The sequence below is a fragment of the Manis pentadactyla genome, chromosome 5 (genome assembly GCF_030020395.1).
Source record: "Manis pentadactyla isolate mManPen7 chromosome 5, mManPen7.hap1, whole genome shotgun sequence".
Lineage (NCBI taxonomy): Eukaryota > Metazoa > Chordata > Mammalia > Pholidota > Manidae > Manis > Manis pentadactyla.
The window spans coordinates 133,389,925-133,670,481 of record NC_080023.1 but is presented as its reverse complement, the minus strand read 5'-3'; the positions used below and the strand labels follow the sequence as shown (position 1 = coordinate 133,670,481).

At 42.4% G+C, this 280,557-nt stretch overlaps 3 protein-coding genes across 5 annotated transcripts; all 3 read left to right on the top strand.

Moving 5' to 3' along the window:
* Positions 1-9,829: 9,829 nt before the first annotated feature.
* SMIM26 (small integral membrane protein 26) lies at positions 9,830-11,229 on the top strand. Its single transcript, XM_036892256.2, has 2 exons — positions 9,830-10,015; positions 10,906-11,229. The coding sequence occupies exons 1-2, from the start codon at positions 9,898-9,900 to the stop codon at positions 11,067-11,069; spliced, it is 282 nt and encodes a 93-aa protein (XP_036748151.2). The 5' UTR covers positions 9,830-9,897; the 3' UTR covers positions 11,070-11,229.
* Positions 11,230-44,484: 33,255 nt separating this feature from the next.
* DTD1 (D-aminoacyl-tRNA deacylase 1) lies at positions 44,485-248,506 on the top strand. Of its 3 annotated transcripts, none has more exons than XM_057502692.1 (6): positions 44,485-44,664; positions 49,400-49,490; positions 51,172-51,407; positions 88,940-89,046; positions 201,013-201,184; positions 248,158-248,506. In XM_057502692.1, the coding sequence occupies exons 1-5, from the start codon at positions 44,622-44,624 to the stop codon at positions 201,163-201,165; spliced, it is 630 nt and encodes a 209-aa protein (XP_057358675.1). In that variant the 5' UTR covers positions 44,485-44,621; the 3' UTR covers positions 201,166-201,184; positions 248,158-248,506. The 3 variants fall into 3 exon arrangements, with proteins under 3 accessions (XP_057358675.1, XP_036748098.1, XP_036748100.2); XM_036892203.2 differs by lacking the exon at positions 248,158-248,506 and adding an exon at positions 209,853-210,425; XM_036892205.2 differs by lacking the exons at positions 201,013-201,184; positions 248,158-248,506 and adding an exon at positions 209,853-210,425.
* Positions 248,507-277,171: 28,665 nt separating this feature from the next.
* Positions 277,172-279,453, top strand: SCP2D1 (SCP2 sterol binding domain containing 1). The gene is given in 3 exon segments (XM_057503233.1): positions 277,172-277,762; positions 277,765-278,110; positions 278,112-279,453. Coding segments are annotated over 3 exon segments (441 nt in total). The 5' UTR covers positions 277,172-277,704; the 3' UTR covers positions 278,149-279,453.
* The last annotated feature ends 1,104 nt before the right edge of the window (positions 279,454-280,557 follow it).

Sequence of the window (280,557 nt, the reverse complement as noted above, 5' to 3'; positions counted from 1 at the left end):
CATTATAAATATATATGCACCCAACACAGGAGCACCAGCATATGTGAAACAAATACTAACAGAACTAAAGGAGGAAGTAGAATGCATTGCATTCATTTTAGGAGACCTCAACACACCATTCACTCCAAAGGACAGCTCCACCGGCCAGAAAAGAAGTAAGGACACAGAGTCACTGAACAACACACTAGAACAGATGGACCTAATAGACATCTATAGAACTCTATATCCAAAAGCAACAGGATACACATTCTTCTCAAGTGCACATGGAACATTCTCCAGAATAGACCACATACTAGGCCCAAAAAGAACCTCAGTAAATTCCAAAACATTGAAATCCTATCAGTCAACTTTTCAGAACACAAAGGTATGAAACTAGAAATAAATTGTACAAAGAAAGCAAAAAGGCTCACAAACACATGGAGGCTTAACAACACGCTCCTAAATAGTCAATGGATCAACGACCAAATTAAAATGGAGATCCAGCAATATAAGGAAATAAATGACAACAACAACACAAATCCCCAACTTCAGTGGGACGCAGCGAAAGCAGTCTTAAGAGGAAAGTATATAGCAATCCAGGCATATGTTGTGCCCAAAGTCGCGAATCCCAGAAGACTGCCAAGGAGCCAACACTGATGCAAAGGCAAAGAGCCTTTATTCGAGCTAGCTCGAGCTCAGTCTCTCATCTACAGCAACGCAGTGGCAAGATGCCAGAGAAAGAGAGTGCATTTTCTCCAGAACAAAGGTTTTATGGGTTTCCAGGGTGGTTTGGGGGGTGATGGCCATGGCCCTGGCTGATTGGCTAGGCCTGAGGGTAGTTGGGGGGTGATGAGTCGTGGCTTTGGTCAATTGGCAGGGTCTAGGGGTGGTGGGTTCTTGCTGACTGGAGGGGAGAGAGACCAAGCTCCGATTGGGTGAAATAGGATCTGGGTCCCAATTGGCTGAGGTAGGATCCGAGTCTCAATCAGCTAAAATAGAATCTGGGAGCTTGCCCTTTCATTTCCCCCTTTCTCTGGATCCTCAGGGACCCAATCATGGGTCTAATAAGGTTTTGCAGTTGTAAGGAGATAAAGGCTGATACTGTTGTCTTAGCACCATTAGCTGGACTGTATTAACTCTATTTTTAATAAGTTATCAGGTAAGCAGGAGTAACAAGATTACTAGGGGCTTGTATTGAGCAAGAAGGACTATCAGTTGGACAGCCCCCATATGGTCTCTGACAATCTGGACCAGCCTGTTGATGATACAGGGCCTAAGGGTTAGTAAAAGGAGTAGGATGGCAAGGGGTCCTTGATTAAAGATAATCTCCTGCCTTGATTTCTCTCTGGGACACTGGCGCCTTGGTCCAGGTGCACATTAAAAGACTGCGTGCCCAGCCTCTAAGGTGGGCTGAGATATTGTATATTTGCTAAAGAATCCTGCCTTTTACTATGCCATCTACAGCTGGGTCTGCATGCTAAGTCAGTTGCTCAGCTTGCAAAATTACTTAGATCAGAAGAAGGAAAGACAGCACATAGGCCTGGGCTTTTTAGTATGCTAAAGTGAATCTTATACACGATTACAAATGATTAGCATAATAAAACATGTGCTACTCTTCTTTATCTGGGGAACATTAACTGATCTCACTGAAGAATGATTCTAGAGCTTAATGTTCAACATAGTTTTAGTAGGAGGGGGGTTTCCAGCATGTAGTTACGTTGCTCTGATTGCAAATATCCTGCCTTGCTTTCTTCAGAGGCTCTCACTTTATTCTGTCTAAGCCTATGGTCCCTGTCTCATTCTCCCCTCTACAGATAGAGACTCTAGCTGCTGCTAGGGAAAGGGGCGATGACCGCTCTGGCTGCTTCGTGCTGAGAAGGGGGCGCAGTAAAGGGTGCAGCTAGGTCTCTATCACTGGTCAGTTGAGAGGGCCTCGGAAGGTTGGCGCTTCTATTCTGGGTTTCATTTCTATTACTATTTGCAGTTTTGTGGCTTCTAGGCAAGATAAAACAAATTGTGTTATTAGGTTATGTAGCAACATCTGGAGTTGGATTTTCTATTCTGGAAGGACAAACTTGATGAGATTAAGAATGCATGGCTGAATATGAGAACTAGAAATAGTAAAACTTTAATTGCAATGATAGGAGAAAACTAAAACATCTGGAAAATCATAGCTAGATATTTTGAAGAAGCTGGAATTCTGGATCTAGTTTATGTCTCAATGACTAGTATTAGGATTTAGTATGGATAAGGCTGCATTATTGAAACAATACTTTTCTCTAAAATCACTCTCATTTTTATTAGAAGTAACCAGGTTAAGAAAATAATTAACAGCTGGCTTGATTATTTGCGTAAGTGCAGCAAGAAGAGCAACTGATTACACAGGCTCTTTTAAATATGCTTTGCTGGAACTTTTTGTAAGGAATTTCAGATTGAATTTTTAAGGTCTTCTTGAGGCCAGAAAGCCAAGCCAGACTTGCCATGAGCTTGTGCCTTCAGTACTGTAAGATAAATTCTAGCTGAAATAAGCAGGCAAAGAGAGGCAACAAAGGGCCGGCTAGAATTTATATTACAAGTACCTGTAGATTTGGGTGAATTCTTCTCTTCTTGAGGTTCCTGCACCTGCCAGGAAGTGACCTTCCTTACTCACCTGGTAAGGCTGCTGGGAACTCTGTAAGGAAGGTACCAGGCCAGTTCTTCTAAGGGGCTTTGTTGGCTTTATAAAGTCAATCTTAGTTCCTTAAAGTTGTTCATATCTGAGTTTATGCACATGTCTCTCAGGTATGACATTCCAGTCAAAGCCTTGGTAGTATAACCAGTGTTTTTAATTGGTCTTACAAGGAAAGCAGATTCTTATTGAACCTGTGCAAATAAACATACTGCCATAGAATATAAAAATAGTCACTGAAAGTTTTTAAATTCTGGAGGGATCAGGTAGAAAGATAAATGTTTCAATTCTGCTTATAAAGATAGTCATTTATTAAACTGTTGTCAGCTTAAGAGAACAAGCTTAAAACACTTTATCAGCAACATTTGAAACAAAAAGACACAAAGTCATTTTCTTTAGTTTATATAATCTTATGTAACTAATACCTGTTCTGCTGAAATCTAGTTCTTTACTAGTTTAGGAATAATAAAACAGTGACTATAAATGACAAAAGACTTACAAATGACAATGGTTAAAGACTTGATGAGAACTTACTATAAGAGTTGATATAAGAAAATTTGGATATTTCTGTAACACAAAACATTCAGTAACAAAGTTTAGCATCATTCTCTTTGACAGTGCTTTCCTGGTAAATATATATATTTATCAGATAAAGAAGCCAAATTAGTCAAATACTTTCTCCAATGAGAAAAAATTCCTCTGACATGTTCCAGGGGCCCTCTGGAAAATATCAGAGTTAACTAGAGGTAAAAGCACCTTTTTGCATTTAATTTTTTTTTTTTTTGGCACTTGCTTAAATAGGATTATAGGTTGCTATGAAGCAATACTTATCTATTTAACCAGAATGATAACAAAATATTTCAAAGGTAAATAAAGGTTACACAGTTGTTAACAAACTTTAGCTTTTAATCTTTTTAATACTAAGATTTCATTTTTAAAAAATATTCTGGCAACTTACTGAGACTTTAAGCATGAGAAACTGCTTTGATAAAACAATTAGAGAACCTTTTGCAATCTTTCAACATTAAGAGCAGACTAACAGTTAAAGAAAACTTTGTTTTTGTTTTTTTTTAAACTGGAAACAAAATTCTAATTTTGCTGTGCACTTGATATCAAGACTCACTTGCTTTAATTTCACATAGCACGACTATATCTGTAAGAATATAGTAATTTATTCTTCATTTGCCCCATGGTCCCAAGCACATAAGCCGATGAGAATTATACCTGGGCTTGCCTGGGGCTTGACTGGGTTTATCCCGCCTTATCTCTAAACATCCTGACCCTCCCCCAAAGCAACAGGCTGAGCGTATCCGCCACAACAAAAGGCACCACGCTGCTGCACTACACTGCTCTCTCTCTCTTTGTCTCTGTCTCTCTGTCCCCCTTTAAATAAATAGCTGTACTTTAAAACAAAGTTACTTTCTTTTATCAAAAAACACATTCTTTAGCGTGATGAGTTTTCATTCTTTATACCTTCTCTTATTAAAACATACATCTTTTAGCATAGAGAAATGTTTTCCTTATTTAAGTAGTTTGCATTAGAACTGAAAATCATTTGATACTTTAACTTTCAGTGAACACTGAAAAATAGGCCACCGTAAACTGTTACACTAGCATTCTTCAGATTGATACATCTATGAACATATATTATCATTTTTGGAAATGTGCTTTACAACACAATTTCTCATTAGGCACAAAATATGTCTATATAACTTAGCAAACTTTAAAATTTTGGTTACCACAAAAATTCTCAGGCTGTTTGCATATATACACACTGTTATACATTAATACAGTATTATTATTAAGATGCTTATTTGCTACACTTGTTTACTTATTTTTAGCAACCATGCTAGATTACTTAGAAAACTTTTACTAAACATTAGACAAAGTCAAGCTTTTCTTTAAGCATCTTCTTGAAATGTTTAACAGGTAACATCAACTTAAATGACTTTAAGTAAACTTTGGCAGCTGATAACTATAAGGACATGCATGCCTCAGCCAAACCCAAATTAGCATTAATGCTTAACATTTTTTATCAGATTTTCTGGAAGTTTTAGAATGCCCAATTTTCACAAGAGCTTATCTTTAAATCAATTTCATTAATACCACCCAGAGGTAGAAAGATACTTTCATTTACACACTTAGACACACAAACATACAGACTGAGACATAATGATAAGGTTCCCTCTGGCAGCCACCCGACATTGAAAACTGGCTACTCGCTAGAACAAAAAGTCTGCCACCGACCCTTCTGGACTTCCATACTGAGGTTGTTAGATCTTCCCCTGATATCTTTAACCTGTAAAAGAGTGGTTGGATTAAATGTTCCCTCCGGGAGCCAGCGAATGTTAAAGGACGGCCACTCGGAGGTGCAGAAAACACGAAATTTTCCCTGACGTCCGTGCTCAAATTGTGAGCTCTCTCCCTAACGTCTGAGAAAAATGGTCTGTCATGAGAGAGAAGGGGGTCGTCTGAGTCTGTCCCATTTCTTCTGTCAACAAGACTTAAGACAAACACGACAAACAACAAACAGGTGCCTACAGAGAATAATCTGCCGCGGCCGCGTCAAAACTGAAAGTAAGTTGAGGGCCTGTTGGACTGCAGCAGCAGCTGACTTTCCTCACAGATGAGGACCTCGTCCTCCAGATGGGGGCAAGGGATGTCTCCCAAGACCCCCGGTCGACGACCTGCCAGCGCATCCGCCTAAGTCAATGCCAACCCTGATACAGACTGGAGCTCCTACAGGCTTATACAGGCTTGTTTGCGAACAAAAACAGTGAGACACAGACAGACAAAGACAGACAGATAACTGAGTGCACTCACCAGCCGGCACAGGGCCCTCCGGGTCGGGAGTCCTGGGGATCTCTGGGGTCCCGGATGAGCCCCCAAATGTTGTGCCCAAAGTCACAAATCCCAGAAGACCACCAAGGAGCCAACACCCATGCAAAAGCAAAGAGCCTTTATTCGAGCTAGCTCGAGCTCAATCTCTCATCTACACCAATGCAGTGGCAAGATGCCAGAGAAAGAGAGTGCATTTTCTCCAGAACAAAGGTTTTATGGGTTTCCAGGGTGGTTTGGGGGGTGATGGTCGTGGCCATGGCTGATTGGCTGGGCCTGGGGGTCGTTGGGGGGTGACGAGTCATGGCTTTGGTCAATTGGCAGGGTCTAGGGGTGGTGGGTGTACTTCTTGCTGACTGGAGGGGAGAGAGACCAAGCTCCAATTGGGTGAAAGAGGATCCGCGTCCCAATTGGCTGAGGTAGGATCCGGGTCTCAATTGGGTAAAATAGAATCTGGGAGGTTGCCCTTTCAATTTAAAGAAGGAAGAACAAACCCAAATGAATAGTCTACCACCACAATTACCAAAATTGGAAAAAGAAGAACAAATGAGGCCTAAAGTCAGAAGAAGGAGGGACATAATAAAGATCAGAGAAGAAATAAACAAACTTAAGAAGAACAAAACAATAGAAAAAATCAATGAAAGCAAGAGCTGGTTCTTTGAGAAAATAAACAAAATAGATAAGCCTCTAGCCAGACTTCTTAAGAGAAAAAGAGAATCAACATACATCAACAGAATCAGAAACGAGAAAGGAAACATCACGAAGGACCCAAGAGAAATACAAAGAATTATTAGAGACTACTATGAAAACCTATATGCTAAGAAGCTGGAAAACCTAGATGAAATGGACAACTTCCTAGAAAAATACAACCTTCCAAGACTGACCAAGGATGAAACATAAAATCTAAACAAACCAATTACCAGCAAAGAAATTGAAGCAGTAATAAAAAACTACTCAAGAAAAAACCCCTGGGCCAGATGGATTTACCTCGGAAATTTATCAGACATACAGAGAAGAGATAATACCCATTCTCCTTAAAGTTTTCCAAAAAACAGAAGAGGAGGGAATACTCCCAAACTCATTCTATGAAGTTAACATCACCCTAATACCAAAACCAGGCAAAGATCCCACCAAAAAAGAAAATTACAGACCAATATCCCTGATGAACGTAGATGCAAAAATACTCAACAAAATATTAGCAAACCAAATTCAAAAATACATCAAAAGGATCATACACCATGACCAAGTGGGATTCATCCCAGGGATGCAAGGATGGTACAACATTCGAAAATCCATCAACATCATCCACCACATCAACAAAAAGGAGGACAAAATCCATACGATCATCTCCATAGATGCTGAAAAAGCATTCGACAAAATTCAACATCCATTCATGATAAATACTCTCAACAAAATGGGTATAGAGTGCAGGTACCTCAACATAATAAAGGCCATATATGATAAACCCACAGCCAACATCATACTGAACAGTGAGAAGCTGAAGGCTTTTCCTCTGAGATCGGGAAAAAGACAGGGATACCCACTCTCCCCACTGTTATTCAACATAGTTCTGGAGGTCCTAGCCACAGCAATTAGACAAAACAAAGAAATACAAGGAATCCAGATCGGTAAAGAAGTCAAATTGTCACTATTTGCAGACGACATGATATTGTACATAAAAAACCCTGAAGACTCCACTCCCAAACTCCTAGAACTGATATCAGAATACAGCAGAGTTGCAGGATACAAAATTAACACACAGAAATCTGTGGCTTTCCTATACACTAACAATGAACCAATAGAAAGAGAAATCAGGAGAACAATTCCATTCACAATTGCATCAAAAAGAATAAAATAGTTAGGAATAAACCTTACCAAGGAAGTGAAAGACCTATACCCTGAAAACTATAAGACACTCTTAAGAGAAATTAAAGAGGACACTAACAAATGGAAACTCATTCCATGCTCTTGGCTAGGAAGAATTAATGTGGTCAAAATGGTCATCCTGCCCAAAACTATATAAAGATTTGATGCAATCCCTATCAAATTACCAACAACATTCTTCAACAAACTAGAACAAACAGTTAAAAAATTCATATGGAAACACCAAAGACCCCGAACAGCCAAAGCAACCCTCAGAAGGAAGAATAAAGTGGGGGGGATCTCGCTCCCCAACTTCAAGCTCTACTACAAAGCCACAGTAATCAAGACAGTTTGGTACTGGCACAAGAACAGAGCCACAGACCAGTGGAACAGAATAGAGACTCCAGACATTAACCCAAACATATATGGTCAATTAATATATGATAAAGGAGCCATGGACATACAATGGGGAAATGACAGTCTCTTCAACAGATGGTGCTGGCACAACTGGACAGCTACACATAAGGGAATGAAACTGGATCACTGTCTAACCCCATACACAAAAGTAAATTCGAAATGGATCAAAGACCTGAATGTAAGTCATGAAACCATAAAACTCTTAGAAAAAAACATAGGCAAAAATATCTTGGACATAAACATGAGCGACTTCTTCATGAACATATCTCCCTGGGCAAGGGAAACAAAAGCAAAAATGAACAAGTGGGACTATATCAAGCTGAAAAGCTTCTATACAGCAAAGGACACCATCAATAGAACAAAAAGGTATCCTACAGTATGGGAGAATATATTCATAAACGACAGATCCGATAAAGGGTTGACATCCAAAATATATAAAGAGCTCACGCACCTCAACAAACAAGAAGCAAATAATCCAATTAAAAAATGGGCAGAGGAGCTGAACAGACACTTCTCCAAAGAAGAAATTCAGATGGCCAACAGACACATGAAAAGATGTTCCACATTGCTTGTCATCATAGAAATGCAAATTAAAACCACAATGAGATATCAGCTCACACCAGTAAGGATCGCCACCATCCAAAAGACAAACAACAACAAATGTTGGCGAGGTTGTAGAGAAAGGGGAACCCTCCTACACTGCTGGTGGGAATGAAATTAGTTCAACCATTGTGTAAAGCAGTATGGAGGTTCCTCAAAAAGCTCAAAATAGAAATACCACTTGACCCAGGAATTCCACTTCTAGGAATTTACCCTAAGAATGCAGCACTCCAGTTTGAAAAAGACAGGTGCGCCCCTATGTTTATCGCAGCACTATTTACAATAGCCAAGAAATGGAAGCAACCTAAACGTCCGTTAGTAGATGAATGGATAAAGAAGAGGTGGTACATATACACAATGGAATATTACTCAGCCATAAGAAAAAAACAGATCCTACCATTTGCAACAACATGGATGTAGCTAGAGGGTATTATGCTCAGTGAAATAAGCCAGGCAGAGAAAGACAAGTACCAAATGATTTCACTCATATGTGGAGTATAAGAACAAAGAAAAACTGAAGGAACAAAACAGCAGCAGAATCACAGAACCCAGGAATGGACTAACTGTTACCAAAGGGAAAGGGACTGGGCAGGAGGGGTGGGAAGGGAGAGATGAGGGCGGGTGGAAAAAGAAAGGGGTCCTTACCATTAGCATGTATAGAGTGTGGGGGTGGCTAAGGGAGGGATGTGCAACACAGAGAAGACAAGTAGTGAGTCTACAACATCTCACTACGCTGATGGACAGTGTCTGTAATGGGGTTTGTGTGCAGGGGGACATGGTGAAGGGGGAGTCTAGTAATCATAATGTTCATGTAATTGTAGATTAATGATAATAAAATGAATTAAAAAATAATAATATTCCTTACCTTTTCCATAGAATATTTTTCTAACTTTTTGGGTACAATTTTTAAATTGAGATAGGTCATACAGAAGAGTACCTAAAACTGCATAAGGTCGATTAAGGTCGAAACTATTCCTCTTTGGGCTTTTGTTTCAAATTAACAGAAGAAACAAGTGTGATAGACCCAGCTTGCTCTGGTGTCCTCTTAGGAGACAATGAGTCATGGTGCTGGGGGTCCACTACCGGGTAACCTAATACAGAAAGCACGGCCGTGCAGGTCCCTCCTCTGGGTGGTGGTGTGTGGAGGTGGAGAGCAGCCATCCTGGGAGCACGCGCAGCCCTGCGTGCCTCACGAGAACTCTTGAGCTCCATCTTGAAGGCAGGAGAGCCTCCGACTCATGTTAAGCAGTAGGCTAAATGATCGGATATATATTTTCAAAACACTCTGGAACGACTGATGGGTGGAGGCTGGAATTCACGCGAGGCCTGAGCCAAGGCAGGTGTAGACCGGAGACGACGGGAGGGTAGGGGCGCGGAAGAGGTCAGGACTACAAGCCCCAGAATGCATCGGGGCCAGCGCCGGAAGCGGCCGCCGCAGGCCGATTCCCCATTGGTGGTAGCGGCGGCGCGCACACAGGAATGTCCGCCTCCGCCCTGGCCTCGTTAAGACCTAAGCTGATCCTCGAGTCGTCATGCGTCCTGACCAGGCTACTTCTTGGTACCGGCGTATGTCCGCGGTCTATGCGTTGGGCGCCTGGACAGTGCTGGGCTCCTTGATTTTCTTCGATCGTAAAAAACGCAAGCCAGCAGGTGCGGCTCTCTGGCGTAACTTTCAAGGGACAGGCAGCCGTCGGTGGGCGTAGCCGGGGTCACAGGCGGCCCTGCTGTGCCGCAAGCCTGGGACGGTTGCTTAGAGCCATTCGTTGTCATGGAGTCTTACAGGATCTACTTTTAAAATCCTCTTACCCAAGTCTTGTTTATTTATTGAATGAGGCCGTCCCTGTGCTCAGAACTTGGCGAATCTGTGTAAGGTTCCAGACGGAATTACAAAGACCCGGATGGGAATATTAAAGAGGCGGTGATGGTTCTGTAACATGAACCACGGTCGCATTTGGCAATCAAGCCGTTTCATCACTTCTACAAGTCAAGGGGCATTAAAGGCATTGGGCGGAAAAGGGAATCCTGTAGCCTTCAGAACCCTGTAGAGATGTATAGACACTGTAGTAGATAAGTGGTTACCTGGAGTTCAAGGGGTGCTGGTAAAATGAAACGACTACTGAACGGTTTGGGGTTTCTTTGGGGGGATGAAAATATTCTAAAATTGGTTGTGGTACTGGTGCACAGATCTGAATATACCAAGATCTGAATATGCTAAAAGCTATTAAGTGGCATATTTTAAGTGAGTTAATTGCATGACGTGTGTCTCAGTTAAACTGTTAATGTAAAAACTGCCAAAGATTACATTTGGTGATGAAGATTACCAGTGGTCTGAAAGTACTAAATGTCCAGTATTGAGCATTTAAAAACTTTTCAGTGTTTGTAGTGATGTTTTATTTATTAATACGTTTTTCCTTTTAATAGAAAGAAAATGGTGTTAGGAATCTGATGGAGATGGGAGTAATTCTTAGTTTATTTCCTAATTTTAATGACTGCTACGTTTAAAGTTAATAATTCAGGTGTTCCTTTTTTTTTTTTTGAAGGTGAAGTAGACCAAAAGGATGTCTCAACAAGTGAAATAATTGAGGCCCCGAAAGGGTTTTATGTGGAAACAGTTGTCACTTACAGAGAAGATTTTGTTCCGATTACTGACAAGATCCTCAGCTATTTGAAATCATGGACTGGAGGCCCTGGACCAAAATCATGATTGACTACTGAATTCTGAAAACCAGGACTTTAGTTCAGTATATAAATTTGACAGATGCCCTGATTTACATTTTATGTTTGCGAAAAGTGTATACATTTTATTTAATTTTGCTGTAAAATAATAATAATATACAAGAAATATTTCCTTGAGGAAAAATAAACTTGCATTGTCAAAAGGTGTCTCTCTCTACTTACAGGAGTGAAAGGTTAAAGTGAAATTTCACACTGAGCTCTCATAAGCTCGCTTTTCTCAAACTAGTTCATGCAATTTTGTGTTTCTTTCATGTCAGACACAGCTTTAGTGGTCCCTATAAGGTTAGATTCAGTAAGTCTCCATGTTCAGTTTGGGATTAATAATAGCTGCCCTTTGGGTATGCTTGAGTATTTGGTACATATGTTATGAATTAGATTATAATTCTTGAATTAAATAGACTTGGCCTGTTCTGTAGGACTGGTACAGATACCCCATTCCCTCAGCAGGCATAGACCAAACCCCAGCTGTGGTTCCCAGTACCCTAGACCCATGGATGCAACTCAAGACAATATGGTACCTGCCCTAGAGCCCAACTCTGGTCTCTTGGTTGCACTGAACAAAGCCACGTAAGTGAGCTTAATCAGAAGGGAGTGTTTATCAAAAGTGTATGGACAGATCAACTGAAGCAGAATATGTTGAGGTCTCAGGAGGGCGTGGCACCAGGAACTCAAATGCAGCCCACTGCTCACTGAGCTTGCCTGGGCTCTTGTCTGCCCTACTGCCTTTCTTGGTGCATACATTTTCACTTCCCTTTTTTGTGCAGTAATAGAGCTAGCCCTACAGGACTTCACTTCCCAGTTACAGTATCGAAACCTGATCAGTCCCTTCCTAACCCAGTGTTTAGCTTCCACTGATGTGAGAGACTCAGTTCAGCTTTCAATCACATCACTGCCTTGTGAATTACTGATAACTGCCTCTGCTAAAGTGGCATTCATTTCCCATTTGGGTGGTATTTCTTGTGCCTGGCTATTTGGGACCCTGTGAGGGATAGGAATACCTGGTGGAACAGGAATCTGGCATTTCTGGGTTCTTGCTATAGGACAATTACCTACAACCTTTTAATTTCTCCTTGGCATCAATCAATGGTGGTGGTTTGGTGCACTCAACCTAAGTGATAAAGATTCCGTGATAGCAAGTAACAGCTTCAGATGCCAGCAGCAGAGACACCCTCCAAAAGAATGTCAGAAGTCATGACTGGATACATCAGTGCCAGTTGGGTGGGTGCCCTAGTGAGCCCACTGTGATTAGCATCAAACAGGTAACAAGAAACATCATTCAACGGTGGACAAGAAAATTGAGAGAAGCAAGTGAATCAAGCCTAGGAGAGAAGGGAGCAGTAGCACAAACCTAATGGAGGACAATTCCCAACATTAGTGACTCCCAGAGAAAGGGAAAGGCTGCAGGGACTTGAGGCATTTGGCAGGTGAGAGCTACTAATAGATGATCCCGACTTCTACTCTCACCTGTCAGCTTACCCAAGATCCATAAACTAGTGGGGCCTCAGGAGATAATTTGGGTCCGTTTTCCCGGGACTTCTCTGCGTTTATTTGATAAATCTACCCTCATATCCCTTCCTCTATCACCCCAGAACTCTTTCGAACCCAAGGTCCATATCCATTCAGCATTGCCACGTGGATGTGCTTATAACAAAAAGTATCCTATTTTGCCCCTTTAACCTCTATCCTATTCCTTAAAAGTAATTGCTTTCGGGATTGGAGCCAAGATGGTGGTGTGACTAGAGCAGTGGAAATTTCCTCCCAAAACCAAATATATCTATATGAAAATATAACAAAGACAACTCTTCCTAGAATAAAGACCAGAGGACACAGGACAACATCCAGACCACATCCACACCTGCGAGAACCCAGGGCCTCGTAAAGGGGGTAAGATACAAGCCCAGGCCCCGCGGGACCCGAGCGCCCCTCCCCCCAGCTCCTGGCGGGAGAAGACAAGGCAGAGCGGGAGGGAGAAGGAGCCCAGGACTGCTGAACACACAGCCCCAGCCATCCGGGCCAGAGCGCAGACACAGTGCGTGCGCGGGGGGTTCTGGATACTAGGGAAACAGGGCAGCAAGAACAGTGAGCGGGTACCGGAGGCCTGGTGCCAGAGGACATAAGAAAAGCGAGCAGATATTTTTCTTTTTTTCTTTTTTTTTTTTTTGCTGTTTTGTTTCGGCGAGCGCTTTTTGGAAGTCTTAAAGGGATAGGGACGCCAATAATAGGGAAACAGGGCAGCAAGACCGGTGAGCAGATGCCTGAGGCTGGCGCTGGAGAATAAAGAAAAATGAGCAACCATTTTTCATTTTTATTTTTATTTTTTAATTTTTTTAACTAAAAAAATTTTTTTGTGTGTGGTCATTGTTTTGTTTTGGCAGGTGCGTTTTGGAAGTCTTAAAGGGGCAGGGCGGGTCACTTAATCCAGAGGTAGAGAATCTGGGGATCTCTGGGCACCCTAATCCCCTGCGCTGCAGGGAGCTCGGAGGTCCCTTACGGAGATAAATAGCCTCCCAGCTGCTCCCGCTCCAACGCGACTCCACCATTTTGGAGCAGAGGCCCGAGCCAGGCCACGCCCACAGCAACAGCGGAGATTAACTCCATAGCAGCCGGGCAGGAAGCAGAAACCCTGTCTGCGCACAGCTGCACAGCACAAGCCACTAGAGGTCGCTGTTCTCCCAGGAGAGGAGGGCAACAAACCAACAAGAAGGGAAGTTCTTCCAGCCGTCACTCGTCCCAGCTCTGCAAACTATTCCTATCACCATGAAAAGGCAAAACTACAGGCAGACAAAGATCACAGAGACAACACCAGAGAAGGAGACACACCTAACCAGTCTTCCTGAAAAAGAATTCAAAATAAGAATCATAAACATGCTGACAGAGATGCAGAGAAATAAGCAAGAGATATGGGATGAAGTCCGGAGGGAGATCACAGATGCCAGAAAGGAGATTACAGAAATGAAACAAACTCTGGAAGGGTTTATAAGCAGAATGGATAGAATGCAAGAGGCCATTGATGGAATTGAAACCAGAGAACAGGAATGCATAGAAACTGACATAGAGAGAGATGAAAGGATCTACAGGAATGAAACAATGTTAAGAGAACTGTGTGACCAATCCAAAAGGAACAATATCCGTATTATAGGGGTACCAGAAGAAGAAGAGAGAGGAAAAGGGACGGAAAGTATCTTAGAAGAAATAATTGCTGAAAACTTCCCGAAACTGGGGGAGGAAATAATCGAACAGACCACGGAAATACACAGAACACCCCAACAGAAAGGATCCAAGAAGGACAACACCAAGACACATAATAAAATGGCAAAGATCAAGGACAAGGAAAGAGTTTTAAAGGCAGCTAGAGAGAAAAAGGTCACCTATAAAGGAACACCCATCAGGCTAACATCAGACTTCTCGACAGAAACCCTACAGGCCAGAAGACAATGGCATGATATATTAAATGCAATGAAACAGAAGGGCCTTGAAACAAGGATACTGTATCCAGCAAGACTATCATTCAAATATGATGCTGGGATTAAACAATTCCCAGACAAACAAAAGCTGAGGGAATTTGCATCCCACAAACCACCTCTACAGGACATCTTACAGGGACTGCTCTAGATGGGAGCAATCCTAGAAAGAGCACAGCACAAAACACCCAACATATGAAGAATCGAGGAGGAAGAATAAGAAGGGAGAGAAGAAAAGAAACTCCAGACAGTGTATATAACAGCTCAATAAGCGAGCTAAGTTAGGCAGTAAGATACTAAAGAGGCTAACCTTGAACCTTTTGTAACCACGAATTTAAAGCCTGCAATGGCAATAAGTACATGTCTTTCAATAGTCACCCTAAATGTTAATGGACTGAATGCACCAATCAAAAGACACAGAGTAATAGAATGGATAAAAAAGCAAGACCCATCTATATGCTGCTTACAAGAAACTCACCTCAAACCCAAAGACATGCACAGACTAAAAGTCAAGGGGTGGAAAAACATATTTCAGGTAAACAATAGTGAGAAGAAAGCAGGGGTTGCAGTACTAATATCAGACAAAATAGACTTCAAAACAAAGAAAGTAAAAAGAGATAAAGAAGGACACTACAAAATGATAAAGGGCTCGGTCCAACAAGAGGACATAACCATTCTAAATATATATGCACCCAACACAGGAGCACCAGCACATGTAAAACAAATACTAACAGAACTAAACGGGGAAATAGACTGCAATACATTCATTCTAGGATACTACAACACACCACTAACCCCAAAGGATAGATCCACCGGGCAGAAAATAAGTAAGGACACAGAAGCACTGAAAAACGCAGTAGAGAAGATGGACCTAATAGACATCTATAGAACTCTATATCCAAAAGCAACAGAATATACAGTCTTCTCAAGTGCACATGGAACATTCTCCAGAATAGACCACATACTAGGCCACAAAAAGAACCCCAGCAAATTCCAAAAGATTGAAATCCTACCAACCAACTTTTCAGACCACCAAGGCATAAAACAAGAAATAAACTGTACAAAGAAGGCAAAAAGGCTCACAAACACATGGAGGCTTAACACCACGCTCCTAAATAATCAATGGATCAATGACCAAATCAAAATGGAGATCCAGCAATATATGGAAACAAATGAAAACAACAACACTAAGCCCCAACTTCTGTGGGACACAGCAAAAGCAGTCTAAAGTGGAAAGTATATAGCAACCCAAGCATATTTAAAAAAGGAAGAACAATCCCAAATGAATGGTCTAATGTCACAATTATCGAAATTGGAAAAAGAACAAATGAGGCCTAAGGTCAGCAGAAGGAGGGACATAATAAAGATCAGAGAAGAAACAAATAAAATTGAGAAGAATAAAACAATAGCAAAAATCAATGTAAGCAAGAGCTGGTTCTTCGAGAACATAAACAAAATAGATAAGCCTCTAGCCAGACTTATTAAGAGGAAAAGAGAGTCAACACAAGTCAACAGTATCAGAAACGAGAAAGGAAAAATCACGACGGACCCCACAGAAATACAAGGAATTACTAGAGAATACTATGAAAACCTATATGCTAACAAGCTGGGAAACCTAGGAGAAATGGACAACTTCCTAGAAAAATACAACCTTCCAAGACTGACCCAGAAAGAAACAGAAAATCTAAACAGACCAACTACCAGCAATGAAATTGAAGCGGTAATCAAAAAACTACCAAAGAACGAAACCCCCGGGCCAGATGGATTTACTTCGGAATTTTATCAGACATACATGGAAGACATAATACCCATTCTCCTTAAAGTTTTCCAAAAAGTAGAGGAGGAGGGGATACTCCCAAACTCATTCTATGAAGCTAACATCACCCTAATACCAAAACCAGGCAAAGACCCCACCAAAAAAGAAAACTACAGACCAATATCCCTAATGAATGTAGATGCAAAAATACTCAACAAAATATTAGCAAACCGAATTCAAAAATACATAAAAAGGATCATACACCATGACCAAGTGGGATTCATCCCAGGGATGTAATGATGGTACAACATTTGAAAGTCCATCAACATCATCCACCACATCAACAAAAAGAAAGACAAAAACCGTGTGATCATCTCCATAGATGCTGAAAAAGCATTTGACAAAGTTCAACATCCATTCATGATAAAAACTCTCATCAAAATGGGAATAGAGGGCAAGTACCTCAACATAATAAAGGCCATCTATGATAAACCCACAGCCAACATTATATTGAACAGTGAGAAGCTGAAAGCATTTCCTCTGAGATCAGGAACTAGACAGGGATGCCCACTCTCCCCACTGTTATTTAACATAGTACTGGAGGTCCTAGCCACGGCAATCAGACAAAACAAAAACATACAAGGAATCCAGATTGGTAAAGAAGAAGTTAAACTGTCACTATTTGCAGATGACATGATACTGTACATAAAAAACCCTAAAGACTCCACCCCAAAACTACTGGAACTGATATCAGAATACAGCAAAGTTGCAGGATACAAAATCAACACACAGAAATCTGTGGCTTTCCTATACACTAACAATGAACCAACAGAAAGAGAAATCAGGAAAACAACTCCATTCACAATTGCATCAAAAAAAATAAAATACCTAGGAATAAACCTAACCAAAGAAGTGAAAGACTTATACTCTGAAAACTACAAGTCACTCTTAAGAGAAATTGAAGGGGACACTAACAGATGGAAACTCATCCCATGCTCGTGGCTAGGAAGAATTAATACCATCAAAATGGCCATCCTGCCCAAAGCAATATACAGATTTGATGCAATCCCTATGAAACTACCAGCAACATTCTTCAATGAACTGGAACAAATAATTCAAAAATTCATATGGAAACACCAAAGACCCCAAATAGCCAAAGCAATCCTGAGAAAGAAGAATAAAGTAGGGGGGATCTCACTCCCCAACTTCAAGCTCTATTATAAAGCCATAGTAATCAAGACAATTTGGTACTGACACAAGAACAGAGCCACAGACCAATGGAAGAGACTAGAGAATCCAGACATTAATCCAGACATATATGGTCAATTAATATTTCATAAAGGAGCCATGGACATACAATGGTGAGATGACAGTCTCTTCAACAGATGGTGCTGGCAAAACTGGACAGCTACATGTAGGAGAATGAAACTGGACCATTGTCTAACCCCATATACAAAAGTAAACTCAAAATGGATCAAAGACCTGAATGTAAGTCATGAAACCATTAAACTCTTGGATGAAAACATAGGCACAAACCTCTTAGATGTAAACATGAGTGACCTCTTCTTGAACATATCTCCCCGGGCATGGAAAACAACAGCAAAAATGAACAAGTGGGACTATATTAAGCTGAAAAGCTTCTGTACAGCAAAAGACACCATCAACAGAACAAAAAGGAACCCTACAGTATGGGAGAATATATTTGAAAATGACAGATCTGATAAAGGCTTGACGTCCAGAATATATAAAGAGCTCACACGCCTCAACAAACAAAAAACAAATAACCGAATTAAAAAATGGACAGAGGAACTGAACAGACAGTTCTCCAAAACAGAAATACAGATGGCCAACAGACACATGAAAAGATGCTCCACATCGCTAATTACCAGAGAAATGCAAATTAAAACTACAATGAGGTATCACCTCACACCAGTAAGGATGGCTGCCATCCAAAAGACAAACAACAACAAATGTTGGCAAGGCTATGGAGAAAGGGGAACCATCCTACACTGCTGGTGGGAATGTAAATTAGTTCAACCATTGTGGAAAGCAGTATGGAGGTACATCAAAATGCTCAAAACAGACTTACCATTTGATCCAGGAATTGCACTCCCAGGAATTTACCCTAAGAATGCAACAATCAAGTATGAGAAAGACCAATGCACCCCTATGTTTATCGCAGCACTATTTACAATAGCCAAGAATTGGAAGCAACCTAAATGTCCATCGATAGATGAATGGATAAAGAAGATGTGTTACATATACACAGTGGAATACTACTCAGCCATAACAAAAGGGCAAATCCAATCATTTGCAGCAACATGGATGGAGCTGGAGGGTATTATGCTCAGTGAAACAAGCCAAGCGGAGAAAGAGAAATACCAAATGATTTCACTCATCTGTGGAATATAAGAACAAAGGAAAAACTGAAGGAACAAAACAGCAGCAGAATCACAGAACTCAAGAATGGACTAACAGGTACCAAAGGGAAAGGGAATGGGGAGGATGGGTGGGTAGGGAGGGATAAGAGTGGGGGTGAAGAAGGGGGGTATTAAGATTAGCATGCATGGGGGTGTGGGAGAAAGGGAAGGGCTGTACAACACAGAGAAGGCAAGTAGTGATTCTACAACATTTGCTATGCTGATGGACAGTGACTGTAAAGGGGTTTATAGGGGGGACCTGGTATAGGGGAGAGCCTAGTAAACATAATATTCGTCGTTCGTCATGTAAGTGTAGAGTAATGATTCAAAAAAAAAAAAAGGCAGTTCCTGTGTTGAGACCTCCAATCAGTCCTACACAAGGGTATAAAGGGCATATAAAAGTGTAGGCAAACGGTCTGTTTGTGTTTACACAGAGGATCAAAGCCTAATTGGGCTACCCCGAAAATGAACTAAGATACGATATGAAGAAGAACTTCCAACATCAGCATTCTCTGGAAGACTCATGCCAGAAGATGATCATCAAAAACCCCAACAAAGATCCACGCACTGCTACAGCTGTAGATGCACTCATCCCACCAGTTCCTGGACTTGCCATGGGAATGAAGAAGGAGATATCTAAACTGGCCTGTGCAAACAGTAAAACAACAAATTTGACTGGATCTGTACTGTTGGAACTCAAGCAAGAATTCGGAGAAGTGCAAATTGTAGCGCTCCAAAATCTTACAACTACAGTCTATTTACTGTTAAAAGAACATATGTGATGTGAACAGTACCCAGGAATGGGTTGTTTTAATTTGTCTGATTTCTCTCAGACTGTTCAAGCTCAGTTGGACAATGTCCACCATATCATAGATAAGTTTTCACAAATGCCTAAGGTGCCTAACTGGTTTTCTTGGTTTCACTGGAGATGGCTGGTAATTACAGGTATGCTTTGGTTATGTAACTATACTCCTATTATGTTAATGTGTGTCTGCAATTTAATTAGTAGTTTAAAACCTATACATGCTGAAGTTACTTTACAAGAAGATATGTCAAAGAAATAATCAATCTTCCCATGTTTTCTTCCGCCTGCTACTTCTATAGCTTTTCTTCTTCCTTCCTAATTACAACCCTTAAATAGAATTCGTGCCTCATATCAAATTTACCGAGAATCATAATTCTTCCAAGTGGTAAAGATACCTCAAGACAAATGCTGGGCATAGAAGCCACAGGGCATAAATACGCAAAGAAGTAAAAAGCTAACCTTTTCAAACAATAAGGCTTTTCTCTCACTTACCAACTTTACATTTCCCTGTATGGCCCCGGAAGATGACTGGTTAGCCAGAGACGGGTAAGATTCCTCAAGGGAGGAACAACCTAAGACAGGCACCGTCGCAGGGGGACCATCAGGTGAGAAATTGGGGATCAACAGAGGTGAGGCTTTGAACCTCACCCCCTCTGTTCTGAGAGAAATCTTCTGCATCCATGGATGTTTTATTGCCCTTGTCTAGCTTGGATTAACACATAGTCTACAGGCACACACCTGATTATCTACATTTGCTCTCTTACAACACTAAACTATGTTTTCTACCTTTATCTTGTATCTACCTACCACTTCAGCATTTTATTAAAATTAATAATTATAAAGATAGAAATGTGGTATCCACATATAAATCAAGTATAAAAATCAAATGAGTATTCATATTTGAACTGTTTATAGTTCATAATGCATGAGCAAAACCAAAAGTTTCTGTGATGACTGCCCTTGTACTGTTCTCCATGTAACTTATTCACTGTGTAAGAATTTGTTCTCCATGTAAGAAGTTGTTCGTTATGCTTCAGAAGATTGGAGACTGACGAGAATTAGGCTTGGGGTGGATTAATGATTGTGCATTGAGCATTGACTCCCCTATACAGAATTTTATTGTTGTTAACTTCCATTTGATCTATAAATATGAGAGATGCCCGTCACAACAACAACAACAACAAAAAAGTACACACTTCCAATTGTAAAATAAATAAGTAACCAGGATGTAATGTGTAGCATAAGGAATATAGTCAAAATATTGTAACAACTTGTTATGGTGATAGCTGGTACCTAGAATTATCATGTGTATAAATGTTGAATTACTGCGTTGTACACCTGAAACTAATGTAATGTAATACTGTGTGTCAACTACCCTTCAATAAAAAATAATTATCTACAAAAAGAAAAAAAAAGAACAAAGCGTATTAATTAAAAAAAAATAAAACTCAGTATCTTAAAAAAAAAAAGTAATTGCTTTCAACTATTAGTATTTTTCTGGTCTTTACCTGCATATTTCTGAATAATGAACTTATGTTAATATCTTTTTCAGTCATATATGGGATTTATTAACAAGGTTTTGACCCACCCCAACAGTTCCTTTCCATATAAAACTTCTTCCCAGTAAAACTAATTGCATTTTTTAGTTGAATCATTAATATTTATCTTATTCAACTGTGCAAATATACTTTGTTGCTAAGCCAAGTAATATGCTATAATTAAGGTTCTTATATAACTTTGCTTACCAGAGTTAACTGCAACTTTTTTCTATTTGCTTTTCCTTTATGCTTATCTCTAATTATTTACATCCCCTCCAACTTCTCAGTTTAATTTCCACCAACCTTTCCAGTCCTTTAATGCTACTGTCTTTTTTTTTTTTAATCTTAGGGCTCTTTGTCCTTCTGCTACAATCTGGACTGATGGCTCTGTAGTTCTGCTTCACATTTTTTTTTCCATTTTACAATTGATCCTGTTTTCTTGATCTCCATAATTTTGAGAAAAGACATATAAATTTTTGAATATTTTTCGTATACAAAAATGTCTCTCACACTGGTTACTAGTTGGCTTAGGTAAAGAATTCCAGGTGTGATAGTAATTTTTTCATCAGAATTTTGAAAACGTAAAATCTGCTGTATTCTAACAATCCCAATATTGAAGGTGAGGAGGCCCAATCTTTTGATTGTGATTTATTTTTCTCTCTCTGGAGTCTTGGAACCCTCTCTTTATCTGTAGTGTCCTAAAATTTCACAGTGATATATGTAATATAGCTTTTTTATTCATTTGGCTGATCACTTACTGAACTGAATTTCTGGAGACTTGTTTATTCTTAGCAACTTTTTACTTTTTAGTAATCTCTTCACTGCCTTTTTAAGAAGTTACTGTTCTCCTTGTCTGGAATTCCTAACAGACTATTCTACACAATCTTTCATTATTCTATAATTTTTCTTTACTTTATTTCTTTGTTTTGTGCTTTGGAGAGAGTCATTCCTTTATACTGTCAATAAATACATACTGAGTCCTGCCTGTGCCAGTGCTTGTCTGGGTGTTAGGGACTACATAAACAGTGCCTCATGGAGTTTTACCTTCTAGCTGGGGAGGCAGACAATAAAATACAAGCAGATACGTCTTCTACAATCTAATTTTTTAATTGTATTTTTATATTGGCTGCCTTTTTTAACTTTCAAGAGCTCTCTCTCTTGCTGTCAGTTGTCTTATGGTCTCCTTTTCACCAGTTAATGTTTTTTCTTATCGCTGAAGTATTCTCACCTGCTTTTCTCTTTCTTCCTGTACTCTGCTGCAGGTTCCTTTTCTGCTGTAGATTTTAAAATCTACAAATTGGATTTGCACCTGGGGATCCAACTGCTTCTTATACAGACCTAAATGTCCCCATGCTCCCCATGCTCAGTCGGCCTCCCCATCTCCCATGTTCTTGTTACTTCCAGTTACCGAGCCTTTTCAAGTTTCTGTGGGACTAAATAGCTGGTTTCTCATCTGTGTACCCTCTGCGTGCCCTGACAAAGATTCTTTGCTTGACCAAACTTTAGTAAGGCTCCTGAACTTCTCGTGTGTGCACTTCCTTGTAAAATCCAGTTTTAGTAAGAACTCTGCTGAGTCAGTGTCTTGCCAATGGGTTTCAGTCCAGGCAAGTTCGCTATGGATTCAGTGTGACCAAAGGAAATGACAGCAAAACGTTCTAGGGGTGAAAGGGTTATACCCAACTTTATTCTCACAGTGGCAGGTCAGTCACTAAAATTCCATTCACTCAGAGCGAGTCTGCATGTAGCAAGCCAGCCTCGGCCTCTGGGCCTCTCTGCACAGCCGTCCCACACAGCCGTCCTTTGGGCCTCTGTCCTCGGTGCTGCCACCACTCCAACCTCTGCTCTGCTCTCCTGCAGCCTTGCAGCCATGCCACTATGTCTCGCCCAGAGCGCTGGGTGGAGCTCTTTATATAGAGTCAACAGCCATGTAGTGCCCACAGGTGTGCAGTGAGCTAGTCAGCCAGGGCCAGGTGAGAATCCTGGCCACAGGAACTCTCATTTTATCCACAGCCTACCCAGAACCACTGCCACTCCCCCCCCAGCTCCCCTGTATCTGATCACCCTCAATATGTGATAGGTTCATCACCCCCCACCAGCCCCAGGTGAGGTCTGCTCCCCCTGACCTGTTTTCAGCAGGAATCCTGTTCAGCTAGTGTAGCCAGAAACCTTACCCTGATGTTTCCTTCAAGCAATTTTCTATCTGCTTCCCCCACCCAGCTCCTTGATCATAAACTCCCACTTGCCTATGCTTGATTCAGTGTAAGGCCACTCCCTCTTCCCCACTGCAAAATCTACACCTACCATGTGTGGATAAAATGAAGGTTCCTGTGGCCAGGATTCTCACCTGGCCCTGGTTAGCCAGCTCACTACACATGTGTGGGTGATACATTGTTATTGACTCTATATAAAGAGCTCCACCCAGTGCTCTGGGCAACATGGTAGCACAGCTGCAAGGCTGCAGGAGAGCAGAGCAGAGGCTGGAGTGATGGCAGCACCAAGGACAGAGACTGAGACAGCTGTGTAGGCAGAGAGGCCCAGAAGCAGAGATGGGCTTGCTGCATGCAGACTCACTCTGAATGAATGGGATTTTAGTGACTGACCTGCCACCGTGGAAATAAAGTTGGGTATAACCATTTCACCCCAAGAACGTTCTACTGTCATTTGTTTGGTCACATTGAATCCATAGTGAACTTGCCTGGGCTGAAACCCATTGGCAAGACACCATGGGAGCCCCTGGCCCCAAATCGAGTCTGCCTTGCTGCACTTCCATGAGTTATTGAATATATATGTATTCCATGTAATATTATATATATATATATATATATATATATATATATATATGCTTATGTTTCCTTCTTGTTTAAAAGACTTCAATCCCCATTGCTTGTGCTGACACCAGGTTCTTTTTCCCTAGCACTTATTTCTAATCAACCAGTGAAACAGCAATCTGGGGCCAACAACAGCCTGGAGGTGCAGTCATGCCTGTAGTTTAGCTAAATCATGGCTTACATAGGTCTTTGCGGGCTGAGAACCCAAATGTAGTTTATAATGTTTCTTTGGGAAAGGGTTTTCAGAATTACAAACATCCATCTGGCAAATGCAGTTTAAACACAGTCTATTCAGAAGTTGGGAACTGCCTGTTGAAGGAAATTTTACAACGTTGGAAACAAGTTTCCTTAAATTCAGAGGTCTGGCAGTACTTAGAGTGAATAGGTTTTCTTTTCTTTTTTTTTAAGATAAGTTTTGTATAAATTAGGAATTGCTTCTTGCTGCTGGTAACAGAGGCCCAACTGTAGCTGCCTGAATTCACAAGGGATTGTTCTCATATAAGTCTAGCCATAGGAGGTCCAGGGCTGGTATTGCAGATCCATGGAGTCATCTGGGGCCCCAGCTCCTCTGTTTATGGTTATCCATTCTCACAAAGTGGTGTCCATCCTCTAGGTCACAGATGGGTGCTGAAGCCTCCACATTCCTGCACAGAAGGTAGAAATGGAGTAATGCAAAGGGACACAGGTTAGCTGTCTGCCATCTCTTATATGAGCATTCCCTGAGTCACACTGGACAGCATCCACTTACATCTCATTGGCCACCCTGAGCTGCAAGGGAGTCAGGCAGTTCACCTGTTTAACTGGGCACACTGTTCCTCTGTCACTAAGGAAGAAAGTGAGAACAGATTTTGGGGAAAAGAATTGCCATTGGCCTTGCAGTACACCCAAGGAGGGCTTTCCTTGGTGTCCTTGTGCACAAATTTGTTGAGAGAACAGGCCTGGGAGGCTGTCCTTAAAAAGGCCTACATTAAGGCACACCCTTGGAAGGCATCTGGAAACTTGGATTTCCTGAGGGTTTTCACCATTCTCAGACCAATATGAGTGGTCCACTGTGGTTGTTTGCACAATGTGGTTCCTGCTGAATACCTGCTTTCCATTTGGGAGTCTGGAAATTTGGTACATGCTGCACAAAAAGGTACGTGCCTAAACAATCCTCAGTAAAAACCTTGGGTTCTGAGTATTTAATGAGCTTCCTGGTTGACATACTTTAGAAATGTCAAAATTCTCATGCTGGACAATCATGCATACCCTGTGTGACTTCACCCACAGACTTCAGAAGCCTGTACCTGATTTTCTCCAAACTTTGCCCCGTATGCCTTTCTCCTCTGCTGAATTAGTTTTAAAAAAAATGAATCTCATACAAAATAGAGAATGAGCAAATATCAAATACTTGTTCAACACATTGATGGAAAAAAAAAACAGTAGTTGGATAAAGCTGGTTCAAGAAAAACAGAGGAACAGGGATTATTTGGGCATTGAGAAAGAAATGCTACAAAGATTTCTGGTTAATATCCCACAGGGGGGTAATTACCTACACTTAGAGGTTTTGTTTATTTCCTTGTTTACCCAGCAGAAATCACTTTTATCTTCACTGGACAAAAATCTGCAAGTTAACATGTAACTTCACAAAATCCAGGCTTTTAATCATAAATTGATGATGGTGAAACAAAGATACGCTCCCCAAGATAGCTGAAAAATCCTTGTTGGGCCTGTGAAAGAGTTCTGGGACCCAACTGCAACGTGTGTTGGGAGGTTTTCCCCTTACCAACAAGCAGTTTTTGGACACCAGCTGGCTGGCCTGCAATTCAAGGACAATTCAACTCAGATCTACCCAGAGCACAGCATCAGATTTCACAGGTCAGGGCTCTGTCCCACCAGAACTGCCCTTTGCCCCCAGGTGCCAGTCCCAAGCCCAGGTTGTCACCAGCTATAGATAGGAGTCTCCAATGCCCCCCACCTGGGGTTGGAGTAATGTGCAAGAGCGGTTCACCAAAGTCAGAGGTCACCAGTTTTACTTACTAAGTTTAACCAGTTCATTATAAAGGCTACAGCTCAGGAGCAGCCAAATACAAGAGATACAGTGGGTAAGGTCTGAGGAAAGAGTGCAGAACGTCCATGCTGTCTGAGCACACTGCTCTCCCTCAAATCACCTGTTTACCAACTCTGGAGCTCTCCAAACCCAATCTTCTTCCTTTTCCTGGAGGTTTCATTACATAGGTGTGATTGACTAAATCACTGGCCTTTGGTGATTAAACTAAATCTCCACCCTCTTCCCACCCCCACCTGCTTCCTATTGGGGGATGGGAGCAAAAGTTCCAACCATCTAATCAAAATTGGTTCCCCCATTCTTATGTGGAGGCCAAAAGTCACCTCATTAACATAAAGATACTTTCATCACTCTCCTCACTTAGGAAATTCCGAGAGTTTTTGGGACTCCGTGCTAGGAACAGAGAAAGAACCAAATATATATTTTATTACACATCACAATACTAGAGCCATTAAACACAGTGCTCCAAGGTGGCACTGAGAGGACTTGCCATCTTCCTTTTGCTTTATACTCCCAAGTTTTGGATAATTTTCCTTGACAGCATCCTTATAGAACGTGGGCCTTGGTGCTGCCAGGACTTGGCCGCTGAGTTGCCTTCCCTGCCAGGAAATTGCTGTCAAACACCAGAGACGAGCTGAGGGGCATCCATGGTAAGGAGAAAATTTTGAGTGGATTTCTTGGAAGGGACCAAGTATGTGGGGCTCAGAGGGTCTTTCTGGTGGTATTGTAGCAGAGGACTAGCTTGCCATGTGTTTGTATTTTTCCATCTCAAATTCAGCATATATCAAAATGAACATGAGGCTCTCCTGGATTTAGTCTACTTTCAGAGAAGAAAATAATTATCCAGTTGTGACCAAATGGAATCAGAGAAAAATGGCTAGTTTCAGTGGAGCTGAGATTCTAGCAATAGAAATTCACCTAATGGAACTGAAAAACACTCTTTCTTAAGGCACTGTGCCCACTGGGCTCCAGAATGCAGAGTGTTGGGCTTTGAACAATTTGGGGAACTCTGCATTAACTGCCCAAATTAGACTTTTAAGATTAATCATATGATCTATCATCATTTCCAAAATGACAGATATGGCCCAATGTATATGTAGTTGGGAAAATATGCTTAGGTTATTTGCTTTTGAGATCATTTTTCTGAGAACTCCTGGATTATTACATTTACTCCACCACAACGCTGAGGAGAAGACATTATCCTCACTTGACAGATAACAAGACCAAGGCAAAGGGAGATTAAACCATGTTTCCCAAGGTCACATAGAAAGTGGCAGAGCTAGGACATAAACCAAAGCCTAAGCTTTTGAAATCATACTGTTGCTGAGCAGCTGCCTCTGGGGAGGTCTGTCCTTGAGCACCAGGAGAAACGTCAACCTGCACGGTGGAGGGTTCTTGACTCCGGACAAGAAAGAATTCTAGAATAGGTCTGACAGGTGCAGGAAAGGAAGGAATTCATTAAAGTAAGAGTGGTAACATATGGAAACTACCCTCCAGGTGGCTGAGAGCAGGGAGATGCAGAGGGAAGGAGAGAAAGTTCTTTGAACTCCTACTTGGCCTAGGGCAGACTCCCTCGCCAACTCCTGAAGCCAGGGTCACCCGGCATCCTGTGTCTGCTTGGATCTGCATGGTGTGGGGACTAGCCCCTACCATCCCAGGATTTGGGGGTGCCACAGAGCATGGCATGGAGCAAGATTATGTTCTGAGAACTTCCCAAAGAAAGATTTTCAGGCAGGCACTGCAGCTGCAGTTCCGTCCAGGTCACTTAGACGACAGGAACTTGGGGGCTCAAATCTGAGCACTCAGCACCCTTTTTTTTCACTGATCAGGAGTAAAGCAGAGGCTAAGTGGAAACTTGGAAATAAAATGAGATAGCTAAGAAACAAAGATGCTTACCACTGGAAAAGTGCAGAGAGACTAAATGCAATTAAGTTGAGCAGTGAGAAAGCTTCATTTAAAGATACACATGTAAAGAAAGGAAAAGTGCGGGCAATCTCAGACAGGAGGCATGTTGAAAGGCTGGGGATTCTGTCTTTTAAGGCTTTCAAGAATGGGGCAAAGGGCAGTGGTGGGGTTGTTGGGCATAGGCTTGAGTTGTGGTCTTGTTGCAGGAACCACGGGAACTGCAAACAAGGAGTCAGGACACTAAGGCATTTGGTGAGAAGCAGCATTTATTAGTGCTGGCATTGGCTCAGCGGATTCTTATCCGAAGGCTGAGCAGGGCCAAGCCTTTGATACATTCACTACAAGGTTGTGGGGGAATCATCACCCAGGAGCCATTGCAGTGGGAGCTATTAGGTTACTGTAAGTCCGGGGAGAGGAAATCCCAGGGCAAAATACCTCTAAAAACCAAAATCAGTCAAAGGGAGAAATAAAGTTTAAAACCTGTTTATTGCTTACAAACTTCAGTCCAGGGCCATCTCTCTCCTCTGCTCCGGAAGAAGAAAGCAAGCAAGCAAGCAAGTCCCTCCCCTTAACCTCTGGGGTTCAGACATGCCCTCCGTTGCCCAGGTAATTACCCATTGACATGGAGATGAACTTCTCTCCACCCCTGAGGATATGCAAATGTACTAAGGCCAGGCCAGATATTCTGGAAATATTACAATTTCACCCACAGTCACTATATGTGTATTCAGGATGCTAGTTATATTTTAACCTATCTCAGTAAAGGTTTTCTGGATACCTTATTATAAACTAATGGGTTTTCATGACTGTGATCAAGAAGTTATTCTATATTACTGAGTCCTGGTGGGGGGAATACATTGTTACATTGTTTCAATCTCAAGCACCCAAGCTGTGATTCCTCTACATTCCTGAAGCCTCAACAGAAACTTTGTGTCTTTGGCTTTTCACTACAGTCTCATGATGTCTCTCCCCACTATGTCATCATCCACAGTCAGTTCTCCAGATAACTTGGTAGGACAAAATTTAACACAAGGGGGAGAGAGGATTAAAGATGGCAACCTGAGAGGAGAGACAGAGGCTTCCTCCTAAAACTGGATACAATTAGAAAATATAGTTGGCGCAACTAATCCTGAGAGAGCAACAGGAAAGAGGGCGGCATCAGACTGCACACAACTGGAGAAAAGAGCAGACCTCAGCGAAAGGGGTAACGTACCAGAGCTGTGGCTCCGCGGGGCCCGAGCCCCTCCCCCACCCCAGCTCACCAGTGGGAGGAAGAGAAACGGAGCAGGGAGGGAGTGGAAGGCTTGGGACTGCTGAATACCTGGCTCCAGAGATCTGTGCTGGGAGCACAAACCTACATTTCATGGTGCTTTCATCATAATCTTCTGATTACAGGCTTGGAAAGTTGGGACAGGCAGAGTTCCTGAGGAGATTCTGCCCTCTTGTGGAAAGCAGGGATCCATATCCAGCTGCTCTGAGACAAAAGCTTAAATCTGTGTGCTTGGCCCACTGGTTTAGGCAGTGGAGACAGGCACAGCAGCCGGGAAGTGGGGAACAGCTCTTTCCTCCCCCCAGGCACCAATACTGCTCCTCTGTGACCCCCGACATTGCTTCAGGGGCTGAGCAGCTCCAGAATAGAGCTTCTGGACACTAGAGGGAGCCATATACAAATATGAAATGCCAAAGAAACCTGGTCCAGAGTAAAATTATTAATACAACTCCCAAGAAAGATTTAAATGATATGGACCTCGTGACTCTTCCTGAAAGGGAGTTCAAAATAAAAATCATCAACATGCTAATGAAGGTGCGGAAAGACATCCAAGAACTCAGGAATGAATTCAGGTTGGAGATCCAATTGTTGAAGAGCACAATGGAGGGTATTAAAAGCAGGTTGGATACAGTGGAGGAGACAATAAATGAAATAGAAACGAGAGAAGAGGAATACAAAGAAGCTGAGGCATAGAGAGAAAAACAGATCTCTAAGAATGAAAGAATATTGACAGAACTGTGTGACCAATACAAATGGAACAATATTTGCATTATAGGGATACCAGAAGAAGAAGAGAGAGAGAAAGGAATAGAAAGTGTCTTTGAGGAGGTAGTTGCTGAAAACTTCCCCAATCTGGGGAAGGACATAGTCTCTCAGGCTATGGAGATCCACAGATCTCCCAACACAAGGAACCCAAGGAAGACAACACCAAGACACATAGTAATTAAAATGGGAAAGATCAAGGATAAGGACAGACTGTTAAAAGCAGCCAGAGACAGAAATAAGATCACATACAAATGAAAGCCCATCAGGCTAACATCAGACTTCTCAGCAGAAACCTTACAGGCCAGAAGGGAATGGCATGATGTATTTAATGCCATGAAACAGAAGGGCCTTGAGCCAAGATTCCTTTATCTGGCAAGATTATCATTTAAATTTGAAGGAGGGATTAAACAATTTCCAGATAAGCAAAAGCTGAGAGAATTTACATCCCACAAACCATCTCTATAGCCTATTTTGGAGGGACTGCTATAGATGGAAGTGTTCCTAAGGTTGAATAGCTGCCACCAGAGGTAATAAAACCACAGCAAAGCAAGTAGAATAGCTAATTACTAAGCAAATGCAAAATCAAGTTAACTATCCCCAAAGTCAATCAAGGGATAGACAAAAAGTACAGAATATGATACCTAATATATAAAGAATGGAGGGGGAAGAAAAAGGAGGAGAAACAGAAAAGAACCTTTAGATTGTGTTTGTAACAGCGTCTTAAGTGAGTTAGGTTAGACTCTTAGATACTAAGAAAATTAACTTGAACCTTTGGGAAACACAAATCAAAAGCCTGCAATGGCAGTAAGTGTATACCTATCGATAATCACCCTAAATGTAAATGGACTGAATGCACCAATCAAAAGACATAGAGTCACTGAATGGATAAAAAACAAGAGCCATCTATATGCTGCTTACAAGAGACTCACCTCAAAACCAAAGACATGGAAAGACTAAATATCAAGGGATGGAAAAAGGTATTTCATGCAAGCAACAGGGAGAAAAAAGCAGGTGTTGCGGTACTAGTATCAGACAAAATAGACTTCAAAACAAAGAAAGTAACAAGAGATAAAGAAGGAAAAATGATAAAGAGGTCAGTCCAACAAGAGGATATAACCATTATAAATGTATATGCATCCAACAAAGGAGCACCAGCATATGGGAAATAAATACTAACAGAACTAAAGGAGGAAATAGAATGCAATGCATTCATTATAGGAGACTTCAACACACCATTCACTCCAAAGGACAGATCCACCAAACAGAAAAGAAGTAAGGACACAGAGGCACTGAACAATACAATAGAACAGATGGAGCTAATAGACATCTATAGAACTCTACATCCAAAAGCAACAGGATACACATTCTTCTCAAGTGCACATGGAACATTCTCCAGAATAGACCACATACTAGGCCACAAGAAGAGCCTCAGTAAATTCAAAAAGATTGAAATTCTACCAACCAACTTTTCAGACCACAAAGGTATAAAACTAGAAATAAATTATACAAAGAAAGCAAAAAGGCCCACAAAGACATAGAGGCTTAACAACATGCTCCTAAATAATCAATGCTTCAATGACCAAATTAAAATAGAGATCCAGCAATATATGTAAAAAAATGACAACAACAACACAAAGCCTCAACTTCTGTGGGACGTAACAAAAGCAGTCATAAGAGGAATGTATATAGCAATCCAGGCCTAATTAAAGAAGGAAGAACAAACCCAAATGAATAGTCTAACATTACAATTATTGAAACTGGAAAAAGAAGAACAAATGAGACCTAAAGTCAGCAGAAGGAGGGACATAATAAAGATCAGAGAAGAAATAAATAAAATCGAGAAGAATAAAACAATAGAAAAAAATCAATGAAACCAAGAGCCGGTTCTTTGAGAAAATTAACAAAATAGATAATGAAAGGAAAGGAGTGACACACAGCAGCAATTCACCGGAGAATTCCGCTTTATTGGGGAAAGGTGCTGGGTTATATAGGAAGGGGCATGGGGTGATTGTGGTGTTACTTCTACGGGGCAGGTGGCTATTGGCTAGGTGCTGGGAGTGGGAGTGGGGAGAGAGGTGATTGGTCTTTTGGTGGCGCCGTCGGGAACTGAGGACCTGGAAGAGAAGCCAGAAGTTCGCCATCTTACTGGTGGGGGCCCTTCATTCCCCCCTTTCTCCTCTATGGGGCTGTGGACATTGCTTTCTTTCTGACTGCTTCCTGCTGAACGGGGACGGAGAAGAGAGTGAGGGCTTGAGGATTGGGGGGAAAGGGTTGATAGGACTCCCCACAGTAAGGACGAGTAGGTGTGGACTTCTTCAGGTTGGAAATCAATGAAGGTTCCTTGTAACTATAGGTCGAGGACTTGTTGATTCCAATGGTGCCAGGAGGATACGGGTGCCAGAAGCCAGGCGTCTGTGGCAATTGTTTCCAGGAACAGTTTCTAGCGGAGAGTGGGGTCCATCTCAGCGTGTGGTGAGGAGGTTACGTGAGGGTGAGGGATCTTCTGTGGCCAGAATCTGATAGTTTCTGAGTAAAAGCTGGTTGAAAGTTTGATTAGAGATTTTTCCGATTTGGGATTTGATGAACTTCATTATACAGGGTAAGAAGAGACAGGCGAGAAGAATGATTATTAGGGGGCCTGCAATGGGCCAGAGCCAGGTAAGGAGGGGGTTTGTTAGTATTGAAGAGAATGGGTTGGAATTGGAAGCAGAGTAGAGGCTGGAGGCAAGGTCGGTGAGTTTGGTAATGTCAGTTTCTACAATGCCGGATTCATTGATGTAATAGCAGCACTCTTCTCGAAGGAAGACGCAGGTGCCACCCTTTTCGACTGTAAGCAGATCTAAGGCCCGCCGGTTTTGAAGGGTGACTTTAGCTAGCAAAGTGACCTGTCTTTGGAGAGAGGCCAGGGAATCGGCAGTGGATGTCAGGGCTCCTTCAAGTTTGGCGTTGAGATCTTTAATTGCCCATAGAGAGTGACCCAAGGCTCCTCCCGAAAACCCTGCCCCCATGGCTGAGGTGGTCAAAGAGATACTGACCGTGATGGGAAGGAAAGCAGCCCTTTTTTTGCACGAGGGCAAGGGAGGTTGGAGCTCAAGAAATTCTGCCATGCTGTAAAGTGTAAGCTGTGGGATTAGGGTGACGAGAATGCAGGGTATATCGGAGTTGGGAGGCAGTGAGTTGAAAAGACTGCCATTACACTAAAAGAAGTGTCCCGGTTGAGTGAAAGTCTTAGAGCCGGAGGTAGGGGTGTAGATAAGAGAGGCAGAGAAGTGCGCTGGAGGGGGGTGGAGCTGGGCCTACACAGTGGTGGATGGTGAGATTATCTGCATATTTTGGTTCCCATAGGGGTATGTCTGCCAGGGGGTGGAGGGGTTGTCCTTCTGCATGGAAGGAGTAGTTGGAAATATTAAGGGGCATGGCGGCCAGCAATGGGTGCTGTAGTGATGTGCACAAGAAACAATTGGCTGTGTTGAGGGTGTGGTTGAGAAAGATGGTGGTGTCTTGAATAAGCTGTAACTAAGAGTAGGAGGAATAAGAAGATGAAGAAGTGCCATCAAGAGTTTGGATAATGACTTTTTCGGAATGTCCGATATCTGATGCAACTTGAGAGATTTGGGAGTGAGAGGGAACATACTCTCAAGAGATATGAAGGGTACCGTGGGGGGTCGAGGACTCCTCATTTTAAACTGAGGCTGTGACCCCAGCAGCCCATCGAGAGTCCCAGGTATCTGGGATTGATAAGGAGAATGAGCTGTTAGGGGTATTTCATAAAACGGTTGGAGGAGTAATACTGTGGGTACTGGGAGTTACTCATGTAGTGAATGGCGCAAGACCAGTAGGGACATCCCCCGTAGGTGTCTTGCCATTGCCTGCAGTAGGCTTGTCTTTGGTCGTAGAGGAAGCAGAGGTAGGGAGAATAAAGGTAGCTGCTAGTGAACACTTCAGTGGAGGGAGAAAAGTGGAGGTATAAAGGCTCAGAGCAGCTTTTCAGAGGGCAGTCTGATGTGGCAATGAGGGCAGTAACTTTTGTTTGATGCTGTGTGTAAGTCTGTCTTACTTTGAATCGAATGAGGAGAAAAAGCAAGAGAGCGGTAAAGGAGGAAAAAGTCATGATTCGGGTATGGATGGCAATGCGGTGAATGGGATTTTGGAGGAAAGAGGACAGTAAGGTCAGGAGTCTGGAGGGAGGGAAAGTCTGTAAACTTTTGAAGGTTAAGAGATCTTTTAGGTGATGTGGGGACAGAATGGTAAGGGGCGCCCCAAACGTCAGTTTATGAGCTTCCTTCTGCAAGAGCTGTCCAGCGGCTAATGCCCATAGGCAGGGGGCTCATCCCTGAACTGTGGGGTCTAATTGCTTGGAAAGATAAGCTACTGGGGCAAAGGATGGGCTATAGTATTGGCCTAGGACTCCTAGAGCTTGACTGGACTTCTCATGAATGTATAATGAGAAGGGCTTCGACAAATCAGGAAGATGGAGAGCTGGGGCTTCCACAAGGGCTCGACGGAGCTTAATGAAGGAGTGTCGGGGTGAGAAGGATAATGGTTCTTCAGGGGGGCCTTTGCTGAGGTCGTATAGGGGTCTTGCCAACAGGGAGAAGTTAGGGATCTATGCTCTAAAATATCCAGCCAGGCCTAGAAAGGAAAGGATTTCTGTCTTGGTTTTGGGAACAGGCAGGTCAGAGAGGAGCTGTGTTCTGTCTAAGGTAATGGACTTTCTTTGTTGAGATAGAAGAAATCGGAGGTAAGTGACAGAAGGGGAAGAGATTTGAGCTTTGACAGGGGATACTCAGTAACTTCTGGAAGCTAGAAGGTTAAGTAGGGAGGCAGTGTCAAGTTGAGACTGTTCCCACGAGGGACTGCAGAGTAGAAGATCGTCCACGTATTGTAATAAGGTGGACTCGGAAGCCTTGTGGCAAAACTGTCCAAGTGAGTTGTTCAGAATGTCTTGTGTATGGGTCCGTCCAGGTGAAGGCGAAAAAATCTTGGGAGGAGGGGTCTCGGGAGGCTAAGGCAGGGCAGCGATAAAAGTGTGTATGGATTTGGGACTAAGGGATGGATAGGGACAACGGCCATGTTGATGAGGTGAAGGTCTTGGACGAGGCGGAAAGATCTGTTGGTTTTTTTAACAGTTAATACGGGGGTATTAAATGGGGAGTGAGTGGGTCTAAGGTAATTTTTGTTTAAGAGATCTTGGATGATGGGTTGGAGGCCTATGAGGGCTGAAGTGGTTAGAGGGTATTGGGCCTGACAGATATACTGAGAGGGGTCACGTAATTTGATGGAGGCAGGAGGACACAGAGCTACGGAAGGGCTTGTAATGTTCCAAACTCTGGGATTTACAGGGTGTATGAAGGCGGAACTGGAGCTTTCCTTGGGTAGAGGGGGGTCGTCGGCTATGAGGGCCATTAGAAAGGGAGTACTGGGGGCTGTGGGAGTGGATATAGTTATGGAAACGTGGAGGAGAGAAAGGATGTCCCATCCTAGAAACGGGATGGGACACTGGGGCATAACCAGGAAGGAGTGGGAGAAAGGTTTGGGATTGTCTTGGATTGTGCATAAAAGGGGGGGTTAATGGGAAAATCTGTTTACCTCCTACCCCGACTATAGGAGTAATGGCAGGCATGGTAGGGCCCCAGTATTCTCACAAGACTGAGAAGGTGGCTCCTGTATCTAGGAGGAAGGAGTGGGGGGTGACCGTCTATTACTGAAGTAACCCTGGGCTCCTGTTTGGTGATGGAAATGGTCAGGTGAGATGCTCCCAGGCCCTGTCAATCTTCTTCTGCCAGCCCCACTACGGCGGGCTTAGGATGGGGGTTGTTCGTCCAGCCTCCCCTTTGGGTGGCTGGGCAATCAGACCTCCAGTGGCCCTTTTTGTGGCATCTGGGGCATGGGGTGGTAGGAGATCTGGGGGAGGGGCATGCCCTTGACCAATGTCCTTCTTGTCTGCACTTGAAACAAACTCCTGTGGGGGGCTTGTTTGTAGAAGAGCGCCCAGGTTGTCGTTTTATCAGCTGGGCTAACATTTGGAAATTGGCCTGATCAGTCTTTCATTTACGGCGTTCCTTCTCCTCCTCCCGGTTATGGAAGACTTTAAAGGCCACTGTTAGGATCTCAGTCTGTGGGGTAGCGGGGCCCTGTTCTAACTTTTTGGGTTTAGCTTTAATGTCGGGGTAGCTTTGAGCTAGGAAGTATGTCATAAGGACATGTCTCCCGTCAGGCGTTTCTGGGTCCAGGCTGGTATAGTGTAATAGGGCTTGAGTGAGTCTGTCTAAGAACTCGGAGGGAGCTTTTGAAAATTGATTATTTATGAGCTGTTTTTTTTCAGACTTGCTGTTAAGCAGCAGGTGAAGATATCTCGAGAGCGGAGACTCATGGTGGTGTTATAATCCCAGTGTGGGTCTTGTTCGGGGACAGCGGTGGGGCCAGGGGGATAGGTGGGGTCAGTCCTGTGGGTTTTGGTGGCGTGCGTTTGGGCGAAGTCTCAAACTCCTCTATGCTCTTCAGGAGGGAGGGTATTGGCTAGGAGCATGAAAATGTCATGATGTGTGAGGCTGTGTGACTGGAGGGTCTATTGAAACTCTCTGATATATGTTGTGGGATCAGTGGAAAAGGAACTTAGGCGTTTCTCAAGTTGGGCTAAATCTCTTAAGGAGAAAGGGACGTGAACGCGCATGATGCCTTCGGATCTTGCTACTTCTCAGAGGAGGGGCGATAATTTTGGGAGGCCCTCGGGACTGAGTGTGAGGAGGACTGAAGGGTTCTGGCTCAGTCTGTGGGGGAGAAACAGGTGATGGGGGCAAAGACAGAGGAGGCTGTTGGAACTTAGTTAGAGGGGAGCTGAAAGGCTCAGGCTTGATCTGCAGGGGGGTGAGGTGGGGGAGGAGATGGTGGTGGAGGAAGGGGGAGGGGCTGTTGTAGGAGAGGAGTGGGAAGGGAGTGAATGGGGCTTCTGTGGGGGAGAGACGGCTTGCAGGCTAGGAGAACTTGGGGGGAGGCGGGGGAGGAGGCAGAAAGCTTCGGTATAGGGAATCTCCTTCCAGTTTTTCAGGCGCTGGCAGTAGTTAAAGAGATTGCGAGTGATGTTAGGATCAAGAGTTTCCCCTGCGGGCCATTGGTTGTTATTGTTTAGGGGCTATGTTGGCCAATCTCGGGAGCAGTATTTGCGGAGAAGTTTTGGTTTTATATCAGGCGTCAGGGAGAGGGTGGCTAGATACTTGAGCAGGCATTCAAGAGGTGAACTTCCAGGGAGGGATGAGGAGGCTCCCATGGCTAAAGGACAGAGAAGGAGACAAACAGGGGAAGACGAACGGAGATCCTCGGACTGGGAGCAGAGCGCAAGGAGACAAAGGGCGTCCCCGATGATCCCTGGGGGTCTGCGGAAACTCGTATACGAGTCGGTTTCTTAGGAAGTGTGGGTCGTCACCCAGACTCCTCTAAGAAGGCAGAGTGCCGGAGTCCGAGGTACCTAGTACTAGGAGTTTTTGGCGGACGGAATGGATTTCAGCAGGTAAAACGGAAGAAAGGAGTGGAAAAGGGAGTGTTCTCATCCACAAAGGAGTCACCTCATTTATGGCTGTTGGAGGAGGGGCCTGAGGGTCTGTCGTAGCTGTGAAGGCCTGAGGTGTGGTTTATGGCTGTTGGAGGGGGGCCTGAGGGTCTGCTGCAGCCATGAAGGCTGGAGGCAGGGAGAGTTCTTTCTTCGTCCCCGAGCGTCAGGGCCTTGCCGGACGATCACGGTCAATGGCACTGCGATAGCTCGGGGAAGAGTGGCCCACTCCGGGGGAAAACTTACCTAAAGGCCAAAGAGGAGTGGTGAGTGTGAGGAGCCAGCGCTGGAAAAAGAGGATGAGGGAAAGCTGCTGCTGGTGTCAGGGGGGAAGATGGGGCCCAGTTGGGCTGTCCTGTCTCCCGGGTTTCGGCACCAATGAAAGGAAAGGAGCGACACAAAGCAGCAATTCACCGGAGAATTCCGCCTTATTGGGGAAAGGTGCTGGGTTATATAGGAAGGGGCATGGGGTGATTGTGGTGTTACTTCTACGGGGCTGGTGGCTATTGGCTAGGTGCTGGGAGTGGGAGTGGGGAGAGAGGTGATTGGTCTTTAGGTGGCGCCGTCGGGAACTGAGGACCTGGAAGAGAAGCCGGAAGTCCGCCATCTTTCTGGTCGGGGCCCTTCAGATAAGCCTCTAGTCAGACTTATTAAGTGAAAAAGAGAATCAACATACATCAACAGAATCAGAAACGAGAAAGGAAACATCACGAAGGACCCAAGAGAAATACAAAGAATTATTAGAGACTACTATGAAAATCTATATGCTAAGAAGCTGGAAAACCTAGATGAAATGGACAACTTCCTGGAAAAATACAACCTTCCAAGACTGACCAAGGAAGAAACACAAAATCTAAACAAATCAATTACCAGCAAAGAAATTGAAGTGGTAATCAAAAAACTACCCAAGAACAAAAACCCTGGGCCAGATGTATTTACCTCGGAATCTTATCAGACATACAGAGAAGATATAATTCCCATTCTCCTTAAAGTTTTCCAAAAAATAGAAGAGGAGGGAATACTCCCAAACTCATTTTATGAAGCCAACATCACCCTAATACCAAAACCAGGCAAAGATCCCACCAAAAAAGAAAATTACAGACCAATATCCCTGATGAATGTAGATGCAAAATACTCAACAAATATTAGCAAAGTGAATTCAAAAATACATCAAAAGGATCACACACCATGACCAAGTGGGATTCATCCCAGGGATGCAAGGATGGTAAAATATCCGAAAATCCATCAACATCATCCACCACATCAACAAAAAGAAAGACAAAATCCACACGATCATCTCCACAGAAGCTGAAAAAGCATTTGACAAAATTCAACATCCATTCATGATAAATACTCTCAACAAAATGGGTATAGAGTGCAGGTACCTCAACATAATAAAGGCCATATATGATAAACCCACAGCCAACATCATACTGAACAGTGAGAAGCTGAAGGCTTTTCCTCTGAGATCGGGAAAAAGACAGGGATGCCCACTCTCCCCACTGTTATTCAACATAGTTCTGGAGGTCCTAGCCACAGCAATTAGACAAAACAAAGAAATACAAGGAATCCAGATCGGTAAAGAAGTCAAATTGTCACTATTTGCAGACGACATGATATTGTACATAAAAAACCCTGAAGACTCCACTCCCAAACTCCTAGAACTGATATCAGAATACAGCAGAGTTGCAGGATACAAAATTAACACACAGAAATCTGTGGCTTTCCTATACACTAACAATGAACCAATAGAAAGAGAAATCAGGAGAACAATTCCATTCACAATTGCATCAAAAAGAATAAAATAGTTAGGAATAAACCTTACCAAGGAAGTGAAAGACCTATACCCTGAAAACTATAAGACACTCTTAAGAGAAATTAAAGAGGACACTAACAAATGGAAACTCATCCCATGCTCTTGGCTAGGAAGAATTAATATAGTCAAAATGGCCATCCTGCCCAAAGCAATATACAGATTTGATGCAATCTCTATCAAATTACCAAAAGCATTCTTCAACGAACTGGAACAAATAGATGAAAAATTCATATGGAAACACCAAAGACCCCGAACAGCCAAAGCAACCCTCAGAAGGAAGAATAAAGTGGGGGGGATCTCGCTCCCCAACTTCAAGCTCTACTACAAAGCCACAGTAATCAAGACAATTTGGTACTGGCACAAGAACAGAGCCACAGACCAGTGGAACAGAACAGAGACTCCAGACATTAACCCAAACATATATGGTCAATTAATATATGATAAAGGAGCCATGGACATACAATGGGGAAATGACAGTCTCTTCAACAGATGGTGCTGGCACAACTGGACAGCTACATGTAAGAGAATGAAACTGGATCACTGTCTAACCCCATACACAAAAGTAAATTCGAAATGGACCAAAGATCTGAATGTAAGTCATGAAACCATAAAACTCTTAGAAAAAAACATAGGCAAAAAATCTTGGACATAAACATGAGTGACTTCTTCATGAACTTATCTCCCCAGGCAAGGGAAACAAAAGCAAAAATGCACAAGTGGGACTATATCAAGCTGAAAAGCTTCTGTACAGCAAAAGACACCATCAATAGAACAAAAAGGTACCCTACAGTATGGGAGAATATATTCATAAATAACAGATCCGATAAAGAGTTGACATCCAAAATACATAAAGAGTTTTTGCACCTCAACAAACAAAAAGCAAATAATCCAATTAAAAAATGGGCAGAGGAGCTGAACAGACACTTCTCCAAAGAAGAAATTCAGATGGCCAACAGACACATGAAAAGATGTTCCACATCGCTTGTCATCAGAGAAATGCAAATTAAAACCACAATGAGATATCACCTCACACCAGTAAGGATCGCCACCATCCAAAAGACAAAGAACAAGTGTTGGTGAGGTTGTGGAGAAAGGGGAACTCTCCTACACTGCTGGTGGGAATGTAAAATTAGTTCAATCATTGTGGAGAGCAGTATGGAGGTGCCTCAAAAAGCTCAAAATAGGAATACCATTTGACCCAGGAATTCCACTTCTAGGAATTTACCCCAAGAATGCAGGAGCCCAGTTTGAAAAAGACAGATGCACCCCTACGGTTGTCATAACACTATTTACAACAGCCAAGAAATGGAAGCAACGAGGTGTCCATCAGTAGATGAATGGATATAGAAGATGTGGTACATATACACAGTGGAATATTACTCAGCCACAAGAAGAAAACAGATCCTACCATTTGCAACAACATGGATGGAGCTAGAGGGTCTTATGCTCAGTGAAATAAGCCAAGGGGAGAAAGAGAAATACCAAATGATTTCACTCATATGTGGAGAATAAGAACAAAGAAAAACCGAAGGAACAAAACAGCAGCCGACTCACAGAACCCAAGAATGGATTAACAGTTACCAAAGGGAAAGGGACTGGGGTGGATGGGTGGGTAGGGAGCAATAATGGCGGGGAAAAAGAAATGGGGCCTTATGATTAGCATGTGTAATGTGGGGTGTGGTGCATAGGGAGGGCTGTGCAACACAGAAGACAAGTAGTGATTCTACAGCATCTTACTATGCTGATGGACAGTGACTGTAATGGGGTTTCTCAGGGGAACTTGATGAAGGGGGGAGTGTAGTAAACATAATGTTGTTCATGTAATTGTAGATTAATGATAACAAAATGAGTTAAAAAGAAAAAACTTAACACAAGGAAGTTCTTGATCTTGTTCCTCTCCAAGATAGTGGTTAGCCTCAAGCACTGCAAACATATCAGTTAAGACTTATTGCCCTACCTAAAGATTGTGTGGGCTATTGTCTGATTACTCAAGAATATGTTAGGAATCTTACTTTCCAACTCCCTGGTTTTTAAAATGGCATCTTAGCCTTAAGATGGGGCCCCTCTTGTTCTTAGTATGCCGTTTAGATCTCAAAATTTTTCATCATAGGCCGGAAAAGTTAATCATGATGCTTGTCCATGTCCCTGCCCTAACTCAATACCAAGTTCCTCTCATAAAGTGAAGAAAAAGAGCTTTGAAAAGAAATACTGAAATCTCTTCATTTTTCTGTTCTCCAAAAAGCAGAAAGATCAAGTTATTAGGCTTCATGTTCTTGTGAGAGCATGATAACAAGTAAACGACTGCCCTCAGGGACCTGTGAAAAACAAAAGTCCTTGGAATTAGGGTAATTTAGCAGTTTGGCCACTTAATTCTACCAATTGGCAATAGAAAATACATTTTGCTATTTACCAGAATGGTGGTTGATGATTCATAAATAGCAGCAGCTGTGTGATCAGAGAAAGGCTGACTATGCAAAGGGAATCTTTCGTATTAATGTATTTTGTAGTAATGCTAAAAAATGTCTTATCCAGATATTCATACTATAAAGAAGACACATCCCATAGTACAACTAACTCAGAAGTAGAAGCTAGCCAGTTCTCTTTTCACTCATTCTTCATCCATTCTTTCATTCATTCATGAATTCACGTCACACCTGTACAGCACCTACTGTATAATCATCACCCTGTAGAGAATATGAAAGTAATAATTAAACTCATAATTCACAGGGGCTGGGGTTAGCAGTTATTTCTTTGTCTTGGATTTATATCAGGTCACTAATATTTTCTATTTAAAACAGTTGGTTCATTATCACATTCATCTTCAGAAATTACTCTTATTTGGAATTTGTGGCAGAGGCTGTTGTCTTTTTCTTCCACAGGATTATTTGCTCAAGTCTGTGGCCTCTCTGAATGGAAGGTGGGGCCAAGTCTGTAATAAGGTGTGAGCAGGACTGATGAGCCCTCCTGGGCATGTGTGCTCACTGGAGTAGCAAGGATGTGACTCTGAGCCCTCTGGAACCATGTGGATGAAGATGTCTCCTGAGGGATGGTAGAACAAAAGTAAAAGAATCTAGTTCTCTGGCCCTGTGGCATTCCGTATTAGCCCTGAGAGAAAGCTGGTGTTACCTGGGTCTCTGTTACAGTTAATGTAACAAATCCCACCCCCCCATTCATTTTTTTTTTTTTCAAAATGGAATGCTTTCTCTTGTAGAGGAGGCAAACATTTTCTACACTCTCAGGGCCCCTGATCTGAAATTTAAACTGAGAAAGACAGATTAATAGGACAAAAGCACACAAACTTGATTAAATTTTACATGATATGAGAGCCCTCATAAGAAATGAAGACCCAGAAAAATAGTTTGCCCTCTGTGTTTTACAGTAGGTTTGATTAAGAGTGGATGGTTACAGAGGAACATGATAGGCCAAGGGGCATGAGGCAGCACAGTAAACTGGGAGAAATGAGAGAGGCCTGGTTCTGATTCTTCTTTGCATCCTCTTGTCTTGTGAGATCAGGATGCGCTTTCCTCCATGTAATAAGAATCTTTGAACAGACTGTTCAAAGCCCAGCACAGTATTTTGGAGCCTGTTGGGGGACAGTGCCCTAATAAAGTTTTTCAGTTCCAGTAGATGAATTTCCATCGCTAGAACCTCAGGGTGACCTTCCTGCTTCTGCAGTTCTCAAACTCCTTTAGCTCATATATTCAAGATGCCAGGGCGCCATAGTTTGGGGTAGTGAGTCCTGAGCTCCATCACTCTACACCCACACATAACTGCTGGAGGATGTTAGGAAGACACACTGAGAGGGGCTTTTTTTTCTTCTGTAAATATCAGTTACTTTATTAAACTTCTGTCCAGGTGGAAAACAGCACTGTCTGCTTCCACATGAAAGGGTGTGGGAGCACAGGTCACCAGGGGGCCACAGGTGCTTCAGTGAGTAGTGTTAGCAGGGGCACGATTTGCTGGGTATCTCCAAGGTTTAAATAACTTCTTAGAATGAGATAAACAGGTATTACATATCTTGACCTAAACATAATAAAGTCAAAGCACTGGTAATTAAAACACACTATTCTTTGAGAGCTCCATGTTACGTAACAAACATAACTCACACATGATTTTCATGACCAATAAACACGTTTTTCAAGATTTTTTCACTTGAAAAGTGCTTGTGATAAAAAATAAGCTTTTAATTTTAACTGCACCCACGGTAAGAACAAAAGGTTTGTACAGGTTTCCCCTAACATCCAAAACTAGAACATTCCTATGAAACCTTTCCTCAGCAGCAATGGCATAAAGCAGAGTATGCCCTGAGAGAAACCCACTCAGCTTTTCTCTGGTGTGGAGAAAAAAAACTGATTAGGCCTTTCATTAAAGTAAAGTGGCCAGATGAACTTTTGGAAAGCGGCGGATACCTGTACATCTGTCAATAAAATTGTGACGTTGGTGTATGAATTCTACCCGGGCACAACACAGTGTTGGTGTACCTTGGGCCCATCACCAGGCAGCGAGGACGGGATGGCCGTGTGGTCGCCTGCAGGGTCCTGGGAGTATAGGGGCCTAAGGTAGGCCCCACTGCTTGCAGGGACAGGGACTTATTTTTAGCGATGGTAATCCGCTAGGCTAATACTTGCGCAGTCCTTTGCAGCTTTTCTGTCCTTTTACATAGCTTATTTCATTTAAATCTTCTAACAGCCCAGAGGGGTAGGGTGGGTTGGCGAAGTACAGGAGGAATTAGAATTACAAAATCGTATCTGCATAACTGCGGCATGGCTAAGTCAAATGAATACTTAAATAGGTAAATGGCTATTTCAGGCAGCAGATCCTATTCTAAGGGTTTCTGAGATGCCACTGAGGCAGGAAGATGAGGAAAAATAATCTAGGAGGATCAGACGTGGAAAAGTGGAAACTAGAACACAATTAAAAGGACAAAAGTGGGAGTTAGGGATAGCTGGCTCTTAAACCGGGGATGTGAGAAGACCCCGGGGCGGAAACGGCGGTCTGGGCGGAGTTGAGGCTGGCCGGGGGTCGTCCGATCCGAGGGTTCTATTGGGATCCGGCTCTGGGTGGGACGGGGGGCGTAACCGGGAAGGGGCGTAACCCAAATAGGGCGGGGCCTACGGTCGGTCGGGCGGAGCCTATCGTCGGGCAGGCGCAGCTACAGTTAGGCCGCAGGTGGGCGTAACTGACGTGGGCGTGACCAACCTATGGGCGGGTGTGGCCGACGTGGGCGGGCTGTCGGTAACCTGGTCGGACTCGCGGCCGCCGCGCTTCCTGGTGTCGCCGCAGAGGGCGCCGGCTGCTGAGCCGCCCACAGAGTCGCGAGGCCGGAAGCAGCGCGGCACCGCCCGTTCGCCCCAGCCGCCGCCATGAAGGCCGTGGTGCAGCGCGTCACCCGGGCTAGCGTCACAGGTCAGTCGGGAGAGGGGCGGGGCGGGGCCGAGGGAGCTGCCCCTGACCCCGTGCCGGGCAGTCCCTGGCCATCCTGCGAGGGTTCCTGCGTCGTTCCCGGGGCTCCTGCGCGAGCCCGGCCCAGCAACCCTGAGTCCCCAGGCCGGCTCCTGGCGCGACGCGTCCGCAGAGCGCCGTCCACGTGCCTAGCGGGCCCCGGCGCAGCCCTGGTTTCAGGATCTCCACTTTGAATTCACGATAAACACGCCTTCTTATTAACATCCTCATTTTTTTTTTTTTGTCCTGAGTACAGGGCGGCAGAACCTTCGAGCATCCTATGACCCGTTCTTCAGTGGAATGTTGCACAAACATTTCCAGAGCAGGAGCTCCCCCTTTTCAACGCTTTCTTTCAAATTTGCCCTTTTTGCCCGTTTCCTACATGCCCAGTTTCTATGGAGCTTGACTCCTAATAAAAAGCACAAAGTGAAGAGTCGTTCATATGGATGAGTTCTGACAGTTGCGAACACCCACGTGACCAGCGAACCCGGACGCCCCTTTCTCACTGCCGAATCCTGCAGGGATGGAGTCAGAATCTAAACAATTCAGGATGAGATATTGCTCTTTTCCATCACTTTCTTGTGGCTCAGCCATTAGTCATCACTTGATCACTAGTCTAGTTTGATCATCAGGGGTCCAGATGATTAATGTGTATAAGGTAGTCGTTTTAAAAACTCAAACCAAGATAATAAAGATGTATTAAAAAATTTAGATTGACTAATTTTAGAATTGTCTTCTAGTCTTTTCTGTTTTTATTGGCAGAATTATAATATTGTTTCAGCCCAAGTAATTCCAGATAACCTTTTCTTCAAGCCAGTCCACACTAAATGTATAAATGTATGTTCTTGTGTGCACAAAAGTATACATTTAAAAACAAAAGCCCCTGAGAAAACAACCAACCCCAGCATAACCATATATTTTAGATCTGAGGTTCTACTTTTCAATCTTGCCTCATGATTTTTAAGCTGTTCCGTTAACTGGCTTTGGATACCGTTAAGGAGTTGGAGGGAATAGCATAGCATTGGGATTTATGGAATTTTTTAAAACAATGGTGTTTTTAGCATTTCAGTTACTATTTTAAGTTCACTAAAACTGGGAAAATTTGTAGATGAAGATATTTTTGCTTTTTTTGAGAAGAATCTTGCAGTTGGCTCTGTGTGGTCATCACCAACAGTGAGTCAACTCTGGAGAATTTTAGTTTCAATCTCCTGAACTCTGCATTCTGCTGATGGGGAATGTTGAAAACATTCTGTGAGATGACTGAAAGTATTCTGAAATTTGCTGAGTTGTTTGTGTTGTGCATTTACTGTTTAAATTGTATGCTTTTTATAAAAAATCTTTTTTCACAAAAGATGAGAGTGTTAATTGTGGGAAGTTGTTAATAAAATGGTATTCTGTCTCAGTACTGGAGGGAACTTCAAGTTAGCCAGGCCTTCTAGTTGAATCGTAATGGCAAGAGATTTTTCTGATTCCTTAGAATGTGATTGGCCTCTAAAATGTGGCTATACGTGAATGACATTTTATTTCAGGGGTTCTCAAATGTCACTTCTGATTTTGTGGTTGGGGCAGAGTAGAATATTAGGAGTCACATCTAATGTGACAGACTGACTTTATGAGATTGGTCTGGCACATTTTGATGCCTTAGCATGGTTATTGTGATAATCTAATTTCAAAAGCCTTATTATGGAACATTTGAAACTTCCTCATGTTATACAGGTGGAATAGTACAATAACCCCATGTCCCATCACTCAGTTTCAGCAGGTGAAAGCTGAATAGAATCACAGAATGTTGGGAAGAGGACTGAAGGGATTAATTTGAGGGGTTATGAATTCTTGAAGAGGTCTAGGTTTTGAGTGACGCAAGTATACATGGAGAAATTGACCAAATATCCAGGTCTTTTCTAGCCCTGTGATCTTTCATCTAAAATGCTGATTCTCAAGTTTTTTTTCTCTTGGGAATTCATTTGTCTGTAACAAAATATCCTATTGAACCTCCTGATTCTCCTACTTGTCCCTGGCGGAGGGGCTGAACTCCAAAAGAAGAGAGCAAACTGTAACATACAGGTATGGGGATGTAATTTGTTTCTTATTAAGACAATAATAGTACATTATAAAAATGTTGAAACTCTTCAAATAGTGATTTGAATCACTTGAAATAGTCTACTTTTGAGAATCTATTCCAAGAAGGTAATCTTTATAGAAAGCTTCAGAGGGATGAATAGGCAGAGCACAGAGGATTTTTAGGGCTGTGGAACTATTCTGTATGATACTGTAAGTTGTGGATACATGTCATTATACATTTGTCCAAATCTCTGCTGTGTTACGGGTTTGGACAAGTGTACATAACACCAGGAATGAAAGTGAACCCTAATGTACACTATGGATTTTGAGTGATATGTCAGTATAGGTTCATCAGTTGTAACAAATGTGCCCCTGTGTTAGGAGATGTTGATAATGGGGAGGCTGTGCATGTGTGTTGGGTTAGTGGGAATATGAGGAGTCTGTATTTTCTGCTCAATTTTGCTCTGAACCTAAAAGTCCTCTGAAATGTAAAGTCTATTTTAAAAAAAGTCTTAGTGTACAAAGATTTCCACTACAGTGTTAATAAAATGAAGTTTTTGAACCAAGTGATATATCAAGCTAGGTGAGATAGCTTATTGCATGGAATGCAACTATTCTGTTTGATGGGAGGCAAGTGTAAGAGATGTTTAGGAAAAGCTTGTAATGGAAAAATCCTTATGCAATGTTAGAAGAAAAGATGAGATACAACAATTTATATGATGCTGTTATAGTAATCAAGAGCAAATAGGCAGTAAAACCTAAGAATAGAGAAAATAGCATAAGGAAATAAAATATTGAGGTGCTTGTCTGTGGGTGTTCTTTTTTCCTCCCTGTTTTTTATATTTTCCAGATTTTCTCTAATGCATGTGTATGACTGTAATGGTGGATATAGCTAATGATCATTATTTTTTAAGCTTTTAGAACATACTTTGGGGAAAATTTTAAATGTATGTTGACATTGTAAGAAAATAATACTGATTTATTTAAAGAACAAATGAAGCCAAAGGCTTTTTTCTAAAACAACACATGAGCTGACAATTCCAGTTGTTTACTGCTTGTGTCAGGACAGATTATTTCAGTTTCAGCTTTTTAGTTAATGGCTCACAGGACAGGAAATCACTTATAGTCCATTATAAGAAAAGCAGTGCAGAAGAAAATGTTAAAATTATTTGTTCTTTATAAAAATAAAAGAAATAAGCTTTCCTGATATATTTCAGGAATGGGTCTGAATACCAGGTGGTTTCTTGTCAGATACCTGAAGGAGGAGGGAGGTTTCTCATTCTTTCCTTAGCTAGGGAGATACTGCAATATGATACAGTCTATGATGCCTTGTCAGGTATATTTATAGATACTATCCAGCAGAAGCAAACAACAAGAAAATGGCAGGGTTAACCCTTTTCCTGATTGGAACATTAGGTCAGTTCATGATAAAATAACAAAACATCAGTAATCTTATGAGGTTTGGCAAAAAGTTGGCTAAAAAGTTGAAAATTCTGAAAACTAATATTTGAAATATGGATTTAGAGTCACCATCATAACAATGAATCTTGGCCTAAGTGCTGTGCAGCACTGAGATTTTGTCTAATAGAGCATTCTTTTGACTATAATACATGCACAAGTATTTATAATGTGATATATGCTCAGAGATTTTTATATTTTGGTGAGTTAGATTTTTCCAATTTTTATTTTTGTAACAAGGTTGTAACTTGAGCATCCTGATACATAACTCTTTGTATGCATCTCTCCACTGTTTCCTTGGGATGAAATAGAGAACAATTTCTGAGTCAAAGGTGAAGTGAAGAGAACATGTCTAGATGTCTAGAGAACATGTCTAGGATTCTCTTAGGAATCCTGTTATGAAGAATAACAAAAGCATGTTGACTCAAAAAATTTCAGCATGAAGGAAGTGTATTTAAAAAGGAGAAATATTTGTGCATCTTACGCTGAACGTAAAGACTAGTAAGTGTAACTCATCTCAAGAAATCTGTTGTTCCTAAAAAAGAGATCTTTTTTTTTTTTCTTTAAATGAATGAGGTACATGACTGAAAAAGGCTTGGAGATTCATTGGCTTAGAATGAATGTACCTTAGTACTAACTGGAAAATATGGAAGTTTGCTGACTTGAAGATTAACTTTTAAACCATGGTTTATATATATATCTCCTCTGTAATAAGTAGGAAAATCATTTCTTTGTTTTCTATGACATGTTTTCTATTTTGTGCTCTATGTTGTATTATCAGATTTGCTGATTTCCACAAAAAGCAGGCATCTCTGAGAATTAATATAGCTGAGCTGAATTCTCTGGGCAGGAAAACTGTTCTGGTTTTACAGATGGACAAACTCTATCACAAAGTCTGAGGTGTCTAGGCAAGGTAATGCAGATGGAAATGTGGCTCTAAAATCCTGCTTAATAGTTTTTCACTTCACTCATTCCTTCCAGATATAAAATCAGAATGCACATAAATTATAATAGTCTTACTGCATTTCTGTAACTCCTTTCATTTTTGAATACCTGCTAACTTTGTCAAAGAAATTGTAAGAAGTATGTGTGGTGTTTTAAACATTCTTGTGGTTGCTTAAAAGTACTTCATGACACCTGTTTGGTTCTGAGTCTTTTTTCCCTTTTTTTTCCTGTCTAGTTGGAGGAGAGCAGATAAGTGCCATTGGACGGGGCATCTGTGTGTTGCTGGGTGTTTCTCTGGAAGATACACAGAAGGAATTGGAGCACATGTAAGATGTGGATTTCTAAGTCATTGCTATTTGAATGGTGTATGCAGTTGTTCTCTCTCTCTGAGTTATATGTGTATTGGGAACTTTCATAGTACTTTGTTCCTATAAAGTGAGCATCTGTCACTTTTATTCCATGTCCCATTCGATGTAATATGGTTATCTCCATGTTTCAGATTAGGACAACAAGGAAGAGTACTCTGTCCAATGTCACCCACTAAGTCAGCAACAGAGTGGGAGCCCAATTAGCCTCCATCCCTATGTGCTACTATATCCATGAACCATTTTCTTGATGCGGAAACCAAACCTCTTTTCTTATGAATGATTTTCTGTTTTTAATTTGAGCAGTATGATCTGGGCACTGTTTACACATTTTACAATGCCTAGTTGCTCATTGCACACAAAAGGCTCTGGAGCTCAGAGAGATTACATTCCTTAAAAGGTCATGTACATATGCTTAGCAAAAAGTCTGAATCTGACGTAGAATCTAGGCTACCTGACTGGAAGTTGGTGTTACTATGGCAGGGGACATTGTCATTGCTGCTGCTTGCCTGGCTCTCTTGGTACAGGCAGCCCACCCCCTCCACATGTTCACCTTCCTCCTCAGCACTACTGGGCACATTACTTCAGATGCTTGGGTGTATTTATTCTGCCCCTTGGTGCCCAGATCTTGGGTGTAACACTGCCCAATTGTCCCTTTTGTATTAAGTTGAAAATCAGACTTGGAACCGAAATTCCTGCTAAGGTGCTGTTGATAGATAAGGACAGTTCAGTACCACTTCAGGGATGTTGGTATTTTAATAGCTGTCCCCAAAAGAGGCAGCAGAGTGGTGTAGTGGTCTCAGTCTCCTTATGGCTCTGACATTATAAAGAACTAATACTTGGTTAAGAGACATGACTCAACATGAGACAAACTTGAGCTGTGGAGAGGAGGTGGTGAATAGTGTCCACCACAGAGAGTACCATATGGGGTCAGTGAGTTACTGCTGGTAGAGCCCTTAAACATGTCCTCAACATCATCCAAAAAGGTGCTTCTCAATGGTGACATTTCACCTTTGATGCAGGCAGTTCTTTGCCAGGCTCCTCCAGTCTCACCCTATCAGTTTTAACCCGGTTCTCTTCCTTGCCAAGGTGGCTGTCCTTTGCCATCCCCATATGTAGGGAAAGCCCCTCTAGGGCTTGAGGAACATGTGCCATAGTTGTCAAAGTACTTTCCCCAGATCTTTTTGCAGATTTGTAGTAACCATGAGTTTTCTCCAGAGTATTTGCCAAATTGTTCATTTTGAATAGCTCCAAGAAAGGCTGCAAAAATAGGGTCTCATTTACCCCAGTGTAAAGGTTGAATTCTTTGGTTAATAATTAACATTAGATGCATGTTTTGACATATCCACCAACTTGAGGGAGCAGATAATAGTGGTTGTCATCTTAGCTCCAGTTCCTGCAGGTAGCTGTGAATTAGAGGGACTGGCAAAAAAGGGAAATACCAGAAGAAACCTCTGAGGTAGGACTGTAATAGATGGGGAAACTGAGGCATAGAGAAGATAAGTAACTTGCCCAAAGTCACGCCACCTGTAACTGATGGAGCCAGTATGTATTTGGCAGGATGCTGACATTTTGAGGGTATGGAGTGTGTTGCGGGGCTTGTGATTCTTCAAGTAGCTTTTACTGCCGTTTTACCCTTTAGGGTCCGAAAGATTTTAAACCTGCGTGTTTTTGAGGATGAGGGTGGGAAACACTGGTCGAAGAGTGTGATGGACAAGCAGTATGAGGTGCTGTGTGTCAGCCAGTTCACCCTCCAGTGCGTCCTGAAGGGGAACAAGCCTGACTTCCACCTGGCGATGCCCACGGAGCAGGCAGAGAGCTTCTACAACAGCTTCCTGGAGCAGCTGCGCAAGACATACAGGCCGGAGCTCATCAAAGGTAGGCAGCAGAGTGAGCCAGCCCAGGAGGAGAGTCTCCGGGACATTTCCAGGCAGAGGGGGAAGAGAACCTGCAATTACATCTCCTTTCCAGAATGTTCATTATTTATGCTTCTTACTGAAAACAACATAATAGCTGCAACCACTGCTGTTGCTGTGCATGTGCTCAGATGCCCTGATAAGTGTTACCCTTCTTCATTCTTCTGTTCACATTTGAAATGTTCAGCAACCCATTTGTTCAGAAGTGTGTTTGATACAGTGGTGTTTTATTTTGGTTGCCTACCCTGTTGGACAGAGAAATACAATGCAAGCCACAAATGTGAGCCACATGTCATTTTAAATTTCTAATGGCCATATTAAAGTGAAAAGGAACAAGTGAAATTAATTTTGAAAGTATATTTTATTTAACCCAATATATCTAAAATATGATTTTACCATGTAATCAATATAAAAAGTTATGATAATTTACATTATTTTTTTTTTGTAGGAAAGGCTTCTAAATTGGGTGTCTACTTTATATTTGTAGTTCATTTCAGTTTTGACCAGCAACATCTCAAGTGCCCAGTTGCTGTGTGTGGCTAACAGCTGTCATACTGCACAGCATAGGTTTAGATCTTTGCTTAACTGATTATTGTCAAGAATACCAACCAAGTTTGACTAATCAAGATGTAGTCTAGAAACTGCCTTGAAATAGCAGTCCTGACTCACAGGAGAATTATGAATCTGAAATTATGAATCTTTTTAAGAGGGCCATTCATTTCTAGTCTGTTTTCATGTTTCTGGGGGTAAATTGCATTTAATAGCATCATATTCTGCCTTTTTCTTCAAAGTTATTGGAAAAAAATATTTAGCCTTCTTTGGCAATATACCTCAGTGTGAGCTGAGACCTCTCTAAAGTGGATTGTCTCTTTCAATATCAAACTGCAGTTCCTTTTGCTGCCATCACACACTGTTAGAGACATTTCATAGTTGTTCATAGGTAACTCTGTAGTATTTCCTGTACTTTAACTTTCTCTGGATTAAACAAACCCAGACCTCTTATTTATTAGACCTATTTTTAACCTTAAGAAATTAAAGTTATTACCTATTATGAAACTGTAGCAAAGCCCTTCATGAGGAATGTCAGCTCATCAGACTTTCTTATGTTAGAAGAGGGCTGTTGCTCCCTTTCTTTGGCATTTCCTTTTTAAAAATTTTTTTTAAAATTAAGGTATCATTGATATACACTCTTACGAAGGTGACACATGAAAAACACTGTGGTACCTACATTCACCCGTATTATCAAGTCCCCCTGACACCCCATTGCAGTCACTGTCCATCAGCATAGAAAGATGCCACAGAATCACTACTTGTCTTTTCTGTGCTACACTGTCTTCCCTGTGACTCCCCCAACCATGTGTGCCAATTATAATACCCCTCAATGCTCTCCCCGCTCCCTCCTCACCCACCTTTTCCCATCCCTCCCCTTTGGTAGCTGCTAGTCTCTTCTTGGAGTCTGTGAGTCTGTTGCTGTTTTGTCCCTTCAGTTTTGCTTCATTGTTATACTCCACAATGAGGGAAATCATTTGGTACTTGTCTTTCTCTGTCTGCCTTATTTCACTGAGCATAATACTCTCTAGCTCCATCCATGTTGTTGCAAATGGTAGGCTTTGTTTTCTTTATGGCTGAATAATATTCCATTATGTATATATTCCACATCTTCTTTATCCATTCATCTACTGATAGACACTTAGGTTGTTTCCATATATTGGCTATTGTAAATAATGCTGTGATAAACATAGGGGGTGCATATGTCTTTTTGAATCTGGATCTTGTTTTCTTTGGCTAAATTCTTAGTAGTGGAATTCCTGGGTCAAATGGTATTTCTATTTTTCGTTTTCTGAGGAATCTCCATATTGCTTTCCTGGTTGAACTAATTTACATTCCCACTAGCAGTGTTGGAGGATTCCCCTTTCTCCACATCCTCGCCAGCATTTGTTGCTTGTCTTATGGATAGTGACCATCCTAACTGCTGTGAGGTGATATCTCATTGTGGTTTTAATTTGCATTTCTCTGATGACTAGTGATGTGGAGCATCTTTTCTTTACCTGTGCCTGTTGGACATCTGAATTTCTTCTTTGGAGAACTGTCTGTTCAGTTCCTCTGACCATTTTTTGATTGGATTATTTGCTTTTAGTCTGTTGAGGTGCATGAGCTCTTTATATATTTTGGATGTCAACCCTTTATCGGATCTGTCATTTATGAATATATTCTCCCATACTGTAGGATGCCTTTTTGTTCTATTGATGGTGTCCTTTGCTGTACAGAAGCTTTTCTGTTTGATGTAGTCCCACTTGTTCATTTTTGCTTTTGTTCCCTTACGTGAGGAGATAAGTTCATGAAGAAGTCACTCATGTTTATGTCCAAGAGATTTTTGCCTATGTTTTTTTCCTAAGAGTTTTATAGTTTCATGGCTTACATTCAGGTCTTTGATCCATCATTTCGAATTTACTTTTGTGTATGGGGTTAGAGAATGATCCAGTTTCATTCTCTTATATGTAGCTATCCAGTTTTCCCAACACCAGCTGTTGAAGAGACTGTCATTTCCCCATTGTATGTCCATGGCTCCTTTATCGTATATTAGTTGACTGTATATGTTTGGGTTAATATCTGGGGTCTCTATTCTGTTCCACTGGTCTGTGGGTCTCTTCTTGTGCCAGTACCAAATTGGCTTTGTATTACAGCTTGAAGTTGGGAAGTGAGATCCCCCCTGCTTTATTCTTCCTTCTCAGGATTGCTTTCGCTATTCGGGGTCTTTGTGGTTCCATATGAATTTTAAAACTATTTGTTCGAGTTCACTGAAGAATGCTCTTGGTAATTTGATAGGGATTGCATTGACTCTGTAGATTGCTGTAGGCAGGATGGCCATTTTGATGATATTAATTCTTCCTAGCCAAGAGCATGGGATGAGTTTCCATTTGATAGTGTCCTCTTTAATTTCTCTTAAGAGTGTCTTGTAGTTTTCAGGTTATAGGTCTTTCACTTCCTTGGTTAGGTTTATTCCTAGGTATTTCATTCTTTTTGATGCAATTGTGAATGGAATTGTTTTCCTGATTTTTCTTTCTGCTAGTTCATTATTAGTGTATAGGAAAGCAACAGACTTCTGTGTATTAGTTTTGTATCCTGAAACTTTGCTGAATTCAGATATTTGTTCTAGTAGTTTTGGAATGGATTCTTTAGGGTTTTTCATGTACAATATCATGTCATCTGCAAATAGTGACAGTTTGACTTCTTCCTTACCAGTCTGGATGCCTTTTATTTCTTTGTTTTGTCTATTGCCATGGCTAGGACCTCCAGTACTATGTTGAATAACAGTGGGGAGAGTGGGCCTCCCTGTCCTGTTCCTGATCTTAGAGGAAAGGTTTTCAGCTTCTCACTGTTAAGTATGATGTTGGTTGTGGGTTTGTCATATATGGCCTTTATTATGTTGAGCTACTTGCCCTCTCTACCCATTTTGTTGAGAGTTTTTATCATGAATGGATGTTGAATTTTGTCAAATGCTTTTTCAGCATCTATGGAAATGATCATGTGGATTTTGTCCTTTTTTTATTGATGTGGTGGATGACATGTTGATGGATTTTCGAATGTTGTACCATCTTTGCATCTCTGAGATGAATCCCACTTGATCATGGTGATCCACTTGATGTATTTTTGAATTCGGTTTGCTAATATTTTGTTGAGTATTTTTGTATCTATGTTCATCAAGGATATTGGTCTGTAATTTTCTTTTTTGGTGGGGTCTTTGCCTGGTTTTGGTATTAGAGTGATGCCAGCTTCATAGTATGAGTTTGGAAGTATTCCCTCCTCTTCTATTTTTTGGAAAACTTTAAGGAAAATGGGAATTATGTCTTCTTTATATGTCTGATAAAATTCAGTGGTGAATCCATCTGGTCCAGGGGTTTTGTTCATGCATAGTTTTTTGATTACAGATTCAATTTCTTTGCTGGTAATTGGTCTGTTTAGTTTTTCTGTTTCTTCCTTGGTCAGTCTTGGAAGGTTGTATTTTTCTAGGAAGTTGTCCATTTCTTCTATGTTTTCCAGCTTGTTAGCATATAGATTTTCATAGTATTCTCTAATAAGTTTTTGTATTTCTGTGGGGTCCATCGTGATTTTTCCCTTCTCATTTCTGATTCTGTTGATGTGTATAGATACTCTTTTTCTCTTAATAAGTCTGGCTAGGGGCTTATCTATTTTGTTTATTTTCTGAAAGGACCAGCTCTTGGTTTCATTGATTTTTTTTCTATTGTTTCTTTCTTCTCAATTTTATTTATTTCTACTCTGATCTTTATTATGTCCCTCTTTCTGCTGACTTTGGACCTCATTATTCTTCTCTTTCCAATTTCAATAATTGTGACTTTCGACTATTCATTTGGGATTGTTCTTCCTTCTTTAAATAGGCCTGGATTGCTATATACTTTCCTCTTAGAACTGCCTTCACTGTGTCCCACCGAAGTTGGGGCTTTGTGCTGTTGTTGTCATTTGTCTACATATATTGCTTGATCTCTGTTTTAGTTTGGTCATTGATCCATTGATTATTTAGGCGCATGTTGTTAAGCCTCCATGTGTTTGTGAGCTTTTTTTTCTTTGTACAATTTATTTCTAGTTTTATGCCTTTGTGGCCTGAGAAGTTGGTTGGTAGAATTTCAATCTTTTTGAATTTACTGAGGCTCTTTTTGTGGTGTAGTATGTGGTCTATTCTGGAAAATGTTCCATGTGCACTTGAGAAGAATGTGTATCCTGATGCTTTTGGGTGTAGAATTATGTAGATGTCTGTTAAGTCCATCTGTTCTAGTGTGTTGTTCAGTGCCTTTGTGTCTGTCCTTCTTTCCTGTCTGGCTGATCTGTCCTTTGGAGTGAGTGATGTGTTGAAGTCTAGAACGAATGCATTGCATTCTATTCCCTCCTTTAATTCTGTTAGTATTTGTTTCACATATGTTGGTGCTCCTGTATTGGGTGTATATATATTTATAATGTTTATATCTTTTTGTTGTACTGACCCCTTTTTCATTATGTAATGTCCTTCTTTATCTCTTGTTACTTTCTTTGTTTTGAAGTCTATTTTGTCTGATATTAGTACTGTAACACCTGCTTTTTTCTCCCTATTGCTTGCATAAAATATCTTTTTCCATCCCATGACTTTTAGTCTTCGTATGTCTTTTGGTTTGAGGTGAGGGTCTCTTGTAAGCAGCACATACATGGGTCTTGGATTTTTTTTTTTTTAAATAATTATTTTTTATTGAAGGGTAGTTGACGCACAGTATTACATTACATTAGTTTCAAGTGTACAACACAGTGGTAGAACATTTATATACATAATTCTAGGTTCCAGCTATCACCCTACCAAGCTGTTACAATATCTTGACTATATTCCTTACGCTATACATTACATCCCGGTTACTTACTTATTTTACCATTGGAAGTCTGTCCTTTCTTTTTTTTTATTGTGAAGGCATCTCTCATATTTATTGATCAAATGGTTGTTAACGACAATAAAATTCTGTATAGGGGAGTCAATGCTCAATGCACAATCATTAATCCACCCCAAGCCTAATTTTCGTCAGTCTCCAATCTTCTGAGGCATAACAAACAAGTTCTTACATGGAGAACAAATTCTTACATAATGAATAAGTTACATAGTGAACAGTACAAGGGCAGTCATCACAGAAACTTTCGGTTTTGCTCATGCATTATGAACTATAAACAGTCAGTTCAAATATGAATACTCATTTGGTTTTTATACTTGATTTATATGTGGATACCACATTTCTCTCTTTATTATTATTATTTTTAATAAAATGCTGAAGTGGTAGGTAGATACAAGATAAAGGTAGAAAACATAGTTTAGTGTTGTAAGAGAGCAAATGTAGATGATCAGGTGTGTGCCTGTAGACTGTGTGTTAATCCAAGCTAGACCAGGGCAATAAAACATCCACGTATGCAGAAGATTTCTCTCAGAACAGGGGGAGTGAGGTTCTAAGCCTCACCTCTGTTGATCCCCAATTTCTCACCTGATGGCCCCCCTGCGACTGTGCCTGTCTTAGGTTGTTCCTCCCTTGAGGAATCTTACCCGTCTCTGGCTAACCAGTCATCTTCCGGGGCCATACAGGGAAATGTGAAGTTGGTAAGTGAGAGGGAAGCCTTATTGTTTGAAAAGGTTAGCTTTTTACTTCTTTGCATATTTATGCCCTGTGGCTTCTATGCCCAGCATTTGTCTTGAGGTATCTTTACCACTTGGAAGAATTATGATACTCGGTAAATTTGATACGAGGCATGAATTCTATTTAAGGGTTGTAATTAGGAAGGAAGAAGAAAAGCTATAGAAGTAGCAGGCGGAAGAAAACATGGGAAGATTGATTATTTCTTTGGCATATCTTCTTGTAGAGTAACTTCAGCATGAATAGGTTTTAAGTTACTACTTAAATTGCGCACACACATTAACATAATAGGAGTATAGTTACATAACCAAAGCATATCTGTAATTACCAGCCATCTCCAGTGAAACCAAGTAAACCAGTTAGGCACCTTAGGCATTTGTGAAAACTTATCTATGACATGGTGGATATTGTCCAACTGAACTTGAACAGTCTGAGAGAAATCAGACAAATTAAAACAACCCATTCCTAGGGACTGTTCACATGCCATATGTTCTTTTAACAGTAAATAGTCTGTAGTTGTAAGACTTTGGAGCGCTACAATTTGCACTTCTCCAAATTCTTGGTTGAGTTCCAACAGTATAGATCCAGTCAAATTTGTTGTTTTACTGTATGCACAGGCCAGCTTAGATATCTCCTTCCTCATTCCCATGGCAAGTCCAGGAACTGGTGGGATGAGTGCATCTACAGCTGTAGCAGTGCGTGGATCTTTGTTGGGGTTTTTTGATGATCATCTTCTGGCATGAGTCTTCCAGAGAGTGCTGATGTTGGAAGTTCTTTTTCATATCGTATCTTGGTTCATTTTCGGGGTAGCCCAAATAGGCTTTGATCCTCTGTATAAACACAAACAGACCCTTTGCCTACACTTTTATATGCCCTTTATACCCTTGTGTAGAACTCGTTGGAGGTTACCACACAGGAACTGCCCTTTTTTTTTTCTTTGTTTTTGGTATCACTAATCTACACTTACATGACGAATATTATGTTTACTAGGCTCTCCCCTATACCAGGTCTCCCCTATAAACCCCTTTACAGTCACTGTCCATCAGCATAGCAAAATGTTGTAGAATCACTACTTGCCTTCTCTGTGTTGTACAGCCCTCCCTTTTCTCCTACCCCCCGATGCATGTTAATCTTAATACCCCCCTACTTCTCCCCCCCTACCCACCCATCCTCCCCAGTCCCTTTCCCTTTGGTACCTGTTAGTCCATTCTTGAGTTCTGTGATTCTGGTGCTGTTTTGTTCCTTCAGTTTTTCCTTTGTTCTTATATTCCACAGATAAGTGAAATCATTTGGTATTTCTTTTTCTCCGCTTGGCTTGTTTCACTGAGCATAATACCCTCCAGCTCCATCCATGTTGCTGCAAATGATTGGATTTGCCCTTTTCTTATGGCTGAGTAGTATTCCATTGTGTATATGTACCACATCTTCTTTATCCAGTCATCTATTGATGGACATTTAGGTTGCTTCCAATTCTTGGCTATTGTAAATAGTGCTGCAATAAACATAGGGGTGCATCTGTCTTTCTCAAACTTGATTGCTGCGTTCTTAGGGTAAATTCCTAGGAGTGCAATTCCTGGGTCAAATGGTAACTCTGTTTTGAGCATTTTGATGTACCTCCATACTGCTTTCCACAATGGTTGAACTAACTTACATTCCCACCAGCAGTGTAGGAGGGTTCCCCTTTCTCCACAGCCTCGCCAACATTTGTTGTTGTTTTTCTTTTGGATGGCAGCCATCCTTACTGGTGTGAGGTGATACCTCATTGTAGTTTTAATTTGTATTTCTCTGATAATTAGCGATGTTGAGCATCTTTTCATGTGTCTGTTGGCCATCTGTATTTCTTTTTTGGAGAACTGTCTGTTCAGTTCCTCTGCCCATTTTTTAATTGGGTTATTTGTTTTTTGTTTGTTGAGGCGTGTGAGCTCCTTATATATTCTGGATGTCAAGCCTTTATCGGATGTGTCATTTTCAAATATATTCTCCCATACTGTAGGTATCCTTCTTGTTCTATTGATGGTGTCTTTTGCTCTACAGAAGCTTTTCAGCTTAATATAGTCCCACTTACTCATTTTTGCTGTTGTTTTCCTTGCCCGGGGAGATATGTTCAAGAAGAGGTCACTCATGTTTATGTCTAAGAGGTTTTTGCCTATGTTTTCTTCCAAGAGTTTAATGGTTTCATGGCTTACATTCAGGTCTTTGATCCATTTTGAGTTTACTTTTGTATATGGGGTTAGACAATGGTCCAGTTTCATTCTCCTACATGTAGCTGTCCAGTTTTGCCAGCACCATCTGTTGAAGAGACTGTCATCTCACCATTGTATGTCCATGGCTCCTTTATCAAATATTAATTGACCATATATGTCTGGGTTAATGTCTGGATTCTCTAGTCTGTTCCATTGGTCTGTGGCTCTGCTCTTGTGCCAGTATCAAATTGTCTTGATTACTATGGCTTTATAGTAGAGCTTGAAGTTGGGGAGTGAGATCCCCCCTACTTTATTCTTCTTTCTCAGGATTGCTTTGGCTATTCGGGGTCTTTTGTGTTTCCATATGAATTTTTGAATTATTTGTTCCAGTTCATTGAAGAATGTTGCTGGTAGTTTCATAGGGATTGCATCAAATCTGTATGTTGCTTTGGGTAGGATGGCCATTTTGACGATATTAATTCTTCCTAGCCACGAGCATGGGATGAGTTTCCATCTGTTAGTGTCCCCTTTAATTTCTCTTAAGAGTGACTTGTAGTTTTCAGAGTATAAGTCTTTCACTTCTTTGGTTAGGTTTATTCCTAGGTATTTTATTTTTTTTGATGCAATTGTGAATGGAGTTGTTTTCCTGATTTCTCTTTCTGTTGGTTCATTGTTAGTATACAGGAAAGCCACAGATTTCTGTGTGTTGATTTTGTATCCTGCAACTTTGCTGTATTCCGATATCAGTTCTAGTAGTTTTGGGGTGGAGTCTTTAGGGTTTTTTATGTACAGTATCATGTCATCTGCAAATAGTGACAGTTTAACTTCTTCTTTACCAATCTGGATTCCTTGTATTTCTTTATTTTGTCTGATTGCTGTGGCTAGGACCTCCAGTACTATGTTAAGTAACAGTGGAGAGAGTGGGCATCCCTGTCTAGTTCCCGATCTCAGCGGAAATGCTTTCAGCTTCTCGCTGTTCAATATAATGTTGGCTGTGGGTTTATCATAGATGGCCTTTATTATGTTGAGGTACTTGCCCTATATTCCCATTTTGCTGAGAGTTTTTAACATGAATGGATGTTGAACTTTGTCAAATGCTTTTTCAGCATCTATGGAGATGATCATGTGGTTTTTGTCTTTCTTTTTGTTGATGTGGTGGATGATGTTGATGGACTTTCGAATGTTGTACCATCCTTGCATCCCTGGGATGAATCCCACTTGGTCATGGTGTATGATCCTTTTTATGTATTTTTGAATTCGGTTTGCTAATATTTTGTTGAGTATTTTTGCATCTATGTTCATCAGGGATATTGGTCTGTAGTTTTCTTTTTTGGTGGGGTCTTTGCCTGGTTTTGGTATTAGGGTGATGTTAGCTTCATAGAATGAGTTTGGGAGTATCCCCTCCTCCTCTATTTTTTGGAAAATTCTAAGGAGAATGGGTATTATGTCTTCCCTGTATGTCTGATAAAATTCCGTGGTAAATCCATCTGGCCCGGGGGTTTTGTTCTTTGGTAGTTTTTTGATTACTGCTTCAATTTCGTTGCTGGTAATTGGTCTGTTTAGATTTTCTGTTTCTTCCTGGGTCAATCTTGGAAGGTTATATTTTTCTAGGAAGTTGTCCATTTCTCCTAGGTTTCCAGCTTGTTAGCATATAGGTTTTCATAGTATTCTCCAATAATTCTTTGCATTTCTGTGGGGTCCGTCATGATTTTTCCTTTCTCGTTTCTGATACTGTTGATTTGTGTTGACTCTCTTTTCTTCTTATTAAGTCTGGCTAGAGGCTTATCTATTTTGTTTATTTTATCGAAGAACCAGCTCTTGGTTTCATTGATTTTTGCTATTGTTTTATTCTTCTCAATTTTATTTATTTCTTCTCTGATCTTTATTATGTCCCTCCTTCTGCTGACCTTAGGCCTCATCTGTTCTTCTTTTTCCAATTTCGATAATTGTGACATTAGACCATTCATTTGGGATTGCTCTTCCTTTTTTAAATATGCTTGGATTGCTATATACTTTCCTCTTAAGACTGCTTTTGCTGCGTCCCACAGAAGTTGGGGCTTAGTGTTGTTGTTGTCATTTGTTTCCATATATTGCTGGATCTCCATTTTGATTTGGTCATTGATCCATTGATTATTTAGGAGCGTGTTGTTAAGCCTCCATGTGTTTGTGAGCCTCTTTGCTTTCTTTGTACAGTTTATTTCTAGTTTTATGCCTTTGTGGTCTGAAAAGTTGGTTGGTAGGATTTCAATCTTTTGGAATTTTCTGAGGCTCTTTTTGTGGCCTAGTATGTGGTCTATTCTGGAGAATGTTCCATGTGCCCTTGAGAAGAATGTATATCCTGCTGCTTTTGGATGTAGAGTTCTATAGATGTCTATTAGGTCCATCTGCTCTACTGTGTTGTTCAGTGCTTCCGTGTCCTTACTTATTTTCTGCCCAGTGGATCTATCCTTTGGGGTGAGTGGTGTGTTGAAGTCTCCTAGAATGAATGCATTGCAGTCTATATCCCCCTTTAGTTCTGTTAGTATTTGTTTCACATATGCTGGTGCTCCTGTGTTGGGTGCATATATATTTAGAATGGTTATATCCTCTTGTTGGACTGAGCCCTTTATCATTATGTAGTGTCCTTCTTTATCTCTTGTTACTTTCTTTGTTTTGAAGTCTATTTTGTCTGATATTAGTACTGCAACCCCTGCTTTCTTCTCACTGTTGTTTGCTTGAAATATGTTTTTCCATCCCTTGACTTTTAGTCTGTACATGTCTTTGGGTTTGAGGTGAGTTTCTTGTAAGCAGCATATAGATGGGTCTTGCTTTTTTATCCATTCTGTTACTCTGTGTCTTTTGATTGGTGCATTCAACCCATTAACATTTAGGGTGACTATTGAAAGATATGTACTTATTGCCATTGCAGGCTTTAAATTCGTGGTTACCAAAGGTTCAAGATTAGCCTCTTTAGTATCTTACTGCCTAACTTAGCTCGCTTATTGAGCTGTTATATACACTGTCTGGAGATTCTTTTCTTCTCTTCCTTCTTGTTCCTCCTCCTCGATTCTTCATATGTTGAGTGTTTTGTGCTGTGCTCTTTCTAGGAGTGCTCCCATCTAGAGCAGTCCCTGTAAGATGTTCTGTAGTGGTGGTTTGTGGAAAGCAAATTCCCTCAGCTTTTGTTTGTCTGGGAATTGTTTAATCCCACCGTTATATTTGAATGATAGTCGTGCTGGATACAGTATCCTTGGTTCAAGGCCCTTCTGTTTCATTGTATTAAATATATCATGCCATTCTCTTCTGGCCTGTAGGGTTTCTGTTGAGAAATCTGACGTTAGCCTGATGGGTTTCCCTTTATAGGTGACCTTTTTCTCTCTAGCTGCCTTTAACACTCTTTCCTTGTCCTTGATCTTTGCCATTTTAATTATTATGTGTCTTGGTGTTGCCCTTCTTGGATCCTTTCTGTTGGGGGTTCTGTGTATTTCCGTGGTCTGTTCGATTACTTCCTCCCCCAGTGTGAGGAAGTTTTCAGCAATTATTTCTTCTAAGATACTTTCCATCTCTTTTCCTCTCTCTTCTTCTTCTGGGACCCCTATAATACGGATATTTTTCCTTTTGGATTGGTCACACAGTTCTCTTAATATTGTTTCATTCCTGGAGATCCTTTTGTCTCTCTCTCTGTCAGCTTCTATGCGTTCCTGTTCTCTGATTTCAATTCCATCAATGGCCTCTTGCATTCTATCCATTCTGCTTATAAACCCTTCCAGAGTTTGTTTCATTTCTGCAATCTCCTTTCTGGCATCTGTGATCTCCTTCCGGACTTCATGCCATTTCTCTTGCGTATTTCTCTGCATCTCTGTCAGCATGTTTATGATTCTTATTTTGAATTCTTTTTCAGGGAGACTGGTTAGGTCTGTCTCCTTCTCTGGTGTTGTCTCTGTGATCTTTGTCTGCCTGTAGCTTTGCCTTTTCATGGTGATAGGAATAGTCTGCAGAACTGGGACGAGTGATGGCTGGAAGGACTTCCTTTCTTGTTGGTTTGTGGCCCTCCTCTCCTGGGAGAACAGCGAACTCTAGTGGCTTGTGCTGCGCAGCTGCGTGCAGACAGGGTTTCTGCTTCCTGCCGGGCTGCTATGGAGTTAATCTCCGCTGTTGCTGTGGGCGTGGCCTGGCTCGGGCAGCTACTCCAAAATGGTGGAGTCCCGTTGGAGCAGGAGCTGCTGGGAGGCTATTTATCTCCGTAAGGGGCCTCCCGGCTCCCTGCAGCCCAGGGGTTAGGGTGCCCAGAGATCCCGGATTCCCTACCTCTGGATTAAGTGACCCGCCCTGCCCCTTTAAGACTTCCAAAAAGCACCCGCCAAAACAAAACAACGACCACCAAAAAAAAATAGAAAAAAAAAAATTTTTAATTAAAAAAAAAAAAAGTTTTTAATAAAAAAAAAAAAAAAAGGTGGTCGTTCGTTTTTCTTTATTCTCCGGTGCCAGCCTCAGGCCTCTGCTCACCGGTGTTTCTGCCCTGTTTCCCTAGTATTGGGGTCCCTATCCCTTTAAGACTTCCAAAAAGCGCTCGCCAAAACAAAACAGCAAAAAAGCAAAAAAAAAAATGGTCGCACGCTTTTCTTATGTCCTCTGTCGCCCAGCCTCCAGTCCTGCTCACTGTTCTTGCTGCCCTGTTTTCCTAGTATCGAGCGCCCTGCACTCTGGCCCAGATGGCTGGGGCTGGGTGTTCGGCAGTCCTGGGCCCCGTCTCCCTCCCGCTCTGCCTGCTCTTCTCCCGCCGGGAGCTGGGGGGAGGGGCGCTCGGCTCCCGCGGGGCCGGGGCTTGTATCTTACCCCCTTCGCGAGGTGCTGGGTTCTCTCAGGTGCGGATGTGGTCTGGATATTGTCCTGTGTCCTCTGGTCTTTATTCTAGGAAGGGTTGTCTTTGTTATATTTTCATAGATATATGTTGTTTTGGGAGGAGATTTCCGCTGCTCTACTCATGCCGCCATCTTCCACCCCTCGGGTCTTGGATTTTTTATCCATTCTATTACTCTGTGTCTTTTGATTGGTGCATCCAGTCCATTTACATTTCGGGTGATTATTGAAAGATATGTACTTATTGCCATTGCAGGTTTTAGATTCGTGGTTACTAAAGATTCAAGGGTAGCTTCTTTACTATCTAACCATCTAATGTAACTCTCTTATTAAGCTATTATAAACACAGTCTGATGATTCTTTATTCCTCTCCCTTCTTATTCCTCCTCCTACACTCTGTATATGTGAGGTGTTTTATTCTGTACTCTTTTGTCTTTCCTTTGACTCCTTTTGTGAGTAGTTGGTTTTATTTTTTGAGTTTAGTTAGTATTTGGTTCGTCTGCTTTCTTTGCTGTGATGTTATTTTCCCTGAGGACATCTATTTAGCCTTAGGAGTACTTCCTTCCAGAGCAGTCCCTTTAAAATATCCTGTAAAGGTGGTTTGTGGGAGGCAAATTCCCTCAACTTTTGTTTGTCTGGGAATTGTTTAATCTCTCCTTCATATTCAAATGATAATCATGCTGGATACAATATTCTTGGTTCAAGGCCCTTCTGTTTCATTGCATTAAAAATATCATGCCATTCTCTTCTTGCCTGTAAGGTTTCTGTTGAGAAGTCTGATGATAGCCTGATGGGTTTTCCTTTGCAGGTGACCTTTTTTCTCTCTCTGGCTGCCTTTCATAGTCTGTTCTTGTCCTTGATCTTTGCCATTTTAATTATTATGTGTGTTGGTGTTGTCCTCCTGGGTCCCTTGTGTAGGGAGTTCTGTGGGCCTCCATGGTCTGAGAGACTATCTCCTCCCCCTTTATGGGGAAGTTTTCAGCAATTATTTCTTGAAATACACTTTATATCCCCTTTTCTCTCTCTTCTTCTTCTGATACTCCTATAATGTGAATATTGTTCAGTTTGGATTGGTCAGACCGTTCTCTTAATATTCTTTTGTTCCTGGAGATCCTTTTATCTCTCTCTGCCTTAGCTTATCTGTGTTCCTGTTCTCTGATTTCTATTCCTTTAATGGCCTCTTGCAACTCATCCAGTCTGCTCTTAAGTCCTTCCAGAGATTGTGTTATTTCTGTATTCTCCCTCCCTAATTGATCCTTTAGCTCTTGTGTATTTTTCTGAAGGTCCATCAGCACAGTTATGACCTTTCTTTTGAATTCTTTTTCAGTAAGATTGGTTAAATCTATCTCCCCAGGCTTCTCTCAGGGGTTGTCTGGGTGATTCTTGTCTGTACCAAATTCTTATGCCTTTTCATGTCTATGGAGTTAGTCATAGGCAGGTTGTGCATGTGTCAGCTGGGAGAACAAAGTTCCTTCCTGCTTTCTGGCCGCCTTACCCTTCTCCGCTGCCTGTGCCGGTTACATGCACACTGGGAGCAGGCTTTGGGTTAATTTCCTGAGCCGCTGCAGGTGGGGTAGCCCAGAGCCCTTCAGGAAGAGTCAGGTGCACTGGGAGTGCTCTCTTGTGAGAACGGCGCCCCTTTGCGCCCTGCCCCGTCTTCCCCTGCCTGTGCTGGGCAGCTGCTCACCGGCGGCAGCCCCTGGGTCGGGCCCAGGTGACTGTGTGCTGGGAGGAGGCTCTGTGTGGCTGCTGTGGGCATGGCCCCTCCCAGGCTGCTCTGCCGCGGCCGAGCTGGAGGGGGAATGAACGGCAGGCTGTTTATTGCCGTGAGGGTTTTCAGAGGTGCATTGCCACCCAGAGGGTTTAGGGCTCCTGAAGTTCTCTGGGATTCCCAGCTGCTGGGCTAAGTGTGCCGGGAGATTCCATCCAGCTGTGAAGCCCCTGTCCCTTTAAGACTTTCAAGAAGCACTCCCTTTTGTTTTGTCCCAGAGGAGCCACCTGCGGAGACCCGCTCGTGGATTTTACTTTTCCATTTCCCTAATATCCAGCACACCATGTGATGTGTTTCTGCACTCTCAATGTGGGTTACTAGGGCTGGTTATTTAGCAGTCCTGTGCTTCTACTCCCTCCGCACTCCGATTCCTTTCCTCCCGCCACGGAACTGGGGTGGGGGGAGCCCTCGTGTTCTGCTGAGTTGCGGCTGTATCCTACCCCCTTCATGAGATGCTGAGTTCTCGCAGATGTAGATGTAGCCTGGCTGTTGCACTGTATCCTCTGGTCTCTCTGTTAGGCGTAGTTTTATTTCTTGTACTTTCAAAAATATGTATGGTTTTGGGAGGAGATTTCCGCTGCCCTACTCACGCCACCATCTTCCCAAACTCCCCTTAAAAATTTTTTTTTGATGCAATTGTGAATGGAATTGTTTTCCTGATTTCTCTTTCTTCTAGTTCATCATTAGTTTATAGGAATGCAACAGATTTCTATGTATTAATTTTGTATCCTGCAACTTTGCTGAATTCAGATATTAGATTTAGTAGTTTTGGAGTGGATTCTTTAGGGTTTTTTATGTACAATATCATGTCATCTGCCAACTGGGACACTTTGGCTTCTTCTTTGCCAATCTGGATGCCTTTTATTTCTTTGTGTTGTCTGATTGCCATGGCTAAGACCTCCAGAACTATGTTGAATAAAAGTGGGGAGAGTGGGCATCCTTGTCTTGTTCCAGATCTTTAAGGGAAAGCCTTCAACTTCTCGCTGTTAAATATTATAATGTTGACTGTGGGTTTGTCATATATGCCCTTTATCTTGTTGAGGTAATTGCCCTCTATATCCATTTTGTTGAGAGTTTTATCATGAATGGATGTTGAATTTTGTCAAATGCGTTTTCCGCATCCATGGAGGCGATCATATGGTTTTTGTCCTTCTTTTTGTTGATGTAGTGGAGGATGTTGATGGATTTTCAAATGTACCAACCTTGCATCCCTGGTATGAATCCCACTTGATTATGATGGATGATCTTTTTTGATGTACTTTTGAATATGAGTTGCTAATATTTTGTTGAGTATTTTTGCATGTATGTTCATCAGGGATATTGGTCTGTGATTTTCTTTTTTTGTGGTGTCTTTGCCTGGTTTTGGTATTAGGATGATGTTGGCCTCATAGAATGAGTTTGGGAGTATTACCTCCTTTTCTACTTTTTGGAAAATTTTAAGGAGGATGGGTATGAGGTCTTCACTAAATGTTTGATAAAATTTAGCAGTAAAACCATCTGCTGCAGGGATTTTCTTCTTAGGTAGTTTTTTGATTACCAGTTCAATTTCCTTCCTGGTAATTGGTCTATTCAGATTTTCTGTTTCTTCCTGGGTCAGCCTTGGAAGATTGTATTTTACTAGAAAGTTGTCCATGTCTTCTAGGTTATCCAGTTTTTTTACCATATGATTTTTCATAGTATTCTCTCATAATTCTTTGTATTTCTGTGGTGTCTGTAGGGATTTTTCTTTTCTCATTTCTGATTTTTTTTACGTGTGTAGACTCTCTTTTGTTCTGGATAAGTCTGCCTAGGGTTGTATCTATTTTGTTTATTTTCTCAAAGGACCAGCTCCTGCCTTCATTGATTCTATTGTTTTATTCTTCTCAATTTTATTTATTTCTGCTTTAATCTTATGTCCCTTCTTCTACTGATTTTGTGCCTCATTTGTTCTTTTCTAGTTTCATTAATTGTGAGTTTAGACTGTTCATTTGGAATTGTTCTTTTTTCCTGAGGTAGGCCTGCATTGCAATATATTTCCCTCTTGGCATGGCCTTTGCTGCGTCCCACAGATTTTTGTATTATTGAATTATTGTTGTCATTTGTCTCCATATATTGCTTGATCTCTGTTTTTATTTGGGAATTGATTCACTGATTATTTAGGAGCATGTTATTAAGCCTCCATGTATTTGTGGGCTTTCATTTTCTTTGTGTAATTGATTTCTAGTTTAATCCCTTTGTGATCTGAGAAGCTGTTTGGTACAATTTCAATCTTTTTGAATTTACTGAGCTTCTTTTTGTGGCTTAGTATATGAACTGTTCTCGACAATGTTCCATGTGCACTTGAGAAGAATGTGTATCCTGCTGCTTTTGGGTGTAGAGTTCTATAGATGTCTGTTAGGTACATCTGTTCTAGTGTGTTATTCAATGCCTCTGTCTCTTTAATTATTTTCTGTCTTGTTGATCTGTCCTTTGGAGTGAGTGGTGTGTTGAAGTCTCCTGCAATAAATGCATTGCATTCTATTTCCCCCTTTAATTCTGTTAGTATTTGTTTCATATATGTAGGTGCTCCTGTGTTCAGTGCATAGATATTTATAAAAGTTATGTCCTCTTGTTGGACTGACCCTTTTATCATTATATAATGTACTTGTTTGTCTCTTGTTACTTTCTTTGTTTTGAAGTCTATTTTGTCTGATACAAGTAGTGCAAATTCTCCTTTTTTTCTCCCTATTAGTTGTATGAAAATTTTCCAACTCTTTACTTTCAGTCTGTGTATGTCTTTGGATTTGAAGTGAGTCTCTTGTAGGCAGCATATAGATGGGTCTTGTGTTTTTATCCATTCAGTAACTCTGTGTATTTTGATTGGTGCATTCCGACCGTTTACATTTAGGTTGACTATCGATAGGTATGTACTTATTGCCTTTGCAGCCTTTAGATTTGTGGTTACCAAAGGTTCAAGGATAATTCCCTTACTGTCTAACAGTCTAATTTAACGCACTTTGTATGCTATTACAAACACAGCCTAAAGGTTCTTCTTTTTGTTTTTTTGTCCTTTTTCTTCCTCCTCCATTCTTTGTATTTTATGAATCATATTCTGTGCTCTTTGTCTATCTCTTGGGTGACATCTATTTAGCCTTAGGAATACTTCCATCTGTAGCACTCCCTCCAAAATGCACTGTAGAGGTGGTTTGTGGGAGGTAAATTCTCTCAGCTTTTGCTTATCTGAAAATTGTTTAATCCCTCCTTCAAATTTAAATGATAACCTTGCTGGGTAGAGTATTCTTGGTTCATGGCCCTTCTGCTTCATTGCATTCAATATATCATGCCACTCCCTTCTGGCCTGTAAGATTTCTGTTGAGAAGTCTGATGATATCCTGATGGGTTTTCCTTTGTATGTGATCTTTTTTCTCTCTCTAGCTGCTTTTAAAAGTCTGTCTTTATCCTTGATCTTTGCCATTTTAATTATTATATATCGTGATGTTGTCTTCCTTGGGTTCCTTATGTTGGGAGATCTGTGTACCTCCATGGCTTCAGAGACTATCTCCTTCCCCACATTGGGGTAGTTTTCAGCAATTACCTCCTCAATGACACTTTCTGTCACTTTTTATCTCTCTTATTCTTCTGGTGCCCCTATGATGCAAATATAGTTCCATTTGGATTGGTCACACAGTTCTCTCAATATTCTTTCATTCTTAGCAATTCTTTTTTCTCCGTGTGTCTCAGCTTCTTTGTATTCTTCTCTAATTTCAGTTCCATTTACCGTCTCCTCCACTATATCTTATCTTCTTTTAAATCCCTCCATTGTATGTTTCATTTCAGATATGGAATTTCTTAATAATTGAATCTCTTACTTAAATTCATTCCTGAGTTCTTGAATATTTTTCTGTACCTCAATAAGCATGTTTATAATTTTTATTTTGAACTCTCTTTCAGGAAAATTGGTGAGTTCAGTTTCATTTGGCCCTTTTTCTTGGGTTAGTGAGATTTTAGTCTGAACCATATTCTTTTGACATTTCATATTTCTGTGTGGTCCCCACTAGTGCCCAGAAGCTCCAGTCTCTGGAGCTGCTCAGCCCCTAGAGTGAGGCTGGGAGTCATGGGGGGGTGTAGCTGGTGCCTGAGGGAAGGAAAGATCTGTTTCCTGATTCCCATCTGCGGTTCCTGTCTCCAGTGTCAGAGCCAGTGGGCCAAGCACACAGGTGTAAGCTTCTGTGCTTTGTGTCTCTAGCTGTTGTAGGCAGGGCCTCCCTCTGGCTGGCCTGACGCCAGCACAGTGACTGCAGGTTTGCGAACTGGTGCCGGCAGGCTAGGAGGAAGCCGCAGCAGGTTCCATGTCACAGTGGGGAGGCCTCGGAGCTGAGAAGGCAGCCAGGGGGATGGAGCGCCTGAAGCTCCTCAAAGTTCCTAACCAGCTGAGCAGAGCACGCTCAGATAACCTTGTTCAGCTCTCCCTTCTCCCGTGTAGCAAGCTCCATGCAACCCCCCCCCCCCCCGCTTCAGCAGCCCTCTTGCTGCTAGGAAGCTTCTCAGACCACCTGCCTTTCCTTTGTCCCAGAGCAGCTGTGTGTGGATCCCATCCTCCACAAATGGCTGGAATCTCAGTCTCTCAAGCACTCTGCCTGTCCCAGTTCTCCAACGTCCAGAGCACCACACAGTATAGGTTTATGCTCCCAAAGCAGATCTCCAGGGCTGGGTGTTCAGCAGTCCCAAGCTTCCACCCCTTCCCCGCTCTGTTACTCTTCTACCTGCCAGTGAACTGGGGTGTGGGAAGGGCTTGAGTCCTGCCGGATTAAGGCTTTCGTATGTTACCCTGTTTAGTCAGGTCTGCTCTGTTCGTGAGATCTATATGCAGTCTGGTTCAGCCTTCTTTCTTTTTACTGTTTTAAGGTTAGTTGTATTAATTAACTATATTTTTGTACAATTTCTGGTTTTGGGAGGACTTCCCCATCTCACCTCTCATGCTGCCATCTTGAGTCTGATTTCTTTTCTTTTTATTGTTGAATAATATTCCATTGTGTATATGTACCACATTTTCTTTATCTATTCATCTGTTGATGGACACTTAGGTTTCTTCCATGTCTCAGCAGCAGCAAACAGTGTGGCGATAATCAAAAGGGTCATATGTTTTTGAATCGGGGATTTTGTTTTTTTGGAGTAAATTCCTACAAGTTGAATTATTGGGTCAATGGTTTTATTTTAGTGTTTTGGGGTACTTCCATACTGCTTTCTACAGCAATTACACTAATTTGCATTCCCACCAACAGTGTGAGAGGTTTCCTCTTTCTCTGCATCCTCGCCAGCATTTGTTGTTTCTTGTCTTTTGGCTAGTGGCCGTTCTGCCTGGTGTGAGGTGATAGCTCATTGTGGTTTTAATTTGCATTTCACTGATGATTAGGGATGTGGAGCATCTTTTCATGTTCTTGTTGGCCATTTGTATTTCTTCTTTGGAGAAGTGTCTGTTCCGGTCCTCCTCCCATTTCTTAATCAGATTATTTGTTTTTTGGATGTTGAGGCATATGAGTTCTTCATATATTTGGGATGTTAACCCCTTATCATGATGAGTCATTCATGAATATATTCTCCAATACTGTAGGGTGACTTTTTGTTATGCTGATGGTGTCCTTTGCTGTACAGAAAGAAGCTTTTTAGTTTGATGTAGTCTCACTTGTTCATTTTTGATTTTTGTTCCCTTACTCAGGGAGATGTATTCAGGAAAAAATCTCAGGCTTATATTCAAGAAATTTTTACCTATGCTTTCTTCTAAGAGTTTTGTGGTTTCATTTCTTACATTCAGGCCAGATCCATTTCGAATTTACTTTTGTGTATGGAGTTAGACAGTAATCCAGTTTCATAGTTTTATATGTGGCTGTCCAATTTTGCCAATACCAGTGTTAAAGAGGCTGTCTTTTCCCCATTGTATATTCATGGCTCCTGTTTCATATGGTAATTGACTATATATGCACAGGTTTAACCTGGGCTCTCTGTTCTATTCCATTGATTGATGGGTCTGTTCTTGTGCCAGTACCCAATTGTTTTGATTACTGTGGCTTTGTAGTAGAGCTTGCAGGCAGGGAGTATAATCCTTCCAGCTTTGTTCTTCTTTCTCAGAATTGCTTTGGCTATTTGGGGTCTTTTGTGGTTCTATACGAATTTTAGAACTATTTGTTCTAGTTCATTGAAGAATTCTGTTGGTATTTTGATAGGGATTGCACTGAATCTGTAGATTGTTTTAGGCAAGATGGCCATTTTGACAATATTAATTCTCCTATCCATGAGCATGGGATAGATTTCTATTTATTGGTGTCGTCTTCAATTTCTGTCAGGAGTGTCTTACACTTTTCAGAGTACAGGTCTTTCACCTTCTTGGTTAGGTTTATTTATAGGATTTTATTCTTTTTGATGCAATTGGAAATGGAGTTGTTTTCCTGATTTCTGTTTCTGCCAGTTCATTGTTAGATTATAGGAATTTGATGGATTTCTGTGTATTAATTTTGTATCCTGCAACTTTTCTGAATTCAGTTATTCTAGTAGTTTTTGGTAGATTCTTTAGGGTTTTCTATGTATAATATCATGTCATCTGCAAATAGTGACAGTTTAACTTTTTCCTTACCAACTTGGATGCCTTTTATCTCTTTGTGTTGTCTGATTGCTGTGGCTAAGACCTCTAGTACTATGTTGAATAAAAGTGGGGAGATTGGGCATACTTGTCTTATTCTTGATTTTTGATGAAAAGCTTCCAGCTTTTTGCTATTAAGTATGATGTTGACTGTCAGTTTGTCTTATATGACCTTTTATGTTGAGGTATATACCCTCTGTACCCATTTTGTTGAGAGTTTTTATCATGAATGGATGTTGAATTTTGTCAAATGCTTTTTCAGCATCTATTGAGATGATCGTGTGGTTTTTATCCTTTTTGTTAATGTGATGTGTGATATTGATTGATTTATGAATATTGTATCATCCTTGCATGAAACGTTATTTTATAAGTTTGTATTGTTTCTCTTAGTTGTTAAGGATTTAATTTACTACTTCTCTCTATTCCTTCATCACCCCAACTGGAGCCCATGTGTTTTCAGGCATTTCTTCACCAGCTGCACCTCTTCTGCAAGACCCAGTCCTGTCCAAGTATCTTAAAAAATACAGGGTTTATTGCTTTATGATTGAAATATGCAGAGATACAGTGAGTTCAGGTTAGCCTGAGCTAGAGATTCCCTCTGTCATCACTGCTGTGACTGTTTCTCTCATATTCCCTGAGCCCTGCTTCCCTCTGCACATGTTAGCTTTTCCTCAGGCTGGCCTCCTGCAAGGTGGCCGCAGTGGTTGCAGTCTTCACAGGGCACCATCCCAGGAAAGAGAATGGGTCTTTGTCTCTGCATTACTAGCGGAAGTCCAGAAGGTCACTTTGGACCAGCTTAAGTTGAATGTAGACTCTTGAGCTAATGTGGGAAGGACTTGGTGGTTCAGCTTAGAGCACTTGTTTTATGGGGCATGAAGACTCCTGGCGGCTACCTGGATCCTCAGTGGAAGTCTGGGGCTGTTGAGGAGGGGGTGGGAAGAAATGCATTCTGGAAGGGCTACCTGACAGTGTCACTTACATGTCCTTGAATTGCTTTATTGGTGTGCCACTGGGAGCTGGGATAAATAGAAGGGATGTGGGCAAGGGGAGTAGGCAGTCGTAGCAGTACTCTGCCTTCCTGGGGGTGTGGGGTGTGCAGGGGACTGTCCTGTATATGACGGACTTCACTTTCACCTGTGTCTCTTCTGGTGGCAGCTGGGAGAAATGGGCAAGTGGCATAATCACCCTGAATGATTTTTTGGGACCTGTTCTGCCCAGTTGGCCTTGACTTGGTATTTTAAACAAGCTATCCCACCACACCCTCATGACCAGAAAGCTCAACACCCTTGCTGTGTTTGGGTGCAGGTTGTTGGGAACCCCTGCCTGTGCTCTGCCTTGGTACCCCTCCATACTGCAGTCTGGCTCTGTTGGCTCCCAACCCTTTGGCTTTGTGAGGGCATCTCCTCAAGAACCTTCCTACCTGGCCTATGCTCCCATTCTTTCTTGCTGTATAACATACTACCCCAAAACTTAGTGGCTTAAAAATAGCCATTGTGTCTTCCTCACAGGGTTGTGGGTTAGGAGTCGGGGAAGGCCTTAGGTGTCCGCTTGTCTCTGATTCGTGTTGATTGGGGCTTAGGTGCTCCTTCTAGAAGGCTCTCTGTGCCTCTTGTTCCTTCCCTCCCTGCCTCATCTCATCTTCTCCCCCAGAAAAGTGGTGCGGTATCACCTCTGCCATATGCTGGTGGTCAGAACAGTTTCAGCCCACCTGGATTCAGGGAAGGGGCATGCACATGCCTTGGAAATGTGCACCATCTCTGATCCCCCACAGCTTATAGCTGGTGCTCTCAAAGAGGTTTCTCATTCTCTGGCTCTTCTTCAGGTAACTGCTTTAGGGGGAAAAAAGCCAGTGCACAATTCATCAGTTTTTCCTCACGAGTGCAGAATGAGGTAGAGGTTAAGGGTGCTTTACTGGACCCCCAGGCAGACTGAGTGGGCCTGGGAAACTGGGCTCAGATGTGGCCCTCTGCAGCCCCAGGAACCTCGGTCCTTCAGGTGAAGGCCGAAAGTGCTGTGCAGTGGGAGACATGAAGTACTCTTGGTTTTGAGTGTTGAGCATGCATTGTTTGGTAATGTTAGGAAGGAAGAAGTTAGGTTATAGTTAGGAAGAACACAGAAAGGTATAGTCAAAAAGAAGGACCTTTGCTCTCAAGGCTCTTGTTCCAAGTCTGAGCCATTTGTAACAGGCCCAGGAAAGCATTCACCTGTTGGCTTCATTCCGCAAATCAGAAGCTGCCATGGAATTAAAATGAGCTACCTGTGTATTCTCTGGGGGCTGATCTACGGTGGGCAGCAAAGAGCTAGAGAAACATGGTAAGATTAAGGAGTTCAGCTGCTTTCTGCTAGCTCTGCCCTGTTCACTCTGTGGGACACGTCCAGGTCTCCCACAGGTACATACTGCAGGGAGAAGGCACCTTGAGGATGAAGGCCACATCCAGTTGCTCTGTGGTTAGTGTTTAATATTTATGGATTTTTTAAATTTTCTACTCATTTTAGCACTTAAAAAATTTTAGCAGCCTGAGGGCTTTTATCAGGAGCCTGTTTTATATACTTTGACAAGGGCAGTGATGGCAGAGGTGTTATTGTTAATGAAATTTAGGAAGTCAACCTGGGACCACACCTTCATTGTTGACAAATGACAAGGCTGGCAGGTGGTGGCCTGACTGGCTGGTGCTCTTCTACAGTGGTTTGATACAGATGTGTGCTGATTTGGCCAAATCAGTGAGTATTTTCTGGCTTCCTGTCTTTTTCTTTAATTCTCTTCAGTAATTTACTTACCAACTTCCTTGTTTATTTCTACTTCTCTCTTTTTGTCTTATCATGCATCATCTGCATGGCTGCAATTTACCTTTCCTCCATTCAAATGGCAGACCAGATCCATTTTTTTCTCAAATCTTAGCTTTTCAGGATTCCTTGATTTTCTTAGTTGATTATCCAAGGTGAACAAAACCTAAGTGTACCTGTTCTCCTTTCCCCACTCACTAAGTGTCTGTGCCCCCCTGAGAAGCAGTGTCAGTGATATGGTAGGGGTTCCGGCCCCTGAGATGATGGCAGAGTGCCTTGAACATCACATTGAAGGTGCTCAGCTATTTTGTGTAATGAGAGCCTCTGGGTCCAGGACCATGAGGAGAGGCTCATTTTGGTGGCTTTGCTGAATTGTCCGACTTCTTCTTCTCTCGGCTCCTGCCGCTGTCCCTATTCTCCTTTGTCCCTTTATATAATTTCCTGAGCTCCTTCCATACTTCTGGTCACACATTGCAGGGTTGGCTCTTTCTTCTTGCCCTGAAAAGACTATTAGGACATTTCATTTTGGAGAAATATAAAGTCCATTTTTGAAATGGTAGAGGTGGAAAGAAACTCACTGTTGTCATATTCAAAGGACATAAAGTGACTCAGGATTGGAACAGACTAGAGAGCCCAGATATAAACCCAAGCATATATGGTCAATTAACATACAATAAAGGAGCCATGGATATACAATGGGGAAATGACAGCCTCTTCAACAGCTGGTGTCAGCAAACTGGACAGCTACATGTAAGAGAATGAAACTAGATTATTGTCTAAGCCCATACACAAAAGTAAGCTCAAAATGGGTCAAAGACCTGAATGTAAGTCATGAAACCATAAAACTCTTAGAAAAAAACATACGCAGAAATCTCTTGGACATAAACATGAGCAACTTGTTCATGAACATATCTCCCTGGGCAAGGGAAACAAAATTAAAAATGAACAAGTGGGACTATATCAAACTGAAAAGCTTCTGTACAGCAAAGGACACCATTAGTAGAACAAAAAGACATCTTACAGTATGGGAGAATATATTCATAAATGACATCTGATAAAGGGTTGACATCCAAATTATATAAAGAGCTCACACACCTCAACAAACAAAAAGCAAATAATCCAATTAAAAAATGGGCAGAGGAGCTGAACAGACACTTCTCCAAAGAAGAAATTCAGATGGCCAACAGGCACATGAAAAGATGCTCCACATCGCTAATCATCAGAGAAATGCAAATTAAAACCACGATGAGATATCACCTCACACCAGTTAGGATGGCCAACATCCAAAAGACAAGTAACAACAAATGTTGGTGAGGATGTGGAGAAAGGGGAACCCTCCTACACTGCTGGTGGCAATGTAAATTAGTTCAATCATTGTGGAAAGCAGTATGGAGGTGCCTCAAAAAACCAGAAATAGTAATACCATTTGACCTGAGAATTCCATTCCTAAAGAATTTACCCTAAGAATGCAGGAGCCCAGTTTGAAAAAGACATATGCACCCCTATGTTTATTTCAGCACTACTTATAGTAGCTAAGAAATGGAAGCAACCTAAGTGTCCATCAGTAGATGAATGGATAAAGAAGATGTGGTACATATACACAATGGAATATTATTCAGCCATAAGAAGAAAACAAATCCTACCATTTGCAACAACATGGATGTAGCTAGAGGGTATTATGCTCAGTGAAACAAGCCAGGTGGAGAAAGACAAGTATCAAATGATTTCACTCATCTGTGGAGTATAAGAACAAAGAAAAAACTAAAGGAACAAAACAGCAGCAGACTCACAGAACCCAAGAATGGACTAACAGTTACCAAGGGGAAAGGGACTAGGTAGGATGGGTGGGAAGGGAGGGATAAGAGGGAAAAAGAGGCATTACGATTTGCACACATAATGTAGCGGGGGTGGGGGGACACGGGAAAGGTACTATATACAGAGAAGACAAGTAATGATTCTATAGCATCTTACTACGCTGGTGGACAGTGACTGTAATGGGGTATGTGGTGGGGACTTGATAATAGGGGGAGTCTGGTAACCATAATCTTGTTCATGTAATTATACATTAACAATACCAAAAAAAAAAGTCTCAGGATAAAGAGTGTAAACCTCTCAACAGGTGAAATAATGTTTGAAGCTTTATGATTTACGTCTATGAATTCAGAAATACTGGTGAATTACTTGGCTGCTTTCTTCAAAGAGTTTATTAAACAAATGAACAGTGTGTGTGGTATAGTGCCCTGATTGCTTTCTCTTTCTTTGCTGTTTCCTGAGTGAATCCCCCAGTTTGCCAATTTTTTTTTGACTATGTCTACTCTGCAGTTTACCTTGTCACTTGAGTTTGAAGTCAGTCATTTATTTTTCATTTTCAGTATTCTGCTTTTTAAAGTACTTTTTATTGTGGTAAAATGTACACAACATGAAATTAACCATTTTAAATTCTAGAATTCAATGCCATCAGTATATTCACAATGGTGTGCATCCATCAACACTATCTCCTTCCAAAACATTTCATCCCCACAAAAGGGAACCCTGAACCTGTTAAGCAGTCACTCCGCAGTCCTCATTCCTCCCAGCCTCTGGCAGCCATTAATCTGCTTTTGATTTCTCTGGATTTGCCTGTTCTGGTTCCGGTTATTTTGCATAAGTGGAATCAGACAATATGTAGCCTTTTGTGTCTGGCTTCTTTCACTTAGCTTAATATATTCAAGGTTCATCCATGTTGTAGCATATATCAGTATTCTGTTCCTTTTTATGAATTCATACTCCATTGTACAGATATACTATATTTTGTTGATTCTTAAGCTGGGTGGACATTTGGGTTGTTTCCAACCTTTTGGCTTCTGTGAATAGGGCTGCTTTGAACATGGGTCTGCAAGTTTTTGTTCAAATACCTGTTTTCAGTTATTTTGGCCATGTACTCAGGAGTGGAATTGCTGGATCATATGCTAGTTCTGTGTTTACCTTAACTGAGGCACTGCCAAACCATTTTACACAGCAGCTGAACCCTTTTACATTCCTACCAGCAATGTATGAGGGCACCAATTTCTCTGCAACTTTGTCCACACTTGTTATTTTCCATTATTTTGACTGTAGCCATCCTTGTTAGGGTGTGAAGTGGTATGTCTTTGGAGTTTTGATTTGCATTTTCCTAATGATTGATGATACTAAACATCTTTTCTTGTGTTTCTTAGCCATTTGTGTATTTTCTTTGGAGAAATGGTATTCAAGTTCTTCCCTCATTCTAAAATGGAGTTGTTTTTCTTTTGTTGTTCGGTTATAATTTATGGATTCTTGATCAGATACATGGGTTGCAAATATTTTTTCCCATTCTGTGGGTGTCCTTTCACTTTCTTAATTATATCCTTCAATGTACAGAGTTTTGATTTTTTAAAAATTGAAGCAGAGTTGACCTACAATGTTATCATAGTTTTAGGTGTACAACATAGTGATTCACATTTATCTACATCATGAAATGTTCACCACAGTAAGTCTAGTTGCCATCCACTGCTATACAAAGTTACTACAAGACAGGCACACCTTGTTTTATTGCACTTTGCAGATACTGAATTATTTACAAACTCGAGGTTTGTGGCAACCCTGCATCAGGCAAGTCTATTGGTCCCATTTTTCCAACAGCATTTGCTCATTTCATGTTACTATTTCGCATGTCGGTAATTCTTATAGTATTTCAAACTTTTTCATTATTGTTCTGTTTGTTATGGTGATCTATAATCAGTGATTATGACTCACTGAAAGCACAGATGATGGTTAGCAATTTTAAAAATAAAGTAATTTTTAATTGAGGTATACATGCATTTTTATAGGCATAATGCCGTTGCACACTTAATAGACTACAGTATATTGTAAACATAACTTTTTTTTTTTGAGAGGGCATCTCTCATATTTATTGATCAAATGGTTGTTAACAACAATAAAATTCCCTATAGGGGACTCAATGCACAATCATTAATCAACCCCAAGCCTAATTCTCAACAGTCTCCAATCTTCTGAAGCATAACGAACAAGTCCTTACATGGTGAACAAGTTCTTACATAGTGAATAAGTTCTTACATGGTGAACAGTGCAAGGGCAGTCATATCACAGAAACTTTCAGTTTTGATCATGCATCATGAACTATAAACAATCAGGTCAGATATGATTATTCATTTGAGTTTTATACTTGATTTATATGTGAATCCCACATTTCTCCCTAATTTTTTTTTTAATAAAATGCTTAAGTGGTCGGTAGATGCAAGATAAAGGTAGAAAACATAATTTAGTGCTGTAAGAGGGCTAATATAGATGATCAGGTCTGTGCCTATAGACTAAGTATTACTCCAAGCTAGACAAGGGCAACAAAACATCCACGGATATGGAAGATTTCTCTCAAAACAGAGAGGGTGAGGTTCAAGCCTCACCTCTGTTGATCCCCAATTTCTCACCTGATGGCCCCCCTGCGACTGTGCCTGTCTTAGGTTGTTCCTCCCTTGAGGAATCTTACCCGTCTCTGACTAACCAGCCGTCTTCCGGGGCCATACAGGGAAATGCAAAGTTGGTAAGTGAGAGAGAAGCAATATTCTTTGAAACGGTTAGCTTTTTACTTCTTTGCAGATTTATGTCCTGTGGCTTCTATGCCCAGCATTTGTCTTGAGGTATCTTTACCACTTGGAAAATTATGATATTTGGTAATTTTCTATATGAGGCACGAATTCTACTAAAGGGCTGTAATTAGGAAGGAAGAAGAAAAGCTATAGAAGTAGCAGGCAGAAGAAAACATGGGAAGATTGATTATTTCTTTGACATAACTTCTTGTAGAGTAACATAAGCATGTATAGGTTTTAACAAACTACTAATTAAATTGCATACACACATTAACAGAATAGGAATACAGATACATAACAAAAGCAGACCTACAATTACCAGCCATATCCAGTGAAACCAAGAAAACCAGTTAGGTACCCTAGGCATTTGTGAAAACTTATCAGTAATATGATGGATATTGTCTAACTGAATTTGAATAGTTTGAGAAAAATCAGACAAATTAAAACAACACATTCCTGGGAACTGTTCACATCCCGTATGTTCTTTTTAAACATAACTTTTATATGTGTGGGGAAACCAAAAAATTCATTTGATTTTATTGCAATATTCACTTAATTTTGGGGGCTGTAATTAAACTTGCAATATTTCTGAGGTATGCCTGTATTATTACTGTATTTCTGGTGTACTTTACATCCTATGGCTTAATTATTTTGTAACTGCAAGTTTGTGCCTCTTATTCCCCTTTGCTTATTTCACCTGTCCGCTCACCCCCTAAAAGTTTTTAATTTTGATGAAGTCCAATTTTATCTTTTCTTGCTTGTGTTTTTGATTTTATATCTAAGAAACCATTGCCAGAGTCCATTGTCATGAAAAGTAACCTTATGTTTTCTTCTCAGAGTTTTTATAGTTTTAACCCATACAGTTAGGTCTTTGATCCATTTTAATTTTCATATATGGTTTGAGGTAGGAGTCTAGCTTCATTCTTTTGCCTGTGAATATCCAGTTGTCCCATCACGATTGTTGAAAAGACTGTTCTTTCTCCACTGAATGCTCTTTACACTTTTGTTGACCATATGCATATGGTTTATTTATGAGCCGTTCCACTTCATTGGTCTGTGTGTCTGTCCTTATGCCAATACTACACTTCATGGTAAGTTTTGAAATTGAGCAGTGTTAAGTGTCCCAACTTTGTTCTAATTAAGTTTTGAAAAGGTGATATGATCAGGTAGTTGATCAATCAAAATGATATGAAAAAATCTACCCTGGGAGGTCTTGTTCTTACTCATTACCATCCAGTCTGTTTCCCTTGCTCTGTATAGATAATTGCTTTTCTTAAATTTTTCTATCTTTCTACTTTTTCTTTATGCAAATGTGATATATATATATATATATATATTCTTTTAGCAGCTGTGTAGAATTCTATGGTGGGAACATTGGCTGGCTTTTTAAATCCATCTTATATTATTAGACTCTTGGGTTGTTTTTAATTTTTGGCTCTTAAAAACAGCAGTGATACAATGATTACATTTGTATGTATGCCACTTCATGCAGGCAGCCACACCTGTGGGACAGAGTCTCAGAAATGGAACCGATAGGTAATGCCAGGTGGCCCTCTGTAGGTGTTGCTCCTTTTTGCAGTGTGTAACTGCCTCGTCCCTCATAGCTTTGTCAACAGAATGTATTTTGATCCAGAATTTTGTCCATCTTATAGGATGAAAGCAGGCACCTCATTGTGGCTTTAACATGCAGGGTGCAGGTGAACACTGCATGGTTGTTTGGGTGATTTGTATTTTGTTTCCTGCAAACTGTTCGTGTGCTTTAATCAGGTTCTTTGTTTTTGTGAGCTTTTAATATTTGCTGTGAGTTGGAGATATTTTTCATCCATTTTGTCCTTTGTCCATTGATCTTGCTTGATGGATTGTTTGCTTGGCATATATTTTTGATCCTTACATAGTTGATTATCAGTTTTTTGAAATGTCTGCTAGAATTTGAATCATAGTTTCTTATTCTTATTCTGTGACATTTCCTACTCCAAGATTACAAAGAAAACATTAGTTTTCCCCCCTAGTGTTTTTACTTTTATTTTGAAATCTTTGATCCATTTGGAGTTTGTCCTGTATACAATATAAAGCATGGATCTAAAATTTATCTCTTTTTTTAGGTGGTTATGAAGTGATTTTCCAAAACTATTTATTTAAAAAAACATTTTAACCTCCATTAACTTGAGATTCTGGCTTTATCCCATATTAAATTCCTTTGTGTACTTACAAACTTTAACATTTTGTTTCTATTCTGTTCTTTTTGTATGTATGTTTATATGATACAGACACACCTGTAGTTATTAAAGATTTTTTTAATGTTTCAGAATTTTTTTATTGAAAATTTCAAACACATACAGAATTAAAGAGAATACTATTATGAACCTACTAATGTGCCCACTGCCTAGCTCCGATGTTCAATTCAGAGGCAATCATTTAATTTCTATTCCTGCCTATTTTTTCTCAACCCTGGATATTTTTGAAATAAATACCAGGCATTATATTTCATTGAAGAGATCTCTGTCTCTCTGAAAGATAAAAAATTTTTAAAAACATGGTAAAAATACCATTTTCACATCTAACAGAATTATCAATAATATTAATAAATATCCAGCCAGAGATCAAATTTAGCTGATCTCATATTTTAACTGGTCTTATATTTTCTTTTACGATTTGTTTGAGTCAGGATCCAGATAAAGTATGTGCTTTGCAGTTGATTGCTTTTGCCATCTTTTTTTTTATCTATAGGATCTCTCCATTTGTTTATTTTTCTCCCTTATGATGTATTTGTAGAAGTCTGGATTGTTCATTATGTGCATTTTTTTTATTAAGGTATCATTGATGTACACTCCTTTTTCATGAGGTCCGCTCTGTTCTCCAGGTGTATGCAGTCTGGCACAGCCTTCTTTCCTGTTGCTTGCTTTTTTAGGATTAGTTGTATTAACTATATTTTCATATTATATGTGGTTTTGGGAGGAGTTCTCTGTCTCATCTCTCATGCAGCCATCTTTAATCTTATGTCAGTTATTAAAGATTTTACTTTACTTTCCTATCAGGTATGGTGAGTCTCACCTGTTTGGGTTTTCACAGCTATTCTTAATTGTTTTTTCTCTAGTTGAATTTTTAACCAGCTTGTTTAGTTTCAGGAAATAATCTGTGTTATTTTTATTTAGATTGCATTAACTTTATAAATTTATAATTTATTCCTTCACCTCTCTTGACTATTTTTTGTCCATGGGGGCTCCCCACTCAAGGCAAGGTCAGAGTTTACAGGCTCGGTCTGTTGACACCTGTGAACCTCTCTGAGGCTGCCCTGCTGTGTGTCTTCTGTCCCCAGAGGCTCTGAACTGGGCCACAGCCCTGCTGTGAAGCTCCCCAAGGTCTCTCTCCTCCCAAGATAAAGACTTAATGCCCCATTCTGTGTCCCAAACCATGTCTGGTCCAGCCACATCACCCAGCTCAGCTCCCCAGAGGCTCTGCAGGGAGGTCATGTGATGTCATTAATATACTCCAATGACAAAATACATAAGAAACTCATAGTAACATGCCCACAATATGGAGATGCACTGAATTTGAATATAAACCCTCTCCCATTATTACAGTCTCAGGGAAACATAGGTCAAGTTTAAATTCTGTGTCATATTCAAGTCCAAAAGAATTAAAGTTTGAAGTCAAACTCCATGGTCTGCCGAGCTCAGAAGCTCCCTCCCTGGTTTCTGATCTCATGTCAGTGGAGAGGTGGCCATGCCTGGTGGGGTCTAGGGCCTTTCAGCAGGTCTGAGCTGTGTCACAGGAGTGTCCATATGGGTCCTTTGGGGCCTCAAACCCTCATCGATTCTACACAGGCTCACTGCTGCTTCAGTGGGGAGTCCAGATAGTCCTTCCCACAGTTACCCCAGGCAGAATGATGCCAAGGATCCCAGCAGAGCCCAGAGGTCAGGGCAAAGCCTGATGGTCAGAGAACCTTGTTTTGAGTCTCCCTGTTATGCAAGAAGGGCTACACCCTTGAGTTCACTTCTTCGGGACTTTAGCTCACATGAATTTAACCTCCCAGTAAGAGGTTAATTTTGGCTCTTTTAACCTTTTTAAAAGGTTAAATTTTTTAACCTTTTAAATTTTTTAAATTTACTCTCTTAACATCTGTTTCTGCTCGAAGCTCCTGTTTCAGCTCTTTGGTTTGAATTGGGGTGGCAGGTGTGTAGACACTTTCTGTCCTGGGCCATGGAGCCTGTTCCCCAGTGCCCCTCACCACAGAGTCCCAGGCCCTTGAGATGTGCGCTGCCCAGAGGCAGTGTTTCTCTTGAGTGAGCTGAGCCTTTGCAGAGCCAGGCAGATTCCAATGATAAGAGGAACTTGAGCCTGGGGAGAAGCCACCAGATTCCAGGAGTCCCTGTTCCAGTTCCCTCAATTGGCCCTGAATGTGGAATGGAATCAGATGGTGGTTCTAATGCCACTCACATAGGCCCATCCTTTGCTCTCAGAAAAACTCAGCTGCCAGGGTCTAAGGGGTCTGTAATGCACCCTTTCTGGGAACAACTGTGTATTTTCTGTAGCCAAGTTACTCAGGAAGTGCTGTTCCAGAAGCCTCTGGTATCTGCCGATGGCTCCCAGAGCCCTTGCCTTGCTTTTGAGGCTCCCTTGAGCTGGGTCACCCGTTGGGGACTCCCTGCCCCAGGGGTGGCCCCTTTACCAGCTGAGCCCTGGGGTGGGAGCACTCTGTCTCTGCAAGCCCTTCTGTGCTGGCTGCCAGAGCGCCAGTGCCTGCAAGGCCCATGCCCACGGCTCCAGGTGTGCGGCAGGCCTGTGTGTCTAGACCACACTGCTCCTGCCACACTGGCCTAGCCTTGCCACTTGCTTCCTTTGAGCCCTCCACTCCCATGCATTTGCTTCATTTCTTGGTTCCCACCCAGTGTGCCGGCTGTTGGGGTCCCCATCAGTAATATCTCTAAGCTGCCGCCCAGGCTCTGCAAGGTTGAAAGTAGAACAGGGAGGAAGCCTGGGTGGTGAGGCTCTGCCTTGATGGCAGAACTGCCTTTGGGCTGTGCTGGTGTCCAGGATCAGTCCCCAGAGGCAGCCTGAGTTGCATCCTGGTCACTGCCATGTAGAGCCGGCTTTGGAGAGCAGAGAACGCAGGCTTGTCCCCAACCAGGCCAGGAAGTGACAGCACTGGCCTTTTGTTCTCCCCATTTTTCTTCAATAGCATGTTTGCACAGTGCGGTTTTCTGTACACCCACCCCTCTCCTCGAATTTGCCCATATACTACTGGGGACAATGGTGGAGTGAGAGAGTAATAGTGACACATTTCCTGCACACTGCCAGGCTCTGGTCCCGCTGCCCTGCCTGTACTAAGTCATGTGCACCCTCCTTGTGGCTGTCCTGCTCTCATCCTTGAGTAAACTGGGGCACAGAGGGATGGGCAGGCTTCTGGAGGGTGGTGACCATCAGTCAAGCGATGTTCATGGGGCAGGATGTCAGTCTTTGCAGGTAAATGGGGTGCTCGTTTTGTGCTGGTAGGGGCCCCAGGCAGCTTCTGCTGGAGACCGGGTCACAGCAGGTTTGGCTCCAGCTGAGTTTCCTGCTGGAAACATGTGGCACAAACGTGTTGGACATGTGCTTCTCCTCCAGCTCTGGACAGAACCCTGGGACTTATATCTCAGAGTGACTTGATCATATCACCATTGGAGCCCAGATGTAGTTTTGTGGATACATTTCTGTCTTTTAAGATTATTTAAAAAAATTTTTTTATTTTCCCTGGCCAGTGTGATTTTTCTTGGGGGCTTTACTCTTTGATCTGGACTGGAAAAAATGTTCCCATTTTAAGACCTCTTAAAATAAAACATGTCTTTGGATTTATTGTCTGTGCAAAAGGAAATTCAGATAATAGTTCTGTCCTTAACTGAAGAAAAACAGGAAAAGAAAATACATTTTTTGCTACTTGGAATGATAAACACAGTGAAGCATATGCTGTATATCCTGGCAACAGAAATCCAAGGTCGGAAATAATTCCTTTCCTCCTGAGCCTGCCTTCAGCTTCCCTGAGGAGTGTAGCGGTTGAAATTTGCTACTAATTGTAGCCGTAATTTTAACACGCAATTAAACACATGGTTTCCTTCCCAGCTGATGTCTTTTTAGCTAGTCTGACATGGATAAAACAAAAGCTCTGTAGGTTCGAATGGCCACTTTGATCTGACAGGAGGTCACGGAAAGTCACCATGGTTTGAGTAGTTCGGCTGCCTGGTAGGGACTAGATCAGTCTTGCCTATCAAAATGGTGAGGTGCTTGGTTGCGCCTAATAGAGTTTCCAACATTGCCCTCTGTGGGCTGAAGAAACCCAGCCATTGGCGTGTGCCCATTTTGCTGAGACCCTCTGTGAGGGTGAGAACCATTAGGGGGAGTGATAACAGGTGGGGAAGAATCCGAGGGTACTTTGTGTGGTTGTGGTGGGAGCAGAGGCTCCCGGAGGTCATCTCCTACTGTGGCCGGTCTGGTGTTCAAGGGATCCCAGGACCTGAGAGCAGAGCTGCTCTCCAGGGAGAGCCGGAGAAGCTTGTGGCTGTCTGTCCTGGGCTGTGTGTCCCTTCAGTGATTTTCTCTTTGGCCTCTCCCAGAGGGTCATCCACACCCTAATGGACTTCCCGTGAGGAATTAGGGTTCTCTGCCCAAGGGAGCTTGGGGACCACCAGAATAAAGAAACTAAATAGGTTTCTCTACTCAAGGATTTCTTGAGAGACTGTTACATGTTGCTGTACATCATGATTCTCCAAGGGAGAATTCAAACAAGTGTGGTTTTCCGAAAGTATGTGACCATTCAAGGAATAACTGGCAGGACACAGTTTGGGAAGCACTGCTCTGGTTGTGTGGAGCCTTTCAAACATGACTTTTTAATTTTTTTATTAAGATATTATTGATATACACTCTTATGAAGGTTTCACATGAAAAACAATGTGGTTACTACATTCATCCATATTAGCAAGTCCCCCCACACCCCATTGAAGCCACTGTCCATCAGTGTAGTAAGATGCCACAGAGTCACTACTTGTCTTCTCTGTGCTACACTATCTTCTCCGTGACACCCCCCACACCATGTGTACCAATCATAATACCCCTTAATCCCTCTCTCCCTTCCTCCCCACTCACCCTAGTCCTTTTGTGGAGTCTGTGAGTCTGCTGCTGTTTTGTGCCTTCAGTTCAAACACGACTTTTTGTAATAACATGAGCACACACTAATGCTGCACACACCATGTGCTCATCACTGCCCCAAGCACTTGCATGCACTGTCTCTTTAAATTTTCACCATGGTGTAGGTCCTCTTCTTAGTATCCCTGTGACACAGATAAGACATGACTCATTGGGAGGTTAGGAGACTTGCCCAGGGTCTCAGGGCTAATTAGGGCCTGGTCTGTCCTCTTCCAGCCTGAGTTCTTGTTGCCCTTCATGTTCTAGACCCTGACTACCTCATCCAAGAAGCCTTTCTGATCCTTCCCGTACTCCAAGGTAGGGCCTGTGAGCTCCCTCTGTCCCTCAGAGCCAGAATCCCTCATGGTCCTTGCCAAGCAGACACTGTCTCCATCTGTGCCCCACACTAAATCATGGGGTTTGTGAGTGCCAGGGCTGTCTGTGCCCCTGGGCCGGGCCTTAGGTTTCCCTCATTGTGATTGGCACATAGTTGCTCTTAGTAAAAATGGTGGGGATTTTCAGTGTGGACTGGATCTCATGCTCTCTGCTCCTAACGGATGGTGGTAACAGAAGAGTCCCTCATGGTTCTGTTTTGGACTCATACTGCTTTAATCCTGTAGACCCAAGTCTTTCCTTAATTCTGGATTTATCAGAGGTCACCCTCTCTACTTCTCGAAACTGGTGTGTTCCCTCATGTCCACATGTGGCCACGGTGCTTTGGCACGTCACCTGACAGAGGAGCTTGGATGGGTGTGGTGGACATCCCGAATATTCCACGGCGTCGGCTCTCAGCATGTTCTTGCCTTTCTCTGTACATGGAATTCAGTGTTTGGGGACTGACCAGGCACAGTGAGTGGGTTTGGGTGTTATACGAAGGTTTGGAATAGGACATAGAGATGCGCTTTTGTCTAGGGCAGCTGTGGCTGGTTTGATAGTATCCTGGGGAATGGGGCGGTTCTGCTGCATTGTTGGGACAAGGGAGGGATGTGGGGCAGGGGGAGATGCCCAGCCCCCAGCCCTGGACAGTCCCATCCAGTGAGGAGTGAAGTGTCTCCTCAGTTCTCTGGCCTGTTAGTGCCTTCAAAAGGTGGACCTGCCTTTGGACCCCACAATGAGAGGGAAGGACCCGCCCCCCCTACCTCACACTGTGAGGGCCTGCAGGCTAGTTGAAGAGCTTCATGAGATTATTTGAGGGGAGCCTCCTAAGCTTTTTTCCTTTTATATTTAAGTTGCTTGAGTTTTGAAACATCAGAGAATGGAGGCTAGTGTATTGACTACCCAGTTGTCACATGTACTTCAGGCCTCCTTCAAATCCCGCCACCCCCTGCCTTCTCTTCAGAATGGATGCTGCTCTTTGGGTGGGGCATTCTGGAGTTTCCATGTCTTGTAATTGCTTGAATTGCTCTTTCAGACGGCAAGTTTGGTGCCTACATGCAAGTCCATATTCAGAATGATGGGCCTGTGACCATAGAACTGGAATCCCCGGCTTCTGGTGCTGCTACCTCTGACCCAAAGCAGGTAAGCCAGGTCTGTCTTCTGGGTGCCTGTAACATCTTTACGCTTTGATTTGGTCCCTGGACCAGTACTCAGTCTGAGGTGGAGAAAACACTTTATTTCAGTAACCTAATATTTATTTTAGTATGTCCCTTCCCAAGAATGCATGTTTCCTTGCATCTCCCTGGTGCTGTGAAAGGCTGGACTGTACTTTTCTCTTGCCTCCTCCTGACTTTGGATTCCAGAGAAAATGTCCTTTGCAGAGCCCGGTTCTTTATCCGGGCTCCTGTTCTTCGGCGAGGTGCCTTGGCGCTCACGTGCCACTTGGTGGCAGTAGAGTAGCAGCACAGTTCTCCTAGACTTGGACTGGCGGGTTCACCAGCTCTGAATGATTATCTGAAGTGGGTTTTATCCTAGGTGTGGGTAGATGTGCCACCCGAGGGTCTTTGTAAATCCTCATTTTTCTAAAGCAATGTCTGACCTGGATTTGCTGCCAATACTGCAAGCTTTGAGGAAAAAATTTAATTAAAATAGAGAAAAATATGTGATATTTCTTGCAATGCATGTCGTTCTTATAGATGCTTAACACTTCTAAAGGCTTTAATTAATGCACCCACTTATAACCTTGGAGACACATGGGTCAGGCAGAGGAGTGAGTACTGATGGGACATTCTTGTTCTTCCTTCCTTCCCACTCTCCTTCCCTTGCTAGGATACTATGAACTGGAAAGATGCAGAGTATGGGCAGTGTTACATAAACAGCTGTACCACCTGATAAGAGTTAACACTTTGTTCATTGATATTTATTAAATAAAACACTTTTAAGACACTCTCTTCTCTCACAAGAATAGAGTGTAAGAAGATAGTAGAGCCCATCATCTGAATCTTTATGGACAATGCCTGATACCTAAATGGTCCTCCCCCCAGCCAATGGGACTGTGTACAGTTGCCTTTGTGCATCTGCTGCAGGTGAACCTTTTATAAATAGGACAGAGTACTAAGGCTTTATCAACTTTACAAAATATTTTATATGAATCACTTTGTGCCTGCTTGCTAATACATTCTTATAGTAAATATAAAAGTCTGTATGGCAAAAATTGATCTAAGACTTGCTGTCAGTATAACCTGTTACCAGTCTGTAGGAGGATAGCAGACCCTAATCTGCTTTAGACTTTTGAGTCTCACTATTATCAACCAAGCAGAACCTACTAGTTATACAAAACCAAACTGGCTTAGGTCAGTTCACAGTTGTAATTGATGTCCTCTCAAATGCAGAGAGCCTGACTAGACTCCAGCTACCCCACCTCCAGCATGAGATTCCTTTTGTTTTCTTTTTTATAATATAATAGGATTCACATTTTTCATGTCATCCAAGCCAAAATCTGGTGTCATCCTTATTTCATCCCTGTCTCACCCAGTGTAATTGCCTGTGTGCCACTTCTGCTCTAAGTTGTTTTTTTTTTAATAAATAATTTAATCTTTACCATAGGGTATGATGAGGAAATTGAAGCACCAAATTTACATAGTAACTTAAGGTCACACAGCTATTAAGAGGCAGAACCAATATTCAAACCCAGTTTTAAAAATCAGGAAGCAAAAGATTATTGCCCAAACTCTGAAGTCACTGATGTTGTTTTTGGAGAGAAACTTTATCTCTGAATACTTGCTGCCTCCCAGGCCCTTTTAGAGAAAAAAGTCTGTGAGTCCTGTGCATTGGCGACCATGTATTTTTGTTTTTGTTTTTAATTTGAAGTTGTAATTTTTAAGGGGCACATAGCCTTTCATTTTTGTTGGTGGTTCTTTGTACTGATGGAAAAGCAGGAGGAACATGAATGATGTGGTAGTACTGGACTTCAAAGGTGATAATGGGTTCTTGGAATTACTGATAACATTAAAGAAATCACAAATAGAAAGCCACATGAACATTTAAACTTTTTATTTTGCAGTATTTTGAGATTTACAGGAAAGTTGAAAGAAGCAACAGAGTTCCCATAACTCTTTATCCACCTTCCCCTAATCCTACAGTCTTACATAATCCTAGTACATTGATCACAACATTGAAATTAATACTGACATAATATCATTACCTTCACTACAAACCTTCTTTAAATTTCACTGGCTTTTTTTTCCTAGTATCCTTTTTCTGTTTCATGATAACCCCACATTGCGTTTGATTTCATCCTTAGTCTTCTCTCATCTCTGACGGTTTCTGGGCCTTCCCTTGTCTTTCATGACCTTGACACTTTTCAAGAGTGCTGGTCTGCTATACTGTAGAGTGATGCTCAGGGTTTTTTCCAATTGCATTGAGTCATGTTTCTGACAGAAACAGCAAACAGCACGAAGTGATGTGATTTTGGTGCAGCATGGGAGAGGGTGTGTGCTACTGGCTTGTCTTGTCACAGGCACTGTTAACCTTGATCATTTGGTTAAGATGGAGTCTCCCAGATCTCTCCATGCCATGGAGTTTTAACCTCTCTCCCCATGACTGACCTCTTGCTAATTCAGAGCAGACGACTGCCTTTCTGCTTCACAGAGAAAGAAGCCATAGGATGGCATTGACCCTGCTTCTCCATCACCCTCTTCCTGTTGGTAGCAGAGCCCCACTTCCTGCCGCTGAGGCCAGTACACTCCTCAGGTCAGGAACGGCTCTGTAATTTGTGAGGCCCAGTGCAGAATGAAAACGAGGGGCTCCGTGTTAAAAAATTATGAAGAATTTCAAAACGGTGACAGCAGAGCATTAAACCAAGTGCAGGCCCTTCTGAATGGGGACTGCATGACTACACAGGCTGTGGACACCCCCCTTGCCCCTTCTACCCTGTCAGCATCCTCCACTAAGCCTCTTGCTGAGTCAGCCTGTTCCCGTCACTCATCCATCTTATTCCCAAGGCTTTAAATATTCCCAAGGTTTTCAGTTGAGAAATGCCCCTGTTCCTCTCTTGGCGGTCTCTGCCTTTTCCTCCAGTCTGCAAGGAGACCTCCGTGTTGCTTCCTTTATGACTTTTTCTAGGCCCACCTTACTTGACACTCAGCATCTCTTGCCCACTCACCCCTGGAAACTGCCTTGAGCCCTGTTTTCCAGGACACTGTTCTCTTCCACTTTTCCTCTTGCCTCTGGCTACTCCGTCTGGTTTTATTTCATCATTATTTTATAGTTCTGACTTATCCTGCTTAACTATATTTGGAGAAAACTTACAGTCAAGTTTTTTTCCCTTGTAAGTATTTTTCTAGAAATGGTAGTGTAACACATTGTACCTTTGTAATCTTCAACCTTTTTCAGTTAGTACCTTTGCTTTTCTTCTTTAAAACATAAACACAAATAGGCAAGGTGTTTTTTCAAACATCTAATGAGCCATGCTAACTTATTAGGATAAGAATTTTATTTTAAGTATCTCTGAATCCTTTAAGAGCCTTCTCTTCAAATGCACGAATTGTCCTGTGTCAGTGTTTCTGTTAGTGACTGGCACTCCAGGTCTCAGACCCTGGAACACAGCACCGAGCTCTGTCCTCTAGCTCTCCAGGAGGTGGCGACGAAGGCTTGGAGGGGCCCTCGTGCTGAGTGCTGGCCTTCCCTGTCTCTCTCTGCCTTTCCATTCTCGGTAAGAAGGCAGTTCTGTGGCAGGTAGCTCATTTGTTTGCTTGTGTGTTGGTATGAAGCCTGTAGCCAAATTCTTTTGCTGATAAATAAATGTGCATTTCTGTAACTGGGTTTTAATTCTAAGCATTTGTTTTCTCCATTATAATCCAACTAGTAGTGAAAATTGCATACATTCCAGAACAGTGGTTGTCTTGGCAAGGTTTTAAATATAGGCTCTTTAACCCACCTGAACAGATGCACAGTGTGTGTGTGTATTTACATGTCAGGGTGTTTTTAGTATACGACAGTGCAGGGGCCCTGTGGGGAAGGGGACGAGGTGCCGTGGCCCAGGCCCTGCTCTCAGTGATGGATTTAGGGCTGCACAAGCCTGCAGGGTTAGTAGCAGTGAAAGAGGTAAGAATGGTATGTGACAACTTAGGACATGTCATGAGGCCATCATTTCATGCTCCTCCTTAAAGCCCTTCAGTGTCCTCCAGGTGCATTCAGGCTACAGCCTAAGTTCCCTTCTGCCACTTACCACTGCCTGCATCCCGGCTTCTGTGGCTCTGTCCAGCCTGTTCTGTGCCATCTGTCTCTCAGTCCCTATTCTTCACCCATGCTGCGTCCTCTCCATGCTGAGAACAGTCGAGCTCTTTCCTACCTCTGGGCTCTCTCCATGTCAGTGTCTCCTCCTCAGAAGAGATCCTCTGAGCCCTCCATCCCAAGTAAGCCCCTGCTGGCTACGCTGTCACCTTGCTCTGGTGATTTATTTCATGACACTCAGCACTGTCTGTTATTACCTGCTTGTTGCTTCATCCCTCACCTTGTCCACGGGCTCCTAAACTCAAGCTGCCTGAGTCTTGTTCAGTACTGTGCCCAGGGAGGTGCGATCAGGGTGCACAGTTGGCTTTGAAATCATGCATCATGTGCCAAAGAGCTGGGCTGTCTGGATGTCCTGAGTTTGGAGAGGGCTGAGGCCCCTGCTGTCGCTATTGAACTGGACAGGCCTCCTGGGGACTTGGAGGTGGTGGCTGACCTTTAAGGATTTGGAGAGGAGGAAGTATTCCCAGGTGTTTCCAAACTTGCACTTCTGATAGAGATTTATTGGTCATGCAGCTATGGCTGGTGAAGGTAACTAGTGGTTTGCCTGCCTTACCCAGATCCCTGCTTGTTTTCCACGGCTGCAGCAGCATGCCCAGTACATTTACAGCCTGCTCTGTGGGCCCCATGACACGTTCTGACAGAGGAGAAGTCGGCAGAAGATCATTATGTGCTTGGTCTGAAGGACATATTCTAAGCAGTAACGGGGCACGGAAATGGTAGCAGAACCACCAGACAGAAGCTGTTCTCCCTGTAGCATTTTTGTGGAAGAACACAGTTCTGGTAGGAACCTGCTGATTATTACCTAGAAAAGATCACTGGTGCACGAACTCTTCCGTGGGTGGCTAGATATTGGGAGATACCAACCCCCTAGTCAGCTGTTCTGATGGTAGAAACTTATCCTTGCTCTTGTTTTAATCTGAATTCCCTTCTCCTTGTCCGGGGGGTTATTTGCCTGCATTTCATGTGGATGGGGCTGCACATATGAGGGCAGATGGAGGGGGGCATTTTGTTTGAGAGGCTCTTCCCTGAGGCCCAGGGTCCACGTAGTTCATAGTGTTGCCACTAATTATTTATATTCTGATTTATTTAGTGCAACCGAAAACCTCACTAAATTGAAATGTTAGAAGGAGCTGAAAAAATGGACTTTTAAATACGCATCTTTGAATTAGCTCACATGTTTATTGACAAATCACTGGGCTAAGCTGACCAGTGAGAGATGGTGTGAGAGCTTTAATTTTATGCTTCTCTGAATATCACCATGACTTAACCATTAATTTCTCTGTACATTTGTCTTAACAGCAAGCATCCATCCTTATGCCTGGAGACCTTGGAATGTCTAGATTGAGGCATTCATTGCTTCTGTGGGATCGGAGAGCAATATCTAGGCTGGGGTGGTGGATTGGGTCAAAGAGCTCCATTCAGTTTCACTTATTTGTATTCCTGTGACAGGGGCAGCCTTTCCAGTAATATATGCTATGGAATCCAGGAGGTGAAGTGGAGGACAGGCTAGGACACAGGTGGTAGACACATTGCAGGTGCACAAAGATAGGCTCTCAATTCCTGCCCATGTTCAGTTTGAGGGACAAATCTCATGAGAAGTATTCTGAATATAAGGAAGAATTATGTTGATGCCTATAAGTCTTCTTTATAGAAGAACATTTATTTAATATACATTGTCCCTTTTTCATTCTCTATAAGGCTTGAACTCCAGATACTAGTTCCCTGATTTCTCGTGGTTTCCATCCAGTTTTTGCACAGCCTGAGTCAGGCTCAAGTAGCTGGCTTGCCACAAGAGTGCACTTCCAAGTCTGGATGCCAAAACAGTACCCAGCTCCTGTCATTTACTCCAATCATTTGTTCATTTGGTCACATTGAGCTATTGAACAAACACTGACTGAGAGCCCTGTTTTGTTTGTACTGAACTGTGGGAACTTAGCAAGAGCTTCTTAATTACAGAGTTTTTGTTGTTGCTCTTGTTCTTCTTTGTCATGGTGTCACGGTGGGTGTGCTGGTTACCCTGAGTCCTGAGCGCATGCCTGCTGCACAAAAGGCTCCCCACCAGGTCTGGGATGGCACCTGGTTAGACCTCCTGGACTCTGGGAATCACTTCTGCCTTTCTTTCAGTGTGAACGTCCTTTCCTGGGTTAAGAAAGCAGCACAGCCCTCTGGGGAGAGGGTTGGGTGTGGGGCTGGGTGGGCTCCTGACCTCCTTCAGCCCTGCCCTCTACTTACCAGCAGCCAGAATCTCTACTGCTCCTGAGTCCTGCCAGCACTGGGGGCAGGGGGTCCTGCCCGGAGATGCGTATCTATCAGGTAGGAAAGGGTTGGGAGCCTTGTAGATGTTTCCAAGGAGGCTGGCTTCGCTCTAGTTAGAAGAGCTACAAGGGATCTCTTTTGGTTTAGCATTTTAGCATAAACTTTTGGTCTAGCATGTTTCCATATAGACAGTGGTCCTAAGCTAGTACACTGTAGAACAAAAAGAGGCCTTTCCAAGGAATACATGACTGTATCTCTGCCTGGGACCCGTTGACTGATTGATTGATCCATTGATCTTCATTTTACCTTCTAAAATCCATAGCATGTGTTACCAAAAGTGTAAAAATTGAAGAGTTTGTTCCCTGCTATTGGAATATGGCTGATAAATTAAAAACTGTGATCTTCTCCCTTCTACTTTTGACACATAAAATATTTCTAATCTCCAACTAGAGCAAAACATCTGTTTTGCTTTAAATAACTCTCTCAGGGCACTAATGGTTTAGTGCATTTAAGGTTTAAGGGCTTTATTTGTTTGTTCCTGCATATGTGTTTGGGGCAGATTCTTAGTTCTTTTAATCTTCTCATTTCATTCGTCGATGTGTTAAAAAAACAAACTCCTTACCTTACTGACTTGACCTCCCAAAGATTAACTAGCATCTGTTTTTTTGATTCCCAAGGGAGGGAGGTAAAGTTTATCCTTCCATGGATTTATACATTGAGCACAGCAATAACTTAATTATATAGGCTCAAGATTTTAATTGGGAATTCTTAGCTTTTCATTTATTTTATTAGGAGCTTCATAGTCCCAGGTGATTGTAGAAAAATATTTGGCCATTTGGTGGTGTTTCATAGAAAACCTTGTTCATACATTTGCTTCACTAATTGAGAGAGAAGAATGATCTGGAAATGATAGATATAAAAAAATGAAGGTGTTCCTAAAATTTTTTTAAAAGGACTGCCCAACTGATAAAACTTAACTACACAGAGGCATTTTGCCAACACACTGTGGTTTAGGTGCAATCTGGCTAACAACCACTTTATCTGTTTTAACCTGGTTGGTCTCTAGGAGAAGGTAGGGATGGGTGAGTGGGGTATGAATTGGGTCATGTGGGCTGTTAGGCATTCACACTCTGCCCTGGGCTTGTCCTTCAGGTTACTTGTGTATCTGTGTGTGAGTGCCTTTTGCTGGGAGGGCCCAGGGCTTTCGTCAGATTTTCAGAAGTCCCCAGAGAAGTGAATATGCTGGTGGGCTGGGGCTGTTGTAGCAGGGGTTGCGTATTCTCTCTCCACTAGTCACTTGAGGCTGGCGGTTGTGGTCCTTAGAGGGCTGTCTGAGGACCACTGGCCTCAAGCCACTGAGGGTGCAAAGTAAAATGCAGTCTTGGCACACCCTCCTTCTCCAGGTTTTCAGAACCAGAGTTCCTGGCCTGTCTAGATGTGGGAGGTAGAAGAGTAGCAGATTTGTGTTTTCAACCAGTTCTTCATGTATTCCTCTAGTACAATGACATTTGAGAACCACTGGACCAGAGGAAATCCGACATTGCCATTTTTATCTGCTCTAGGTGTTGGTCTCTTCTGGACTACCCTGCTTTCTGCCCTTGTTGCCTCCCAAGCCAAAATGCCTAAAAATACTTTACAAACTGTGTTACTGCAGCTGCCAGGGAACAAGATGGTGGGCCTGATTATTGAGGTCACATATGAGGCTGTTCCCATTCATCAATACCCCTTCAGTTCTACAACCCCCGCCCCCCGCCGCCACATACACTCTGCAGTGATGAAAATATTCCCAGAGCATGGTGCCTTCTTGGCACAATTAAGATGTGTTAGGGAAGAGCTGATAGAGCAACAGCAGCTCAGTATATTAATGAGTGATGGTGGTCCCTCTGCCGAGTGACACTGAGGCATGTGCTAGTGGAATTACTTAAGAGAGGTGAACACAATGTGTGGGTTGCCCAGGGGCCGGGTGAGATTGCAGTGAGCTAGCCTCTTAGAAGTTTTTTAATTGAAAAGCAATTTATAGTTCTTGTGTGTTTTGGGTACCAGATGTGGAATGTCTCATTCGTTGGTGAGCTTACTGATGGGACTGGAATAAAAATGCAGGATGATTAGTGCCTAAGCTTCTGTTTGCAGAATTGCAGTTTAATGAAATGCATGCATATTGGGGCTGCATAGGCAGTTGGCTGATCATTTACTTTTAAGCACATGGGGCATTGTTGAGGGTTCCTAGTTTATATATTAATTGAAAGTTCATGTATTACTTGAAAGCTTTTCACTTTGAGTTATAGGACTAGTTTCCTGCAGATTTTTTACTGTTCCTTCAGTTCGCATTCTTTTTTTCCTCCTTTGTGTTTCTGTTGACCCACCTTGAATGAGCTCCTGTCCTGTTTCCTCCTGCTGCCGTCTCCCCATCTTTTGAAGTCCCTTTCAGATAGTGTTTTCATTCATGAGGCTCACCTCAGTGCTCATCCAGGTGAGGTCTTCCTGCCTCCAAATCCTCACTGCGCTGTGTGGTGCTGGTTTCACAATGGCTAATGCATTTAATATTAGCCCATGCTCATTTGTTTGTTATTTGTTTATTTATCCACCTATCCATCCACGCATGTGTTTATCCATCTGTCCATCCACCCACCCACCCACTTGCCCAACATCCTCTTTTCTACTCATTCAGCAGATCTTACTTCTGCCTGACCTGGGCTGGTCTTGTAGGTCAGTACAGCTCTTCACCAGTCCTGCCCTCCTGGAGCTTGTGTTCCAGTGGGAGACGTACAGGAGCAAGTGTGATTTACAACTGTGGCTATATAAAGAAATCAAAATAATATGAGATGTCTAGAGAGCTGTTGGGGCAGTGCTAAGTCAGGCTCGGGGCTGGGGCAGGACATTGAGCTGAGAGTGAGCAGGTACGCGGAGACTGGGGGAAGAAGGTGCTAGATGGTGGGGTTAGCAAGTGCAGAGCCCTGGGGTGACTGGAGGAAGGAAGCACTGTGATTGGATCGTGGAGGGTGCAGGGAGAGGGAGGGACATGAGGGCAGAAGTGTGACCCAGGCCTGATGGTGTGAGACCTATTGCAAGTGTGAGAGATTTGGACTTTATTGTTAGTAAGCTGGAGAATTTGTAGAACTCAGGAGCCAATGTGTATGTTTCCAGAGATGGCTGGAACAGGCTTGTAGTGTAGTCTGGGGAAGGACAGCTGTGCAGCTCAGCCCAGAGGCAGATGAGGGACGTGGAAAGTCTGCATATAATTTGGAGGCTTTCAGTCACCCTGTTGTTCTGCCTCTCACAATAGAAGGTGTACATAGGTGCCTCACGTTTGAATATTTTATACTGAGGTCTGAGCATTAGGACATACTGCAAAGTCTAACCACAGGAAAGACCATGTTCCTGCCTCCAGTGCAGGATCGTGAAGGGATTCCATGGCATGAGTTTCTCTTTTGGGTTTCTAGGGTGAGATCAGGCATTAAGACGTCAAGGGTTTTAATGCTCACCCTTGGTTCTTAGGGCTCCTTGGGCACATTCTGGGTATAAAGGCAGGACCTCTGTTTGCTGGCATTAAAAGAAAAGCAAGTGTCAGGGATTCGGGACCCTTCTTCAGGTTAGCACGAAGCCAGACATTTCACTACTGCCCAGCTTTCCCCCAAATGCAAAAATATTTAATTATAAAAAGAAACAACATTTATATTGAATTTGATTTATATGTACCATTTTAGCTTATGTCGTCAGGGCAGTTTCTAAATCGGAGTGTTCAGAGCTTGTCAGAGGTGATTTATTTTTGGAGAATTATGTTTCCTAGTGTTCATTGATCTTGGAAATTGTGGGTAATAATTGTCAGAAGGGCCATAGCAGCTCCAGAGGTAGAGTGTAAATCCAGGGCTGGAGGCTGTTGTGTGGACACAGGTGTACCCCTTGCCGGAAGTAGGTCAAGAGCCTCACAGCAGCCACTTCCTACCTGCCTTGCTGCATCATCCTAGCTATTTTTGTCATATGAAACACAGAAGAAGAGCATTTCTATGAAGATTCTTCACATTAAATGTGTTGCTTTGACTACTTTCCATAAAATGTGAGGTCAGTTTCTTTTTCTATTTTTAATCATGAAAGTGAAGCCCAGGAGCCTGAGTTTCTGTGTAATGGAAAGATCTGAGTTTGCAGCCTGCTTTCCATTTTCCACTGCTCCTGCTCGGTTGGGAACACAATGCCCACAGAATGTCCCTGGGCAGGGTCTGTGTTAGGGAGGCACAGTGCTGGTTGACAGCAGGGAGGGCAAAGGTTGCTGTTAACTGTTGGTGTCATTGTTAGGTCATGAGATCTTCAGGGGAGAAGCACAATTTCCATAAAATTTCATCTCCAAATCCAGACTGGATCTGGCCTGCCTGCTCAGTTCTTTTTTGGTTTGTTTGTGTCATGTTGTCTCTTTGCCCCCTTCATTTTCTCCTGGGAACAGTCTCTCATTATTTATTATAGTTTAAAATTCATGCAGACAGTGTATTAACTGGGAAGTACCAGTTTAGAAATACTATTTTTTATTAGTTTTTATAGTATTCCTGGTTGAAAGGTATTTTCATAGTAACAAGTTCTTTTCCTGTCTTTTATTTTTCTCATGAATCTATAAAACAATATTTTTATATCAGTTTTTATTACATATAATATGTAAAATCAATATCCTTTAGAAAAAGTTAGAAGTTTAAGATACACTAAAGATGGTTTTGACTAATCTCTTGTTCCCAGTAGTAACACCATTAGTAAGTTCTGTTTTCTTACAGATACAATAAAAATATTTAACCCACATTTATACACACAGAAAATACATATCTCCGAGAGTGTGTATATCACTTTTTAAAGAAATTGTTATAATATATGTATAATGTAAAACTTACCATTTTAACTATTGGACCATTTTTGAGTGTACAGTTTAGTGGCATTAAGGGCATTCACATTGTTGTGTAGCCATCCATCTCCAAAATGTCTTCATCTTCCTAAACTGATATTCTACATATTAAATACTAACTCCCCATTTCTCCCACTCCAAACCCCTGGTAATCAGTCTTCTGTTTCTGTCTTTATGAATCTGAGTATTAGGTACTTCATGTAAATAGAATCATACAGTATTTGTTCTTTTGTGTCTGACTTATTTCACTTAGCAAAATGTCTTAGCATTCATCTGTGTTGTAGGCTGCATCGTAATCCCTTCCCTTTTTAAGGCTGAATAAACCTCCATTGTATGTATTGACCACATTTTGTTTATCAGTTCATCTGTTGTTGGACATTTGGGTTGTTTTCACTGTTTGACTGTTCTGAGTAATGCTGCTGTGAACATGGGTGTTAAAAATATCTGTGTGAGTTTCTGCTTTCAGTACTTTTGGGTATACACGTAGAAGTGGAATTGCTGGATCACATTCATAATTCTGTGTTTAATTTTTTGAGGAATTACCCTGTCATTTTTGTTTGCACCATTTTACATTATCACCAGCAACACACAATATTCCAATTTCTTCACTATTTGCCAACCCTTGTTATTTTTTAATTTTATCTTTTATAATAGCCATCCCAGTGGGTGTGAGGTGATAGCTCTTTGTGGTTTTGATTTTCATTTCCGTGCTGCTAGTGATGTTGAGCATCTTTTCATGTATTTATTGGCCATTTATGTATCTTCTTTGGGGAAATAGCTAATCAAGTGCTTTGTCCATTTTTCAATTGGGTTTTTTTGTTGTTTTAAGTTGTAGGAGTTCTTCATTCTGGATTAACCCTGTGTCAGATACATGATTTGTAAATACTTCCTCCCATTCTGTAGGTTGCCTTTTCCCTCTGTTGGTAGTGTCCTTTGAGGTACAAACATTTTACATTTTGATGAAGCATAGTTTACCCATTTTTTTCTTTTGTTGTCTGTGGTGTTGGTGGGATATCCAAGAAGTCATTGCCAAATCCAACGGCATAAAAGTTTTCCCCTGTGTTTTTCCCTAAGAGTCCTCTTTTTTTGGTTAAACATCTTATTTATTTTTATTTTGGTATCATTAATGTACAATTACATGGGCAACATTATGGTTACTAGACTCCCCCCATTATCAAGTCCCCACCACATACCCCATAACTGTCCATCAGCATAGTAAGATGCTATAGAATCACTACTTGTCTTCTCTGTGTTATACTGCCTTCCCTGTGCACCCCCCACCCACAATATGTATGCTAATCATAATGCCCCCTTTTTCCCCTTATCTCTCCCTTCCCACCCATCTTTCCCAGTCCCTTTCCCTTTGGTAACTGTTAGTCCATTCTTGGGTTCTGTGATTCTGCTGCTGTTTTGTTCCTTCAGTTTGTTTCTTTGTTCTTATGCTCCACAGATGAGTGAAATCATTTGAAACCTGTCTTTCTCTGCCTGGCTTATTTCACTGAGCATAATACTCTCTAGCTCCATCCATGTTGTTGCAAATGGTAGGATTTGTTTTCTTCTTGTGGCTGAATAATATTCCATTGTGTATATGTACCACATCTTCTTTATCCATTCATCTACTGATGGACACTTAGGTTGCTTCCATTTCTTGGCTATTGTAAATAGTGCTGTGGTAAACATAGGGGCACATCTGTCTTTTTCACACTGGACTGCTGCATTCTTAGGGTAAATTCCTAGGAGTGGAATTCCTGGGTCAAATGGTATTTCTATTTTGAGCTTTTTTGCACCTCCATACTGCTTTCCACAATGGTTGAACTAATTTACATTCCCACCAGCAGTGTAGGAGGGTTCCCCTTTCTCCACATCCTTGCCACATTTGTTGTTGTTTGTCTTTTGGATGTTGGCCATCCTAACTGGTGTGAGGTTATATCTCATTGTGGTTTTAATTTGCATTTCTCTGATGACTAGCAATGTGGAGCATCATTTCATGTGCCTGTTGGCCATCAGAATTTCTTCTTTGAAGAAGTGCCTGTTCAGCTCCTCTGCCCACTTTTTAATTGGATTGTTTGCTTTTTGTTTGTTGAGGTGTATGAGCTCTTTGTATATTTTGGATGTCAACCCCTCATCGGATGTGTCACTTATGAATATATTCTCCCATACTGTAGGATGCCTTTTTGTTCTATTGATGGTGTCCTTTGTTGTACAGAAGCTTTTTAGTTTGATATAATCCCACTTGTTCATTTTTGCTTTTGTTTCCCTTGCCCAGGGAAGTATGTTCATGGAGAGGTTACTAATATTTATGTCCAAGAGATTTTTGCCTATGTTTTTTTCTAAGAGTTTTATGGTTTCATGACTTACATTCAGGTCTTTGATCCATTTTGAGTTTACTTTTGTGTATGGGGTTAGACAATAATCCTGTTTCATTTTCTTACATGTAGCTGTCCAGTTTTGCCAACACCAGCTGTTGAAGAGGCTATCATTTCCCCACTGTATATCCATGGCTCCTTTATCGTATATTAATTGACCATATATGCTTGGGTTAATATCTGGACTCTCTATTCTGTTCCACTGGTTTATGAGTCTGTTCTTGTGCCAGTACCAAATTGTCTTGATTACTGTGGCTTTGTAGTACAGCTTGAAGTCAGGGAGTGTAATTCCGTCCGCTTTATTCTTCCTTCTCAGAATTGCTTTGACTATTCAGGGTCTTTTGTGGTTCCATATGAATTTTAAAACTATTTGTTCCAGTTCATTGGAGAATGCTGTTGGTATTTTGATAGGCATTGCATTGAATCTGTAGATTGCTTTAGGCAGGATGGCCATTTTGACGATATTAATTCTTCCTAGCCAAGAGCATGGGATGAGTTTCCATTTATTTGTGTCCTCTTTAATTTCTCTTAAGAGTGTCTTGTAGTTTTCAGGGTATAGGTCTTTCACTTCCTTGGTTAGGTTTATTCCTAGGTATTATATTCTTTTTGATGCAATTGTGAATAGAATTGTTTTCCTGATTTCTCTTTCTGCTAGTTCATTAGTGTATAGGAATGCAACAGATTTCTGAGTATTAATATTGTATCCTGCAACTTTGCTGAATTCAGATATAGGCTCTAGTAGTTTTGGAGTGGCGTCTTTAGGGTTTTTTATGAACAATATCATGTCATCTGCAAACAGTGACAATTTAGGTTCTTCCTTACCAATCTGGATGCCTTTTATTTCTTTGTGTTGTATGATTGCCATGGCTAGGACCCACCAGTACTATGTTGAATAAGAGCAGGGAGAGGGGTCCCCAATCTTAGAGGAAAAGCTTTCAGCTTCTCACTGGTAAGTGTGATGTTGGCTGTGGGTTTATCATACATGGCCTTTATTATTGAGGTACTTGCCCTCTATACCCATTTTTTGAGAGTTTTTATCATGAATGGATGTTGAATTTTGTCAAATGGTTTTTCAGCGTCTATGAAGATGATCATGTGGTTTTTGTCCTTCTTTTTGTTGATGTGGTGTATGATGATAATGGATTTTTGAATGTTGTACCATCCTTGCATCCCTGAGATGAATCCCACTTGATGATGGTGTATGATCCTCTTGATGTATTTTTGAATTCAGTTTGCCAGTATTTTGAGTATTTTTGCATGTTCATCAAGGATATTGGTCTGATTGGTCTGAGGTTTTCTTTTTTTTGTGGTGTCTTTGCCTGGTTTTGGTATTAGAGTCATGCTGGCTTCATAAAGTGAGTTTGGAGTATTCCCTCCTCTTCTGTTTTTTCAAAAACTTTAAGGAGAATGGGTATTATATCTTCTCTAAATATCTGATAAAATTCACCAGTGAATCCATCTGGTCCGTGTGTTTTTTTCTTGTGTAGTTTTTTGATTACCACTTCAACTTCATTGCTTGTAATTGGTTTATTTAGATTATCTGTTTCTTCCTTGTTCATTCCTGGAAGGTTGTATTTTTCTAGAAAGTTGTCTATTTCTTCTAGGTTATCTAGCTTGTTACCATATAGATTTTCATAGTTTTCTCTAATAATTCTTTGTATTTCTGTGGTGTCCGTCATGATTTTTCCTTTCTCATGTGTGATTCTGTTTATGTATGTAGATTCTCTTTTTCTCTTAATAAGTCTGGCTAGGGATTTATCTATTTTCTTTATTTTCTCAAAGAACCAGCTCTTGGTTTCATTAATTTTTTCAATTGTTTTATTCTTCTCTATTTTATTTATTTCTTCTCTGATCTTTATTATGTCCCTCCTTCTGCTAACTTTGGGCTTCATTTGTTCTTCTTTTTCCACTTTCAATAATTGTGAATTTAGACTATTCATTTGGGATTGTTCTTCCTTCTTTAAATAGGCCTGGATTGCTATATACTTCCCTCTTAGAATGTCCTTCACTGTGTCCCACTGAAGTTGGGGCTTTGTGCTGTATTCATTTGTCTCTATATATTGCTTGATCTCTCTTTTAATTTGGTCATTGATCCATTGATTATTTAGGAGCATGTTGTTAAGCCTTCATGAGTTTGTGAGCCTTTTTGTTTTCTTTGTACAATTTATTTCTAGTTTTATACCTTTGTGATCTGAGAAGTTGGTTTGTAGAATTTCAATCTTTTTGAATTTACTGAGGCTCCTTTTGTGGCCTAGTATGTGGTCTATTCTGGAAAATGTACTGTGTGCACTTGAGAAGAATGTGTATCCAGCTGCTTTTGGGTGTAGAGTTCTGTAGATGTCTGTTATGTCCATCTGTTCTAGTGTGTTATTCAGTGTCTCTGTGTCCTTACTTATTTTCTTTCTGTTTGATCTGCCCTTTGGAGTGAGTGGTGTGTTGAAGTCTCTTAAAATGAATGCATTGCATTCTATTTCCTCCTTTAATTTTGTTAGTATTTGTTTCACATATGCCGCTGCTCCTTTGTTGGATGCATATATATTTATAATGGTTATATCATCTTGTTGGACTGACCCCTTTATCATTAAGTAACATCCTTTTTTATCTCTTATTACTTTTTTTAAAAGTCTATTTTGTCTGATACAAGTACTGCAACACCTGCTTTTTTCTCACAGTTTTTTGCCAGAAATATTGTTTTCCATCTCTTCACTTTTAGTCTGTGTATGTCTTTTGGTTTGAAATGAGTCTGTAGGCAGCATGTAGATGGGTCTTGCTTTTTTATCCATTCTATTTCTCTGTGTCTTTTGATTGGTGCATTCCGTCCATTTACATTTAGGGTGATTATTGATAGATATGTCCTTATTGCCATTGCAGGCTTTAGATCTGTGGTTACCAAAGGTTCAAGGGTAGCTTCTTTACTATCTAACTGTCTAACTTAACTTACTTATTATGCTATTATAAACACAGTCTGATGATTCTTTATTTCTCTCCCTTCTCATTCTTCCTCCTCCACTCTTTATATGTTAGGTTTTTTTTTTCTGTACTCTTGTGTTTCCCTTGACTGATTTTTTTGTTAGCTGATTTCGTTTTGCATTTAGTTAGTATTTGGTTGGTCTACTTTCTTTGCTGTAGTTTTATTTTCTCTGGTGACATCTATTTAGCCTTAGGAGCACTTCCATCTAGAGCAGTCCCTCTAAAATACCCTGTAGAGGTGGTTTGTGGGAGACAAATCCCCTCAACTTTTGCTTGTCTGGGAATTGTTTAATCCCTCCTTCATATTTAAATGATAATCGAGCTGGATACAGTATTCTTGGTTCAAGGCCCTTCTGTTTCATTGCATTAAATATATCATGCCATTCTCTTCTGGCCTGTAGGGTTTCTGTTGATAAGTCTGATGATAGCCTGATGGATTTTCCTTTGTAGGTGACCGTTTTTCTCTCTCTGGCTGCCTTTAATACTCTGTCCTTGTCCTTGATCTTTGCCATTTTAATTATTATGTGTCTTGGTGTTGTCCTCCTTGAGTTCCTTGTGTTGGGAGTTCTGTGTGCTTCCATGGTTTGAGTGACTATTTCTCCCCCTAGTTTGGTGAAGTTTTTAGCAATTATATCTTCAAATACACTTTCTACCCCTTTTTGCATCTCTTGTTCTTTTGGTACCCGTATAATGTGAATATTGTTCCATTTGGATTGGTCGTACATTTCCCTTAATATTCTTTCATTCCTGGAGATCCTTTTATCTCTCTCTGCATTAGCTTCTCTGCATTCCTGTTTTCTGATTTCTATTCTATTAACGGCCACTTGCACCTTGTCCATTCTGCTTTCAAGTCCTTCCAGAGATTGTTTTATTTCTGTATTCTCCCTCCTTAGCTCTTGCATATTTCTCTGCAAGTTCATCCGCATGGTTATGACCTTTATTTTGAATTCTTTTCCAGGAAGATTGGTTAGGTCTAGCTCCTCAGGTTCCCTCTCAGGGGAGGATATCTGTGTGATTCTGGTCTGAATCAAATTCTTCTGCCTTTTCATGGCATTTAGAGGTAGTCATGGGCAGGTGGCATGTGTGTTAGCTGGGAGAAAAAAGTCACTACCCACTTGTTCCTCGCCTTCTTCTCTTGGGGGGAACAGTGACCCCTAGTGGCTTGTGCTGGGAAGCTGCACACCCAAGGGTTCTCTGATTCTTTCCCACGCTGTTGTGGGCGTGGCCTGTCTCAGGCTGCTGCTATACTATGGCGGGGCTGCTCTGGAGGGTTAACTGGCAGGAGGCTGTTTATTGCCATGATGTGCCTCAGAGCTGTGCTGCCACCCAGGGGGTCGGGGGACCCGGAGTTCCCCGGGATTCCTAGCTGCTTGGCTGAATGTGCTGGGATGCTTCCATCCAGCTGTGAGGCTCCTGTCCCTTTAAGACTTTCAAAAAGCACTCACTTTTCTTTTGTCTCAGGGGTGCTGGTTGTAGGAACCCACTCACAAGTTTTACTGTTCTGTGTCCCTTGTATCCAGCACACCACGCACTTTGTGTCTACGCTACTGTTGCGGATGACTAGGGCTGGCTATTTAGCAGTCCTGGACTCCCTCTCCCTCCCCACTCTGACTCCGCTGCTCCTGCCAGGGAGCTAGGGTAAGGGGCACGCTCAGATCTCGCCGGGCTGTGGCTTGTATCTTACCCCCTTCATGAGTTGCTGGGTTCTCGCAGTTGTATCTGTATCCTGGCTGTTGTCCTGTGTCTTCTGGTCTCTCTTTTAAGAATAGTTGTATTTGTTGTATTTTCAAAATTATGTATGGTTTTGGGAGGAGATTTCCATTGCCCTACTCATGCCAGTGTCTTGGCTCCACCTCCAGTTCCTTTTTTATATGTTTGAATTGCCATTAGGGTTTAGTTCCGTCTTCCTTCCTTCTTCCTTAAGGTTATGCTGAGGCCCAGGCTTGGGTTGGGAGGAGGAAGACTAGTCCAGGTGGGAATTGGTGGCCTGTGAATCAGTGGCCACCATGGAGAGTGATCATCAGCTGGATTGGAGGGAGGTTTGAACAAAGAGATACCTGGAGGCAGGGAGGGAACACTTCCTCCCTTTGCATTTTATTTTTAAAAAATAAACTTTTATTTTGTGATAGTTTTAGATTTATAGATATGTTGCTGGGATTATGGAGAGTTCTGGAATACCCACTCCAGCAAGCCCATTGTCACCACCTTATATTTCCATAGCACATTTGCCAAAATTAAGAAATTGACATTGGTGCATTACTATTAACTAAACTCTAGACTTCATTTGGATTTCACCAGTTTTTCTACTCATGTCCTCTTTCTGTTCCAGGGTCCACTTTTGGAAACCATGTTGCATTTCATTATCTGTGACAGTTTCTCAGTCTTTCCTTATTTTTCATGACCTTGACAGTTGTGAGGAGTACTGGCCATGTGCTCTGTAGAAGGCCCCACATCTGTGTTTGTGGCATGTGTTGTTTGGTGATTAGCTTGGCGTTATGGATTTTTGGGAAGAGCATCACAGAGGTGAAGTGTCCTTCTTGTCTCATCATGTCAGGGGTTGGTGACATCCCTGGTCATGTGAACCTTGATCACTTGGTGAATGCAGTGTTGGCCATGTCTCTCCACTGCAAGTTACTATTTTTCCATTTCTCTACTTTGTTCTTGAAAGTGAATCTGTAAGCACAGCCGACCTTGAAGGAGTTAGGGAGGATTAAGCTCCACCTCCTGGAGGTGGAAGTTTGATGTGTATTATTTGTGGGATTGCAGGACATCCAGATGACTTTGATTTTCATATAAACAATGGAAAAGTTTTTAGTGTAAATATGTCCCTTGTAGTACCTGGACTTCAGATTTAACAGGGCATCCTGTATTTTGTTAAATCTGGCAAATCTAATTATTTGAAATTATTCTGTAGCAAAAATTTCTCTTCCTCCCTCCATTTGATTTTTTAGTTTGATTCTACCATCTTCTTGATACTGTTTTCTTCCCACTGTCATCTGTTAGCAGAGTTTATATTTTACCAATTGCACTTTGAATACTTTTCTTTTAAAATAGTGAAAATAGTTTTGCTTGCCTCAAAAAATGAATTTTTGTGTGGCTGTTTAATCAAAGGATTTTTCTCATTACATGAGCCAAGAAGCACATTAGTTTCCAACCTCTATAAATGAAACCCAGAGTTGAAGGAAATAAGAGATTTGCATTGAATTTCCAAGTGTGGATCATGGGAAGAGTAGGGTAGAAAGACACAGATGTTCCTTAAGCAGCCACGGGCGACTAACTCAGCAACTTGCTGGTGGATTGTGGCTGCACTTGGCGCTGTGAGGCACTTGTGATTGCCTAAGAGAGCCCTGACTTCTAGCAGGCATGAACGAAGGCCAACTAAGTGGGTGTGGAAAGGAAGGAGGGTGGGCTGGAGGAGATGCCCAAGAGATCATGTCATTTTACCTTTAAAAGAAAACCAACCAGACCTCTTGTTTCCTTGAAGTGCACCTAGCCTCTCAGGTGGTGGTGTGCTTCATCAAAGTAGCAGTTGTGTGGCGCCTACCTGGAGGGTGGGGTTTGTTCTCAGCAGCTGGTACCCGTCAACTCACGGCCTGGTTATCATCAAGAGCAAGTGTCCCAGGAAGTAGCAAGGGACTGCAGTGTTCAAAGATGGCTTAGTTCCTCCTGACAAGAGGCCGCTGCTGTCCCTGGGCCCTGATAATCTGTCCCAGAGCTGAGGGGCCAGGCAGAGCATTTTTGGAGCTTAGGAAATTGAATGTGACTGCCCTTTAGACAGTTGCTTCCTTACCAATTCATTTGAAAGGGTGGCACTTGAAGGTGAGATCCTCCTGGCACATAGTAGATGTTTTATTAAATGTTTGTCCATCGAATGGGTGCATTCACCTTTGTCCTGCCACATGTTCAGGCCATTCTCGGCAGTTGTGGTATGGCTCTGAGTACCTTACTTACCTAAAAGGAACACTGTCTTCCTCATTGACAGCACTGGTCACTTGTGCTTACCTGAGTCAGTTTTTTATGGGGTTGAACTCCTGCCAGGTCATCACAGAAAGCCTTCAAGCACTCCTGAAGGGCTGCTGCTTTTTAATCCCAGCACCCTGTCTGTCTTGCCAATAGGTTTCAGCCCCGGGCAAGTTCGCTATGGATTCAGTGTTACCAAAGAAATTGACAGCAAAATTTTCTTTGGGGTGAAAGGGTTTATTACCTGGCTTGTTCTCTGGCGGTAGGTTGAGCACTAGCATCTCCGCCTCCAGGCCCCTCTGTCCACACAGCAGTCTTCTGGGCCTCTCTGCACAGCCGTCCTCTGGGCTTCTCTGCACAGTCATCTTGCACGGCTGTCCTCTGGGTCTCTGTCCTTGGCACTGCCACCACTCCAGCCTCTGCTCTCCTGCAGCCTTGCAGCCCTGCCACCATGTCATGCCCAGAGCACTGGGTGGAGCTCTTCATATAGAGTCAACAGCCATGTAGTGCCCACAGGTGTGCAGTGAGCTAGTCAGCCAGGGCCAGGTAAGAATCCTGGCCACATGAACTTTCATTTTATCCACAGTGTCCTTTTCCCCCACCAGGATGGGGCTGCCCATGCCTCTGCTTCTGGAAGGGTCTTTCTTTGTTGTCTTGTCTCTGGCACATGGCACAGTTCTTGCCCTGCATTAGGTCCTTGTCAGATATGTGGGGAGTGAATAAAGTGAATAAATACCTACCTCAGGCTGGAATTAGTTATATATCCCAAATAAGAAATGTTTACAGGTACAGTGATTCCAGGGCAATTTCTTAAAATATCTACACCTGTGTACAGTTAATAACTTTAGTCTGAGGCTGCTTGTTCTTTTTCATAAGAAAACAAGAAGGCTTGCTTTCCCATAGCTTCCTGAAGGTGTTACGAGTGTCTGTTTCATTCTCATAATCCTGTTGAGCAGAACAACATATGTTTGTCCATGTGTTTATACTTTTTTTAAGATACCAGATGTCTGTAGTACAAGTTTTTATTATCTATTTTTGAATTCTGTTTTGAAACTTAAAAAACACATTTTGTGATATTCCTATAAAAATGAATGCTGAGTGCTACCTGATCATAGGATATGTTTTGGCAAGCTGTTTTGAGGTTTGAATTCTCTTGAATTTCAGTTTATGGGATTCTAGTGTATTAAATACAGTTGTAAACAGTGAGGTCAGTCACTAACAGCTCTAAAAAAGAACAGGCATATTTTCAGGATGATTTTGGAAAGCCCTGAAGAGTGCCAGCTGAATTCTGCACTGTTGAGAGTGAAGAAGCCAGGAGTGAGCACTGGGGCAGTGGCATGGCTTGTTGTCCCCCACTGTCTGGTAAAGTCAACTTGACCCCCACCAGTCCTTTAAGCCCTGTCCTGAGTGTGGCCCATCAGAGAGCTCATGGCTGCCACCTCTCCAACATCAGGGATCAGTGGCATAGAAACTGAGCCCTCCAGTAATTATAATGAGGTGTGACACTCTGGGTTGGTGCCCATTTATGTCTAGAGCCAAGTGGTTGAGGGTGAGATGAGCATCAGTGTTCTCATTTTTACACAGACTACAATCTCTTCTGAACTCCTTTAGGGAAAATGAAAGTTCCTATGGCCAGGATCCTTACCTGACCCTAAACTACTTGATGATGTAACTGGCCTCCTGCTAGGCTACTGCTTCCACACCTGTAGGCAGTGAGCTATTATTGACTGAGTCACTAAAGAGCTCTGCCCAGTGCTCTGGGTGGAGGCAGAGACAGAGGTGGATTACAGACCTGCAGTCTAGAATGCTGGATACAGATGTGATTCTAGTACTCGACCTACCGCTGTGAGAATAAAGCCGGGTATAAACCCTTTTAACACAAGAACATTCTGTTGTCATTCCTCAGTCTCACCGAATCCATTGTGAACTTGCCTGGGGCTGAAACCCTCAGGCAAGACAACTGCTCACCCTTCTTTTATGAAGAAACTTAAACAGCTTGCCCTTTCCCGGACTTTTTTGCTTTTCCTTTTTATAGCTGAATATGAGGTCACCGGAAGGTTTTCTTTTCAGCTTTAATGTTATTGAATTGAGCATTTTTACAGCTGTGGCTCCTTGTTCTAGGATACTTGTTTCCCATAGTTCTGGCTAGCAGGCATCTTTTAGTTACAGAGAGTTTCTCTTTAGAAACAGGAGTGCCATTGGGAGTCACAGCTCACCTGGGGTGGCTTGGCTCCATCCTGTTGAGCAGTTAGAGAAGGAGACTCCATGGATCATCTTCTTTATTAGTAGAGGACCCCTTTGTAAACATATAATTACATTCCGAACATTAAAAAATACCAAGATGTGCTGCTACTGTGGGACATGGGGACTGGGTGGTAGTGGGTGACAGCTTAGAGTTGTGTCTGCAAGAGGTGGTGGAAAGGGGTGGCCCCAAGAGCACTTCTGATGAGTCCTTGGTCACACAGCCTGGAAACCACAGCTCTGGGGTCAGGCATCTGTGGGCAGGGTCATCTTATGCTGGTCGAGGGTCTGTCCTTGGTGCTGCTCACTTTGCTCAGTCCAGCAGCTGCTCTGAACTTGGGACCTGCATTTCACTGGCGGCCGGGTTGTTCTGCTTGGGTATTAGTCAATGTTAGTCTTTCCTCTGCTGCTTCCTCTTTTCCCTGTCATACTTAGGATCTGTATTGGCTTGGGGTCTTGGGACTTGCCTGTCTTCCTTGACCTCCTTTCTCTCATCTGTGGCCAGGCCCTGCTCATCAGTGCCTTTCTGATCATTGAGACAATATTAGCGGCTGGCACTGATGGAGCACTTGGTGTGCTAGGCCTGCTGTCAGTGCTTTACTGTGTCGTCGTGCTCACCCTGCACCCCAGCCATCTCCTGTAAGGTTCAGGTCATCTGTAATTTCCATTTCCTGTATCATTGCTGAAAGTCAGGCCTTCTCACCTCAAACTGGAATTATTTTAACTGCCCCCAATTAGGCTTCTTGCCAAGGGTTTCTGCACTGTGTCTTGCATACTAGGGTTTGCTCAAACATTTTGATTACAGCAGTCCCTTCCAAAAGTCTTTGATGGCTCCACTTCTCTCAGGGTAAAGATCAGACTTCAGCCCCGCACAGGTCTGTGTCCAGTCCTGCCTCCCACTGCTTCCCAGTAAGAATTGGCAGCAAAAGAACATGCTTGTTTTCTTGTCCCTAAGACTATGCTCAAACTTGTGCTTACTGGCTGCAAATTAGTGCACCTTCTTACTCTCCCCATGCAAGCAGGAGTGTGTCTCCTGCTTCTGCATTTGAACGGCAGGCTGGGCTTGTCTGTGTGTCCTGTGAAAGTGTGCAGCATTGATTAGCACTTCTGTTGCCTTGAAATGTAACATTTCATCCTTGTTCTGTGGTTAAATTAAGAACTCCTTTTTACCAATGAACAAGAACTTAAAAATTCCCCACAGCATCCATCACTGTGCACTAGGCACACAGTGGACAAATACTTGCTTTCAATCAGAGTTCTAAAGAAAATCCTAACTCAGGATATAGAAGCTTCATGTCACTGCATGAGAACCTGGTATAACTGTTCCTCCAATCTTGCTCTTTGTGGGCGTTCTCCATGAGAGGCTCACTCAGAGCTTATCAAGCAGAAGAAAGAAGCCAGTGGAGTGAAGCTTCCTGAGGTTTCTGTGCTCGGGATAGTCAGGATCTGCATCATCATCAGTGTTATACATTAGTAGAAAAATGTAAGTCTGGAGTTCTGGTGGCATTCATACTAATTATTTATTTATTGTAATTATTGCACCATTCCTTCTAATGGTTTTGATCTGGGCCAACTCTGCAGGTTCTGGGGTGGCTGTGGTTGACAGTCTCATGGGAATGGGGATGGAGAGTTGGTTTGTGATTCCTTAGTCAGCATTCTTCGAACTGGGCTCAACCATGTGAACACACTTGACCTTGTTGGGTGTGCGGGCTTCTGCTGCTTACTGGAGTAGATAAAGCTGGAGGGAGAGGCCACCCCTTCCAGGGCATTCTTTGACAGAGGGGCTCCTTTCTCATTGCCTAGTGTTTATCCTGAGACCTTGATTGCATTACAGTTCAAATTTTATTTTCTTACTCTTGCAGCTTATTGAGAACATTTCAATGAAAAAAATATTCGAAACAGTGCCGTTGTGAAGAATCTGGGGTCACACAGAGGTTTTAATTGATCTCTATGATGAACGAGTGAATGTAACTCTTTGGAGAAGGGCCTCCTTTTCATTGATTTCTCAAGGCCTTTATCCCCTTGTGATCAGCATGGAACAGCTTAATGATTTTGGCCCATTGCATGGTGAGTTATGCTGCTTTTAGAGCCTTGACTGTGGAACCAAGAGGCTGCAGCCAGAGTAAGCTGGGTAACTTACCCCTGTGCTATTTATGGCGAGAGGTAGTTAGAAAAGCACCAGCATAGCCATCTGTTCAGCTTTTGTGGCTCTGTCATCACTTTAATTGGTTGTTGTTAGAACAGATGTTTTAAAACGAACATTTTGGCATGACTGTATTTGCTTATTTAATTTCTGATGACTTGCAGGAAGGACATTTATGTCTACATTTTTAAAAAAGGGCTGGGGCCATGGGAGCAGAGCAACCCATTAGCCCTTTCCAGACCTGGTCCTGGGGAGAGATGATGAGGATGCTGGAGTGAGCTCTGCTGGAAGAGGTTTGAGGAAAGGAAACCTAAACTTGACACACGAGGGCCAGCATGCACAACTCTGTCCATTTACAGTCAGCAGAACATTCACTAGCAATCCAAATGTCAAACCACCTTGAAAGATGGCTTTTAAGAATGCAAAAGCCAAGTTACCACTGTTTTAGGATAAGCAAAATTGAAAAGATTGTCAACCTATTTACAGAGAACTTAGGAAGCAATTAAGGCCTTTGCAACATAGCCACCTTTGTTAAGTATGGAACTGATTTCAGACTTGGATATGATCTTGGTTCATATGCTGTAGCTAAATAATCCAGTGATTATTTTTGGTTTTAGAATTTGAGAATTCATTAAAGAGTTTATAAATACTAACTTTAAAAAATTTTGTTTCCATGCTTAGGGGAAACATACTTCTTAAATAGCTATTTCCTAACAGTGTTTGCAGCATAATTAATGTAACTCAGTATTTTGAAGAATTTTAGATTCAGAAAAAGTTTTTTAATGATGAAAGGGTTATTTTAAGAGTTTCCACTTTTTGTACTATTTGAATCCTTTTCTCTGCCCTTTTAAAAATTAGGATAGATGGGGGAACTCCATTAGCTTAAACCTAAAGCAGATACCTTAAAGTAAGTCAATAAAAACATCATCATTAGAAGTCATGATGAAGCCTGTAGTCCAGCAAATTTCCTTCTAGTTAATCGATGCAATAGGTGATTTGGGGCTGTATCAGTAGGACTGCAGAGAAAACATTTGTTTCAGTAAGTCCGACAGATATTGCTTAACTCATAATCAGACTTCCTGGGTGTCGAAGTCTCTTGCTTCTGAGCCAAAAAGTGAACATGTTCTGTCATCCAGCTGGGTTCTTACTCTTTTTGCTCTTGCAGGCACTAAGCACGATGCTTATTTGCTGCATAACAGGCACTCAGTAACTGTTTGTTTAGTTAATGAATTGCCAGAAGCGTTAAGTGACCACATGTAGTTTGTACATAAGGAGTAAGCTTATTGGTAAGGTGCCACCTGATTTCCACTGTGGTTTATTATCTGTGAGTGTTAACTGGTAGCCAAGCTGTTCAATCTGGTCCAGTATTGTCAAGTCCTAAGCTGCAGTTCTGAAGTTTTCTAGGATGTTAGTGTGACCTTTTGTTTTATGTGATGTCATAAGCCATTTGAGATTAATTGATCAATCTTACCTTTTTAAAATTTTTTTGGTATTTTGTAACCACCTAAATATCTTGGAGTTAATAAAGTTAAACTTTCTGGGTTGAAAAATGCTACATATCAAAGCACATGGTAGAGCATATCTATGAATCATATTTTCTTTTGTGATGATTATTCATTTTTACATGTTATTGGGAAAGGGGGTGGGAGGGACATAATTCTTAGCAGGTTCTGACTCCTATGTAATATAAAGGGAAAGGTTTAGAGTGATGAAAATTACTCTTGTCAAGTTTATGATTTTTGACCTTTATAGAATAATGACTACCCCAGTTGATTAGAAAAATAAAAGTGTGGTTTCTTTTCAGTCACTCATCATCTTCAAAAGAGCTTTAACTCTTTAAACCCTGTGTCACATCTAAATTGACACTAAACGCCTCACTCTTACAGGATAGGAGAAATAGTATTTCTGGTTTATGTCTGGGGACCCAAGACTAAAGTCTGTCTACCGATGATGATAGAGCTACTTTGATGGCTGAGTGGGGCTTAAGTATTTTTCAGCCAAGTGTCCTGCTCAGTCCCTCTGAAAACATTTATCTGGTTACTTTTCCTCCATAAAAAAATGAAATAAAACCTTATATTAAAATATTTTTCTGTTTAGAATTCTCAGTTTAAAACTTATATTATGTTTATTCTATTTTGATACAAACAATTTCAGAATCACCTTTTCAGAAATACCAGTAAGAAAGGGGATAAGATACCTTATTTCCCTTCTTAAATTACCAAATTAAATTCCCCAGGTTTATATTTTTTCCTTTATATGCATTATTAAACTGTGTAGGTTTATATCAGAGGTACTTCACTCCTACTTTAGTGTGTTTTCTTCTGGTTTGCTAACTTGAATTAGTGATACAAATATATGTGACATTGCTGCAACTGAAGTATTCTGAGCAATAATAATTTCATTGACCTGGAAGCCTGAGATTGTCTTGATTTCCAGTGATTGCTTGCAGTGTTTAAAATAACTGACATCCCTGAGATCATCACCAAAAGTTTATGATTAAAACAGAAAATGGAAGGGTTAGGGTAGGAAATGGAAAAAATGTTGTTTAAATTACAAACTGCTGGTAGCAGTTAAAAAGGGAGGGCATTTAACTTGTCACTTAAACATGGTCATATTACTGAGAGTTAAAAATAATTTTACTTGGAGAGGGCCCCAAGAGTAACATCAAAAAGTTCAAATGACCTTAAAAGCACACCAGAAGAATTGTTCAGCAGCATGTGCAGGGCCAAGTGTCACTCCGTGGAAGGGCATCTCTTTGGTGGGTTTGCCTGCAGTTTGGGGCCACACATGTGACCTGTGATTGACTGGAGTGCCTCTCTGTTGACGAGGGTGTCAGAGGCTGTCTCCTTTGGGAGTTAATTCCTCTCCTTAGCTTCCTCCAGTTAGAGTGTTCCCCTTGCAGTGTTGGAAGTTAGCTGCACCCCCCCACCCCCGGTGGCACTGGAGGAGCCCTAGACTGTGGTGACAGAAACGTATCACCACCTCCATTCCTAGTGGGGCTCTCGGCCTCCAGCTATGCCAGTGAAGAGCCTCCCAGCCTCCGCCCTGCAGTGTGAGTTCGGCAGGGGACCATCTGTATTAGTTACCTAGTGCTGTGTAGCTTATTACCCCCAAACTTAGCAACTCAACAAAACAACAATCATTTTTCACATGGTTTCTGTGGATCAGGAATTCAGACCATTTAGCTGGGTGATTCTGGCCAAGGGTCTCTTGTGAGGTTGCAGTCACAATGCTGGCAGGACAGGTAGGAGGGCCCACTTCCTCAGTGGCCCTCAGGAGGCTGGCAAGCCAGTGCTGACCCTTGGCAGGAGGCCGCAGTGTTTTGCTATGTGGACTGTGCTACGGGGCTGCTTAAATATTCTCACAGTGTGACAACTTTCTCCAAGAGGCCTCTGTTTTCTCCACACTGTCATTTCTGCAACATCTTGTTGGTTATAGACGTCAGCCCTACTCATTGTGACTACACAAACTCACAAGTACCAGGAGGTGGGAGTCACTGGGGAATCTCGAAGGCTGGCTGCCACACCATCCCAAACAGACCTTTGATTTGGTGAATCCCATCATGGAGTTTAAGATGAACAGCGGGCTTACTGAGTGTGGGTTCTGTGTAGCAAAACACGTTCTGGGAAGCTTGCAGAAGTGGCTGCCTAGACAGAAAAAAGCTTTATCCTTGCTGAAGGCATGGTGGGGCACTTTATTCAAACATCCTTCTTTTAAAATTAGTGATAACACTTAATCTTGTTTTAAAATCACCTTAATTCTTATAGGACCAAAATGCTTTTAGTCTTTTTTCCATGTAGTCCTTTTTCCCTAAGCCTGTGTATAGTATACAACCATCTATACCTTTGTATATATTTACAAAATTGGTTACATGGTACTGTTTTTTAACCTAATTAATTTTTTTAAATTATAGTGTCATGGATATTATTGCGTATCTTCAAATAATCTTTTCTAAGCTCAGTTTTTTTTCTGAAATTTATTCTACTCTATTTGTCCTCCTTAAAACAGTATCACATTGTCTTAATGATTGTAGTATTTTTTTCCTTAAGGTATCATTGACATACACTCTTATGAAGATTTCACAAGAAAAATGATGTGGTTATTACATTCACCCTTCTTATCAAGTTGCCCCCTTACCCCATTGCAATCACTGTCCATCAGTGTAGTAAGATGCCACAAAGTCCCTATTTGTCTTCTCTGAGCAACACTGTCTTTTCCGTGACCCCACACACACCATGTGCACCAATCATGATACCCCACAATCCCCTTCTCCTTCCTTTCCCACCCTCCCTCCCCCACCCCTCCCCTTCAGTAACCACTAGTCCTTTCTTGGAGTCTGTGAGTCTGCTGCTATTTTGTTCCTTCAGTTTTTCTTCGTTGCTATACTCCACAAATGAGGGAAATCATTTGGTATTTGTCTTTCTCTGCTTGACTTTTATCACTGAGCGTAATCCCCTCTAGCTCCATCCGTGTTGTTGCAAATGGTAGGATTTGTTTCTTTCTTATGGCTGAATAATATTTCATTGTGTATATGTACCACATCTTCTTTATCCATTCATCTACTGATGGACACTTAGGTTGCTTCCATATCTTGGCTATTGTAAATAGTGCTGCGATAAAAATAGGGGTGCGTATGTCTTTTTGAGTCTGAGAAGTTGTTTTCTTTGGGTAAATTCCTAGGAGTGGAATTCTTGGGTCAAATGGTATTTCTATTTTCAGTTTTTTTAGGAACCTCCATACTGCTTTCCACAATGGCTGAACTAGCTTACATTCCTACAAGCAGTGTAGGAGGGTTCCCCTTTCTCCACATCCTCGCCAGCATTTGTTGTTCCTAGTCTTTTCTATGTTGGCCACCCTAACTGGTGTGAGGTGATATCTCATTGTGGTTTTAATTTGCATTTCTCTGATAATTAGCGATGTGGAGCATCTTTTCATGTGCCTATTGGCCATCTGTATTTCTTCTTTGGAGAAGTGTCTGCTCATATCCTCCACCCATTTTTTAATAGGGTTATTTGCTTTTTGGTTGTTGAGGTGTGTGAGTTCTTTATATGTTTTGGATGTTAACCCCTTGTTGGATATGTCATTTACAAATGTATTCTCCCATACTGTAGGATGCCTTTTTGTTCTGCTGATGGTGTCCTTTGCTGTGCAGAAGCTTTTTAGCTTGATGAAGTCCCATTTGTTCATTTTTTATTTTGTTTCCCTTGCTTGAGGAGATGTGTTCAGGAAAAATTGCTCACGTTTATATTCAAGAGAGTTTTGCCTATGTTTTCTTCTAAGAGTTTTATGGTTTCATGACTTACATTAAGATCTTTGATCCATTTTGAGTTTACTTTTTTGTATGGGGTTAGACAATAATCCAGGTTCAGTCTCTTGCATGTAGCTGCCCAGTTTTGCCAACAACAGTTGTTGAAGAGGCTGTCATTCCCCCACTGTTTATCTATGGCTCCTTTCTCATATATTAATTGACCATATATGCTTGGGTTTATATGTGGGTTCTCTAGTCTGTTCCACTGGTCTATGGGTCTGTTCTTGTGCCAGTACAAAATTGTCTTGATTACCGTGGCTTTTGGGTTTGAAGTGAGTCTCTTGTAGGCAGCACATAGACGGGTCTTGTTTTCTTATCCATTCAGTAACTTTGTGTCTTTTGATTGGTGCATTCAGACCATTTACATTTAGGGTGATTATCGATCGGTATGTACTTATTGCCATTGCAGGCTTTTGATTCATGGTCACCAAAGGTTCAAGGGTAATTCCCTTACTATCTAACAGTCTAATTTAACTCACTTAGTATGCTAATACAAACACAACCTAAAGGTTCTTTTTTTCCCTCCTTTTTCTTCCTCCTCCATTCTTTGTATATTAGGTATCATATTTTGTACTCTTTGTCTATCCCTTGATTGACTTTGGGAATAGTTGATTTAATTTTGCCTCAGCTTAGTTATTAATTGTTCTACTTTCTCTACTGTGGTTTTATTTTTCCTGGTGACAGCTATTTAGCCTTAGGAACACTTCCATCTGTAGCAGTCCCTCCAAAATACAATGTAGAGGTGTTTTGTGGGAGATAAATTCTCTCAGCTTTTGCTTATCTGAAAATTGTTTAATCCCTCCTTCAAATTTAAATGATAATCTTGCCGGATAAAGTATTCTAGGTTTGAGGTCCTTCTGTTTCATTGCATATCATGCCACTCCCTTCTGGCATGTGCGGTTTCTTTTGAGAATTCTGATGATAGCCTGATGGGTTTTCCTTTGTATGTGATCTTTTTTTCTCTCTCTAGCTGCTTTTAAAAATCTGTGCTTATCCTTGATCTTTGCCATTCTAATTATTACATGTCTTGGTGTTTTCTTCCTTGGGTCCCTTGTGTTGGGATATCTGTGCACCTTCATGGCCTGAGAGACTATCTCCTTCCCCAAATTGGGGAAGTTTTCAGGAATTACTTCCTCTAAGACACTTTCTATCCCCTTTTCTCTTTCTTCTTCTTCTGGTTCCCCTATAATGCGAATATTGTTCTGTTTCAATTGTTTACATGGTTCTCTCAATATTCTTTCATTCCCAGAGATCCTTTTTTCTCTCTGTGCCTCAGCTTCTTTGTATTCCTCTTCTCTAAACTCTATTCCATTTACCATCTCTTCTACTACATCTAATCTGCTTTTAAACCCCTCCATTGTATGTTTCATTTCAGATATGGAATTTCTTAATGATTGTATCTCCATCCTAAATTTGCCCCTGAATTCTTGATTATTTTTCTGTACTTCCATGAGCATGTTTATGATTTTTATTTTGAACTCTCTTTCAGGAAGGTTGGTGAGTTTAGTTTCACTTGTGCCTTTTTCTGATGTTTTGGTTTGAACCAGGTTCCTTTGATGTTTCATATTTATATATCGTGCCCTGTAGTGCCCAGAAACTCAACTGTCTGGAGCTGCTCAGCCCCTGTAGTGATATTGGGGATTGTCAGGGAGCGGCGCTGGTGCCTGGCTGGAGGAAAGAGCTGTTTCCTGCTTCCTGGCTGCAGTACTTGCCTCCACAGTCAGAACCAGTGGTCCGAGCACACAGGTGTAAGCCTCTGTGCTTTGCATTTGTAGCTGCCATAGGCAGGGTCTCCCTCTGGCTGACCTGATGCCAGGGCAGGAACTGCTGGTTTGCTAGCCAGTGCCCGTAGGTCAGGAGGAAGGTGCAGCAGGGTGTGTGGTGTGTATCACAGTGGGGGGCCTCGGGGCTGAGTAGCCAGCCAGGGGGATGGAGCGCCTGAAGCTCCTGAAAGTTCCCAACCTGCTGGGCAGAGCATGCCCAGACAACCTTGTCCACCTATCCCTTCTCCCAAGCAGCAAGCTCCTTGCAGTCTCTGCCCCTTCAGCAGCCCTCTTGCTGCTAGGAAGCCTCTCAGCCTGCCCCTTTTCCTTTGTCCCAGAGCAACCAGATGTGGATCCCTGTTCTCCACAAACAGCTGGAATCTCAGTCTCTCCAAATCTTCTGCCTGTCTTAGCTTTCCGACCCCACTGATCTCCAGAGCACCATGTAATATAGGTTTGTGCTCCAAAGGCAGATCTCCAGGGCTGGGTGTTCAGCAGTCGTAGGCCTCTGCCCACTCCCCACTCCGTTTCTCTTCCTCCTACTGGTGATCTGGGGTGGGGGAAGGGCTCGGGTCCTTCCGGATCAAGGCTTTGTTACATTACCCTGTTTTGTGAGGTCTGCTCTGTTCTCCAGGTGTTTGCAGTCTGGCAGAGACTTCTTTCCTGTTGCTCTTTTAGGATTAGTTGTATTAATTATATTTTCATATTATATGTGGTTTTGGGAGTTCTCTGTCTCACTCTCATGCCGCCATATTTAATCTCTTCTCTAAGCTCAGTTGTAATGGGTGCCTACTATTCTTCCAAAAGATGTGTCACAGTCTATTTCCTAACTCACTGTTGGGTACATAAGTTACATCCTAGCTTTTCATCTTAGAACAGTGCTGTAGTGAAATGCCTTGTGCCCTAAACCTTGGTGTGTAGTTTGGGTTGATTCTTGGTAAGAATTCCCACACCTGTAACTGCAGGTACAAAGAACACAGATGGTGACAAGGTCTTGATGCATTTTATCAAGAGACGCTGTGATGTCTTTCAAGTTAATCTTTCCTGGTGGAGTTCTCTGATGCTCCTTGCTAAGCACTGGCCTCAGCACATCAGTGTGAATCTTTGCCATGCTGATAGCTTAAAAGATGGAAAAATATAGAAATTTTGTTTATCCTGAGTATGTCTCAATTAAAAAGACAGTTAATTCCTAATTGCGCAAAGAAATTCCAAGGAGTTAGTGGAGAGGCAATGGGAAGTAGCCTGACTATGAGGAATTGAACTGCTAAACAATTCAAGCAGAACCTCAAGCTGCCTCCCCTGGAAGAAGCTGTTTTCTCTAGCCACAGTGTAGCCACTAAATTGGAAAATTTACTGCTCTATATTTCATCCCTCATTTCTCTCTTGCCACCCCAAATCTGAAGGTTCTGCAAAGTTGCAGAACAGGCAGGAGCAGAGAGCAAAGGCACAGGGTGCTCCTCCCCCAGGTGGTGGGGTTATTTTCAGAGCATTGGAGGCGGTGAATCCTGTGGGTCTTTGCTGACTGCTGCTTGTTATTCAGATGGCATTTTGGTCATATCTGTTCTTAGTGTCTGTCACAAGGCCCAGTCACTGATAGCCCTTAAACCCTAGCTTAGTGTCTCCCACCTGTGTGTCCTGGACAAACACTTGTTGGGCCTTTGGTGATTTCACCTCAGGACCCAAACGGCAGGGATGGGAAGGAGAAGGGAACTACCATTTATTCAACTCTTAGCTCCTACTTGTCAGGCATTTTTCTGGTTTTTAGTGTTGCTAACTGCCCCTCCCTGCTCCAGAAAAAGGGAAAAGAAACAGGCATTCCATATATGTTATTTTATTGTGGTGCCAAAGTAGTTAATCCTGGTCATAAATAACATACAACTTAATAATTTATCTTACATGTGACCTTTATGAGATAGTTAATATTTTCTTATTTGGGGCTTTTATTTTTTCTGTCTGGATTCAAGAGCTTTACTACTAATAGCCTGTGTGCATATAAATGGCTTGAGGTTTCAGTTTGCTATTTCTATGAAAGTAAAGAAAACACACAACTTTTTCCATTGAGGAGATGATAATGAGTCACATTTTTTTTTGGAACTGGAGCCCTGACTTTTGAATGAGTTGCTGAAAAATCCGTGTTGTCCCTGTGGAGCTCTGAATTAATTAGGGAACATTTCAGTGGAGAGTTGTGTCTAGTTTATTTTACTGTTTTGTTTTTTTTTTCCTCCTGGAGCTGTTTTCTATCATTTAAGAGTACTGGACACACAGGATTGGGGGAGGATGGTTGAAATTGGCTGCCCTGCCTCAGATGTCCACCCAGTGCTGAGTGGGGCCCACTGCTCTGAGGTCATGCACAGTGGAAACCTGTCCCCAGGGAATGCTTTTCACAAGGCCCATGGTTAGCTCAGTGCCCTGTGCCTTAGGTGTTTAGCGAATACTGCTTAATGAAGATGTTTTACTTCCCAGAGTGTTCAGAGTCTTCCAAAGATACTGTTTTGTTAAATTTTCACCACATCTCAAAGGGAACCTGCTGCCATTTTACTGACGGGAAGCTTAATCAGATGAGAATGAGATTCAAAACTCTAATTTTCTTCTCTGTGCTTGACTTTGCCAAACTCACTGAAATACATCTACAAAGGCAAAATTCAGAAGTATCTACTCTACTAAAGTGTTAAGCAGTAATTTGAGAAATGTAGCTGCATCTTTTAAAAAATTAAACCTTAATTCTCCTTACTGGACACATGAATGTGATCTTTGTAAAATGCATTTGGTGAGAGGAAAGAAAGGGCTTGCTTCTAGCACAACAGATGGCTTGGTGATCTGGTCTCCTGTGGAATAAATTACAAATGTAGGTCTCCCTGAGGTACTTGAAATGATGTGAGAGCCTTGTGAGTGGTAAAGAAAGGCTTAGAAAGGAATCTGAAACCAAGTGGTGCTCTAATGCTTGCAGGGCCAGATAGGACAGCAGACTAGAGAAGGAAGGGAGAGCTGCTTATGCACTGGAATCTGACGCCGACAGTCTCGGATTTGAGGGCATCTTGAGAGGGCCCAGGGCCAACTCCCGGCCTTCCGTCTGCAGGCACACCAAGTCTGTTACCCGCTGGAAGGAAGCAGAGCTGATTTTAAGAGATTTCTATATGAGGGATCAGCTTTTAAGTCCTCCATTGGTCATTACAACTTTACTGTCTGGAAATTGTTCCTTCTCTGGAAGTTCGGTCTTCCTAGGGGAACCCACTACCTGCTTTTCCCACATCTCACTGGAGATGTAGAATCTCTTGAGGTCTGACACTTTCCATTTTCTGCAAAGTCATAATACATTTCAAGAATTTTATATTTTGAAACTTGCTTTCAGGTGAGGCCATATTTTAACTACTTTAAAAAGAGATTTAGAAACTTTTAGGATTTAAGGATTTAAAATGTATATTATCTAAATGCTTGATGTGGAGATGAAGTTGTCAGGTGGCTGCCCTCCAGGAAGGTCTCATTTTACCTTTTTGGTCCCATATTCATTTTCTGCCTCTACTTCCTATCTAGCCTCTTGTCCCTTGCCTTACCCCATGTCTGCCCTGCTCACCCCAAGTTCCCACAGAGAAGTGATTTCATTCCTTCTGTACAGTTTGGGCTTCGAGTCACGAAGCTGTAGCGGACACTGGTCTTCTCCTCCCTGTCTTGTCCTCTGGCTTTTGAGGACAGCTCTTTTCTCCATGTTTGGCCTTCTCACCCATAGGATGGCTGGTGAGAGTGGAAGGAAGAGCTGGAGATACCCAGGCTTTATGTCATGAGCTCTCTTTGAATACTACAGGCATGTCAAATTTGCTATCAGTGGTAAACCCATAATGAGCCACATCTTTATTTAAGTCCCTGAGTGAGTGAGCCAGGGCCTAATTGCTGGTTTCCTGACATCATACTTTTGAGTTGATAAAGTGTTTCTTGATTTACATTTTCTTTGCTTCTGAAAAGGCTTGTTGGCTAGACAACGGTTTCCATGGGGATGACCCTTGTGGCTGGTGTGGCTGGGCAGTCACCATTATTGAAAGCACCAGGTGCCTCCTTATTCTTGGTATGGAACAGGGTCCTGTCAGAAAGAACATGGAAGTGACTCAGCCTAACCTTGCTCCCTCCCACCTGATTGCAGTCCAGGAGTCTGCGTGACACACCCCAGCTGTGGTAGCTGTAAATTTGCTGTTGCCGTCTTTAATTTTCTAAGGAGCCTGGAACTTGAGGTACTTTTTTAAAAGAACAGATACTAAAAGTGAGATTTTCAATAATAACCTTCTTTGTATGATTTTATGTATCCTGACCCATCTGATTGACAAGATGAAGAATGGATAAACCACTGTCGAGAACTGACCTAATCAATCTGGTCCTGATAACTCTTATGTTCTTTCTGGGAGTTAATAATCACCTCCAGAATGTTTGAGGTGGATGAGGGCGAGTTATTTTCCCACCACCTCCCTGCCAGATGTGATGGAAACAAGCATCAGGCCAAATTCTGCCCTACAGGATTTATTAAAGAGACATACATTAATAAGCAGGCGCAAAGCAGTTCCTACAATCTGTTCTGTTAGCTTTAAAGCCCCAGTGCTCAAGCAGATGCTACATCCTCTGGACTTAGAGGCAGCAACTATTACCTGTAGGGTCTGTGCTAGGCCCCTGGATCTGCGTTGTCATCTCTATCCAGGATTAGTGAACATGGCACTGCTCAGGATTAACCCGGGGTACCTTTCCCAGGCATAGACGCTATATTCTTACACTCTGTTAATGCAGGGTCAGGCGGTTTGCCTCAAACATTATAGCCAGTCCACGTTTCATAAATACCATTACTTTCACTGATGAGAACCCATTTCTAAACCATTTATGCAAATTAACAAATCACTGATTTGCTACTGAACATCCCCTTCTGACATTCATTTTGTCATAGCATGGCCTGTGGCTGAGGTGTGGGTAATGAAGCCCTGGGCATTGTGGTCTCTGGAGTATGGGTCCTGATTAGAACATGGACTGCCTGCTCCTGTACGTCAGCTCCTGAAAGGCCATGTGGCCAAGGCCTTGTTGTCTCAGCCAAAGGGGAGACAGCAAAGCACCACGCAGCTGCTCTCTGCAGCACTCAGAGACAGCTGTCTTTCTTAAGGTGACCTCAACTAGGTGGGGAGCTCATACTTCAGGAAGTCAAAGTACAAAATGAATCCAGTTGGGAGTGGGTATGGGTTAAACTTTGGTGATGTCAGCTTAAAGTGGTTCCCTGAAATAGTGAGTTTATCTGTATCACAAGGACAGTTTTTTACACTATTGGTCTTCTTGTTCTTTATCCTTAAAACCATCACAGGTTTCTATTTTCAATACATATCAGTAGTTTATTGGGCTCATAATAGTTTTTAACCCATCTTTTCATAAAGTTGACAAGTACTCAGCTTCAAGAAGTAAGCATTCTCTTCTCTATCCCAGGGAATTTTCTTCAGTCTAGCGGGTGATGAGTAGTTTACTTGAGTTAATCGAGAGCTAAGGGAACTGTGAACTGAGCCACATGCCCTCATGCTGGAGCCCCCTGATGGGGATGGGCATCTTTTATCTCCAGGTCAGGTACCAGCTGGGTATGCTGAGCTGTCTTGTCAATTTGGGATGTTTTATAAGCAATCAGATTCATTACAGTCTGGTTTGCTAACAAGGTATGGAATTATTTTAAGCATTACATTGTGTAAATTAGGTGAAGCACTTCTCAGACACTTCTATGACAAGATGTCATCTGCTTGAGTCAGGTTAATTTGCTGGGACTACACATATTGTTCATGTTTACATTACTGGAAATTTTATGGGATCCATAAGGAGTGTCTGTTTTGGAAGAAGGTGTTTTACTGGGAGGTTTCTAATATGGAAATGAAATATTATTACCAACAGAGAACAAGGATAGGAATTAGAGCAAGCTTCTTGTCAGAAATTGTGCAAGCAAAAAAGAGAGTTGAGGGAAATATTTCAAGTGTTGAAAGAGACTTGAATTTCCATAAGGAAAGAAAGAGTACCAGAATCAATTATGGTGAAATAAAAATTTTTATTTACCTTATTCTTAACTGTTCCAAAAGTTAACCATTTGCTTAAGCCAGTAATGTAACGATATGCTGGCTCATGGTAGCATATGGGTAAGTGAAATGATGATGCCAATGTTACAAGGGATGGGAGAGAGGAAGCGGGAAGGTGGTTATATGGGGCCTGCAGTACTGGTGGTGACACTATATGTTATTTGAAGGTGACTTAGATTAGTTAAAAATGCACAGTAAGCTCTAGGGCAATCATTGAAAGTTTTAAAAAGATGTATAATTGATCCACTGGGAAAGTAAGTACACATTGGTAAAGACATGTGCTTATTTCTTCCTATTTGAGACCACAGGTATTTCAGTTGCCTGTTCCAGTTCTTGATTAGACTTCCCTGAGGGTGGTATGTGACATGAGATCTGTCCATCTGATGTGATATTTCTTTGCTCATTGTTGGACACTGTGTGCTGTAAAGTATGTTCCTTGGTTTGAAGAACTATAATCTGGTGGTCCAAATGGGTATAGTATCTTTAGTTCACTCCTTCAGCAGTATTTTGAGCATTAGCATCTCCCGCCCTATATGCAAAGCCCAGTCTGGAGTAAATGTCCATTCATGTCAGGACCTATTAATAGCCTCCTGGATCTACAGGTGGGGATCCATGTTGTCTGTTTGCCAGCTGCATGCATGACTTTCCCCCTAGGGAGTCTGCTCCCTAGCTGTCTGAAGTCTCTTTCTTTGCTAGACAGGACAGTCTTTGCTGGCATTTTGTGCCTCAGAGGTTGTAAGAGAGATATGTTGACAGTCAGCCCATCTCTGTGTGGCTGTAGCTTCTCCATGTCCATTCATTTTCTGGAGCCAGTTGGCTGTCCCAACAGAGTACACCAGGATATCTACTTCAGTTACCTAGAGCATTCTTTTTACGGGCATTAACATGTCCAGTAAGGTCCTTAAATTCCCACAATGGCTTCCATAGTTCCATGCCCCTTATGGGTATCTAGCCTAGTTTCCGTTGTCCATGTGACAAGCCATTGGCTACTGCCCATGAGTCTGTATATATCCAAGCTTCAGTCTTCTTACTGCTGATTCTTCCATCATTGTAAGGAAAACAGTGTGCAGTTTAGGCTCCTGAGCTGATTTATTCTTAGCCTTCTTTAATCAGTTTTCCTTCAGTTGGTTAGTGTGACAGCCTTCCAAAGAGAATGCTGTCCATGCATCTTGGAATGCCATCTGTAAACCAAGCAGATCGTGGTCAGTTGGGAGTTTTCATAGGGCATTGCCCAGGTAGTAGTAGGATCTGGCAGCTCTTTAAGTAGTTCCAGAGTTAGCCTTGGGGTAAACACGCTACCCGCTCATGAATACAGTGAGCAGCTCCTTGAATTCCTCTGGAATCATATGCCCGTATAAGCCATTTCCATGTCAGTATGGCACCCTTCTGGGAATCATCTTCTGTATTAGACTGTTTCTCTTATGTTATCTAAAACCTTATAAGGGTATTTCACATTTCAGGATTATTTCATGTCCTTCGGTCATGGGCATTTTTCATTAACATTCCATTGCAAGCCAGTAATTGTCTCTCAAATAGCATATATCATAGCACCATGTCTAGAAATTTTCTGCTCCTAGATTCCAGTAGTCACTGCTTGGTGGTACTCACAGGCTTTTGCCATAAGCTCCAGTCTCTTTAAGTGTGGCTCTTAGGGCCCTGAGGTATTGACTGAGCTACTGCTTTTTGCCCTTCAGACACAGCCTGATGTTGTTGCTCAGGCTCCTGTTCAAATATGACCCCCTGTGGGTAGTTTTATGGTCAGGAGCTGTGCTTCTTGTTTAGTTCCAAGGGTGGACAAAGATGGGAACTTGCTGTTAGTTGCTTGTGGAATATCATAGGTGCTTCTGTCCAGGTTATTCCTACAAATTTTATTATTTGTACTTCATCAGTCCTTATCCTGAAGTATCAGTCATAATATCACCCCCAGTGATTGGGGGTCAGGCTTCTCATTGTCATCTTTGCTTTCTGGCTTTTAAAATTCCTCCAAACAGTAAATTGAGCAGGTTTGTTTAGGTCTCTTCAGTGTTGGAGTACCAGTGGGGGTATCCATCAGTTGGCCCAACCTTCAATAATGTTACATTAAGAGCTTTATGTTGAGCTCATAGATGCCCAGGTTATTCCCCATTCCTTAATATCCATGAAAGACTTTTTCTACCCTGTGGAAGTCCCGTGGCCTTCCCCTTTGTCTTTCAGTATTCTCTTATGAGTCACTCTAGTTTTTTTTTTTAAGCATCCTTAAGACCTTTAAAGGGAAGCTGAGACAGTTGTTCCTGATTTAGCAGCAGTCAGGTTACATGGCATCCATGTAAAGGGGCACCTTAGTCACATATTTTTCATGATCATGGTAAAGGGCACATCAAGCTGGTGAATGAACATCCTAGTCATCATAAAGCCAGTCTAGAATGACTTGCATATGGAGCATATTGACCACTTCATCTGGTGTGTTCTTTTTGGCATTTAAAGGATAGCAGGATAATTCTCCTTCTTAGTGCCAATAAACTTTACAGTGGCCTTTGTCCAGTCTACCAGGCTGGCTGTTCCCTTGGGAGCAGGCTGCTGTGCCTGTATCATGTCAAACCATCTGTGTTCAGTAGTTAGTTGTTGGTCCAACATCAACCCAGCATGCTCCTGTTCTACAGCATTCAAAACCAGGAAGCCAACTGATTTCAGTTAAGTTCTTCAGGAAGCTGGCAGTATCATTCACAAAATCAGATAGCTCCTTCACTGTATACCCCTTGGCTTTAGTCACAATAGTTTCTTGGTCTTGTCCCTGTCCCTCACCACCTAGACTACCTTCTTGGTGACCAAAGGCCATGGAGGTCCTGTCTATTATTCCAGCACACATTTCCCCTGTGGTGATGGCTGTGAGGGAAATAAGCTTGCTTGGGCTGTCTAAAACCCAAGCTTGGTGCACTGCCAGGACCTGCCCCAATACTGTCCTTTACTTTTATTTTTGTTATTCTGGCTGACAGTAACCAAGCAATTGTACAAATAGCCTGTTTCTCATTATTTTGTATTCTTTAGGTATCCAGTGAGCCAGTCCTTGGGAGTTAGTCCCATCATTTCTAAATTCCACTGGTAACTTACCTCCAGCAGTGATTGCAGCACAGATGCTGTCTATGCCATGGATGACTCATTAGCCATCAGACATCAAAGATCTGTCACCCCTGTTCCTTCATCTTTTTCCCAGCAGCACGTTTGCCATAATTCAGTGAGTCAGAGTCATCCTAGTAAGTCCTGCTCTGATACTTCCCACTTCTGTGTTGGGGTCTCCAGGACCCCCTCAGGCTCAATGATTTCCTAGAAGGACTCACAGGACCCCGAAGTGGTTATGGTTTATTGCAGTGAGAGAGAGTCAGGAAAGGGAAACCAAAAGGGAACAAGCACATGAGGGGAATTGGAGGAAGTCACATGTAAGCTACCAAGTGCCCCTAAATGTCTAATTTCCACACAATAGGTGTGACAGTATGTGCAGTGCTGCCAGCCAGAGAAGTGTGCTCCATCCTGAGTGTCCAGGCTTCTTTCTGGAGGCCAGCTGTGTCTGTGTACAGGACCTGTGTGATTGACCTCAGCTTCTGAAGCTCCAGGCTCCCAGAAAGCAGTGTTCTCCAAATCACAGTGTTAGTATAACCTTCCCAGTCAGACTTACAGTGTGACACGGGGCCTATGGGTATGCACAAGCACTGTCGTAGATTCCAAGAGCTCAGTTCCTAGGGCTTCCCAAGGCCAGTCAGGAACATGGGACTTGGGCATGTGCAGTGTTTGAGCAACCCAGGCCTGCGGAGTTAACTCTTTTCTGCATACCTTGTAACTTTTTCTTGACAGCCAGACATGTTGATTAGGGCTAAGGAAGGGAGGTAAATGGATTTGTAAAGTGAGGATTTATGTTAATGTGGTTGGAGTTGGGCTTTGCTTAATAGGTGCTATAGCAAGAGGTGCCAGAAGCATCAAATTCCCCCAGTGTCCTTATTCTTCTTGGTAACTTTGGGCTTCTCTAAGTACCCCTTCTCAGAGGAGGTCTATGTCTTTCAGCTCTTTGAGCTGTAGTCCACTGTTACTACCTGGAGCCCTGTTGATGGGTGGTAAGGAAGAACATTCTGTAATCCTCCCATTAAAGGTTAGTGCTCTCATGAGCCTTGGGGCCATGGGGTAGTTTTTTCCTCCATCCCCATCTCCCTTTCTGTCTGCAGCATTCCTGACCTGTTTCCTTGGAGCTCTCACCCCCTTTGCTTGTGTTTCCACAGCACCCTTCCCCCGCCCCCAGGCAGCCTGGTGAGGGCTAGAGTGAGAGGGAGTCTTTCAAAGCTGATAGGAGGCTCTGCAAAGCTTGCTTTCCTGGGGCCTTTGTTATGGAGAAGTTCTGCATTGTGAGAACCTGGCTCAACTCCTGGCACTACTAAAGGCGCAGGAGAGCATGAGAACCTCCCTGATGCCATGGCCCAACTCAGACCAGCCTACACGCAGTCCAGCAATTTGTTCACATTTCCCTGTGATGTGCTTACCAGGTCACGGGTCCCATGGCTTCTCCAGGTGAGCAGGCCTAACTGTGTATCACTCTCTATGTGCCTGTCACTCCATATTTCTGGGTGGTGGTTTGCCCTGTGATCTTAGTTTTGTGATGGGTCCAAGAAAATTTGTTGGTTTTCAGTTTACTCAGCTTTTTCCTTGTTGTGAGGATGGGAGTGATGACACCCAGGATTGTGGCATGATGGAGCTAAAGCTGGAAATCTCTCAAATCCCTTTTAAAGTGACAGCCCCTGACAGCTGGTCCCCACCGAGTCACAGGGGGTTTTGACGAGAGGCTTCTAGAAGAAGGGAGGGAGGCTACACAGAGATGAGCTGAGAACAGGAGTCGGTCACCTTCTTACAGCATCTGCAAGGAGAGATGAAAGAGGAAAAGGTGCTGGAAGGTGAGGGAATCAGCCCCAATGTGAGGACTTGATTCTCAGACAAGTGTTTGCAGAAGGCTGCTTGGACTTCTTCCTCCTTGATCTTTAAGCAAGGTGTCATCATGTTATCTCATAACCTCCAAGGTTGTTGAGTTTGTCATTTCTACCTGAGGCAGAAGGCTGTTTCCCAAAAGAGCCATCTTATGCCAGGGACTGGTTTCAACGAGAGCAAAATAGTGTATCTCTTCATCTCTTTGAGTTAGTAAAACCACACACTTACCGGCTAAAGTTGCATCTCTGCACAAGAACATATTTCCCTCATTTTTCAAAAGGTATTTGTTCATTCAGTAATCAATCTTTTCATCTTTTGAATATTTACTGACTACCTGCCATGCTGTGATGAACAAAACTGGCACAGAGCCACTCCTCACTGATTGTTCAGACTTGTGGTGAGGGAGACATTTGCCAACTGATCCTAGTAAGTACGAAATTATACACTGTGACAAGGGCCATGAAGAGTGAATGCAAGGTATCATGAAACTGTGGCTCTGGGGAACCCACACTCATCTGGGGTTGTCAGGAACACTTCCCTGGGAAGTGAAGTTGAGCTAAAGAATGAGAAGCATTAATGAGGAGAAGTGGACTGAGAAGAGCATTCCAGGGAACACGTACAGCATGTGCAAAGGCCCTGAGAAAAGACAGCAGGGTGACTCTGGGCATTCTTGTATAATGGCAGGGAAATGTGTCATACTATGTAGGCATAGTTAAATGCATTTTGGGGCATAAACAGTTACCTTTGAGCATCTGAAATGTCCCCTATCTGGAGCAATTTACTTTAGTAGATGGCTGAATATTATTTTTGTTGTCTGCTCTCATTTAATTTTCTAGTGTTTGGTCTCCTAGCTCTGATGTGTTCACAGAAATCACCTGAACAAAGATTTCCTTCTTAGGGTTTCTGGAGCTTAATTGGGTAACATGAGCCCCTGGGGGGAAATCCAGAGCACGAGAACACTGTGGTGGAGAGCTTGGAAGTCCCAGCCCTCACTCCTGCTGACTGGGGCCTGGGCAGAGAGGTAGAACGGGGAGCAGTTGGAGCCCACAGCAGTCAGGAGGGGATGGCCAAATGAGAAATAAAAAATTTAGAAGCCTCTGAAAGCATTACAGGACATTGTGGGAATTGAAATTAGAAACATTGTGTGCATTTTTAATATTCTGCTAGGAAAAAGACTGTAGCCACATTAATGTTTAATGTATGGACTATAATAGAGAGCTGAACTTCCCTCCATGGCCCCATTTGTTCCAGTCTTATCTAGAAGAAAGAATTTGGGTTATATTTTAGGCCTATATTTGGGAAATGGATCCTCCCATGGAATGAGAGCCCCGAGGTCTGAGTTGCCTTTTCTGTGCATATGAACACATACATTTGATAGAAGAAAAATGGTTTCCTCTGTGTTATCTGCTCCCCTACCCCTTTGTATATACATTCTGTGCAACTGTTATACACATTTTGGTAATTATAAGTTATTTTACCAGTTTTCCCTCTCTGGATTTTCGTAGAATCAGCTGTAGACTTTCTTTAGGGTAATTCTATTAGGGACAGAAAAAGGGACAGAAATATACATCAGTCTTTTTTTCTTTCTCATTTTTGGCATTCATTTGAGCACCGACGCAACTGAGATTTTAGTTTGCCTGTGGACTAGTTCATCCTCTATCACGAGGCAGATTTATTTGGACATGGCATGTAGGGAGAGTCAAGGTGGGCAGAGAGGAGTATTTTATCACTAATATTGGTTAGACCTGGCAGTGCATGTTTACAATAAAACCCAGAATGACTTCTAGTCAGTTGTATTATTGTTTTAAAACTATTTAGACCAGTGCTGTCCAGTAGAATTTTCTGTGACGTTGGATGTATTCTACATCTGCATGGCCCAGTACATTAGCCACCAGACACTTATGACTAATGAGTACTTGGTGTGTGGCCAGTGTGACTATGGAGCTTTAATTTTATTAACTTTAATGAGTCACATGTGGCCTTTGGCTCCCATGATGGACCATGCCCCTGGCTGGAGAGTGCCGACCTTACTGCCTGCCCCTGGACCGCATTGCTCCACCCCACCCTTGGCCCCCACTGCTTGGAGAGTCTCACAGCTGGGAAAACATCAGGCCAGCTTTTAGGGTGCCACTCACCTTGTGCTGTCAGTGCAATGGATAGAGGCAGAGGACAGAAAGATTGTGCTGTGTCAAAAATTACCACCTTGCTTGCAACTTATGGCATGGTGATGAATGTATAATGGCATTATTCAGTGCTTACTGTGTAGTAAAGATGTGTGAGCCATACCTGAGCTGTGCTCCATTCTGTGGTTTATCTTCAGTGCAAGGACTGAAGGAGATGTCCCTCTTTTGGGTGTAATTCGCTGTTGACCCGAGTCTGCTGTTTGCGGGTTGGCTGTTTTGTTGGCTGTGATGGAGGCGAGGCAACAACATGGTCTCTGACTTCTGGAGGAGGTCCCTGGTGCATGGCATAAGTTGCTTTCATCAGTATCTTTGCTTCCTTTGGCCACTTCCCAGTGGGACACCCTTCATTGGGGCATTTAAGAGCAGGCTAGTGGAAGAAGTTATACTCCCCGCTTTTATCATGAAAGCTGCTGGTTTCGCCAGGGCCAGAGCACAGCCCCAGTGGTGGCTGGGATCCTTAGGGAAGCTGCTCCACCTTGGTCCTTTCTTTGGTCATTAGCTCAGAGGGATGTGCTGGAGAGGGAGCTCTGCCCCGTGCCTGGAGGAGAGAGTATGGCTCCGAATCTGGGCCCTTAGCAATTGGCACCAGAGGCCTAGAAGTTGTTTACTTTTATAAATCACCCTGGCAGTCTTCCTACTAAGCAGGGTAGAGTTGCACATGAATTAACCAACACTTTCTTCCTAAAATATCTCATACTTTGAACTCTTAATTTGATATATGCTGCTTGTACGTTTGAACATTTTCTGGAAGTATAACATGGCTATTGGTTCATCTTTTCTGCTTTTAATTGGCACCTGACTAACCATGACTCAGATTTTTTGATAACTGGTAAATTTGGTGACAAAACTATACCTTGATTTTCTTTTTGACCTTTTATTGCTCTCTCTTGTGGGTGGTGGGAGAGGGGACATTTGTTCTCCTGACTCACTTATATCAATGAAGGGAAAGTGAATAATGCTGCTTCTTGACTGAGCAGAATGAAAGTAGCAGCCTTACCCCCACGTGATCTGGGCCCTGTGCAGGGTAATGCCCTAACGTGGAGATGGGCGCAGCATCAGTTAAGGTGCGGGGCTGCCTCAGAAATGAGGATGGGTTAGACCTGCACTGACCAACTCCCACAACAGCTGGGGAGATTTAAATTCATGAAAATCACATAATTAACATTTTCCTTAGTCCTATGGGAAAGTGGCCTGTAGCCCATGTGTCCAGTGGCTACTGGACAGCATAGATGTAGGACATTTCCATCACGCAGAAGTTCTGTTGGACAGAGCTGTGATAGGCATTCTTGGAATGAGCTGTGTTTATCCGGTCAGCAGATGGCTGAGTACCTTCTCCTTGTCAGACCCTGTTCTGACCACAGGGACACTATGAGGAGCAAGAGCGGTAAGGCCTGGCACTCACAGAGCCATCATCTTGATGAAGAACAAAACTCAACCAGAGATTCCCATGTAATGTGTCAGCACATCTGTGTCCATGGCTCCCTGGGGATGCAGGGATGATACTGGGGATGCTGTCCTTCTCTCCCCAGCAGGAGGAAAGATAATTAAGCAGCATATACTACCAAAGGGAGAATGATTGGCTCAGAGAAACTGAGCCCAGTGCAGGCCTGTGGCTTGTCCCTGGCTTCTCAAAGCCTTGTTTTCTTCCATTGTAATGGTGGGGCTTTAGTACCTTAATATGGAGCAACAGTGAGTTGAAAGAAAGATATTTGTAAACCTCAGTGCTTAGTACTTGGAATGAAATAAATATAAACTATTATTATTCGAAGCCTTTTCTATCTTAAAAATGGGTTAGATGCCTAAAAAGCAATTTCAGTAGAACCAGGAGAAGGGGAAGCCTTTTCTGTGAACTGGAGCAGCAGGGTCAGGTCAGGTGCACTGACCTGGCACCTCCCAGAGCAGTTAACATGTACTTGGTTAGAAAATTCAAACAATACAGAATTGTAAAAAAAAAAAAAAAAAATTTCCTTCTTGTGTATCTCTCTAGAAAACTTTTCCTATACATGTAGTGGCAACCATTTTTGACTCAGTTTCAACAGAGTGGTGGGGGTACAAGTCAGGCTGCAGTACCGAGATGTGAGTGGAAGTTCCAGGAAGCTTGGTGAAGAGGAGGCTTGGAGTAAAGAGGGACCCAGAGAGGAAGGAAGGCTTCCACAGGGTACACTGTGTAGAGACTGCTGTTTGAGAACAGAACATGCACAGATGTAAACAGAACATGCACAGGGTAAAGTAGTGCCTAATGCTATGAGGTGAAAAAGCTACTTCTGTTTTCCCATAGTTTTTCTGAAACATTCCTAACAAAGGTCAGTACATCAGTAAAGCACAAGTTAATTAATTGGCTTTTTCATTTATGACAAAATGACTCACAGGGTTTTCTCATCAGGCATTATGAGCCCCAGCGAGCTGCTGTCTTGGGGAGTTCTGGCAGGGATTCTGTACCCTGCCCTGTGCCTTGCACAAGAACACAGCGTTGTCTTTGTGTGGGCACTCTGGGCAGGGAGAGAATATGTCACCTAACAAACCTGGCTTAATGAATTCCTGAACTGAGATACACTAACAAGTACCCTGATATGGCGAACATAGAGCACATGTCTTATAAAAGCAATACAAGTGGCCTTCTCTCAGTGGGTTAGTTCCTAATCATTCATTATGTCATTTGCTAGCCCCTGGCAGTTCCTTGAACTTTTTAGGTCTTTTCAGTGACTGAGTTTTTGCCCTTAAGACTTTATACCTTTCCTTCATTATGTGCAATCTGCAGCCTCGTTGGAGCCATAGATCAGGGGCACACATCTTCAGGACCCTTGGCTCTACTGCTTTGTGAGCTGAATGCACTTAAGGAGTCCCTGTGGCCTTGGAATGTCCAGGAGCATGGTTAGGATGGAACAGCACAGGACACAGGCCTACCACACAGGTCACTTAGGAATTAGCATTTAGCTTTCCCCAGTGAGATGTAGGCAGGCTTTCACTAAATATTTACTGAGTGAGTGATCTCTGTGCTTGCTTTGGCTTCTACTTTTAAATAATAATTTGTAAGCCTTTCAGATTGCTGAATTGTATATCTTTCAGATAAAATGTATAAAGTAAATTGATGATTCTGAATAGGAACAGAACTCATTGCTAGTTGATTTAAACTAACATTTAGAGTTGCTTATTTTGCATGGAGCTAATGAAATGCAAAGCTTAAGGTCCATTTTAAAGTCCTGTTTGTGTAACCTTATCATTGTTGGTAGGAGAAACTTGTTTATAATCATCTTAATATTCTTCATAAAAACTTGCAGAGAGCCTCCTACTTACCTACATGTCAGATGGTTTCAGAATAGGCATCTATTTCTGTGTCCTTAAGCAGACCAAAGAGGTGAAGCAGAAATGCTAAAAGGAGAGACCCTGTCCCTGGTCCCAGGTACCAAGTCAGAGGGAGAGGCTGATCATCTTTTCAAAGCAAGAAAAGGTTTTGGTTTCCATTCCAAAGCCTCTGAGGCTCTCCACCTGTGAATGATACTCCACTCCCACCTCCTTCTCTACCTCTTGGTAACAAACCCTCCTTCTTTAATTTTACTTCTCTTGGCAATTGAACCCTTCATTTGGGTGCTATTAACCATCTCCTTGTTTTAAATTCCCCTGTTCCCACTTCCTAGACTGGGCAGTTGAGTAGAGTACAGAATGAATTGGGAAGTTGGTGAATTTAGCAAGTGGTGTAGAATAAAGATGTGAGTCCAGGACAGGCTGAGGAGCTGACCTGGAGTAAAGACTAGAGGTCATAGAGGCAGCAATCTACTACCAGTCAGGTTGAACTCTTGGTGGTCCGCTCGTCCAGATGTCTGTGTCAGTACCTGAGGCAGGAATGGTGCCTGTCCCAAAATATGTGGCTCAGACCTCAAAGCTATCACTGCTTCTGTTGGAAGATAAATCACATCTGGAATAAGGCAAAAAAATAATTTTTTTTCCATTAAAAATTTGAAGTAATTGGCAGATTAGTGTTCTTCCTAGCACATGCCTTTGCTATGTTCCTGCGGTTTCCCTCCCTGTCAGCCATGCTTGCTGTCCCATTGGGCCAGTTTCCCCTTGCCTTGGCCCTGGCCTGGAGCCCCCTGTGGGCCTGTGGCCATCGAGGCCCCCTTTATCTGTGCTCCTGGGTGAGGCCACTTTCCAGATCCCTTCCTTAGCTTCATAATTGTTGTGTTTCTCTTTCATTTGTGCTGAAGTCCATCTTCAGGTAACTCCCTAATAAGAGTGTTTGGAAATGTCTATATCATCCTTATACTTGATTGTAAGAGTGGATGGTCATAGACTTATACATTCAAAATCCTTTTCTTCAGCATTCCCAAGGGTTTGGTTCTGTATCTGGTTTTTTGTGATGATGTTTGCTAATTACATCTGCAGTGCTTGGTTGTTTATTAGCCTTTCTTTTTTCTTTCTAGGATCCTGTACAGGACCTGTCTTCCCTTCCCTTCTCTTCCCTTCCCTTCCCTTCCCTTCCCTCCCCTCCCCTGCCCTCCCCTCCCCTGAGATCTGGGAAGTTTTCTTCTTCTGTTATTGTTATACATATATACATTTATCTTTTTTTTCTTATTTTTTTTTATTTTGGTGTCATTAATATACACTTAGATGAACAACATTGTGGTTACTAGATTCCCCTTGTTATCAAGTTCCCACCACATACCCCATTACAGTCACTGTCCATCAGCATAGTAAGATGCTATAGAATCACTACTAGTATTCTCTGTGCTATACTGTCTTCCTTGTGCTCTCCCCTACAATATGTGTGTTAATTGTAATGCCCCTTATTCCCCTTATCCCTCCCTTCACACACATCATCCCCAGTCCCTTTCCCTTTGGTAACTGTTAGTCCATTCTTGGATTCTGTGAGTCTGCTGCTGTTTTGTTCCTTCAGTTTTTGCTTTGTTCTTATACTCCACAAATGAGTGAAATCATTTTACACTTGTCTTTCTCCACCTGGCTTATTTCACTGAGCATAATACCCTTTAGCTCTATCCATGTTGTTGCAAATGGTAGGATTTGTTTTCTTCTTATGGATGAATAATATTCCTTTGTGTATATGTACCACATCTTCTTTATCCATTCATCTACTGATGGACACTGAGGTTGCTTCCATTTCTTGGCTATTGTAAAAACATGGGGGTGCATATGTCTTTTTCAAACTGGGCTGCTGCATTCTTAGGGTAAATTCCTAGGACTGGAATTCCTGGGTCAAATGGTATTTCTGTTTTGAGTTTTTTGAGGCACCTCCATACTGCTTTCCACAATGGTTGAACTAGTTTACATTCCCACCAGCAGTGTAGGAGGGTTCCCCTTTCTCCACATCCTCACTAACATTTGTTGTTGTTTGTCTTTTGGATATTGGCCAACCTAACTGGTGTGAGGTGATACCTCATTGTGGTTTATTTATTTATTTATTTTTTATTGAAGGGTAGTTGACACACAGTATTACATTACATTAGTTTCAGGTGTACAACACAGTGATTCAACATTTATATACATGATAATTCTAGGTACAAGCTATCACCATACCAAGTTGTTACAATATTTTGACTATATTCCTTATGCTATACATTACATCGCGGTTACTTATTTATTTTACAACTGGAAGTGTGTACTTTTTTTTTTTTTTTTTGTGAGGGCATCTCTCATATTTATTGATCAAATGGTTGTTAACAACAATAAAATTCTGTATAGGGGAGTCAATGCTCAATGTACAATCATTAATCCACCCCAAGCCTAATTCTCGTCAGTCTCCAATCTTCTGAAGCATAACGAACAAGTTCTTACATGGAGAACAAATTCTTACATAGTGAATAAGTTACATGGTGAACAGTACAAGGGCAGTCATCACAGAAACTTTTGGTTTTGCTCATGCATTATGAACTCTAAACAGTTCAAATATGAATACTCATTTGATTTTTATACTTGATTTATATGTGGATACCACATTTCTCTCTTTATTATTATGATTTTTAATAAAATGCTGAAGTGGTAGGTAGATACAAGATAAAGGTAGAAAACATAGTTTAGTGTTGTAAGAGAGCAAATGTAGATGATCAGGTGTGTGCCTGTAGACTATGTGTTAATCCAAGCTAGACAAGGGCAATAAAACATCCACGGATGCAGAAGATTTCTCTCAGAACAGGGGGGGTGAGGTTCTAAGCCTCACCTCTGTTGATCCCCAATTTCTCACCTGATGGCCCCCCTGCGACTGTGCCTGTCTTAGGTTGCTCCTCCCTTGAGGAATCTTACCCGTCTCTGGCTAACCAGTCATCTTCCGGGGCCATACAGGGAAATGTAAAGTTGGTAAGTGAGAGAGAAGCCTTATTGTTTGAAAAGGTTAGCTTTTTACTTCTTTGCATATTTATGCCCTGTGGCTTCTATGCCCAGCATTTGTCTTGAGGTATCTTTACCACTTGGAAGAATTATGATACTCAGTAAATTTGATATGAGGCACGAATTCTATTTAAGGGTTGTAATTAGGAAGGAAGAAGAAAAGCTATAGAAGTAGCAGGCGGAAGAAAACATGGGAAGATTGATTATTTCTTTGACATATCTTCTTGTAGAGTAACTTCAGCATGTATAGGTTTTAAGCTACTACTTAAATTGCGCACACACATTAACATAATAGGAGTATAGTTACATAACCAAAGCATACCTGTAATTACCATCCATCTCCAGTGAAACCAAGAAAACCAGTTAGGCACCTTAGGCATTTGTGAAAACTTATCTATGATATGGTGGATATTGTCCAACTGAGCTTGAACAGTCTGAGAGAAATCAGACAAATTAAAACAACCCATTCCTGGGGAATGTTCACATTCCTTATGTTCTTTTAACAGTAAATAGTCTGTAGTTGTAAGATTTTGGAGCGCTACAATTTGCACTTCTCCTAATTCTTGGTTGAGTTCCAACAGTATAGATCCAGTCAAATTTGTTGTTTTACTGTATGCACAGGCCAGCTTAGATATCTCCTTCTTCATTCCCATGGCAAGTCTAGGAACTGGTGGGATGAGTGCATCTACAGCTGTAGCAGTGTGTGGATCTTTGTTGGGGATTTGATGATCATCTTCTGGCATGAGTCTTCCAGAGAGTGCTGATGTTGGAAGTTCTTTTTCATATCGTATCTTAGTTCATTTTCGGGGTAGCCCAATTAGGCTTTGATCCTCTGTATAAACACAAACAGACCCTTTGCCTACACTTTTATATGCCCTTTATACCCTTGTGTAGGACTCATTGGATGTCTCCACACAGGAACTGCTTTTTTTTTTTTGGTATCATTAATCTACACTTACATGACGAATATTATGTTTACTAGGCTCTCCCCTATACCAGGTCCCCCCTATAAACCCCTTTACAGTCACTGTCCATCAGCATAGCAAATGTTGTAGAATCACTACTTGCCTTCTCTGTGTTGTACAGCCCTCCCCTTACTCCCACCCCCCCATGCATGCTAATCTTAATACCCCCCTTCTTCTCTCCCGCTCTTATCCCTCCCTACCCACCCATCCTCCCCAGTCCCTTTCCCTTTGGTACCTGTTAGTCCATTCTTGAGTTCTGTGATTCTGCTGCTGTTTTGTTCCTTCAGTTTTTCCTTTGTTCTTATATTCCACAGATGAGTGAAATCATTTGGTATTTCTCTTTCTCCACTTGGCTTGTTTCACTGAGCATAATACCCTCCAGCTCCATCCATGTTGCTGCAAATGGTAGTATTTGCCCTTTTCTTATGGCTGAGTAGTATTCCATTGTGTATATGTACCACATCTTCTTTATCCATTCATCTATCAATGGACATTTAGGTTGCTTCCAATTCTTGGCTATTGTAAATAGTGCTGCGATAAACATAGGGGTGCATTGGTCTTTCTCATACTTGATTGCTGCATTCTTAGGGTAAATTCCTAGAAGTGCAATTCCTGGGTCAAATGGTAAGTCTGTTTTGAGCATTTTGATGTACCTCGATACTGCTTTCCACAATGGCTGAACTAATTTACATTCCCACCAGCAGTGTAGGAGGGTTCCCCTTTCTCCACAGCCTCGCCAACATTTGTTGTTGTTTTTCTTTTGGATGGCAGCCATCGTTACTGGTGTGAGGTGATACCACATTGTAGTTTTAATTTGCATTTCTCTGATAATTAGCGATGTGGAGCATCTTTTCATGTGTCTGTTGGCCATCTGTATTTCTGTTTTGGAGAACCGTCTGTTCAGTTCCTTTGCCCATTTTTTAATTGGGTTATTTGTTTTTTGTTTGTTGAGGCGTGTGAGCTCTTTATATATTCTGGACGTCAAGCCTTTATCGGATGTGTCATTTTCAAAGATATTCTCCCATACTGTAGGGTTCCTTTTTGTTCTATTGATGGTGTCTTTTGCTGTACAGAAGCTTTTCAGCTTAATATAGTCCCACTTGTTCATTTTTGCTGTTGTTTTCCTTGCCCGGGGAGATATGTTCAAGAAGAGGTCACTCATGTTTATGACTAAGAGGTTTGTGCCTATGTTTTCTTCCAAGAGTTTAATGGTTTCATGACTTACATTCAGGTCTTTGATCCATTTTGAGTTTACTTTTGTATATGGGGTTAGACGATGGTCCTGTTTCATTCTCCTACATGTAGCTGTCCAGTTTTGCCAGCACCATCTGTTGAAGAGACTGTCATTTCGCCATTGTATCTCCATGGCTCCTTTATCAAATATTAATTGACCATATATGTCTGAGTTAATGTCTGGATTGTCTAGTCTGTTCCATTGGTCTGTGGCTCTGTTCTTGTGCCAGTACCAAATTGTCTTGATTACTATGGTTTTATAATAGAGCTTGAAGTTGGGGAGTGAGATCCCCCCTACTTTATTCTTCTTTCTCAGGATTGCTTTGGCTATTCGGGGTCTTTGGTGGTTCCATATGAATTTTTGAATTATTTGTTCCAGTTCATTGAAGAATGTTGCTGGTAGTTTTATAGGGATTGCATCAAATCTGTATATTGCTTTGGGCAGGATGGCCATTTTGACGATATTAATTCTTCCTAGCCATGAGCATGGGATGCGTTTCCATCTGTTAGTGTCCCCTTTAATTTCTTTTAAGAGTGACTTGTAGTTTTCAGAATATAAGTCTTTCACTTCTTTGGTTAGGTTTATTCCTAGGTATTTTATTTTTTTCGATGCAATTGTGAATGGAGTTGTTTTCCTGATTTCTCTTTCTGTTGGTTCATTGTTGGTATATAGGAAAGCCACAGATTTCTGTGTGTTGATTTTGTATCCTGCAACTTTGCTGTATTCCGATATCAGTTCTAGTAGTTTTGGGGTGGAGTCTTTAGGGTTTTTTATGTACAGTATCATGTCATCTGCAAATAGTGACAGTTTAACTTCTTCTTTACCAATCTGGATTCCTTGTATTTCTTTATTTTGTCTGATTGCCGTGGCTAGGACCTCCAGTACTATGTTAAATAACAGTGGGGAGAGTGGGCATCCCTGTCTAGTTCCCGATCTCAGAGGAAATGCTTTCAGCTTCTCGCTGTTCAATTTAGTGTTGGCTGTGGGTTTATCATAGATGGCCTTTATTATGTTGAGGTACTTGCCCTCAATTCCCATTTTGCTGAGAGTTTTTATCATGAATGGATGTTGAACTTTGTCAAATGCTTTTTCAGCATCTATGGAGATGATCATGTGGTTTTTGTCTTTCTTTTTGTTGATGTGGTGGATGATGCTGATGGACTTTCAATTGTTCTATCATCCTTGCATCCCTGGGGTGAATCCCACTTGGTCATGGTGTATGATCCTTTTGATGTATTTTTTAATTCAGTTTGCTAATATTTTGTTGAGTATTTTTGCATCTACGTTCATCAGGGATATTGGTCTGTAGTTTTCTTTTTTGGTGGGGTCTTTGCCTGGTTTTGGCATTAGGGTGATGTTAGCTTCATAGAATGAGTTTGGGAGTATCCCCTCCTCCTCTATTTTTTGGAAAACTCTAAGGAGAATGGTTATTATGTCTTCCCTGTATGTCTGATAAAATTCTGAGGTAAATCCATCTGGCCTGGGGGTTTTGTTCTTTGGTAGTTTTTTGATTACTGCTTCAATTTCGTTGCTGGTAATTGGTCTGTTTAGATTTTCTGTTTCTTTCTGGGTCAGTCTTGGAAGATTGTATTTTTCTAGGAAGTTGTCCATTTCTCCTAGGTTTCCCAGCTTGTTAGCATATAGGTTTTCATAGTATTCTCTAATAATTCTTTGTATTTCTGTGGGGTCCGTCGTGATTTTTCCTTTCTCGTTTCTGATACTGTTGATTTGTGTTGACTCTCTTTTCTTCTTAATAAGTCTGGCTAGAGGCTTATCTATTTTGTTTATTTTCTCGAAGAACCAGCTCTTGGTTTCATTGATTTTTGCTATTGTTTTATTCTTCTCAATTTTATTTATTTCTTCTCTGATCTTTATTATGTCCCTCCTTCTGCTGACCTTAGGCCTCATTTGTTCTTCTTTTTTCCAGTTTCAAGAATTGTGACATTAGACGATTTATTTGGGATTGTTCTTCCTTTTTTAAATATGCTTGGATTGCTATATACTTTCCTCTTAAGACTGCTTTTGCTGTGTCCCACAGAAGTTGTGGCTTAGTGTTGTTGTTGTCATTTATTTCCATATATTGCTGGATCTCCATTTTGATTTGGTCATTGATCCATTGATTATTTAGGAGTGTGTTGTTAAGCCTCCATGTGTTTGTGAGCCTTTTTGCTTTCTTTGTACAGTTTATTTCTAGTTTTATGCCTTTGTGGTCTGAAAAGTTGGTTGGTAGGATTTCAATCTTTTGGAATTTACTGAGGCTCTTTTTGTGGCCTAGTATGTGGTCTGTTCTGCAGAATGTTCCATGTGCACTTGGGAAGAATGTATATTCTGTTGCTTTTGGATGTAGAGTTCTGTAGATGTCTAATAGGTCCATCTGTTCTAGTGTGTTGTTCAGTGCCTCTGTGTCCTTACTTATTTTCTGCCCAGTGGATCTATCCTTTGGGGTGAGTGGTGTGTTGCAATCTCCTAGAATGAATGCATTGCAGTCTATTTCCCCCTTTAGTTCTGTTAGTATTTGTTTCACGTATGCTGGTGCTCCTGTGTTGGGTACATATATATTTAGAATGGTTATGTCCTCTTGTTGGACTGAGCCCATTATCATTATGTAGTGTCCTTCTTTATCTCTTGTTACTTTCTTTGTTTTGATGTCTATTTTGTCTGGTATTAGTCCTGCAACCCCTGGTTTCTTCTCGCTTTTGTTTGCCTGAAATATGTTTTTCCATCTCTTGACTTTTAGTCTGTACATGTCTTTGGTTTTGAGGTGAGTTTCTTGTAAGTAGCATATAGATGGGTCTTGCTTTTTTATCCATTCTATTACTCTGTGTCTTTTGATTGGTGCATTCAGTCCATTAATATTTAGGGTGACTATTGAAAGATATGTACTTATTGCCATTGCAGGCTTTAAATTCGTGGTTACCAAAGGTTCAAGGTTAGCCTCTTTAGTATCTTACTGCCTAACTTAGCTCGCTTATTGAGCTGTTATATACACTGTCTGGAGATTCTTTTCTTCTCTCCGTTCTTATTCCTCCTCCTCGATTCTTCATATGTTGGGTGTTTTGTGCTGTGCTCTTTCTAGGAGTGCTCCCATCTAGAGCAGTCCCTGTAAGATGTCCTGTAGAGGTGGTTTGTGGGATGCAAATTCCCTCAGCTTTTGTTTGTCTGGGAATTGTTTAATCCCAGCATCATATTTGAATGATAGTCTTGCTGGATACAGTATCCTTGTTTCAAGGCCCTTCTGTTTCATTGCATTTAATATATCATGCCATTGTCTTCTGGCCTGTAGGGTTTCTGTCGAGAAGTCTGATGTTAGCCTGATGGGTTTTCCTTTATAGGTGACCTTTTTCTCTCTAGCTGCCTTTAAAACTCTTTCCTTGTCCTTGATCTTTGCTATTTTAATTATTATGTGTTTTGGTGTTGTCCTCCTTGGATCCTTTCTTTTGGGGGTTCTGTGTATTTCCGTGGTCTGTTCGATTATTTCCTCCCCCAGTTTGGGGAAGTTTTCAGCAATTATTTCTTCCAAGATACTTTCCGTCCCTTTTCCTCTCTCTTCTTCTTCTGGTACCCCTATAATACGGATATTGTTCCTTTTGGATTGGTCACACAGTTCTCTTAACATTGTTTCATTCCTGTAGATCCTTTCATCTCTCTCTATGTCAGCTTCTATGCATTCCTGTTCTCTGGTTTCAATTCCATCAATGGCCTCTTGCATCCTATCCATTCTGCTTATAAACCCTTCCAGAGTTTGTTTCATTTCTGTAATCTCCTTTGTGGCATCTGTGATCTCCTTCCAGACTTCATTCCATATCTCTTGCTTATTTCTCTGCATCTCTGTCAGCATGTTTATGATTCTTATTTTGAATTCTTTTTCAGGAAGACTGGTTAGTTCTGTCTCCTTCTCTGGTGTTGTCTCTGTGATCTTTGTCTGCCTGTAGCTTTGCCTTTTCATGGTGATAGGAATAGTTTGCAGAGCTGGGGCGAGTGACGGCTGGAAGAACTTCCCTTCTTGTTGGTTTGTGGCCCTCCTCTCCTGGGAGAACAGCGACCTCTAGTGGCTTGTGCTGCGCAGCTGGGTGCAGACAAGGCTTCTGCTTCCTGCCCGGCTGCTATGGAGTTAATCTCCGCTGTTGCTGTGGGCGTGGCCTGGCTCGGGCAGCTACTCCAATGTGGTGGAGTCGCGTTGGAGCAGGAGCGGCTGGGAGGCTATTTATCTTCCTAAGGGGCCTCTGAGCTCCCTGCAGCCTTGGCGATTAGGGTGCCCAGAGATCCCCGGATTCTCTCCCTCTGGATTAAGTGTCCTGCCCTGCCCCTTTAAGACTTCCAAAAAGCACCCGCCAAAACAAAGCAACGACCACAAAAAAAAATAATAAAAATGAAAATATAAATAAATTTTAAAATTTAAAAAATAAAAGAAAAAAAAAATGGCCACTTGTTTTTCTTTATTCTTCGGCACCAGCCTCAGGCCTCTGCTCACCAGTCTTGCTGCCCTGTTTTCCTAGTTTTGGGGTCCCTATCCCTTTAAGACTTCCAAAAAGTGCTCTCCAAAACAAAACAGTTAAAAAAAAAATGGCCGCTCACTTTTCTTATGTCCTCCAGCGCCAGGCTTTCGGTACCCTCTCAATGTTCTTGCTGCCCTGTTTCCCTAGTATCCAGGGCCCCGTGCATGCACTGTGTCTGCTCTTCAGTGCGGATGGCTGGGGCTGGGTGTTCCGCAGTCCTGGGCTCCGTCTCCCTCCCTCTCTGCCTACCCCTTTCCCGCTGGGAGCTGGGGGGAGGGGCGTTCATGTCCCGCTGTTCCGGGGCTTGTATCTTACCCCCTTTATGAGGCACTGGGTTCTCGCAGGTGTGGATGTGGTCTGGATGTTGTCCTGTGTCCTCTGGTCTTTATTCTAGGAAGAGTTGTCTTTGTTATTTTTTCATAGATATATGTGGTTTTGGGAGGAGATTTCCACTGCTCTACTCACGCCGCCATCTTGGCTCCAATCGGCCTCATTGTGGTTTTAATTTGCATTTCTCTGATGATTAGCGATGTGGAGCATCTTCTCATGTGCCTGTTGGCCATCTGAATTTCTTCTTTGGAGAAGTGTGTGTTCATATCCTCCACCAATTTTTTAATTGGATTATTTTCTTATTGTTTGTTGAAGTGTGTGAGCTCTTTATATAATTTGGATGTCAACCCCTTATCAGATATGTCATTTATGAGTATATTCTCCCATACTATAAGATGTCTTTTTTTTCTACTGAGGGTGCCCTTTGCTGTGCTGAAGCTTTTTAGTTTAATATAGTCCCACTTGTTCACTTTTGCTTTTGTTTCCCTTGCCCAGGGAGATATGTTCATGAAGAAGTTGCTCATGTTTATGGCCTAGAGATTTTTACCTATAATTTTTTCTAAGAGTTTTATGGTTTCATGACTTACATTCAGGTCTTTGATCCATTTTGAGTTTACTTTTGTGTATGGGGTTAGACAATAATCCTGTTTCATTCCCTTACATGTAGCTGTCTGGTTTTGCCAACACCAGCTATTGAAGAGGCTGTCATTTCCCCATTGTATATCCATGGCTCCTTTATCATAATTTAATTAACCATACATGCTTGGGTTTATATCTGGGCTCTCTATTCTCTTCCACTGGTATATGGGTCTGTTCTTGTGCCAGTACCAAATTGTCTTGATTACTGTGGCTTTGTAGTAGAGCTTCAAGTCAGGGCGTGTAATACCCCTGCTTTATTCTTCCTTCTCAGGATTGCTTTGGCTATTTGGGGTCTCTTGTGGTTCCACATGAATGTTCAAATCATTTGCTCTAGTTCATTGAAGAATGCTGTTGTTATTTTGATAGGGATTGCATTGAATCTGTATATTGCTTTAGGTAGGATGGCCATTTTTACAATATTAATTCTTCCTAGCCAAGAGCATGGGATGAATTTTCATTTATTGGTGTCCTCTTTAATTTCTCTTAAGAGTGTCTTGTAGTTTTCAGGGTATAGGTCTTTCACTTCCTTGGTTAGGTTTATTCCTAGGTATTTTATTCTTTATGATTCAATTGTGAATGGAATTGTTTTCCTGATTTCTCTTTCTGCTAGTTCATCGTTAGTGTATAGGAATGCCACAGACTTCTGTGTATTAATTTTGTATCTTGCTACTTAGCTGAATTCAGATGTAGGTTTTAGTCGTTTTGGAATGGATTCTTTAAGATTTTTTATGTACAATATCATGTCATCTGCAGACAGGGACAGTTTAACTTCTTCCTGGCCAATCTGGATGCCTTTTATTTCTTTGTTTTGTCTGATTGCCATGTCTCGGACCTCCAGAACTATGTTGAATAAAATTGTGGAGAGTGGGTATCCTTGTCTTGTTCCCGATCTTAAAGGAAAAGTTTTCAGCTTCTTGCTGTTAAGTATAATGTTTGCTGTGGGTTTTCATATATAGCCTTTCTTATCTTATGCTAATTGCCCTCTATAACCATTTTGTTGAGAGTTTTTATCATGAATTGATGTTGAATTTTGTTGAATGCTTTTTCAGCATCTATGGAGATGATTATGTGGTTTTTTTCCTTCTTTTTGTTGATGTAGTAGATGCTGTTGATGAATTTTCGAATGTTGTACCATCCTTGCATCCCTGGGATGAATCCCACTTGATCATGATGGATGATCTTTTTGATGTATTTTTGAATTAGGTTTGCTAATATTTTGTTGATTACTTTTGCATGTATGTTCATCAGGGATATTGGTCTGTAATTTTCTTTTTTTGTGATGTCTTTGCCTGGTTTTGTTAAGAGAGTGATATTGGCCTCATACAATGAATTTGGGAGTATTCTCTACTCTTCTATGTTTTGGAAAACTTTAAGGAGGATGGATATTAGGTTTTTACTAAATGTTTGATTAATTTCAGTGGTGAAACTGTTACAAGGATTTTGTTCTTAGATAGTTTTATGGGTACCCATTCAATTTCCTTGCTGGTAATTGGTTTATTCAGATTTTCCGTTTCTTCCTCGGTCAGCCTTGGAAGGTTGTATTTTCCTTGAAAGTTATCCATTTCTTCTAGGTTTTTCAGTTTCTTGCCATATAATTTTTCATAGTATTCTCTCATAATTCTTTGTATTTCTTTGGTGCCTGTCATGATTTTTTCTTTCTCAGTTCTGATTCTCTTTATGTGTGTGGACTCTCTTTTTTTTTTCTTGATAAGTCTGGCTAGGGGTTTATCTATTTTGTTTATTTTCTCAAAGAGCCAGCTCCTGCTTTCATTGATTCTTTCTATTTTTTATTCTTGTCAATTTTATTTATTTCTGCTTTAATCTTTATTATGTCCCTCCTTCTACTGACTTTGGGCCTCATTTGTTCTTCCTTTTCTAGTTTAGACTGTTCATTTGGGATTGTTCTTCTTTCCTGAGGTAGGCCTGTATTGCAATATATTTCTCTCTTGGCATGGCCTTTTCTGCGTCCCACAGATTTTGTGTTGTTTAATTCTTGTTGTCATCTGTCTCCATATATTGCTTGATCTCTGTTTCTTTTTGGTCATTGATCCATTGTTTATTTACGAGCATATTATTAAGCCTCCATGTATTTGTGGGCTTTTTCATTTTCTTTGTTTAATTTATTTCTAGTTTCATACCTTTGTGATCTAAGAATATGGTTGGTACAATTTCAATCTTTTTGAATTTACTGAGGTTCCTTTTGTGGCCTAGTATATAATCTATTCTTGAAAATATTCCATGTGCAGTTGAGAAGAATGTGTCTCCTGTTGCTTTTGGGTGTCGAGTTCTATAGATGTCCATCAGGTCCATGTGTTCTAATATGTTGTTCAGTGTCTCTGTCTCTTTACTTATTTTCTTTCTGGTTGATCTGTCCTTTGAGGTGAGTGGTGTCTTGCAGACTTCTAAAATGAATGCATTGCATTCTATTTCCTCCTTTAATTCTGTTAGTATTTGTTTCACATATGTTGGTGATCCTGTGTTGGGTGCATAGATATTTATAATAGTTATATCCTCTTGTTGGACTGACCCCTTTTTCATTATGTAATAACCTTCTTTGTCTCATGTTACTTTCTTTGTTTTGAAGTCTGTTTTGTCTGATACACCTACTGCAACTCCTGCTTTTTTCTCCCTATTCATTGCATGAAATATATTTTTCCATCCCTTTACTTTCAGTCTGTGTATGTCTTTGGGTTTGAAGTTAGTCTCTTGTAGGCAGCATATAGACGGGTCTTGTTTTTTTTATCGATTCAGTGACTCTGTGTGTTTTGTTTGGTGCATTCAGACCATTTACATTTAGGGTGATTATCAATAGGCATGTACTTATTGCCATTGCAGGCTTTAGATTCGTGGTTACCAAAGTTTCAAAGGTAATTCCCTTAGTGTCTAACAGTGTAATTTAACTCATTTCGTGTGCTATTATAAATACAACCTAAAGGTTCTTTTTTTTTTCCTCCTCCATTCTTTGTATGTTATGAATCATTTTCTGTACTCTTTGTCCGTCCATTGGGTGACATCTTTTTAGCCTTAGGAATACTTCTGTCTATAGGAGTCCCTTCAAAATGCACTGTAGAGGTGGTTCCTTGTAGGTAAATTCTCTCAGCTTTTGCTTATCTGAAAATTGTTTAATCCCTCCTTCAAATTTAAATGATAACGTTGCTGGGTATAGTATTCTTGGTTCAAGGCCCTTCTGCTTCATTGCATTAAATATATCATGCCACTCCCTTCTGGCCTGTAAGGTTTCTGTTAAGATGTCTGATGATAGCTTGATGGTTTTGCCTGTGATCTTTTTTTTCTCTCTAGCTGCTTTTAAAAGTCTGTCCTTATCCTTGATCTTTGCCATTTTAATTATTATATGTCTTGATCTTGTCTTCCTTGGGTCCCTTGTTTTGGGAGATCTGTGTACCTCCATGGCTTGAGAGACTATCTCCTTCCCCACATTGGGGAAGTTTTCAGCAATTACCTCCTCAAAGACACTTTCTATCCCTTTTTCTCTCTCTTCTTCTTCTGGTACCCCTATTATATGAATATTGTTCTATTTGGATTAGTCACATGGTTCTCTCAATATTCTTTCATTTCTAGCGATCCTTTTTTCTCTGTGTGCTTCACCTTCTTTGTATTCCTCTTCTGTAATTACTATTCCATGTCCTGTCCCCTCTGCTACATCTAATCTGCTTTTAAATCCCTCCATTGTATATTTCATTTCAGATATGGAATTTCCTAATTATTGAATCTCTGACTCTAATTCATTCTTGAGTTCTTGAATATTTTTCTGTACCTCCTTAAGCATGTTCATAATTTTTATTTTGAACTCTCTTTCAGGAAGAATGGTGAGATCAGTTTCATTTGGGCCTTTTTCTGGGGTTTGTGAGATTTTGGTCTGAACCATGTTCTTTTGACATTTCATATTTCTGTGTAGTGCCCACTAGTCCCCAGGAGCTCCCATCTCTGGAGGTGCTCCACCCCTAGAATGAGGTTGGGGATCGTAGGGGAGTGGAGCTCGTGCCTGGGGGGAGGAAAGATCTGTTTCTTGATTCTTATCTGCAGGGCCTGTCTCTAGTATCAGAGCCAGTGGGCCGAGTACACAGGTGTAAGCCTCTGTGCTCAGCGTCTCTAGGTGTTGTAGGCGGGGCCTCCGTCTGGTTGGCCTGATGCCAGCACAGTGATCGCCAGTTTGGGAACCGGTGCCAGCAGGCTAGGAGGAAGGAGCAGCAGGCTGAGTGTCACAGTGGGGGGCCTCAGAGCTGAGCAGCCAGCCAGGGGGATGGAGTGCCTGAAGTTCCTCACAGTTCCCAATCAGCTGGCCAGAGTGTGCTCAGACAACCTTGTCCAGCTCTCCCTTCTTCCACGCAGCAAGCTCCATGCAAACCCCGCCCCTTCAGCAGCCCTCTCACTGCTAGGAAGCCTCTCAGACTGCCTGCCTTTCCTCTGACACAGAGCGGCTGGGTGTGGAACCCCTCCTCCACAAATGGCCGGAATCTTAGTCTCTCAAGCACTCTGCCTGTCCCAGCTCCCCAACCTCCAGAACACCACACAGTATAGGTTTCTGCTCACAAAGCAGATCTCCAGGGCTGGGTGTTCAGCAGTACCAGGCTCCCACCCGCTCCCCACTCCGTTTCTCTTCCTCCCGCCGGTGAGCTGGGGTGGGGGAAGGGCCTGGGTCCTGCCAGATTAAGGCTTTCTTACGGTACCCTGTTTTGTGAGGTCTGTTCTGTTCGTGAGGTCTGTATGCAGTCTGGTTCAGCCTTCTTTCTTGTTGCTGTTTTTGGGTTGGTTGTATTAATTAACTATATTTCTGTACTATTTTTGGTTTTGGGAGGATTTCTCCATCTCACGTCTCATGCCGCCATCTTGAATCCTCTTCTTCCTATATTATTATAACTCTTGTCACCTCCATTTATTTCTCTGTTTTTTATGGGAAGTCCAGGGGTCAGTTGATAGTTCTCCTAGATTGGTCCTCTGACTTGAACCTTCTTAGTGTTTTCCATGTTTTTTCCTTTTTTTTTTCTTTTTCTCTGTGGTGCAATTACTGGACCTAGTCTTCCAGTCCTTCTACTGAGTTTTTAATTTTTATAACCATAGTTTAAATATCCAGAACTCTTTTTTATTGTTTTAATTGTAGCTTTTTCATAGCCACCAGCATTTTGTTGTAATTGTGTTTGCTTATTTTCTTTTCAGGGGTATTATATCTCTTTTATGTTCTCTGAAGATACTACTTGGAATTTGTTGATGTTCATTTCTTTCTGCTGAATCATTTAAGTTTGCTTATAGTTAGTTCTCTTTATACAACTTGATCCTTCTCTTTCAAGGTATGGCTGTTCCCTCAAATATCTGGATGTTTTTGTTTGTCCATTCTTAAGAATGCTGACTGGAGTAGATTTACACAGGTAATTGGTGGGTAAGTAGTTTCACAGGCTGGTCATATTGGTCTCCAGGGGGCTTCTTCCCTGAACAGGAGGACAGCTGGGCATTCAGTTGTGCTCATATGCGGGCAGGAGCCTCAGGAACATAGTGCAGGAGCCCAGATGGACACAGGTTTTGAAGGAGTATGTGCATGGGGTGGAAACAAAGGGCAAGTAGGAGAGAGTGGCCTCATCTTGTAAAATAAGTTGACATTTACAGGAATTCTAAGGATGGTATTTTTGTTGTTGTTTGTGTATGTTTTTAAAAGTTATTCCTAGTGCAGTGGTTCTTGACCATTTTGTACCTCAAAGACATTTGGCGTTGTCTGGAAACATATGGTAGAGCAGAAAGTGCTAACTAGTTTCTAGTGAGTAGAGACCAGGGATACTAATCAACATCCTAAAGTCCACAGGCCAGCTCTCACAACAAAGAATTATATGGCTCTGAAAGTCAATAGTGTTAAGGTTGAGAAAAGCTGTAGAGGATTCAAGATCAAGGAGAAGACAGACCCCTCTCCGAGGGCAGTCTGTCAGGGTGAAGGATGTCAGGAAGTGTGTCCTGAAGGACGTGTCAGTTCCTCTTTGGCTTGTCCGCTCTGCCAAGGGGAGAGACTTGGGTAGGTAAATAACTTTCCATCCCAGAGAATTTGTCAGATCATCTAGATATTATCCAGTACAGTGTTATCAGCCACAGGTGGCTATTTAAATTAGCTAAAATCTAATTGAGTCTCATTTCTAATGCTCAGCAGCCAGCCACTTGTGGCTGTTGTATTATTGAATGGTACAGAGGTAGAACATTTCCATCATCAGAGATAATTGTGTTTGACAGAGCTGGTCTAGACAGTAGTGGTGATATTTTAAGGAATTTGAAGACTTGAGGGGATACTTTTATGTTAAAACATTAAGTTTTGTATTTTAAGGTCTCAGGGGATAAGGAGTTTGAGACAGATTACCAAATGGCACAAATTCTGAGTTTTAACAGTGGTTAATCAGAGTTTATGGGTATCCGCACACATATATACACATCCATAATGCACCCTGGCATACCTCTGACACCAAATGAGATATATATGTATAACAGTAACAGTATTATACACAGCAGTAATAGTGGTATAACTTCATTCAGGTACCTGGACCCAATCCAGTATGTATAAATATGTGGGAAGTTTGAGGGGGTGATCTTCGTACCCATACTCACACCAAGCAATTCTCAAACACCAGCAGGGAGTTGGGGAACTCAACTCAATTCTGACGCTGTCTGCCTGGGGACAGCACCAGATTCCCAGGTTAAGGACATTGTCCTGCAAGAATGCCCTCCACCCCCCACTTCAGACATGGGGTCACAAGCCCCAGACAGTTACCTGTGTTTCTGACCTATCTGCTATAGACTGGAGGTTCCCATAACCTCCCCTGTAGGTTCGATTAATTTGCTGGAGCAGCTCACAGAACTTAGGAAAACACTTATATTTACCAGTTTAATAAAGAATACCATAAAGGATACAAGTTAACAGGCAGATGAAGAGAGACATAGGGCAAGGTCCCAAATAAAGGAGCTTCTATCCTCGTGGAGCTTGGGGTCTGGCTTGGTGGCACGTGGAGGTGGTCTCGTTCCCCATGCATAGAAACTGTCTGATCAAGAAGCAGGAACCAACTGAGCACAGCAGGGCAGAGCACAGAGAAGAGAGCAGAGCTATTCTCATGGGTTTTGTGAGAGCTTCATTGCATAGTCATGATTGACTAAATTATTGACCATTGGCTGATTCAGCCTCCAGCCCCTGCCCTTGGGTGGGGGTCCAAAAGTCTTTCATTAACATGACAAAACACGTATTTCACCTTTAAGACTGCAGTGTTTTCAGGAACTGTGGATGAGACCAGATATATCTGGGAAATACATATTTGGTCACAAGGATGATCAAATATGTGTTTCTTATAACTCATTATATCACAAATCCCCAGCACAGAAACCCCTCGCACACCCACAGCAGCCCCTGCCCCCAGCCCACACCCTTTCTTCACAACTGGTTCATAGGTTCTCTGTGAAGAGAGATGGAGCCCAAGTAGTGGAAAGTGAGGGCAGCTTTAGATGTTGTTCAGGAAATCCTCCAGGAAGGTCTAGGTTAAAGGTGTTCCACACTGAGTCCAAGGCTGCTGTGAGATAGAAATCCCAGCCTCATTTGAGTCCAGGATGTCTTGTGAGATTGGATGGTGTTCTGGAGGGTCCAGTGTCACATTCAGGTGTCTTTTACTAAGCAGGCATCCCTGAGATGGTACTGGCGCTCTAGAACAAGTCAAGATGCATTCAGGTGCCAGTAGGATGTCAGAGTTGGAGTCAGAGTGAGCACCCCAGACAGAGGAAGTGAACTCAAGGCCTCCTGGAACCACCAGTAACAAATTAGTGATACTGGAGGAAATTAACATTCAGTCAAAACACTACATCTATTTCGCAAGTGCTTCTCTTCACTGGGGGATATGCATGAGAATGAGTGAGTCAGGACTTGTAGGGAGGGTGAGCATTTGGGGTCTTCCCAAAAGGATGCTAAAGAGTGTGAGCACCTTCAGGATAAAATACGAGCTGAAATGCAGATGTCTCTGTGGAAAGGAGGAGGACGGAAGTGATTTAGCCCAGTCTCAGTGGTTTCCGGGAGGCAGGAGATCTGCATCGTGTAGGATTGACCAAATCAAAGGCAAGGGGACTTGGTCAGCCCACACCTCCCTTCACCTGTGTAGAGATATATACCTGCCACAGGTGTACTTTCCCTTTCCGGGAAGACAGACTGTGCTCCTTTATAGGCTTTAAAAGAACGTAAGAGAATGGAGTGTGGAGATGTTAGAGAGAAAATGCTGAAGGACAGGAGCAATGTGGGAATTGTCAGTGTGTTCTAAAAATGGAAGTGTTTGGCCCTGTAGCCCAGCGTAGCCTACGCTCGTTGCTGGTACCTGAGCCTGTGTCCTGAATGTACAGCCATTTGAGTCCTTGTGCACTCTTTTCTTTTTGACTATTTGTACTGGTGGAGCTGTGACTCATCAAGTCTTGAGCTAAGTATTTACTGGAAAAGGCTGAATGTATGTGGTTTTCTTCAGTTCTGTCTTTCCTTAGATTTGGATAGAGAGGAAGAATAAAGGCTAAGTGAGCTATCAGCAGTTGTGGTTTATACTAGAGATTTAACAGTTATTGGCCAACCAGAGAGTTTGGAACTTTTTCCCTATGTCAGGGGCAAACCAAACAATTGTGCCTGTAGGGGCAGCTCTTGCTAGCCAGACCCTGTGTTCATAGGGCTTGTTTGCCTTCCCACACTGAGGCTTATTTGGGACATGGCATGTTTTTAGAACCTGGAAGGATCTCTTTATGAAGAGCATCACTGCAATCGGAAGGCAAAAACTTAAAATACAGTCATCTCTTTACTAGATTTACCTCATGGTAATGTCTTGGAATAGAATCTTCCTCCTATGATTTCCAGTCAAATCTGTCAGTTGGAGGGGATTGTTCTTGGATTGGGAAATTCAGGGTGTTCTTTGGCAAAGGGAAAAGAGTATTGGGCCTTCTTTTGGATAGAAGACATACTACCTTTAAAGAATGAGATTTGATGCTTTGACAATGATATAGGAAGTTGTCTCCAAGGAGCGAGATTAGTAGCTAATCTCTTGAAAAAATAACATAGAAAATGACCTTTTACTTCTGTTCTCTGAAGTGAATCAAGTGGAATGCGTTTCTAGGCAGAAAAACATTTTGTGAGAATTCTACCCAGGGAAGCAGTGTGACTTGGTGCTCTGTAATTAGCCCTGTCCTGGTGGCTAAGCATCTGAAAGGAAATGCTGCCTTTGTAAATGAGTTCTTTTTAATCTCCTTAGTGGTACATTTACATATTTCAGTTGAATATTTCAGCATTCACAGGTGAAGCATTTTGTGTGTTGGCATCATGCCCATCACATGTGTCCCAGAGAGAGCCGGGGTCCTGCAAGGGGCCAAGCTGCAGTGTGAACTCAGGCCCAGGGTGGCGTGGGTAGGAAGTGCCTGCTCTCGGGGGCCTCCTGCACTTTTCCTAGTTCCTATGTGTCTTGCCATTTTTCACTTGATGTTCATCACCTTTAAACAGTTGATATCTTCTTGAGAGAGATTCAAAGTTCAGATTACTGCAATCTTCCTACCTCCCTTGGACATTATCATTTATTTCCAAAAGAGATTTGTTGGGTAAAGCACATGGTAATTAATTAGAGGAAACCAGAGACCTGCTTGGTTTCATTCCAGGCTCTTCAGTTTAAACAACCTCTTTAAGTGTTTAAAACATACAAACTTCCAATTATAAAATGAATTAGTCATGGTGATGAAAGTACAGCATAGGGAATATAGTTAATAATATTGTAATGTCTTTTGTTTGTTGACAGATGTTAACTACTCTTATCTTGGTGAACATTTAGTAATGTTTATAATTCTTGAGTCACTAAGTTTTATACCTGAAACCAATATAATACTGTATATCAACTATATTTCAATAAAAAAGCACATGTATTTGTTGTGTAGGTAAAATATCTCTGAACACATTAGAGTAGATTATTTCTTGAATGCTCTGAAACTAGTCTTGCTTACTCTATGTTTCATGTATCTGGTCTTACCAAATATACTAAGCAGCGGTGGTCAGTGTCTTCAGGACATGCCCTCTCCTTTGGCCAATGGGTACTGTGCAGTATAGTGGCACCAGGGTTAATGGCTCTCTTCAGGGGGAACCGGTGGCCATTTGTTTACAAGAAGGCCTCCTCAAGGTGTCTCATGTTAATCCCATTGGAGACTGATCCACTGCTGAGGGTGGTCCTTACAGCTGGTTCTTTTATCTTTGGACAAGCGGAGTTTGCCACAGAAAATCTTACAATACATGATAATACACATGTGTATGCACACACACATCTTAATGCCACCTTCTTTTCAAACAAGGGGAAGAGGAGAGAGGACCTGGCCAAAAAGGGAAGGAAGGGTTATGGTTACTCAAGAGTTCCTGACTGAGGCCCTTCCCGTGGCCTGCTTGTCCTCAGGAATCTGGTGTCTCGACCAGCTGAGGCAGGACAGAACTGCCCTGTGGGGCTCAGGCCCAGGCTCCAGCCCCAGCACCTGGCCTGCCGGCCTCCCAGGACAGAGGTCTTGGGAGTGTGCCTGTGTAAGGATTGTGGTGCGACGGACACCTTGGCAGACCTAGCATGTAGCTGACTCGTACAGTAAGTGGGCAGGGCTTGGGCACTTCGGGGCCATGTACAGGGAGGGTGGTCAGGAGCTTGGGGAAGATGGAGGGTTCTCTCCACTGCTTGAAATGTGGCGAGTCCCAGTTGAGATGTGCTGTAGGTGTAAAGTACACGCTGGACTTTGAATAGTTAGTAAAATAGAAGTAAAATATCATAATTTCTATGTTAATTGCATATATAATATATTAAAATTATTTTCACCTTTTCTTTTTTACTTAATATGCCAACTAGAAAATTTAAAACTACACACATGCCTATTACTTGTGGCTTGTGTGATATTTCTGAACGACAGAACTGATTTAAGGCCTATAGTCTTTTCCTGCTATCAGGGACAGTCTGATGAACCAAGAATGTACATCTTGACACAAAGTGGTATTTGCTGGCCTGTGGGCCTCAGGAAAAAATTTTCTTTAGGGACTTTTAACAGAGTTACAATAAAAACAAGAAAGTAGTGAATGTGTGTATGTGCACATGCATGTAGATGTGTTCATATACAGATATGTGTCATTTGTCTAGGACTTTGAAATTAAAATGACTGAAATCTTAACTGTAAACTCTAAAATTCTTCTCTCTATAACTCTTTCTCCACATCTCATTAGTGTGTATTATGGAAATATTGAGAATTAATTGATATAGTAAAATGTTTTGATTTCAAGAGAACAAGAAAGTACATTTACTGTTGAAATAAACTGTGTTCAAATAAAAATGTTCTTATATACAGGGAGGTGATTTTACTGATGACTGGCTTTGGTTATTCATTTTACAGAGAGGAATGTGGTTTAAGATTTTTCCTCAAATGGAATTATTTGTTCATTAAAAAAGTGATTCTTGTAATTGATGATTTTATGCTGTTTGGGTAAACAGGATGCATCTGTTGCTACCTAGAGCAAGAGAGGTCAGAGGGGAAAATAGCTTTTCATACGGATGGTCAAAGTATAAATTTTAAAAAGTGAAACCTAACTCTCATACAAATGTATCATGAGCAGGTATTGATGAGGGAGCCACCTGGACGGCCGCAGGGTCAGGGGAGGCTGTGGGGCCCCCAAGGGAATGGAGAGCCACCTGAGGGTGTTAGGGAAAGGTCACCCAGTGAAGATAAGCTGGTTAATGGAGTTAGGGTCCAGGACTCTGGGGCTTCTCCAGAGAACAAACCACACAGACACGGAGATGTAAATCCAAGCAAAGTCTTTATTCAGCCAGCTAGTTGGGGCCGACAGCACCTCCCCTGACACGCAGGTCGAGTCCGAGCTGTCGACCCCTAGGCAACTTTAGGTAGGGATTATATAGGGTTTTCACAGTCGTTGCACCGAAGCCCGCGCATTTCTACAACCAATAATTTTAAAACACATTCTATATATTCTATATTTTAACCAATGGAGTTGAAACGAGAATGCCCCGGTTACCTAACCGCTCCCCGTAATCTCTGGCTCACACAAGCGTGCCTACATGATTTATCATGGGTTATGTCCCGAGGCTACTGCCCACCTCTGGTTATCTAACTTAGGGCAGGCGTGTTAGCTTCAGGCAGTTTCTACGAAAACTGGGTGGCTCTTGCTCTAGGGTTTAGCTAGGTTTTATTAGTTCTTTTTCCTGACTTTTGCTGCTCTTTGCACTTCTTTACAAATGGCCACCAGAGCATGCTCTTTGGGATGGCTCTCTCTTCCTGCAGAAGTCACGCTGGCTTTCAGCCTTCTAATATCTGACTGCCCAGGGCTAGTGGGAAACAGGAAGTCACAGGTCACCTTCCCTGAGAGTGAGGTGGGCCTGTAACCTGTGCCAGGATGGCTGAGAGAGGGTGCAGGCATCTTCGTTTCATGTTACCTGGATAATTTTTTTCAGTTTCCCACTAGAAGAGGCTTGTTGGATCTGTTCCAGTGTTCATGATTCCCTAGGGCCTTGCCCACATTTCTAAACTGTAAGGGTTTTACAGTATTTTAGGATCACATGAGGCCCCAGTTGTACCTTCACCACCCTCTCCCCTACCTCATTCCCCTCTCCTCCCAGCCCAGCCTACAGCCTAAATCCTGCCGCTTCTGAGGGCCCAGGGAGAGTTAAGTGGATGTGATGGGCCATTTACTTAGAGCTGTACTTCTCAGTCTTTGGGAAAGGGCAGAATTTATAGTTGTTTTTGTTAGTTTTCTTTTGTTTTCAATGTCTGATCTATTGGGAACCAATACAATAAAAATGCACAGCAATATTAGATTGCTGCAAAAATATCTGAACACTGTCTCTAGTTACCTCCTCACAGACCTGCATGAGCAGTTTGGGTCAGGCAGTGGTCTGCAGCCCTTGCTTCGAGTAGCGTTGTCTTGGACTGCAATCTTTTCTAATACTACTGTCAGGGCACAGAGGCAGTCACGTCTTGCCTTCTCCATGGTGGCACCAGGAGTGGCTGCTGTAAATGGTGTGATCCAGCTCTGCTCTTGGCATTGATTCCTGTTCAAGTCTGTGGGATGGCAGCTTGTTCTCCTGGAGCTGGCATGTGCCTGTTTCTGTCCAGACTTGATGGAACCAGAAAGCATTGTCATGGAGATCGCAGCAGCTCCCTGGATTCTCTCTGCCTAGTTAGCACAATTGTTCACAAAACAGGTCTCTCTACCAACATTCTTTGACCTCACTTAGTATTCATATTTGGTGGCTGATGGTGGACCTTCCTCCTGCTGTTCCACTGTTTCTGCTAAGGGGTGAGCTCACGTCTCCTTGGCAACAGACTGATTTACCTGTGACTATATTGGGTATGTGGCATTCTGAGCATAGCATATATTATTACCTTTGCAATTCTCTGTGGCTTGTGCCATTCCCACCTAACTTGCCACTTACCAGAGTGTGTTGTGCATAGAAGAGATAATGTTTTAAGGTAGTATTTTGAAGACTGGTTTCAGTTCTATTTTGGGGGATTCATCAAATCCTTCACCAAGGCAGAGTGAGTGTCTAGAGTGAATGGACCAGATGTATTACCTGAATAAGCGTAGTGACCTGAACAGGAGAGACCCAGACTTGCAAATTGGGAGCCCGCACACATGTGTTTGGCCAGGTCAGTACTTATACCTTTAAAAAACCTGCCATTGTTTTAAAAAGTTCAGATATTCAGCTTTTCTCCCCAAATGCAGGCATCTGGCCATGCCAGGCCAGCATGGAGAGCCTGGTGTCAGCAGTTGTTGGATCCTGAGTCATAGCCGCCCTCCCGTCCTTGCCTTCTCCACAGGCAGCTGTGCTTCTCTATCTCCCCGAGATACTGGTTTGGGATCCCTGATCTCACATCTCCTTGGCAATAAGTATGGGATGCAAATTAGTATCAACCTCTCGTCTGAGCATAGGTCAGTGTCCAAAGTCATCATGTAAGGTGGAAATTGGATATGGTCCAAATGACCCTGGAGAATCCCTTGCAAAGCCTCTGTTTTGTACAGACAGCCCTCTGCAGCAAGGCACGTGTGTATAATCTACATGGTTTGCGCTAGTGAGTGATAAGGTCTATAATGGATCTCCATGACTGAGGACTCAGCGGGCCACCGTTCCTCTTTCCTGCCATTGTGTTTGGTGGACATAGTTAATTACTCCTGTGTTCATTGTTGCTCTGTGACTTTCCATCCCTTCTGTTTCTTCCTGGACTTTACTACACACCTACTTGTTCCCTGAAGGTTATAGCTGTGCCCGACTGAGTCCTGTCCCTTGGTCTCCCCAGACAGTTGGGCAGCCCCCTGTTGCCATCACCATGGGCAGGTGCTCCCTGAGGGCAACGCAGACAGGTGTCTAGACCTATGGGAATTATCATTTCTTTTTTCCTGAGTTCCCTGTAGTTGAAATCTTCTAAACGAAATGTACCTGTGGTATGATTGATAATACTGGTATAGTTTTGTCATAAAAATCTTAAAAGTTTCCCTGGGGAACCTTGAAGTTGAACAAAAGGAATGGAAGCAGCTGGTAAGGACTTAATAAGCCACCTTACACCCAGGGGTTAGAGGCTCTGGGTGGGAGGGAGCGGCCTTTTTATTTGTGAGTGTGTGTGTGTGTGTGTGTGTGTGTTTTCATGCCTGGAAATCCATTAGAAAAAGGGCTATCTGTAAACCTTGGCTTTCACCCTAATCTTATTTTTGAGTGAGATATATTAGGGTAACTCCTCACCATGCTTATTATATTTGAGGATTAGATCATTTTTGAAAGTGTAATGTGCTCACTTCCATTATGAACAGGGCAACCCTATGAAATATCCTCCAAAGTTGGAGCACTTCTGAGAGTAAAGAGGACAGCAGGTGTGAGCTTTGTTGGGGCCAAACCACAATATATAGTCACCCCTAATTATGAAGAGCGGTTTGCATTATTCATCTTAAAATCAGCATTTTTAAGAAGTTGGGAACAATGTTGATAGAACAGAGATTAGGTACCATGTCATTTTCTCTCTACAACAGAAATAATAGAAAGTTAATAATAATGTAACAGAAATACTAATAATTATAGAAATAATAGAAAAGTTTCTATTAAAACTATGTAAATTATGAAATAAATCTATACCAACACCATTTCACAAAAAAATAGAACTTTTGATTAAAAAATGGAATATTTTTAGAATCTAATTAAAATCTGAGAAATTTTTTTATGGACAGTGTTTAAAGGTAAAATAGTGACTTTTTGTCAAGGAATCACATGTAAAATAAGCTACTTCTTAAAAATTACCTCAGAGATTCATGGATCTCATTCAGATCTCTAACAACCTGTTTATTTTTATAAGATTGGCATTTCTAATAAAATTATATCCCATGACACAGAATTTCATTCAATAAGATAAGCTTTCTAAAACATAAAAGGAAAAATTAGCATCTCAGTTATTTTCAATTGCTTAAGCCTTAGAAACAAGAATAATCAAGATGCTGTCCAGAGCTTAGGACACTGTAGGCAAGGCTGCCTGCACTGCTCGTCAGAGAGCAGCCCTTAAGTGGTGGTGGTGGACAGTGGTGAATGGTACTGCTGAGACCACACGTTGATGTGCCCCCTGATCCCAAACACCAGGACTCCCGAAGCCACATGCCTTCCTGTGTAGTCAGGAAGGCACTCTGCGAGTTGAGAGTAATAGTTGATGTTTTTTCTGTATTCTTTCCTTTGGCGCCTTGTGGTTAAGAAGGTTGGGCAGATTTCAAACAGTTTTTACCCAGTTGGGTACTGGATATTTTTGTATTCCTATACATATTCCTGGGCTTTTAGTGAAGTTACTTGGAGTAAGTTTGATTCTTTTGGATCTTTACTTTTATGGTTTGTTGAGTCCACAGCATTATTCTTCAAGGCTCGTTGTTCCTCATTACTGAGGCACCCTACTCACTTCCCTGTGGATGGTTCTCCGTGGAGGTTCTCTGGTGTGGCTGGGGGAGACAGGCACCATTCCCAGCCCTGTGTGAGTGCTGGGACCTGTAGCCTCTAATCCTTTCCAGTGGTTATTTCTTGGCCTTGAGTAGATTCCTGGTCCACAGGCACTGATGGTGCCCTGTAGAATCCCTGTGGTTTGCAGATTTCCATGGCTCTCTGGGCCGCTTGCTCCTCTCCAGTACTCTGCCCTGAGCACTTTAGCTGTGCTGGCCTCCAGGACTCTTAATTCCATCTCCTCTACTCAGGGAGTCCAGCAGACTCTGCTTCCATTCCCCTCTGTACTGAAGCCTGGAGAGTCTCAGGGGGTCACGGGGGCTGCCATGGGGCTCACCTTGTTTCCTGTCTCAGGGATCACTGGCTATTGTTGTCATATGTCCAAAGGTGAAAACTTGTTTCTTATATTTGTCTTTTTTTGTTGTTGTTATTCAGGTGGGAGGGTAAATCTGGTTCCTCTTGCTCCATCTTTGAAGAAGCAGAAATCTCAGGACAGTTTTTTCAAAACATCTTTAGTATAACCGTTTTCCCCTTCTGAGCTGCTCTGGCTTACAATTCTTTCTCTGGGTCAAGGGTGGCATCTGGGTGCCTTGAAGTCCTTCCTTCTCTGTCTGCTTAGTTAGGTCCAGATCTCCCTGAAGAACAAGCTCAAGTCCGACTTCCTGCACAAAGCTTTCTTCTCCGACTCCAGTATGGGCTCCCTTTCTTGGGGTTGTCAAGGCTTTAGCAGTCACTGGTATGCTGTCCTGCAGAGCTGCATCTTTGTCTTACTGTGGTTAAGTCTTGCCTTCCCAAACTCTTAGGGCCAGGATCGTTGTTTATACTTTCTCATGCCCCTTATAGTGATCAGTGCAGGAGTAAGCCTGTAAAATGTCTGCAAATACTTGTCTTTGGAACAAGCCCCTTTGTGGCCAAAGGATTCATAGGGGATGTTGTTCTGAGAACTATTCCATATGTTTGTTTGGGGTAGAGTAAGGATGAAGTAGTGGCTCTCACCCTGTTGTCATGGGTCAGCACAACTGTGTGCTGCTGTGACTGTCTCCCTCAATCTGTGCTTCAAGAGGCCTCTTAATTTACCCGGAGGTCACTGGGTCACAAGTCAGCACGGAGCTTGACCTTAGGTGCCAGATGAAAATGAAACCTTAGCAGTTGAGACAAATGCCACGAAGTTAGGCCATTCCCCTTTCAGACTTCCTAATAAAGCAGCAGTGGGCTCACTGCATCTGATTGGTTACTAAGGGGAATAAAGCCCCACATGTGCACATTTGGTATCTGCAGGCTCACAGGAGGCGTGCCTACTGTGGCTCTATCTCAGCTTAACACAGCCACAGTCTTACACTGGCTCCCACAGGACTGATTGTTACCTACTGTGCTGATGCTGGACGCTTTTCTTTCCAGTCCGCCCCAAGCTTTGCTAACAGTCCTCCCTCCTCACCACACTGCATAAGGTATCAATTTCAGCAGAGGGCCTGGCAAAGCTCTGTTTTGACTGTCACTAGATCTCCCTGTGATGGGATTACCACTTCAGTATGTCCTCTTTCCCTCCCCTGCCCTGATTTCCATTTCTGCAGGCTCCTTCTGGACTTGGGGCCTTGGCTGGAAGGGGCTGCTGGCGAGCTGCTCTCAGGGCATGCTGTGGCCTCTGTGGCCCCTCTGGGCCCTTCTGACCCACTGGCATCCTCTGCAAAGGTCACTGTTTGAAAGATGCCTTTTTGTGCTCCTCTTTTTCTTCCTAGTGCTTGTGCTCTTGGCATTTCAAGAGCTGTTTGTAGTGTCTGACTTTGTAAATGTGTACCCAATGAGAATAAAACAGCCTTAATTTTAAACAGCCATTTTCTCCCCCAAACCTTACTGCTCCTTCAGAAATATGCTCTTGTTAAAACCTTCCCATGGTCCCTAATGTGGCTGAGGACTTGACTCTCCAGTTTTCTTGGGTGCTAGCCAGCAGTGCCACATTTCCTTCAGGGACATTGCACTGTGTGCCTAAGAGCTGGGCAAGAGACATGACAGTCACAAGCTGTGAGTGTGCTTGCTTAGCTGCCCCAATGTTTCTTGCCCACAGAGACTGGAGCAGGTCCTTGGTGCAGGACTAAGGATCTGGAGGACCCTTTGCCTGGGTTCAGATCCCCACCTTTATCATCTGACCACTTGTCTCATCATTCCCTAGTTTGAACCTTTGACCCATTCTTCTGCATTGGTCAGCACTGGACATTACTTCTTTCTGGTCCTTCATGCACTTTCTCTAGACTGAGATTTCTCTCAGACATGTGCTGTTCCCATTCCTGAGGGCTCCACCCGAGACTACGGAATCCTTGTCTTCAGTGGCCTACAGTGTTCTTCCTTCTGGGGCAGGTTCTGTCTTCCGTCCTTTTGCACCCATTTCTGGACCTGACACGATTGTGGGTTCAGTGGGTCATTATCAGATGTTTTCATTGCCTTGATGTGGGTGAGCTGTCAAGAGCCCCGTGTGGTCTGGATGCTCATCCAGAGCCCTTGTCTAGACCGAGGAACCCTGCCCTCAAGCTTCTACTCTGCCATTTCCTAGAAATGGGAACCTGGGAGGGCATGGAGCTCTCTGAGCATCAGTTCACTTGTCTGTCAAATGGACATGGTTGTGGGCCCTCCTGAGCTCCCTGGGTCACCACAAGGCTCAAGTGGAAGAAAGGATGAGAAAGGGAAGCTATCAGGTCAGCACGGCGAGTCAGATCACTCAGCCTTCAAGTCCCTGTTTGCTGACCTGTGAAGCCAGAGGCTGTACTTAAATACATATATATTTGGACCAAATCACCTTTATGATTTTCCCATTTCTAACCACTTGTAGGTTTGTTTATGTGTTTGCCTTTGACCTGAGGTACTGTGTCACTGGCTTCATGGGCTAATACATTACCATGTGAGCTATATTGAAGCTGATTTTGCCATGAATCCCCATATTCTGTGCCAGTGACTTCTTGCTGTAGAGATAACTGTTTTTACTACAAGTTCTCTTCTGCTTAGAGCTAGTTTTGCGACTTTTCCTTGCCTCTGCTGTTCGTAAGTAGGCTCATTAGGATAAGCGGGTTTTATCCCTTTGTTCAGTTCATTCCCCCCGGCATGTGTAGGCTGATCACACACAGGCCCTGGGTGATGGGCTTAGCTGGCTTTGCTCCTTCAGTGCTGCGCTCATCAAGATGGAGGCCAGCCCGGTCACTGGTCACCCTCCAGCTTGGGCCCAGTGAGGCTGTTCTTCAGGACGGCTCAGGCCCCTTCCCTTGGTGTTCTGCTCAGTCGTGAACAGTTAAGAGTATTAAATGTGATTAATCATCTAAGTTCTGGAGAAATTTGAAAATTTGTCCCTCAGAGCAAAGCTTGTTTCTGATTTCAACTGGGAGATTTGCTTAAATAGGCAGTACCTTCAGAACTTCAAAAGGGGATGGGCTTTTGACACTCATGCCCCTTCAGCCCAAACCCTGTGCATGGTATGAACCCACAGCTATTGTCTGGGGCTCTTAAGGAGTCTGGCTTCAGTGCACAGGCCATCCTGGGTCCCAGACTTCACAGGTCTTCTTGGCCACAGTTGCATGCCCCTTCATAGTCCAAAGATTGGTCCTGACTGTGAACTCCAAGGTGGGACTCTGCCTTCCCCATGTCTGCCATCAGTCCAACTCTGATAGTGGATGTTGGGCCTATGCCCTGGGTACTTATCTGAGTCCTGCCATACCTCTTTCTTTCTCCAGCCCCATTCTCCCTGGAGCCCTAAACTGGCAAGCCCTGTCCCTGAGTTCAAATTCCAGGGGGCCTCCTTGTGGAAGAGCACCTGCTTCCCAGACTGCTCCCTGCTCGTCCACAGTGTGCGGCACACAGAGCTGGCTTTTCCATCCACCCGCGACACTGGGAATCCCTGTGCATCTGCTTCCTCTCAGGGTGTGGCTGTCTCTAGGCTGCCTGTCTCATGTAAGTCCTGCTGCTGCGCTTGGCCCTGAGTGGGCAAGAGCGTCAGAGGAGAGGGGGCCAAACTAAAAAAGGTCACTAAGTAAAGCAGATCTTTTGGAGCTTCTCTTTTGGTGGGGGAAGAGGTTGATACCATTGTTTAATTTGAGACTCTGGGATCTATCTATGAAATGATGATGAATCAAAAGTTGGCAGATCTGTTTGTACTTTTTCCCTGGTTGCAAATTCTTCAGCCTCTTTGAAAAAGTTGCCCCAGTTGTAAAGGTTAGTGTATCAGGTTCTAATTCACAGTCTTTATGTTCTGTGCAAACCTCAAGGGTTCATTTTCCTCCCTGTTTTTTTATCTCAGGGGGGATTTTGGTGTTGAATCTCTGGTACACCAATATTCCAGGTGTATTTGGAGTCTGTCATTGGTGCTGACTTGTCTGACTTAGTTTATATCATATTTGAAACACAAATTGAGTAATTTGAGGTTGGATCTGCCTACTGTATTTTAAGAGTTTTGTTCCAGAAAGGCCAACCCTGCCATACTCTTGGTTTACTGGATGTTTCAAACTATTTTTTATGCATTTGGCATTCAATAGAAGCACGTTTCAATGGTACCTTCTCCATCCATTTTTAGAACCATGTGTTTTTCAAGTAAATGTAATCTGTGTGGTTCTTTTCACTCAGTTCATCTAGATGTTGGTTCAGGAACTGAACCCTTTGATATCCTAGAAGAATTTAGATTCTTCCCTTTAAAAAAAAAGGCCAAAACATTTCTCCACTTCTCAGAAAGGAGAAACAATGTTTCAAGACTGAGAAGGAATCTAAGTTCTAAAATGTCCAGATTCTGGTTTGTGACACATGGGTCTGACTGGTTGGGACAGCAGTGTCATATCGTCCTGGCTCCCCTACACAAAGGCCAGATTCTCACAGTGACACAAACACTTCTCAGACATCAGCCTGGTCACCCTGTATCTCAGGAGGAAGCCCATGGATCTATACAAGGTCTGTTTTCTGACTACTGGAAGGAGTAGCTAACCTGTCTGAGACATTTGGAGCTTTCTTTATTCTGTAAGGTATTTAGAAAGGAGATTTTTATGGTCTTTTAAAATTAACAGACAAATCTGATTTTATGAATTTTAATTCATGTAAAAGAGTAGCTCATCTTCTGTAATGAAACCAGTTTCTGTCCTTTGGGTTTGTGATTGCAAGAGTTCTTGTTACTAATCTTTCTGACTATCCCCTTAGAAAATTTAGAACTTAAGGTATATGTAATCAGCTGAGACTTAATTAACTAGCTACTCTCTTTAAAATTCCCTCTGTAGAGGAGTGCTAGTGGAATCTGAGAAATTATAGTGTGGCATTCTCCTTTAAATTAGAAAAAAAAAAGATACTTCATAGTCCAGGATTAAAGATTTAGATTTTTAAAGAGTTAAGAGACTATAGAGGAAAGATAGGGTCTGTCTAGGGTCACAAGAAACTTGTTTTTAAGTCTCTCGAGAAACAGCCAAAGAAAACCAAATGGAAAACAGCAGTACGAAGTCCAGTTTCAGATTAGAATCAGGTTTCTCTTAGGCAGTCTTTACCAGGTCATCCGACTGGATCTTGAATTTATTTCTTCAGAAATATTTAGAAAGAATGATGAGTTTTGAAGGTTCAGGTAAGATTACTTCAACAGATTTATTTTGGATAAAAAGCTGGAAATCCATGTTTATTAGTGGAGTGAAGTTGACTGGAGAATCCTTTCATATTTCTGGAAAAGGTCCTAGGATTTTGTTCAGGGTATTGTTACCTGGTGGCAGTGACTCTCAAGGGTCACTGCGTTCACCTGACGCAGCAGCTCTTACTAGCAAAGTGCTAATGCTCTGTGGAGCTGTGGTAAGATGATGGGGCCCATGGGTACTGAGAACAGGTTTAAAGGGTGATTTGGGGGAGAAATATTTAAACTTTTCAAAATTAGAAATATGAAGCAAAGAACTACCTTTAGGGCAACAGTTATACATGTAATATGACATTTATATTATCTTTAATATATAGTTTTGATAATTATAATATACAATACTCTCTGCTGTGTAGATTATATTAGGTTGACCCATATGAACTTGTTGTTATTTGGCCATTTTTAATTACAAGTACCTCAATTTTATATGGCTCAATCTAATATAATATTATAAATTAAAAAAAGCTCCCAAAGAGATAGGCTTATAGTTGAAGAGAAAGATGCTACCCAGTTAAATGGCCTTCTCCAAGTGAAGGAAAACTTTCATGTTCTCTTAGGCCAGGCCAGCATAACAACCCAGAGTTAGGCAGGATGGGGGTGGTAGTTTTATCTTCTTCACTTGGCTGTAAGCTGACCAGATGCATGTCTTTCCTCACATTCTGCTGTGAGCAAAGAGCTACAAGCCTTTGTCTTTCCTTGGCAGGGGGAAGCATGTCTCCTATTTTGTATGTTTGTGTAACTTTGTGCATATATGACTATTTCATATATGAAATATTTATATTTTATTATATTTAATTACCTGTGTATTCCTCTACACCTTTCCCCCAATCGTACCTATTTCCTAAAAGCATGCTAAGCAGAGTTCCTCTTACTTTATGCACATCTAAAGACACAACCTAGACAAGTTTCATAGATGATGCTTTAAAATGTGGTTTCTATTTGCTGCTAAAGTCTCCCATCATCTGGAGTAGCTGGAATATGTACATGAAATGGGGGTTATAGAATGTCACATTATGATGTATCTAATAATTATTGGGATGAAAGTTGCAAAAACAGGTATTGTTTTGTGGTTACCAGAACATGGCATCTTACAGTCTGAGTTGTTTTTCCAAGACGAAAAGCTTCTAGATTGAGAAGTATACCAAGAAGCAAGCCTCCAGGGGGCACATGTGAGGGATGGGGAAAACTGCTGTTTCTCTGCAGAAAGTGTCTTTTGTCTCACAGTGCAGGTGCTGTCGTTCCAACCCCTGGCAGTTGCTATGACTTAACACACTTATTTTTAAGTAGTAATGTATCAAGGTATTTTAAATAATTTTGTTAAAATAATTTGTTTTTTAGTGAGACATTTTATGATACTGAAATCTGTTGATATTCCAGAATTCTGATTTTTGAGGAGTCTGGTGATACGGTTTATCAGAGCACAGTCATATTTACTCAGTTCAAAGGCTGAGAAAGCAAGGAGTGCAGCTTTTAAGACTCTTGTAGAACAAACAGGTGATGGTTTTCTTTTAGAGCTTGGATATCAACCTCACAGACAGAAAAGAACTTGTTTGGATGTGCATCTGGGTAAATAACGTCATAGTCTCCTCTGATTTGTGTGGAGAACCTGTCTGGTTTGCAAAGGGTTAGATTAAACAGATCATATGACAAACTCAGGTTATACCAATAATTATTTTTGTGTGACTTAGTAGGGAGGAAAATGACCAATAGGTTTTCTATCACTGACTGTTAAGAACATTTCTTAACAACACAAGTGCAGATTAGACATAAAACATACTTAAACCAGGCAACCTCATTTGCACTTGCCTGCAGGCAGTCTTGAAGAAAGCAGGTTCTCTTTCCTAAGAGAACTAAAATAAACTTAGCCCTTTCCCCCAAATTACCATTGTGTTTTCAGGAAATACTTGTATAATTCTGATTTAATCTTTTCTCTTTATCATTGTTGCATTTATAGTTTTCTATCAGCAGATTCTAATTTCTACTCCCATCTGGTTATTTTTAAAAGGTCATTAACATGTAAAGTATGATTATTTCCTGGCCAGATTTTGTTTTTAAAGACATACATTAATTATATATTAATCCAACAACCTTGCTAAATTTTTTAATAGTTTGTAATCTGTAGCCTGTAGACTATTGGACTTTATATGTAAATCGTCATGCCATCTGCAAATAATGATAGCTTTACTTTTGGTACTGCAATCTATAGAGATAAAGTAAAGAGATGGAATATAAAGTTTCTTTTTTGTCTTACTGCATTGGTTAAGTGTTTGAGGACAATGATGAACAGAAAGGATGAGAGCAAACTCCCTTGTCTTTCCTTATTTTAAAGGGAATGCTTCTATTTCACCACTGAGGTGATGATTGCTAAGGGGTTGTTCTAATAAATAATCTTTATCAGATTTAAGGAAGTTATTTTCTGTTCCTAGTTTCTTAACAGCATTTCTCATACATGAATGTCAAATTTTAAAATAATATTCATCAATTAAGGCAGCCACATGGGCCCTCTTCCTCCTTATCTTGTTAATATAGTAAAGTATTTTAATTTTCTAGTGTTAAACTATCCTTGCATTTCTTGGCATATGGTTAGTTATGATGTATCATAATTTTGCTAGATTTGGTCTAATATTTTATTTAGAGTATTTGTGTCTGTTTATGAGTGGGCTTGGCTTATCATTTTCCTTTCATTGTTATATTACCTGAGTTGTAATTGAGTTAATATTGTCTTCATAGAATTAATGAATTGACTGTGTCCTTTATGTTTCTCTTTCGTCTCTGTTACTCTGAAAGCTTGTATCTAATTAGAATCATCTGTTCCTTAAATGGTGGTAGAATATGTCTTTAAAACCTTCTGGTCTTGGTGCGGGAAGGGCTTTTTGTTCCTACTTTCAAAGCCATTCTTGTTTCCTTTTTAGTTTAAAAACATTCTTCAGCTTTTGGAGGTCTTTTGGTGGGGGGAGGCAGACAGGTGAGGAAGTGGGGTGAGGTGGAGAGGCTATAGAGACAAACTAGAAGCTGTTAAGAGCCAGGTGGGCAGTGATGGTTCTCCTTCAGCCCCAGCCCTGGACTCTGTTCTGAGGAGGGATGGGTGGTCACATCAGCATCTGTGTATCTGGGAGTCAAGGAGACACTGGCCTTTTCTTAAGTTGGAGACATCCTGGGCCTCTTTCAGGACCTTGTCACTGTTTTTGTCTGACCCACAGCTATTAACCAGGCTCCAGATGCCAACATGCCTGCTCTGGCTACCTGTTTCTAAACACCGTGTTGTCCAAGCTCAGACCTTATCCCCCTTCCCTTGTCTTCCTGTGCCCTTTGCTTTGGTGCAGTTGTGTGTTCTCCAGTGGACAAGTTCACACCATAGTTTGTGGGAACGGCATCCCCTGGAGTTGGGCCCTGTCCAGCCTGCGCAGCCCAACTGTGCCTAGTAACCCTGCATTCCTTGGAATCCTAATACACCTGGCCATTAAGTTAGCAATTGGCAGTGGAAAAGCTCAGAGAGGCACAGTGCGGGTCAGGAGCATTATGGCATACAGAATTGGGCATGTGAAAGTCAAGGAGGCTAGGCCGGTTGTGCAGGTGGGATGGGAAAGGTTTCACATGTACATTTGTTAAGATACACAGTGTATTTGATGGCTCTTCTTGAGTGTATGCCTAATTGGAAACTTACAGTTTTATATTGGGTTCATCTAGCTAACATGAAATATATTTTTTATTGACTCATTTGTCATTTGTGTGAATTGTATAACTTGTGTGAACAATCCAACTGTATTATCGGGGTCATGCTCACTCAACATGGGTACACTTAGAAGGCTACACTGTTGAGAGCAGAACAAGGGACACCACACAGGTAGGTGGACTTGCCGGGTCTGCAAATGTGCTTTCAGAGGATGGACTGTCTTGGTAGAAATACCGGGTAAATGGCAGACTTGTGTTTTGCAAATCATTGTTCAGGCAGAGCAGAATTCTAGTGTGTCCCAAATTTGTATGTCAGAATCCTTGAAATCTGAAAATGCTGGCTTATTTTCCTGTGAGCCTGAAACACAGAAACATCAAAATAAATGTGGAAGATTTAATTATTAAATTAATGAAATTGATTTTTGTGTGTATGTGTGTGTCTGGCTTGTGGAAGGAGTCACATCACTTTAGACCAGGGCTTATCAGCCTTGACAGTATTGCCATTTTAGGCTAGATAATTCTTCATCATTGAGGCCATCTTGTGCATAGCAGGGTGTTTAGCAGCACTCTGGCCTCTGCCCACTAGATGCCAGTAGTTCCTCTACCCAGTTGTGACGACCAAAAATGCCTTCAGACACTGACATATGTCCTAGCCAAGGGGGAGGGCCTGTGGTAGCTGGGGAGCTGGTGCTGAGTCCCCTCCAGGTGAGGACCACTGCTCTTACCTGCTGACCTGGACTGCTTTGCTGGTTTGTACTTGCTACTTTGCTGCATGCCAGTAAGACACAGACTAGCAATAGTAATAGTTCTATCTTGGTCAGCTTAGCCAGTCCCACCTACAGATGTCTAAGACATTCACAAAAGCAGATGTGTTCCAAGGGATTCAGTGTTTCTAAAATTTAACTTGTGCAATAGAGCCTATTGCCAGTTTGATCACAAGAAAAAATGATCATCATACTCCAAACATTATTTTCTGAAGACAGCTCTAATATTCTGCACAGTTTGGGTTTCACATTGCAGTAACATGTGCCATTTTTGTGTATACAGTTCTGCATGGTAGTATGTATGTATAAATGTGTGATGTGCTACAGCATGTAATAAAGGCTGTGCACTATGTAGTAACACATGAGATTGTTAAAGGTGAAATCGTACTCGCCAGATGTATGTGCGCTGCCATTCCAGTGTAGAGCAAAAGCATTTTAACCTATTGCTTCTTACCCTTAATGGCTCTATGAATCTGTGTATTTTGGCTCTAGGTAGCAAAAAAAAAATTAGAAGCAGCTTAAATGATAGGGACATTTATTTTATCACACAACAAAATGTTTAGAGTCGGGCTTCATTAACACAGTGGCTCAGTAATGTCCTCCAGGGTCCAGGTTCCTTTCACTTTCCATTCACCTTTCTGAGAACATAGGCTTCTCTGTGGTCCCAGAGTGACTGCCACATTTTCTGACATTGCATGTAGATAGAAAGCAATGTCCAAAGGCAGAAGAGGGACTGTCCTCATCTCATGATCCTTTCTAAGACCTTCCCAAAACCTCTAGCAAACTTCCCCTCATGTTTGCTTGCCAGAATTCAATTGCTACTTTTGCCTCAGTCAATACCTGGCAAGATCTATGGGATGCATGAGCCATGATGGTTTGAAATGGGGCCCCGTGAAGGGCCTGGCTTGTTGAGGGATGGTACACTCAATAGTAGTTCTGTTGCAAGGAAGAACATGGGGGCCGAGTGGGTGGCTAGGAAAGAAGGGTGTCGTCCACCACAGTGTGTCATCAGTGGTACCTTTGAGTGTAGTGTCCTGGTTCAAGAAATAGAGCTAGGTGTGCTGTGTTCTTGTTCTACATAAGAGTGATGTTGTTCTTTGCCATAAGAAACAGAATTTTTGTATTTTCCTGTTTTTGTATGTGCTCTTGTATACAAACATGAAAGTCATACAAGGGTGTAAATGCAAGTTTTAGGTATAGCATGGGGAATCCCACAAACAAGGATGAGATGGCAGAGGCAAATAGCAAAAATGGGAAGTGATGAAACAGTGGTTGCAAATGTTCATGGAAGGTTAAGAATACCGCACGCTAGCACAGGTTAGACCGTTACTACCTGGAGGGGGGTTCAGAGTCTACACCTTGACTTATGTTGGTAAGTGGCTTATGTTGTAATGGGGAAGACCAGCCTTTTACACCCATTCAAACTCCATCAAGAGAGGAAGTGGAAGAGAGAGACAGAGGTCCATGCATGTGTGTCTTTTTAATGCTCAGCAACCCTTCCTGCTAGTAAACTGGGCCCTGTCAATAGCCTGGCATTTTGGATAGTCCTTCCTCTTGGGGAGAAGCAAGGGAAGGAGAGGGGAGAGAGGCAGGTAGATGGGTGCATTGTCTCTATGACACTTTTAGCCCATGTAAGAGGTATGTAGTGGATGGTTGAGCTTTATGCATCCCAACTTCATCCACCTGCTTCCAGTGTAGAGATGTGAAAACCGGCAGGTGGGGGAAAAAGCCTCCTCTCTTTTCTCCAGGAGATCCTCAAATTGGAAAATTTGGAGAAAATGTCAGTGTTTTGATGAGATGTTCCTCTTCTTTCACCCAACTCCCACTGCCTTCTGCCAGCTTCAGGTCCACATCTGCTGGGGCTAGGGAAGAAGACTGGTCTACATTTAGGAAGATAAAAATTGAACTGCCAGGTAGCAAACTCTGTTTCAGTTTAAGCAGCCTGTCAAGTGTTCAGAAACCCATAGTAAGACCCAGGCATCTAAAAGGAGTGGCTTTGTAGGCTTGTGAGTATTCAGAAAAGAAGCAGCTAGCAGACAGAGGTTGGGTAGGGCGTAAACCTCGTATTCTCTTGAGTTTTTATGTTTTGTCCATTACTCATCTTTAGCCTTAGTTGAGTGTTATAATTGCTGATGGTTTAAAATAAATTGGTTGATACTAAGTAATACTATTCGGACTTTTGCTTTTTTTTTGTAACAAAAAAGTTCAAAATTCCACTGGTAACTATTTCATTACTACAAAATAAACTATAATGTGTGAACTTACTACCCTACAACTCAGCCACAGTTTATGTATTATGTCTCTAACCTAGGATGTGATTTAGGATATGTAATGGGCACTAAATAGTATATGTTTTTTTCATTTTTCTCCAAATTGTCCCCCAAAAAAGAGCTCTCTCTTCTGCTACCAAGATTTAAAGTATTTGAAAATATTTTTTAGTTTCAGATACATGGGGGCCTATTTAATTTAGTGTAAGATTTCCAAGGAAGGAAATCTGCTAGCTGTCACTGACCTGTTGCAGGCCTTCCCATAGTAAGCTAGTCTTTAACTAATTGAAATGCACCTGGCATACCCCCTGGTTTGCTTTTTCATAGTGAAATGGATGATAAATGGATTTATACTATTATTTGTAGTTTATGAGAAGATAGCTATGAAGCTATTCCTCAGCCTCTGTGCTGAAGTCACAAGTTTAAGACAGTCTTTCTGCTGGGCCCTGTTTTGTCGGGTCCAGTTTTATGACCAGGGCATCCTGCCTGGGCTTGATGCTTGATTGGACATTCTCTCTAAGATGCTGTGGTCATGTCTGAGTGGGAGGCCATGGCCGCCTCATTTTGAACTCTCCGAGGTGCCTTCGCGTTGGCTTTGAGTCCAGTCTCAGTTCACTCTGTTTTCAGATGTCCCACGTTTCTCTCTGGGCGACAGTGGTCAGCGCCATCGTTGTACCGCACCAGCATTTCCTTAGACTTGGCCTTCTGGGTTTAACTCTGCTTCAGCAGATGTCCAGCAAGAAGCTTCCAAGGCGTCATGAGCATTTTCTCTCATTCTTCACTCTCGGTCTGTGTCTGCTGTGGCATCTTATCCCTCAGCATTCAGGCAGAGCTCCACAGTGGGTCAGAGGCAGGTGTTGAGCTGCGCTGGGAGCCACCTTCCCTCTGCCCTGTTTCTGACTCTTTCTGGGCAGGTGGCTCTGTGGGCAGTTGTAGAAACTGGCATCGCTGCCATGCTGCTACCTCCATCTGAACCATTTAGTTAGTGGAGGGGTCCCTGTATGCCAAAACATTGGGTTGTTCTCAAGTTCACTTGCTGGTAGTCCTTACAGGTTCTGGGCTATTTGTGAATTTACAGGTATGGAGCGGGAAGGCCTCAGGCCTAGGTGGTCTGTGAATAATTGATTGAACCTGGAATCTGGACATTTGTCTTGCTGGACTGACCTTCCTAGTGTTGGCAGAGGCATTTTATTTTATGCTTTGTCAAACTCATTCTTCATCTATTTGTCCAGAAATGTTCCTGATCTTGATTTAATAATTGAAAATCATGCAATTTATTTGTTGGCCTCTGAGCCCCATATTTACATAATTCCCATCATGAGATTGCCTTGTACAAGCGATCTATCACCATAAATGCAGCAGTGACGTTGGAGAGGGGATTACCAGTCCGGGCTTTTTCTTTCCAGGTTGCTGACCTAATTCAGCCACTTAATCATCAGTGTAAATGTTGGCTGCTGTTATCAAAATTTAGATGCCCCGTGCATGGACGTGAAGAGACTAACATCTTGGAGACGGTTCAGAAGGGAGCCCCACTGGAATGACTAGGGAATTTATTCCTGTTGTTGGGAAGTTTATCTTAGCAGAGAGAGTTGCTTGTCTGGCCACTGGGGAAGATTCAGATTTAGTTCAGGGGCTTTGACATGATTTAATGCCCTTTATCCCACCTTTGCTCCTAATCCAGACAAAGGAGATAGGACAAAGTGTTTTTTCAAGATGTTAATTGCCATTGTGGGCCAGAAGGGGCTTAGAATTGGCTTTATCTTGCCCAGAGAAGGATTATTGGAGATCAAGGCTGAAGAGTTACCATCTTTTTGTTCCAGGAGCTTATTGGCATCAGAGAGCCTGTGAGGATGGTGTATACTCCTTTGATTGGGCCCGTGGCAGCAGGGAATTAGTGAAATGACAGTGTGGCCCTTCCTAGGTATGCTGAGGCAGCCTGGTGGTGTAGGGCTCAGGACTCAGCTGTCCATGTGGAGGCCTGGTCAGAATCCATGGGTGGAGGCAGAGGTTGCTAATTGGGCTATAAAGCTGTACCCCAGGCCTTAGCCTCTTTCCCTAGCTCTGGGAGTGCAGGTGTGAGACTGTGCACTGGGAACCTGGAGCCAGTTCTGAGAAAAGGAGGATGCTGGAGCTGAGACTTTGAAGATGACCAGGATTGGGGTGACTTGGGAGTCCAGGCATGAATGAAGGCCTGGGCAGGAAACCAGATGGCAGGCTGGGGAGAGCTTGGAAATCCTCCAGCATAAGATGCAAGGTGCGTAGAGGTGGGAAAAGAAGATGGAGAAGCAGTTGGAAGCCAGAACTTTAACACCCTAAGGAGCGTTGACTTGGTCCTTTTGGAGATGGGGAGCCTCTGAAGGGTTCTAAATGGGGGAGTGACTTTATTTTTAAAGTAGTTTTATTGAGATGTCATTCACATACAATTCACCCACTTACAGTGTGCACTTTAGTGACTTGCAGTACCTTCAGAGTTGTGCATCCAATCCACAATTGGTTTTAGGACATTTCTGTCACCACAAAAAGTGGCCCTTTGCCCTTAGCCATCACTCCCTGTTCTCCCCATCCTCAGGCACCAGCAGATCTGTTTTCTGTGTTGCAGATTTGCCTGGTTCTAGACATTTCATGTAAATGATGTCATGCAAAAATGACCTTATGTGGCTTTTTTCACTTAGCATGTCTTCAGTGTTCATTCACATTGTAGGATATAATAAATGGATTCTTCCATCTTTTTATTTCCAAGTAATATTCCATTGTATGGCTCGACCACTTTTATTTATGCATTCATCAGCTGTTGGACAATGGTGTTCCTTCCACTTTTTGGCCATTATGAGTAAAGCTGCTAGGCAGTGATGTTTACAGACCATCACACTGGCATTTTGACTGAATCTCTGGCTGAGTACAGGGTAGATTTGAAGGGGACAAGATGAAGCAAGGAGCATCATTAGGGAGTTACAGTAGTCTTTGCAAATGTTTTTCAAATTTCTTAAAGTGCTGAATATTGGGTTTGAGCTAAAATTCCAGGAAGACCCCAAGTGTATAAAATAGATAAAATGGAGCTATCCTTGACAGTGGCATGGAAGCCCTAGGATTCCCTTCTCCCACTTCCTCTTCTGCTGGCTGGTTAAGGGGGTTTGCTTTTTGGAAATAACCAAAAGTTGGTCATATTGGTGAAAGAGGTTTCCCATGGCAGTTGTCGCCAGTTAGAGGAGGGGGCAAGATGGAAGGGAGATAAAGTGGGGAGTGAGAATCAGAGCATAGGAGTCAGTGGCTAAAAGGGTGGGTGTGGAAGCTGTTGACTCTTCTGAAGGTGAGTAGTTTAGGTGGTGGGATGGTGCTGGAGGGAGGAGACCTGGGGGCAGTGAGGTAGGGAAGCCAGATGGGTCCATGATGAGAAACAGTGTCGCCAAAGGTGACAGCAAGGCCTAAGCCAGAAACTGTGTCAAGGCACTCCATGGAGGTCAGAGAAGGAGATAGAAGGTGGTGTGGCCCCAACTTATGAACTTCCCTGGGATGGAGAGGATATGGCTTGGGGGACAGCAGTGGGGGAAGAAGGGAAGCAGGCCTCATTTGGGTGGGGGGCAGGTGGTATGGTAAAGGAAAAGTGCACTAGGGGACTTTGGTGGGGGATCTGTGATCATGTGGAAAGGGGGCCTTTGGTAAAGGCAGAGTGGAAGCTATTGTAGAAGAGGGTCTATCTACCATGGACAGGGGGTTCCTGGGCACTTGGATGAGAGAAGGGGGTTGCAGGAAAGAAAGGAGCTTGGAACATGTGTGTGTGTGTGTGTGTGTGTGTGTGTGTGTGTGTGTGTGTGTGTGTGCGCGCGCGTGCGCACGCGTATTTGTGTAGCACGGAAAGGGGAAGAGTAGAGGGGGAGGGGATGGTATTTGACCCCTTCTCTCCACTGACTTGGAATCCAGTGACCTCCTCCTGGCCCCTCTGCCTCCCTCTCTGGCTTAGACCGCTTGCTGGACCATAGGAACCCCTCAGCTGCAGGGCTGGTAGAATGAACTGGTGAAGGGTTCCTCTGGGGTATGGGGAGATGGAGCAGCTGCAGTGGAGTGGCTTTTTGGTCAGTGGAAGCTGCAAGGCATGGCTGGGGAATGGAAGTGAGTTCCTCCTCAATGACCTCATCAGCCCCTCTGCAGAGCCACTGGCTGCAGTCTAGTTGAAAACGGTGCTCCTTCTGCATCCTCAGTTTAAGGCCAGTCCTCTAGCCCAGTGCCTCTCATTTAAGGTGCATGTGAACACCCCGGGGGGCTGATACAACGCAGATTCTGCAGGTGGGGCTGAGAGTCGGCTCAGTGAGCTCCCAGGAGATGTGTGGAGCATCTTGAGGGGGGTGAGCAACCAGCCTTGCTTCTGAACAGGTAGTTGCTTCTCAGCCCCTCTGTTTTGGTGTCTGGATGTGGGAATGGGAAAGTAGAGGGCAGCAGAGTATAACCAGGGGATTTGGCCCAATGATGTCAAGTCTTGTTAGGACCTTATTTACATAAACAATGGTGATTCGGGACGTGGCAGGTCTTTGTCATGGTGTGGGGTGGCACTGGTGTGTTAGGAAAAGCCCCTGTACTGTTCCCTGGGTCTGTCTAGTAAGAGGTGCTTTTGGAGGCAGGAGAATCAAAGCAGTAAGATGGCTGTGGGCATCGCTTCAAGTCGCTCATTTCATTGTCAGCAAACTTCCTCTCAGGAGGTCACAGTTTCTGGTAGTGTCCTGACGGATGAGCCATGGCTAATGACCAAGATGTCTTGGAGCTGGCTGGAGCAGCTTTTGTTTGAAACTATAGCTGATGCTTTTATACATACATTTTCTCCCACACAAATGGCATTCATGAAAGTTCTGTAGAGGTTTGCTCACATTTCTTTTTAGAAGTAATGGTAATGATAACAAACATTAGATTTCAAAGACAGTTTGCTTGCTATAGTTCTGGCTCCAGTAGGATATGGATGCATGGATCCTGAGACTTACAAGCTCAGCCAAGTCACAGGGGCATTCAGAGCTGAGGAGTCAATTAAATTTGCAGACATGTTATAATAACACTGTTGAAGAGCACTCCATTTTCTCTGTCAGGCTGCATACTTGAGGACTGTAAGTTCATGATCAATAGATGGTTTTTCTCTTTAGGTATTCTGTTTGGTGGCAAGTCAGATTGTTGGAGCTGTTTGGGCAAAGCAGTAACTGAGAATAAAGCATTGTCACTCATCTGTGGTTTTAAAAAATCTTTATTATATATTTGATAGCTGAGAAGAACTATGTAACACACATCTATGTAAAAAAACATAATGTTAAGATGAATGCCCAAGGATCTAACTTCCTTCCACCTTAGGAGAGCATCAGCCATCCCCAGGAACCTTCCTGTTCCCATCCTTCACGACCGCCCCTGCCCACCTGCCCAGAGCACTGGTAGCCAGCATTTTGTGCAGATCGTTCCTGTTGCTCCCTCTTGATACGGCTTCTAGCACATGTGGTGGCACCAGGCAGAGTGTCTGGTTTCTTGTTTGGGGCCTCAAATGGTTCCTTTTACACATTGTTGACTGCATCTCCTCCTTTTCCTAAGGCTTGGCCTTGCGCGTGCCATCATGTGTCAGTACTCTCCGTCACCTGACTTGCCCTCAACTGACTTCAATACTGTTTCCAAAACTCTACTCTTTTTTAATGATGAAGAGATGGGAATTCTGGTTTTTGATTACTGCAACCATAAATTTTCCATAGCAACACCTCAAATGGTACATCGGTCAGTACAGAACATCTCATGATTTATTTAAAGGTTCTTCTTTCTCTGGACATTTAGATTGCTCCACAGTTTTTGCTGTTGTAAAAACCAATGCAGTGAATATCCTTTTGCATGTACGTTTGTGCACTAAGCCAGTTATTTCCCACAAGATAAATCCCAAGAGGGGAAATTGTTGGGTCCTAACGTGCATATACTTAGTGCTTTGAAATGTGCATTGCCAAATTTCCCCCCCAATGTCCAAATTTACAGTCTTCATCACCAACAGGTAATGTTCCCTTCCTTAAACCTTTTGAAAGGCTGAATATTATCATTGTTTAATCCTCGGCAACTAGGTGAGTCATGAATTATATCTCATTGCATCAATTTAATTGCTAGTAAAGTTGAAATCTTTTCTTTTTATAAGCTTATTAGCATTTACATTTCATATTTCAAAAAAATTGCTTGTGAATTTTGATCTTAGAACCTGATTAATTGAATTAATTTCTCAGTTACATTTTTTGTTTTCTTATTCACCAAATAGTTTAGAAACTTGTATAACTCATTTTATTGGTTATATTATTTAGCACCATTTCCTTTATTACCTTCTCAAGAGGCTGGGGTTCATCTCTGAGTAATTCATTTATGCATTTATTTTTTAGGGAAGGGAATGGAAGTAATACTTTCTGAATTCTTGAATGTTTTAGACTGTTGGGGTTGATATGGAATATTTCAGTCAATTTTTCTTTTGCTCTTAGACTCTGCAGGCGTTCCCATGGTCAGTTGGCTTTCTTCCTCCCTTCCCTCTGCCCGCGCATCTGTCTGTCATCATATAGTCATTCTTTCATTCTTCCGACACAGTTGCATTTTGCTATGTCATGGCTCTCTACTGGCACTCAGAGGTATGGGAGAGAAGACGGGCACCCTCCATATGGATTTCTTTTCTTCAATTTTCCTGCTGGTTGGTCCTTCCAGGATACACTCAAACCTTTCGATGGCCCCTGGAATGTCCTTCTGTAACAGCTTTGTTTATTGCCTTTTCTGCATCTGTTATAATCTCTCTTTTTGCAACTTCTGTCCTACAGATGACTCACAAGTTTCTGCTCTTTTTGCTTATCAGCTTTTCCTTAGAGTATTAAAAAAGTACATGAGCTGTTTTTCCTGAATCATTAATTTTTTTCTATAGCTAACTACATCCACTATATACCACTTCCATCTTTCCAGTATTATGATATCATATTTTTTTTGATCAAATCAGTAAATGGGAGTATTTATATTGTTGTGACTGTAACTGTTAGTCACTACAAAGACAGATTGTATCCTATGATTTTGTTTCTCTTGGTCAGCCTTTTGCTTTTCTGGCAATAAGTAGTGGTCTTTCTTGAAATCTTGGTGAAAGTGCTGTACCTACTCCTCCTGCTCCCAAACCTCTGTCTCCCAGGCATTCTCTCTGGAGGGCCCTTCCTGTGGAGCCTACTCTTGGGAGCCCTGTGCACAGGTTGCTCCCCTGGCTGCCGAGTGTCCTGGCCTTGATTTCTCTCTCAGCTCATGTCTGTTTCTAGGTCCCTCATCTTCCTCTTTTCTGAGTTATTGTTATTTTACACAGTAATTTTTCATTGTTCCAGATTTGTTCTATTGGCATTTGTACAACATATAGACCAAGTGGGGCAGAGAAAAATTCCCACCCCACTTTTTTAAAGACTCTTGCAAATTGAAGGAACATTTTGAATCATTTAAAGAACACTGTTAGTTTAAAATGCTCATGAACAGTTTTCTGTTAACAATTATGCATTGAAATACCAAAACCAAAATTGTTGTAGTGTCTCCTTAAACTTTGCTTCATACAGTTCATGTTGATGAACCAAACATGTGCCAACAGCATGATAGATGTTGACTAAATAGTTGCCTGCTGTTTCTGCCTTCAAACAGCTTATGGCCTAAAAAAACAGTAAATGCACACAGGCATGGAGAAGGAGAGGAGGAACCATTTCTTAGGTGCCTGGAGTGGAAGAAGGTTAGCCTCTGGCCTCCCAAAGGCCATTGGCTGTTGCTTCTCTTCCAGTGGAAGGGAAGTGGTCATTTCATTCCTTTAACACTTGAAATTTCATACTTAGCCCCCATCAAAGGAAAAGTCCAGGCCATAGGTGTAATGAAGAGTTGGAAGGTGTTAGAAATATAGTTGATACCTTGCTTCCTGATAGGTAAGGGAATGGAGGGCAATGTAATAAAAATACTGGCTGCTAGAATATTTAATTTGGCATGTGTATAGGTGACCAATCTTCAGAGTATTAGCATATGCAGTAAAATGCCACAGGCTTATACTCTAATTTGCTCAGTTGTCCCTTCACGTTGCTACATCTTTCAGTGCCTTAGTTGGGGTGTCGTCCTACACACTGCCATTGCCTTCCAGTGTCCAGGCATATGAGCCAGTCTGGAACACTGGTTAAAAGAGGGCCAGGTAACAGACAAGTTATGCATAATGAATCATCACATTAAAACGTGGCATATTGCAAGGCATTTAAAATGATTCTGATTTGGGTCCCCGCAAAGTAAAAGGCTTTAGATACAGATAGTTTTCCTGTCTGTAAAGTCTTTGCAGGAAGCACAATGAGGGGTGGAAATGAGACTGGGAGGGGAAGAGCCTGCAAAGGGCATGCTGCTGGTCCTGGGGTACGCTCTGGGGGACTGGGTGGGTATCTCAGAGGTAGCAGAGTGTGGGGTGTGGGGTTGGGGTTGTAGCCCTCAACTCTAATTTCTCTGAGACTGAGTGACTGAGGTCCCTTCTAGAGGTGTGAACTTCTGGATGCTTCTGGGTCTGCTCTGCACTCAGGCCTGGCACTCTCCCCTGGCCAGGTGGTAAACTCAGGCAGAGGTGCGTGCAGGTGCTCCAAGTCAGAAGCGGTCAGAAGTTGTGGGCTTGCAGGTGGTCGTCCACTGACACTGCAGGCGACCTCTGGGCTGGGGTCATGGCAGGCCGTGGCGGTGTCTACTGCAGGGAGCTGACTTGCAGGAGTTGAGGGCAGCTGCACTGATAGAGGAACACATGACGGGGCCGACCTTGAGTCTCTCAGCGTGTCCCACAATGGCCTGAAAGAGGCCAGCAGCAGGGCCTGAAGGCTGGAGCCATTCTGGCATGTGCCCATGCAGTGAAGGCAGGGGCCAAAGGAGGCTTAGCGAAGTAAGAATAGTTTGAAGTACGCACCCCTACTTCCATTACTTTTGCATGCCTAAGAGGGTTTTTGTAAACAATGGGAATTAGGAAATAAAATTAGTTTGCACGATTTCAGATGGAAACAGATGCCTACTTGCCTAGTTTCTTTTTTTTTTAATTCCCACAAAAACCTCAAGCAGAGTTAATAATGTATGAAAATTAGGTACCATGTGTGCACTTTGCTTTGTAATGTTTTTATTAAGCAGCCAGTTGATTTAAAAATAACACAACACAACAATTGACATAATGGCAGATGCTGCGGTGTGTATGGAAACATCCTCTTCAAATGTTCTCTGTCAGGTTTTCCATTACACAAGGACATTTTTTTAAAAAAGCTTTCAGAATTGTCACATAATATGAATTGCCCAAATACAGATTTCCAATTGCTTTTTTAAAAATGGCTTCGTCAATTAGAGATGATCTATAAAACTAGGTTTTTACACATGGTTTAAAATTCCACAGTAGAGTCACACTTCTGTCTTCTCAAATTTTTGCCAATATCATTTTCCCATTGGAACCTGTCTCCTCTCTCCCCTTCCCACCCTCTGGTACTCTGGTCTGTAAGCAGCAGGAAGAAGTAGAAGAAAAAAGGTCATGGACCCAGGGGTTTCCAAGCTCAAGAGATGTCCAGATCTGAAGGTAAAATGTGTCTATAGCAAGCTGCCATACAGGTGCTGGACTAGCAGATGGGAGTGTCCATCTCTGTCAGTACCTAAAGAACCCAGTCCTGAAGGAAGTGCGGCAGGCTGCTCTGACTGCTGTGCTGGACCTTTTGGGCTTTACTGCATCCCCCTGGCAGTGCTGGAAGTTGCCTCCTGGCTTTTGTGGATGAGCAGAGCATGCTGAGGCACAGGGGAGTCCAGTAAGTCTGCCCATCCCCAAGCAGGTTCATTGTTGAGTGAATATTTATTTGTTTTACAGCATGTTTTACTTATGCATTGCCTCGAATGCATTATTTATTCAGCAAAACAAGTATCTAGTGTTAGCTCATTTTATTTATCTTCAGGATGACAGAATGGTCATGCAGGCTGTTTAAATGACTTGACAGAGGGCATTTTTTACTAATGGTGGGAGTTGATGGATAGTCAGGAGTGAAAAGTTCCACTCATTGTGGAAAGTTCTAAAGCTATTGAAATGAGTTAATGGATGATTGGTTTGGGGCATTTTGTCCTTTAACTAATGGCTTTACTTCTGAGGGAACCTGGCTCCGCATGTCCTTCCTTTGAAGCGTTCTGATTGCCCACTTGGGCCTCCTGACATCATGTAGGCCACAGGTGTGGGCTGGCACCCTCAGAGTGGTAGTACCTCGCGGTGTTTTACAAAGTGATTGCAGAAGAGACATTTGATCGTCATGACTTGCACCATAAGACTCTCTTGGAATCTTTGCAAGGGGTTGGTTCAAACAGAACTTTTCCATCTGTTATGGTCTATAAAAATCATAGTAATTGACTTAATTGGGGCTTAAGATTTTCTTTTATTTTCATCACTTTCTAATTAGATTTTGCTCATATGCAGGACAGAACAGTTGGCAGGAAATAATCAATATTAACGTAACTCGAAGACAGGGCCATCCCTAGCATGCCCTAGCAAGAACAGAGACAGGGTTTACTGTCCCGGACCTGTGGCAGCCCCAGAAGCCCCTGTCCAGGTGAACGTTTGCTCCAAGAGGAGGCCAGGGCAACTGGAGGGTTGGCCGGGAGTCCAGAGACCTGGTGCTCTTCCAGCCTGGCTGCTGCCTGGATGTGGTCTTGGGCATGTTCTCTCTTAACTGACCTCATCTCTGTTGTACTCAAGAGCGATCTGGGAATAATAATACCCACCCTTGGGTTCTTGGAAGGCTAAAGGTGACAAGTCGATTGTCAGAATCTCAGGGGTCATTTATTTCCTGAGTGTGAAGACAGACTTAAAAAGCTGAAATTACACTTTCAGGTTCTGTCCATGGGCCCTTTGAGGAAGGAGGTGCTCTTTTTTGTCAACTGTAGACTCAAAAAACAGAGGAAGACCTGAAATGTTTTTTGTGGAACATGAGGAAGCCATGATTTTTCACCATGATGTCCCCAGATCATGTTGGGAGCAGGCTAAAGATGGCCTCTCACACTGAGAGTGTTCCTTTCATTAGGGATTCCTGGCACCTGGTTTGTTCTGAGGTAACTTTCAAAGAAATTGTTTTCTAGAACCCTTTCAAAACTGCATCTAGTGCCTAATGGCCTGGTAGGTTTGGATGTTCTGGAGAGGTGGGCAGGAATGATGGTAACAGGAGGCCCAGGAGATGCAGATCATCGCTGCCAGCTCTGGGTAAACCCTCTGGCCTAGACGGCTGTTGGCAGCTGTGGGGCAGCAAACCTTGTCTGAAGCTTCTGGACTGAGTGGAGTCCGACTGTGCACAGAGCTCTGAGCTCTCAGATTTGCTCATGAAGGTGCTCCTTGCAGCTCATTAGTGTCCACAGAAGCCTGAAGTTACTCAGGTTGTGTTTTATGTCATTGTCACACTGGATCATTCCACAGGGTGAAGGGTGCCATTCTTAAAGGTTTTTCAGAAGTGCTATTTCACGTGTGAAGGAACAGAGCAGATGAAAATGATCCTGTTTGCCTGGTGCTTTACTCCTCTCAGTGCACGTGCAAATGCCACGCTCTGGCCTACAGTGCCCTGGGCAGCCAGACTGGAAGAGGGACCATGTGTCATCTACAGAACAGCAAACAGAGGCAAGGAGGACTAAACGGTCTGTCTGGGAGTCTGTTTTTCTCTTCCCAGTGCACTGCTGCCTACTTATGAGGAGCTGTTCCCGCCTGGAAGCAGGGACTCAGCAGCATTGCTAACAGTGAGCTGGTCTGTGGGGCCTGTGCCCTTTCCTGCTGCTCAAGAGTCACACAGCTGATGTGAGCAAAAGTTTGAGCCTCCCTTCCCTCTGAGGCTATCACCGATACTCTTTAAACAGAACAGGCCCTATTCTTTCATTTCTGCACTCATTCATCGTTTGTTGTATGAGGTCATAGCACCATGGCCTCTTATCAGGAAAGTTTGTTCCCAGGGCTCCCACTTGCTGCCAGCACCCAGCCCATGGTACTGCTCTACTACGTCTAGTCTGTCCCCTGCTTCTGGGGAAGGTCACCACCAGCAGTGTATTGGCTCAGCTGCTCCCAGATGGGGACATTTGGTGATGGGCAGTGGTGCACCCTTATCTCCATTGACCCCTGTCCTCTTCTGCCTTTCCGAGGTCATCCCTGCCATGCTGGCCTCCGCTCTCTAACCTCTCCTTGTCTCCGCCTGTTGTTTCTGCTCCCATGGTCTACACTTCCCCAGGCTCTCCCCCTTGAGGGGTCTGCCGGTGCAGTGTGCACATTGGTGCTGCTCTCTGGGATTCTCATACCTTCTTACTCTTGCCCCACCACCAGCCCCGGCTTCCACTGGCCCTCCCCACCTGCCTTTACCCTCTCCTTCCTGACCACCCTGGGCTGGGGGCTTGCCACCTCTTGAGGCCCACCCCACTCTGGCCACCCTGGGTCTGTTGCTGTGATGCTCTGACACTGACTGTGATCTCAGGCTGCCCCTGCTCTGGCTGGGCCTTGAGAGCCCCTGTCCTGTCTGCTGGGCCACCCCCTCTTCTCACGCTGGCAGCTGGGTTGCCCCTTGCTCTGTGCCTGCACTGTATCAGTGGGCAGGTCTGGGGCCAGACTCGTCTCCCTCACTCTAGTCTGCTTTACCCACTGCCAGTGACAAGCCACACTGGCCTTTTCCTGAGGACAAGTGCCAGGGACATTAGAGAACCAGCTCTCAGTCCTTGTTGCTCCAGGGGCTTCCCCACCCTGCTGCTTTATCCAGCCTTGTTCCCCACTGAGTAAAGTTGAGTAATTGTTGTATTTGATCCTTCTGACTTTTTTAGCCATTAGGGCAGAAACGTATAGGGAAATTGAGGTCTTCTGACAGCATATCACTAAACCACCAAGGAGCTGGCCTTGTGTTAGGACCAGTTTCTCTTTAATTGTCAAACACAGATGGCCCTGAGGTCCCTGCATATTTCCTCCCATTGAAAATAAGTGCAAAGAAAGATGACATCTTGGCCTGGTGTGTGCTGTAGGCAGAGTGGTGGGGGCTGCCAGCATCCCAACTTCCTCTGATTTAGAATAGGGGTTATTACAGTACCCTTCATACAGGCCAAGTGCTTAGAACAGGGCCTGGCTTGTCATCAGTGGGGATCACCAGTTACTTATCTGGTGGACAGTCAGCCCCAGGAAGCCAGGGTGGTCTCTGCTTGGTGCTCCTCAGAGTCCCTGGCAACTAGGATAGGGCATAACTTGTATCTGGTGCTCCATAAATATCTGAAACAAAATTCATGATTAAGCAAGAGAAGGCCTGTGGCTTCTGGAAAAGATAAGGAGTTTGGTCCCCTCTCAACTTGCTGTGAAGCCTTAGGCAAACCCACAGTCCACTGGACATCCATTTTCTCATTTGTTTCAGTGGGCATTGTGTGAGCTATTTTTATTTCAGCTACATGTGCTGAAAACCTAGGCGAATGAGGCTTACCCAGTAAGGAGCTTGATGACCGCCCTACAGGACAGCTGATTCCTGCAGCTTGGCCCTGCTGGGCGCTCCACAGGCTCCTGTGTACCTCTGGACTCTCCCTGCTCACTGAGAGATGCCACCATTCCAAGCTCCTTTCCCTCCCATTGTCTCCCTGCATCTATGTGTTACCAGGGAGGGAAACCTTTCTCTGACGCACCTCCCACCCCCCCACCCCCACCTCCTGCAGCCCTCCAGGCCTTGTTGGCTGAAATTTCATGCCCATGTGATAGCAGGCTTGACTTTGCCACTTTATTTATTTATTATTTTTTTCTTTTGGTATCATTAATCTACAATTACATGAAGAACATTATGTTTTCTAGGCTCCCCCCTTACCAAGTCCCCCCCATGTACCCCTTCACAGTCACTGTCCATCAATGTAGTAAGATGCTGTAAAATCACTACTTGTCTTCTCTGTGTTGTAGAGCCTGCCCTGTACCCCCACCCCCACATTATACAAGCTAATTGTAATGCCCCCTTTCTTTTTCCCTACCCTTATCCCTGCCTTCCCACCCATCCTCCCCAATCCCTTTCCCTTTGGTAACTGTTAGTCCATTTGTGGGTTCTGTGATTCTGCTGCTTTTTTGTTCCTTCAGTTTTTCTTTGTTCTTATACTCCACAGATGAGTGAAATCATTTGGCACTTGTCTTTCTCCGCCTGGCTTATTTCACTGAGCATAATACCCTCTAGGTCCATCCATGTTGTTGCAAATGGTAAGATTTGTTTTCTTCTTATGGCGGAATAATATTCCATTGTGTATATGTACCACATCTTCTTTATCCATTCATCTACTGATGGACATTTAGGTTGCTTCCATTTCTTGGCTGTTGTAAATAGTGCTGCGATAAACATAGAGGTGCATATCTCTTTTTCAAACTGGGCTGCTGCATTCTTAGGGTAAATTCCTAGAAGGGGAATTCCTGGGTAAAATGGTATTTCTATTTTAAGCATTTTGAGGAACTTCCATACTGCTTTTCACAATGGCTGAACTAATTTACATTCCCACCAGCAGTATAGGAGGGTTCCCCTTTCTCCACAACCTTGCCAACATTTGTTGTTGTTTGCCTTTGGATGGTGGCAATCCTTACTAATGTGAGGTGATATCTCATTGTGGTTTTAATTTGCATTTCTCTGATGACAAGTGATGTGGAGCATCTTTTTCATGTGTCTGTTGGCCATCTAAATTTGTTCTTTAGAGAACTGTCTATTCAGCTTCTCTGCACATTTTTTAATTGGATTATTTGCTTTTTGTTTGTTGAGGTGCAAAAGCTCTTTATGTATTTCGGATGTCAACCTTTTATTGGATCTTTCATTTATGAATATATTCTCCCATACTGTAGGATACCTTTTTGTTCTATTAATGGTGTCCTTTGCTGTACAGAAGCTTTTCAGCTTGATATAGTCCCACCTGTTCATTTTTGCTTTTGTTTCCCTTGCCCAGTGAGATATGTTCATGAAGAAGTCACTCATGTTTATATCTCAGAGATTTTTGCCTATGTTTTTTTCTAAGAGTTTTATGGTTTCATGACTTACATTCAGGTCTTTGATCCATTTCGAATTTACTTTTGTGTATGGAGTTAGACAGTGATCCAGTTTCATTCTCTTACATGTAGCTGTCCAGTTTTGCCAGCACCATCTGAAGAGACTGTCATTTCGCCATTGTATGTCCATGGCTCCTTTATCATATATTAGTTGACCATATATGTTTGGGTTAATGTTTGGAGGCTCTATTCTGTTCCACTGGTCTGTGGCTCTGTTCTTGTGCCACTACCAAATTGTCTTGATTACTGTGGCTTTTCAGTAGAGCTTGAAGTTGGGGAGCAAGATCACCCCACTTTATTCTTCCTTCTCAGGGTTGCTTTGGCTATTCAGGGTCTTTGGTGGTTCCATATGAATTTTTGAACTATTTGTTCCAGTTCATTGAAGAATGCTGTTGGTAATTTGATAGGGATTGCATAAAATCTGTATATTGCTTTGGGCAGGATGGCCATTTTGACAATATTAATTCTTCCTAGCCAAGAGCATGGGATGAGTTTCCATTTGTTAGTGACCTCTTTAATTTCTCTTAAGAGTGTCTTATAGTTTTCAGGGTATAGGTCTTTCACTTCCTTGGTTAGGTTTATTCCTAGGTATTTTATTCTTTTTGATGCTATTCTGAATGGAATTGTTTTCCTGATTTCTCTTTCTATTAGTTCATTGTTAGTGTATAGGAAAGCCACAGACTTCTGTGTGTTAATTTTGTATCCTGCAACTTTGCTGAATATTAGTTCTAGTAGTTTTGGAGTGGAGTCTTTAGGGTTTTTTATGTCAATATCATGTCAACTGCAAATAGTGACAGTTTGACTTCTTCTTCACCAATCTGGATTCCTTGTATTTCTTTGTTTTGTCTAATTGCCATGGCTAGGACCTCCAGTACTATGTTGAAAAGCAGTGGGCAGAGTGGGCATCCCTGTCTTGTTCCCAATCTCAGAGGAAAAGCTTTCAGCCTCTCGCTGTTCAGTATGATGTGAGCTGTGGGTTTATCATATATGGCCTTTATATGTTGAGGTACTTGCCCTCTATACCATTTTGTTGAGAGTTTTTATCATGAATGGATGTTGAATTTTGTCAAATGCTTTCTCAGCATCTATGGATATCATCATGTGGTTTTTGTCTTTCTTTTTGTTTATGTGGTGAATGATGTTGATGGATTTTCAAATGTTGTACCATCCTTGCATCCCTGGGTCATGGGACCCTTGCAACCACTTGGTCATGGTGTATGATCCTTTTGATGTATTTTTGAATTCGGTTTGCTAATATTTTGTTGAGTATTTTTGCATCTATGTTCATCAGGGATATTAGTCTGTAGTTTTCTTTTTTGGTGGGGTCTTTGCCTGGTTTTGGTATTAGGGTGATGTTGGCTTCATAGAATGAGTTTGGGAGTATTCCTTCCTCTTCTATTTTTTGGAAAACTTTAAGGAGAATGGCCATTATGTCTTCTCTGTATGTCTGATAAAATTCTGATGTAAATGCATCTGGCCCGGGGTTTTTTTTCTTGGGTAGTTTTTTGATTACTGCTTCAATTTCGTTGCTGGTAATTGGTCTGTTTAGATTTTGTGTTTCTTCCTTGGTCAGTCTTGGAAGGTTGTATTTTTCTAGGAAGTTGTCCATTTCTCCTAGGTTTTCCAGCTTGTTAGCATATAGGTTTTCATAGTATTCTCTAATAATTCTTTATATTTCTGTGGGGTCTGTCGTGATTTTTCCTTTCTCGTTTCTCATTCTGTTGATGTGTGTTGATTCTCTTTTTCTCTTAATAAGTCTGGCTAGAGGCTTATCTATTTTGTTTATTTTCTGAAAGAACCAGCTCTTGGTTTCATTGATTTTTTTCTATTGTTTTATCTTCTCAATTTTATTTATTTCTTCTCTGATCTTTATTATGTCCCTCCTTCTGCTGACCTTAGGCCTCATTTGTTCTTCTTTTTCCAATTTTGATAATTGTGACATTAGACCATTCATTTGGGATTTTTCTTCCTTCTTTAAATATGCCTGGATTGCTATATACTTTCCTCTTAAGACTGCTTTTGCTGCGTCCCACAGACATTGGGGCTGTGTTGTTGTTGTCATTTGTTTCCATAAGTTGCTGGATCTCCATTTCAACTTGGTCATTGATCCATTGATTGTTTAGGAGCATGTTGTTAAGCCTCCATGTGTTTGTGGGCCTTTTTGCTTCTTTGTACAATTTATTTCTAGTTTTATACCTTTCTGGTCTGAAAAGTTGGTTGGTAGAATTTCAATCTTTTTGAATTTACTGAGGCTCTTTTTGTGGCCTCCTTTGTGGTCTATTCTCAAGAATGTTCCATGTGCACTTGTGAAGAATGTGTATCCTGTTGCTTTTGGATGTAGAGTTCTGTAGATGTCTATTAGGTCCATCTGTTCTAGTGTGTTGTTCAGTGCCTCTGTGTCCTTACTTATTTTCTGTCTGGTGATTCTGTTCTTTGGACTGAGTGGTGTGTTCAAGTCTCTCAAAATGAATGCATTGCATTCTATTTCCTCCTTTAATTCTGTTAGTGTTTGTTTCACATATGTTCGTGCTCCTGTATTGGGTGCATGTATATTTATAATGGTTATATCCTCTTGTTGGACTGAGCCCTTTATCGTTATGTAATGTCCTTCTTTATCTCTTGTTACTTTCTTTGTTTTGAAGTACTGATATTAGTACTGCAACACCTGCTTTTTTCTCCCTGTTGTTTGCATGAAATATCGTTTTCCATCCCTTGACTTTTAATCTGTGCATGTCTTTGGGTTTGAGGTCAGTCTCTTGTAAGCAGCATATAGATGGGTCTTGGTTTTTTATCCATTCTATTCCTCTGTGTCTTTTGATTGGTGCATTCAGTCCATTTACAGTTAGGGTGATTTTGAAAGATATGTACTTATTGCCATTGCAGGCTTTAAGTTTGTGGTTACCAAAGGTTCAAGGTTAGCTTCTTCACTATCTTACTGTCTAACTTAACTTGCTTATTGAGCTATTATAAACACTGTCTGATGATTCTTTATTTCTCTCCCTTCTTATTCCTCCTCCTCCATTCTTCGTATGTTGGGTGTTTTGTTCTGTGCTCTTTTTAGGAGTGCTCCCATCTAGAGCAGATGGTTTGTGGGAGGTAAATGCCCTCAACTTTTGCTTGTCTGGGAATTGTTTAATCCCTCCTTCATATTTAAATGATAATCATGCTGGATACAGTATCCTTGGTTCAAGGCCCTTCTGTTTCATTGCATTAAATATATCATGCCATTCTCTTCTGGCCTGTAAGGTTTCTGTTGAGAAGTCTGCTGATAGCCTGATGGGTTTTCCTTTGTAGGTGACTTTTTTTCTCTCTCTTGCTGCCTTTCGTACTCTGTCCTTGTCCTTGATCTTTGCCATTTTAATTATTATGTGTCTTGGTGTTTTCCTCTTTGGGTTCCTTCTGTTGGGAGTTCTGTGTGCTTCTGTGGTCTGAGAGGCTATTACCTCCCCCAGTTTGGGGACGTTTTCAGCAATTATTTCTTCAAAGACGCTTTCTATCCCTTTTTCTCTCTCTTCTTCTGGTACCCATATAATGTGGATATTGTACCTTTTGGATGGGTCACACAGTTCTCTTAAGATTGTTTCATTTCTGGAGATCCTTTTATCTCTCTCTGCATCAGCTTCTATGCATTCCTGTTCTCCGGTTTCTATTCCATTAATGGCCTCTTGCATCCCATCCATTCTGCTTTTAAGTCCTTCCAGAGATTGTTTTATTTCTGTAGTCTCCCTCTGTACTTGCTCCTTTAGCTCTTGCATATTTCTCTGCAGATCCATCAGCATGTTTATGATTTTTATTTTGAATTCTTTTTCAGGGAGACTGGTTAGGTCTATCTCTGCAGATCCTGTCTCAGGGGTTGTCTGGAATATTTTGGACTGGACTAAATTTTTTTGCCTTTCCCTGGTGATAGCGGTGACTGTAGGCAGGTTGCGGGTGTGTTAGCTGGGAGAAGAAAGTCCTTTCCTGCTTGCTGGATGCCTTGCCCTTCTGCACTGCCTGTGTTGGTTACCCGCACTCCTGACGCAGCCACTGGTTTAATCCCCTAAGCTGCTGTGGGCGTAGTCTCCATCAGAGCAGCACAGAGCCCTGCGGGAAGTGACAGGCACGCCAGGTGCACTCCTCTGCCATAGTGGCGCCCCTGCCGGGCAGCTGTGTGCAAGCAGCAGCCTTTGTCTCTGGCCCAGGTGGCTGTGCATTGGGCTGGGATTCCGGTTGGCTGCTGGGAGTGCGACTGCTCCTGGGCTGCTCCTCCGCTACCACCGCTGGCTCCCATGGGCTGCTCCTGGGCCCTTCTGGTGCCGCCTCCGCCAGCACACACGGGCTGCACTCGGGCCCCTCTGGCCCCACTGCATGTGCACGCAGGCCTCTCCTGTGTCTCTCTGGCGCTGCCGCTGCCAGTACGCACAGGCCGCTCCTGGGCTATTCAGTTGTCACCGCCGCGGGCTCGCATGGGCCTCTCCTGGGCAACTCTGGTGCTGCAGCCGCCAGCGTGTGTGGGCTGCTTCTGGGCCGCTTGGTTGCCACCGCGGCGGGCTCGCATGGGCCACTTCTGGTCCTCTCTTGTGCCGCCGTCCCCAGCGCGCGCTGCCACTCTCCCACTACTGGTCCTGTGTGTCGGGGTCTGTGCTAGTTAGGGTAACGACTGGCAGGCTGCTTAGTGCCGTGAGGGATTCCCAGCTGCTAGCTAAGTGTGCTGGGACTACTTCGTCCAGCTGTGGGGTCCCTGTCTCTTTAAGACTTGCAAAAAGCACTCACTTTTCTTTTGTTTCAGGGGCACTGGTTGTGGGGACCTGCCTGCAGGTTTTGCTTTTCTGTTTCTCTAATATATAGCACCCCGTGTACCATGTGTCTGCGCTCTGGGTGTGGATTTCTAGAGCTGGTTGTTTAGCAGTCCTGGGCTTTCACTCCCTCTCCGTTCTGATTCCTTTCTTCCCGCTGGGTTCTGGGGTGGGGTGGGTGTTGTGCTCCCGCCGGGCCGCCGCTTGTATCTTGCCCCCTTTGTGTGATGTTGAGTTCTCGCAGATGTAGATGTAGCCTGGCTGTTGTACTGTATCCACTTGTGTCTCTTTTAGGATAGTTTTATTTATTGTATTTCATAAATATATATGTTTTTGGAAGGAGATTTCCACTGAGCTACTCATGCCGCCATCTTGGCTCCGCCCCCACCTTTGCCACTTTTGAAATAGGAAGTTGTTTGCGCCAGCAGGGAGGGAGGAGGACCTGGGAAGGTGACTATGACTGTAGGGCAGGCAGCCGACAGTGGCTTCTCTGTGGGATGTTGATGATAGTAACAGCTGTCCTTGGCTTGTCAAGAGCAAATAGGATCACACGGGTGGAAGGGCATAATGGGAATCCCTAACAGGTGGCCCAAGCTGTCCCACTGACATTACATTTGTCCAGATACATGTTTAAAAAGAAAGTGTAGATGCCCTTAAGTGGGGCTTGTCCTCTCCATCATGGCTGTAGTCTCCACTGTGCCCTGTTGTCTTATACTTAGTTATGTCATTCATTTTGCTACCTGCCTGGTACCTCAAGGCATCTAAGTTCCCAGGCCCTGCCACAGGGCATTATAATAATCTCTATGTTCAACTAGTTTATTCCTACATTATGCAATTAGAGCGTGGACATCTTAATTACAGAGAAAATCAGTTGTTTTCTCAGTGGACTTAGTCATGAGTTGGGGAGGTTTGGATGTAGACACTGTAGTCCCTCCACTGTGGCTCCCTTTTTCTGAGGTCCACCATGAGCGAGACAGGCTGCTGTTGGACGGTTACCAGGCCCCTGGCAGTGTCTGGGTCCAGAGCTGCCTTTGGAAGGTTGGATTTCTCTCTTCGGCACTAGACCAGTGTGATTTGGACAGTGTTGCCTTTGCAGTATATAGACACTCTCATCAGTTAATTAAAAATAAGCAGACAAACAAACCCCCAAAGCACACCATTTGGGTGTTTGTAGGTCATGTGCTCATAGGGCCTGTAGTGGTTTATATTCTCCTTGACATGCATCTCTCTGTTAATTTGAAAGCTGTTGACATTTTAAATGAGTTCATATACACTACCAATTTCCTTTCTTCTTCTTTTTCCTTTTTCCTTTGTTTCCTAAAAAAAAAAAAAAAGAAAAAATCCAACTGCTTTTTTGCCTTGAGATGTAAATTCCCCATTTTGACTGCATTGAAATCCAAGTTTTCTGAGAAAAGGCTTAAATTTATTAGGTTAGTTCACAATGTTCCCACAGAGAACTTTACTTTGAGGCATGGAGCCATATGTGGTTGGGGTTGTTTTAAGATGAATAATGTAAGAGAATCAGCATTACATTGTTAACAGAAACTGGCCCTTTGTCTATGGCAAATTATCATACGATTTACAAGTCTGGGAGGGGATGGGCTGGGGTGGAAGGTCAAAATGATGTTTCACAGTTTTCTACTTGTTGATGGTGCCTCTGCATTTGTGCTGAATCAGGTGGGCACTGTGGGGACCTGAGGTGCCTCTGGGAAGCCTGCTTCAATTGGGAATCATTCCTCATCACCCTCCCAGGATCTGGCTTCTCAGCATTATTATGGAGTAGAAAATGAACAACAGGTTGGATCACAAACAGTACTTTGCATGAAATTGAATCTCAGTGGTGGGGGAAGGCTTGGTTTGGTTGAATCATCAGTGGTATTTACATTTTCTGTATTTACCTCTCAGAGGGTCTCTTTCTAAAATAGAAATTATGCTTTCTCAGTGTCTAACTTGAAGCATGTTCATGATTTTATGTATGTATATGTGTATGTGTGTACACATAATTTGTAGATATATGCACATATGTAATAGACACATGTATAAACACATATACAGACACTGAGACAAATGTAAACTGCTGGCAGCAGAAGGCAACTTATCACAGTTCACTGCAGAACACTGAATTCCAGATGTTTGGATTTCATAAACTAGGCATAGAATAAATAAAAGAGAAGCTGGGGTGTGGGGGTCCAGCATGGATTGCCAACTTCATGTTTTCCAAGATCATTAAAAACTTATTTTTGGTGATGGATGTTAACAAGATTTATTGTGATCATTTTGTTATGTACAAACATTGAATCATTATGTTGTACACTTGAAACTAATGTAGTGTTTTATGTCAATTATGCCTCAGTAAAAATTTTTTTTAAATTGTGGTAAAACACACATAACATACAATGCGCCATCCTAACTATATTGTTAATGTACAGTTCAGTAGTGTTAAGTATGTTCACATTGCGCAATCCAAGATCATTTTTCAAAAAAAGCAAGACAGAAGGACCCCATCTACTCTCCTCATCATTTCATAATAGAACATTTTAACATCAAAAAGGAAACAGGGAAGGAAGGCTGTCATCTTAGATAAAAAGAACTTTCTCCCTAATGTGTGGTAGAATGGTACAGAGGAAAATAATTGTCTATGGAAAAATTATAGTACAGAGAAAAATGTAGCAAGGTGCTCTGTGTAGCCATTACTCAGATTTTTAAAATGTTACCCTTTTGTCACCTTTGCTCCAGGTCATTCCTGCTCAGAGTGCCCGTACATGAGCTGTTTGTTACCAGGCCCTGAGGAGACAAAGAGCTTGCGCCAGAATAAAGTTGGCTAAGCTGTAAGCACATGGTTCCTTTCTCACAGTTAGGACTGTGTTGCTGAAGGAAGCTGAGTCCTGGCTTCCCTCCTGGCATGGTCTTACCATCGGTCCAGGTGTTGGCAGTTCACATTCTGGCACTGTTTGTAGCTCTTCTCTGGATCTGATTGTGTTTGTATAGAAGTAAAAGTTGACAGTTTCTGTTAAAGTTGGCATATATTGATTCCCCTATGATCCCATTCTCTCCTGTTTCTCCTCACAGTTAACTGTGTACTGAAATTGGTTTGTGTCTTTCCAGTCCTACTATATCTGCATGAGCCCATTAGCAATATATAGTGTTGTTCTGTGTAAATGGAATCCTGCTATATACAACCTCCTGAAACTTAATTTGGTTCACATAACATGACTTTAAAGACTTACTTTTTGATACATGTAGATCTGTTGTACAGTATTGCTTTAGGTAACTATGGTGCATTGTACTTGTTGGTCTCTTCACTGGACATTTGGGTTGTTTCTAGGCTTTTGCTAACCAAACGGCAGTGTAGCACACTTCCCTGGGAGCCTTTCCTGTGTACACAGTGGGATTTATCAAGGGGCAATGTCTGCGAGGAGAGCTGGCGGGTCAGAGAGTCAGACACACAGGGATGTCCCCATTCACAAAATATAATTAGCATTTTAACCAACCTAGTTTACTACATACAACTTTCAGGTAAGTGGGGAGTGAGAAAGGTATTATAAATCAACCATTAGCAAATTGGCTTTTCTGGATGAAATTGAGAGCTTGTTGATTGTTGGTCTATCTAAAGGTTTAGCTTGAAGTCTGTCTGGGATGGAGAGATGATCTGGCAGGTTGGTTACAGTGACTTTTCTTTGTGTCTTTGGATACGGGGCAAGAACCAGCAGGGAGAAGCCAGCATTTCTGGCTTCAGTTTGCCCTCTTTCTATGTGAACTATAAAAATTTGCATTCTTGATCTGGGAGGCATATGAAACTGGGTGGTGCTATCCCTCGGGCTTTATTACAGATGGCTTTTTGGTCCAAGAAAATTCCATGGGTTAAACCTTGGCCAATCTTCTCTGACAAGTTTCTTAGCAGGCCTTTCTGGAGGAGCTGTGCTATTGCTCAGTGTCAGATGATCTAGTTCCTTTCTACCATCTGGTCTGTGGTCTGTGGTCTCTTAGAACAAGTTGGGGAGGTTCCAGGGGAGAAATGGAACCAGTCCCCTTGGAGTTGGGTGTCAGAGGCCTGAAGGAAGTCTGAGAGGGCTCCTGTGGCTGGTGTCCCTATGCAGCCAGCTAGTGGCGCTTGAGATTTTGGCCATGGGTGAGTCAAGCTCATTCTCAAAGAATAAACTGAGAACTGAGATGATGTCTAAATGTGCTTAAAGTATATGTTATAGTGTCTCTGTTACCTTCAGCAAACAGTAGAGTGATCACTCTTTAGAAAATGGCGAGTAGACAACTTGGTGAGAAAAAGCCATAGAGAAATCAAAGAAAAAAAAAATAACACACTGGAAGCCTTTTCATATATAGAGCTCTTCTCAGCCTGTTGAAGAATCCTGTTGGTCAACCATTCCCAAACACTGCATGACAAGTGTAGTTATGGGTGGGGAGAAGTCCAAGAGAGTGTGGCCAATCTGTGTTACTGCTTCCTGTGCCTGGCTGACACCATTCTCTGTATGGTTTGGTACACCCGAACTGCTATGTACACCAGGTTATCAGACAAAGCATTGTCCATGGTTGCTGCCTATGAAGTAATTGGTGTTTTGGATAGGAACATGTTTACATTTATAAAATAATTCCTTTTACTTTTTATAATCAGCTGTCAAAACTTGAAAAACAGCAGCAGAGGAAAGAAAAGACCAGAGCCAAAGGGCCTTCTGAGTCAAGCAAAGAAAGAAACACTCCACGCAAAGAAGACCGCAGTGCCAGCAGTGGCGCCGAGGGCGACGTGTCTTCCGAGCGGGAACCGTAGACTTTGGGGCGGTACTCAGGTAGGAAATTGCCCTCCACACACAGCTTTGCCCTTCACTCTTTGGGAAACAATAATGAACAGAGAATAGAATGGCTTTTGAGGCAGAATTCAGTTTATGGACATTCACTCACAGCTTCCTTAATCTGTGGCCTTCGAGGATGGAGGGAAGGGTTGAGATGCAGGAGTGGGTCCTGGGGATGTTCACCTGGGAGGAGGTTCTGCCATCTGCCTCATGGCTGTATAAACTGACAGCTGCTGCTACCCTAAGCATTTCTAGAGTATTCACAGGTATGTTTCCAGACCAGGAGTGTCACATGGGCTCTCACTGTTGCTTCCTGCTCTCCACTCTTGCTCTCAGTGGCTCAAGACTGCCTCTTCATAATTTCCTGCTGCATGTTCCACCAGCCTTCACCTCATCCCGCATAGCATTGCCAGTTTACATTTCATTAAACAAGGTTTTATTCTTGCCACTTCTGTGCCCAGAAGTGCATCTCAGTTCATTGGAGCATTAATGCCACCTCTGCCTGATCCGAGGCATCTACACCTTGATCCAGTCATCTGATGATGCCCTTCGGATACATTATCATGAGCCTTTTGCTTGAGGGAAAAGCATAGAAATAATTACGTGGCAGCATCATGCATTATGTTGGTGGTGGGAAGGAAGGGAGGCTCCACAGCGGGGTGGAATCTGGAACCAGACCTCAAAGGACATGTAGAATTAGGAGGTGAGGGACAAGGACAGGGAGTGGCCTGAGCCATGAGAGGAGCAGATGCAACATTGCTGGGGGGCAGATGGACGTGGAACAGAGGCAATGAAGAACAGCACTGGGGATGGGCAGAGAGGACTATTGAGGGAGTGTCTCTGCAGTTAGAGAAGAAGGAGTGTTCTGGGTCATAGGGGTCTGGTGTGTCACTCTGAGGAAGCTAGATTTCATCCTGGGGTGGTGGGGACCCTCTGAATGGTCCCTTAAGCAGACAGTTAGCATAATCAGATACAAAGTCTACACAGATCTTTCCAGCAGCCTTGGGGAGTGAGGCTGGAAGCAGATAGGCAAGTAGGAGGCAGCTGGAGAAACCAAGAGAGGAGCAAGATCTGGGCTCCTCTGTTAGAGCCTCCAGCTTATAGAGCAGTTCACGCCAAGTCAGCCTGAGGATTCCTCCTGGAGATGCCAAATTGTGAGAGAAGAGAACATTTCTAAGGTGGTCTTCTGCCTTCTCTTTGCCTTCTGAAAGGGAGTGTAGTGGAAGTCTATGTGCACTCTCCTCTAGGGCACACACTGCCAGATACTGAGACGGATAACAGAGCCTGTAGTGAGGATTGGGAGCAGTGGAACTGGCTCTCAAGCAGACAGACCGGAGAACGGAACAGAGAGGACAGGCTGTTGACCCCTGGTAGTTTTAAGGGGAGGGGACACTGGATGATAAATCCTGTTGATGTCCCCCTAATTGCTGTTTTCTTCCAAGTGTAGCTACAGGGAGATGACAAGCTTTTGGTGGACACTGGTTTTGGCTTTTTTTCCTCACAGGCTCTTGTGGAAAGTTCCTTCCCACTTGGCCTCTGTTTTCAGTCACAGCCCTGCCTTTTTCTTGGTGTTGATGCTGTGGCCCAAAACCACGGGCTCTTTATTCATGAACTGAAGCCGTTGGTGTGAGTTAGGGAGAGTCTTTTGAACCTGGTATTTGGTATACAAATAATGTTAAACAGTCATGAATACACACTAACATTTTATATGGCTTTTATATTACATAAAACCTCCATTCCCACCTTTGTGATGGTTTGCTCACCTCAGTGGGCACTTTTGTCATCAGTATTGCTAGTATTGCTTGTGCTTCTGATTTACAATCTATACAGAAATCCTAAATCTGAGGGGTCAAATGTGACACACAACAGTGCACACAGTGGCTTTTTAAGTTAGTTTTATAATTATGCTAATTAAGTACGTCCAGCAGTAGCTTAGAAACTTTTTTTTTTCGTTTTCCCACCCTTCCAATTTCTGTGTGACAGTAATTTATGCAGTTTCTGTTTCCTTGGTTTCTCTTCTATTAACTAATTCCCTTGACCAGTGATACTGTGAAAGGCAGGCAGGTAACAGCCTCAGCCTCTGAGACACCCACAGCCAGCTGAGGGCCAGGGAGGTCAGGGGTGCCCCCACTTCTGGGATTCTAGCCACATCTTCAGTTGATGTCCATAAAGGGGGCCAGAGGTAAATGACAGCTGGTCCTCTAGTGGTATATTTGGGGGTTTGTTGCCAATGGGCTTTTGTGGCCCCTTCTGCTGAAATTTGTCATCCCAGTAGACCAACAAAATCACCACCAAATATTCATATATCTATAAGAGATGAATTTAAGTAGTGGCAGACAGAAGGTGACCTTAGTATTTGCTTTGCTACACAGAAAAAGTCCCTCCACCCTGCAGTGAGGGGAACTGTGGTTTTCATCTGCTTTTCTTCAAAAACAGAAAGAGCTCTAGGGAGCCTCCCTGGACCTAAGAGGAGCAGCTTGAGTTCCCAAGGCATGAGAGAGACAGAAGAGGAAAAAGAAAATGGAATGAGAGGCCACATGATCTTGGGCTTATTTTTTCTTTGAAAGTGAGTCAAAAAACCTTCCTGGTTCAGAGAACATTCCCAGTTGTAAACATTTCTGTATCATACTGCAAACGCTTCTTATTTGATCAAATGGATATGCAACTGCTAAAACGAACTTCTGGTTTTGTTCTCTGTCTCATTCGTTCAGCTCTTCAGCTTGCTCGGGAGATGCAAGGTTTCCCATGGGGCAGCCTCTGCGTTTCCCCTTCCCAGCCCACAGCTGGAGGCGCTGGGTGACTTCTGAGCACTAGGCGTGCCGCTTTTGCTTGCAGGTTTAAGTCTAGCCTCATCTGAGTATTTACTTACCTGCTGTCATTCGGATGTGAGGGGAGAATGCTCCTGACCAGCACCCTGCATTTCTGTCCTCAAATGTCAGTGCTCTTGAGACCAAGCAAGGGAAGTGTTTTGGAAGCTGCCGTCTGTTTGCTTTTCAACTTGACCTTTGAATAATAAGATGCGTCCTGGCTGAGCACATTTCTCCCAAATGAGCTAGAGCAGTTGTGTGTGTGTGTGTGTGTGTGTACTGTTAAGAACATTCCATCTCTTTCCTTTTTTTCCCTGTGAAGGTAGAATCTCTTTCATTCCTGGAGCTTCATTTTGCTTCCCTGTGTCACTGCTTATACCATGTTCCCAGTCCATGTGCTGGCATTTCATGTATAAAACTAGCTGTGCCTCTGAGGTTTTTAAAAAAGTATTTTAGACTTAAAAATCAATTTTGTTTAGTGGTTGCCTTAGAGTTTTCATTTTTAACTAATCTAAGTCCACCTTCAAATAACCTGAACCACTACACGTGTGCTATAGGTTCATTACAACAGTGTTTTCTGGTCCTCCCTCCCCTCCCTTGTTACCCTTTGTCATTAATGTCACTTTCCATATGCTACACAACTCAATACACTTTCACTGTTGTTGTTCTGTGAACAGCTATTTTTTAGATGGATTAATAAGAAAATATCTTATTTTACCTTAACCTTTTCTGAATTTTTTCTTTTCCTTTCATTATTTAAACCCCAGTTTCTGACCTATATCATGTTCCTTCTCCCTAAAGAATTACTTTCAACATTTCCTGCAGCACAGATCCAAGAAAGTCTAGATTTCTTTCACTTTTGAAGGATAATTTTGCTGGTGTAGGATTTTAGATTGGTGTTTTTCTTTTCTCCAATACTGTAAATATTTTATTCCCCTCTTTTCTTGCTTGCATAGTTGCTTCTGAGAAGGCCTCTATAATTCTCATCCTTGCTCCTCAGTAGGGAAGGTGGGCTCAGAGCTGTCCCCTGCCCTCCCACCAACTCTCCCCATCTTACCTCCCAGCCCCTGTTTCTTTCAAGATTTTCGTCTTTTTGCAGTTTGAATATGATGTGCCTCAGTGTGGTTTATACTTGGTGTTCTCTGAGCTTCCTGGATTTTTGATTTGGTGTCTTCTATTATTAAGTTTGGAATGTTCTGGACATTATAGTCTCAAATATTCCTTCTCTGTTCTGTCTTCCTTCTCCTGGTGTTCTGCTTGTGTACATGGTATGGCTTTTGCAGTTACCCCATGGCCCTTGGATGACCTGTTCCTTTTTCCTCCATTATTTTTTTTCTTTGCACTTCATTTTGGGAAGTTTGTGTTGACCTGTCTTCAAGCCCATTGATTCTTCCCTGGCCATACCAAGTCTCCTGAGAACCCATCAAAGGCATTCTTCATTTCAGTTATAGTGTCTTTTCATTTCTACCCTTTCTTTTTGATTCCTCCTCAGAGTTTTCATCCCTCTGCTTGCTTTACCCATCTCTTGGTAACGCAACACCATTCTTGTACATTGTCTGCTTTCCCCTTTAGAGCCCTTAACATATTAATCATAGTTATTTTTCCTTGCCTGTTAATTCCAACATCTGTGTCATGTCTGAGTCTCATTCTAATGATTGCTTTGGATTTTCTGAGCTTCTTGAATCTGTAAATGTATGTCTTTTAATACATTTGGGAAATTTTAAGCAGTATTTCTTCAAATATTATTTTCTGTCCCATTCTCTCTCTTCTTACCTGGAGGAGATAACTGTTCTCAGACCTTAAGTGGTGTTTCGACCTTGTTACATATGAGGCTGATCTGCTTCCTCACTGACACAGAGCAGGAATATTATGTTACTTTATCAGCAGCAAGGTCAAAATTGCTCCATGCCCAAGCTTTCACTTTAGTGGCCTTAATTATTAGAAAATAAATTAGCAAGAATCTGACCATGATTAGTGATTCTGTCTGTTGCTCAAGTACAGAGCTAAGATTACCAGTAGCCCAAAGTGTGACATCTAATACAGTAGGTGCTACCTACATATGGATATTTCAATGTAAAGCAATTCAAATTAAATAAAATTTAAAATTCATTTCCTCAGTTACAGCCATATTTCAAGTGCTCAGTGGCCGCATATGGCCAGTGGTTGCCCTATTGGATGGTGCTGATATAGAACAATTCTCTCATTGCAGAAGGTTCAGTTGGACAGTAATAACCTAGAGGGATCATGTTAAGACTTTGAGACCATCATCTGAACCACTGCATGTCCTGTAAGACTGACATCATTAAATATATACAGATTCACATGAGAAACAGATAGGGTAGAAGTTAAGCCAAAAATAGAAACTACTTGCTGTCAGAGTTTCTTCCTTCCACTTTCACTAGCATCAGTTTTTTCTGCTTGCTTTATTACATGACATCAAGCTTTCCTTTTTGAATCAGGAAATTGAACCTCTATACCCCTGTTCTCATCACTACATCAGGACGATCAGAGCCCATGCAAAGGCAGGGATTCTCTACTTTGACAGTTCAGTGGAGGGCTCACTGGGATCCCTAACGGTGCTAGAAAGTCAGAGGGAATCCTTCACTGATAACACTGACTTCCTGGTGACTTGTGTTTTGCATAAAACAGCCTTCTCTTTCTAGGTAAATGAGTTCATGTTAGATTCCCAATCGTCACCTGAAACAAATAAAGAAAAGCTTGGTTCTCTTGCCGCTGGTTTGGAAAGCAGGTCAGTGGAGGGTGTATACCCTAACTTTGGCACTTACATCTTGTGGTTGCTAACTGACCTGAAGTCAGAAGCAGCATCTTTGGAAATCAGCATCTTTGAGAGACTCAGGCAGGTTGTTGAGGGATTCCTTACTTCTTGTCCTGGACCATTCCTCATAGACCTTGTTGTTTGCAAGAGGTAGAACTACAACAGAAGCTTCTTTCATAAGGCTACGTAGTTGTGGCACTGTTAGCAGGTGCTTCTTATTACTACCTGTCAGGTGCCCCCAGGCTACAGGTCATGTCTGCCCTCAGGTAGCTCTCCTGTCTTACAGAGACATAAAAAAAAATACATTTGGAAAAAGATGTCATCCTTTCACCAGCTCTCACAGGTAAGCTTATTACCCACCTCTAGAGTTTTAACTTTGCCACCCTTTTCTGGAGAATTGTGTGTTTATCATCTTGACCATGATTTCAGCTCAGCACTTCTAATCTAGCAAACGGGCCTCACAGATAGCTTACTCCTACCCCCTCATTCATGCTTCCAGCTGTGTGAATGTCAAGATCTCTAGCTACTCCCAAGTGATAGCCAGTAACCTGGCCCCTAGGTTTTTCCATGGTTATGTTTAAGAAAAAGAAGGAACATTTGTTAAAAGCAAGATTGTAAATAAAAAGCAGCATCTATTTGACGGAACCATGTATCGTGGGAGGCCTTTCAAGTGAAATAGGGACTACTGCCTGCCGGAAGGCTCTTGCATGCAGTTTGGGAGCTACTCACTCATAGTACTAACGTTGATATTGTGATTGGTTTTGCCTGTTGGGTTTCCTAGTAGTAGAGCAGTTTTCTCTACTCTGAAAGCACACTTAGTTGTAAACTCACATTGAATGGTTTATATAGTCCCTAAGCTTGAGTGGTATACCTATAAATTTTGAGAACCCCTGGGGTGAAATCTCTCAGGATCCCTTCCAGTTCTGTGATTCTCCAATAGTGAATTGGAATTCCTAAATTGTCCTTCATTTATAAAAATTCCTTTAACAGCCATTTTCATCACAAAATTAATGCTTATTCATTATAGAAAATTTCAAAAAATCCAGAAAGCTCAAATAAGAAAATAAAAATCATCTACCACCTCATTCTAAAGGCAGTAATTAACAAATGCTTTTATCACATTTTCTCATAGATAATTCTGTTTCTCTAATTTTACAAAGTTAGAGATGCTGTATTTATAATGTCACTGCTTTTATCATCTAACAGTATCATGAACACTTTGTAGGTCATTCTTCTGTAGTAACACTTATCATTTCAATTTGCACCCATTTGATGCATAGATTTATTATCCCAAAGCATTAAAACATGTACAATATTTAATTGAAGTAAATGTAAAAAAAATCTATTAAACAAGAATCTAAAAGCTAATTTAAATTCTAAAATAAAGGTTTTAATCTGTGCTAAGAAGATAGAGTTTCCAAAGGTTAATGTGAGATCCAACTTAAAGATTTCAGTTATTCGTATTGATGGTGAGGTGTTAATAGGCTATTGGTATTAATAGGCTCCAGGTGCTCAGGTTGGGTTAACATCTTGATTAAAATATAGGAGCAAATGGATTACTTTTCTTAAAAAATAGAAGTAGTATGGTTCCCAGGAATTTATGTTGTATATTCCTTACCCCTTTGTGGTCTTTGAGATATGGCTTAGGAAGTAGTGTAGGACTATGATTGGTGGGTTTCAGAGCATGGGGTAGAACCAGGAAAAATTTTGATTTCTTGTATGGGTCTAGATAGAACTGAAAAGCATTGATAAGCTGCAGTTCCAGTTAACCACACAAGACATGTGGACCCATAGGCCTTGATACCTAGGTAGGCTCAGTAATGGGAAGCTGTTAATTCCATTGAGTCATCTGCCCTTAATACCACCATTCTTTAGAATGTGACCTGTGTTGAGTGTATCCAGAAGCATGTTCACAGATACGGCATCACCATGTGCAAACTACTCTTATCAGAATGTTTTGCTTTTACTGAAGTTCTTCCAATTAGAATTTAGATCTGAGGGGATAGAAACTGTTCTGTTAAGTTTGGGATTTAAATTCTTGAATGACAAATGCCTGCCACAGAAATCTAGGCAAGACCAGCTAGTTTTTATTGTAGCCACAGAATTACAAAGGGAAACTTGAGACACCTGTACATTTTATTTTTACCATTTAGTACATTTAGATTTACCAAAAACCTATCATCCTTTGAGCAGTATTAAAAATATTCCAAGAATAATCATTTAGTTTATTTCCTGTCCCTATGCTTTCTTTAGGCTCCTCATCCCTCTGCCTCCTTCATTGTTAAATGGATTTGGAAACAAGGTTTTTGTATCTTTTCAAGGAATTTGTTTCATCTGTGTTGTCTAATTTGTGTGGATAAAGTTGTTTGTGATAAATCTTTTTTGTCCTTTTAATGTCTATAAAATCTGTACTGATGTTGCCTTTTTGATTCCTCATAGCTTGTGTCTTCTTTTTCTTGGTAAATCTGACAAGAGGTTTTATCAGTTTTTTATTGATCTTTTAATTTATTTTTTCTTTTTCTGTTTGAAATTTCATTGGTTTTTGTTTTTATCTTTATTATTCCCCTCCTTCTGCTTGCTTTGGGTTTACTCTGTTTTTATTCTTTCAGTTTCTTAAAGTGGAAACTCATATGATTGACTTGACAGCTTTCTTCTTTTCTAATATGAGCATTTAATGCTATGAATTTCCCTCAAAGACTGCCATAGGTGATTATCACAAATTCTGATATGTTGTCATTCTCATTCACTTTAAAATATTTTCTAACTTGCTTTGTGATTTCTCTTTGAATCAAAGGCCATTAGATGTGAGTTGTTTAATAATTCCAAGATATTTAGCTTTGAACTCTAAGAATAAGGTTTCTAGTAAACTGAAGATTTCTTGGGTGAGAAGGTATTTGGATTCATACATGACAACATGGCAGATTTTACATAGTAAAGTAAAACACTGTCATGCTATTGTCAGTGTATGAACTTGAAAGGATATCTTCAGCTATTTTATTATTCTTGGTCATATTTTTAAATAGGATCTCAAGGCAAATTTTGGGACCCTTCTGTGTAATGTGTCTTATCATTTTCTTTTTAGTGCATTATTATTGGGCAGAACTGGATCCTGAAAATTTCATGAAAGATGCTAACTACCTACACTGCTTTAAGAATTTGGAACTGAATCACGAAAAGAAAGATAGAAGTAAGAAACTTGGAACCTGAATAGCCCTGAAAAAAAACACCAAAGGAACATTACCATTTTCTGTTGTTGCTGTGGTCTGATAGAGGAAGTGGGTGATGCTAGTGTGGGGAGGAGTGCACCCTATTCTCTTGGCAGCAGGGCATGTGCCTAGTGCCTCCCCGACAGAAAGGTTTTGTTATTTCCTATGATGTCTTGGCTTGCTTTTGGGACAGGCTAGCCCAACATCATTTGTCATTGAGTCCTTCTTTCACTGTGGTATGTTTCTGTGTGTCTGTGATGGGTCTCAAATGCATTCATGCTGTCCATGTTTTTCCCAACACTGGCTAAGCCAGGGCCTATGTAAAGGTGTAAAGAGAACAATCATCAGTGGTAATGTATTGTGTAAGAACTTTGCATCTTATAAATTTTCTCTTTTTTTCTAAAGAATAAATCTTTGAACCTCAACAAATCACTTTATTATTAAAGAAATCCTGCTGTGTTTCTGCTTAATGATTTTGTCTGTAGAAATATAATGTGTCTGACTCTACTCTGTGTACATTTACAGTTCTTTTCAAATAACCCTCTTGCAAGAGTCCTTCCCTAAGTGGACCACATAGACCTCTGATTCCATGGGGAGAGCCTATTTATGGTAATTTATAGTTGATGAGACTTCACTTGGACATGGAATGGCAGGAAAGTGGAGTGTAGGTGGGAAGGGAATCCAGGTTTTGGAATGGCCAGCTGACTGAAACCAAGTGTGGCTGCCCCCCTCTGGTTTACCCACCTTTGGAAGGTAGGAGAAAGGCCTTTCCAGGATGGAGCGTACGTATGCCCTTTTCCAGGAGCTCCATGGTTGTCCATATATTCCAGCCTGTGTCCTCACAGCTATGTGAAGAGAGAACCACATTCTGCCCAAGAGTTTTCTCAGTCAATTTTGATCTACTGGTGGCAGCTATAGCAGTCATTTTTAAACATTATGTGATGTCCATAGTAATATATCTATTACTACATATAAAATACATGTATTTATGTAACATGGCTATAATATATTAATGTTTATGTAAACAGAGTTATCCTCTCTTAAAATACTTCTTGCCTAATAATGGAAGAGACATCCTTATTTGGCATTTTTGTGATGCTCAAACTCTACCTGTGACTTATATAATAACTTCTGAGTCTATCTAATCTGACCAGTTACCTACTTCAAATAAAAAGCGTGGTTAGAAAATGTGAGGAAAAAAAAGCTTGTCACAGCTTCCTTGTACATTTAAGTACTTGGAATATGGAGGTGAAAAGGGTTTGCCAGATTACTTTATTCTGAACTGATGCAGATGGTCTGGAATAATTCATGAGCGCATAAACCTCTAGAATTTAAATCATTATGGAATAGAATTTAAATCATTATGTCTCAGATGCAAATCCCTGGTTAGCTCCCCTATTAATATGGGCAGTGAGGTCCAAGAAGCGTTCCTGTTTGAATGATCTAAGTTAGGCTTGTACAGAGTGAATCTTGGTTTTAAAGAGATATTGACAAATTGGAGTGTGAGCAACATCATGTGATCAACTTCCTGAAGGGTCTGAAAACCATAAAGGGAGAAGAGCTGAAGAGGAGAAAACAAAACTCTGAATGCTATTTGAAAGACATAGATGAGACACTGGGTCAGGGATAAAAATAGGAGCAGTTGCCTTAACCATAAATACTGGCCTGATATATAAGATACGAGGTAAAGGCGTCCAACCACATGATTCAAAAGTGGATGGTGATGTTGGGAGCTGTTAGTGTTCGAGCAGAAGTCTTTAGGTGTGGCGAGAATTTTTTTCACTAATTATAAAGTCTTTCCTCCCTTACAGTATGCAGTGAACATGGTAAATGTCAGAATATGTTTGCTGCCTTTGTAGCTTTGGATGGAAAGAAGCTTTTCCCTCATCTGGAAGGTCACTTTCAACTAAAAACAGAGCAGAAGCAGTGAGTACACTACAGACAGGCCCAAGAGGGGCAAATCTAACCACAGGGTGAGGTTACAAAGGAAAAATGAAAGCTGAAGAAGAAACCATGACATCCACGGCCACATCAAATGCCATAGTTCATTCCTACCTTCCCCACCTTCCTTCACTGTCCTGAAGGTCATTTCTAACTCTTACCGTGGACTAGTGGCTGAAATGAGGTTTTGGGGGCAATTCTATTTGCAGAGCATGAAACTCTCATGTCTTTGTGCCCCTCCTAACATCTCCAACTCCTGCTTTCTGCTTATTTGTAAAACTTCCTGCTTGTTGTCCATTCAAACATCTTTTGAATGAGGATGGAAGAGGAGAATCGTACCAAGTATGGCTCTTCAGAGAAGGCTTGGCAGACTGCAGGCCTGTGTTTGAGCAGAGCACTGTCCCATAACACTGGGTAACAGGGCCCATTTAATTTTGCCTTGTGGGGTTTACTTTATAGGAGACCAAGCTCTTCTGGCCAATAGAACACAGACCAGTTACAGGCACCTTTTGAGGCTGGACACACCCTAGCATCACCCCAGGTCGGTGGTCCTCAGGAAGGTATTTTCTGTACCAAGTTGCATCCTGCCTAGAGATGAGCAGATGGAGAATGTGGTCTTTGTTGATTTGATCACAAAGTTTCCTCTGACATGGTATCATTTAAGTAACTCTAAAACCAGAGAGGTGTTCCTTTCTGTCAAACTGATTTGTCACATTCCCTGCCCTTTTTCAACCAGGCACTTTCAGAATTCTTAATTTGCAATCTGTTCCTAATTTGGGTCTTGTAAAAATAGTTAAAGGATCTCCTCTCAGAAGACATGGAATAATATAAATGGTAGAACTTCCCACTGATGGTGCTAGAGAGGATGGAAAATCATTTGGAGGGGAGTCTGCCTTATAGTTGCTGCAAATGTTTTGTTCTTTCCTGAGGTACAGATAACTAGTGCATTACATTTTTAAAGGCTCTGGAAAACAAAACTTTAAATTCTCATATTGAAAGTATCTATTAATGATGGTATTTTAAATTTGTTAATGTTTGATAATATATTTCACATTTGTAGTGCCCATGAAATAGCTATTCTTGTTTTTGGATCTTCCTTGAGGGTTGATGAGTTAGAGCTCTATCATCAAGGAGATTCAGCAGACAGCAACCCCCCACAGCAGGCGAATGGGCTTGGGCTGAGGAGGTGGCGTCCTAGAGAATCTGAGATTGAGGACAAGGCAGAGTTGGCCAGTTGAAAGTGGTGGGCCGTGGAGGTGGGGAAGCAACAGGAGTGCACCTCAAGGTGTGAGGGAAGAGGAGGTTCAGACAACTTACAGGTCAGCAGGACTGGATTCAGGAATCAGGGGGCACATGTAGGGACATGGACAGGAACAAGACTGAGAGGTGAGCAGGGAAGAAGTCTGGTAAGTTATGATAATGTGTGTAGGAGTCATCACGCCTTCCTCCATCTTCTATAGGCTGATTTGTTCTAGTTGCTCAGCAGTTTCTCATGTGATGTGGTCTTGAGAGTGACCTTGAGAACTGTGTCCAACTCTGCTGCTGTGTGACCAAGGCCCCTGGCACAGTGCCTCGCAGGCCACACTACTGTCACGCTGCAGCTCAGTGTGACCAAAGCCGCTTTCTTCCAGTCACTGCCTCTTGTCTTTGGCTCTCACACCAAGCCTACAGATAACTAAAGCCCAAGGTTTATTCCATATGACTACTGTCTGGCTAGTGAAGAACCCAAATGAAGAACTTAATTCTATTTCTGTTGGGCTCAGCCTGTGGTTCTGGACTAGTGAAATACTTCACATACATTCTGGATATTTCTCCCAGCTTTGTGTCACCTTCAGACATGTTTTCTTTATCCAAGGCGTGGCTAAACATGCACAGGATAGAGCAGGCATTCCATTAGAAACCTTCTTTCAGGTCCAGGTATGTGTCATTTATATTCTCATTCAGTTCAATTCCTCCTTTCCATAACACTCATTCATCCTAAAGTCAAGCTATTTTCACAGTCTTTTGGTGATTAATCCAACAGTCCAGTCAGAAAAAGATGAGTACAGCACAACGTGTTACTTGTGAACTTGTGCTGGCCTCCAGTGATCACTGTGTTCTTTTCCACAGGCTCACAAACCATCTCTTTAGTCATCTATTCTGGAATATTTTCAAGAATCTGCATCTAACGGTCCTGTCTGCTGTGTCTGGAATCTTTTTGAAACTGGGATTTTGACATGTTTGGTTTTCTCTCCCCACTCCTCTTTTCAGAATGCTTTTCAAAGATATCAGTGCTAAGTCTGTTCCATAATCACATCTCTTAAGTATTTTCAGAACTTGTGAAACTTCAGTTCATTCAGAGAAACTTAGAAAGTCTGTGTCTTCACTGCTGTGGGCTTCAAGCCCCCTTCTTTTTATGATGTTTGTTTTGCTTTTTTTGATTTGCCTTACAGGAGTAGATAAAATAATTTGGGCACTTAACTATGACCAGGAGCTGTTCTATACCCTTATGGGTGTCAGTTCTGTAATCACTGCAGCCCGTTTCTTGTTCCCATTTCACAGTTGAGGAAATTGGGTCAATGAGGTGAGGTACCCATCAGGGGCTCTGGAGTGTGTAAGACCTTACACTATTTACAGAGTAGCCATTTAGCCTGCTGCATAGTGTCCTGCATGCAGGCAGAACACAGGAGACCCCAGTGAGAGACAGGATCAAGCTTTATCACAGCAGTAGTGGAAGCTGGCACCAGCAGCTTGTGCCAGCTCCCTGAATCCCAATTTCCACAGGTGGCACACACAGCCAGGTGATGCCTCACACACAGTGGCTCATCTACTGAAGAATCTCAAGAACCCAAATCTTTTATAATGCCTGACCATTGCTCTGGGGAGAGACACTTTCTCTTCCAAGACTGCTTGCTATCTAAACATTCTCAGACATATAGTCCCAGGGCAAAGGCAGTGAATACCTCTGCTCACAGGATGTGCAGAGACCATGAGAATTTTCACCCAAGAGGAACTTAACCCAGATCATTCCACTAAGTGATAGTGGAGTCCAGATTCAAAGCCAGGCCTGCAGGCCCCAGAGCCTGCCCTCTCAACCTCCCCAGTCCCCATTGCCCCCTGTGTGACAGTGGGGAGGAAGGAGAAACAGCTCTGGCACTCTAACCCCACTATTCCTCACCACTTACACATCCCATCTGGGCTGGATTACCTCCCTTTAGTCTGTGTAGATGCCCTCCCCCACTTCTCTGCCCAGCTCTTCCTGGAACACCAACCTGCATGCACTTGCTCCCTGCTTTGTGTTAGTTCCAGACAAGGGGAGGCACCTGGAGGTAATCAGAGGACTGAGCAAAGGAGGGCAGGGGGTGAGTTCCCCAGATCCTTCCCTCTACAAGGCACAGGCACAGCCAGTAAAGAAGCCGCCTACAGCTATTGCTGTTTCCAGTACCGCCCCCTTCCTCTACCTCTTCAGGCCAGTGTGGTAACAGCTTCCTACTTCCACTAACTCCAGGCTGCTTCTCCATTCCCTTAACCCTGACCCTTCACTAACTCCCCCAGTCACCTCACCTAACAACAGGCCACCTGTTTCCTGGACTCAGCGACCCTTTGTGCCCTTTACTGCTCTTGCTTGCTGAGATGGAAATCATGACTCTTGCCAACTAACAGTTAATTTCTTTGGAAAATTATGTCCTTCCTGTCGTATACACTGTTGAACAGTAGTGCCTGAGAATCCTGCCTCCATTACTTTAAAACCCCTGGTTGGGGTCCTGCATTGGTGGCACTCACTGCTTGAGAGTCCCCAACTCTCTTGGTTTCTACTCAGATTGTCAGAACTTTAAGAAGTACTGCCTGATACATTAGTTACCTAGCCACATGTGACTAAACTAATTAAAATAAAATAAAATAAAAAATACCGTATTTTCTTTTACCCATTTATCCATCAACAGACACATGGTGTTCCCATATCTTGACTTTGTGATGACGCCATCACTGTGGGAGGGCTGCTTTGCCTTCAGGATTCTCATTTTGTTTCCCTAAGATACATACCCATAAGTGGGGTCATTGGATTATGTGGTAGTTCATGTTTTTAATTTTTGGAGGAACCTCCATTCTGTTTTCATAGTGGCTGCACTACTTGATATTCCCACCAGCAGTGCACAAGGGCTCCCTTTCCTCCACATCCTCATCAGCACTTGTTACCTCTTGCCTTTTTGATCATAGCCATTCTAACAGGTGTGAGGTGATGTCTCACTGTAGTTTTTATTTGCACTCCCCTGATGATTAGTGATGTTGAGCACCTTTTCATGTGTCTGCTTGACCATTTGTGTATTTTCTTTGGAATAATGTCTATTCAATCCTTTGCACATTTGAAACTGTTTTTTTTTTTGGATATTAGTCACTTACCACATATATTGCTGTACAAATATTTTCTTCTATTCCACAAGTTGCCTTTTCATTTCGTTGATTGTTTCATTTGCTGTGCAGAAGCACTTTAGTCTGACTTAGTCCTACTTGTTTATTTTTGCTTTTGTTGCCTGTGCTTTTGGTGTCATATCCAAGAAATCACTGCCAAGGCCAGTGTCAAGAAACATTTTCCTTATCTTCTTTTAGGAGTTTTTTGGTTTTGGTCTTACATTTGAATCTTTAATCCATTTTGAGAAATTTTTGTGAGTGCTGTAAGACAGGGGTCCAGTTTCATTCTTTTGCAAGTGGCTGTCCAGTTTTCCCAGCACCATTTATCTATTTATTAATTTTTGGTTGCCACATTCAGGTTTATGGGTATTTTTTTCAAATTTTTATTGAATTATCATTGATATACAATCTTATATTTGTTTCAAATAATACAGCACAATGTTTAAACAGTTACCCATATTATTAAATCCTCACCCCTCTAGTGTGGTTACTGTCTATCAACATTGAAAGATGTGCCAGAATCATTGGCTATATTCTCCATGCTATACTACTATCACTATGATCAACTTGAGAATATTTGTGCCCTTTTATCCCCCTTGCCCTCTCCACCTGCCCATTCCAACCCCTCCCCCATGGTAACCACTAGTCATTTCTCAGTGTCTGAGTCTACTGCTGTTTTGTTCATTCTGTTTTGCTTTGTTTTATGTTCCACAAGTAAGTGAAATCATTTTTCTCCACCTGGCTTATTTCACTGAGTATAAGACCCTCTAGATCCATGTGGTTGCAAATGGCAGGATTTCTCCTTTTAATGGCTGAATAATACTCCATTGTGTGTATGTACCACATGTTTATCCATTCGTCTGTTGATGGACACTTAGTTGCTTCCATATCTTGGCTATTGTAAATAATGCAGTGATAAACATAGGGGTGCATATATCTTTTTGAATCAGGGATTTTGTTTTCTTTTGGTAAATTCTGAGAAGTGGAATTACTGGGTTGAATAGTATTTCTATTTTTAGTTTTTTGAAGAACCTCCATACTGCTTTCCACAGCAGTTGTACCCATTGACATTCCCACCAATGGTTTAGGAGAGTTCCCATTTCTTCACGTGCTCACCAACACTTGCTATTTCTTGTTGTTTGGCTAGTAGCCATTCTGACTGGTGTGAGGTGATATCTCATTGTGGTTTTGATTTGCATTTCCTTGATGATTAGCGGTGTGGAGCATCTTTTTATGTGCCTTTTTGCCATCTGTGTCTGCTCAGGTCCTCCACCCATTTTTCAATTGGATTATTATTATTTTTTTGGTATTGAGGCATATGAATTGTTTATATATTTTAGATGTTAACCCCTTATTGGGTAAATCATTTATGAATATATTCTCCCATACTGTAGGGTGCCTTTTTGTTTTGCTAATGGTGTCCTTTACTGTACAGAAGCTTTTTAGTGTGATGTAGTCATACTTGTTCATTTTCTATTTTGTTTCCCTTGCCTGAGGAGATGTATCCAGGAAAAAATTGCTCACACTTATGTTCAAGAAATTTTTGCCTGTTTTCTTCAATGAGTTTTATGGTTTCATGAGTTACATTCAGATCTTTGATTTGTTTTGAGTTTACTTTTGTGTATGGAGTTAGACAGTAATCCAGTTTCATTTTCTTGCATGTAGCTGTCCAGTTTTCTCAACACCAGTTATTGAAGAGGCTGTATTTTCCCCATTGTATATATTCATGGTTCCTTTATTGTATATTAATTGACCATATATGCGTGGGTTTATATCTGGGCTCTCTGTTCTGTTCTAATGATTTATATGTCTGCTTTTAAACCCAATACTCTACCCATTTGATTACTGTAGCTTTGTAATATAGTTTGAAATCAGGAAGTGTGATGCCTCAGCTTTGTTTTTACTCAAGATTGCTTTGGTTATTCTAGGCCTTTTGTGGTTCCATACAAATTTTAAGATTATTTTTTCTGTTTTTGTAAAAAATGCCAATTAAATTTTGATAGAGATTATATTAGATCTGTAGATTGCTTTTAGTATGGAGATTTTAACAATATTAATTCTGCAATCCATTAAAGTGGGATATCCATCCATTTATTTGTATCCTCCTCATTTTTGGCCATTAATGTCTTACATTTTTCCATGTACAAGTCTTTCACCTCCTTAGCTAATTTTATTCCTAAGTATTTTATTGTTTTTTTATGCTATCATAAGTGGAATTGTTTTCTTAATTACTCTTTCTAGTAGTTCATTACTAGTGTATACGCATGCAAATGATTTTTGTATATTGATTTTGTATCCTGAAACTTCACTGAATTCATTTATTTGAACAGTTTTTTTTGTGAGGTCTTTATGGTTTCCCATATATAAGATCATGTCATTTGAAGACAGACAATTTTACTTCTTCCTTTCCAATCTATATTCCTTTTATTTCTTTTTCTTGCCTAATTGCTCTGGCTACAACGTCCAGTACTATGTTGAATAGGTGTGGCAAGAGTGGGCACTCATCTTGTTCCTGATCATTCTTGACTGTTGAGTATGATTTTAGCTGTGGGCTTATCATATCTGGCCTTTATTATATTGAGGTACATTACTTGCTTACATAATTTGTTGATTTTTTTTATCTTGAAAGGGTATTGAATTTTGTTAAATGTCTTTTCTACATCTATTAAGATGATTGTATGATTTTGATCCTTCATTCTATTAGTTTAATGCATCACATTCATTGATTTGCATATGTTGAACCATCCACACATCCCAGGGATAAATCCAACTTGATCATGATGTATGATCCTTCTAATGTGTTGATGAACTCTGTTTGCTAGTATTTTGTTGAGGATTTTTACATCTATACTTATCAGAGATATTACCTGTAATTTTCTTATAGGGTCCATGTCTGGCTTTGGTATCAGGGTAGTGCTGGCTTCATAGAGTGAGTTTGGAAGTCTTCCTTCCTCTTCAGTTTTTTGTAAGAGTGTGAGAAGGATTGGTATTACTTCTTCTTTAAATGTTTAGCAGACTTCACCAGTAAATCCATCAGGTCATGGGTTTTCCTTTGTTGGGAGGTTTTTGATTACTGATTTAATCCCCACACTAATAATTATCTGTTCAAATTTTCTGTTTCTTCATGGTTCAGTCTTCATAGGTTGTAGTTTCTAGTTGTCTCTGTGATTTTTTTATTTCTGGGTTATCAATTGTAATGTCTCATTTCTTATTTATTTGAGTTATTTTTCTTTTTTTCTTAGTTTATCTAATGGTTTGTTAATATTGTTTATTTTTTGGAAAAACTAGCTTTTAGTTTCACTGACCTTTTCTGTTGTTTCTCTGGTCTCTATTTCATTTATTTCTGTTCTGATCTTTGTTATTTCCTTTTTTCCTGCTAACTTGGGCTTAGTTTATTCTTTTTCTAGTTCCTGGAGGCATAAAATTAGATTGTTTATTTGATATTGTTTTTTCTTAAATAGGCATTTATCACTATAAACTTCCCTCTTAGAACTGCTTTTGTTGTATCCCACAAGTTTTGGTATGTTGTGTTTGCATTTTCATTTGCCTCAGGATATTTTTTTATTTCCCTTTTGAGTTTTTTCTTTAACCCATTGGTTATTCAGGAGTGTGTGGCTGAATTTCCACATATTTGTGAATTTTCTAGTTTTTCTCCTGTTACTGATTTCTAGTTTCATACCATTGTGGTTGAAAAAGATACTTGGTATGATCTCAGTCTTCTTAAATTTGAAGACTTGTTTTGTGATCTAACTTATTATCTATCCTGGAAAATGTTCCGTGTGTGCTTGAGAACAATGTATATTATGTTGCTGTTAAATGCAATGTTCTGTATATGTCTATTAGGTCTATTTGGCAGCTGTGGTTCAATTCCAATGTTTCCTTATTGGTTTTCTGTGTGGATGATATAAACGTTATTAAAAGTGGGAGTGTTGAAGTCCCCTACTATTACTGTATTGTTGTGTATGTCTCCCTTCAGATCTGTTAGTATTTTCCTAATATATTTAGGTGCTCTGATGTTGGGTGCATGTATATTGACTATTGTGTCCTCTTGATGAATGATGCCTTTATCATTATATAGTGATGATAAAGCCTTTGTCTCATTAAAGTTTTTGACTTAAAGTCTATTTTGTCTGGTATAAGTATAGCTACCCCTGTTCTTTTTTGTCTCCATTTCATTCTTTCACTTTCAACCTATGTGTGTCCTTAAACCTGAGTGAGTCTCATTTAGGCAGTTTATAGTTGGTTTTTTTTTGTTTTTTCATTTAATCTGTGACTTTTGATTACAGAATTTTATTCATTTACATTTAAATTATTGACAGGTAAAGACTTACTAATGCCATCTTACTGTTTTGTGGTTGTTTGTAGTTTCTTTGTTCCTTTCTTCCTCTCTTCCTTTGTGAATTGGTAATTTTCCATTGTGATATGCTTTGGTTCCTTCTCTTTAACTTTTGTGTATCTATGGTAGGTTTTTACTTTGTGGTTACCATGTAGCCTACATATACTACCTTATGGTTATAGTCTATTTTAAGTTGATAACACTTGATTATATGCATATCTCTTACCCTGTTCATTGTAGGTCTGCTTTTGTTATGCATCTGTATTCCTATTATGTTAATATGTGTACGCAATTTAATTAGTAGTTTGTTAAAACCTATACATGCTTATGTTACTCTACAAGAAGTTATGTCAAAGAAATAATCAATCTTCCCATGTTGTTTTCCGTCTGCTGCTTCTATAGCTTTTCTTCTTCCTTCCTAATTACAACCCTTTAGTAGAATTCGTGCCTCATATAGAAAATTACCGAGTATCATAATTCTTCCAAGTGGTAAATATACCTCAAGACAAATGCTGGGCATAGAAGCCACAGGGCATAAATCTGCAAAGAAGTAAAAAGCTAACCTTTTCAAAGATCATTGTGACTTCTTGAGTGTATCGAATTCCATATTTTTTTTTCTCCAATGGTGTGATATAACTTCCCCACTGGATTTACAGACTTCCAGGAAGGTAATCTCAACTGTGTTTGGTTGTTGAAATTGGTGTTCTTTGGGAAGAAAACAGTAGAAAACTCCTATTCCACCATTTGTGTGATATCACTGTCCCTCCATCTTCTTTCTTTGGTGAGAGGGTAACAGTGTTTTCCTTCTTGTGTGTCCAACTTTTCTCCTAAAAGGCAGTTCAGCTGATATGCTCAGCCACAGCCATGGTCACCTCAAGGAGGAAGATACAAAACACAAACTCTGAAGGTCATGGGGACAGTGCCTGCATCTGGGTAAAGTCCTATGGGTTCTCATTGAAAAGTTGCTTTAGAAACTTCCTTCTTATCACCTTGCCATCTTCCTCCTGGGTAAAGAACCCTTCTGCAAAGGTCTGCTGTCTCACCTGCTACATCTACTGCCCTTTAGAGCTCACCTGACAGCCATGTAGTGTGAGTCACTCATGAGCCATCATTGTTTCTGAAGTACAGAGCAGACAAGCTCTTGACTTACCTTTGTACTTCTCCCTCCAGGAACATGCACCCTTTTCTCCCTGCTTCTTCTCCCTGCTTTCCTTGGGAAATTTGGGCTTCCAAGATGGCCCTAAAGATTTGCCTCTGCCCTATTTACCTCATTTACTCTGTCTCCATTGCCACCCTGGTACAAGCTGCTTTCACCTGGATGACCACAAAGACTTTGGACAGGTTTCCTACTGTCCATTCTTCCTCTAGTCCATTGTATTACATTGAATTAAATGAGCAGGACCATGTCACTTCCGAACTTTAAACCTTCAGTGGCTTCGTGGCTGAAGGCTCCTTTTTGAGGCATGTAACATTCCCAGTGCTCTTTACCCACTCAGCTTTCTGGCCTTGCCCACCCTCCCCTCACATTTATCCTCTTTAACCTCACCTCCAGTGTGACCTGTTTGTTTCTATTTGTCTGGGTCTTCCCTGGTATTAACACTCAAAGTCCAATATCCCAGGAAAGAGAGAGGGTTGGTCACCCTATGTCATCTCTCCCTGCTCTCAGAACCCTATCCCATTTGTTCACTATGCTCTTAGCTTCCTTCCTTCCTTCCTTCCTTCCTTCCTTCCTTCCTTCCTTCCTTCCTTCCTTCCTTCCTTCCTCCCTCCCTCCCTCCCCTCCTTCCTTCCTTCCTTCCTCCCTCCCTCCCCTCCTTCCTTCCTTCCTTTTCATTTTGTTATCATTAATCTACAATTACATAAAGAACATTATGTTTACTAGGCTCTCCCCTACCCCAAGTCCCCCCCACAAACCCCATTACAGTCACTGTCCATCAGCATAGTAAGATGTTGTAGAATCACTACTTGTCTTCTCTGTGTTGCACAGCCCTCCCATTTCCCCCACCCCCAACGTTATACATGCTAATCATAATACCCCCTTTCTTCTTCCCTGCCCTTATCCCTCCCTACCCTCTCATTCTCCCCAGTCTTTTTCCCTTTATTAACAGTTAGTCCATTCTTGGGTTCTGTGATTCTGCTGCTCTTTTGTTCCTTCAGTTTTTCCTTTGTTCTTATACTCCACAGATGAGTGAAATCATTTGGTATTTGTCTTTCTCCGCTTGGCTTATTTCTTTCTTTTTTTTTTCTTTTTGAGAGGACATCTCTCATATTTATTGATCAGATGGTTGTTAACAACAATAAAATTCTGTATAGGGGACTCAATGCACAATCATTAATCAACCCCAAGCCTAATTCTCAACAGTCTCAAATCTTCTAAAGCATAACAAACAAGTTCTTACATGGTGAACAAGTTCTTACATAGTGAGTAAGTTCTTGCATGGTGAACAGTACAAGGGCAGTCATATCACAGAAACTTTCGGTTTTGATCACACATCATGAACTATAAACAATCAGGTCAAATATGATTATTCGTTTGATTTTTCTACTTGATTTATATGTGAATCCCACATTTCTCCATTATTATTATTATTATTATTATTAATTATTTTTAATAAAATGCTGAAGTGGTAGGTAGATTCAAGATAAAGGTAGAAAACATAGTTTAGTGCTATAAGAGGGCAAATGTAGATGATCAGGTTTGTGCCTATAGACTAAGTATTAATCCGAGCTAGATAAGGGCAACAAAACATACACAGATGCAGAAGATTTCTCTCAAAACAGGGGGGGTGAGGTTCTAAGCCTTACCTCTTTTGATCCCCAATTTCTCACCTGATCGCCCTCCTGCGACTGTGCCTGTCTTAGGTTGTTCCTCCCTTGAGGAATCTTACCCGTCTTTGACTAACCAGTGATCTTCCGGGGCCATACAGGGAAATGTAAAGTTGGTAATTGAGAGAGAAGCAGTATTGTTTGAAAAGGTTAGCTTTTTACTTCTTTGCAGATTTATGTCCTGTGGCTTCTATGCCCAGCATTTGTCTTGAGGTATCTTTGCCACTTGGAAGAATTATGATACTTGGTAATTTTGATATGAGGCACAAATTCTACTTAAGGGTTGTAATTAGGAAGGAAGAAGAAAAGCTATAGAAGTAGCAGACGGAAGAAAACATGGGAAGATTGATTATTTCTTTGACATATCTTCTTGTAGTGTAACATAAGCATGTATAGGTTTTAAACTACTAATTAAATTGCGTGCACACGTTAACATAATAGGAATACAGCTACATAACCAACACAGACTTACAATTACCAGCCATATCCAGTGAAACCAAGAAAACCAGTTAGGCACCCTAGGCATTTGTGAAAACTTATCAATGATATGCTGGATATTGTCTAACTGAATTTGAATAGTTTGAGAAAAATCAGACAAATTAAAACAACACATTCCTGGGAACTGTTCCCATCCCATATGTTCTTTTAACAGTAGATAGTCTGTATTCGCAAGATTTTGGAGTGCTGCAACTTGCACTTCTCCTAATTCTTGGTGAGTTCCGACAGTATAGATCCAGTCAAATTTGTTGTTTTTCTGTATGCACAGGCCAGCTTAGATATCTCCTTCTTCATTCCAACGGCAAGTCCAGGAACCGGTGGGATGAATGCAGCTACAACTGCAACAGTGCCAGGATCTTTGTTGAAGTTTTTTGATGATCATCTTCTGGAATGACTCTTCCAGAGAATGTTGATGTTGGAAGTTTTTCTTCATATCGTATCTTAATTCGTTTTCTGGGTAGCAAAATTAGGCTTTGATCTTCTGTATAAACACAAACAAACCCTTTGCCCACACTTTGATATGTCCTTTATGCCATTGTGAAGAACTTACTGGAGATCACCACACAGGAACTGCTTTTTCTTTTTTTTTAAGAGAAAGGAATATTATCAGAAAAATGTACTTCCATAGCTGATCATCTGACACCCTTTAAATGATCAAAAATAAGGATATTTAAAGCACGCATTAATCGTTGATTTACAGTTAGTTTTAGCCTATCAGGGAGTAATCCCCCTTTCTTTTCTTTTTTTTTTTTGTTATCATTAATCTACAAGTACATGAAGAATATTATGTTTACTAGGCTCTCCCCTATATCAGGTCCCCCCCACAAACCCTTTTACAGTCACTGTCCATCAGCATAGCAAAATGTTGTAGAGTCACTACTTCTCTTCTCTGTGTTGTACAGCCCTCCCCTTTCTCCCACCCCACCATTACGCATGCTAATAATAATAACCCCTTGTTTCTTCCCCCCCACCCACCCATCCTCCCCAGTCCCTTTCCCTTTGGTACCTGTTAGTCCATTCTTGGGTTCTGTGATTCTGCTGCTGTTTTGTTCCTTCAGTTTTTCCTTTGTTCTTATACTCCACAGATGAGTGAAATCATTTGGTATTTCTCTTTCTCCACTTGGCTTGTTTCACTGAGCATAATACCCTCTAGCTCCATCCATGTTGTTGCAAATGGTAGGATTTGTTTTCTTCTTATGGCTGAATAATATTCCATTGTGTATATGTACCACCTCTTCTTTATCCATTCATCTACTGATGAACACTTAGGTTGCTTCCATTTCTTGGCTATTGTAAATAGTGCTGCGATAAACATAGGGGTGTATCTGTCTTTTTCAAACTAGAGTGCTGCATTCTTAGGGTAAATTCCTAGAAGTGGAATTCCCAATAAAATGGTAAGTCTATTTTGAGCTTTGTGAGGAACCTCCATACTGCTTTCCACAATGGTTGAACTAATTTACATTCCCACCAGCAGTGTAGGAAGGTTCCCCTTTCTCCACAACCTCACCAACACTTGTTGTTGTTTGTCTTTTGGATGGTAGCCATCCTTACTGGTGTGAGGTGATATCTCATTGTGGTTTTAATTTGCATTTCTCTGATGATTAGCAATGTGGAGCGTCTTTTCATGTGCCTGTTGGCCATCTGGATTTCTTCTTTGGAGTAGTGTCTGTTCAGCTCCTCTGCCCATTTTTTAATTGGATTATTTGCTTTTTGTTTCTTGAGGTGCATGAGCTCTTTATATATTTTGGATGTCAAGCCTTTATCGGATCAGTCATTTACGAATATATTCTTCCATAGTGTAGGTTACCTTTTTGTTCTATTGATGGTGTCCTTTGCTGTACAGAAGCTTTTTAGCTTGATACAGTCCTACTTGTTCATTTTTGCTTTTGTTTCCCTTGCCCGTGGAGATATGTTCATGAAGAAGTCGCTAATGTTTATGTCCAAGAGATTTTTGTCTATGTTTTTTTCTAAGAGTTTTATGGTTTCATGACTTACATTCAGGTCTTTGATCCATTTTAAATTTACTTTTGTGTATGGGGTGTTGGGGACGGCCTTTGTCTTCTCACATGTTTGTAGGCAGAATGGGAAAGCACCTTCCCCCATGTCTGAATGCAGCATGGGAAAGCACAAGCTTGAGAACAACCGGTGCAGTCCTTGGAAGTTATCTGCCCACAAAAACATATCTTGTCCTCCAAGACGAGCCAAGGCTCCTCACTCTGAAAATAGGGAGACCTTGAGGATGTGTGAAAACACTGCCCCTGCTTACCAGGCAGCTTCTTAGAAAATCAACAAGGTGCTCTGGCCTGGCTCCCCTGAGAAGGGAAAGATGAGTATAGCACTTGGCTGAGGTCCGAGAAAGGCAGTATAAAAATAAAGGTGCTGCGCCACATCGGGGCTGCAGCCATTGTCTGTCTGTCTGCCTGTCTGTCTGTGTTGTCTGTGTTTTTTGTTCTCTCATTTCACCTAAAGAAGTTAAGCGGCACGTTACATCTGGCTCCCAACGTGGGGCGTCCTCTCAGAGTGAGTTGTACACATATTCAGCTCCATGCCTCCTCTTCGGACTGTTCGACTTCTACGGCAGACACTGTCAAGTGGCGCCCGAACAGGGACCTGAAGTACGGAGGAGAACGTGAGAGCCGCCGCAAGATAACAGTGCGCACGAAACAGGTGAGGGGCGGTGAATCATTTAACCTCTGAGAGTATCATGGGGCCCGGAAACAGCCGAGTCCCATTTGCACAGATACTTAAGCATATCCTGTGGACGCGCAGCGCAAAGCCCCCTGGACTGAAGCCATCTGAACCTTAACCCAGTTATGTAAAGTGCTTGCCCTTAGAGTGTATTCTTGAAAACTGAAGTACTTTTAATCAAATAAACTAAGAAGAAAGATGGCAACTGAATATTAGAAACTCAAATCTTTATGTCAGTTTGTCTGTGTATATGTTTTTATATGAAAAGTGTTGTTAACTGTAGTCATTATGTCTCGATCTGTATGTTTGTGTGTCTAAGTGTGTAACTAAAAAATATTTTCTACCTCCAGAGGGTATTAATAAAAATTAATTTAAAAACAAGCACTTGTGAAAATTGGGCATTCTAAAATTTCCAGAAAATCTAATAAGAAATATTATGCATTAATGCTTATTGAAGCTTAACTGAAATGGACATGTCCTTATAGTTATTAGCTGTCAAAGTTTACTTTAAGTCATTTAAGTTGACGTTACCTGTTAAATATGTCAAGAACATGCTGACAGAAAAGCTTAACTTTGTCTAATGTTTGGAAAAAGTTTTGTAAGTAATCTGGCATGGTTGTTAAAAATAAGTAACAAGTGTAGCAAATGAGCATCTTAATAATAATACTGTATTAATGCATAATAGTGTATATATCTGCAAACAGCCTGAGAATTTTTGCGGTAACCAAAATTCTTAAAGTTTTCCTAAGTTATATAGACATATTTTGTACTTAATGAGAAATTGTGCTGTAAGGCACATTTCCACAAATGATAAAATATGTTCATAAATGTATCAATCTGAAGACTGCTGGTGTAACAGTTTACAATAGTCTGTTTTTCAGTGTTCACTGAAGGTTAAGATATCAAATGGTTTTAAGTTCTAATGAAAACTACTTAATATGATAAGGAAAACATTTGTGTATGCTAAAGAATGTATGTTTTAATAAGAGAAGGTATAAAGAATAAAAATGCATTGTGTTGAAAGTAAAAGAAGATAACTATTCAAAAGTACAGCTGTTTGTTTAAGGAAAGAAAACACTGAATGTAAGAGGAAAGTTGTGGGAAGTTGGTGAAGGATTGATATGGTCTTGCTGTGTGAAATTGAAAGCGAATGGATCTTGATATCAAGTACACAGCAGGACTAGAATTTTTGCTTGTTAAATGAACAAAAGTTTATTACTCTACCTTTAATGTTGAAAGATTGTAGAAAGTTTTCTAATTAGTTATTAAAACAGTTTCTTATGCTTAAAGACTTAATAAATTGTGTATTTAAAAATAAAAAAAAATAATAATAAGATCAGTATTAAAAAGACTAAGCTAAATGTTGTTAACAACTATGTAACCTTCTGCATTTGCTTTTAAACTTTCTTATTATCATTCTGGTTAAATAATAAGTGTTATTTAATAACTATAATTCTATTTAGGCAAGTGCCTTAAAAACTTTTGACAACTTCCCAAGACCAAATTTAAAAAAGTATTTTTACCTCTAATTAACTCTGATATTTTCCAGAGGGCCCCTGGAACATGTCAGAGGAATTTCTTTTCCTCATCAAGGAAAATATTTGACTAATTTGGCTTATTTACCCAATATATATTTACCTGGAAAGCACTGTCAAAAGGAATAATGCTAAACTTTATTACTGAGTCTTTTATGTTACAGAAATATCACTCTTTCCCCCAAGACTCTTACTCCTGATGCCTAGTTAAATTTACCTGTTAGCACTACTGTAATTACTGACTGTGTATGTATTGATTGTTCTCATGTACCCTCTTACTGTAATTTTACAATCAATGTAAAATGGTCTTCTGGATATAGACTTCCAAATGGTTGGGTATTTTTGTGTAATAACAAAACATATCAAGCCCTTTCTTCACACTATGGAGGTGTTTGTGGGGTGGGACACATTCTTCCTGCTCTACATCCTGGATATAGGTGCAAGAGGCTTCTCTGAGCTCTGCCATCTGATTGTCATGAAAACTTGAAACTTTGAGATCCTGCCGCTGTTGCAGTTGCAGCTGCATTCCTCCTGCTAGTTCCTGGACTTGTCATTGGAATGCAGAAAGAGATATCTAAGCTGGCCTGTGCATATAGCAAAACAACAAATTTGACTGCTTCTGTATTATCTGAACTCAACCAAGAACTGAGAGAAGTGCGATCTGCAGTGCTTCAGAATCGCTCTGCTATAGACTGTCTGCTGTTAAAAGAACATGTAGGATGTGAACAATTTCCAAGAATGTGCTGTTTCAATTTGTCTGATTTTTCTCAAACTACCCAAAATTAATTAGATAATATCCCTCATATTGTCAATAAGTTTTTACAAATGCCTAAGCTATCTAACTAGTTTTCTTAATTTCATTAGATATAACTAGTAATTGTCAGTCTGCCTTTGTTATGTATCTGTATTCCTATTCTGTTAATGTGTGTACACAATTTAACTAGTAGTTTGTTAAAACCTATATATATATTCAAGTTACGTCTGTCTTTCGACATGTTTGATCTCAGTCATGTAATGCATATTTCACACAAAACTGGAATACCATATAATCCACAAGGCCAAGGCACTGTGAAATGTACCCATGGCGCCCTTAAAGCTCAATTGGAAAAAGCAAAAAAGGGGGAGTTATATCCCCAGTCACCCCAGAACCATTTAAATCATATCTTATTTGCAGCCCAAACTGCATCTGATATATTAAATCAGATAAAAGACAAGTGCAAAGAACCCCTGAATAGTCTCTGGCACGCTGTCACACCTCTCTTAACCCTAAGCATTTTATTTCTTCTATTGCTGTTACTAGGGCCTTGTGTCCTTCGCAGCATGTGGAAACTCATCCAACAAGTCTTAAGAGACCTGCATTATTTGAAATTGCAGATGGCCCCCCCACTTGTAAATCATAAGTTCTAAAGTCAAGTATGGTAGCCAATGATGGGTAAGATATGGTTGAATTGTAAATACCAACCTAAGACAGGGAGTGGTTGACAGAGGAATATAGCCCCATGATGGGTAAGGATTTACTTCAACCATATAACCTAAGACAGGCACATACCTTGACCCAGACTGAGTTAGGCTGGTTGTTTTATTAAAGAAAAAAGGGGGAGATTTTGGGGACGGCCTTTGTCTTCTCACATGTTTGTAGGCAGAATGGGAAAGCACCTTCCCCCATGTCTGAATGCAGCATGGGAAAGCACAAGCTTGAGAACAACCGGTGCAGTCTTTGGAAGTTATCTGCCCACAAAAACATATCTTGTCCTCCAAGACGAGCCAAGGCTCCTCACTCTGAAAATAGGGAGACCTTGAGGATGTGTGAAAACGCTGCCCCTGCTTACCAGGCAGCTTCTAAGAAAATCAACAAGGTGCTCTGGCCTGGCTCCCCTGAGAAGGGTAAGATGAGTATAGCACTTGGCTGAGGTCTGAGAAAGGCAGTATAAAAATAAAGGTGCTGCGCCACATCGGGGCTGCAGCCATTGTCTGTCTGTCTGTGTTGTCTGTGTTTTTTTTTCTCTCATTTCACCTAAAGAAGTTAAGCGGCACGTTACATCTGGCGCCCAACGTGGGACGTCCTCTCAGAGTGAGTTGTACATATATTCAGCTCCATGCCTCCCCTTCGGACTGTTCGGCTTTGACGGCAGGCACCATCAATGGGGTTAGACAGTGATCCAGTTTCATTCTCTTACATGTAGCTGTCCAGTTTTGCCAGCACCATCTGTTGAAGAGACTCATTTCCCCACTGTATGTCCATGGCTCCTTTATCGAATATTAATTGACCATACATGTTTGGGTTAATGTCTGGAGTCTCTTCCATTGGTCTGTGGCTCTGTTCTTGTGCCAGTACCAAATTGTCTTGATAACTATGGCTTTGTAGTAGAACTTGAAGTTGGGGAGTGAGATAGTGAGGTCCCCCCCACTTTATTCTTCTTTCTCAGGATTGCTTTGGCTATTTTTGGTCTTTGGTGTTTCCATATGAATTTTTGAACTATTTGTTCCAGTTTGTTGAAGAATGTTATTGGTAATTTGATAGGGATTGCATCAAATCTGTATATTGCTTTGGGCAGGATGGCCATTTTGACGATATTAATTCTTCCTAGCTACGAGCATGGGATGAGTTTCCATTTGTTAGTGTCCTCTTTAATTTCTCTTAAGAATGTCTTATAGTTTTCAGGGTATAGGTCTTTCACTTCTTTGGTTAGGTTTATTCCTAGGAATTTTGTTTTTTGATGCAATTGTGAATGGAATTGTTTTCCTGATTTCTCTTTCTACTGGTTCATTGTTAGTGTATAGGAAAGCCACAGATTTCTGTGTGTTAATTTTGTATCCTGTAACTTTGCTGTATTCCAATATCAGTTCTAGTAATTTTGGAGTGGCGTCTTTAGGGTTTTTTATGGACAATATCAAGTCATCTGGAAATAGTGACAGTTTAACTTCTTCTTTACCAATCTGGATTCCTTGTATTGTTTTGTTTTGGCTAATTGCCATGGCTAGGACCTCCAGTACTATGTTGAAAAGCAGTGGGGAGAGTGGGCATCCCTGTCTTGTTCCCAATCTCAGAGGAAAAGCTTTCAGCCTCTCGCTGTTCAGTATGATGTTGGCTCTGGGTTTATCATATATGGCCTTTATTATGTTGAGGTACTTACCCTCTATACCCATTTTGCTGAGAGTTTTTATCATGAATAGATGTTGAATTTTGTCGAATGCTTTTTCAGCATCTATGGAAATGATCATGTAGTCTTGTCTTTCTTTTTGTTTATGTGGTGGATGATGTTGATGGATTTTCGAATGTTGTACCATCCTTGCATCCCTGGGATGAATCCCACTTGGTTGTGGTGTATCATCCTTTTGATATATTTTTGAATTTGTTTTGCTAATATTTCATTGAGTATTTTTGCATCTATGGTCATTAGGGATATTGGTCTGTAGTTTTCTTTTTTGGCGGGGTCTTTGCCTGGTTTTGGTATTAGGGTGATGTTGGCTTCATAGAATGAGTTTGGGAGTATTCCCTCCTCCTCTATTTTTTGGAAAACTTTTAGGAGAATGGATATTATATCTTCTCTGTATGTCTGATAAAATTCCGAGGTAAATCCTTCTGGCCCTGGGGTTTTGTTCTTGGGTAGTTTTTTGATTACCGCTTCAATTTCATTGCTGGTAATTGGTCTGTTTAGATTTTGTGTTTCTTCCTTGGTCAGTCTTGGAAGGTTGTATTTTTCTAGGACGTTGTCCATTTCTTCTAGGTTTTCCAGCTTCTTAGCATATAGGTTTTCATAATAGTCTCTAATAATTCTTTGTATTTCTGTTGGGTCCGTCGTGATCTTTCTTTTCTTGTTTCTGAGTCTATTGGTGTATGTTGATTCTCTTTTTCTCTTAATAAGTCTGGCTAGAGGCTTATCTATTTTGTTTATTTTCTCAAAGAACCAGCTCTTGGTTTCATTGATTTTTTTCTATAGTTTTATTCTTCTCAATTTTGTTTATTTCTTCTCTGATCTTTATTATGTCCCTCCTTCTGCTGACTTTAGGCCTCATTTGTTATTCTTTTTCCAATTTCAATAATTGTGATGCTAGACTATTCATTTGGGTTTGTTCTTCCTTCTTTAAATATGCCTGGATTGCTATATACTTTCCTCTTAAGACTGTTTTCACTGCATCCCAGTGAAGTTGGGGATTTGTGTTGTTCTCATTTTTTTCCATATATTGCTGGATCTCCATTTTAATTTGGAGATTTAATTGATCCATTGACTATTTAGAAGCATATTGTTAAGCCTCCATGTGTTTGTGAGCCTTTTTGCTTTGTACAATTTATTTCTAGTTTTATACCTTTGTGGTCTGACAAGTTGGTTGGTAGAATTTCAATCTTTTTGAATTTACTGAGGCTCTTTTTGTGGTCTAGTCTGTGGTCTATTCTCGAGAATGTTCCATGTGCAGTTGAGAAGAATGTGTATCCTGTAGCTTTTGGGTGTAGAGTTCTATAGATGTCTATTAGGTCCATCTGTTCTAGTGTGTTGTTCAGTGCCTCTGTGTCCTTACTTATTTTCTGTCTGGTGGATCTTTCCTTTGGAGTGAATCGTGTGTTGAAGTCTCCTAAAATGAATGCATTGCATTCTATTTCCTCCTTTAGTTCTGTTAGTATTTGTTTCACATATGCTGGTGCTCCTGTGTTTGGTGCACATATGTTTATAATGGTTATATCCTCTTGTTGTATTGACCCCTTTATCATTATGTAATGTCCTTCTTTATCTCTTGTTACTTTCTTTGTTTTGAAGTCTATTTTGTCTGATATTAGTAGTGCAACACCTGCTTTTTTCTCTCTATTGTTTGCATGAAATATCTTTTTCCATCCCTTGACTTTTAGTCTGTGCATGTCTTTGGGTTTGAGGTGAGTCTCTTGTAAGCAGCATATAGATGGGTCTTGTTTTTTTTATCCATTCAGTGACTCTATATCTTTTGATTGGTGCATTCAGTCCATTTACATTTAGGGTGATTATCTATAGGTATGTACTTACTGCCATTTCAGGCTTTAGATTCGTGGTTACCAAAGGTTCCAGGTTACTTTCCTTACTATCTAAGAGTCTAACTTAACTGACTTAGTATGCTGTTACAAACACAGTCTAAAGGTTCTTTTCTATTTCTCCTCCTTTTTCTTCTTCCTTCATTCTTTATATATTAGGTGTCAAATTCTGTACTTTTTGTTTATCCCTTGATTGACTTTGGGGATAGTCAATTTAATTTTGCATTTGCCTCACAATCAGCTGCTCTACCCTCCCTACTGTGGTTTTACTACCTCTGGTGACTGCTATCCAACCCTAGGAACACTTCCATCTATAGCTGTCCCTCCAAAATAGACTGCAGAGATGGTTTGAGGGAGGTACACTCTCTCAGCTTTTGCTTATCTGGAAATTGTTTAATCCCTCCTTCAAATTTAAATGATAATCTTGCCAGATAAAGTAATCTTGGTTACAGGCCCTTCTGCTTCATGGCATTAAATACACCATGCCACTCCCTTCTGGCCTGTAAGGTTTCTGCTGAGAAGTCTGATGTTAGCCTGATGGGCTTTCTTTGTATGTGATCTTATTTCTGTCTCTGGCTGCTTCTAACAGTCTGTCCTTATCCTTGATCTTTCCCATTTTAATTACTATGTGTCTTGGTGTTGTCTTCCTTGGGTCCCTTGTGTTGGGAGATCTGTGGATCTCCATGGCCTGAGAGACTATCTCTTTCCCTAGACTGGGGAAGTTTTCAGCAACTACCTCCTCAAAGACACTTTCTATCCCTTTCTCTCTCTTCTTCTTCTTCTGGTATCCCTATGATGTGAATATTGTTCCACTTGGATTGGTCACACAGTTCTCAATATTCTTTCATTTTTAGAGATCCTTTTTTCCTCTCTGTGCCTCAACTTCTTTGTATTCCTCTTCTCTAGTGTCTATTTCATTTATTGTCTCCTCCACCACATCCAACTTGCTTTTAATACCCTCTATCATGCTCTTCAATGATTGGATCTCTGACCTGAATTCATTCCTGAGTTCTTGGATGTCTTTCCGTACCTCCGTTAGAATGTTAATGATTTTTATTTTGAACTCCCTTTCAGGAGGAGTCATGAGGTCCATATCATTTAAATCTTTCTCAGGAGTTGTATTAATAAATTTACTCTGTACCAGGTTCCTTTGGCATTTCATGTTTCTATATGGCAACCTCTAGTGTCCAGAAGCTCTATTCTGGAGCTGCTCAGCCCCTGAAGCAATGTCAGGGGTCGCAGGGGAGCGATACTGGTGCCTGTGGGGAGGAAAGAGTTGTTCCCCACCTCCCGGCTGCTGTGCCTGTCTCCACTGCCTGAGCCAGTGGGCCGGTCATACAGGTATATTTTTGTCCCAGGGCAGCTGGATATGGATCCCTGCTTTCCACAAGCAGCCGGAATCCCAGTCTCCCCAGGAACTGTGCTTGTATTAACTTTCCAACCCCATAGTCATGAGAGTCTCATGAAAGCACCATGAAATGTAGGTTTGTGCTCCCAGAGCAGATCTCCAGAGCTAGGTATTCAGCAGTCCCAAGCCTTCCACTCCCTCCCTGCTCTGTTTCTTTTCCTCCCACCAGTGAGCTGGGGTGGAGAAGGGGCTCAGGTCCCGCAGAGCCACAGCTCTGGTACGTTACCCCGTTCAGTGAGGTCTGCTCTTTTCTTCAGGTGTATGAAGTCTGATGCTGTCCTCTTTCCTGTTGCTCTCTCAGGATTAGTTGCACCAATTAAATTTTCTAATTGTATCCAGTTTTAGGAGGAAGCCTCTGTCTCTCCTCTTACGCCACCATCTTTTTACTCTCTTAGCTTCTTTGACCTTTGTTTTCCACAGCTGAACCAAGCTCCATCCTGTCACAGGGCCTTTGCACATGCCATTTCCCTTTTGGATTTATATCCTCTGTTATGTTTTCTGCTAGTTCCTCTCATACTTTAGGTCTCTGCTTAGTTGTTTAAGAGGACTTTGTGAACACCTGGTGTACAGCAGGGTCCCCACCATTCCCACTGTCTTGCCTGAGGGTTTCAGCCCCAGGCAAGTTCACTATGGATTCAGTGAGAATGACGAATGACAATGGAATGTTCTTGGGGTAAAAGGGCTCATACCTGGCTTTATTCTCCCAGTGGTAGGTCGAGCAGGAGAATCACGTCTGTATCCAGCAGTCTGCAGGTCTGTAATTCTCCCTCATCTCCACTGCCCAGAGCCCTGGGAGGAGCTCTTTTTATAGTCACTCAGCCAATAATAGCTTATTGCCTACAGGTGTGGAAGCATTAGCCCAGCAGTAGGCCAATTACATCATAGAGCTGTTTAGATACCGGTGTGGGTCCTGGCCATAGGAATGTCAATTTTCCCAACACCCACCATGCTCTTTTTTCAGAGCACTTGGTTCTTTTCATTACCTAGTGCAGTTGGATTCTTCTTCCTGGTGTGTTGGCTTGATTGCTCTTGGACTCTCCCACTGAACTGCAGGCTTCTCAAAGGCAGGCTCATTTGTCTTGTTCATGGTGTAGCCTTAGTCCCTGGTTCAGCACCCAGGAGTGGGTGAGAGCTCATATCTCTGTTGAGTAAATGAAAAAAAAATAGTTCTCCTATTGAACTATTTTTATAAAGATAAAGCAGTTTTTTATTATGATGTTCTATTAAGATTTTCCCATACATGTATAATTCACATGGATATTTCTATTTGCTCTTTCATCCTTCCAGTTAGCTTTTATTTTTCTAATAAGAGTGGAGGAGAATAATAGCATACTCTGGTGACAAAATGATCTCACCAGACATTTTGCTTTGTGTGGGGAAGTTGGGGTTCCTATGGCCAGGATCCTCACTGAACTTAAACCACCTGATGATGTAACTGGCCTGTTGCTAGGCTACCATTTCCACACCTTTAGGCCATAAGCTACTATTGCGCTATATAGAGAGCTCAGCCCAGTGCTCTGGGTGGAGGCAGAGAAGCTAGTGCTCGACCTACTGCTGGAGAACAGCCAGATAATAAACCCTTTCACCCCAAAGAACATTTTACTGTTATTTTCTTTGGTCAGACTGAATCCATAGTGAACTTGCCCAGGGCTGAAACCCATTGGCAAGACAATTGGTGAAAGTTGGCAGGGTTCACTGTTGTCCAAGGGAAAAGACAGGCTGCCCTTATGGGAGGGGTACTTCAGTGGGTTGCCCCTGTGAATGGGGAGACAGTAGATCATCTCCCAATGCGTATGTGGTCTGAGGTGGCCTGCCTCCTAGAGGACTGAGCCCCAGGACTGGAGGCAAGTGGAGGTGACACCTGAGGCAGTAGGGGTGGCTCTTGGTATAGTAAGCAGATCCTTTGAGAAGCAGAGTGACTGTGAAGCAGCGGGGACTGTGGGTTGGCTGCTTCTCACATTCTTATAAAGGTCTACAGTGGAGACCCAAGAAATGGCAGCACAAGAATGCAAGCTGTAAACTTCAGTAGATTCCCTGAGGAAGGAGATGGCCTTGATCATGGCATCATGACCTTGAGGAGGCAGCACAAGAGTGCCAGCAGCAAGGTGTCATTGGAGACGAGACGGCAGTGCTGCCCGGTGTTCTGAAGGAGGAAGAGGCCATCAGGGAAAAAGACGAACTGATGATAGGCAGAGGTGGCACGAGAACATCAGCTGCGAAGCATTGAGCTGAAGGTAAGAGACCTTCTGAAGACTGAGGTGGCATTGCTGCAAGGCACAGTAGAAAAGGTAAAGGTTGTAGCAGAGGAGGCACTTGGGGGAGGGGAGAGAAAGGTGCCATCAGCCCCAGAAATGGAGGAGCTGGAGAAGGATGAAGAGGTGGTGCTGGAGGCACTGGCACCTCCTGTATTGGAAGCACGCCCAGTGGTTGTAAAGAAAATAAAGACTCAGCAGCTGAAAGTTCCCCAAGGAAAGGAGCAGCCCCCTCCCCAGGTCATGGCGCACTCTATGGTCCACCCCTATACTCAGGCTGAGTTGGTGGATTTGGGCTCCCGGTGTAGGCAGAAGCCCTCTGAGTCAGTATCAGCTTGGCTCCTGCATCTGTGGGACTTAGGGGTGGATGGAATTGTTCTGACAGGATCAGAGATGGGAAAGCTGTCTTCCCTGACAGCGCAGCCTGCCTAGAGGCAGCGATTACAAGATGCACATCAGACCCCAGGGAGTCACTCCCTCTTCAATTGGCTTATGGCTGCACTTTGTGGCCCAATCCAGGTGATCTGTCATCCTCTCCTGTTAGATGGTAGACATATGCTGAACTCCAACAGGTGCTATGAGGGCTAGGCATAAGAAATGCCATCTATAGTCCAGCGAATTATAACCCAGATGAAGAGATTTTCACTACTGGGATGAGAAATATTGTACTTCAAATGACTCCTACATCCCTCTTTGGGTCTCTAGTGGCTATTCTTTCCCCTCACTTAGGGCATCCCATAAGCGAGATGACAAGTACAGTAGCAGACTTAGGAGAGGCAGAAGCCAATGAGAATCCAGTTAGAAATAAGACCTTTTACTCACAGGATGAATCTACAGGTCCCTATGAAGGTTATGAGGACCCAGATGTGGGTTGATTTAATATGGGCAGGAGCAGATGGAAGGAAATTGGTTGGAAAATCCAATAGGATCTTACTAGTGCTATGGCAACAGCTGAAACCAGAGCAGCAGTTCCAGCCAAAGAGTATACTCCTTTGGGGGTAGATGCCCTATTCTACCCCCCAATTAAGACCAAAGAGGCAGAGGTCAGAGACAGAGCCACGAGTCTGGCCTGTGTGTTTGCAAGACTTCTTGCTGGAGAGGGAGCCAACCTCACTTGAGCCCACACAGGAAGGTGATTGGGGAACACAGTTTGACTGAGGGAAAGGTCAAGGTATCTGCCCTGAGGAACCACAGGGGGACCAGAGGCCACATGTTGAAATAGCTATCCATTGGTCCCCAGTGAACATACAACGTGTCCTGGCTCTGGTGGACACAGGGGCTGAATGTTCACTGATTCATGGTAACCCTGAGCGGTTCCCCAGGACCCCCACTATCATAGATGGATATGGGGGTAAGGCTGTCAGAGTGAAAAAAGCCCAAATCCCTTTGGGAATAGGGCATATACCCCCAAAGGAGTATACTGTGTATATATCTCCTATTCCTGAGTATATTTTGGGGCTTGATATCCTGCAGGGTCTATGGTTGCAGGGGAGTTCAGACTGACAGTACGTGTGGTGAAGGCAGTTCTGAGGGGACATGCTAGGCACCCACCCATAGCTTGCCTGTGCCTCGGTGGGTGACTAATACCAAACAATACAAACTGCCTGGAGGGCATAAAGAGATTGGAGAAACTCTCTAAGAGCTGGAAAAGGTGGAAAAGCCCATGCATAGTCCTTTCAATTCCCCAGTGTGGCCTGTAAAAAAGCCAGATGGCTCCTGGAGTATGACTGTGGATTACAGAGAACTGAATAAAGTCATGCCCCCCATGCATGCTGCTGTCCCCTCTATTGCAGCCTTGATGGATACCCTCAGCTGCAAACTAGGAACATACCATTATGTGGTAGATCTTGCTAATGCCTTCTTTTCCATTGACATCGAGCAGAAAAGTCAGGAACAGTTTGCCTTCACATGGAAAGGACGGCAATGGACTTTCACCTTCCTCCCACAGGGATACCTCCTCAGTCCCACCATCTGTCATGGACTTGTAGCCCAGGACTTGGCTACATGGGAGAAACCGCCAATGGTGTGGCTGTACCATTATATTGATGATGTCATGCTCACGTCCGATTTTCATTCAGATATAGAAGGTGCAGCACCTAGACTGCTGCAACATTTACTGGAGAAAGGATGGGCTGCAAACAGCACCAAGGTTCAGGGACCTGGTTTGTCTGTTAAATTCTTGGGGGTCGTCTGGTCGGGTAAGACCAAAGTTATACCAGAAGCAGTTATAGACAAACTCCAGGCCTTTCCTACCCCTACAACCGTAGCATTGCTATAGGAGTTTCTGGGTCTTCTAGGCTACTGGAGAGTGTTTATCCTGCACTTGGCACAAATTCTGAGGCCTTTATTCTGGTTGGTATGAAAGGGCATCAGGTGGGACTGGGATGAGACATGTGCATCTGCCTTTACTACAGCAAAAGGGCAGTCTAGGCCATGCAGGCCTTGAGTGTGATAGACCCATCAAGGCCCTGTGAGCTGGATGTTCATGTCACTGAAGTTGGTTATGCCTGGGGTCTCTGGCAGCGGCTTGAATGAACTTGCCATCCTGTTGCATTCTGGTCACAACTCTGGAAGGGGGCAGAGGTATGATACACTTTGATAGAAAAACTATTGGCTGCCGTGTATCATGCCTTACTGGCTACAGAACCCATCACTGGAATAGCCCTGATAAATGTAATAACCACCTGTTCCATCTTGGGGTGGGTACAAGCCTGGACCCAAAAGCCAAGGAGTGGTGTGGCACAAACACCCACACTAGCCAAGTGGGGTGCTTACCTATAGCAGTGTAGTGCCCTCTCTAGTAGCCCCTTGAGTGAAGAACTCCAATGTTTTTTGGGGCCGGTGACATATACTAGTGAAAATAGGAAGAACTTGCTTTTGAACCATTAGCAGCAGAGAGTCCCTATCAGGAGGCAAGAGCCCCTATACCCGAAGATGCATGGTACAAAGATGGCTGCAGCCGTGGGCAGCCCCCAAAATGTAGGGCCATAGCTTTCCATCCTAAGACTGAGACAATATGGATGGAAGATGGTTAGAGGAAGAGCAGCCAATGGGCAGAGTTGAGGGGTGTATGGCTTGTGATCAGCAAGGAGCTCTCCCCTATAGATGTCTGCACTGACAGCTGGGCTGTCTATTGGGGCCTGACCCTGTGGCTACCAACCTGGTACCATGCCAACAATTGGCTGGTTGGTCACCGACCCCTTTGTGGGCAAGAATTGTAGCAAGACTTATGGGCCTGTGGTCAGACTAAAATAATAATTACAGTATACCATGTGACAGGTCATTTGCCACTGGCATCCCCAGGAAATGATGGAGCAGATAAATTGGCCCAGATACATTGGTTGGAAGGAAAGCCTGCCTCTGATGTAGCCCAATGGCTACATCAGCATTTGTTGCATGCAGGCAAAAGACGATGTGAGCTGTAGCCCATCAGTGGGGTTTGCCTTTGACCTTCAAAGAAGTTAGTAGAGCCCAGCTGGAGTTTGTCATGTGCTCCAAAAGGGACTTACACCGAGTTCCACAGCAACATGGAATAATAGCTTAGGGGCCTATAACCTTCATCAGGTGGCAGGTAGACTATATTGGGCCTCTGCCTGTGTCAGGATATTGGTATGCGATGACTTGTGTGGACATAGCTACTGGACTTCTGGTTGCTTTTCCTACCCATTGTGCAGACCAGCTAGTGACCAAAAGAGGCCTGGAACGTCTCTTTGCTGCCTATGGCTGACCACAGGTGATTGAGAGTGATCAGGGCACCCATTTTACTGGATATACACTGCAAGAATGGGTACGACAGCTGGGATTCAAGTGGAAGTTTCATGTGCCATACAATCCTACCACAACAGGCATGATAGAGAGGCACAATGGCTTGTTAAAATCCAGAACTAAAGTCAGATACCAATAGTCTGTTAAAATCCAGAACTAAAGTCAGATACCAATAGTCAGTCCGCTTATGGATCGTGCTATGGCATTGAATGAGAGACCCTGAAAGAGAGCTCTGAGCCCTGTAGACATGTTAACAGATATGGCTGCCTTCCCTGTACAACTGCAAGTACAAACCAAGGAAGAATCACTGAAGCCAAGGTTTGGCCACCAGAATAACATCTTGCTGCCAGCACCAACTGCACTGAACTCCAGAGACTCCACTGAGTGGACATGGCCTTGGACCTTTCAACGCATGGAGCAACGATGACTGGCTCTCCTGGCACCTTGGGGACAAGGCCTGGAAGCTGGCGTCCTTTGTATTCCTGGAATAACAGCAGAGTGGCCACCAAAGGTTACAGTAGTATGTCTTGAATGGCCAGAACATAAGAGCATCTTACCAGGGAGTTTTGTTTTATCATTGTGGCCGGTGCATGCACCTCCAGTAGCACTGTTTATAGACCCTTTAGTAACCCCCACCGGGAAAGGAGTAAAAGTATGGTATACTAGACCTGGAAGGGACCCCCTTCCTGCTACAGTCCTGTCACAGGACCTCTCTCTTGCATGCATCCTACCTGATGGACAAGATTTACCTATGTTGGTGACATTAAAACATGTGTCCTATTGCCCCTAAAGTCTGGGGATTGGGAACTTCCTCTGGCTTGTGGATTATTATAATTTTTGTTATTAGGAAACTCCTCTAGCTTGAGGATTATTATAATTTTTGTATCAAAATCTTGCTGTATCTTAATTTTTATTATCTCTAAGTTGTTGTTATCCTCTGTTGCTATTGTGGAATCTGGTTACAGTGCTCCAGCTTTCTCTCACAGGGACCATTGCGGAAGATTGAAAGTGTGTAGATTGTAAGGCAAGAATCCTGGAGAGGCAGAGTGTGGGGAAGTTGGGGATCCTATGGCCAGGATCCTCACTGAACTTAAACCACCTGATGATGTAACTGGCCTGTTGCTGGGCTGTAGCTTCCACACCTTTAGGCAATAAGCTATTTTTGCACTATGTAGAGAGCTTGGCCCATTGCTCTGGGCAGAGGCAGAGACGGTAGTGCTCAACCTACCACTGGAGAACAAGCCAGGTAATAAGCCCTTTCACTCCAAGTAACGTTTTGCTGTCAATTTCTTTGGTCACACTGAATCCATAGCGAACTTGCCCAGGGCTGAAACCCATTGGCAAAACACTGTCATGGTGAAGGGTGCTGTGTTTGGCTGGCATTGAGGTACCTGTTTCCAAGGTTGCATTCAGGTGTCTGGATTGAGTGCCTTATGTCACCCCTACAGTGTGTTCAGAAATTCTTCCTGGGGAGGTGCCTGGACACCCCAAATACAACATTTCAAATGAAGGTATGAATGATGTGCCATCTGAGGCTTATAGGGCTGCCTTCTCCTTTTTATTAAATAGGCAAGAAAAGAATCACCTGTTTTCTCAGTCTCTTTTTTCTGTAGGGCAGGGTGAAGTGTTCTCTCCAGCCTTGGAGCTTCATGGACATGGTCATAGAAGTACCCACTAGAGAAATTCTCACGTGTGCTGGGCTGTCAGGGTCAGTTGGAGAGTTGTCAAAAACAGATTCCAAAGTGAAGTTCAGCAGGCATGAGCTGATAGAAGTTCTACAGGTGGGTCTGATTTGGGAATTGCTTCTCTAACCAAGTGGTTCTCCAAGTGGGATCCCCAGACTAGCAGGATCAGGAGCACCTGGGAACTTGTTAAAGTTGCAGATTCTTGGGCTCCACCTCAGAGCTGCTAAATAAAAAACTCGGGGTGTGGCCCAATAGTCTGGGTTTTAGCCAGCTGTCTTGCCAATGAGTTTCAGCCCTGGAAAAGTTCACTGTGGATTCAGTGAGACCGAAAAAATGACAGTCAAAGTTCTTGGGGTGAAAGGATTTATACCCAACTTCATTCCCAAGGTTGCAGGTCAGTCACTAGAATCTCATCCACCTCAGAACAAGTCTGCATGTCTGCATGCAGCAAGCTGATCTTTGTCTCTGGGCCTCTCTGCCCCCCCACCCCCCCACCCTCCCCCCGCCCAGCCTGTCTCAGTCTCTGTCCTTGGTGCTGCCACCACTCCAGTCTCTGCTCTCCTGCTGCTGTTGAGCTGTAGGGAAGTTGCAGTTCCTATGGCCAGGATCCTCACTGAACTTAAACACCTGATGATGTAACTGGCCTGTTCCTAGGCTACTGCTTCCACACCTTTAGGCAATAAGCTATTATTTCACTATATAGAGAGCTCAGCCCAGTGCTCTGGGCAGAGGAAGAGATGCTAGTGCTCGACCTACCACTGGGAGAACAAGCCAGGTAATAAACCCTTTCACCCCAAAGAGCATTTTGCTGTCAATTTCTTTGCTCACATCAAATCCATAGCAAACTTGCCTGGGGCTGAAACCCATTGGCAAGACAGCAGCCCAGAGCACTGGGTGGAACTCTTTATATAGAGTCAATAGCAACATATTGCCCACGTGTGTAGTAAGCTAGCCAACCCTGGCCAGGTGATAATCCTGGCCATAGGAACCTTCACTTTCTCCACACCAGCCTCCCCCTGATGCTGGTGCAGCTAAGTTCTGAGCCCCACTGTTCTCAATTATTGCAAATAGGACACCTGAGTCATATCCACCAGAGTGCCAAGCATCATGTCCTGCCTCTACCAGAAATTCTTGTGGATAAAGTGAAGGTTCCTATGGCAAGGATCCTCACCTGAACCTTAATTACTTGATGATATAACTGGGTTGCTGCTAGGCTACTGCTTCCACACCTGTAGGCAATTAGTTATTATTGACTGAGTCACTATATAAAGAGTTCTTCCCAGAGCTCTGGGTGGAGGCAGAGATGAAGGACGATTACAGACCTGCAGAGAGTTGGATGCAGATGTAATTCTAGTGCTTGACCTATCACCAGGAGAACAAACTGGGTAATAAACCCTTTCATCCTAAGAATGTTCCCTTGTCATTCCTCGATCTCACTGAATCCATAGTGAACTTGCCTGTGGCTGAAACCCATTGGCAAGACAATTGGTGACATTGGCAGGATTCACTGTTGACCAAGGGAAAGAACAGCCTGCCCTTATGGGAGGTGTGCTTCAGCAGGCTGCTGAATGCGAGACAGTTGATTGTCCCCCAATGGGTATGTGGTTTGAGGTAGTATCCTGCCAATGGGTTTCAGCCCTGGGGAAGTACACTGTGGATTCAGTGAGAACAAAGAAATGACAATGGAATGTTTTTGGGGTGAAAGGGTTATACCCAGCTTTATTCCCAAAGTGGCATGTTAATCACTAGAATCCCATTCATTCAGAGTGAGTCTGCATGCAGCAAGCAAGACTCTGCCTGCCTCTCTGCCCTGTAGCCATCTCAGTCTCTGTCCTCAGTGCTGCCACCACTCCAGTCTCATCTCTGCTCTCCTGCAGCCTTGCAGCCATGTCATCGTGTCGCCCAGAGCACTGGATGGAGATCTTTATATAGAGTCAATAACAATGTATTGCCTTCACAGTATGTGTGGTATGTGAACTAGCCAACCAGTGCCAGGTGAGAATCCTGGCAATAGAAGCCTTCACTTTATCCACACCCCACCCCTCCAGGATTCTTGCCTCTCAATCTGTGTCCTCAGTCCTCTGCAATGGTACCTGTGCAGGCAAGCTCAAACATCGTACAATACCCACATTCTCCAGCCTCTCCAGCAGAAAGTCTTGCGGACACACAGACCAATTTATTGCTTTATCTATAGCTTCTGCTTTGTCCTCAGTGGCCAGAACTGCTGCTCTGTTCATCTAATTTCTTTCTGTATGCTCTCGCCTTTTCAAATCAATCCACATCTGGGTCCTCATGATCTTCATGGGGCCCTTTAAATTATTTTATGCTTGAGCCTGAGGATAGAAGCAGAGCATGGAGTACTCCATGACCTGAGGAGGGGGCTGCAACTCTCCTGGAAGAATCCATGGTTGCTGAGTCCTTCGGGCTTTCCACCAGCTTTCAATGAGGTGGGGTTTCAATTGAGGAGGGGCCTCTGGCACCAGCAGGGCCTCCACCCCCACCTGTTTGTCAAACCTCCACTTCATTTCTGGGGCTGATGGCTCCATTACATCCTTCACCTGCCCCACAGTACCTGGCAGCCTGCACTCTCGTGCTGCTGCTTCTCATGCCGCTCCTTCTTGTGCTCCTGGTCCTTCTCTTGCTGCTTTGTCTTGGGCTACCACAACATCCTTTACCATTTCCACAGCACCTCATAGTGATGCTGTTTCAGTCACAAATAAATTTTTTACCTCCTCAACGGCACCTCACAGCTCATGTTTTGTGCTGCCTCTTCTCATGCTTCCTGCAGGAGGGCTTCTTTCTTCCTTATGGCCTTTCTCAATATTGTGAGACAAAACTCCCCACCAAGCCTCATGGGCACTCTGTTTCGCTAAGGAATTCCCTATTTTGCTGAGGGCCAACTTTCCTGCCTCAGGTGTTGCTTTCACCCTTTCCCAGTCTTGGGGTGGGGCCCAGTTCTCTAGGAGGCAAATCATGTAGGACCACATGTCCACTGGGGGACACTTGAATGTCTTCCCATCCATAGGTTCAGCCTGCTGAAACACCCGTCTCATGAGGGCAGCCTGTTCTTTTCCTTGATCAACAATGAATCCTGCTGACTACACCAATTGTCCTGCCAGTGGGTTTCAGCCCTGGGCAAATTCACGATGGATTCAGTGAGACTGAGGAATGAAAATGGAACATTATTGGGGTGAAAGGGTTTATGCCCAACTTTACTCCCATGCTGGCAGGTCAATCACTAGAATCCTGTCCACTCAGAGTATATTTGCATGCAGTAAGCTGGTCTCTGCCTCTGAGTCTCTCTATCGCCCCAGCCAACTCAGTCTTTGTCCTCAGTACTGCCATCACTCCAGTATTGTCTCTGCTCTCCTGCAGCCTTGCAGCTGTGCCACTGTGTTGCCCAGAGCACTGGATAGAGCTCTTTATATAGAGTCAATAACAATGTATTTACCCATATGTGTTTAGTGAGCTAGCCAACCAGGGCCAGGTGAGAATCCTGGCCATAGTAACTTTTACTTTATCGACAGGTGACTTGCCTCCTAGAGGACTGGAGGCAGGTGGAGGTGATACCTGAGGCAGTAGGGGTGGCCCTTGGTATAATAAATAGGTCCTTTGAGAAACAGAGTGCTCATGAGGCAGCAGGGACTGTGGGTTGGCTGCTTCTCACAGTATTAAAAATGCCTACAGATGAGAAGAACATACTTCTGAAAGAGACACAAGAAATGGCAGCATGAGAATGTGAACTGTGAACTGCTGTGGATTCATTGAAGAATGAAATAGCATTGATATTAGAGGAGGCAGCACAAGAACACTGGCTGCGAGGTACCATTGAGGAGGTAAAAAATTTGTTGGTGACTGAAATGGCATAATGACGAGGTACTGTGGAAGCTAGCCTCCTGTGTATTCCTGGAGTAACAACAGAGTAGCCCCCAAAGATTACAGTAGTATATCCTGAATGGCCAGAAGGTAGGAGCAACTTACCAGGGAGTTTTGTTTTATCATTATGGCTGGTGCATGCACCTCCAGCAGCACTATAAATAGATCCCTCAAATAACCCCCATGGGGAGAGAAATAAAGGTATGATATACTAGACCTGGACAGGACCCCCTTCTTGCTACCATCCTATTACAGGACCACTCTCTTGCATGCATCCGAGCTGATGGACAAGATTTGCCTATGTTGGTGTCATTAAAGCATGTGTCTTATTGCCCTTAGGGTCTTTGTGGATTGGGCACACACCCTAGCAAAAAAGCTGCTACTCACTGGGATGCATGGAGCTCTGTATCCGTACCACTACTAAGTGTGAGTCATGAACTCATCTGAGTAGAATTGATTTTGAATACAGCTGAAATAACCTCCTCAGGCTTGAGGATTATTGTAGTTTTTGTTACCTGTATCAAAATCCTGTTGTATCTTAATTTTTGTTATTATCTTTATGTTGTTTTCCTCTGTTGCTGTTGTGGAATCTGGTTACAATGCTCCAGATTTCTTGCACAGGGACCATTGTGGAAGATTGAGAGTGTGTAGATTGTGGGGCGAGAATACTGGATGGTTGGGGTGTGGGTAAAGTGAAGTTTCCTGTGGCCAGGATTCTCACCTGGCCCTGGTTGGCTAGCTCACTACACACGTGTGGGCAATACGTTGCTATTGACTCTATATAAAGAGCTCCGCCCAGTGCTCTGGGCAACACAGTGGCACAGCTGCAAGGCTGCAGGAGAACAGAGATGAGACTGGAGTGGTGGCAGTGCAGAGGAGAGAGACTGAAACGGCTGTGGGGATAGAAAGACTCAGAGGCAGAGACTGGCTTACTGCATGCAGACTTGCTCTGAGTGGATGGAATTCTAGTGATTGACCTGCCAGCATGGGAGTAAAGTTGGGCATAAACCCTTTTTCCCCAAGAACATTCCATTGTTATTCCTCAATCTCACTGAATCCATAGTGAACTTGCCCAGGGTGAAACCCATTGGCAAACACTGAGTTGCCTGAAAGCAAAGAAATAGTGACTGGGCCATGACTGGAATCTGAGGCTTCTAATTCTTGGGCCTCATTTGTTTGTTGGTTCATTCATGCATTCATTCACTTAGCAGTCTATTGTATTAGTTGCTGGGCACACACAGATGAATGTATGAACTGAGCCCTGACCCCATGATGCACAGTCAGCTGAGAAGACAGGCAGACAGTTAAACGGGTAACCAGAGCAGAGTGACAAGTACTTCAGTATAGGTAGGAATGAGGTTCTCAGCAGACAGCTGAGCAAGCCTTCCATAGCATTTGTGGGGTGACATTTGAGGAGAATTTCCAGGGCAGCTTGGTTGGTGGTCTGGAATATGTGGGGGATGCTCAGGCCACAGTGGACAGCATATACAAATGTGTTCCTAGAGAACACATCTGGAGAAACATGCAGTATAATGGGAACATCAAGACGTGGACATAAAGCCCCATTGAAGACCTTGCAAGTCTTTTCCAGCTGAGTTTTCTTATTCATTAGCAGGTCATTCAGTAAAAGCAGGGTGGTGTCCAGAGGGTAATACAAGTACCGTATGCCCTGTACCATTTTGGGTGCTATTCAAGAGGAAGTGGGCTTAGTTTCAGTGTTTTGTCTCTCTCATCTGGGCCAAGCACAGAGGAGGCTTTGCCTTTGTGGTGTAATAAGTTGGTGCCCCTCTGAGGGGGGCCCAGTACAGGAGATGAGAAAAGCTGACGGTGGCCTGGAGCTTGCCGTTTGCAAAAGGTGGAGCAGAAAGAGCAATATGCTTCTGGTCAGAAGCCCCAGGTCTGGCTTCTTGCCCTATGGAAGTTCTTAGAGGTCTGACCTTTGTCAAGCTTTTTGATCTCTGAGTCTCTTTCTTGTCTGTACAGTGGCCATCTCATGAGATTGCCGTGTGACTCGAGGCAATGCTTAAGGATGTTGGGAGCTGTGCCTGACCAGCCAGAGCAGTGAATCATCTCTGATCTCTCACAAGCTGCAACTGAACTCAAGGCCGTTCCTCTATTCTCAGAAAAGTCCGTTGTTATCAGCCGTGTACCTGGAATCCACCTAATTACAAACAGAGCTTCCTTATGCTTTGATGTAGAACACCGCCCCTGCTTCTGGCCTGCCCCCTCCCCTGAGAAGGGAAAGATGAGTATAGCACCTGGCTGAGGTCCGAGAAAGGCAGTATAAAAATAAAGGTGCTGCGCCACATCGGGGCTGCAGCCATTGTCTGTCTATCTGTGTTGTCTGTGTTCTTTGTTCTCTCCTTTCACCTAAAGATGAGTGGCACATTACATCTGGCGCCCAACGTGGGGTGTCCTCTCAGAGTGAGGTTAGAGATAGATTAGAGCTTGCTTGCTTGCTTATGCTGTAATGCTGAATAAATAAAGAGCTTGAGTGAACTATCAGTCCCAGCCTGCCTTTTGTCCTAACCTGCGTGCTGCTGCATGGCACATAAGGATGCATATGGCAAAATGGCAGCTGCTCAGCCATGTTGTGTCTGTAGCAGAGGGGAGGACTTATCATTATGCTGCCTCGCTGCAGCTCTGGGCCCCACTTGGGTTCCAGAATGTGTGGGCTGGGATCAGATCAGGGAGAAAGCATGAAAGAGGCCTGCCAGGTCTCCTAGGCATGATGTTTCAGTTTTGGGGTTACTTTCTGGCACATGTGGATGCCAGTTTTGCTGCTCAACAGAAAAACAGAAATACCATGTGAATGACTGACAGCAAGAAATGTTCTCCTTGCCTTTCTGTTTTCTGAAGATGGGCTGCTTCTAGATAAGGACAGGGAAAGAGGAGGCCTCCCTGCCTGGGGGGAACCCAGAGAGAGCCAAACCAGGCTGTGCTTTGATTGAGAGCAAGTCCTCAGGCATAATATGATCCAATTCCAGCAACCATTTGCCTCTGAATAGAGTGGGGTCATTTCCCCTTACCCACAATATTTCAGATGCCCCTCCCTCCCCCAGATGATGATAACCCATTTTAGTAATACATATTTTAAACTCTAGGGCAACACACTATGATTTCTATAAGAAATTCATTTAAAAAATAAAGACTCCGATAAGTTAAACATAAAGGGATGGAGAAAGATAAGCCATGCTAACACTAATCAGAAGAAAGCTGGAGTAGCTGTGCTAATTTCTGACAGAGAAGACTTCAGAACAAAGAAAATTATGTTGGATAAAGAGGGGCAGTTTATAGTAATAAATGGGTCAATTCTCCAAGAAGACCAGCAATATATGTGTCTAAACAACAGAGCATCAAAATGCTTGAGGCAAAAACTGATAGAGCTAAAAGGAGAAATAGACAAATCCACTGTAATAGTTGGAGACTTCAATATCCCCTTGTCAGTATAATTGATGGATCAAGCAGACAGTAAATCAAAAAGGATAGAGTTGGCCTGAACAGCACTATCAATAAACTTGATCTAACTGACATTTCTAGAACATTCCATCCACCATCAGAAGAATACAGATTTTTCTCAAGCTCACATGGAATATTTACCACGATATACCACATTCCGGATCATGAAACACATTTTCACAACTTTAGAAGATTAGCAATCATGTGAAATTAATTGTTGGACCACAACAGAAACTAGAAATTAATAACAACAAAATATTTAGAAAATCCCCCAATATTTGGAAATTAAACAGCATACTTCTAAAGAATTCAATGGTCAAAGCAGTAGTTTTTGACAAATTTAAAAATATTTTGAACTAAAGAAAATGAACATACAGTTTATTAAGATTCATGGGTTGAAGCAAGAGTAGGGCTTAGAGGGAAATTTATAGCATTAAATGCATATGTTAGAATAGAAGAGAGCTAAAATTAAGAATCTAAGCTTTCATTTTAGGAAATTGAAGGAAGAGTAAAACCTAAGTAGAAGAAAATGAATTTAATATATATTTAGTTCTCCCCCCAAAAGATACTATTAAAAAAAGGTAGCTCCATGCTTGGAGAAGTAATTGTGATAATAATAGTTATTGTGACATCAACAGCATGATTTGCTTACATAGTGCCAGCAGCTGTTCTAAGCAGTTCTCATGTGCTCACACATTTAATACAATAATCCTTTGAGGAAGGTACCTTTAGACTCCTTATTTCACAGATAAGACACTAAGACACAGAGCCATTAGGTAACTTGCCCAAGTGCACATAGCTCCTAGGTGGAGGAGCCACTATTTGAATGAGGCAGCCTGGCTCCAAAAGAGGCAGAACCATTCAGTTCCTATTCTGTCTCTGTCTTCTCTAGAACAATGACCTGTCTTCAATTTATGTGGACTAGGAATATATAAAGGAAAGAAGGGGGAGGCCTAAGATGCCATTACGGGGTGTGCAAGAAATAGAGATGCTTATATGACCCCAGGGAAGCTGTAAATGTCTGAGAATCAATCACACAGGCTAGGAATACTGCCAGCAAATGAATTCTCCACAGCAATTTGCCTGGAGAATGCTACAGGGCTGTGTTCCAGACAGCACAATTATCAATGTCTTAGAAGAATTCAAGCTCATCAAGTGGCTGATTCCACAAAGTTGAAAGGGGAGCCTTGAGTAATGCCAGCATCTAGAGCTCACTTTCGACACAATAAAATTAAACAAGAATATTTGGGTAAAACAAAACCTATAAAATATAGGCTAGGCAGGACCTAGGTGAAGAGCAATTCCTTTGAAGATGAACTTGGGTTTAGTAAACCACAAACTGCAAATGAGTTGTGAGTGTGATGTAGCTGCCAGAACATCTGAGTCTGTCTTCAGCTACACTGACAGGGACCTGGTACATGTGTTACAGGCTCCCAAGCTGGATGTAGCATCAGAATCACTTAAGAATTTCAGATGCCTGGCTCTCCCCAGAGATGTTGACTCCATAGGTTTGGACTGAGAATGTTTAAAAGATCTTGAGGTGTTTGGAATGGCAATGGGATTGAGAACTGCTGGTCTCATGGATATGCAATAGTTGTCCCAGAAATGAAATCAAGGTGTTTCGGAGCATCAAAGTGGAGAGACTATGAGGAGCCAGGCCTTCCAGGATCATCCTGGTTCCTGACACAACCCTGAGGCTAAGCAAGCATTAGTTGTCTCTATCCAAAGATGCCTTCCAAACTGTTACCTCACTTTAGTCTTGGGCCTTCAACAAGCTCTTAACCTTGGTCAGCTCCACATGCCAGAGGGAACTTCCTCAGTTCTGGGATTGCCCAAATTTCATTAGACATACCAAGAGACTGTAGGCTTTGGGGATAATAGTGGTGGCTAGAAAAGTATTTTGAGGTGAGCCTGTTACACAGTAGGTCCTTCCCTCCAGAGATGATGGGTCCCTTCCTGCCTTTCCCTTTGCTTGCTGCCCAGGCATGAGGTATGTACTATAGCCACACAACCTTTGCAGCCTTTCCAGCTCCCATGATGTCCCCCAGCATCTCTCCCTCCTGGCATTCAGACTCTTGTGTAGTTCCCCCTGTCATTGTTCAGGGATGAACTGTGTGATCCATTGAACACAGCAAAAAATGAGGTGGGACAGCAGGATTATGTCAGAAAAGGCACTGCAGCTTCAACCTTGCTTTCTTGGATTGCATGTTCTTGGGGAAGAGAATGCTCAAACAGCCCCTTGGAGAGCCACACAATGAAGGGAACTGAGCATAGAACCATCCTCCAGCTCCGGGTGAGTCTCCCAATGAATGAGGCATCAGCTAGCAACTTTCTGAACTGTCACCACAACCACACACCTCAGACCTTCTTTCTACATGAGGAAAAATAAACCACTAATTTGCCTAAGCTAGGGTTTGGAAAACTATAACCCATGGGCTGGCTGTTTATTTTATGTATGTATGTATTTATTTATTTTTATTTTTATTTTGGTATCATTAATCTACAATTACATGAGCAACATTATAGTTACTAGACTCCCCCCATCATCAAGTCCCCACCACTTACCCCATTACAGTCAGTGTCCATCAGCGTAGTAAGATGCTGTAGAATCACTACTTGTCTTCTCTGTGTTGTACAGCCCTCCCCCTGCCCTGCCCCTATATTATGTCTGCTAATCATAATGCCCCTTTTCCCCCCTTGTCCCTTCCTTCCCACCCATCTTCCCCAGTTCCTTTCCCTTTGGTGACTGTTAGTTAATTCTTGGGTTCTGTGAGTCTGCTGCTGTTCTGTTCCTTCAGTTTTTTTCTTTGTTCTTATACTTCACAGATGAGTGAAATCATTTGATACTTGTCTTTTTAAATAAAGTTTTATTGGAACACAGCCACATTCATTTGTTTACATATTGTTTGTGGCAACTTTCACATTACAGTGGCAGAGATGAGTGGTTGTGACAGAGACTGTGTGGCGCACAGCCTAAAATATTTACTATCTTATCTGGCCCTTTGGGGAAAAGTTTGCCAACCCTTAACCTAAGCCATTGCTTTTTTTTTTTTTCTGCAGCAGAACACAATACTTAAGGGATAAATGGCCCAATACACAAGACCTTTGTTCTTGAAGATGATAGGGAAGCTCATGGAGAATCTTTCAGAAGGACGATCTGACTTTCTAAACTCTGCACTTTCTAAAGGTTTGTTTCATCAACAGCATCGGTCAGGAAACAGAATCCATCTTAGCTGATTTAAGACTTCAGTTTTACAAAGGAAAGGTCGGGTCAAGAGAGCACACACAGGATATTTAGATGAGAGTCCTGCAAAGGTGGGAAGTCATTATCTCCTGCAGACCTGTAGGGGAACAGAATGGAGCCCACTGGGTGTCCTTGAACCCCACTGATAAATTATGATCAAATAATAATTATTGCTCAAGCTACTCCAAGAATTGAGACCCAGTTTGAACCAGCTGTGTCAGAACAAAATTGGGCATGGGACAGTTACCCCGAGGATGCAGAGGACGCATCACTCCTGTGGCGAGTCTGCCACCTGAGCAACTCTGCAAAGTAGCTGTGGCCTCATTTGAAGGTACAATTACTGCCTCTTGATTTTTCATGTATAAACTGATTTTTTTTTATCTCATCACAAATGCCCAAATCATGTTTTAGTCATTTTTTTAACCAGATTTTTAAAGCCATGACTGTTACCTATAACTAAAGGGAAGCTGTGAGTTCTTGTAGCACTTTTCACCTCAAGAGAAGCCCAGAATGTTCAAACTCTCTCCAAAGTGCAAAGTAGTCTCTTTAGAGGTTTTTTGAATTTTATGTTCGTAAGGTCAGAATAAAAGAGGGCTTGAAAAACAGAACCAGACAGATCTCCTCTCATTGCCCTCCCAGGTGTCTGTGGGTCAGAGCCAGATCCTCAAGTGGTCTCAACTGATGGGCGATGCTGACTCTTGTTTAGGGCATATTAATGGTCATTGTACTGGGCAGTAAATGCCAGAGCAGGACCGCTGTCTTCCTTTGTAGGTGCTGAGGCCCAAGCACAACTCTCATCATGGTCCAGATGTTTCCAAAGAGGAGGCCCAGACTCCTTCCTGCAGGATGGCCCCGAGGACTCTGCCTGTGGTGCCAGAGCAGCTTCAGGATGACCACCCTGCTGTGTGCTTGTCAGTACTGTCACTTACTAATCTGGGTTATGGATATTTAACAAATTACCCCAAAACAGCTGCTTAGAACAACCATTTTATTATGCTTAATGTATTCAGTTGGTCAGGAGTTCAGGCAAAACAATCCAGGGGATGACTCATCTCTGCTCCCCAATTTCTAAGGTCTTATCTGGGAAGATTTCAATGCTGGAGATAACATTTGGGGGCTGGAATCATCTAAAGGCTGCTTTGCCCTCATGTCTAGTGCCTGGGATGAGAAAACATGAATGCTAGAATGGCTAGGACTTGAAGACTAGAACACTCATCCACAGCGTCTCCCCGTGGCCGGGCCTCCTCCCAGCATGGCAGTTGGACTTAGGTGAGCTTCTTACAGGGCCGCTCAGATTTCAAGTGCTGGTGTTCCAGGGGGGAAGACGCATGGCCTTTCTTTGGATCCAGCCTTGGAAGTCACACAGCATCATTTCTGCTGCCACCTATTGCTGTGAGCAGTCACAGCCCACTCAGATTCAAAGGAAGGGAAAGGAAAGAAAGGAAAGTAGTCCCCCTAGCCCCCTCTCCATGAAGGGAATATCAAAGAATTTGAGAGCCATGTTTTAAAACCACTATACTTGGAAATGGGTGAGCAGTTTCTTTTGCTTGCTAGAAAGGTCATAAACTTAATTGTCATGTTTTCTCATCTGGAGGTTGGAGAAACCCCACCCAGATACATGCACATGGGCCAGGTGGAGTGAAATTTTTAACTGAACTGCAGAGACCTGAGCTTTAATTTCCAGATGATGAGTGACAGTGATGGTGGTGTGATGGAGTGTTATTAAAAAACTGGTTGGCCATTTCTATGCCATCTTTCTCTCTTGCCTAACATTAAGACCCACTACAACCCTGAAAAGAGCAATTTAGAAATCATGTAACTGCATCCAATTGGGGTGGGGCAGAAAGAAGTGCAGAACAGGAAGGATAGGTTGTGAATAAGGTTCTTAAGGAGTTCGGGCTGCCGTCAGGCTGATCAAATCATGAGCAAAAGACAACATTCAGTATTGTCTGAGGAGAACTTGGAATGGATTAGAACAGAAATTCAGATATGCCAATAACTAACAAGAGGTCATAAAGGGAAACTATAACCCTCCCTGTTTTGGGGGCAGGGAGGGAGAAGAATGACTAACAGAGGCCATGGCTAGCAATTACAGGCGGAAGAGATTTAGGGACTCTCAGTAAGTCCCATGAACAGTGGGGCTAGGGTGTTGGTTCTAGGTTTTTGGGAAACAAAATAGAAATGTTAAGGCTCACCATGAGAACAACATGGACATTAGACATTTTCCAGCTACTATAAGGGAGGAAGCTAGTTACAAACATACATGACAGGGCCATGTTTTTGTCATGGAACATTCCCAGGATATAGAACTGGACTCCCACATGTTTATAGAAGCCCTTCTAATGGTGCAGCCACCTGTTGCTCCCATGTCTGCTAATATTCTGAGAATAAGTTAAGACCCTGTGGTTTCTGCATGTTGCATGCTGGCTGGCCTTAGCAAGTTGGCTCTTAAGTTTAAGGCTTTTACCTTCGTTATTTCATTCACCCATACAAGCTTGTGAAGTAGTAGAGAAGGTTTTATCATGCCCAGTTTGGGGATGAGGAAACTGGAATTGGGATGGTTAAGTGGCTTCTCCAAGCCAGGCAGCAGCAAGGCCAGGACTGGAACCCAAGTCTCATGCCTTGTGGTATTGCCAGGGCCTCTGGTCTCTGCTCTGTCACCAGCTAAGCTGATGCAGGAGCTCAGTTGCGCTGTCAGCTGGCTGGTGCCCTCTTCAAGGGGCAGATTCAGGCAGGAAATGTTTGACTCTTCCTGAAGCTGGAGTCTATTCCAACCTCAGTCCTCCTCCCCTGCACACACATGCCCACTCCAGCCCTGCATGAGATGTGGCTGACAGTTACCAGAATGTTTCAAAGGCTGCAGGGTCCTATGCTCCATTTCTTTCCTCACTGATCAGTTATCTACTGCTGTGTAATAAACCACTCGAAGTGGTTTAAAACAACAACATTTATTACTTCTCACATTTCTATGAGTGAGGCAGTTTTTCTGCCTGTCTTGTCTGGTTTGTGCACATGGTGGTGATCATGTGATGATAAGGCCAGGGCTGAAGAGCCCAAGATGTCCTCGTTCTCATATCTGGATGTTGGCAGGACACCCCAGCTGTCCTCAAGTGGCCTCTGATCCCTCAGTAGGCTTGCCTGGGCTTCCTCACAGCCTGGCAGCGTCAGGGTTCCAAGAAGGTGGTGGGAGCTGCAGGTCCCTTAAGGCCTAGACTCGTGAAACCACACAACATCATACTGACCATACGCTGTTAGTCAAAATAAGTCAGAAAGCTAGCCAGATTCAAGAGGGTTGGAGAAACAGAACTCCAAGGATAGAGTCTTGATAGGAGGGGCAGCAATATCCCATTGCACAGGGACATGGATGAATTGAGGACCATTATAATGATCTGCCATAACCCATGATCTGCTGAATGAGGGTTAACCAAAACATGCCCCCAGCAGGAAAAAGTAAATCTCTTCTATAGTATTTGTGTATCAGCAAGAGTTCTTTGCTGGTAAACAACAGAAACAGATTCTAGTCAACTTAAACAGAATAGTTGTACATTAGAAGGGCATGAGCAAGCTCACAGACTTGAGGAAGAGTTGGCGATGAGACCTCCAAAGTGATAGGGAGAGGGTAGCTCTGGGCGTCTCTGAAGCAGGTAACTTAGGGGACTACCTTTAGGAACCACCGGTGGAATGACTTAGTTCCAGCTAACATTTTATTTATTCATCATCCATTTATTTATTTATTATTTATTTATCTATCTATATCTATCTATCTGTCTGTTTATCTATCTATTTATCTATCTATCTATCTATTTATTTATTTGGTCTTTGTGTAGTTGGATCAAGATTTAGATTCCTTGGGGAGCTGACTTGGGATGTATGCCCACTGCTTGGATGGGTAATGGAGGCAGGGCAAGTTGATCAATCTGCCCACATGGCATGGGGATGCGATAGTATCCCAGAGGGAAAATGAGGTGTTGTGTAAAAAGTGAGAGAGGTCTTAGGCAGGCAAAAATATCAGTTGGCTACTGATTTCCAGCCATTCCCTGAGGGAGCTTATTTGGACCTTTCGGGCCTAACAGGGACTTATATTTGAGCATTATCTTATCTCAGTGCCTCTGCTCCCCTCCCCCATCCCAAGAATGAAAACAATTGTTAAAAAACTTTTTTTCTTCCTTCATGCATAGTGTAATCTTAGCTCAACTCTTGCCCCATTGAACCTAACTTCAATGCGAGTGTTCTGCAAGGTTCTTTCCCCCTGTATTGTTCTCAGCAGCCTCTCTGAACCGTTTCAGCCTGCCATGATACCAGTCATGATCAAGGAGCTCCCTTCAGGTAATTTCTCCATCTGAGCTTTCAGTGCTGACCATTTCCAAGTTCCTATAGGAGTCCGTCACCCAAATCCATAGGACTCAGCTGCTCCTCCTTCCAAAATACACTGTGGTGATGTGATATTATGGCTCACTTAGCATCAATCTCATCCCCTTATGCATGTCTCCCTGTACTGTAGAGTCTGGAAAGATAAAACTGACATTTTTCAAACTGTGGTGCAGCAGGGAAGCCTACTTGATTGCCTTCTGCAAGCAGGCCCATCCACATGAGATGTAAGCAATGTGAGGTGAGAGGGCTCAGGGAGGCCACATGGTTGGCATGGAATGCTGCATCTTGGGTCAGAGGGACATGGTTCTTCTGGGACAGCTTGGGAACTTCTACTGTCCAGTCCTTTAAAGTCACAGGCTGTGTGCAATGGCAGCAGAGTTTCTTCTAGAACATTCCTGTGGGGAGGTTGGACCAATCTCCTAAGTACATTGCTCCTGGCCATGTAGCACCCAAGATTGGTTCCTAGAATTGGACATTTGTGAGAGACCTAAGGGAATAAACCTGTTCTGCTAAAACTTGGAGTGGATTCTGTTGTCTGGAACTAAGGACCCTGCCTGATACAAACACTCACTAGCTCTCTGGGTACTGTAGTGTAAATATCAAACAAAAAATACCAAAAAAGTGGAGAGAAAGCCCTGTATCACTTTGCTTTTCACTGTCCATGTATGAGAATTCCAACTACTTTCTCCTCTTCCAGCACCTGGTTTTGTCAGTGCTTTAACAATGTTGGTAAAAGAACAATAGAATTTAAAAAAATGTTCCAATACCATAATATAACTTTGGGTGGGGGCAAGACACACACACACACACACACACACACACACACACACACACACACACACACACACAACCTTGCATTACAGTTTTTAAAAAAACATTAGTTTTAGGCATCTTATTAACAGTGGCTAAGCCTTTGAGTCCAGCTCATCATTTTTGTTGACCTATACTGTCACAAAGGATTTGGGGAAATCTTTAAGGCATTGTTTGATTTAAATAGAAAAACTTCTCCAAATTTATAGATGTAGCTTCCCTACTTGGTCCTGTCTTCTCCTCAGGTGGGATGGACTGTGGACGGAACTGTCTCATCATTGGTCCAGGATAAGTTTCTTCACATCCCTCAGCTGTCCTATGAGTGGAGGAGACTGGATAAAATGACTGAGGTATAGAAGTTCAATCTCAGGGCCAGTCTGTAATTTAGAAGTCATTCTCATGTTGAATTAGGAAGCACATTCAAAGACAAGAGGCATACGGTTAGCAGCTAATTAACAGCCTTGATGGAATTCCTATCAATTCAGAAGACTGTGCTAATTTGAAAACATTGCCAACTCCCTCTGTTAATAAGCTGTGCTGCTCCCCCTGCTCTTCCCCCAAACCTCCTTCCTAATGCCTGAAGTCTGTTGCAGAGCTAGATGAGGACTTCCAAGTGCCGGGGTGGAAGCTGACCTCAGAACCTGGGCTCCATTTTTTCATATAAAGGGAACTTTCTTGTTTCACCTTCCAAGGCAGTGTTCTCCACACACAATCCCTGACATCCAGAGGAATCCTTGGTCATCCGTGTCAGTCTTTTACAAAGATACTTAAGGCCCAATGTTGTGTTGTGTTGGGTGTAGGTAGAGTGGAGGAGACAGACAGCAAGATGGTGGGGAGGGAGGCAGCAGAGAGGTGGTGAGTTCACTCATCCCAAAGAACTAAACTCACCACTTCTACATACTCCATCATTTCACATTTCCTGTTGCTTTTTCTTCCCTCCTTGGTGCTGATGACTGGACTCCATGGGATCCAGTGACTGGAGAGGGACAGGCCCAAGCTGGTCTGCTCGGGTTGAAGCATCTCATACTCTCTGCCTCTTTAAAAGTAGATAGCAGAATTGCATTCATTATCTTGTGCTCCACATTTGAGGATTCCAGAAGCAGGGCTTTGCTGTCAGTCCTCGGTGCAGGGAATCTCTTCTCCTAATGATGAAGAAACTAAAACAGTACACAATGGGGACTGTAAATTGTGTACTTCATGTAAAATGTGGGACTCAGCCTATGGTCTGGTTTTAACTAACATGCCAAACTATAGGTGTGGCTATAACTCACTCCTGAATTCCATGACTGCTTTTTTATTTCTGTGTTCTCATTTGTGTGTGTGACTCTGAGATGACAGACTTGGTTCCCTTTCAATTCCCTCTTCCACCCAAGGTTTGACCCAGTATATCAGTTAGCTTTTGCTATGTAACAAGCTATCCCAGAACTTAATGGCTTAGCATAACGCATATTATTCTTAATAAACCTTGTTCTTTAGAGCAGTTTTAGGTTCACAGCAAAATTGCATGGAAGATAAAGAGATTCCCCATATACTCCAACCCCGACACATGCACAGCACCCCCCCAATATCTCCCACTGAAGAGGTACATTTGTTACAATTATAAACCTACACTGAGACGTCATTGCCATCCAAAGTCCATAGATGACTTTAGGGTTCACTTTTGGTGTTTGCTTGGACAAATGTATTATGATGTGTATTCACCATTATAGTCTCACAGGGTAGTTTCACTGCCCAGAAACTCCATGTTCCACCTATTCATCACTACCCCTTCCCCTTAACCCTTGACAACCACTGATCTTTTCACTGTCCCCACAGTTTTGCCTTTTTATGGCATGCCATATAATTAGAATCATACAATATGTAGCCCTTTCAGACAGGCTTCCTTCACTCAGTAATATGCCTTTAAGTTTCCTCCACATCTTTTCATAGCTTGATAGCTCATTTCTTTTAAGTGCTGAATAATAATCAGTTGTCTCAATGTACCACAGTTTATTTTTCCATTCATCTACTGAAGAATATCTTGGCTCCTTCCAAGTTTGGGCATTATGAATAAAGCTGCTATAAACATCCATGCAGGTTTTTATGTGGATGTACATTTTCAAGTCATTTGGGTAAATACCAAGAAGTACAATTGCTGGATTACATGGTAAGAGAGTATGTTTAGTTTTGTAAGAAATTGCCAAAATGTCCTTCAAAGTGGCTGTAATGTTTTGCATTCCTACCATGAAGGATGCAAGTCCCTATTGCTCCATACTTTGTCAGCATTTGGTATTGTCAGTGTCTTGGACTTTGGCCATTTTAATAGGTGCATAGCAGTAATACATATTTTAATTTCTCAAGATTCTGTGGGTTGTTTAGGTGGCTCTTCCCATATGGGCGGTTCAGCTGAGACTGAAACATCCAGGATGATCTCACTTCTATTTCTGAGACCTTGGCTGGGATGGCTGGGGCCTCACTCCATATGGTCTCCATCCTCTTAGCAGGCTAGTCCAGGCTTCTTCGTGTGGTGATGGAAGGGTTCCAATAGCAGGAGAGGCTGTGCACTGTTCATGCCTCAGCTTGTCTTAGGTTTGGTTCATCCCATTTTCTAAAGCAAGTCACACGGCCAGGCCCAGAGTGAAGGGACAGAGAAATAGACTCCACTTGTTGATGGGAGGAGTTGCTAAAATACTGTGACCATATTTCTCCATCTATAGCAATTAGTGACTGTGATGTCAAGCTCAACAAAGGAATGCTCTCTGACATGACGTTAAACCACTCTAAATCCCTACCCCCGGGGGCACCCAGAAAAGCAGTTTCTTCAGTTCGTGCAGGGCAGGGAAATAGAAATAGAGAGAAGATTAGATAAACTCATTCTTCTTTCTTAATTACCCAGTTGGTGTTCCAAAGGGGCAGTCATCACTTCCCCAGACCCCAACATTAGGAACTCACAGCCTGTGGTCGTAATGTTCCATAAAAGAAAAGCAATGCATTTATTCTTTGTTGTCATTTCTTAACTGCTGAGAAAGATGTTACTGAGGCATAAGGGGTGATAATCATGCCTCTTCCCCATCCATCTTTGGAATCAGTTGAGAAATAGAAGCAAGCATGGGAACTGGAGATGAAAATAGCACCTCTGTTGCTGGTAGCACTGGACCAGAGAATGTAGTTTGGACTACAGGCAGTCAGGGCTTCCTGTTTCTTCCCCTCAGGACAGACTCGGAATGCCCACAGGAGGGGAGCCTGGGTCTGCAGAGCAGGTCCTCTGGCCTGGCCCACAAAAGGAGAAATGTTTGCTGTCCCCTTTCAGGTCATGCCAGTCAAGACAGAGGGATCAGGGCAGGGCTTGGAACGGGGGAAAAGGGGTGTCCTGGATACGGACAGCTATGGCTCCTTCTCTCTCCTCTCCACTGGTTATTGAAGAGGGAGGCGGGAGTGGATGGAAGGTTAGACAGAAGCTTTTCCCCAGTACTTTCTGTTCTTTTGCAAGTTTTCTGTATGCATATTTTTCAACTTCTTGTTGAAGCATAATATACAAATAGAGAAGAGCATACATTATAAGTGTATGCCTCAATACATTTTCACAAATTAAAAACACGCATGTAACCAGCACTCAGATTAAGAATCAGAGAATTACTGGCTCCCTAGAAGCTACATGGACTCTTTCTGCTGGCTTCTTTTGCTCAATATTATGGTCATGAGGTTCACCATGTTGCGAAAGATGTAGATTAACTTCACTGCTATGTAGTGTAGTATCCTACCCCGTGAATGCTCTGTGATTTATTTACCTATTCTACTGTTGATGGGTATATGTGTAGTTGCCAAATTTGGCTGATTAAAAACAATCTAATATGTGCCTTTGTGAAAATATGCAAGTATTTCTGGTTGATATATCCCCAGAAATAAACCTTAGGACCCAGTGATTCCTAGAGATATAGCTAACAAAAATGCCTAGTGATTTTATAATTCTGAAACGGTTTCCAAAGTGGAACCATTTGGCACTCTTGCTGGCAGTATTATAAGCACTCCAGTTGCCCACCTTTTTATTTCCTAATACTTTGGACAAGGCAGAAGTTCCTGTTCTATAGATGAGGGTGAAAGACCAGGAAAGAGAGAAAATGAGTCCTTAATTGAAAAGGGCATTTGGAAAAGAATTTTTAAAAAGAGTTTACAGATCACACCAATCCATCTTATTTTTTGATGCATTTCAAAATAAGTTGCAGACATTTAACAGATGGGGTCTTTTTAGGTGCAACCCCATCCTACAAGCAGGAGAATGATTTATGATCTAACTTTAGAAGTTTGAGGTGGTCTCAAAATCTCACCCAGCTCTGAGAGGAAGAGTTTTGCAGACAAAATGTTCCCTCCACGGAAATTGTGATAAAACACCAATTAGTGACTGCAGCAACAGTGGGAGTGTTTAACCTTTCAGGCATGCCAACAATGTGCTCCTTAATTTGAAAATAGGGTACAAAGTGTTAGCAAATGAAGAGGAGTAATTGTTCATGACTCAACTTGGCATATCCCCTTTGAAATAGAGGCAAGAGAAGGGATCCTCTCTGACCCATTTATCCTGGATTTTGTCTGACTTCTCTGAGAAGGGACCAGACACTTTAACAAGGCATACTGGACTCAGAAAATATCTAGAGGTCAGGAGCAAACATGCTGACAGCTTTCCCCTTGAGAAGCCCACCTTCCTTCTGAGCTCTCAGTGCACTTTGTATGCATTACCCAGCAGCCAAGCCTTATTATCCATATTTTGCAAATGGCAGAAAAGTGGTGCAGGAAGCCTAAAAAGGCTCACTCAAAGTTACAGGGGAAGCCAAATGTTCAACTCAAAATAGAAACCAAGAGCTCTGACAAACTCAGAGAGGGGTCCTTTAATCTCTGGACTCTTACGTGTCTTTTTAGACAACAAGCCTTTCCTTGACAGAGTTGTTTCTCTCCTAATGACAGGATTGCCAACTCTTCCTCCAGGATGTTATAAAAGGTGACATTTAACAGTGGAAGTGGAAATTTAGTTGACTTCTCCTAAAGCAGAAAAACAAGTGCCCTGTATTCCTTCTCTTGGCCAGATGTTTGTAGTTGTTCTCTTGGGATTGTACCTTAAGTGAAGCTGAAGAGGCAAAATAGAACAGTTCACTTGAACTGGTATAGTTACACACTCAAAATTTACTGCATAGTGGAGACAGGTAGAGCTCATCCTAGCAAACAGGTTTCAGGAAGAGAGTTTCAGCTCATGTCACTAGATCCTGAGGCCAAAGTAGCCCCAGAATCTCTTGCAGTGTTAAATGAAGAGTGGGAGGTGAACCCTCCATTTCCAGATTGAGTGTATGGGGGCCTGTGATTATTTGGATTAGTTGTGTTAGCTGCATTGCCAATGGAATTTTAGCAGAGGTGATGTGAGCAAAGTGTTGAAATGTACTTGTGCAGGAGGTCTTGCCTTCTTGTGTTGCAGTCATCACCATGAGAACATACCCTGGTCAAGGAGGAGGACAGACACATGGAGCCTGGAGTCTAGCCCAACTGAGCTCAGCCTACATGGGCCAATACATAAATACTCTATGAACTAATCAAGAAATAGCTACTTACTGTTGTGAGCCACTGAGTTTTGTGTTGGTTTGTTATGCAGCACATAATGTTACAGTTGACTGATACAGGGCCACTGAAAAGAGAATAGGTAGAGATTCTTAGTGTGCTATGGACAAAATTTGCACAGTGCTCAGCTTGGGGTAGTCATGGCAAGCACCTAGTAACTGGAGGAGGAACTGAATTCAACAGGGTGATTGTATTTCATATATTTAAAACAGAATAGAATGAACCACACCATGTATTCTGAATATCTGGCCTGCCTGTTGATATATTTCTCTAATCTGACAGTAACTTTTATGTATCCTTTCCTAATGGCCTCTTCTCCACCTCTTCTCCAGTTGTATGTTGACATCTATGACTCAATCCTTAACTGAACTATGAATACCCATATACCCACCAACTAGATTCTACAATTAACATTTTGCTCTATTTGTTTGTTACATGTCTATCTATCCTTCCTCCTATGCATCCATCTTATTTTTTGGTGCATTTCAAAATAAGTTACAGACATCAGTATGGTGAATTTGGACAAATGTGTATAGATACCCATTACACCTGAAAATTTCTTCATGCCCCTTCTCAGTTAATCCCACCCTCATGCCCCAGGGAAGACTATTTTGATTTTTTTTCCCATTATAGATTCATTTTTCTGGTTTTAGAACTTCATATAAATGGAATTATGTACTATGTAGTTTTTTTGTATTCAGCTTTTTCTATTTGGCATATTTTTCATCTTCACCCATGTTGTGTTTATCAGAAAGGATCCTCAATTTTAAATGATTAGATGAGATTGTTGCAGACTCTCTTTATCTTAAAATTTTGGGCTTCTATGATATATATATACAGTTATAGTAACCACTGTTAAATAATACATTTGAAACACACACCCTCTGGAACAGGCATCTTTCCTGCTTGTCTGTTGGAGATCTTCTTTGGTTTCCAACCCCTCACCCACCCCTGCTCACCACCACCATCACTGTCACCCAGGGTTGATAAACCTTTTAAAACTGCTGAGGGAGTTTATGGAAATTTGTACCATAGGCACAGTGCTTTTGTTTTACCGAGTTCAGTAAAATGTAGGGGCTGACGAAGCTTTTAGGATTAACTGCCTCTGACTTTTCCCCAAGGAGCCGTCAGCAGTTCATCCTTCCAGGGCCTCCCAACAGTGTGTCCCACCTGTGGGCCAGTGGGGATGACAGAGAGATTTGGCCAGTTGTCCTTACTTTTCTCCAGTTGGGTAATTGGACTCCACAGTGGGAAGCAGTGAGGGGGAAAATGAAAGAATGTAAGTGTGGGTAAAATTGTAACATTTCCAGAATCTCTCGCCTGGCTTTGGTGCATTTGCATATCCTCAGGGGTGGAGAGAATTTCATCTCTATGTCAGTGGGTGATTACCTGGGCAACCGAGGGCGTGTCTGAACCTGAGACGTCAAGAGGAGGGACTGGCTTGCTGGCTGGCTTCTTCTGTAGCAGAGAGAGACGGCCCTGGACTGCAGTTTGTAAGCAATAAACAGGTTTTAAACTTTATTTCTCCCTTTGACTAATTTCGGTTTTTAGAGGTATTTTGCCCCGGGATTTCCTCTCCCCAGACTTACAATAACAAAGTGACAGTTTCTTCCACAATAGCTAAATGCCAGTGCTCAGCCTATTATGCCACTTTATCCTGTAGACTTAGCTTGATGTTTTAACTAGGCTGTTCCTAAAAGTCAGAGCTACACTCAGCTTGACTCCTGGCTTTGTCCATTTGGATGCACTTAGTGAGGTGGGAACTTAACATTTCCCAGAATTCCCTTCCTGACAGACTTCCAGGGTAGCTCTGACCTTTGGGCCCACAGAGCTCAGAAGGCGGAAGTGATGCAAGGCCGTAATATTTCCCCTAGCGAACAATAAGTGCTGGAACCGTGCTGCTGTCATAGCACGTGGATTTGCCCTTGGTGTCTTGGCTCTTCTTGGGGGCCTGGGACAGCAGATGGCTGCTACGTCTCCTCCAGCCTTTCTCCTTGGCAGCCGCCCTTGGGACACAGTTGGCCTCGGCTTGTGGGCCAGGCCGCCCACCGGCCCCGCACCAGGCTCAGAAGCCAGAGCTCATGTAAGCTGTGTAACCAGCTCGCCTCTCCCTGCGCCATCCCGCAAATGTGTACGGTTACATACCCGTAAGAAATTACATGTAACAGGTTATTCTTAACACTCTGGCTCTGACTGAATCCGGAGTGGATACCCTCAGTGCCGAACATTTCCCACTGCAGAGGTCATGCAGCTCTCAGGGTTGGTTTCTCTCCGTTTCCTCCTGAACACCCTGATTTGGCTCCAGGATCCACACTCCTCCATGCAGCCAGGAGATTCAGCGAAAGCTGGCTGAGCCCCGCCTCCAAGGCTACTCGAACCTAAGTCAGTATTGGTAAAGGCAGTAGACCCAGTCCTGGCCAGGAGGAGGAGTCACTGAGGGACTTCTGGACAGTAGGCCCTTCAGGTAAAGGGAGTAGTATGGGAGAAAATGAACACCCTCATAAGGGTCATAAGAGAGCTCTTTTTGTTGTTGTTCAACTGGGTGTTGCCCAAAACCATTGCTGCCACAGAGGACATGGGCCTGAGAACTTGCAGCAGGAAGATGGTCTCGAGCTGTTCAAGGAACCAAGCCTGGAACAGCCAACTCTTCCTGTTTGCCTGGGACGTTCCTGGTTTTAAACTGAAGTTCCCATTGTCCTGGGAAACCCCTCTGTCCTGAGCATCCCCTGTCACTCTAGCCCTGCTTCAGGACTTTAATGTAAGTTAATAATTTCTCTTACCCATTTAAGCCATTTGAGTTGTGACTGTTTTTGGTGCTCATAGCTGAAAGCATTCTGAATGGTATGGGGCAGTAAAGGGATGTGCCTTTTGTTTCTGACAGCAGTTATAAAAAGGTGTGCTAGAAAATGTTTTCAGTATCAAATATCGGTATCATTGGAAAGTGCATCAATTATTTTAGAGACTTTATCTCTGTGTCAGTTTTGTTTGTTCAAAATCAGTTTCATTAATTTGTGGGCAGGCATAATTTATACATTTTACCTATTTTAAAAATTATCTCTTAGGCACGCATAAGATATATTAAAAGTTAAAAAAAACTGTTCTGCTTTAGGTATGTGCATGTCTTTGGGCCTTTCTTTGACTTTGTCTTAAAATAGGAGTGTTCTTACATGGGCCAGTGATGCCTTTTGGGTAGGGAGGAAAGGTGTAATTTCTGTTCTTCATATTTAAAAGTCCTAAGCAAGGTACTGGGACTTTATGTTTGTAATGGGTTTGGTAGTGTTAAGATGATTTTTCCAACAAGAGAGGCTTCCAGGGCTTGACTCTGTCCTCCTGTGGTACGGTAGATTAATTGCATTGTTGATCTTTACCCTTTCCTGTATCTACTTCTGTTTTAGCTTGGGCTGCTGTAGCAAAAATACCATGGACTGGATGGCTTATAAACACACAGAAATTTATTTTTCACAGTTCTGGATGCTGGAAGTCCAAGGTCAGGATGCTCGCAGGGTTGGGTTCTAATGAGAGACTTCTTCCAGGTTGTAGGTTGTCAGCTTCTTATGGGATCCTTATGAGCCAGAGAGGGAAAGCAAGTTCTCTTGTGACCCTCATGAGGGTGTTCACGAGGGCTCCATTTCCATGACTTCATCTACTCCTAGTCACCTCCCAAAGGCCCCACCTCCTACTACCATCACAGGGTTTCAGTAAACAAATTTTGGGCACGAATTCACAAACAAATACAGAAACATTCAATCCTTATCATTCTGTCCCTACCCCTTCAAAATTCATGGCCTTCTTACATACACAAATATAACATACATTCATTCCATTCTCCAACCCCCCACATCTTAACTTGTTCCAGCATTAGCTTCCAAGTCTAAAGTGCAAAATCTCCTTTAAATATCCTCTAACTCAGGTATGGGTGAGATTTAAGTTTTGATTCATCCTGAGGCAAAATTCCTCTCCAGCTATGAACCTGTGAAACCAAACAAGTTAGGTGCTCCCAGTATACAGTGGTGGGACAGGCATGGGATTGACACTTTCATTCCTAAGGAGAGAAATAGGGAAGAAGGAAGTGGGTGATGCTAGCAAGTTCAGAACCTATGAAGGCAAATTCTATGCAATGTTAAGGCTCAGGAATAATCCTCTTTAGCTCCGAGCTCTGTCCTTCAGGGCTCTGGGGCTGCAGTCCTGCCTTTCAGACCCACTGGGGCAGAGGTACTGCTCCCATGGCTCTGAAAGACAAGGGTCTTGTTCATCCCCAGGACTCTGCTGAGCAGCCCCACCCCTACACTGGGAAGATGCCATCTGGGCTTTTGGAAGCAAGGCAGCTGTCTCCCTTTTGAAACCAAGGAGGCGGACCTGATCTCTGAATTGTCTTCAGGATCGTCCTTTCACTGTCTTAAAGAATGGGGCATGTTTTCAGCCAAATAGTTGTGTAGTCCTGTCCTGTCAGATCCGAGAAGTCTGGCAGCCTGCCTTTGTTCCTTCCATCCCCTTTCCCTTTTTAGAACTGGAAGTTTTCCCTCTGGAGTGGCTGATTAAGTACACGGTTCACACCTGTGCTCGTTTCCCTATCAAACAGTCCCTTGACCACCCCCTTAGTGTTCTCATTTATTGAAATGTGGATAGGCTGAGAATTTTCCAAGTCTTCAAGTTCTGCTCCTATTTTGCTTAACAATTCTGTCTTTAAGTCTTCTCTTCTCACATTTACAGTAACCAGTCAGGAGGAGCCAGCCGCACCTTCAACAATTTGCTTAGAAATCGCTTCAGCGAAATATTCAATTTCATCACTTGCAAATTCTACCTTCCACAGAGCACTAGAACACATGCACATTTTAGCAAGTCCCTTGCTCTTCCTCCAGTTTCCAATAACACATTCTTCATTTCTGTCTGAAACTTCATCAGAATGGCCTTTATTGTCCAAAGTTCTACCAACATTCTATTCATGATTATGTAGGTATTCTCTAAGGTTGAGGCTTTCTCTAAGCTCTCTTCTTTTCCTTCTGAAATGTTGCCAAAATCGCCTTTAATGGCCTGTTCACAGCAATGTAGGCTTTTTCTGGGCTGCACCTCCAAAGTCTTCTGGCCCTTCTTACCCAGTTCCAATGCTGTTTCCACATTTTTAGGTACTTGCATAGCAGCAACCCATATCTTAGTACCAATTTTCTGTCTTAGCTCAGATGCTATGACACAAATCCCATAGACTGAGTGCCTTATAAACAACAGGAATTTATTTCTCACAGTCCCAGATACTGGTAGTCCAAGATCAGGGTGCCATCCTGGTTGGGTTCTGGTGAGGGCCCTTTCTGGGCTGCAGACTGCCAGCCCCTCACTGTGTCCTCATGTGGCAGAGAGCAGAGAGGAGAAGCAAGCCCTCTTGTGACTCTTCATGTAAGGGAATTGATCCTATTCATGAGAGCTCCACCTCATGGCCTCATCTAAGCCTAAATACCTCCCAGAGGCCACTGAACAATATCTTCACATTAGGAGGGTAGAGCTTCACCATAGGAATTTTGGGGGAAACACAAATATTGAGTCCATAAGAATGCCCTTTGCCATGTAGCTTGGGAGTGCTCCCCACCCTGACTCTGAGTTTTCCCCTGTGGTGTTCTTTGGCCACTTGGTGCAAGCAGAGGCTGGCAAAGCACTGGCAGAGTTGGGATTGTTTGGTCCTGCTTTGCCTCCACCGTGACAGTGTGCCTGGTTAACCTGTGGGAAAGTGAATGTCACATGGCCCAGGCATCCCAGGTGGTAGTCAGACAACTGCCAGACATGGAGTGAGCTCAGAGGAGACCAGGAGAATCACTCAGCTGAACCCAGCCTAAATTACTGGTACATTAACTCATGGGCTAAATAAATGCTTATTGTTTTTAGCCAGTGAGTTTAGGGATGGTTTGTTAGGCAGCATTATTGCAGTAATTGATAACTGCAACATCTTTTTTGTCCATCAGAGACAATTTGGATGGGCTGTGAGAAGTTAAATGTATTGGCTTTATAGGCAGTCATACCTTCTTCAGTTTAACTTAGAACTTCCCCAGTAATCCCCAGCTTGAGCTGATGATTGCTGATGCTGAATTAAGAGATAAATGTAACAGTATCATGTCAAGTACATATGTGTTTTTAGGCCTTTAGTTTTGTCCATAGTTGGGGTACCTTCACATGAACCAGATCCCAACAATGGGAGCTGGTCTCTGTGCCACATGTATAATAGTCTTGAGTGAGTCATTAGGGGTTTTAGAATGGGTTTTTACATGAATTTGGTACAATTCAGTGATTAAAGACAGGACAGGTCCACTATATGTCTGTGGTAGCTTTCTTAGGGGATTAGACTGATATTGTGGCTGTTTCTCAGGATAGCAATAGGAAATCAAATGTGACTACTTAAATTTAAATTAATCATAACTAAAAAATATTAATTCAGTTCCTTGGTTGCACTAGTCATATGTCAAGTTACTCAACAGCCACAGATGGCTGATGACTACTGCTTTGGACAGCGTAGGTACAAAATACTTTCATGATCTCAGAAAATTTGACTGGGCAGTGCTGTCTCAATGCTTGTGTTCCTTTTTCTTTGTTTTGCCGCCAATGGGTTTCAGCCCCGGACAAGTTCGCTATGGATTCAGCGCCACCAAAGAAATTGACAGCAAAACGTTCTTTGGGGTGAAAGGGTTATACCCAACTTTATTTCCAGGTGGCAGGTCAGTCACTAGAATCCCATTCACTCAGAGTGAGTCTGCATGCAGCAAGCCAGTCTCAGCTTTTGGGCCCCCTCTGTCCGTACAGCTGTCCTCTGGGCTTCTCTGCACAGTCGTCCCTCACAGCCGTCCTCTGGGCCTCTGTCCTTGGTGCTGCCACCACTCCAGCCTCCACTCTGCTCTCCTGCAGCCTTGCAGTCCTGCCACCATGTCGCGCCCAGAGCACTGGGCGGAGCTCTTTTTATAGAGTCAACAGCTATGTATTGCCCACAGGTGTGCAGTGAGCTAGTCAACCAGGGCCAGCTGAGAATCATGGCCACAGGAACTCTCATTTTATCCACATTCTTATTTATAGAGTCTTTTCTGTTTAAGCTTCTAGTTTCTGCTGACCATTTATTTGATTCTGACAGCCTCTCAGTCTATGCCCTCTGGGAAAAATGGATTACTGTTTTTAGGTTATTTTATAAAACTCAAGCTAGCCTGTTTTGACAGGCTACAATGTGGAATATTCTCTTAATTTACAGGTCACAGAGCTAATTCACAAAGGGAGTATCCATTGTGCCTGTGAGGCTTGGGAGGGAGGGCAGCTGAGAGAACCCTCAGTTTGACTTGTAAGAACCCCAACAAAGCCTGAGGAATAAAAAAAAGATGAGGTGCAGAAAGAGAATATTGGGCAAGATCATGCCCCACTGACCAGACTCCCCTGGACTCCTCCACACCTACCCTGACTTGAAGAAGCCATTGCTAGAGGACAGGGCCTCTCTCCAACCTCTGGTTTCCTCAGGAGAGAGACTCCCTAAAAACAATTTCTCCCCAAATCAGTCCTGGCCTCTCCTTATCCCTTTACTCACTTAGGATGATTTTTTTGAGGGGTGAACCTGAGAAGTATAAACTGAGCTCCTCTGTGTCTAGAACTTTCCCTGGGTGGACTGCTCACTACCAGCCTCACATGCTGGGACCTCCCAGGAGGGTGACCGATAGGTAGTTGGATAACTCTGCTTGGCACTGTGGGATTTAGTTGGCAGGCCCATTGAAGCCTCACGTTTAATCCTTTCCTCCTACTATGCTTCTATCAGTGATAAAGGCAAAATTTATTTCCATCTGCCTTTCCCTATTTCTCGATTTCTTCAGAATTCAGGCAAGGAAGAGAAGTGCTGCTTACCGGATCCTTCCACAAACCCCATAGTTGGTAAAGTGTTTTCTGGGGCAGCCCCACACTTGCTTTAGACTGGGTCTGTGCTCCTCTCCCCACTGAGCATGTGACTGACCCCCCAAAGTCTGAAGCACATCCAGCTAGAAGTTTCTGTGGATTGTACTGTATGGGGGGGGGGGAGGGTGCTTGATGGAGGCTGATGCAGTTTAAACTGAGGTCTGAAGGAAGCAGAGAGTTTGGATGGAAATAGAGGACAGGATGCACAAACCTAGAGGCAGGAAGTTGAAGGACTGTTCAGGAGGGGAGTGTAGCCTGCAGAGACATGAGGAGAGAAGCCTGGAGAGATGGACGTGGATGGTCAGTAGGTGATGCTCCTCCTCATCTCAGTCACCGGCATCTCAGCTCTTCTTCCTTTGCTTGCTCTTTGCCTGACAGGAACAGGACCCTCCTGCCCCTTCCAGATGTTCCTGCCCCCTCTGGCAGGGCTCTGTTCCCTTTCATACCCCATTTTAGGAGAAGCACTGGTGTTACTGAGCATCTGTGCCAGACACTTACTGTGATGGCCTCATTTCTCTTCCAGCAGCAGCCTGCAACAAGAATATGTCATCCCCTTCACTCTGTGGTTGGGGAAGCGGAAGCACCAAATGCACAGGCAGCTGGCTAGGGCTTCCTGCTGGGTCGGAGACCCAGGCTGGAACAGAGCTCTTCAGCCCCACACTACAGTGGCCTCCCATTTCCCATGTGTTTTCTTCTTGTTTTCCACTTCCCTCCTTCATACCAATGTGTCCACGTCTCCCTTCTCTGAAGAAACAACTTCTCTCACTGTCCTGTCTCCTCAGCTCCCCTCCTGCCTCTCCCTCCCTCTCCTACCAAACCCTCTGAGGCATCTGCTTAAGGCTATCGGTTCCCCCCACCACTCCCGCTTTGCTCCTGGAAGGTGTGGCATTCAGTGATGGCCCTTCTCTTAATTCCTGCCTTCGTGGTTTCCAGTAGCATCTCATTCCTTTTCCTTACATTCCATTTTAGGGTCTCTCTTGAGGTTGCAGTTGAGATGTTGGCCGAGGTAGTCATCTGCAGGTTTGACTGGGTCTCAGGGACCTGCTTCCAAGATGGCTCACTCACATGGCTGTTGGCAAGAGGCCTCAGTTCCTCACCACCCCTGGGGACCCTGTGGCTTCTGGGGTGTCCTCACAGCATGGCAGTTGATTTCACCCAGAATTAGTGATTCAAGAGAGAGCAAACAGGAAACCACAGAGCTTTTTATGCCTTAATCTTGGGTGCCATATACTTTCACTCTGCCACACTGTAATTAATAGAAATAAGTCACTAGGTATAGCCTACCCTTAGGGGAGGGGAATTAGCTTCCATCTTTCAAAGGGAAAGTGTTGAAGACTGAGCATATTTAAAAATCCTGAGAATAGTTTGCTGTATATAGCAGGTATTATATATATATGTTTTTCTCTCCTACGAGGCTGTAAGCTGCTTTGTAGACATATTTACTTTCCTTTGTATATTCTTTTTAACTATGGCAAAATGTATGTAACATAACATTTATCATTTTAGCCATTTTTAAATATGCAGTTCGGTGTCAGTATGTTCACATTGTTCTGCAGCCATCACCAACGTCCGTCTCCAGAACTTTACATTTTCCCATATACTGAAAGTATGTACTCATTAAAGAATTATCCATTTCCCCCTCCTTCCAGCCCCTGGCAACCACTATTCTATTTTCTGTCTCTGAATTTGACTGTTCTAGGTACCTCATATAAATAGAGGCATATAATATTTGTCCTTTTGTGTCTGGCTTATTTTACTTTGCATAATGTCTTCAAGGTTTATCCATGTTGTAGCATGTATAGGGATTTCATTCCTTTCTACGGCTAAATAATATATCCCATTGTGTGTACGTACCATATTTTATTTATCCATTCATATGTCTATGGGCACTTGAATTGTTTCCATCTCTTAGCTGTTGTGGGTAATGCCTCTATGAGCATGAATGTCCATGTGCACATATCTGTTTAGATGCCTGCTTTCAGTCATTTTGGGTATATACCCAGTAGTGGGATTGCCGGGTCACATAGTAATTCTATGTTTGATTTGATGAGGAGCTTCCATACTATTTTTCATAGCAGCTGCATCATTTTACATTCTCACCAGCAGTGCACAAGGAGTCCAGTTCTCCACATTCTTGTCAACACTTCTTTTCTGTCTGTGTGTATTCTTAGCAATGCCTATCCCAATGCATTCCACAAGGTAAGTCTCTGTAAATATTTGTTGAGTGAATGGCTATGTTGGCAAACTTAGGGTACTTGAATACTCACATTGTCTAAAGTATTGTGGACTTCTAGTAAAATCTACTGAAGAAAAGATCTCAGGAATTCTGGAACACTTCCTCAGAGCATCCGGCCTTTAGGAGAGGGGTCATCAGGTTTCAGGCAGATGACAATGACTTGTGAGCATGGGGAGCCCTGCCTGCCTGAAGGGTGCAGCCTCACCTTTTTCAACACTGGCCAGTTGTTGCCAGATGGCAATGCAGGTCCAGGTTATGGATATTTCCATGCATTAGAAAAGCCAGAAATCTGCATCTTAAATCTGCTTCCTTTTTATCTGTCAGTAGCTGTGGCAGATTACTTTGTTGGACCATTTTTCTCCCCTCCCTGCCTCATGCCGCTGCATGGTCTCATGGGCGGTGTGTATTCTCCCAGTCGTTAACTTTGGGCCTGGCTCTGAGAGCTGCCTTTGCAAGTGGGGGTGAGCCAGGGCTGAGGCTGGACCTTCAGAGGCCGTGGGTCGACTTGCTGCTTTTGTGCTTCTGCCATTGCCAGGGGAGCCATGTGCCTGGCTGGCCCCTGGTCCTGGAGAGAGGTTGAGAGACACATGTCCCAGGAGAGTAGCCTAGCTAGTCTCAGCCCAGGCCAGCTGACTCCTGCCACCCAGAGTCATGAGGAATGAACTGGTTAATGTGCTAGCTGCTGAAAATTTGAGGTTGTTTGCTTTGCCACATAATGTAGCAAGAGTTAAATGACATAGAAGTAAGTAAAAAGTTTAAATTTTGCATCATAGTACAATAGCAACTGATATACATAGGAAGTGTTTTAAAAAAATAAAGATCCAGTATTTTAGATATGGCTTGTGACCTCTGCATTAGAAAGCACAAACCATTAGCAAAGCAAATCCGCCCACACATCTTTTTGTCTTTAAAGCCAGGCTTGTTGAAGTATAATTTACATGCTTAAATTCATCCCTTTTAGTGTACAGTTCTGGAGTTTACAGATGTACACAATTCTGTAACTACCCCTACCATTAAGAAAAGTTCCATCACTGCCCCCCACCAAAAAATAACAAAAAACTGTCTCTTGTTAAACAAACCAACTCTTCACTCCCAATCTCTGCAAACAGTTGGTCAATTTTTTTGTTCCTATAAGCTTTTCCATTTTTAGGGTGCCGTACAAATGGAATCATGTAGCATGTTGTCCTTTGAATCTGGCTCCTGTCCCTCAGCACCGCGCACCTGAAGTTCACTCATGTCGGAGAGTGAATGAATTGCTTGTTCCTTTTTGTTGCCAAGTAGTATTACAGCCTGTGACTGTTTAACAGTTTGTTTATCTAATCTTCCGTTGATGAACAGAAGGTGAACAACATAGAAAAGATGTGGATTGTCTCCAGTGATGTAATGAACAATGCTTCTGGGAACAGTCATTATATGTCTTTTCGTAGACATCTATTTTCATTTCTCTTTCATAAGCACTTAAGAGTGGGACTTGTGGGTTGTAAGGTAAGTGTATGCTTGACTTTATACAACCCTACCAAGCAGTCTTCTACAGTAGTAGCACCATTTTGCACTCCCACCAGGAGTGCACAAGAATTCCAGTTGCTCCACATCCTCGCTAACACTTGCCATTGTCATCTTTCCAATATTAGGCATTTTAGTGGATGGAAAGAGGTAACTCATTGAAGTTTTAATTTGTGTGTTTTCAGTGACTAATGATATTGAGCACCTTTCATTCCTACTGGCATTCCTATAATGGTGGAAATACTCACCTATATAAGATAGGAACTCATGAAGGGGACATGTATGGTGGAACTGTGTTCCCCTCTGACACGCTGAGGCAGGAGCGGCAGTCCAGTTGGGGACCCATATGAATAATTCAGAAAGGACAACCCCACCCCTGGGGAAAAGCAGTTACAGGTGGCAGGCAGTGATAGGGCTCAGTTTTCTGTTGATTGCTCACAGCAAACTTTCTGGGGAATTGCCGGCCTCTTCATCTTAAATTCTTTATGCAGATGTTATCTATACCTGGTGGCCTCAGGGTAAAGACTGGTTTTGGAAGCCATTGGGTTTTGTTTAACTGCTCCATGTTTAGAATACCAGCTCATCATCATGTATCAAAGAAAGTTTACCAAACATTTCAAAGTTGTCTTCATTCCTCCCAGGGAGAACAAAGCTACTCCATTTAATGTAGCTTCACTTACATGTAAGAGCAGGATGGTTAGGAAAGGACATAGGCACCAACTTGATGGAGTTCCCAGTGGTCAAACCTGGGACAGTTTGAGCAAGAAAATAATGTTAATAATAATGACCCAAAGAATAAAATAAATATCCACAAGTCTATACTGAGATAAATACATAGTTGAACAAATAAGGAAATGGGGGAGAAGGGACAGTTTTTCCTTGCAGCAGAATTCCACTTGTTAAATCTAAAAGGAGTGATGGAAATAGAAAATGATCATTAAGTACACATTGCACTGATGGACCACGGATGGATGCAAAAAGGAGCGGGCTGAAGTATGATATGAAACTGGGTATTTTCAAAGTCTCAAGTTGTCTCCCCTAAGATACTAATTTCAAAGGGAAAAACAGTAATTTCATAGTGGAGAAATCTGATGGACATGATCTTAACCAGGTAGAACATATTGGTACCAATAGTCACCGGTGATGGGACATATTAATGCCCTGTACTCCTGATACATGCACTGAGAAGGGCACAAGATGACCTCTGTGTATTCTTGCTCGAAACGCCTAATTCAGCCTAATTCTGGAAAGACATCAGACAGACCTCAAATGAAGGACGTTTTACAGAATTTCTGGCCAATATTCTTCAAAACTGTCAAGGTTCTGATAGATAAAAACTATAAAACTCCCATATGGAAGGGCACAAGGAAGACATAAAACTAAATTCAGTGTGGGATCCTGGACCAGAATCTGGGTTCTGGACATTATTAGGACAATTGGCAAAGTGTGAATATGGCCTATAGATGAGCTAATAGTATTATGCCAGTGTTAATCTCCTGGTTTTGAACATTTTACTGTGGTATATAAGATGTTAATATTTAGGGAAGTGGAGTACAGGTAATACAGGAACTCTACTCTTTTTAGAACCTTTTTCTAAGTCTGAAATAATTTCAAAAGAAAAAAAAAAGTCATTCTACCTCTGTGCACACCTGGCTACCTTACCAGCTGTGTAACTTTGGGCAAGTCACTTCATTTCTCTCTGCCTCAGTTTCCTCCTCTGTAACATAGGGATAAAATGACACCTACCTCACAGGGTTGTAATGAAGATTAAATGTGTTAATATATGTATGTGCTTGGGAGAGTGCCTTGGCTTAGAATAAGGGCTATAATATTATATGCAGTTAGCATGTAATATTATTACAAGAAACCATCTCTGCTGATCTTAGGACTCTTTCTTTTTTAACTCTCACTGTGCCTCTGGAAGCTTTCTGATGCAGGTCCTGGTGCTGGTTCCTTCTGCAACCTACTTTTTTTCCTCAAAGCCTTTCCCACTCCACTGGCAGCCAGATAAAGCCAAATCTGGCACCACGATCTGTGCCTTAAGGACCCTCCACCTTTGAAGGAATCGGAGTAACTGCTCCCTGACTTGGGGCTGCTGCTGGGAGATTCCTGTATTGGGAAGGCAGAACTCATGTCACCAAAGTACCTTCAGTTATTACTAGCATGGGGTCCAGACATTTCTGGGCTTGTGAGACTCACTGCTCTGATTGGTCTGGGGGGTGGTGGTGTGGATCAGCCTCACAATTACCTCTCTGAGGCATTACCTCATGTCACACTTCAGCATCTGTTTGGCCAATAAGACTGCAGTACTCCCACCAGCCTCCCCTGCCTGGGCCTTAACTGATGTCACAATTGAACCTGCAGATATTAACCTGGTCTCAGCAGCTCACAGACCAGATGGTAAGGTCAAGAGGACAAGCACAGTAAAATGTGGAAGAGAAATGGCCATCAACCCCAGATCAAAGCAGGGGATGGACTTCTGCTGGGAACAGGTTGTTGGCCCCTGCCACGCCATACCCTCTAGAGCTGTCAGAATTCCAGAGCTTCCCAGTGTTCCAGGGCATCAGCTATCACCTCAGAGAAGAGGGGGCCCAACTGGTGAAGAAAGTCAATGCCATCTTTTAGCTGGACATCACCAAAGATGGGAAGACCATTCTGAAGTGGACCATTGATCTGAAGAATGATTCTGGGGACATGTATCCGGGATCTGCCAGCCTCCTGGCAGACACTCTCTTCACAATCCCAGAGCCTATCTTAATGGAGCTAGTTTTGGGCAAAACAAACCCTCAGAAAGCTTTCCTTGCTGGTAAGTTCAAAGTGAGTGGCAAAGGTCTGCTTGGAGAGGGTTTTTAAAGACTGGGCTAAATTTTAAGCATGCAGAAATACCAGGGAAATGATCAGGATTTCTCTCCAGTTATAATGTTGAGTGAAAATTATGCTTAATCTGAAGATTTAACCAAAAAATATCCAATATTTTTGCTTAAATCCTTCCTATTGAAGTTTGAATAATTTTCCTGCTGATGTGTAAATTTGCAGCAAGGATTCTAGAGCAGCAAAGAGTGTTGGAGTGTATCACCTAAAACCTTTGTCTTTTTCTTGTCTTAGATTCATTTATGCCATAATATGCTAGGGTGAAGATCACAAGGAGAGAAGTGGGTGACTGACAGTTGGATTTAAAAGCTCCAGTGATTGAATTCCTAAGGATTTGTTTTTTTGTTTTGTTTTGTTTGACTCTTAGTTTGGTGCTTTGGGGGAGACAAGTGGTAACCATCATTGTGCAGGTTTGTATTCTAGTCGGTAACTTGGTTCTTCAAGGAGACTTTATGTTTCCAGAGCTCTAAGAAGGTGGGCTTCACAGCTGTGGGTGGAACAGGCAATAGAGGGGGTGAGCAATTGGTATTATGGCTTCTGATGCCCTGAATTCCAGGAGAGTCCAAGGGCTTGAGAGGTTCTAGGCTACATCACAGCACCTGGAAGGCTGGTGAAAGCTCGGATTGCTTGGCTCCACCTCAGGGTTTCAACTTTGTAGGTCTGGGCAGGGAGAATGGGCATTTCTAACAAGTTTCCAGGTGCTGCTGGTGGGACCACCCTTGGAAAACCCTGCTGTAGTCCGTGCTGTAGCTTTCAGTATTGACTGTGACTATTCTCTAGACCAATGAGTGTCGCCATTATCTCCTGGAGATCTCCTCCCTCTTTTGAGCCATTTCTGAAGTCAGGAGTTTGTGCACTGAGCATTGTACAAAATCAGAGGTTATCCTGGGAGATTTTCCCTTCTGGGAGCCCTCTCCACACATTAGGAGGACTAGAATGAAGCTGGCTGCAGCCTGATGTGACCTCCTTATGGGTGGGTTTAGGTCATTTGTTCCCTTGTGAGCTGTGTGTACTTATATCTTATAGGTTAAATATACACAGTGTGGACACCCTGAAACCCATTTGGAAGTTTAATTAAGCAGCCATGCTTGACCAGCTATTCCATTCCTAGGTATTTTCCCAAGAGGAAAGAAAGGATGTGTACACATGGAAAAATGTGTACATGAATGGTCATGGCAGCTGTATTTGTGACAGTCCCAAATTTAAATAAGAGAGCTGTCCATCAGTAGGTGAATGGATAAACAAATCATGGTATGTCATACCCTGGAATACTACTTAGCAGTAAAAAGGAATGAATTATTGATGTTTGTACAACAACATGGATGAATATCAGAGTAGTGTCAAGTGAAAGAAGCCAGAGAAAACCAAGTATGTACTATATGATTCTATTTACGTAACATACTAGAAAATGCAAACTGTAGTGACAGAAAAAAGATCAGTGGTTGCTAAGAGACAGAGATGGGGATGGGGACAGGGTTGGGAGGGGGTATTATAAATGGCTACAAGGAAACTTGGGGGAAATGGACATAATAATATGTTTGTTATCTTGATTGTAGTGATGGTTTCACATGTGTGTGTATATATATGTCAAATATCAAATTGTGTACTTTATATACACATAGGCAGTTTATTGCATGTTAATAGTGTCAATATAAACTCAATAATGCTCTTTAAAAACCTGCTGCTCTCCATTCAAATTGAAGGCTTATAAAAAGGATTTAAAACTCGATCCTTCTCTGGGCAAAACAATTTCTCTGACTTCATCACGTGTTTACCTTTCCAACCCCTTACTGATTTGGATGGCTTCGCAGAGGGCTTCCTAAGTTCTCTGTGTCCAAGAAAGAGTGAGGGCTTGATGTTAACAAAATCTCATTCCCTCACTGGGAAGCAAGAGGCTATTTGTCCAGGGCACAGTCCCCTCGGGGGATAAGGATTACTGAGGGTTCGTGGGTGGCGATGTGGAGCACTTCCTGGTGTCTTGCCTGAGTTGGTAGGCGATCCGTTGGGTGCCCTGCCCAGGGCAGTGTGGGTGCACTGGCTTCATACTGACTCGGATTCTGTTGTGGGCCCTTGACTTGCTTCCAGGCACTTCTGTTCAAGCTGTATTTCCGAGCATCAGGCTCGGTGAGGCAGGTGTTTGTGATGCTGTTTTTAGGGAAATGACTCACCGAGCCTATTCCCTAAGTGGTTCTGCTCATACCCTGAACTTGTAGACACTTCTGGGGGTTGCTTAGAGATGGGGTAGGGGATAGAGGGAGGCTGTGAGGTGTGAGATGTCAGAGGGCCACACCTGGGAACTGGGCAGGCATCTGACCAAAGGGAGGCCTACCCTATAGGCTGGCCAACACATATGACCTGTTATGACTTGGGACAAAAACTTGACCTGAAACAATTAGATCCCTTTCTCAGG

Coding starts and splice junctions, on each gene's coding strand:
- SMIM26 (XM_036892256.2), top strand. CDS start 9,898: ATGCGTCCTGACCAGGCTACTTCTTGGTACCGGCGTATGTCCGCGGTC. Junction 10,016..10,905: donor TAAAAAACGCAAGCCAGCAG/GTGCGGCTCTCT, acceptor TTTTTTTTGAAG/GTGAAGTAGACCAAAAGGAT.
- DTD1 (XM_057502692.1), top strand. CDS start 44,622: ATGAAGGCCGTGGTGCAGCGCGTCACCCGGGCTAGCGTCACAG. Junction 44,665..49,399: donor CACCCGGGCTAGCGTCACAG/GTCAGTCGGGAG, acceptor TTTCCTGTCTAG/TTGGAGGAGAGCAGATAAGT. Junction 51,408..88,939: donor CAGGCCGGAGCTCATCAAAG/GTAGGCAGCAGA, acceptor TTGCTCTTTCAG/ACGGCAAGTTTGGTGCCTAC.